General features: G+C 46.2%; 5 protein-coding genes across 19 annotated transcripts; 4 read left to right on the top strand and 1 right to left on the bottom strand.

The window, feature by feature from the left end:
* The first annotated feature begins 79,860 nt into the window (after positions 1–79,860).
* Positions 79,861–107,096, top strand: CELF1 (CUGBP Elav-like family member 1). 12 transcript variants are annotated; one of them, XM_088448647.1, is made up of 16 exons: positions 79,861–79,948; positions 83,944–84,017; positions 94,255–94,442; positions 94,696–94,778; positions 94,895–94,943; positions 95,549–95,683; positions 95,775–95,854; positions 96,030–96,191; positions 96,905–97,007; positions 97,207–97,335; positions 97,928–97,969; positions 99,059–99,169; positions 99,595–99,780; positions 100,338–100,502; positions 100,598–100,764; positions 104,457–107,096. In XM_088448647.1, exons 3-15 carry the CDS (start codon positions 94,265–94,267, stop codon positions 100,723–100,725), a joined length of 1,551 nt encoding a protein of 516 aa, XP_088304773.1. In that variant the 5' UTR covers positions 79,861–79,948; positions 83,944–84,017; positions 94,255–94,264; the 3' UTR covers positions 100,726–100,764; positions 104,457–107,096. The 12 variants fall into 12 exon arrangements, with proteins under 12 accessions (XP_088304773.1, XP_088304783.1, XP_088304777.1 ...); XM_088448657.1 differs by having other exon boundaries at positions 96,917–96,980; positions 100,359–100,502; positions 100,598–107,096; XM_088448651.1 differs by having other exon boundaries at positions 96,917–96,980; positions 100,598–107,096.
* An 8,998-nt stretch (positions 107,097–116,094) lies between these two features.
* Positions 116,095–177,195, top strand: RAPSN (receptor associated protein of the synapse). 2 transcript variants are annotated; one of them, XM_088448624.1, is made up of 8 exons: positions 116,095–116,532; positions 142,557–142,895; positions 163,714–163,872; positions 165,759–165,857; positions 166,141–166,263; positions 172,574–172,627; positions 174,599–174,798; positions 176,197–177,195. In XM_088448624.1, exons 1-8 carry the CDS (start codon positions 116,284–116,286, stop codon positions 176,267–176,269), a joined length of 1,296 nt encoding a protein of 431 aa, XP_088304750.1. In that variant the 5' UTR covers positions 116,095–116,283; the 3' UTR covers positions 176,270–177,195. The 2 variants fall into 2 exon arrangements, with proteins under 2 accessions (XP_088304750.1, XP_088304751.1); XM_088448625.1 differs by lacking the exon at positions 116,095–116,532 and adding an exon at positions 116,616–116,698.
* Positions 132,843–135,555, top strand: LOC148504675 (uncharacterized). The gene has a single exon (XM_088448623.1). The coding sequence runs from the start codon at positions 133,093–133,095 to the stop codon at positions 134,512–134,514; it is 1,422 nt and encodes a 473-aa protein (XP_088304749.1). The 5' UTR covers positions 132,843–133,092; the 3' UTR covers positions 134,515–135,555.
* Positions 177,196–178,353: 1,158 nt separating the features above from the next.
* LOC148504673 (embryonic protein UVS.2-like) lies at positions 178,354–242,342 on the bottom strand. Of its 3 annotated transcripts, none has more exons than XM_088448644.1 (13): positions 242,179–242,342; positions 236,916–236,943; positions 236,786–236,839; positions 231,183–231,323; positions 222,654–222,771; positions 209,591–209,769; positions 198,659–198,740; positions 197,021–197,148; positions 193,387–193,496; positions 191,026–191,245; positions 189,648–189,766; positions 186,927–187,134; positions 178,354–178,596 (listed from the first exon to the last, which is right to left on the bottom strand). In XM_088448644.1, exons 4-13 carry the CDS (start codon positions 231,307–231,309, stop codon positions 178,547–178,549), a joined length of 1,341 nt encoding a protein of 446 aa, XP_088304770.1. In that variant the 5' UTR covers positions 231,310–231,323; positions 236,786–236,839; positions 236,916–236,943; positions 242,179–242,342; the 3' UTR covers positions 178,354–178,546. The 3 variants fall into 3 exon arrangements, with proteins under 3 accessions (XP_088304770.1, XP_088304769.1, XP_088304768.1); XM_088448643.1 differs by having other exon boundaries at positions 242,071–242,205; XM_088448642.1 differs by lacking the exon at positions 242,179–242,342 and adding an exon at positions 237,127–237,192.
* On the top strand, positions 242,307–254,333 carry PSMC3 (proteasome 26S subunit, ATPase 3). Its single transcript, XM_088448645.1, has 12 exons — positions 242,307–242,480; positions 245,000–245,083; positions 246,554–246,679; positions 249,097–249,201; positions 250,120–250,182; positions 251,258–251,395; positions 251,493–251,636; positions 251,710–251,858; positions 252,055–252,151; positions 252,260–252,405; positions 252,896–252,977; positions 254,118–254,333. Exons 1-12 carry the CDS (start codon positions 242,454–242,456, stop codon positions 254,226–254,228), a joined length of 1,272 nt encoding a protein of 423 aa, XP_088304771.1. The 5' UTR covers positions 242,307–242,453; the 3' UTR covers positions 254,229–254,333.
* The last annotated feature ends 34,025 nt before the right edge of the window (positions 254,334–288,358 follow it).

Genomic DNA, 288,358 nt, shown 5'->3' with positions numbered 1-288,358 from the left:
TTTATTAGATTAATCGAGTACATCGACCAGCGTATGAACTGCTCGCTATTCTTGTGGTTGGTTTTTCCTACCGCAAACTTGCGAGCAGTTCTGACTATAAAATAACCCAGTGACGTAATCAGTGATGCTGCTGTATTAATTATGCACACCCATAAAACGCCCGTTTTGACCTTTAAGCACGCCTGCGTTCTGATCTCCACTCCCCGTTTTCAAGCACCTTCCCCTGTTACCACCCACATACGCCTCCTCCTGTCACTCAAAATAGCAGGCATTCGCTATTTAGCAAACAAACGATTTTCGGCCGCACTGACTGGTTTGCGCATGCGTATTACGATCCGTACGCATGCGCAGTTGTGCAAACATCGCTCGGAACGAGCGGCCGCTTACGAGCGGCTCTGAATCAGGTCCCTAGTCTTATAGCATGTATTCAATATATTATTATTATCCTTTATTAATATGGCGCCACAAGGGTTCCCCAGCGCCTTACAAAGTACATAAACAAATGAGCACACAAATAAAAACAGTTATTAACAGTACAAACAATGCAGGACAAATGGGATGTAGTTAATAGACCGGCGCACTACATGCCGCCGGTCTATATCCCGACAACTAAAGCTCAACGGGGGATTTAAGATAGGCGTAGAAATACCGACGCCTATCTTAATCCTGACGCCGGAATACAGAAGGACGCCAGACCAATTGAGATAAATCCGGCGCCTTAGCACTTAGCCGCGGGGGGGGGGGATCTAGGTTTAGGGACTCCTGGGGGGGAATAAGGATTAGGCACCCCCCCCCTCCCGAGAGTGTTAGGGTGCGGGAAGGGAGGGTTAGGTTTAGGCACCCCCGTGGGGGACTTAGTGTTAGGAACCACCCCGGGAGTCAGAGCGGGCGCTCGTTCAGAGCGTCCGGCTCTGAATCAGGCCCCCTGTTCCAAACCTCCTGGTCAGACCCGGAATTTAGGTATAAAAGCGGTATTAGGCTGCGGGGAGGGAGGGGGAGGGTTAGGATACTGACTGACAGGTCTTGGTATCCTGTCAGGATGCCGGCGTCGGGATTCTACCTGACGGCATCCCAAGCGCCGGCATCTGGTACCTTCCCGTACCAGATTCACACACATATAATCATTTTTTAAAAATTATCTTAGGATATGGTCCTTAAGAATTGAAGTTGAAGTATTTCCCTTATGGAAAGGAGCATGATGACTGGCTGGCCACTGTGCTGATAGTTAAAGGGAAAATATAGTTGCAATGTAGCAGGAATAAGAACACTCCGATTAAAATGATATCACAGCACCTCAGTCATAGTTATCTCACAATTAAGGAGATAATTGTCCATCTATGACTAGTAAAGGAGCATATATACTGTGTGTATATATATATATATATATATATATATATATATATATATACACAGTATACTCACACACAGGGTCTCTTCACATATGTGCAGTAGCAAATAATTGCTCAACTGGCAGACGTCTGCATTATGTCCGCCTCTGAAACAGACCCAGTGTGTCAGCTGATCCAATGCAAGTATGTATCTGCACGTCTGGTGACAATGGAAAATTTTAATGTTTACAGTGATATTTCATAAAATGACTAAAGGTGGGCACAAATGTAATGCGCTGCTTGTCCAGTTTAATTGATAGAGTGCAACATGTACAGATATCTTCTCTACATGCATTGGAAACAATACAAAGCAATCTAATCTGGCTCACTAAATTCCTATATTTAGTGGTTTTTGGCCTTGATCAGATGATTGTTTTGCTTTGTTTTGTTTTTATATGAAATCAGCTGATTGCTGCGGAAACCAATTACTTGTTCATCATCCCCCTAGTTACCAGACTCTGATTGTTTTCTTCAAATCAAGGCAGTATAGCTAGCATTAGCCTCTCTTTAAGGAGAGAGTTTGGAAAGTTCCTGTTAGAAGCATGTAAGAAAAGATCTGATATAGTAATAAAGCATATTTTTTGTTTGTACTGGAAGCTCCTGTTTTCTCCATGGCCTTTGGAATACTGAGCTGTATATTAGTAAAATCCCAACCTAGAATTTTGTTAATCTTCTAAACATTTTATTAAAGTTTGTTCATTCTCACAAACAAAATGACATCAGCCAGTGTTGTGGATTGCTTGGGGAAACCAAAGCTCTTTGAAGATGATTGTCTATAGTAGCCCCATTTTTGTTTTTGGTGCCTATGAATGGGAATCGGTATGAAATACCGCCGGCCGCATGACCGGCGGTTCGATTCCCGGCAGCGGCAGCCCGACAGATGAACAGATCCCGGCAGCGGCAGCCCGACAGCGCTGCAAATCCCGGTCGTCCGCAGGTAAGTAATAACTGACCTAACTTAACCCTCCTTAGGGGTGCCTAACCCTAATCCCCCCTGTAAGTGCCTAACCCCCCTTTCCCCGCTACCTAACCCTAAGTCCCGCCGGGGGTGCCTAACCCTCCCTCCCCCTAGCCTAACCCTCCCAGGGGGGTGCCTAACCCTAAGTCTCCGACGTGTGCGCTAAACCTAACCCTCACCCCCCGCGGCTGTCCGCTCGCGGCGCCCGGCATCCCTCCGATCGGGATACTGGGCTCCGGTCTCCCGGCGTCGGAAAAATTACAGGTGTCTAGATATAGACACCTGTTATTTAACCCATGCCGGGATAAAGCAGTCGGGAAGCCGGCTGTCGGGATCACGTCAGCCGGTTTCCTGATTGCATCCCTATGAATGAGATGTTCTTTTGCCCATTCCTAAAAGATGTGGTACATTTATCTAATAACTAGTGTTTTGGCTGCAACATTTATTTATTTATTTATTTATTTGATAGCAGTTATTTATATAGCGCACACATATTCCACAGCGCTTTACAGAGAGAATATATAGGGCCATGCACATCAGTCTCTGCCCCAGTGGAGCTTACAATTTATATTCTCTACCACATGTACACACATACACACTGGGAGCCAATTAACCTACCAGTATACTTTTGGAGTGTGGGAGGAAACCGGAGTACACGGAGGAAACCCACGCAAGCATAGGGAGAATGTACAAACTCCACACAGTTAGGGCTGTAGTGGGAACATTTGCATGGTCGCTAGGTGTTGTGCACTCTGGATATAGTCGACATCCCGGAGCACACAATGCCGGCGGTCAGAATTCCGGCTCCAGAATCCTGACGGCTGCGGTCCTGATGGTTTAGGGTTAGGATTAGGCAGTAGGGGAAGGGTTAGGCTAGGCTGTGGGAGGGTTAGGCTGTGGGAAGGTGACTTAGGAAAAGGGTTAAAATACTTACTTGCATGCATCAGGATTTCCACTGTCGGGGTTACGCTGCCGGGATGCTGACCGCCGGCATTATAAGCGCCGGAATCGCTTATGTATTCTGTGCATGCACGCTCTGTAGACATTCAGAGGCTGTGATCAGGCTATGGGGGGCGGGGCCTGCACTCTAGATTCTAGCTGTCATTTATCTAGCATTGTCTATAAAATGCCAGCTGGGAGCTGATTGGTTGCTATAGGCAACTTCTCTACATAATCTCCCCCAAAGGTTTGATACATCTCCCCCTTTATGTCAGTCCTAGCAGCCACTAAGACAATGACAGGCAATCTGATACACTTTGGGGATGGCCTTCCTACCTTCAAGAGGAGAGCGCATTACTATTAATGTCAGTAGTAAGTTAAATTAGTCATCTTTCTGTAATAACCAATCAGCAGGCATGTTAAACAAGTGCTACAATCTATAACAAGCAAATATAATCACAAAGCAGGAAGGAGCTGGGCGCAGCAAGTGAAGGCTTGGAGGGCTGCATACAGCCCCAGAGCCACCTGTTGCCCACCACTGCACTATGAGGCTCTGAGAGCCTCATCTCTAGTGCGTAACATTCAGCTACTTATAGATGGAATCGGTATGAAATACTAATGGCTGAATAGCCGCTGGTTCTCATACTGATGCCGGAAGCCCGACAGGAAGACAGCCCGACGGGCACGTAAGTAGCTAACCCTCCTTTAGGAGTGCCTAACCCTAACCTCCCTGGGGGGGTGCCTAACCGCCCTTCCCCAAACCCTAACCCTCCCCGGGGGGGTGCCTAACCCTAACCTCCTCCCCCGGGGGTGCCTAGCCTAACCCTCCTCGGGGGATGCCTAACCCTAAGTCCCCCCAGGGGTGCCTAAACTTAACCCTTCCCCCCCAGCGGCTACAACCTAAACTGTCCCTGGCTTACCTCGTTCGGGATGCAGGGCGTGGGGCTAAAGATAGACGTCGAGATTTTGACATCTACACTACCATTCAAAAGTTTGGGGTCACCCAGACAATTTTGTGTTTTACATGAAAACTGACTTTTATCAAATGAGTTGCAAAATGAATAGAACATATAGTCAAGACATTGGCAAGGTTAGAAATAATGATTTTTATTTTAAATAATAAATTTGTCCTTCAAACCTTGCTTTCGTCAAAGAATGCTCCTTTTGCAGAAATTACAGCATTGCAGACCTTTGGCATTCTAGCTGTTAATTTGTTGAGGTAATCTGAAGAAATTTCACCCCACACTTCCTGAAGCACCTTCCACAAGTTGGATTGGCTTGATGGGCACTTCTTGCGTACCATACGGTCAAGCTGCTCCCACAACAGCTCAATGGAGTTGAGATCTGGTGACTGCGCTGGCCACTCCATTACAGACAGAATACCAGCTGCCTGCTTCTTCCTTAAATAGTTCATGCATAATTTGGAGGTGTGCTTTGGGTCATTGTCCTGTTGGAGGAGGAAATTGGCTCCAATCAAGTGCTGTCTACAGGGTATGGCATTGCGTTGCAAAATGGAGTTATAGCCTTCCTTATTCAAAATCCCTGTAACCTTGTACAAATCTCCCACTTTACTAGCACCAAAGCAGTCCCAGACCATCACATTACCTCCACCATGCTTGACAGATGGCATCAGGCACTCTTCCAGCATCTTTTCACTTGTTCTGCGTCTCACAAATGTTCTTCTCTGTGATCCAAACACCTCAAACTTCGATTCGTCTGTCCATAACACTTTTTTCCAATCTTCCTCTATCCAATGTCTGTGTACTTTTGCCCATATTAATCTTTTCCTTTTATTGGCCAGTCTGAGATATGGCTTTTCTTTGCCACTCTGCCTAGAAGGCCAGCATCCTGGAGTCGCCTCTTCACTGTAGATGCTGACACTGGCGTTTAGCAGGTACCATTTAATGAAGCTGCCAGTTGAGGACTTGTGAGGCGTCTATTTCCCAAACTAGAGACTCTAATGTACTTGTCTTCTTGCACAATTGTGCATCGGGGTGTCCTACTTCTCTTTCTACTCTGGTTATAGCTGTTTGTGCTGTTCTCTGAAGGGAGTAGTACACACCGTTGTAGGAAATGTTCAGTTTCTTGGCAATGTCTCGCATGGAATAGCCTTCATTTCTAAGAACAAGAATAGACTGTGGAGTTTCACATGAAAGTTCTCTATTTCTGGCCATTTGGAGAGTATAATCGAACCCACAAATTTGATGCTCCAGATACTCAACTAGCTCAAAGGAAGGCCAGTTTTATAGCCTCTCTAACTAGCAAACCCGTTTTCAGCTGTGCTAACATAATTGCACAAGGGTTTTCAAGAGTTTTCTAATCCTCCATTAGTCTTCTAACGCGCTTAGCAAACACAATGTACCATTAGAACACTGGAGTGATGGTTGCTGGAAATGGGCCTCTATACACCTTTGTAGATATTCCTTTAAAAACTAGACGTTTGAAGCTAGTATAGTCATTTACAAACATATATACTGTATATATGTGTGTGTGTGTGTGCAATGTGCATGGACTGTATATAGATATGTATGTAATGTGTATGTAAGCAGCTGTGCACCCCACTTCTGTGAAGATTGATGATGGGAGTGCACTATACTCAAAACCCCGATCGTTGTCAGTGACATCGCTTCTCGGACCTACATGCAGGTCTGAATGGTGACATCATTAGCAAAGGCTATGGTGCCGAATGCAGCATGGCCCCCGCTGTCACTTCGTTGTTGCCAGCATCGGCAATTGTGTATGCATTTGCCGATTCCGGCACCCCGTCGGGTCCCATCGTTAACCAGGTCAGTACACACCAGACATCGTCTAGTGTGTACTGGCCATAAGATAGGTGGTGGGATTATCTGCTAGGGGGCACCAGTCAAAATTTTGCCTAGGGCACCAAATTGGCTAGTGTCGGCTCTGCCCTACATCACAGCTCCCCATATCCCCTCTTCACAGCGCCCCTCACTCCCCCTCATCACAGCCTCTTTCCCCCTCATCATAGCCCCTCATATACCCTCATCACAGCCCCTCTCACTCCCCCTCATCACAGCCCCTCCATCACAGCTCCTCATATCCCCTCTTCACCACCCGTCTCACTCCCCCTCATCACAGGCCTCCATCACAGCTCCTCATGTCCCCTCTTCACAGCGCCCCTCACTCATCACAGCCCCTCCATCACAGCCCCTTTGCCCCTCATCACAGCTCCTCATATCCCCTCTTCACAGCCCCTCTCACTCCCCCTCATCACAGCCCCTCCATCACAGCCCCTCTCACTCCCCCTCATCACAGCCCCTCCATCACAGCTCCTCATATCCCCTCTTCACAGCCCCTCTCACTCCTCCTCATCACAGCCCCTCCATCACAGCCCCTCTCACTCCCCCTCATCACAGCCCCTCTCACTCCCCCTCATCACAGCCCCTCCATCACAGCTCCCCATATCCCCTCTTCGCAACCCCTCCTCATAACCCCCTACTCACACTTACCTGCTGGCTCCAACAGCGGCAGCAGAGAACTGCTGGCGGGGGACAGGTCTTTCACCGACGTCAGTGGGAACCCTCCTGAGCGCTGCGGTGCTCCTGCGCAGGCAGCTGTGTCACAGTGATACAGTCTGCCCGGAGGCCACTTTGCATACAGCAGCACGGGACTCACTGGGAGTGGAGGCTGGGAGCCCTGTGATCAGACTAATTTCTTCAGGCAAAGGGGCCCGTCCACAGCCCCTTGGGTCCCGCCGAGCCCTAGGCGAGCGCCTAGGATGCTTAGCGGGAAATCCGGCCCTGACTCTGCGGACGTGCGGGACAGATGCGTCTGGTAGGAGTGTCATTGGCGTGTAGGCCAATTCTATTCTTGTTTGAGTTGTGCGAATGGAGATGGGACACCTGCTTCTGGCAGGTCTCCTGCCCCCAGCATGGGATTGGTGTAAGTGCAGATACTAATGGTGACGTCTGCGGGTATAAAATAGCAGTGAGCGGCCGGCCTTGTTCTTGATGCTGTGAGGATACTCGCAGTAGCATAATGTAGCAAATCTGGCTGCCAGTGAAACACACTCTTTGATAAAGCTTCATGCAGAAGCAAAACCAGTTAGAGATCTGATTCACAAGTGGTCATTTGCTGTTTTAAACCGGACCGGACCACTACACCCGCTGCTGGCTGTTTACTGCCTACCTCACGGCATCAGCTGGATAAGAAGAGAACCTGGCCAGGCGAGCCGCGAACTTGTGTACAGCCTGTGATAAATACCTGTGCTCAATATTCCATCCATTGCTAACCACACTGGCCTCCACTAACAACAGTGGATGGACTCTCACCACAGCTGACAGGCGTAGACTCCTGCAGGTGAGAGACGACCTATGTGGGCTGCTATAAGAGCATATTTGCTATTGAATATTAAAAAGCCTCAGCATGTTACACTTGGAGTGCTATAAAATAAATACAGGCTGCATAAAAAGGATAAGGCTATTCAGGGCCGCCATCAGGGGGGGACTGCCGGGCCTGTAGTCCCGGGTCCGGAGAGAGAGGGGGCCCGGATGTCAGCTGTGGGGACAGGGGTATATCTATGATGGGTGCACACCCTGCACCCATAAACTCTTTATACATACCCAGGGGCTCGGACTGTTTAAAGCCACACCCACGATCGCGGGTGGGCGGGGCCTAACCTACGTCTACGATGGCTCTGTTGAGTATTGTGTACTTTGCTCTGAGCTGGACTGGAGTGCTTTTCCGAGCATGCAGTCATGTGAATTGCCGGCAATCCTTTGCATCAACCAAAGGACGTTCCGCAGGGGCTGCTGGGAAACATAGGCCCTCATTCAGAGCCACTCGCTATTTGCGGTCGTTCGTTCTAAAACAAGGGGTGGCTATTCAAATGAACCGTTCGCTGTTTGCGGTCTGTTCACGCCTCTATGTCTGAACGAGCGAACAAAACTTGCGTTCGTTTTTTGGAAAGATACGCCCCCTGGCCGCTCGCATCCTACGTCATGTCCGCTATTTATTAGATTAATCGAGTACATCGACAAGGGTATGAACTGCTCGCTATTCTTGGGGTTGGTGTTTGCTACCACAATTTTGCGAGCAGTTCTGACTATAAAATAACCCAGTGACGTGGTCAATGACGCTGCTGTTTTAAATATGCACACCCATAAAACGCCCGTTTTGACCTTTAAGCACGCCTGCGTTCTGATTTCCACTCCCCATTTTCAAGCACCTTCCCCTGTTACCACCCACATACGCCTCTTTCTGTCACTCAAAATAGCAGGCATTCGCTATTTTGCGAGCACATGAATTTCGGCCGCACTGACTGGTTAGCGCATGCGTATAACGATCCGTACGCATGCGCAGTTGGGCTAACATCGCTCGGAACGAACGAGCGGCCGCTTACGAGCGGCTCTGAATCAGACCCATAGTCCCTTCTATCTCTGTGACCAGTGGTCACAAAAGTGGAAGGGACTTCATTTCCCAGCAGCCCCTGCGGAACGTCCTATGGCTGATACAAAGAATGCCAGGAGTCTGGTGTAGTTGCCATATGCATACACAGGGGCAGGTAGTCTATCTCTGCAGCAAGCTCCCATCTGGCCACCTCTCTCCCCTCTTGCAAGCAAAGAATAGGAAAGGGTTAAAGATAATGTGCTGACTACAGTAGTTCCCTAGTGAGGGCTGCTGTCTACCCCTGCTGCTAACTTCTGCTGTGTGTATGTGCCTAGCTAGACTGCACGTGTGTGCTGGAACTCCATGTGTGTGTATGTGTACTGGGACTACATGGGTGTGTGTATGCATGAGTGCTGAGACGTGTGTGTGTGTGTGTGTGTGTGTGTGTGTGTGTGTGTGTGTGTGTGTGTGTGTGTGTCGTGACAGCACTCAGTCCATAAACTGTCTCATCTAGCTGGAGCAGTCATTCCATAAATACAGCAAACACAGCATAATAGATATTGGGAAAGTTATAATTATAAAAATGTCCCATATACATGCATTTATAGAATTGTATATATTATAACACAAACTTTCTGCTGTTTGGCTTTACTATAAAGCGGAAGAGCCATCACCATTCATATCCCCTATTACCTTGATTCTTAGACTGTAGAATGGGGAGGGGGCTGATCAGTTTCTTGTACAGTAGTGTGTTGTGTTTACCTGTACATTGTACTTCTGTAAGTGCAGGCATGGGTTACCTGAGCCCCTATCTGCATGGGCTTACCTGTGCCCATTGGATGGGCATGGGCTTATTTGTGCCCCTTTTTGTACGGACATGGGCTTACCTGTGCCCCTGTCTATGCTGGCATGTGGTCACCTGCGTGTGCCCCTGTCTGCATGGGCATGTGCTTACTTGTGTGTGCCCTTGTCTGTACAGGCATGGGCGTACTTGTGCAACTATCCGTGAGCATATGGGCGTACCTATGTCCCTGTCAGTGCAGGCATGTGGTTCTTGTGTGTGCACCCGTCTGTGGCTGTTTTGTTAATCCTTTTGTATTATATTCTGGGGACATAGTGGCAGATTTAGGGTAGAGATTTCAGTAACAGAACACTGTTCCCTTCACCACCACCCTCTTCTAACCAAGCCATTCTCCACTAGCTTCTACCTTCAGCGGGAACCTCCTGTAGCATTTTCCTGGTGGGCCCTTCATGCCCCAGTCCGACACTGTACGTATCTGTCCATCGTCTCCAGTAGTGCTGCTCCGGTCCAGGGCTGCAGAGCTGGGAAAATGGTGGCGGGCATTTTCACGGTGACTCGCGCATGCTTAGTACTGCTATCCCCGGGGGAAATGGCGCGGGTGCCATTTTCCCAGAGATCTGCGCATGAGCAGTATATTATGGCACTGCTGCACCACCGCTAGTTAGAGGAGGGGGCCCACACTGAGTCTGCACACGGGCCCCTTCCTTTCTTAAAACGTCCCTGGGTGGGGATCAATCATTAATTTACTGGCAGCCAGGAAAAAGAAACAGCGCGCAGGCAGCATTCCATAAATTGCCAGCCGCAAGCCAATCACAGCTCGCGGTCCAGCAGCCAATCAGCAGCAGCCTCTTCTGATTGGCTGCAGGTCCGCGAGCTGTGATTGGCTCGCGGCCAACGCCATATTTAAAATGACGCCGGCACGTTTTCTTCTCCCTGGCTGCCGATGCAATCCACAATGCTGACATCCAGGCCCGGTTTCCTCCATGCCTGACTGGCTGCCAGTGACAGGTAAGCATTCTGACCCTTCCCTGCACCCGCTTTATAGTACAGCCAGCCTTCCCTGCGCACCCTTCCCAGTCCAGCCATCCTTGTCTGTCCTTTCCCTCCTCTACTCCAGCCAGCCTTCCCAGCTCCGTGCCTCCCCCACTAGTCCATCCATTCTTCCCAGCCCTGTGCCCTCCCTAATCCAGTCAGCCTACCCAGCCCTGTACCCCCCCTAGTCCAGCCAATCTTCCCAGCCCTGTGCCCTCCCCTAATCCAGACAGCCCTGTGCCCCCCCCCCCTAGTCCAACCAGTCTTTCCAGCCCTGTGCCCCCCTTCCACCTAGTCCAGCCAGCCTTCCCAGCTCTGTGCCCCCCATCCCGGGGAGGGGGTCCTGCCTATTTTATCAGTACCGGGCCCCATCATTTCTGATGGCAGCCCTGAGGCTATTATACAGCCTAGTATTCGCAGAAACTTGAGACATTGGGATAAATTTACTAAGACTCGAGTTTGGTCAAGATTGCAATCTCGGGTGTGTTTATGCATTTTATTTTCAACTCGCTAATTTACTAAAGACAAACTCGGGAGAGATTTCTCTATTTACACTGAAAACCTCGGGTGAGATTGCAAACACGATTAAATACACCATCGGCCAAACTCGAAAGTACTTTCACTGAAAAATATACAACTTGGGAATTTACCAAGAATTGTGAATACAATCACAGGTGTAATAGTAGCCAGTGACGGTTCTAGGGGCGGGCTAACAGGGCCGTCACCCAGAGCACCCGCCCCTAGAGGGCACCACTGAGTATCCCAGGAGAAAAAAAAATCCCATGAGATAAAAAAAAATCTGCGGGGTTTCCCCCTTCCCCTGGCTAGCCGCCACAGAGAGGCTCCATTTGCCGGGCACCTGCTGAGATTTGTTACCAGCGGAAATCCGGCTCCCTCCCTGCAGCAGCAACCGAAAGCCGGAGCTCACTCCTGAGCTCCGGCTCCCGCAGAGAGCACTATGGGAGTGACGTCATGACGTCTCTTCTATAGATCCAGGGAGCCGCGGTTGGACCGGAAGGCAGTGGACACAGGAGCGGGGCTTAAGGTAAGTATTGTGTTTGTATTTTAATTGTATTTTTTTTCCAGAAGCACCAGCATTGGGGCCAGGACTATATATGGAGCATTACTACTGGGGGGATTACTATAGGGAGCATTACTGCTGGGGGCATTACAACTGTGGGCACTACTAATGGGGCATTACTACTGGAGGCACTACTAATGGGGGCATTACTACTGGAGGCACTACTATAGGGGGCATTACTACTGGGGGCACTACTAATGGGGGCATTACAACTGTGGACACTACTATAGGGGGCATTACTACCGGGGGCATTACCAATGGGGGCATTATCACTGCGGCACTGCATGGGGGGGCACCACTACCGTGGCCATTGTGTAAGGGGCACTACTACTGTGGGCCTTGTGTATAAGGGGCACTAATTTGGGCATTGTGTAAAAGTGGCACCACTGTGTGTCATAACATGAATAAGGGACTGCTGTGTGGCACAATTTTAATTGGGGATAATGTATTATAAAGGAAATTACTGTGTGTGGCACAATGTATTATACAGGGCATTACTATGTATAGCATAATGTATTATACAGGGCATTACTGCATGTGGCGTAATGTGTTATATAGGGCAATACTGCATATGGCATAATGTGTTATACAGAGCAATACTGTGTATGGCATAATGTGTTATAAAGGGCATTACTGTATGTGGCATAATGTGTTATAAAGGGCATTACTGCGTGTGGCATAGTGTATTGTACAGGGCATTACTGCGTGTGGCATAATGTGTCATACAGGGCATTACTCTGTGTGGCATAATGTGTTATACAGGACATTACTGCATGTGGCATAATGTGTTATAAAGGGCATTACTGCATGTGGTATAATGTGTTATAAAGGCCATCACTGTGTAAGACATACTGTGTAAGGTGCATTACTACACATGGCAATTATTCACTATGTGGGGAGAGCTTGGGGGAAGCCCAGCACCTTCGTAAGTGCTGGACACGCCCCACAGTGTGATGAATTGGGGGTGTTCCGCAAGGACACACCTCCTTTCTGGAAGCGCGCACGCAGAGGAATGCCATCTAAAAAAAGTTATTTCTTTATTTGGCAGGGGGAGGGGCACAACTGGGAACTTTCGCCCTGAGCTCCACAATGTCTAGAAATGGTCCTGATTGTAGCAAACTGGGACCTAAATAGAAATTTCAAATATACCATCTCCTGAGCTGCGAGTTTGGCAGAAACATACACAGATAAGTGTAATTTGTGTATGTTTCTGCCTCTAAACACTACCTAAAGGGTTCATTTAAAAAAAAAAAAAAGGATGTTTACGTCCCCTTCTCCAAGTAGAAATCCACGGGATGCAGTTATTAGACCGCCGGTCTAAATGCCAATGGTTGAAGCCCAACATGGGACTTATATAGGTGTCAAAATACTGATGCCTATCTTAATCCCGATGCTGGGATCCTGAGAGACGCCATCCAGAACGAATAAGTCCAGGGCATCTTAGAAGTTAGTCGTGGGGTTAGGGGGGACTTAGGGTTAGGCACCCCCCCAAGGAGGGTTAGGCTGGGAAAAGGGGGGGTTAGAGTTAGGCACCACTGGGGGGAGTTTAGGGTTGGCACCCCCCGGGAGGGTTAGGGTGCGGGAAGGGGGGGTTAGGGTTAGGCACCACCCCGGGAGTTTTAGGGTTAGGCACCTCCAAGGGAGGGTTAGGGAAGAGTTGGAATATTTACCAGCCGGCATCAGGATCTACTGTCGGGCTCAATAGGCGCGATTTGAATGGGCGGCTGAATAGTCTCCGATATTTCAATCCCATTCCGAAATCCACGAATGTATCTGTGAATAAAAAATCTCACTTACATCCTTTCGCCGGTCTCCGTAGCATCCAGAGGTCTTGGCAAAATAAAACGAGACCCCGAACCAAAATGGACATTTAGCGATGCATGTGTTACCACATACTTAGCTACCCGGCTAATGACAGGGGAGCCCTTGTGGCATCTGTCATTAGTCGAAGCTGCCAGCCGATCAGCAGCCGCTGTCCAATTAGTGGCCGCTGATTGGCTGTGACCTTCATGGCTGTTGATTGTTAGCCACGATGGTCACAGCCAATCAGCGGACGCTAATTGTAATTATCATCCGGGACATGCAGGGACAGGGGCCCGTCTCTGCGATGTACCCGGAGAGTTGCCAGCCAGTGCCGGGGCTGCTGCGCATGCGCAGTGGTCTCCGCCAGCTACTTATGCACAGTGTAGCCCATAGGCTACAGGGGCTAACTCCATATGGCGTTAGCTGCGGGGGCCAATATCCGGAATGCATTGCATTCCGGATGTTGGTAAATCTGGCATCCTCGCATCCCCCATAGAAACCTATGGGGGATGCGGCTGCCAGCAGGAATGGTGGGATTGCAGCAGTCCCTCCTCCATACATCCGGGGGAAACTTAATATTTGAGGGAAACCCCCGAAACAGGTGTTTTCAGGGATTATACCTCAAATAGTCAATGATAAATGGGCCCCAAAGTATCTATGATTACCTCACTTTCCCCAGTCTTAATTGAGTTATCTATACTCCCTTCCCCTACTGCTAGTGTAGCTTTCTAGTAACAGAAATACTCTCAATATTTAGTGTCCAGCTGTCATTATAACGCTGCAAAACTACTTAACATAGACATAGACACTTCATCTTGTGGTTACACTGTCCACTGCTATCTCTTTTAGAAATAGAAAAAGGGGAAGGGCATTTTTTTAACCCGGTCAAATGATCATGCAGTTGCCAAATTAGGGTGCCATGTTGCTTTGGGGTATCAGTTGTCGCTGAAGCCCTGCATGACGGGTGAAGTACTTTAAACTTTAGAGGCCTGATACACAGTGCTTAAAGTGGTCCCCCCCCCGGTGAGCCCCTGCAGACTATAAATATATAAATTTGCGCCCTCCCTCCCTTTTTTTTCAATAAATGGACTGCGCGTGCCACACAAAAGGGGTGTGGTCACACAATAGTATCCCCCAATTCAAATGATGCCACACAGCAGCACAATCTCATTCCCATTACACCGCACATAGGGTCTCATTCAGACCCGCTCGCAAGCGCCTGAGCGAGATGTTTGGCTGTGCGCACGCGTAGCGGCCGCATTGCGCGTGCGCAAGCCCCAGAGCGAGAGAGAAATTCTCTCGCTCCGTGGCTCACTACAAAAGGGGCGGCTGTCGATGTTGATCGACAGCTCTACCCGTTTTGTAGACGTGGCGGGAGGGTGGCTTCACAAACGGAGGCGTTTCCAAGCGAACGCTTGCCGTTTGTGGGCGGCCCCACTGACATCACTGGTGATGTCAGTGGGAGAGCTTCCGGCTCTATTAGAGCCGAAAGCTCTCAGGGGTTTGCGTCAGACGAGACCCTACCACAATTGTCTCGTCGCAAGCCACGATGGTCTTGACCATCGCAATCATCATCCTGGCCGCTCGTTAAGGCTGTGGGTGGTAACCCACAGCCTAGCGAGTAGCTTGGAGGCTGGATCATTTTTTAGATGCGGCCGCCCTCATTCAGAGCGCCCTCATTTTGCGAGCGGCTCTGAATGAGGTCCATAGTGATTCACATTACACCACATAGTAGTGTCCCTTAGTGTTATGACACACAGTAATGCCGCTTTTACACAATGCCCACATTAATGCCCCATATACACAATGCCCAGAGTAGTAGAGTAGTAGTGCCCCTAATACACAATACCCACAGCAGTAGTGCCCCTTACACATAATATCCACAGCACTAGTGCTCCTTATGCAATGCCCACTGTAGTGATACCTCTTATGCAGTGCCCCCTATGCAATGCCCCTATTAGTAGTGCCTCTTATACAGAGCCCACAGTAGTGATGCCCCTTATGCAGTGCGTCCTATGAAATGCCTCCAGTAGTAATGCCCCCAATAGTAGTGCCTCCATTAGCAGTGCCCCCAGTAGTATAATGCCGCCATTAGTAGTGACCCCAGTAGTAGTGCCTCTTACAGAAAAATAAACACAAAATGCTTACCGACTGCTCCTCTGAACTATGGGAGAGATGTCAAAAATGGGAGAGACATCAAAAGTAAAATATGTGCCCCATTTAGTGTATTCATACATTAAATATGTGCTCCTTTTTATATTATTATTTGCACTTATTACCATAATATATTCTTGTCACGATCTGATGCAAGAGTTCCTCTGTGGAGGATGGTGAGCCCAGTTCGGATGGCTGGGGAAGTGACATTACTATTTCCCTTATTAAAGGTCAAACCCAGGTGTTGGCGAGACCTAGCCAGAGGCGTGGAGTCTAACTGGTTGTGGGTTTCGCCGCATCGAGTGAGCAGGTCGCGGCTCCCTGGCTAGGTACCTGGGAGAAATGAGGAAACTAAGGAATAACACTGTAATACTTGTTCACAGGAGATTAACTGAATATTTGAACACAGAAGTTGAACCGAATACTTGACCACAGGAGTTAAACTGAATACTTGAACTCAGGAGTTGAACTGAATACTGAACTCAGGAGTTGAAATGAATACTTGAGCACAGGCGTTTGATCTGAATACTTAAACACAGAAATTGAACTGAATACTTGAACACAGGAGTAGAAATTAATACTTGAACACAGGAGATGAACTAAGAAATGTAGGAGAAGTAATCACAGGAATACAGGTTGACAGTTGAATTAGTAATTAGCTTGAAGCCTGGCACATGTAACACAGCTTGGGAGCTGAGCAGCACACTAATAGAAAACACAGGAACTGTTACATGAGACACTGGAGTTCTGTGAGAAAGCAGAAGTAACACACTGTGAATTAGCATGAGAGCTAATACAAGTGACACTGGAGAGGTCAGCGTGAGGGCTGAAACAACACACTGGGGATATAACGTGGAAAACACTGGAGAGCCAAACAATCACTGGAACAACGAAGTAACAGCAGTTTCTTGTTCCTGGAGTCAGACTTAAATACCCCTGGGTAGCTGGTCAGAGGATCAGCTGACTGACCACAGGACTACCATTGGGAGAGACTAGTCAGGTGATATGGACCAACATGCTGCACCCATGCCCGACACCCTGGAAACCAGGACACATGCATTGAAGCCCTAGCAGACCCTGGGGAAAATACTCAGACACCACTCACCTCCACTCCCAGCGACTGAACACCTAAACCCAAGGACACCTGCATGGAGGTGAGTACTGGCTGATCCCAGGCCACATGCCTTTCAGGGTGGACTCTGGACACCATGAAGTGCACTGAAAAACTTCAAAAAAATTCAAAATTTGAAACACCAGAAAAACTTGAAGCAAATGATTCCAGGAAAAATTTTTGGTATGAGCAACTTGTAGATTTACCAATCCTCAGCAAGCTTCAAGAACTCGATACTTTGAGACACCAGAGGAAAAAAAAAATGTTCAGACTTGGTATGAGGAATTTGTAGATTTACCAATCTTGAGTTGATATCTAGTATGAAAGGATGTTTTTATTGTCTTGTAAAGGGAGTAAAGCGGTATACCTGAGTTTGATGTCTAAAGGTGGTGAAGGTAACTGAAGACGAACCCAAAGGAGCAACTTCCTTAATCAGAGCTGTACTGAAGGCCATCACATCCTGTATGATTGGATCCTTGGACTCAAAAAGTGGGTAAGCCCACTCCAAAGCTCTTCCTCTGATGTTCATGATGAGAAACTTGACAAGGTTGGTAGCAGTGTTACCACAAGACGGATCGGTTCTCAATAGTGTGTCATAATGCTTAAGTAATGCGTTGTATTGGGGCACTTCTCCATTGAAGACTATAGGCACCAATACGTCAGACGAGTCCTGAGTTGCAGAATTCTCTTTAGAGACAAAACCACTTAGAGATTCCTTAGAACAAAGATTGGGTGACTCAACTAAACTTGATTGAAGCTTCTCACTCAAATCAACAGAAGAACCAGAATGAGATTCAAGAGAATTGGAGTTGGTATTAGTTGAAGAACATCTAAGTGAGGCAGAATTGGGACCGGAGACATAACGAACTGTTGTAACTATAGTAGGTGAACCTTGAAGAGCATGGGTAGAACCCAGTGACAAGATAAAATTAGTATTAGACAATTTGTTGTCCACTGAGATGAAATGCTCTAAAGATCACTTCCTGTTGAACAAGGTATTTATTAATTTAAATAATCCGTCTTCATCTACAATTTTAGTCCCTAAACCTTTTGCTTTCTTTCGTTTGGACTCTCCACCATCATAGCCCATGATGAAGTAATTGATCTTATTGCTAATATTTTCAAAGACTTTGGCCCTGATTCAGAGCCGCTTGTAAGCGGCCGCTCGTTCGTTCTGACCGATGTTCGCACATCTGCGCATGCGTACGGATTTTAATACGCATGCACGAACCAGTCAGTGCGGCCGAAAATCGTTTGTTCGCTATATTGCGAATGTCTGCTATTTTGAGTGACAGAAGGAGGCGTATGTGAGTGGTAACAGGGGAAGGTGCTTGAAAACGGGGGTGTGGAATTAGATTGCAGGCGTGCTTAAAGGTCAAAACGGGCGTTTTAAGGGAGTGCATAATTAATACAGCAGCGTCATTGACCACGTCACTTGTTTTTTTTTACTCCGAACTGCTCGCAAAATAGCGCTTGAAAAAACCAGCCACAAGAATAGCGAGCAGTTCATACGCTGTTCGATGTACTCGATTAATCTAATAAATAGCGGACATGACGTATGGTGCGAGCGGCAAGGGGGCGTATTTTTCAAAATTACAACCGCAAGTTTTGCTCGCTCGTTCAGACTTAGAGGCGTGAACAGACCGCAATTAGCGAACGGTTCATTAGAATAGCCACCCCTTGTTTTAGAACGAACGACCGCTAATAGCGAGCGGCTCTGAATGAGGGCCTTTGCCTCCATAGCCTTCTATTAATGTCTTTGCTTTGTTTTTCGTTAAGGACTCTAAGACTCCAGTACACATGAATGTTAAACCTTCCAAGCATTTATCTGCACCTTGGGGAATTTGCTTATCGTTGAAAGCTTTAGCTGTTAAACTAGTTTTGTCTTTAGGAAAAAGTTCTGACGCAGAACATGAAATTCTCTTGGTCCTTAACCTAGAACCCTTTCCTTTCTGTAAAATGGATACTTCAGACGAAGTGGACATACAGACTGGAAAGGGCAAGTCACTTGAAACTTCCTTCTGGGGAGAGACGCTTGAAGACTTCTCTTGAAGAATAACACTTGGAATCCCTTCCTGGGGCATGACACTTGAAATCCCTTCCTGGGGTAAGACACTTGAAAACCCCTCCTGAGGTACCACTTCAGGCAACTCCTCTTGGGGTGAAAAGCTTCAGACCCCCTCCTGGGGTACAATACTCGAAAACTCCACCTGGGGTGTGAGACTTGAAATTCCCTTTTGGGGTATGACACTTGAAATCCCCTCCTGGGGTATGAAACTTGAATCGGAGACACCCTCTTGGGGTGTTAAGCTCGTTATGACAACCCCCTCCTGGGGCATGAAACTCGAAATGAAGGCCTCCTTCTGGGGCTTGAAACTCAAAATGAAGGCCCCCTTCTAGGGCGTGAAACTCGAAACAAAGGTCCCCTCCTGGAACATGAAACTCGAAATGAAAACCCCCTCCTGGGGTATGAGACTCAACACTGAGACCCATTCTTGGGGTGTGAAACTCAAAATGAAAACCCCCTCTTGGGGCGTGAAACTTGTAACCCCCTCTTGGGGTGAGAGACTTGAGACCCCCTCCTGGGGTGCGAGACCTGAAACCCCCTCTTGGGGTACAGGACTTGAAACCCCCTCTTTGGATGGAAGACTTGAGACCCCATCCTGGGGTAAGAAACTAGAAATCCCCTCCTGGGGTGAGAAACCTGAGACCCCCCCTGGGGTACAAAACTTGTAACCCCCTCTTGAGGTATGAAATGTGAAACGGAGTCCCCTTCCTGGGGTACGAGACTTGAAACCCCCTGCTGGTGTGAGAAACTTGAGACCCCCTCCTGGGGTACGATCCTCGAAAACCCCTCCTGGGGTATAACACCAGAAGACAACTCCTGGGGTAAGACACTTGGAAACCCCTTCTGAGGAACAACTTCAGATAACTTCTCTTGGGGTGAGAAGCATGCGACCCCCTCCTGGGGTAAGCAAGTAGAAACCCTCTCAGATGGTGAGCACACAGGAATGATTCCTGAAGTTAGATGAACGGATTTGCCCATGGAAGATGTCTGCTCAGATGTCTCCTTCAAAACCTTTAACTCAGATTATTTTCTCATGGTTAAAGAAACTGACGTCTTACAGAAACTGAGAGAAACACAATCGTTACCAGAGTTGGAACTAGAAGAAGCTTTACCCGGACTGAGACCGGAACAGCCTGGAGGAGATATACTAACTTTAGGCGGTTGGCATATTCTGCCTGACTTCCCAAGACAAGAGTGGAAGCGTCTTGTAATAGGACCCCAATAGTAAACTCTAACCTTATCCTGTGGAGACGACGTCGCCTCCTTGCCCTGAGCAGACGAAAGAGAAGCTGCAGAAGGCTGCGGGTTGGAACCGAGAGTGTTGACATAGGAAGTTTTCCAGTAATTATCCTTACTGGGTTGACGAAGAAGACAGTCCTTAATATAGTGATCACAGGAGTTGAAATGAATACTTGAACACAGGAGTTTGACATGAATACTTGAACACAAGACGTTAAATGAATACTTGAACACAGGAGTTGAGATGAATACTTGAACACAGGAGTTGAACTGAATACTTGAACACAGGAGTTGAACTGAATACTTGAACACAGGAGTTGAAATTAATACTTGAACACAGGAAGTTAAATTAATACTTGAACACAGAAGTTGAGATGAATACTTGAACACAGGAGTTGAAATGAATACTTGAACATAGGAGATGAACTAAGAGATGTAGGAGAAGTAATCACAGGAATACAGGTTGACAGCTGAATTAGTAATTAGCTTGAAGCCTGGCAAATATAACAGTCAGCTTGGGAGCTGAGCAGCACACTAATAGAAAACACAGGAACTGTTACATGAGACACCTGAGTTCTGTGAGAAGCAGAAGTAACAAACTAAGAATTGGCAGGAGAGCTAATACAAGTGACACTGGAGAGGTCAGCATGAGGGCTGAAACAACACACTGGGGATATAACGTGGAAAACACTTCAAAGCCAAACAATCACTGGAACAGCGACGTAACAGCAGTTTCCTGTTCCTGGAGTCAGACTTAAATACCCCTTGGTAGCTGGTCATTGGATCAGAGGATCAGCTGAGTGACCACAGGACTACCATTGGGAGAGACTAGTCAGGTGATATGGACCAACATGGCTACGCCCATGCCTGGCACCCCAGAAACCAGGATGCATGCACGGAAGCCCTAGCAGACCCTGGGGAGAATATTCAGTCAACCCTCACCGCCACTCCCAGCGACTGAACACCTAAGCCCAAGGACGCCAGCGCGGAGGTGAGTAGTGGCTGATCCCAGGCCGCATCCTGACAATTCTCCTCCAATACTTTCTATAGTGCAGTGCAGTGTTTACCAAACTTAGGGCCTGATACAGAGCCGGTCGCATAGCTGTGGGTGACCACCCACAGCTGTAGCGAGCGGCCATGATGATGGTCAAGACCATCGCGACCACCGGGCTTGCGACGAGACCCTTGTGGTAAGGTCTCGTTGCCGCAAGCCCAAGAGTGCTTTTGGCTCAAACAGAGCCAAAAGCACTCCCACTGACATCACTTGTGATGTCAGTGGGGCCGGCCCCAGACGGAGGGAACGCCTCCGTCTGGGCAGCCACGCCTACCAAAGGGGGCGTGCTATCACTCAACATCGACAGCACGCCCCCTTTGGTACGACACCCAGAGCGATGGTTTGCCTGTCACTATCTGGGTCTCGTGCATGCGCACGACAGAGCCGGCTTCGTCGTGCGCATGTGCACTGGGCCACCATCGACCCGCTTGCGAGCGCATAGAACTCGTGAGCAGGTCTGAATCAGGCCCTTAGTCCTCATGCCCCCTAACAGTTCAAGTTTTAAGGAAAGGTGACTTAATAGTACCTCAGTCATTTTGATTTTTCCATCTGTGCTCAAGCATGGATAGCTGTAAAACCTTGACATGTGTAGTGGATTTGAGAATTACCTTTCATCTTCTCCTCTTGACCGGATGTAATCCAAAAAATGTTCACAATAGAGACAGCTGATAGGCTGCCACTATATACAGTTGATTTGCTAGCCAAAGGTTAACACATTTGTGTAGTTAGTGTTGGGAATGTGTGTGCATCCTTGATGTTAAGCCATACTTGCCTACCCTCCCAAGAAAGTCGGGAGCATCCTGAAAATCGAGTCCCAGCCCCCCGGAAAAGTGGGGGGCTGTTCTTCCTCCTCGCTGGTGTCCACTCACCCTTATAGTGGGCGGTCCGGGGGCGCCGATGACGCGATTTGAGCTGAATAGCGTCATCATGTAGGGTAGTTGTGCAGGGTCTGGAATACTGGATAGAGCGGAGTCATTGTGTGGGTCTCCGTCCGTCCTCCACCATGTTGCTCATAGACAGTGGCAAGATGGCATCGCGCATGTGCAGATACATTACTGGCCACCTTCTTGGTTAGGGAACAAGGCTTCCCTAGAAGAGCCATTTTATATGAAACTGTGCCGTAGCGCACTCCACTACTAACAGCTCTTAGCGAGCAGCCTGCTTAGCTTCTGCTGTTTTTGTTTTATTTTAGCTTGTATTCAATTGATTTGTATTGGGAAAGATATCAGTAGGGAATTTCCAAAGTGGTGCTTTTTAAAATAGTGATTTTTTTTTTTTTTTTTACTGTTTTCCAGTGGTTTGGCCTTTAGTAAATTCTGCAGATTTCAAACCACCAGACAAAACACAAAAATAACCCAAGCAGCTTTATAAAACCACCATTTAGCAAATATTGCCCTAAGTCTGAATATGATAACTCTTTGGGGTATATTTACTAAAAGTCAGGTTTTAAAAGCCACCAATTCTCTGGATATGTTTTGTGTGTATTACTATTGCCTTTCCAGTCCAGCCCTCAGAACCGATCTTTTAGTAAATATACCCCTTTGTATCTATTAATCCATACAACTTATTTTGTAGTTATTAAGATACAAAAATACACTATATATATATATGATTTAGAGTTTGTCAGATTTTGCAGCCTGAGTGTAGGCGTATAAATTTAACTACACGACTAGGGGTATATTTACTAAAGTGCGGTTTTATAGAAGTGGAGATGCAGCCCATAGCAACCAATCAGATTCTAGCTATCATCTTCTAGAAGGTGCTAGATAAATGATAAGTAGAATATGATTGGTTGCTATGGGCAACATCTCCACTTCTAAAAAACCCCTCGTACTTTAGTAAATATACCCCTATGCTAGCTGCATCATGCATGCGCCACGGAACTGAAAGCCCAAATAAATAAATAATTATAATTGTAAAAACATATAATACAGCAAGTTCATTTTAAAAATTCTTTATTCGAAAATTCAATTTTCTCCTAAGATGGTGATGGGAAAATAAATATGGCGGCAGTGCATGCATCTCCGGTGATACCCAGCAAATGTTACTACTGGCAGGGGTTACAGTCGGTGATAGCAGTGATAAATAGGACCCTTAATTGTCATTATTTTTCATACTATATAATTGCCGGGATCGGTATGAAATATGCGTCCGGTGGTTCAAATCCCGACGCCGGAAGACTGGCAAGAGAAGATCCCGACAGGTGAGATTTTTTTATGTATTACCAACCCTATTCCTCCCCCTAACCATCCCTTAGGGGTGACTAACCCTCACTTCCACCCCAAGTGCCTAACCCTAATCCCCCTATAAGTGCATAAACCTAACCCCTCCTTCCCCGCAGTCTAAACCTCACTCTCATGGAGGGTGCCTAACCCTAACCTCCCCCGGGGGTGCCTAACCCTAACTACCCCTTGCCCTAGCCTAACCCTCCGGGGGGGGGTGCCTAACCCTAAGTTCCCTCCAGGAACCCTTAAACTAACCCTCCCCCCCACGGCTGTCTGCACCCGGCGCCCGGCTTACCTTCATTCGGTATGCCGGGCGTCAGGCTCCCGGCGTAGGGATAATGACAGGCATCGGGATTTCGACGCCTAACATTAGTCCCCAGTCGGGATTATACAGTCGGGAAGCCGGCGGTCGGCATTTCGACCGCCGGCTTTCTGACTGCTTCCCATAATTCCCTGGATACATTTGTAATGAAGCCATATTGGGTTCTTACTTTGATACATTCTTTTTCTAGGACAGGGCTCCTATGCTGGTGGATAGTTATGGCTGAAATTGCGCCGTTGATGTTGGTGCTCTGTAAATAAATGCTAGTAGTAATCACTTCCATGTGTTTTATGCATACTCACCTACTCTCCCGGGAGTCGCGGGAGGCTCCGGATTTTTCGGGTAAACCCCCAAAAGAGTAAGCAGATCTTCCATATCCCGCCCACTTCCTAGTATGGAGGGGGTGGGGCTAAATTATGCAAATCAAATCATTTAGCCCTGCCCTCTCCTTGCAGACTTGCGAATCGAGGGATTTTCCTGTAGGGCGGGGCCTAATGAAGGTTATAGTCTGGCTCCGCCTCCCCGAAGCTGAGAGCAGCTCTCCTATCCAGGCTGCTCCCGGGAAGGATTCATAAAAAGTCGGTAAGTATGGTTTTATTTATAGTGGAAAGCAGATTGGTCCTGGCAGATAATCTAATAGCAGTTCATTAGTGAGATAATACATTATTCAGCGTACTGAAGTATTTACAGTGCCCTAAATGTATTACTCTAACCCATAGGAAAACTTTCTCTTTTTTTTTTATTGTTTTTATTGAAGCACGTGCATCAGAACAAACATCACATTAGGTAAGTATAACATGTAAAAGGAATTGCAGCAATTATAATGATACAACAGTATGTCAAGTCGCTTAACGAAATTATAAACGAATGGAGACACATTGCAGGCAACATAATAGTAGTAAACACCTCTAGTATAATAAACAATAGTATTAGAGAACAATTGTTTCATAACCAACAGTTATATGACTCATGTAAAAATAAAACAAAAGAACAAAGATGTAACAAATGTTAAGACTTACGCAGATTGTGACGCAAATCTTCCAACACCTCATAATTTTCCAAACCAAAAACAAGAAGGAGACAAACAATTGCGATACTGCAGCCCACGTCCGGGATTCGAGCATTCAAAAAGTGAGCTATACACAACAAAGTTATCTCTAATGCTATTAAAATATAATAGAACGACCCTTGGTACTCTGCATTCCATAGACAACTGCCCGGAATGGAATGAAACCGGTTTCTCCTGGGTGGTGTACTGTACCGTAGGTTGCTTCCCATACCCCCGCCCCCTCCTCCTCTTTTTTTTTTTCTTTCCTCTTTGTACTTTTATTTTTCTTGTTAAAAATTAAAAACTAATAGTTGTGTATTAACAGTGATATATATGTTATATTTTGGAAATAATATTTGGTTTGTAATTATACGTACACAATATATGTTGGATAATTCTTGTGCTGTATTTTATATCAACTATTATATAAATAAAGATATAAAAAAAGATATACTCAGAACAATATAAGTATGTATCGACTGCCCGATACATATTGTGTGGTTGGGAGTCGCATTGCTGGGTACACAAATCGGCAAGTGTGTACCCAGCTGAAGACTGGCAAGGGAATGAGGTATGAAAAGAGGGAGGAGGTAAAAATATGGAGGCTGGTGTAGAGGGAGAAAAGCTAGTACAGGTTGAGTCTCCCATATCCAAAATGCTTGGGGCCAGGGGTATTTTGGATAATGGAATATTCTGTATTTTGGAATATTTGCATACCATAATTAAATATCTTGGGAATGGGACCCCAATATACACACAGAATACATTTATGTGTTATATACACCTTATACACACAGCCTGCAGGTCATTTTATACAATATTTTCAATAATTCTGTGGCTCAAGCAAAGTTTGTGTACATACATGAAATTCAATTCTGTTTCATATACACCTTATAAACACAGCCTGAAGTCATTTTATACAATATTTTTTAATAATTTGTGCCTTAGACAAAGTTTGTGTACATTGAACCATCAAAAATAAAAGGTTTCATTATCTCAGTCATGCCAAAATTATTCTGTATTTCGGAATATTCTGTATTTCGGAATATTTGGATATGAGAGACTCAACCTGTATAGGCAGATAAGGCTGTGCATACACTAATATACTTAGGTTAGAGAAGAGGGGGAATAAAGGAAGTTAGGCAGTGAGGACAAAGAGACACCCCCACAAATTGGGCTTTTTAGGATTGGTCTGGGTTTGTTTTTGGCTTGTTTTTTAACTTATAGGTTGCTTGTTTTCCATTTCAGAGTTGGCAACACTGTTCCAGGTCTAGCAGATATTGTGGATTCACTATTAGCTGGAGAGCAGCATTTATTTTCAAATCCAGTTTTTCCATCCATCTATCAATATGGGGCAGAAGAGCCTGAGACAGGGCTTCCGCCAGCTAAATCACAGTAACAGTCTGGGAGGGTGGGTGGACTGGAGTGAAAAAAGGCAGATGCAATAGGGATACAAGGAAATAAAGTTAAACAAAATAAACCGAGAGGAAGGTTAAGAGGGCACTTGGAGACGAAGACAGGGGTTCAGGAAATGCACACGAAGAGCCACTGTGTTCAAATAGTCAGCAGTCCCCGAAACAGAAAGTCCCGGATTAACAATGGGGCGGATGACGCTGCAGCTCCAAGCCTCCATTGAAAATAGGCCCATAGCAGGTGTTGACGCTGTAAACTAGAAAAAAAATCCTGCTACAGCAGCCTGCCAGTGCAGTGGCCATTTGAGGCATCTCGTCCCCCATTCGCGGGCCGCTACCCACCCCTCCTCCTCTGTCAGCCGCTCCTTATCCCCCTCTCCTGGCCACGGGCTGCTCCCTCATCTCCCCCTCTCCTGGCCACGGGCTGCTCCCTCATCTTCTCTCCCGGCCGTGGGCCGCCCCTTCACTTCCCCCTCTCCTGGCCGCGGCGTATTAAAACATAAGCTGCCACTGCCATGTAGTGATTGCACATTATGGCAGCGCAGTGGACGGCTTCTCTAGCCGTCCCTGCGCCGTAAACACATAGTGACTCCGAGACTCCCCCGCGCTCTAAAGCGGATGTTCCAACCGGACCAGCAGAGCACTGAGCAGACGTCGGTCACAGGCAGTTCCGTGAAGGTGGCCCTGCAGGTTGTTGTCTGTTCCCCCAAACTGAGGTGAGGTCTATATATATTTTTTTTTTCAACTATTTGTATGTGTGTGTATATGGTATGCAATATATATGTATAGATATATGTGTATGTATATATATATAATATAATATGCAGCTGTGACAACCTCTAAATCAGCCCCTGTGTGTGCTTTCCTCTCCTGTTTGTTGCATTACGGATATACAAATAACAAAAGGGGACTAGTATGTAAGGTTTTAGCATTGTCAGTTACATACTGCACTATTTGGCACATTGTCCTCTTTTGTTGTTTCTAGATTGTGATCCAGGATTATTGAAGATGACGGACACACTTTTTGAAGGAAGTGTGTTCACATTTGTTTTTTTATGATTTTCTACGAATGTCTTTGTTTCAGTAATTGAATTGGAGATATATTTGGGCATTTATATATATACTGTATTTAAACATTTGGGATCGAGTTCCATTGTATATTCTTTTTTTTTGTTTTATATGTGTAATAAAAATAATTAAACTACTATACTAACAATAATTTATATACATTCTAGCCAGCCCCTTAAGGAGGTCAGTGTGGCTGTTACCGTCACACGGGATGGAGGGCCCTGTGGGTGGCATCCTCACAGCCCCATAGCTCCTGTACCTGGCTAGCAGGATGCCTCGAACAGCACAGACCACACCCCCATATCAGTAGTCACACCCCCATTGCGCTAGGCACACTTCCTGCGGCAGTGCACAATAGGCCCTTCATAAATTTCAGCTCCAGGCCCATATGGACCTTAATCTGGTACTGAGAAAGTGTCTGTCACACCAGGGTTTCACGGTGTGGAGGTTTGTGGTCCTTACCGGTGAGGGCGTTGTGGCACAGTCCTTCTGGCAAGGGAGCTGGCGTGTGGAGATGGGCAGTGGGTATGCGCAGGGGTCTGCCAGCGTTGGGCCATCCTGGCAAGAGTAAGTCTAGCAGTGTTTCAGCACCACAGGTACATGGGCGTGTCCATCTTGCCTCAGGTCATGTGACATAGTGGGCTATCCTGATGCATCAGGTGATCTCTCATGCTCTGCTGCTGGGTACTTAAGGGGGTTTAGAGTTCCCTGCAGTTGCCAGTGCAACGTGTTTCAGCATCAGCTATGAGAGAGTTTTCTGCGCTCCTGAACCAGACCTTAGCTCCGGTGTTGCCTCAGCTCCTTGCCGGTCCCTGGCTCCCTGCAAACCTGCACCACTCTACCCTGCCTTGCTCCCTGCTGTGATCAAGTCCTGCTCCTTCTACCTACCCACTCCTCCCTGAACCTGAAGTTCCCAAACCTACCCATTCCTTCCTGAACCTGTAGTTCCCAATTACCTACTCCAGCCTGCACCTGAGTTTTCAGCTAAAACCCTGATCAACCATCATCGCAGCATTACCTGCTTTCCCTTTCAGCAACTATTACAGCATTTCCAGATTGCCCTGTTTAGCCATCATCTCAGCATTACCTGCTTTCCCTTTCAGCAACTATTACAGCATTTCTGGATAACCCTGTTCAGCCATCATCTCAGCATTACCTGATTTCCCTTTCAGCTATTATCACGGTGTTCCCGGATTCCCTACCCTGCTATTACCACTGACTTACTGGACTTTTCCTTCAGCTCCACAGTTACCTCAGTTAGTCAAGACTTTATTTTAGTTCTGTCACTGATCTGGACATTCATTCATTGCATCACTATTGTTCCTTCAGTCACAGATGTTAATCAGTATTATTCTTGTACATGTCTACTAGTACTTACATTAAACAACCTACTTTTCACTTCAAATTTGTTTCGGTGTCTGCTCCTGTTACCACCCCGGGTCCACAACAAACACTGGCCCTGATTCAGAGCTGGACGTTCTGACAGAGTGCTCGCTCTGAATAAGGGCCGGGCTATTTTTTTTTTAGACCGGCCTCCTGGCCGCTCGCATAGCTGTGGATGACCACCCACAGCTATAGTGAGCAGCCAGGAAGATGGTCGCAATGGTCAAGACCATCGCGACCATCGGGCTTGCGATGAGACCCTTGTGGTAGGGTCTCATTGCCGCATGCCCCAGAGAGCTTTCGGCTCTAACAGAGCCGAAAGCTCTCCCACTGACATCACTTGTGATGTCAGTGGGGCCGCCCCCAGACGGTAGGCGTTCTCATGGGAACGCCTCCGCCTGGCCAGCCACTCCCCCGGGGGGCGTGCTGTCACTCAACATCGACAGCACGCCCCCTTTGGTACGAGACCCGGAGCGACAGATTGGCCGTCGCTATCCGGGTCTCGCGCATGTGCACGACAGAGTCGGCTCTGTTGTGCGCATGCGCTCTGGGCCACCATCTACCCAGTTGCGAGAGCTCAGCGCTTGCGATGGGGTCTGAATCAGGCCCACAGATCCTAACAGTGTCTAGAGAAGAGCATACTGATGTACAGCAGTGGTACTGTAGCCTGGTGATGAGAGAGGGCTAGCAAGCAAAGTCTTCAAGATCCTGGAGCTAAAGTGTGAGGACTAGTAGGTGCAAAGCGAGAGCCACTGCACCTGAGGAGTCAGCAGTCCCTAAGACTATCCTTGGACAATCATGGTTGAGCAGTGGTAAATCCAACAAATACACTGGAGCTGGCAGGTACGTCCACAGAATTCTCTAAAGAAAAAAAGTGGATAATAGAGGGGGACAAAAGAAGGGAGGGTGATAAGATGCGGGATCTGGGTGAGACAGTGAGGGAAAGTGGCTAGAGGTTAGTCAAAGGAGAGACAAATAGGAGACACAGCCACTGGGACGAGAGGAGGTATGTTCAGCCAACAGGGACCAACACCCAGCAGGCCAGAGACACATAGGGGTATATTTACTAAGCAAGGCTAGGAGACAGAGTGAAAAGTGATAAGAAAGTGATAAGGTGCCAGCCAATCAGCTCCCACCTGCCATCTCACAGGCTGTGTTTGAAAAATGACAGTTGGGAGCTGATTGGCTGGCACCTTATCACTACCTTATCACTTTTCACTCTGTCTCCTAAAACTGCTTAGTGAATAGACTCCTCAATGAGGGCAAACACCAGGACAACCGGGAATCAAGAAGGGCAATCCCCAATGCAGGAAATGGTCTCCCAGGAGGCTCCAGCTGAGGAATCGGCAGTCATGAAGGAACTTGGCAACTCCGAAGCCGAATCAGTCCAGTCAGCAGAGCAGAGGAGTAACAAGGGAGTAACCAACTCAACAGCTGCCTGCAGCACCAGGCCAGCCAGAGCCCTGCTGGAGAGGAAGGACTTGGAGAAGATGTCAGATAACCAGCCCTGCCGACAGCAGTGGAAGCAGGAACCGCATTCGTATACCTAGATACAGATGGAGCTGGATCCGTTCCCACACCAAGGAGCCACCACCTACAGAGGAGCCAGCAGGAGGGTAGGCAGCTACGAGAGCCCTCAGTAGTGCCCGGGGGGTCACCGTGGTCTAGCAAAAGTAGTAACACAAGAAAAGCCTCCAGAGAAGCCCGACCAAGCTGATTGCTGTAGAAGTAGCAGGAATCCTGAGGTAGGTGTCACCACATAAAGGAGCTACCAGAGCAGGCAAACTCTGAGAGGGTCCTACACCTTCGCCTATGTCCACGGGTCTTGGAGACGAGCCAAGATCAAGGCACAAATATCCGTTTCTGCACGCAGGGAAGGCAAAGCTTGAGGGCCAGCCAGATTCGCGACCAAAGATGGTGGAGGGTTGACAGCTTGCCGGTTAGAATCCTGGGGTACAGCAAAGGTGCTTAGGATGACAATGTGTGTTCTGCTAGCAGGGACAATGAGTTTCAAGCTGAAGGCACACTTTTTATAAGTATTTAGGAAACCCAGGTGTCAGAGTTTCCATAAAACGCAACCACTCTAGGTGCCCTGCCCACTGGTAGTCAAGAAAACATTCTTATGAAAATAATAAGTAAAAACAGCAGTGTAAATAGGTAGTGAAAAAAAAAAACCTAAAAAATGTCATAACAAATAATGAAAACAAAAATATATCAACATAATACATTCATTGTCACAAATGTAATATGGAGAGGTACATACAATTTTTAATTTCCCATAGACAGCAAATAGGACAAAGGTTCTATAAATAAAGTCTTCCCAATTTGGAAAGTGTATACTGTACAACAGTGGTTCTCAAACTTTTTTCTATCGTGACAGCCACATACGTGACACAAAAATCGGGATTGCCTTAATCGAAGCGGATCCCTCTTTTTACTTTCTTACTAATTACTACAACTAAATAATCCCAGCACCTGTTTATTCCCCTGTTCTCTTTACATGTACCCCAACTCTATCCTCACCTACCCAGAGGACACTATCAAGCAGCTCGTTATATAGAACATCCACTCGTGTCACTGTCATCATGTAATGCAACAGTGACATTGTACACCATTGAGGCCCATTCTGTGTGACACACTTGGCATTAACTTGTAACACACTTTAAAAAAGTGCTGCTCTACACAGGGGTGAATGGGGGTTGGGGGGCAGGTACTGATTGCCCGGATCTGGGCTTGCTGGCAGGGGCCCGGGGTCCACCACTCCCCCTTTCCCCTCTGGGACCTGTCACGGGCAGCAGAGCACTGCAGTGAGTGCAAGGAGACTGCTGCTGCTGCCGCTGAGCACAGCAGCAGTCTCCTCTGCCTGCACCTGATAGGAACAGGGAGAGTGATTGCACTGATCGCACCCCCCAACCTGGATCTGTCCCTGGCTGAAGGGCACAATGGCACGGGGTTTGGAGCGTGAAGCCTCGTTTTGCAATACCGCAGATACTGATTTTTTTTTTGGGGGGGGGTAAGGAGGTGTGATCACGCCTTCTTGATTTAGTGTCATCCCCTTGCTATTACCCGGGCCCGGCTGGGCTCTCTGCAGCCCTGGCTCTACAGTGAAGGTGTGTGTTAATAATACAGATCAAATTGGGACCATATCAATAGGCCAGTGGATGGATCTACACTGATATATACTATATAGGACCACCTGCAAATTAGTAAAGTATGCTGAAGCTAGCCACGGATAGGTGAGCCACGTGCTGCAGGTACAGAAGTGCCCCATTCCCTTTTTTCTAAAATAATTGGGGCCTGCTGTACAGTTTAAAGTGTACAGTGAATCAGGCATACTTTGCTCCAAAGAGGCGTACATGGCAAAAATGCGTCTATTCACCCATACACATGTCAAACGATGACAGCTTCTGCGCTTGGTATACTACTGGTTATCACAGGGCTTGACAAATCCCAGGGGCCAGGTCGCCATGGCTACCAGATTTTGCTGCCTGGCTACCAGATTATGTAGTGAGGGAGTAAGCAGATCCTCATCAGATCCTGCGGAGATTCGTGCCTATAGTATTGCGCATTCATTTCATGCACAGGAGTGCATGTGCTGAGTGTCATCTCTGGTGACTGCTGTGCCTGTGTCCGTACTGGTCAGCGCTGGCTCCTCCTGTCCGTACCATCCTGCGCCGACTCCTCTTTTCCATCCCAGTCTGCGCAGATGACTCCTCTCCATCCTGGCCTGCTATGACCCATGCTGTCTGTCTCAGTCTACGCTGATCCTCCTGTACATCCCAGCTATCTACTGTCTCCTGTCTCTGGCTGCATAAAGCTTTCCAGCAATAGGATCTATGCGTGGCCAGGGGTTGCGGAGCAGCTTCAGAGGGATAGTGGTGTGACCACAAGGGGAGGGGGGGGGTTCTGTTGTAATTTTTGGCACCATTGTTTTATATGAATTGTGGTCCATTATTACTTGAGGGTGGAGCAGAGGAGCTGTGCAGAGCAGTGAAGGGGCCTCCATGTTACTATATCCATTCAACTGCGACCATTTTGTGGACTAGTATAGTGTGTATAACAGTTGCATAACACACAGAGCTGTGCTCCTCAATCACTCCCGTAATTTTTTTTTTTGGGGGGGGACAGTGATCTGGCTCCTACACTTTCATCCTGGCTCCTAGATTTTAGAAAAGAATGTCAAGCCCTGGGTTATCATCATTATCATCATCATCAGTGAGAACTCACACCTGGCCTAAACTAGGTGCAAAAGATTTGCCTTCAAACAAGCATATTTTGGATTACGTCTAGGTCTGTATAGCCTGATTCTGCTTGAAGACGCACACACTGAACTTTGCATACATGAGAAGGCCCCATTACAACTCAGTTCCACCACTCTGGTGTAGATGCAATACAAATGCATAGACATGTTCAGTGTGAATACATGCAAATGGGTGTATGTTCATCTCTGCACCAGCCCCTTGATGTCTGACTTTAAAACTGTGCATCAACTAACAGTTAGCAAAGTGATGTTTGTACGGGTTGGGTACCGGATGCCGGCGCTCGGCGGTCAGAATCCCGATGCTGGCATCCCGACAGGGTTTGGATACTGACACTTGTCAGACAGTATCCTAAAGCTGGCCACACACTAGACCAACTTTCATCCAACCAGCCAACTAGTTGATTGGTTGGAATGAAAATCTGGTAAGGTATGGGAGTAACTGATCAGCAATTTGCTCCTAAATGCCAGAAAACAGATGAAAATGGCCATCAGACAAGTTTGTTAAATGTTTGATCAAAACAATTTGTTCAAACAACAGTTTTTAGTCCATTTTCCGGCATTTGGGAGCAAATTGCTGATTGTCATTTGCTTTCATCCCTTACCAGATTTTCATTCCAACCAATCAACTAGTTGGCTGGTTGGATGTAAGTTGGTCTAGTGTGTGGCCAGCTTAACTCACTCCCTATTCCTAACCCCACCCTCCCAGGTACCTAAACCTAACCTCCCCCTCCACGCACACTAAGCCTATCCCTCCCCCTAGTGCCTAAGCCTCCCCAGTACTTACCATCAGGATGTTGGCGCCTGGATTTGACAGGTGTCGGGATTCCGACTCCGGCATCCTAAGCGCTGTTGAAGCTGGATAATTGGCTGAGACAAGATCAGTTTAAAATTGAAGCGTGCGCGACACCATCTTGCGAATGGCAGCTAGACTCCATTTTATAAACAAGAATCTGCAAGACGCCATTTTGCGACCAGCGTCACTTTAAGTTATAACTCACGAGCTAAGAACAGATGGCAATGTTTTTGATAATCTACCAAGGGCAACTAGAAGAACAGCCTCATGAGAAAAAGTAAATAGAATAGACAATGCACCAGAAACTGTGAGTGTTTTACATACAAATTGGGAATCCGTGTATGTAGACAAGTATAGTTGTTGAAATTGTAATATAACCCAGGCATTGATCTACACAATTGAATGTGTCTGAATCCTAAACAGGTTTTAGCCCCACACCCAGACAGAATGGCCCCAGCTTCACAGCTGGAGGTAACACATTTGCATTGCAGTCTGAAACTGTGAGTGAGGAATGATATGTGTGTGTGTGTGTATGTATGTCATATATATATATATATATATATATAAATATGTTAAGTCCATCATAGATGGAATCTCAAGCATAAACACTGCACATTACGCACAATTGAGCTGCTAACATGACGCCCAGTAGCGAATGCACAATATCCTGCATGCGAATGCTGTTTATTAGCATCATGCGATTGCATCTTTCACCATTTCACATACACACATTAATACGTACAATTGCGCTGTTAACTAATTGCATATTAGCGAATGCTTAAGATCCTGTATGAAAACGCTGGTTGTTAGCTTCATGCGCATGCATCTGCCCCAAGTTAACTAGAGTCTTTACATCACACCCCGCATACTCACACATTACATATCCACATAAAAGGTTTAATGAGCTTTAAAATATAAGATTTAAGTTGGTTCAGTTAGTTTAAATGCTGTGAAATAAAGATATTTGATAACTAAGGTTTTATACATGCTAAGAGAGCCGTGTTTGGTTTCGTACTGATGCGTACTCTTTCAACAGAATTCCGGTACTATCAGTGTGGAGATCGCATCATGCATTCTCAACTTTTGGACCGCAGAGACTACAAGCAACAAAATGTATATTTTCTGAACAACTGTTAGGATGACTGTTAGGGGGTGGGAGGGCAGAGACTCCCAGTTGTTGGAGGCTGGGTTGAGTCTATTTGAACCAGCCTATTAAACGCTCTGCAACAGATGGTTCCCCCATGGGAACTAATGGCATAAGCAAGAAACTTCTCTATTGTCCTGTCTATTCTGGGGGGTATAAACATGTGTGTTCAAACACTGGGTCTTTAGTCTTCTTGCTGAATGCTGATTGACGGAGGTTTTCTTTCTGAATGCCGGGATCTGGTCCAGAGCGCATGCGTATGTATACTGTACTTGGGGTCTGTATAATTCCTTTGCGTCTAATTGTGTATGGATCAATAGCGTGTAACTGACTGTACTTTTTACTTGAACAATACTTTGTGCTTCGGAACCACACGTTCCAAGTCTGGAGTCTTTTATTTACTGTATGACTGCGTACGAAGATTGGCGTCATCCTTAGAGGTTTATAGATAGGATTTTAGAAGGTACAGGCAGGGGTATATAGAGGTTCTGATCCAATATCGTCAGATGGGGGCTCATCGAGTGAAGTCACTTACCTACTCACACGGCACATACGGCTATCAATATCTCAGCAAAGGGTGGAGTGGCCACATACAGGGTTTTCCTGCAAATGCTTTGTGCTGAAAAATCGCTATCCGTTTTCGTGTGAGCTAAGGAAGCTGACTAGAATCCAGGGACAAGAAAGGAAAAAGTTTGTTTTCCTTTGTTGATAGAACCTAACGTTTAAAAGGGGTGCCGCAGTATTGAGTACGCAGCTGAATCACAGTTTTGCGCACAGTAAAAGATGCACTTTTGCGTACGCAGCTAAAAAGTCATTATACGGTTGTGTGGTAGTCACAATATTTTGTATGTGGCTGGTCGCACAATAGTGTATACATACTTCCGGTTGTGCTGCCATGGTGTTTAAACAAAGCCATTGAGGTTTACATTTTTCAATTGTTAGCAATATCTGGGTTAACGTTTATTTTTCTGCGCAGGAAAAAGTGTGTAACAGTGAGTATGTGTTGGACAGTTAAGGTTATCGTATGATTCTTAAGGGCTAGGTGCAAGGGTTAGCCTAGCCGCTCGGTAAGCAGCTTACCATTCAGTACACAGAGCAGGTGTATGGCTTGTTATTTTTGTTAGGGACCGGATCTCAGTGTGACTGCAGTGTTCAATAATAAGGTTGGGTTATTTGAGCATTGTAGTTGAGCCGCACTAGGTGTGATTGTGAGCTGAGAGATAATAGGTGAGCGGGGGCATCTAGAAATTCTTCCGTAGGTGAGCGGGGGCATCTAGAAATTCTTCCATAGGTGAGTGGGGGCATCTAGAAATTTCTCCCGTAGGTAAGTGAGAGTATCTAGATTGTCTTTCACCAGCTTAAATCTTTATTGAAAAGCGTAGGATTTTGTCTCAGAATGGGAGCCGCACAAACAGTAGAGATGTTAGACAATGATGTGCTGCTAATGAAAGCTCCGATTGGATCTGCCCGTCATATTATGCATACTAAGTACGGTACTTATGCAATAAGGTATTGAGATGTATGGTTTAAAATTATGATGAAGAGTGTTAGACCGTTTCCCAGAATTGGTAGTTTTGATAAGGATGTATTAGATAATGTCCGGGATCACATCAGTTTGATGCGCTCCCGAGAGAAAAAGGTCAAATATTGTGAATGTTTAAAATTGTGGCAGCATGAAGGGGATGCGTGGCTTAAAAATGTGCAAGCGAGCACATTGCCAGAAAATACATCCACGATGCTAAATTGCAATACGGGTGAGCCGCAAAATGGTGCGCACGTGCGGCACGGTAACGTTGTGGAGAGTATTGCCAGCAGTTCACGCTCACCTCCCCCACCTTATGTGGATGGAAGTGCAAGTACAGTTGCCAAAAATACCCATAAAAATGTAACAAGCAATTTGTACCCTCTCTTAAGCAACCATAAAGAAAATGTTTATGATGTGGATGATGAGCCTATTGTAATGTCTGCCATTTCCCATGCTTTGCAAATGATCGATGCTGCATCACCACAATCACGGGTGGTGCCGCCATCTCCATCGGTAACAGCAAGGGAAGTGTTAACACCCTCTGCACCCATAGAAGAAGTTGTTCAAACCATACGTAGCAGCAACAGATTAAACCCCCAGCCAGGTAACCAGGTCAAAGGTAGCAGCGCTGCCGGTCTGCATCCCATTCGGACGATAACTGTTCCAAATGCAAATGCAGACGCGAACGGTGTAGTGCCCACGAGGGAAGTAGTAATGCATTGTCCCTGGACAAGAGCAGAACTAAATTCCATCATAAATGATTTCCCCAATCCAAAAAAGGAACTAGCCAAATGTCAAAGATTTTTGAGAAAGTTGGGTAGTTCTCATAAGCCAACTAATAAAGATTGGCATGTGGTGTTAAGGGCCTGTCTGCCACGCAATACCGACGTGACAAAATTTATCACGGATTGTGTATTGGATGGCGACGTTCCCTTAACAGACCAAGTAAACCAAGGTAACATTTCCCGCATTGTAACTCAGTTGGGTATATATTTTCCAGTAGTAGTTAATTGAAACAAAATTTTCACAATCAAGCAAAAGGAGAGTTAAACTGCAGAAGACTATTGCGACCGGGCTCTGCAGGCTATCACCCAGTACACTGGGATAGAAGATATTAAAGATAGCACTCACCACAGGGGAATGATAGTCACGGTACTCATGGATGGTCTGAAAGAGAATTTAAAGACTCGGGCTCACACCTCACAGCCTGGCTGGAGGGGACTCACAATAGATAACCTCATAGATTCTGCCATAGAACATGATAAAAATATCACAAAGAAGAGAGAGACCCAGAGCGAAAAACTAGTGGCTGTCAGTATCCAAGCTCTGGAAGGAATGACAGTAACATCACAGCCAACCGACACACCTGCACCCACACACACACCTGCACCTGAACAATTACACGTCCTCACCAATCCCACACCACAGCAAACACATCCTTACCCCACATATCATACACAACCACAGGCCTCATACTACCCACAAACTTCATACCTCCCACAATACCCTTATCCTTCACATCCTTAACCATACCCACCATCTTTCCCTCTTGCTCAAATCCCACAACAATCTTTTCATCCACCCCGTTCAAAATTATGTTTTAACTGTCACCAAGTGGGACACATAAGTAAGAACTGCAAAGTGAAGAACACCACACAGGAACACGGGTTTCCCATGGGTTCATAGGCAACCCCAGTATCTTCTCCCAGGCCTTATATGACTGTTTACAATCTTTTCAATCTGCCAATGTATCAGTTCTAATGTAAAATGTGGACGATTTATTGTTGTATTTTAGGTCATGTTTAAATGATATTAAACTGTTGTGCTTTATCTCCCACTCATAGGACACAAGGTTGCTAAGGATAAACGGCAGCCATGCCAGGCTGAGGTCGACTACTCGGAATACTATCCAACCCAGTGGCCCAGGCATTATTTAGAGCAGTAGCTATTAATAACAAGATTTAATTGCAGGAACCTGTATGCAGATACTATATCCCTAGAATTATTAAAAATGATAGGGGGACTTATTTTACAGGTGACGTTTCCAAGAACAGGTGTAAGGTGATGGGTAACAACACTAAGATTATCCCAGACTGTCTTTTCCTTTATTTGCCACCCTTTGAGATACTGTTCAAACAAGCAGCCTCATGTGAAAATATGATAATGAGGTTACTATGCAGGGCCTCACGAAGATGAATGAGAATAACCGAAATTGAAAGTATTATTAACTAACATGTCTAATGCAAACTGTCATAATGTCAAACCTGGAGAATTTGTTATGATACTAAATTTTTTTAGCTCAGGTTGTTTGACTGATCAGTGGAAAGGTCCGTATCTGACGATACCACATCCTCAAAGGGTGGCCGAGGAAGGTACGTGGGTCCATCCCACTCACTATAGGGAGGTTAACCAACCAGTGGAGATACAAGGTGGAGACAAGGCCGATAACGTGGACCTATCGATTGTGAGCTTGTGCCGGAAGGATTAAAAAGGTGACGGTGAGATATCTGAGCTAAAGAAATGTGTAGATCAGTGCTTCCAGCAATGGAGTGGTCTGCTGTGGTCATCCTAGTTCTTTTTCTTTCCAGAGTTTTTGTTGTGATGATCTGTTTGGGGATACTCAGTGTCTGTGATGGAGGACCGATTGAGGAAATGGGAGCTGATGGCAGTGCTGATGGAGTGGAGTCAGGAGGAGTGCAATGCCAATCAGGGGAGTGTCTGACCAAATTTAGTATTGTAATTGTTATGTTATTTGGGAAGAATACTTCCAGAAGTTATGACCCTCACACATGTTGAAATGCTTGGCATACATAAAAACACACCATCACCATATCTTCACACGCAATATGAACACAGAGGCAAAAGAAACATGATACCTGGTGATGTGCATAAAGCCACTCAGTTAATTAGTGAGACAACTGTCTTTCAAGTTTTAGTGGCACTGGATCCCATCAGGATCGCTCGGGGAACACTAAATTTTAGATATATTCAGGAACTTGCTAAATTGATAGATAATATCACCGAGATGTACGATGACACATTCAGGTATACAGGGAGAGAATTGCAAGCGTACAAGAAAGAACTGGTGCAACACAGGCTAGTGTTGAATTATTTAACTGCTGTCACTGGAGGATATTGCGTAACGTTAGCCACCCAATTTGGAGTAAAATGTTGCACCTATGTCACCAATGATACCAGCGACCCTAAGGAGGTGATAGACCGGAGGATGGGTGAAATTCTGCAGCTAAAATGGGAGTTTTGTAAGAACCATAATGCTTCAGTGGCTGAAGTAAGGGAAAAGATAGAAGGATGGGTGTCATGGCTGAACCCAGTGAAATGGTTCTCAGGTCTAGGGGAATGGGTCCAGGAAGTGATCGCCAGCATAGGCAAATTCTTGATCCTTATACTAATTGTGATCATAGTAATTGGCATATGTGTCCGGTGTGTTCCTATTGTGTTGAAGTGTGGAAAATGTAAAAATAGAGTAAAACAAAAGAATGAAATTATGATGGTGGCCAGTATGAATACCGAGGTAAATACAGAACTGCATTACAACCCTGAGCTAGGAAATACCATCATTTAATGTATTATATTTAGCCATGCATAGAATGTATTATTGGAATGTTATTTTTAAAACACCTCAGATAATGTAAAGTCTAAATTCCCCTTCAAGACTGCTTTTATAAGACTGGTGCATCCCCACACCTTTCAAATGATCTTCCAAGATCCGCGGTGTGCGTTTAATAGTAGTTTTATGTCCCCACTCAGAGACACATTATTGATGGATTAAGAACCACCTTGTGCCATCCCATAATAACACTAAATAATATGTAAATGTAAGCCTAAATTAAATTCTAATAGCAGATTGTGATAGCATGTTGTTCACTATCAAAGGGTGGACTGTCGAAGCTGGATAATTGGCTGAGACAAGATCAGTTTAAAACTGAAGCGTGTGCGACGCCATCTTGCGAATGGCAGCTAGACTCCATTTTAGAAACAAGAATCTGCAAGACGCCATTTTGCGACCAGCGTCACTTTAAGTTACAACTCATGAGCTAAGAACAGATGGCAATGTTTTTGATAATCTACCAAGGGCAACTAGAAGAACAGCCTCATGAGAAAAAGTAAATAGAACAGACAATGCACCAGAAACTGTGAGTGTTTTACATACAAATTGGGAATCCCTGTATGTAGAAAGTATAGTTGTGGCAATTGTAATATAACCCAGGCATTGATCTACACAATTGAATGTGTCTGAATCCTAAACATGTTTTAGCCCCACACCCAGACAGAATGGCCCCAGCTTCACAGCTGGAGGTAACACATTTGCATTGCAGTCTGAAACTGTGAGTGAGGAATGATATGTGTGTGTGTATGTATGTACATGTATATATATATATAAATATGTTAAGTCCATCATAGATGGAATCTCATGCAAAAACACCGCACATTACGCACAATTGAGCTGCTAACATGACGCCAAGTAGCGAATGCACAATATCCTGTATGCGAATGCTGTTTATTAGCATCATGCGATTGCATCTTTCACCATTTCACATACACACATTAATACGCACAATTGCGCTGTTAACTAATTGCATATTAGCGAATGCTTAAGATCCTGTATGAAAACGCTGGTTGTTAGCTTCATGCGCATGCTTCTGCCCCAAGTTAACTAGAGTCTTTACATCACACCCCGCATACTCACACATTACATATCCACATAAAAGGTTTAATGAGCTTTAAAGTATAAGATTTAAGTTGGTTCAGTTAGTTTAAATGCTGTGAAATAAAGATATTTGATAACTAAGGTTTTATACATGCTAAGAGAGCCGTGTTTGGTTTCGTACTGATGCATACTCTTTCAACAGAATTCCGGTGTGGAGATCGCATCATGCATTCTCAACTTATGGACCGCAGAGACTACAAGCAACAAAATGTATATTTTTTGAACAACTGTTAGGATGACTGTTAGGGGCGGGAGGGCAGAGACCCCCAGTTGTTGGAGGTTGGGTTGAGTCTATTTGAACCAGCCTGTTAAACGCTCTGCAACAGATGGTTCCCCCATGGGAACCAATGGCATAAGCAAGAAACTTCTCTATTCTCCTGTCTATTCTGGGGGGGTATAAACATGTGTGCTCAAACACTGGGTCTTTAGTCTTCTAGCTGAATGCTGATTGACAGAGGTTTTCTTTCTGAATGCCGGGATCTGGTCCAGAGCGCATGCGTATGTATACTGTACTTGGGGTCTGTATAATTCCTTTGCATCTAATTGTGTATGGATCAATAGCGTGTAACTGACTGTACTTTTTACTTGAATAATACTTTGTGCTTCGGAACCACACGTTCCAAGTCTGGAGTCTTTTATTTACTGTATGACTGCGTACGAAGATTGGCGTCATCCTTAGAGGTTTATAGATAGGATTTTAGAAGGTACAGGCAGGGGTATATAGAGGTTCTGATCCAATATCGTCAGCGCCGACATCCCGACTGTCTGTATTTTGACCGGATCCCGATTGTACAGTCAAATGGAAACACGGTTACACAACAACGTAAAGCTTATTCATATGATTACATGTTAATGTATCCATTAGTGGGGTGATGGTTTTCCAATTATCCAAACAGCTATAAAACCGTTACAGTAATTGATGGTCAAGGACAAGTTGTTAACATGTCAATTAATGCATGAATTATGTGAGAGGTTCAGTAACAAGTTGTAGTGCTATCAAATAGTAGCTGAATGCTGAGTTATATAATTTGTGTTAGGTGTGCAATAAGTTTTAATTCTCTATGCAACTGGGACTTATCGTTTTCAAGGTGCACTCCCAGGGACATATTTATAATGGGTGCAGGGTGTGCGGTGCACACAGGCCCCTGGGTCCAGGTGGACCACACTGCACACCCTACACCCATATTTAGTTATACTTACCTTTCCGTAAACTTTGGTGTGGTATGCTGCTCTTCTCTGCTCTGCTCTTGTAGGCAAGGGGTGCAAATACATTTATACCCCTTTTACACCGGAGCTAACACCTGGGTTATTGCAGAATTAACACGGGTAGCTCTTTGGTGTAAAAGGGGAGAGGGTTGGATCGCCCGGTCGAGTGACCTGGCAATCCAACCCAGGTAACTTGCAGGGTTTAACACGGGAGTAACCTGTGAAACCCTGCAGTGTGAACGGTGCGCTCCGGGTCACGATGATCTGGAGCGCTCCACATGCCGGCCAATTGGTCCGGCTTCAGTGGCGCTTGGAGATGACGTCATCTCCAAGCGTCCACTTCAACGTCGGAAAAGCCAGGTCTATGCAGACCTGACTTCAGTGTGATCGGCGCCGACTCGGGAACATCCTGGGTCAGCGCCGGCTAAATTCCGGGTCTGAACCAGATTAGAACCCTGTTCCAACTCCGGGTCAGACCCGGAATTTAGTTGTAAAAGAGGTATTATTATGTTTTCATGCAGGGTAAATACTGGCTGCTTTTATATGTAGCCCACAACTGCTGGACAGCTTTATTTTTACACTGCAATTTACATTTCAATTGGATACACCCCTTTCAAGTGTACAGTAAATCTCTATGCACTTTTTAAATCTCCCCCACCTGCAGTGCAACATGGTTTTGTCAAGGTGTAAAGTTATTTGATATTTCTTGCTTTGCTCCAACTCACTATCAGCCCATTAACCTGAACCTGTGACCATGTTTAAACTGTGCCTGCTCTGACCTCCTGCCTGTTACCTGAACAGTCACATGCGGTCTGCCCTAACCTTCTGTTACCTGATATCTGTTAATGCTGTGAGTACTGACCTAATGCCTGTTATCTGATTGTGAACACCTGACACCAAGCATGTTTGCCTTGTCTCCAGATTCTTGCAGCATCACCTGAGCTGTCAGTCTATATGTTCTGTAATTCCTCTCCCTGTCTTCACAAACTCCCTTCATTTGCCTGCAATTTGATCCTGAGCCGTAAACTAAAACTCATAAGCCCTGGGGACAACAATACCAGCAAGCATACTAGTTGTATGTGCAAACAGGTTGCTATAGGTGCAGTGCACTTAGCTTAGTCTTTAATACAACATTTACAGTAAAGATGGCGAGGCATTACAGCCATTGAATAAATATATACAGTACTCTATAGGCCTATATCCATATACAGATCCAATTAAACACATCTAATATCCCACACACACCTCTCATACTCTGTTTAGTAAGCACAATAAGGGGGGGATTCAATTACCCACAGTAATTTATTGGATGTTGCCTTGGGGCTTTAACACCTGTGGCTATTCAATTAGTCTCCCAAATTCGCCCGATAGCTGTGCTACTGCCCGTTAACTGAATGAGTTAACAGCCATTAACACTGGTATTTAACAATAATACCTCTTTTCCACCAAAAACCCAGGTCCGACCTGGGTTTCCAGACATGGTTCCAACCCAGGTCAGACACCATTTACACAGCACCATCGATCTTGGTTATTCTCAGGTCAGCCCCGTTGACACTGAACCTGGGTCTGCCCTGCTAAACTTGGGAGGTCATAAAAAGTGGGAGGTGACTGCTCCACAACCACCAATCAGCTCATTTTAGGCATGATCCAGGTCAGATAACCCAGGTTGCGCCATTTACACTACACCATTACCCAGGTACATCTTGGGTCTGACCCTGGTAGCTACTGTACCTGGGTTGGATTGCCGGGTCACTTGACCCGGGTTATTTTTCAGGTACCCTTTTACACTGAGCTGCGACCCGGGTAGACCCAGCAAAAGCCCAGGTTTTTGCTCTGGTATAAAAGGGGTATAACATACCCCCCCAACATGACCCACTCCAGGAGGAACACAATGGACTGGACTTCCCTGGTAATTTATAATAGCTGTCACCTGTGGTGAAACACGTTTCTTATCAATTAACTAGTTCAACACAGGTGATAGCAATCATACATTACCAGGGAAGTCCAGGAACAGAGCATTGTGTCCCTCCTGGAAAGGGTCATGTTGGGAAGTATGCAATAACAGACATTTGACACACTTTAGGAACCCCAAATAGTTTGCTTTTGGCCACTAACAGACTTCTATACTGTTAATCCTATATTGGTTTGAATTTTTTTGGGGGGTACAGGCTGATTTCCCCATTTTCACCTATACTTAACACGTGTAACACCTGCAAAGATTATCACCCGAATGTTGGAAGATGATTTTTCTAATTTAATTGGGCGTTAAACAGGTGCATGCATACAGGCGGTAAGTCACATTAACGAGCGATAGGTGCATTGAGTTAGCACACGTTAACTTAACATTTTATCGCAATTAATTGAATTCTCCCCTAAAGGCACCCATATGTCAGCAATCGATTGTGGCAGTTCTGCAATTTGCAATCGATTGTGTATAAAAGTCTGCAATGTATGGGCTTCACAGATCACAGATTGCAACCAAAAAGTGATTGGAATTGTTAAATGAGATTGTCCAACATTTTGGATTTCACAGATGGATTGGGGCTGTAGAGTACTAGTGTATGGAGATGATCAGCACATTTGCAGACTGTTACTAGTAAAATGGTGGGCATTTCAAGATTGGCAGATCTGTGATCTGAGCGCTCACAACCGGGTCGATGGTGGCCCACAGCGCACGCGCACGACGGAGCCGGCTCCGTCCTGTGCATGCGCGAGACCCGGGTAGCAACGGGCAATCCATCGCTCCGGGTCTCGCACCAAAGGGGTCGATGTTGAGTGACAGCTCGCCCCCTTTGGTGGGCAGGCCAGGGGGGTTGCTGTCCAAATGAAGGTGTTCCCATGTGAACGCCTGCCGTTTGGGGGCGGCCCCACTGACATCACGAGTGATGTCAGTGGAGAGGTTCCGGCTCTGTTAGAGCCGAAATCTCTCTGGGGCTTGCGGCCACAAGGGTCTCGTCGCAAGCCCGATGGTCGCGATGGTCTTGACCATCGCGACCATCAACCTGGCCGCTCTCTATAGCTGTGGGTGGTCACCCACAGCTATGCGAACGGCCAGGAGGCCGCACAAAAAAAAAAAAAAAGCCCTGATTCAGAGCGAGCGCTCTTTCAGAGCGTCCGGCTCTGAATCAGGGCCTGTGTGTGGGTAATTAATTGGTTGCAGCTGCCAACAAAAGATAATTGTGTACTATTTTCAAAGACATATATTCAATAGATAGACTGCAGAATCTCATAAAAAAACATATGCTGTAGAAGACTCCATAAAATACACATAGAATACAATATAAATCATTTGAATTAGCTGACACATATGATGGTAACTTTGTTACTGTAAGTTAGCAGTGTTTTGCAACAAAGTTGTTACTATTATACTGCGATGACTGATCTAAATGAATAAATAAATATTATGCAGAGAAAGTGTAGTCTTCTGCAGTATATGTGTTTTTTTAATGAAATTGTGGTAATAAATATTAGATCGACTTCACATTGATTATTGTATGGGTATAAATTATAGGATTGCACAGCCTATCTTTTGAATTTACGCGTATGGCTTTATATCTGGATTAACGTTTTTTTCCCCTTATTTTCATCTACATGCTGCTGATTGCAAGTAATATTATTATTTCAGTAAAATATTATAATTATCTATTAGCCAAGGTACACAGGGCCTGATGCAGAGTATATAGTAACCCTCAAATTACTCAGAATGTCTGGTGAATAGTGTCTCTGTGATGTGAGTAATTATTTCTGTACAGGAAACAATAGTGTTTCTGTGATGTCACAATTTACTTCTGTATCGGCAGCAATAGTACCTCTGTGATGTCAGTATATACTTCTGTACAGGCAGTGCCTCTGTGATGTCAGTATATACGTCTGTACAGGCAGTGCCTCTGTGATGTCAGTATACACATCTGTACAGGCAGTGCCTCTGTGATGGCAGTATATACTTCTGTACAGGCAATGCCTCTGTGATGTCAGTATACACATCTGTACAGGCAGTGCCTCTGTGATGTCAGTATACACATCTGTACAGGCAGTGCCTCTGTGATGTCAGTATATATGTCTGTACAGGCAGTGCCTCTGTGATGTCAGTATACACATCTGTACAGGCAGTGCCTCTGTGATGTCAGTATATACGTCTGTACAGGCAGTGCCTCTGTGATGTCAGTATACACATCTGTACAGGCAGTGCCTGTGATGTCAGTATATACTTCTGTACAGGCAGTGCCTCTGTGATGTCAGTATATATGTCTGTACAGGCAGTACCTCTGTGATGTCAGTATACACATCTGTACAGGCAGTGCCTCTGTGATGTCAGTATATATGTCTGTACAGGCAGTGCCTCTGTGATGTCAGTATACACATCTGTACAGGCAGTGCCTCTGTGATGGCAGTATATACTTCTGTACAGGCAATGCCTCTGTGATATCAGTATACACATCTGTACAGGCAGTGCCTCTGTGATGTCAGTATATACTTCTGTACAGGCAGTGCCTCTGTGATGTCAGTATGTACGTCTGTACAGGCAGTGCCTCTGTGATGTCAGTATATACTTCTGTACAGACAGTGCCTCTGTGATGTCAGTATACACATCTGTACAGGCAGTGCCTCTGTGATGTCAGTATATACGTCTGTACAGGCAGTGCCTCTGTGATGTCAGTATACACTTCTGTACAGGCAGTGCCTCTGTGATGTCAGTATATACGTCTGTACAGGCAGTGCCTCTGTGATGTCAGTATATACGTCTGTACAGGCAGTGCCTCTGTGATGTCAGTATATACGTCTGTACAGGCAGTGCCTCTGTGATGTCAGTATATACGTCTGTACAGGCAGTGCCTCTGTGATGTCAGTATATACTTCTGTACAGGCAGTGCCTCTGTGATGTCAGTATATACGTCTGTACAGGCAGTGCCTCTGTGATGTCAGTATATACGTCTGTACAGGCAGTGCCTCTGTGATGTCAGTATATACGTCTGTACAGGCAGTGCCTCTGTGATGTCAGTATATACGTCTGTACAGGCAGTGCCTCTGTGATGTCAGTATATACGTCTGTACAGGCAGTGCCTCTGTGATGTCAGTATATACGTCTGTACAGGCAGTGCCTCTGTGATGTCAGTATATACGTCTGTGCAGGCAGTGCCTCTGTGATGTCAGTATATACGTCTGTGCAGGCAGTGCCTCTGTGATGTCAGTATATACGTGTGTGCAGGCAGTGCCTCTGTGATGTCAGTATATACGTCTGTGCAGGCAGTGCCTCTGTGATGTCAGTATATACTTCTGTGCAGGCAGTGCCTCTGTGATGTCAGTATATACTTCTGTACAGGCAGTGCCTCTGTGATGTCAGTATATACGTCTGTACAGGCAGTGCCTCTGTGATGTCAGTATATACTTCTGTACAGACAGTGCCTCTGTGATGTCAGTATATACTTCTGTGCAGGCAGTGCCTCTGTGATGTCAGTATATACTTCTGTACAGGCAGTGCCTCTGTGATGTCAGTATATACGTCTGTACAGGCAGTGCCTCTGTGATGTCAGTATATACGTCTGTACAGGCAGTGCCTCTGTGATGTCAGTATATACGTCTGTACAGGCAGTGCCTCTGTGATGTCAGTATATACGTCTGTGCAGGCAGTGCCTCTGTGATGTCAGTATATACGTCTGTGCAGGCAGTGCCTCTGTGATGTCAGTATATACGTGTGTGCAGGCAGTGCCTCTGTGATGTCAGTATATACGTCTGTGCAGGCAGTGCCTCTGTGATGTCAGTATATACTTCTGTGCAGGCAGTGCCTCTGTGATGTCAGTATATACTTCTGTACAGGCAGTGCCTCTGTGATGTCAGTATAAACTTCTGTACAGGCAGTGCCTCTGTGATGTCAGTATATACGTCTGTACAGGCAGTGCCTCTGTGATGTCAGTATATATACGTCTGTGCAGGCAGTGCCTCTGTGATGTCAGTATATACGTCTGTGCAGGCAGTGCCTCTGTGATGTCAGTATATACGTCTGTGCAGGCAGTGCCTCTGTGATGTCAGTATATACTTCTGTACAGGCAGTGCCTCTGTGATGTCAGTATATACTTCTGTACAGGCAGCGCCTCTGTGATGTCAGTATAAACTTCTGTACAGGCAGTGCCTCTGTGATGTCAGTATATACTTCTGTACAGGCAGTGCCTCTGTGATGTCAGTATATACTTCTGTACAGGCAGTGCCTCTGTGATGGCAGTATATACTTCTGTACAGGCAGTGCCTCTGTGATGTCAGTATGTACGTCTGTACAGGCAGTGCCTCTGTGATGTCAGTATATACGTCTGTACAGGCAGTGCCTCTGTGGGCCTGATTCAGAGCCGGATGCTATTTGCGGACGGTCATTCCAAAAAAGGTGCCGTCTATTTAAATTGAGCGCTCGCTCTTTGCGGTTTGCTGATGCCTCTATGTCTGAGCGAGCAAACGAAAAATGCGCTCGGTATTTTGTAAAGACGCCCCTTTGCCGTTCGCAACACACGTCATCTCCGGTATTTATTAGATTAATCGAAAGGTATCTGAACTGCTCGCAGTGCTTGTGGTAGGTTTTTCTTACCGCTATCACTGCGAGCAGTTCAGGCTAAAAGACAACCAAGTGATGTGGTCGATGACGCTCCTTTACTAATTATGCACTCCCATTAAACGCCCTTTTGACCATTTGGCACGCCTGCGTTCGGATCTCCACTCCCCCGTTTTCAAGCACCTTCCCATGTTACCACCCACAAACGGTACATTCTGTCAATCACATTAGCAGCCCCTCGCTGTTTTGCAAGCGCACGATTTCCAACCACAATGACTGTTTTGCGCATGTGCATTACGACCCATATGCATGCGCAGTTGTGCGAACATCGCTCAGAGCGAATGAGCGGCTGCTTATGATCGGCTCTGAATCAGGCCCTCAGCGTGCACAGTGATCGCATTGCGATTATGGACGCACAGAGAATCCCATCACAAAGTGACTGACAGGTTGTCAGTGTTTGGGGGTGGTATGGGGGAGAGGTCAGAAAAACGCAGGCGTGTCTGTCCTTTTAAACGCCGTTACATGGGCGTGCATAAATTAGCCACTGTGAGTGCAGGCGCAGCTCTGCATGTCAGGAGAGCTCCCAAGGCTGCGGCAGGTCAGACCAGACAACGGTAAGATGGCTGCCAATTTGCATCAATGTTACCGATATTTAAGCAGGTATGCGTCATCGCACGCAGGTAAGAAGGCAGCAGTGGGCCTCTCTATGCTCGGGTGATCTTTTCTAACAGCATATTTTCGCTGCTGCATATGAAATTCCAGCTGCGATCGCATTAGCGTCCATTTCTGAATCAGGCCCAGTGTCTCTGTGATGTCACTATTTACTTCTGTACAGGCAGCAATAGTATATCTGTGATGTCACTATTTACATCTGTAGAGGCAGCAACAGTTTCTTTGTGATGTCACTATTACTTCTGTACAGGAGGCAGCAACAGTGTCTCCATGATGTCAGTATTTACCTGTGTTCAGGGAGCAATAGTATCTCTATTTTTTACATGCAGCAATAGTGTGACATCACAGACACTTGCTACCTGTACAGCAATAAATAGACATCACAGACACTATTGCTGCCTTTACAGAAGTAAATAGTGACATCACAGAGACACTATTGCTGCTTCTACAGAAGTAAATAGTGACATCACAGAGACATTATTGCTGCCTTTACAGAAGTAAATAGTGACATCACAGAGGCGCTTTCTTCTTCAGGGTCCATAGGGATCCACAGGGATACCATGGGGATATTATGGTTGGCGACCAGGCACCAAACAGTTCAAGCTTCAGCTCCCAGGATGCCTCGGGTTCTCCTCCATATATACTGCACTCTTAGCCATAGGACTTCAGTTGTTTGTTTGGTGCGGCAGGATCAAGACTCACCTTTGTAACGGGACTGCTCAGGCAGTCCTAAGCTTTTATTTTTATGTTTGGGTTGGCAGTACTAAGCGTCTGAATTTATGCCTGTACTGCGACTCCATCTACCTCCTCCGGGCTGCAACACCAGTAACTGGGCAGGTGATTTCAGCGGGACGCGGCTAAACTTGCTAGCCGCAATGCTGCGGCCCGGACTGCAACCGGACACACGGAGATGTCAGGTAAGGCGATTCCTTGCTTACGGGGAATCGCGCATGGCAGTTCTTCTGGTGTCAGAGATGCACCAGAAGCCACTGCAGTCAGGGCCCGAGCTTGTCCGCATCCTCAATACACCACTGGGGCCATATCGTCTGATGCTGGGGATTGGCAGAGGTAGGCGCTCCCCTGGCAGCTCCTCCCCCGACCCTATGAAGGGTTTTGCGCGTCTGGGTTGCTCTGCCTACCCTCCACGTGTATATGCGATGCTCATGATCCACGCTCATTGCGCCCTGTAGCTGTTGGTCTCAGGAGGGTTTAGGTCAGTCTCCCTGTATACCTCTCCTGTGGTTAAGGTATATAATGCTCTATATCCTACCATTCCTTTGTGTTTGTGTATTTGATTTAGAGTTGATTGTAATTTTATTACATATGCATTGTATGTGACTGCTAGCTGCTGTATTGACACTGTCTTTTACTTCTGTCTGTCAATTATAACTATCACTGTTGTCTCTCCATCCTCTAGGGGTGGAGGTTATTCTCTGAGTAATTCACATTCATTAAGATTTTGTGAAGGCTGTCACATAACATTGCAATTATTGCCTTTTATATTGAACATGTCAAAAGATAAAGGAATACAGGAGGGGGAGCCCTCTGTGCTGGTTTCATGTAAATCATGTAGGGCTTATTTGTCCCCTCAGGACACTAAGGATGGTTTGTGTGTTGTATGTTATAAAGAGCCACCTCACCAGTCCAGTTTACCTGTCCCTGGACAAGAGCCATTTGGGTATCCTCTTTGTCCCAGGTAATGAAGCAATTTGTGGATTGTATGGCTGCTCCCACCATGCCTCCTTGGATGGGGTGTCCACAGCATGCTATGTTTGCACCTTCTATGCATCCTTCCTGGAAGGATGTTGATGGCCATTCTAGTCAGAGTATGGCACCATCTAATGTTGATAGCAGACCGGTAGTTACGAAGGCACCTAAGCGCAAGTTAGCTTTTTATCAGTCTGCTCAACATATGTATTCAGATGCATCATCAGAGGATTCAGATGATGCGCAATGTTCCTCTCCAGGGTCTAGCTCGGGGGAGGAGGATCATCCATCCACAGTGGATGTTCCTTCTTTGGTGAGGACTGTTAAATCAATTCTAGATATTCAGGATGATGAACCAGCTCATACTAAGAAGACTCCAGTGTTTAATCAACACCGAAAGGTGGTCAAAACGGAGTTTCCTGTATGATGAGGCATGGGGTAACCCTGACAAACATTTTTATTTGAATAAGAGAATAACATCGTTGTATCCTTTCCCGGCTTCTGGATGTACTAAGCGGGAGGTACCTTATACTGTGGATACTCATGTGATGCATTTAATCATAAATACTACATTGCCTATTCAGTCGGCATCTTCCCTGAAGGATTCCACGGATAAAGAGATTGAAGCATGTCTTAAAACAATCTTTTCATCATCTGGAGCTGTTACTCGTCCAGCTATGGCTGGAGCCTGGGTAGCCAAAGCTGTTGAAGAATGGGAGCATTGGAAAATTCTCTACCAAATGTTACCAGAGAACAGATGATGTATATCTCCCATATATGGGAAGCGGCTTCCTATCTGGGAGGAGCAGCTGTAGATGCTGGAATTTTAGCTTCTGAGGCATCAGCAACTTCTATAGTGGCACGCAGGGCCCTTTGGTTAAGATCCTGGAAAGCTGATACAGGCTCAAAGAAGGTGCTGGAAGTTTTACCTTTCTATGGAAAAGTACTTTTTGGAGCAGAGTTGGATAAAATAGCTACACTGGCAGCTTCAAAGTCAGAAGGTCTGCCATCTACAGCGCCTATAAAGTCTAGACAGGTTTATTTTCGGTCCTTCCGTTCTCAGGGACGAGCAAGGGAACAGTCTTCCTCTAAGACGTCTAGTTTTCGCAATAAAATCAAGGAGACAAACTAAGAGGTCTGGCCCGGCAAGACATCCAGCTTCTAAGCCGGACGACAAACCCTCTGCCTGATGGGGCAGGCCTCCTCCTTGGGAATCCCAGGGTGGGAGACTGACTTCTTCAGTTTTGCGGATTGTTAGTGTCAATCAACAACAGATGCCTGGGTCTGAGAAGTGGTCACTCAGGGGTATGCCCTCACTTTCAGGAGGCATCCTCCCCATAATTTTTTTTTTTGCACAGAACCTCCAGCAGATGCGGTAAAGTCTTTGGCCCTTTAGGAAGCCATTCACTCCCTGCTGTAGGCAGGGGTAATAGTCCCAGTTCCTATGTTGCAACAGGGAAGGGGTTATTATTCCAATCTATTTCTGGTTCAGAAACCGAATGGGGCTTATCACCCTATACTAAATATAAAAACCAGTTTATCCATGTACCCAAGTTTCGTATGGAAACTCTCCAATCAATTATTTTGTCAATGGAGCCGGACTTCCAGGATACATAACTGCATGTTCCTATTATACCGTCCCACCAGCAATTTTTTATGGTTTGCTGTCCTTCAGCAACATTACCAATTTCAGGCTCTACCCTTTGGCCTATATATGGCTCCCCGGATATTTACCAAAATAATTTCAGTCATGACAGCCTATCTCAGGCGTCAGGGAGTCAGAATACTGCCATATCGGGACAACCTTCTGATAATGGCACAGACTCCGGTTGTTTTACAAAACCATCTTCAACTGACCATGGCCTGCTTACAAAAGCACGGCTGGATCATCAATTGGAAGAAATCATCACTTTATCCAACACAGCAGATAGTACATCTGGGAGCTCTTCTGGATTCTCGGGCACACACGGTGTTTCTGCCAGAGGACAAAATTGTGGCCCTATCATTGTGAATATGCAAGCTGCTGAAGGGTATACATTTTTGCTAGCAATGCAGGTCCAGGAATCAATGGTATCCACCTTCGACATGGTGGGGTATGCTCAGTTCCATTCCAGGTCTCTGCAAAGATTGATTCTCTCCAAGAGGAATGGACAGTATCATCAAATAAAGTCCCAGAGGATCCTTCTTACTCCAGAGGTTCGTCACTCTCTCCTGTGGTGGCTGAGAAAGGATCTTCAGAACAAAGGGTGCCCAATCTGGATTCCAAATTAGGTGCTGCTCACCACAGATGCCAGTCTTCGCTGATGGGGAGCAGTGACAAGTCATCACATCTTTTTGGGAAGATGGACAAATCAGGAAAGTCATCTGCCAATAAACATTCTAGAACTGCGAACAAAGCACTTGTCATGGCACAGGACCTGCTCCAGGGCAAGCTGGTCCAGATCCAGTCTGACAACAGTGGCCTACCTCAATCATCAGGGAGGCATAAGAAGTTACGCACCATGAAAGAAGTGACGAGGGTTCTGATTTGGGCAGAACGTCATCTTCCGGCCATCTCGGCAATATTCAAACTAGGAGTACTCAATTGGGAAGCAGACTTGGGAAGTCACCAGGACATACATGTCGAAGAGTGGTCTCTCCATCCAGGTGTGTTTTAGCTCCTGGTAAACAAATGGTGTCTACCAGAGATAGATCTCATGGCATCACGTCACAAACACAAGGTGCCCAGGTACGGGTCCAGGTCCAGAGACCCATCAGCAGCCTTCATGGATGCACTGGCAGTAAGATGGGACTTCAAGCTGGTGTATCTCTTTTCTCCAATCTCCCTCCTCCCAAGAGTTCTCAGGAAATTCAAGCAGGTAGGCGGAACAGTAATACTGGTGGCTCCGGCTTGGCCCAGACTTCATTGATTCACTGACATACAGAATCTGTCAATAGACATTCCGTATCCTCTTCATCTATGGCAGGATCTGCTAACGCAGGGCCCCTGTCGGCTTTCCGGACTTACCTCGTCTGGCTTTGATGGCGTGGCTCTTGAATCTTCTATCCTAAGAGCAAAAGGTTTTCCAATTCTGTAATATAAACGATGCTTAGGGCACGGAAGCCTGCCTCTGCCCGCATCTATTACAGAGTTTGGCATTCTTCTGGTCAATGGTGTTATCACAGAAAGTATGATCCTAAGGTGTTTAGGATTTCCAGGATACTGGCTTTTCTCTGGGCAGATTTAGACCGTGGTCTCTGCCTGGCTACTTTGAGAGTGCAGGTTTCTGCAGTCTGGTTCCAGAGGAAGATTGCCTCATTACCAGATGTTAGAATTTTTTCCCAAGGAGTTTTACGAGTTCAGCCTTTTGTTCCACTGGTAGCACTGTGGGATTTGTCTTCAGTTCTTAAGGGTCTACAAGCTCCCCCATTTGAACCTCTAGACTCTGTAGATTTGAAGTGGTTGACAGCGAAGACACTTTTTCTTCTCACTATCTCTTCAGCTCAGAGTCTCTGATTTGGCAGCGCTTTCTTGTCGCTCTACATTTTTTATTTTTCACCAGGCTAAAGCTGTTCTTCGTACAAAGGAGGGTTACCTTCCTAAGGTAGAGTCCCGTTTTCATGTAAGTGAAGAAATTGTAGTTCCAGCTTTTCATGTTCCAGATCTTTCTGTGGGTGAAGCCTCCTTGGATGTAACAACAATGGTTGACCACCACTAGCGCTTCTACATTCGGCAGCACTTGACACTGAGGGATAGTCTCACAGTCTTACTCTGGGACTCCTGCAGCATGCGATCTTCTCCTCCTTTGCTGTCCAGAAAACTCTGAGGGGATCCAACTGGAGCATGCCACAGTGGCTGGTGATGACGTCACTTGCAGGCGGCTTGCTGCTCTCTTGGTTTTGCTTAGAGTTGCACACTGCTCTGTCTTCCAACGTTTCACGTCCTTCAAGACACTTTGTCAAGGATCCCAGAATAACCCACAGTTTATTGATTTTGGTGTGGGTCACGTGCACAAGTCATCTGACGTGCCAGGCACGTACTGCTCTGTTGACGTCACTGACCTGCGCAGCTGGCCGGGGGTGCAGTCCCGTGCTTGAAGACTCCATCCTCATTGTGGGTGATGTCCATATATAAGTGAAAATGGATCCAATCTTTTGAAAGATAGAAGAACAGATGTCTGTCGTTTATGGAGTGGAGAACACATCTTAGAGTTGTGGATATGTTTGGTGAACTTTCCTAACATTATTCTGGTGCATAGACACTAACTTGTTTGTGTTTATACCTCCCTGGATGTAGTTCGTGCCCTCCGTATCTATGTGGAGCTCACAAACTCTGGGCCTGATTCAGACCCGCTCGCGATCGCTCGCAAGCGGGTCGATGGTGCCCTAATGCGCATGCGCATGATGGAGGAGCTCCGTCATGCGCATGCGCGAGACCCGCATAGCGACAGCCAAGCTGTCGCTATGGGTCTCGCACCAAAGGGGGCGTGCTGTCGATGGTGAGTGACAGCATGCCCCCTTTGGTGGGCGTGCCGGGGGCGTTGCTGCCCAGACGGAGGCGTTCCCATGGGAACGCCCACCATCTGGGGCCGGCCCCACTGACATCACTAGTGATGAGTGATAGAGCCAAAAGCACTCCTGGGCTTGCGGCATTGAGACCCTACCGCCGGGTCTCGTCGCAAGCCCGATGGTCGCGAGGGTCTTGACCATCGCGACCATCTTTTTGGCCACTCACATAAGCTGTGGGTGGTCACCCACAGCTATGCGAGCGGCCAGGAGGCCGCTCCATTTTTAGGTAGGAGGGCCCCGATTCACAGCGAGCGCTCTGGTCAGAGAGTCTGGCTCTGAATCAGGCCCTCTGTTCGAAAATCAGATGCTCTTTTTGTATTATATGGTTTTCACAAACAAGGATGGCCAGCTAATAAGCTGACTCTGGTGAGATGGCTACGGATGACTCTCTCTCAGGTGTACACACAGGCTGATCTCCCTGTCCCAAGCACAGTGACAGCACATTCTACTCGGTCTGTAGGGCCATCGTGGACATTTATTCGTGGTGCCTCTGCTGAACAATTGTGCAAGGCAGCCACGTGCTCTTTTATCCACACTTTTCTTAGGTTTTATGCCTTTGATACTTTTGACTCTCAGGATGCTTTCTTTGGGCAATGAGATATCTTTTCTGCTCAGGAGCCTTCCCCGCCCTAGGGGAACTGCTTTAGGACATCCCCATGGTATCACTGTGGAACCCTATGGACCCTGAAGAAGACAATTAGAGTTATGGTAGCCTTACCTAGATAACTCCTTTTCTTCAAGGTCCATAGGGTCCACAGGGCACCCACCCTGATGCACCTGCCTGCATGGGTAATTTTTTCCTCCAATCACAGATTCTCTAATTTTGTGTAAGAATGTTTCTGTGTACGAATGCTCTTCCATCTCCTGCCTTGAGGCTTGTTAACTAAACTGCAGTCCTATAGCTAGGGGTGGGGTATATATGGAGGAGGACCCGACGCATCCTGGGAGCTGTAGCTTTAACTGTTTGGTGTCTGGTCTTCAACCATAATATCCCCATGGTATCCCTGTGGACCCTATGGACCTCGAAGAAAAGGAGTTATCTAAGTAAGTCTACCATAACTTTAATTATTGCTGCCTTTACAGAAGTAAATAGTGACATCACAGAGACACTATTGCTGCTTCTAAAGAAGTAAATAGTTACATCACAGACACTATTGCTGCCTTTACAGAAGTAAATAGTGACATCACAGAGACACTATAGCTGCCAGAATAGATGTAAATAGTCACATCAGAGACACTATTGCTGCCCATGCAGAAGTAAATATTGACATCACAGAGGTACTGTTGCTGCCTATACAGAAGTAAATACTGACATCACAGAAGCACTATTTCTCCTTGTAGAGAAGTGAAAACTGACATCACAGAGATACTGTGGGGTCAATCCAATTAGCTGCAAGACACTATTGCTGCCTATACAGAAATAAATAGTGGCAATAGTGGGCAGCCCTGCCTAGTGCCACTAAATGGAGAAACATGGGGAGGAAAGGTAACCGTTACATGAAATCTGGGAGGTTGAGTTCAACTATAAAGTCTGAAGTACAGCAATAAAATCTTAAAGTGTCCACACACATGGCAATTTTTCACCCAATTTGGCCGATTTCGACGAGATGAATCGTGTAAAAAAGCCCAAATCGTGAATTTCTACTCATGATCACGATGCGCGTCCCAGCTCGTCGTACCTCGTATCTTCTGATCTGGCGTGCTGTAGGCCAGATTTGACAATCCCGGACACGATGGGTGCCGATCGTGAGGATTTTTTACACACGATGAATCGTACAATTCATCGTACAATGCAAAATTTGACTGACAGTAGCCTGGACACGCCCCTCCGCCATCTTGTGCAGCATCGTGTATGAAAAAAAAGGAAGCACAGTCGGGAGCCTGCACACTGAAGTGTATTTTGTTGAAGTTTGGTGAGTATTTGTACTGTATAAATGCAACCACACTGCCCGCCAATGTGTGCCACCCACCTAACCACTAATTGCCCACCAATGTCATGGGGCCACCTAATAATTATTTAGAAAACACTTCAAAATTTGGCAAAAATTAATAAACAAATATATTACAAGATAAACATATACATTACAACAAGATTAACAATCATTTAAATAACATAAAATAGTTGCAAAAACATGTTTAAAAAAACACACAATACATTACATTTAAAAACACATCATTCCTTGTAAAACAGGGGACTTCAACCTTTGGTCCTCCAGCTGCTGTGGTACTACACATCCCAGCATGCCCTGCCACCGTTTGGAAATAACAGCATGCTGAAACTGTGCCAGGGCATCCTGGGATCTGTAGTTCCACAACAGCTAGAGGGCCAAAGGTTGAAGACCCATGCTGTAATAGAAAGAAAAACATTAAAATACCAAAAAATAAACACGACAGTCCTGTAAAAGAAAACACGATTACAATACCATACATTAAAAACCTGTAAAAAAGAAAATATTAAAACTTTCAAAAATGTAACCATAACAACATAAAATATAACAAAACTATGGGCCTGATTCAGACCCACTCGCAAGCGGGCGAACGTACGTTAGGCGTACGTACAAAAATATTTAAATTCAAGGGCTCGCTCGTATTTTCGAACGCATCTAAAAATCCTCCCCAAACTCAGACGACCCCTCCTCAAACTAACGAGCGTGCGAAATAGCGAGCGTACATCCCCAAAATGGCTTGAAGGGGACGCACGCACAAGTATAAACCGGAAGTGGCCTTGTCAGATGTCGATTACCTGCTCCTTTTTTCTGCCTACCTCCATCAATCGTATCATGCCAATCAATGTATCAATTAGCTTAATTGTTTTTTTTTTTCAACACAATGCAAGAAACTTTACTCTTGTCCGTGTTTGTGTTTTCCCGCAGAATACGTACGGCTTAAACATTCGCTTTTATTGCTCAATAAACATGTTACCCACAATTAAACAATTGTTCTATTGCTTTGGATCCCCGCATATTTCCCGGGGTTCATTTCTTTATTTAAATTTGCTTACGCATGTCACTGCATCAAGCCTATCATAACTCTCCAGAGATTTCTGGCCCTGTCAAACACATGACTCATACACTAACCAATAGAATTGCTCCTGTTAATTTCCCAAATACTTTAGCCAATCAGAAATTTTTTGGCCACTTTATCAAAAATGTATTTTAGGAAAAACACCATTGCCATCATGAGAGCCTCCGCATTCACCAAGCGCGAGCTGCTGGTGCTAACGGAGGTGATAGATAGGCGTATCACCAGCCAGCCTCCACCCATCAGCAACCGGCAGAAGCGTTCCGCATATGCGGAGGCACGGGCCCGCCTGCGCTCCTTCGGCTCACGCCGCAACATCGGCCAGCTGGAGCGCAGGTGGTCGGACCTGCAACGGCGAACGCCCCGCTTGCTGGCATGCTTTCGCATGCAGATTTCAGAAAGTAAGTTTTATGTATTTTGTTTTTCATGTTTGTCTTTGTGGCCCAAACTGCGTGTGCATGTTTTCATGTCTGTCCTATTTATTCATTCTCCTCATATTTGCATGGCCATGTTTTCCCTCTATTTCATAATTATTCATTCTACTCATATTTGCATGGCCATGTTTTCCCTCTATTTCATAATTATTCATTCTCCTCATATTTGCATGGCCATGTTTTCCCTCTGTTTCATAATTATTCATTCTCCTCATATTTGCATGGCCATGTTTTCCCTCTATTTCATAATTATTCATTCTCCTCATATTTGCATGGCCATGTTTTCCCTCTATTTCATAATTATTCATTCTCCTCATATTTGCATGGCCATGTTTTCCCTCTATTTCATAATTATTCATTCTACTCATATTTGCATGGCCATGTTTTCCCTCTATTTCATAATTATTCATTCTCCTCATATTTGCATGGCCATGTTTTCCCTCTATTTCATAATTATTCATTCTCCTCATATTTGCATGGCCATGTTTTCCCTCTATTTCATAATTATTCATTCTCCTCATATTTGCATGGCCATGTTTTCCCTCTATTTCATAATTATTCATTCTCCTCATATTTGCATGGCCATGTTTTCCCTCTATTTCATAATTATTCATTCTACTCATATTTGCATGGCCATGTTTTCACTCTATTTCATAATTATTCATTCTACTCATATTTGCATGTTTTTTGTTGTTGGGGGGTGATTTTAAATTGTTTTTTGGCCAGGATTTGTGCTGAAACTAACCACAATTTGTTTGACATCTTTTAGGGGGACAGCCAAGACTACGCCGTCACCGTCCGGCCAGACGGCGGTCACGCCCACTCTCCCCAACCCCCAGCCAACACTCCACCCCCAATAATTCCCCTATTCCCCACTCCTCCCCAGCCTTCCAAGACCCTCGCCCGGAAATGTCGGGCCTCCTTCCCCTCCGTCCCACTTCCCCCTCTCCTCCAACCACCCCTCTTCCAATTACCCCCTCCCCGGAGTCCGTAATAACCCCGCCCCGATCTTTGGGGAATGGAGGGTCCTCCGAGGAGGACGATGGTGGGACTTCCGGAGCTGCCGTTTTGTCAACCGGTATGTTTTTCTTTCGCCTTTTTTTAAAGCACAAACTGTTTGTATGTAATCATGTGTCGTTCCTTTATTCGGGGTTTTTGGGTCGACTTTTGTGGATTTAGCAGATTGCCTTTACCTGTTCCTGCTGATTTAAACATACACATATCACACCTGGGGGAATTTGTACATAGGCCTTGTTTTTTTTGCAGCCCCCAAATTTTTTGATTTTGGGTTTTTTTTTTTTTGGGAGTGATTTCGTTGTATTTTAAAATTCCTAATGTGGTTTCCCTATTGTTGTATTAATCCACACACTTTTCTCACCCACAGAGGAACAGAGGCGTCGTCAAGAAGTCCAAGACTGTGTGGCCCAGATGCGCCAACATATAATTGGGGTGCTCGTGGCCCTTGACCGTCTGTCTGGCATCCTTCGCCAATAGTTATTTTTTTGGTTGTTTTGTTTCCAATTAAATTGTATTTTTCAAACATACGTTCCGGCTAATTCGTTTTTTGAAACCCAAAGATTGTTTACCCTGACATAAGTAGACTGTTCCTGCAAGGATTTCCATTTTTTTAAAGTAAGATTGTGTTTTGTATTTGTATGTAAAACAGCCACATAACAGTCACAATGTCATTTCCCTTTTTGGGTGTAGTGTCAATTAGATATTTCTACATTTTACAGGTTCCTAGTTGGTGTGCAAGCTGCTTAGGCCAATCTTACAAAGCCAAATGATTGTACAGGCTTCCTTTTGGTGTGGGTTTTGAACATGAAAACAGATTTCATTTTAGCTCAACTGGCGACAGTACTGGATTACCCCTTAGTCAAATGTACCGTGTGTGAACCTGGTTACACTTGCTGGTAACGTCCAAAAAAAGGAAGAACATTTCACTCTAAAAACATTTATTCACAACATAACTGATAAATCAAAGTGGTCACTCACAAAAAAAACACACAGTGATAATCTCAAATACAACACATACCAAACAAAAACAAACCAAAAACAACAAATCAAGAACTGGTTGACGAAGGACCATGCCAACATGATTCCACAAACATGGCGTTGCGATATGGGTTCCATAATATATTCCCAAAATGTCCAGATCCAGGTTTGGTAAGGGTAGCAGGAAGTAGTGAGCGTTGGAGTGCCAAAGATTATGTGATAAAACAGAAGATGGTGAAAAAAACAACAAAAAATTAGAGGTTCGCAAACAAACCCAAACACATTAGGTATAAACACTGTTGTTTTGTAAAAACTTACCTAAAAAATCTGGCCACCACATCATCGCGTATGGCCCCCCCACATACTGACCTCCGACCAACCTCGGGGGGGCCATCCTCAGGTAAGGCATCCTCTGGCTGCATTGGGACACCACTCCTTATGGCAATGTTGTGAAATATCCCACACAGGACCACAATTTTCGACACCATATCCGGCAAATACATGAGCTCACCACCAGAGCGGTGGAGGCATCGGAATCGGCCTTTTAAAAGGCCGATACAGCGCTCCACCACTTGCCTGGTGGCTGTAAGTGCGGAATTATACGCACTTTGTGGGCCTGGTGTGGGAGCCAAATAAGGAGTGAGCAGCCAGGACATGCAAGGATATCCACTGTCTCCTGTGAAAAAGAATAGACAACATCAGGAACACTGTGTATCAAGCTTAACATTGTTAGGTACTAAAGGTCTACACTTACCCAGAAGCCACGCATCACCAGCTTGTAGGTTGTTTAATTTGTGCCATATCCCTGATTGCCGGATGACGAAGGAGTCATGTGCACTTCCAGGTAATTTAGCATTCAGGGACAGGATCTGGAGGGAGGCATCACATACCACCATTACATTCAGGGAGTGATAGTGTTTCCTGTTTCGAAATATGGCCTCCAGCCGTGCTGGAGGCTGAAGTGGTATGTGAGTACCATCCACAACCCCTATGATGTGTGGGAAGCCAGCTATTTGGTAAAAATTGGCCTTGGCTACACTAAGGGCACCCATATACAAAGGCATTTGAATGAAATGATGGAGGTGCTTGAAAAGTGCCTCCATCACTGCCCTCAGGATCCGGGAAAAGGAGGATTGGGAGATGCCCGCCACTATTCCCACCGTTGTTTGAAACGATCCTGAGGCACAGAAATGTAACACCGCCATAAATTGCGTAAGTGGTGGTATTGCTGTTGGACTGTCAATTTGCCGCTCAAGATCACTTTCTATTAATGAGAGAGTGTCTATGATGATTTTGGGAGGTAGACGGTAGCGTCTTAAAACCTCATCATCGGGCATTCCAAAAAGGGTGACACGTGTTTGAAATATCTGGGGCCTTGCATACCTACGATGCCTACGCCTGGGACGAGATTGAGGTTGGTCGGCTTCCGGGAGCATGGCCAGAACAATCCGACCCAGATCTACCTGAAATTCAAAGATTTCAATGTAAGGCTTTTGACCCACCCCAAAAGTAAATTAAAACAACTTAGCTTGATGATACCATCCATTGCTGCTTACATGCCGGGGTATTGTCATGATACGTCCAAACTGGAATTAAACACAAAAATTATTTGACACATTTCACTCTGTGCATTTTTGTTTCTAAATTTTGTGCTAGACCAAACTTAAAATATGCGAAACACACATTTGGCAAAACAGCAAAACGACATTTCACACAGTACATCAAAATGGGTTGAAATGTTTGCACAAAAAGCGAAAGGGAAACCTCAAAAAAGTTAAAATGATTATTAAGCATTTTAAAATGCGCTAATTAGTTCGCAAATACAAGTCACAAGAGTAAGTAGTAAAAATGCGCTAATTAGTTCGCAAATACAAGTCCCAAGAGTAAGTAGTAAAAATGCGCTAATTAGTTCGCAAATACAAGTTAAAAAATCGACTTACCAAGAGCAAATATATAAGAGTCCAAATCAAAAGGTCTTTTGGGTCGAAAATAATCAAAAACTAAAATAGAAGAAATTATGGATCCAAAATTTAAAAAATAGAAGAAACACAATGAAACAACAATTGATCAAAAGTTAGACTTCACAAAACTTACCAAAACAAGAAACGAGGTCCCAAAAATATAAACCAACAAAGCGAACGGAAAATCAAAACGCAAATCTAACCAACAAAAGAATCTCCAACCGCCAACTCCTTTATACGCAATCAATAAACTCCAGCCAAGATAACCTCCAACAATCCAAAAACGCCACCTCGACTAGAGACACACCAAGCCATAAATAGTGTTTCGTTTCCCGCACAAATTAAGGAGGGATCATAGGGACGCACAATCAATGATGCGGCCGCAAAATAAGGACGCATGTATAAATACGTCACGAAAACACATTAAAATTCTGGTGTATTTCTTGTTTGGACCTCAGACATGGCGACAGACCAGGGAAACAATGCCCAAGAGTCAGGCGGTAAGTCTTTCATGCATTTTGTATCAATGATTAATTTGAAACATAAGATTGGGCAAGTTGTGATTTTGTGAATTCTGAAAATTTACACAAATAGGTGAGGAGGATGACATGGAAGAGGCTGCTGGGCCCAGTATTCCGGTCAAAGCGGTCAAAAAAAAAAGGCAGCCACATTTCACAAGAAAGGAGATGGAGGTTTTGATCCAGAAGTGTGTGGACATCCTGCCACAGGCAGACAGGAATATGAGTCTAAGCCAGAAGTGGAGAATGTGGGAAGAGGTAGCCGTTGCTGTCAATAGGGTGGGTGATTATGTCCGTCTAGCCCGGGATGTCAAACGGCGGTAAGTAAACCCTTGCCCCCCCTAAAAACAAACACCATTTTAAACCAAAGGATAATGGCTTCCATTTTTTCCCACAGATGGGGCGACTTCAAATATCGCCTAAAGCAAAAACTCGCGGACAGGGCTAGGCATGCAAGGGGGACAGGTGGGGGTCCCACCCCTGTGTCATTGGAGTTGACGGATTTAGAAGAGCTGGCACAGGGGTGTGTGCAGCCTGTGGAGGTGTTTGGCGTGTCCAACATGGATACGGACATGCCAGACTTTGCGGCTCCTCATGTTGTCCCAGGTAAATCTTTTGATGTCATCAACTCTGAAATGTTATTGTGCCAATATGTAGATTCTAATGTGAGGCTTTTCTCTTTTTTCCTAACAGAGACACAGGCGGATGAGTCTGCTCCAGAGGGGAGCCTTGGCCGCCGAATTTCTGCTGGCTCGGCAGGGGAGGAACCAGTACATCCGGCTGAGGACCCTGCAGAAGCCAGTCCAGGGCAATCCCCCTCGCAGGCAGTGTCCCTCCTCACAGAACTCAATTTCAAATCGGATTTCCATACGGAGATTCTGCAGAGGATGGACGCCAGTCTGGTACGGGTGGCTGAGGCCCTGGAGCAAAATGCTGCGGCCAACGTGACCATTGGTCAGGCCCTGGCGGAAAATACCAGGGCCAACATCCGCATCGCCAATGCCCTGGAGCAGCTCGTTCGCCAGCACATGGTGGAGCCGACCTCCCTTCCTGCCGGAACATCAGGATCCTCCACCTCTGGCACAACATCAGCCAATCCTCCAAATGTGCCTAGCCCTGTGCCTAGCCCAGAGGCCACAACATCTGCCTCTGGACAGGCCAGCCCGATGACATCCCGGACCCGGTCTGGCGCCCTCCCTCCCCCATCCAAACGGGTGAAAAAACGGTGACAGCAATGGTGACTTTTCCCACAATCCTTCTGTGCTTGGCTCATATTCCTTTCTGGTCAAAACTTCCCTCTCCTTTCTTGAAATGTTTTTATTTTTTTGTTGTATGTTTATGTCAACAGTTATGTTGGGCCAATTTGTTTGATTTTGGAACATATCTTTGGCCAAAAAAGATGTCCCCAATATTTTTTTATTTTTTTTTGTTTGAGCAATAAATTGAAACAAAAAAATCTGACATTGGATTGTGAAATTATTGTACAAATGGGTTACATTTAATCCTGGACCAAAAGGCAAAAACTGGCCCCAAAAAAATAAAATAAAAAAAATAAAAAAATAAAATGGGCTCTTTAAGGAACGTTTAAAAATTCATATAACGAGGCAAATTCAAGAGGCACAAATAAAATGGTGCGAAAATTAAAACATGATGACATTATTGTTACAATAGGCCCTAACCACCAAATTGAGGGCAAAATAACCCCCCACAAATGTACGCAAATTGATTGTGTCATCCTGACATTAGCAGCTCTGAGTTCCACCTGCGTACGGTTTTGTGCTATCCCCAAAAACTGATTTCAAAACACATACCAAGCCGGTTTTCAATCCAACACATTGCTTTTCAGCCCTCCCGAGATTAATCGCAACAACATCGTGGAGTCCCGGGACGGAGGAGAAGGCCATCGCCAATGTGGTCGAGTAATCCAGGTCTGAACACATTTTACGCTCGCATCTGCTAATGTATGTACGCCCCAAAAACGCCTCGCCACGCCTACGTTTTTCCATCTCCACCCCCGTCAACACCCTAAAACGCCCTGTTCTGTCAATCACATTTGACATGTCACTTCCTGTACGCTATTTTAGGAACGAGTCAAAAAAAGCTTGCAATCTGCCGTACGCACATGCGCAGTGTTACACCGACGCATGCGCGGTTAGTCAACATCGGAACGCAACGAGCGTACTGCTGTTAACGAGCGGCTCTGAATGAGGGCCTATATCCACTAATATTTATATGTCCTTTTTTTTTCTTCTTCCTAGAAATGTCCATGGATAGTGAACGTGACTTCGTGACTGGATTCATAGAAATCCTGCAGTCTAAAGATTGTCTGTGGCGTATAAGTTCTCGCCAATACAAGAACCACAAATTGGCCGCTTTACAGGTGTTGTTACAGTATACGAAAAGGTTAATTGCTGACGCAGACCTCAAAACTGTCCGGCACAAGATTCAAAACCTCCGGACAGTGTACATTAAAGAGAAGAAGAAAGTCGATGACTTCAAAAGATCCGATGCAGGCACCGATGATGTGTATGAACCATCGCTGTGGTACTACAAACAGATGTCCTTCTTAAGCGATCAGCAGCCACAACGGCAGTCTCTGGTGTTGATGGCTGAGCGAGAGGGAGAAGAGGAGGTTGCAGAAGTGACTGGACCGTCTGCTGTAGTTTTGGTAAGTAGAGACACAGTTAATAAACCGAATCCTTATTGTTTTGTAGTTCAATCCCAAATGTCCAATATAGTCACTTAGGCCCTCATTCAGAGCCGCACGTTAACAACAGTACGCTCGTTCCGAGCGATGTTTGCACATCTGCGCATGCGTACGCTTTTTAGTACGCATGCGCGAACCAGTCAGTGCGGCCGAAAATCCTTTGTACGCTATATAGCGAGTGCCGGCTATTTTGAGTGACAGAATGAGGCGTATGTGGGTGGTAACAGGGGAAGGTGCTTGAAAATGGGGAGTGGAGATCCGAACGCAGGCGTGCTTAAAGGTCAAAACGGGCGTTTTATGGGTGTGTATATTTAAAACAGCAGCGTCATTGACCACGTCACTGGGTTATTTTATAGCCCGAACTGCACGCAAATTTGTGGTAGCAAACACCAACCACAAGAATAGCGAGCAGTTCATACGCTGGTCGATGTACTCGATTAATCTAATAAATAGCGGACATGACGTAGGATGCGTGCGGCCAGGGGGCGTTTTTAACAAATAAACGAGCGTATCTTTTGCTCGCTCGTTCAGACTTAGAGGCGTGAACAGACTGCAATGTGCGTACGGATCATTTGAATAGCCACCCCTTGTTTTTAAACGAAGGACCGCAAATAGCGTACGGCTCTGAATGAGGGCCTTAGTTCACAGACATTCTTCCTGCCACCACACCGCACCTGGTCCGTTAAGATAGGCCATGTACTCCTCCCTCACTTCTTTGGCACGTGCGGTCGATGTTGTTGTATTTGGTGGCGTAGACACAGATGTCAAATGGCCAATGTCCTCCGGAGGTCCTACATCTTCTGGTCTAGCTGGGACTGGTCCTCGTTGGGTAGATTTTCTTCGCAGAAAGTTATGCAGCACACAGCACGACATCACAACCCAGTCTATCTTCTCCACACGTAGGTTGATGGTGGTGTGTAAAATGCTGAAGCGGTTACTCAGTATTCCAAACACATTTTCTACAATGCGCCATACCAGGGATAGACGGTAGTTGTAGATCCTCTTCTCTCTGGTCAGGCCCCTGTGTGCAAATGGCTTCATCACATGTTCATGTAATGCAAAAGCCTCGTCTGCGACGAAAACTTAATTTAGGCCATGCTTTGTCTGGTTCAGTGAGGGCAAGTTAAGGGTTTTGTTGGTGAGTCTCTGGTAGAAAGCAGTCTGTTTGAGGGACCCACCATCCGAAGCACGGCCATTTTTGCCGACATCCACAAAAACAGAAATTCGTAGTTGGCATTCACCACTGCCATGAGAACAATGCTGAAGAATCCTTTGTAGTTGTAGTAATGTGATCCGGTGTTGGCAGGTGGGTTGATGCGGATGTGTTTTCCATCGATGGCTCCTCCGCAGTTAGGGAAATTCCAACGTTGTTCAAACTGTTCAGCAATGCTCTTCCACTCCTCCACAGTGCTAGGAAACTGTAAAAATAGTAAAAAAAGGGTTAAAACATGACTATAATATTTTTTTTTTTACTTGTTTCCTATATAGACTCCCACCCAAGACCCTGATTCGGCCTCCACACCGGACCTCAGGGCCTGATTCAGAGCCAAACACTCTGACCAGAGCACTCGCTCTGAATCAGTGACCACCCACAGCATATGCGAGCGGCCAAAAAGATGGTCGCGATGGTCAAGACCATCGCGACCATCGGGCTTGCGACGAGACCCTGCGGTAGGGTCTCGCTGCCGCAAGCCCAGGAGTGATTTGGCTCTATCAGAGCCAAAATCACTCCCACTGACATCATTACTGATGTCAGTGGGGCCGGCTTCAGGCGGTAGGCGTTCCCATGGGAACGCCTCCGTCTGGCAGCCACGCCCCCGGCACGCCCACCAAAGGGGACGTGCTGTCACTCACCATCGACAGCACGCCCCCTTTGGTGCGAGACCCCGAGCGACGTATTCCTCGTCGCTCGCCGGGTCTTGCGCATGCGCACGACGGAGCTCCCTCCGTCGTGCGCATGCGCATTCGCACAACATCGACCCGCTTGCGAGCGTCCTTTGCTCGCGAGCGGGTCTGAATGACCCCCTCAGTCTGCTCGGGGACAGTGATGTGGAGAATAACACCCAACTGGCCACATCCATTGCACCCGGACCCTCATCCTTTTCCCTACCACCACAAAAAAAAAACAGGGGAAAAAGGAGATTTATATTGAACGGGAGGACATATTTCTAAAGGATGCAGAACGCCTCCTTCAAAAACCTCCAGATGCTATAGACAACTTTACGGCACATGTAAACAGCAGTATGAGGAATATGGACGAGGAAACAAAGAAAAATGACCTCAGGCTAAATTATGACATATTGAGTAGGTGTATGAGCAAAAACCTGCACAACTCCACTAATATAGCTGACCCAATGCTATATTCCCCTGCCCCACACACCTATGTCAGCCCCCCCAGCCTAGTTAGAGATGACTCCCCCCAGAGCCGTAACTAGACTTTTTGGTGCCCTACGCCAGAAAGAGCATTGGCGCCCCCCTCATTTTTCAAAGGGACATAATGCACCCCAAAAAAGGGCCATGGCTTCATGGGGAAGGGTCAGGGAAGAGATAGGGGAGGCCAGGAGATGCTGGGGATGAAATAAAAGGAAGCTACAAGTGAGAATGATAACAAACAGAAATTTGATAGGCCCAAACAGCGCCCCCAGACCAGTGGTGCCCTGTGCGATGGCACCGGCCGCACTACCCTAGCTTGCTTGCGCACCCGCAGTGTGGCCGCTGCGCGTGCGCGGGGCCTCAACATCGACCCGCTTGTGAGCGCATAGGCGCTTGCGAGCGGGTCTGAATGAGACCCATAGTGTGCAAGTGTTTTTTTTGCCACAGTGGCTCTGTATTGTTCCAATGTTTTAAAAAACCTTTACTAATATGTAGTGTTGTCTACACAAGATGGCTGCTATGCAGCACAGTTTTCTGCCTTATTGGCACAGTTAAAAAGTAAAACTTAAAACAATATTTAAAAACAAATAAAAAACAATTTTTTTCTTTAAACAAGAAAAAAATGTGTGGTGTGTTTTTCTTCTTACCTTGCAATACTGGTACTGCAGCAGTTTAACGATCACTTTGCAGGTCTCCGGAATGATGACGCCCAAGGACTGAGGTGAGATGAGTGTCCCAAACTTCAGGTCTTCAAATGACCTTTCTGTAGCCAGATACCTCAGGGTAGCCACCAGTCTCTCTTCAGCAGGGATTGCTCTCCACCACCTTGTTTCCTGTCTCTGGATGTGGGGGGGGGGGGGGGGGGGTCACCAGATGCAGCAATTCCAGGGAGGTGGTGTCATCCATGCGCAGGTAGTTACGATAATCCTCCGGGTTGTTCTACTTGATCTCCATCAGCAGGGACATGTGAGAGCGGGTATCCCTTTGTAGCAGCCACTCCTTAGTCCAGCATGCTCTCGTCCTTCTTCGCTGGGCACTCTTCCTAATGTCCTGGACCCCAGCTTCGGCAACCAACACTCTATACTGATAGGGATGCATCAGTACAGAATTCAGGAAGCACACACTTGCAGGTAGAATAAACTTTGGAAAAGGCAAGCGAAATACAAAGAGCGCAGTAGCAATGTACAGGATTCGGCAGGAATACACCTAGCCTCATCTAGTAGCAGAGCAGAATGTGCACAAAGTTTAAAGGCCACCTGCTTTTTATACTCCCTAGCTAGCCCCTCCCATTGTTATGACTATTTAAATGTACCACCAATTGTCAAGAGACTTTTTTTTTTTCTTTTTAAACTCACGATTTATGTTGCCCGATCTCACGATGCGTACAATCCGATAGATTGTGAGATCGTGAAACAGAGTGGGTGAAAATGTTCCAAAATCGTGAACACGACGGCAAGCGAGCTCCCATGAGAGTTCACGGGGAAATCATACACGATATCGGATCGTAAGCACATCTCTATGTGTGTGGGAACCTTTAGGAGGAAGTCAAAAGGGGTCAATGTATCAAAAAGATGTTCCCAGGAAATCAGGTCGAATGCCTTCTATGTCGAGAAAGAAGAACTCTTGAACTAGGGTCACCCAGGGAGTACAGCCACTGCAGCGCTGAGAGAGGCTTATGAGTATTGCCACAGAATGACGTGGCCAGATAAATCCGGTTCTGTCCATATGTACAGCCATGGCCAAAAGTTGAGAATGACACAAGTATTAGTTTTCACACAGTCTGCTGCTTCAGTTTTTATGATGGCAATTTGTATATACTCCATAATGTCATGACGAGTGATCAGATGAATTGCAATTAATTGCAAAGTCCCTTTTTGCCATGACAATGAACTTTGGGCCTGATTTATAGGCGCTCGCTATTTGCGAGCACTCGCTCTGAATCAGGGTGGATTTTTATTAAAAAAAATCCACCTCCAGGCCGCTCGCATAGCTGTGGATGACCACCCACAGCTTTTGTGAGCAGCCTGGCGATGGTCGTGATTATCGCGACGAGACCCTTGTGGTAGGGTCTCGGTTCCCGCAAGCCCGAGTGAACTTCCTGCTCTAACAGAGCAGGAAGTTCACTATTGGCATCACAAATGATGTCAGTAGGGCCGCCCACAAACGGCAGGCGTTCCTTCGACAGCCGCCCCGTTTTGTAGCGAGCCCCGGAGCCAGTGAAGTTCTCACTCGCTCCGGGGCTTGCACACGTGCATTGCGACACCGCACGTGCGCACTGGCCAACCATCGACCCGCTTGCGAGCATTGGGTCTCATTCAGACCCGCTCGCGAGCGCAGGACGCTCGCAAGCAGGTCGATGGTACCCAAATGCGCATGTGCACGACGGAGGGAGCTCCGTCGTGCGCATGCGCAAGACCCGGATAGCGACAGCCAAGCTGTCGCTCCGGGTCTCGCACCAAAGGGGGCGTGCTGTCGATGGTGAGTGACAGCACGCCCCCTTTGGTGGGCGTGCCGGGGGCGTGGCTGCCAGACAGAGGCGTTCCCATGGGAACGCCTACCGTCTGGGTCCGGCCCCACTGACATCACTAATGATGTCAGTGGGAGTGATTTTGGCTCTGATAGAGCCCAAATCACTCCTGGGCTTGCGGCAGCGAGACCCTACCGCAGGGTCTCGTCGCAAGCCCGATGGTCACGATGGTCTTGACCATCGCGACCATCATCATGGACGCTCGCATAAGCTGTGGGTGGTAACCCACAGCTATGCGAGCATCCAAAAGGCCGCTCCAAATTTAAATAGGACGGCCCTGATTCAGAGCGAGTGCTCTGGTCAGAGCGTCCGGCTCTGAATCAGGGCCACTATGCGCTCGCGAGTGGTCTGAATCAGGCCCTTAATCCCAAAAACAACATTTCCACTGCAGCCCTGCCACAAAAAGGACCAGCTGACATCTTGTCAGTGATTTTCTCTTTTACACAGGTAAGAGTGTTGACGAGGACAAGGCTGGAGATCACTCTGTCATGCTGATTGAATTAGAATAACAGGCTGGAAGCTTTAAAAGGAGGGTGGAGCTTGAAATCATTGTTCTTCCTCTGTTAACCATGGTTACCTGCAAGGAAACACGTGCAGTCATCATTGCTTTGCACAAAAAAGGCTTCACAGGCAAGAAATTCAAAGAGAGAGGTTCAATAGTTGTGAAGAAGGCTTCAGGGCACCCAAGTACGTCCAGCAAGCACCAAGACCATCTCCTAAAGTTGATTCAACTGCGTGATCGTGGCACCACCAGTGCAGAGCTTGCTCAGGAAAGGCAGCAGGCAGGTGTGAGTGCATCTTCACGCACTGTGAGGCGAAGACTTTTGGAAAATGGCCTGGTGTCAAGAAGGGCAGCAAAGAAGTCACTTCTCTCCAGGAAAAACATCAGGGACAGACTGATATTCTGCAAAAGGTACAGGGATTGGACTACTGAGGACTGGGGCAGAGTTATTTTCTCTGATGAATCCACTTTCAGATTGTTTGGGGCATCTGGAAAAATGCTTGTCCAGAGAAGGAAAGGTGAGCGCTACCATCAGTCCTGTGTCATGCCAACAGTAAAGTATCCTGAGAGCGCCAACAGTAAAGTATCCTGAGAGCATTCATGTGTGGAGTTGCTTCTCTGCCAAGGAAGTGGGCTCACTAACAATTGTGCGTAAGAACACAGCCATGAATAAAGAATGGTACCAAAACATCCTCCAAGAGCAACTTCTCCCAACCATCCAAGAACAGTTTGGTGACGAACAATGCCTTTTCCAGCATGATGGAGCACCTTGCCATAAGGCAAAAGTGATAACTAAGTGGCTCGTGGAACAAAACATCGAAATTTTGGGTCCATAGCCAGGAAACTCCCCAGACCTTAATCCCATTGAGAACTTGTGGTCAATCTTCAAGAGGCGGGTGTACAAACAAAAACCCACAAATCCTAACAAACTCCAAGCATTGATTAGGCAAGAATGGGCGGCCATCAGTCAGTATGTGGCCCAGAAGTTGATTGACAACATGCCAGGGCGAATTACAGAGGTCTTGAAAAAGAAGAGTCAACACTGCAAATATTGACTCTTTGCATAAACTTAATGTAATTGTGAATAAAAGCCTTTGACATGAAATGCTTGTACTTTTACTTCAGTATACCATAGTAACATCTGACAAAAAGGTCTAAAAACACTGAAGCAGCAAACTTTTGAAAACCAATACTTGTGTCATTCTCAATACTTGTCCATAGCTGTATTATTGAAAGTAATGTTACCTTCAGGCGGGCAGCTAGAATTTTTTGTCAAGAGTTTGTAATCTTTATTGAGGAGCTCCCGGGAGTTCAAGGTTTCTTTAAGCTTTTAGTAGAATTTTAATAATAGCCGAATTAAAGTAGCTAGGAAGAAGCTTGTTTTCCATAATAAAGTAAAAAATATTGGTTAAGGTATCTTAAATCCTGACCGACAACAATTTGTAGTAGTCACTAGTAGGGCCATCTGGACCTGGGACTTTGCCAGGCTTCAAAGGTTTAATGGCTTTATGCACTTTCTCGGTAGGAGAAATCGGTGCTAAAGTGGTAGCTGAGGAAGTAGATAAATTGGGAAGGGAGATATTATTCCAGAATGAGAATTTGACAGAGGGTTCAGCAGTCTTTTTTTAAAATATATGTTCTTATAAAAGGTTTTAAAAAAAGTATGTAATATGTAAACCATTAGTCGTGATGGTGTTGTCTGTTAGGAGTAAATTATACTAAGGGGAGGAGAACCACATGAGGGAAGAGGGCCCTGCTCGTGAGAGCTTACATTCTAGAGGGGAAAGGCAAACAGACAGTGGCGACACAGATGGGATAGACAGTGAGGAAGGATCATGCAGCAGTGGGTTAGAATAAGAGCTGAAAAGCTTTGATGAAGAAGTGGGTCTTTTGGAAGACCGTTTGAAGGTTAGTAGATGGAGAGAGGGGGAGAATTCCAGTGGTAGGTAGCAGCAAGGACAAAATCACGGAAACGGGAGTGGGAGGAAGTAATCAGTCGGCAGGAGAGGTGGCATGCAGTTGTGGAGTGAAGGGGGCGGGCTGGTGTGTGAAGGGAGATGAGATCAGGTGGATTGGGTGAGGGCTTTGTGAGTGTGAGAATCTTGAATTGGATTCTGAAGGGGAGCCAGTATAGGGCTTTTAGGAGATGGGAGGCAGATGTTTATCATTTCAAAAGGAAGATGAGCCGAGAAGCAGCATTGAGGACAGATTTTAATGGAGAGAGGATGGGAGTCAGGGAGGCCAGATAGGAGGAGGTTACAGTAGTCTAATCTGGAGATGACAAGTGAGTGGATGAGGGTCTTAGTAGCATCCAGGGTGAGGAAGGGTCTGATCCTGGAAATATTTTTTAGATGGAAACAGCAGAACTGTGAAAGGTACTGAATGTGTGGTTTGAAGGAGAGGGAGAAGTCCAAGAACAGAACCTTGGGGGACACCTACCGTTAGTGGAAGTTAGGGGAGAGGAGTAATGAGAGGAGACAGAGAAGGAGTGGTCAGGGAGGTAGGAGGACAGCCAGGAGAGGGCAGTATCATGTACAACAAGGCAGTGAAGAATTTGTAGGAGGAGAGAGTGGTCCTCAGTGTCAAAAGCAGCAGAGAGGTCGAGGAGAATGAGCATGGAGCAGTGCCCCTTGGATTTGGCAGCAAGAAGGTTACTACTAACTTTCGAGAGGACAGTTTCAGTGCCGAGAACGGAAACCAGATTGAAACGGGTCAAGGAGGGAGTGAAAGGAAAGAAAGGCGGTGGTAAGAGATGGGTCGGTAGTTTCAGAGTGTTAGGATCAATGGTAGGTTTTTCAAGAATTGTGGAGACAAGGGCATGCTTGATAGCAGAAGGGACAGTGGGCCTGATTCAGAGCCGGACGCTATTTGCGCTCGCTCGTTCAGAAAAAGGGGCCGGCTATTTAAATTGAGCGCTCGCTCTTTGCGGTCTGTTGACGCCTCTATGCCTGAGCGAGCGAACGAAACATGCGCTCGCTATTTTGTAAAGACGCCCCCTGGCCGCTCGCATCATACGTCATCTCCGCTATTTATTAGATTAATCGAGTACATCGAAAGGCGTCTGAACTGCTCGCAGTGCTTGTGGTTGGATTTTCCTACCGCAATCATGCGAACAGTTCAGGCTAAGAAACAACCAAGTGACGTGGTCGATGACGCTGCTTTGTTAATTATGCACACCCTTAAAATGCCCTTTTTGACCGTTTGGCACGCCTGCGTTCGGATCTCCACTCCCCGTTTTCAAGCACCTTCCCCTGTTACCACCCACAAACGTCTATCCTGTCACTCAAATTAGCAGGCACTCGCAATTTTGCGAGCACGTTTTCCGACCGCACTGACTGGTTGGCGCATGCGCATTACGACCCATACGCATATGTGCGAACATCGCTCAGAGCGACCGAGCGGCCGCTTACGAGCGGCTCTGAATCAGGCCCTGTGCCTGATATGAGAAGGAACTCTTTTCAGGTGTGGGCCAAAATAAGAAATAATATATCTCCAAGAATCACCATCTAAGAAACCTGCCGAAATAAAAGAGGATTATCATATTCATTTATCATGTTTAGAATTTTGCCAGAAAGTTTCTACTTTGCTTCAAAACTTAAGGGACTGGGCCAAATAGGATAGGAACCTCCACTGCCTGTATGACCCTATATCTGCAGTGGTTTACAACAACATCCAAACTAGAGCATGGATGGACAGGCTGATAGATTCTGTTTCTCTAGAAAGCACCCTGGAGAAGGAATCAGAGTGCAAGATGTAAAAGTTTGACTTCGTTCCACACAAGATATGCCGATGTTTTCTGGAAGCCACCCATTTGGAGTCCTTGTGGGCACAGGAGCTGATTCAGACCCACTCGCTAGGATGTGAATGCTCTTAGCTGGCCGATAGTTGCTTTCTGCGCATGCGTATGCATTGCAATGCACGTGCTCGAAACAGTGCGAGAGATCGGGATGTGTTCGCTCGCTGCGCACAGACTGCCCAGGAGAGTGAGTGACAGGAGAAGCCATTTGTGGGTGGTGACAAGGGCTGACCAGTGGAAACGGGAGAGTGTTGGTGCGAACGCAGGCGTGCCAGAGTGTCTCGACACCGTTTCAGAGGCGTGCATAATTAAAATGCAGCATCATAGTACACGTCACTTGGTGAGATTTCACTTTGTAGTGATCATAGTGCTTGCGGCAAGGTATAGGCAACCTTAAGCGCTACGATCGCATCCGATGGTCCTCGATGTACCAATGTTTTCAAGCACTTCCAGGAGATGACGTGCGCAAGTGGGCGTCTTAAGAATGGCTGGTGTCTGCATACACTAAGTATTCGCTCGCCAAGACATAGTGGGCGTGCTAATGCCTTGCCGTGCGATCTCCTGCCTTGCTGGGCATGAGCTTGATTTGCATATGCAGGGAGCGAGCTACACAATTTAAGCATCTAAAGATAACATCTCTAGGTCTTGTGCGTGATCTATCCTGGACAGGTCCCACTCTGCAGTTTTTCAATCACAATGCCATCACATGAGTCATTGACCACCAGTATTTCAGGCAGAGTACTGCAAAAAAAAACGCATATAGCGCTAGCCCTTTAAGTGTTTCAGGAAGGCCTACACTCCAAAGATTGTTTCGTCTGGATCTATTTTCCAAGTGGTCCAGCTTATTCCAAATCTCAGTAAAATGACCAGTATCTGATTTCAATGCAGAAATCCATTGAAAAGCCTCACCGGACCTATGTTCAGCAGGGATCGGTATGCGTCCGGCAGTCCAAATCCCGACAGGTAAGTATTTTAAGTATTTACTAACCTAACCCTCCCTTAGGGGTGCCTAAACCTAACTCCCCCTTCCCCGCAGCCTAAACCTAAGTCTCCTGGGGGTGTGCCTAACCCTAACCGCCTCCCCTTACCCCAGCCTAACCCTCCCGGGGGGGTGCCTGACCCTAAGTCCCCCCTGGGAGCCCCGAACCTAACCCTCCACCCGCGAGGCTGTCCGCACCAGCCGCCCGGCTTACCTTTGATCGGTATGCCGGGCATCGGGCACCCGGTGTAGGTAAAATGACAGGCGTCGGGATTTCGACGCCTGTCATTAGACCCCTGCCGGGATTAGACAGTCTGGAAGCCGGCGGTCGCCATTTCGACCGTCGGCTTCCTGACTGCATCCTGTTCAGCATTAGAGACTCTATGGGGCTTATGTAATAGAGCTTGCGCCACTGTGGGAATACATGCAAGTGTTCCCTTATTTTTAAAGCGGCAAGCATTGTAAAGGCAAAACCAGCATGGTTTTGCCTTTGAAATGAGTGCCGCTTTAAAAATACAGGAACACTCGCATGTATTCCCGCAGTGGCACAAGCTCGCACCCTATTACATAAGCCCCTATGTGTGCTCTGCTGCACCTGACTCTTCAATTCTTTTATAGCCTGGGCAAATATGGTAGCTTGCTCCTGCAACAGCGGCCCCATGGTGTCTTTTATTGCATTTACCATGTTTGCATAAGAAATTGGAGTACTCACAGCTTACAGTCCATCCAGAGGCGGGTAGCGGAGAAGTGTCTGCATCAGCAGGAGACATAGAAACATAGAATTTGACAGCATATAAGAACCACTTGGCCCATCTAGTCTGCCCCTTTTCTTGTATCCTTTAGGCAACTTCAACCCTATTTGCTTCTTACGTCTCTCTTAAGGATATTCTTATGCCTATCCCAAGCGTATTTAAATTGTTCCACCGTATTAGCGTCAACCATCTCTGATGGGAGGCTATTCCACTTATCCACTACCCTTTCTGTGAAGTCATTTTTCCTCATATTTCCTCTGAGCCTACCTCCCTCCAGTCTCAGTGCATGTCCTCGTGTTCCTGTACATCTCTTTCTTTGAAGAATGCTTCCCTCCGGTCCCTTGTTAAAACGCCGAAGAATAGTCGCAGCTACCATGTTGGATTACGTGCAGTGTATATTGCCGTGCTGCCTTTGCTGTTTTCCTGGCATGTGCGGCACCAGGAGCTTTTCATCCACGCCCGGAGTAGTGTGTAAAGCTGGGGGGGTGTCAAGTAGTGTGGTGGCCAAGGATCAAACGTGTGTTAGGGTTTTGCTAGGATGGCAGCATATCGGTATTAGTGGCGACCAAAATATGATCGTGATCAGCAAATTGGCGTTTTTTAACATGAACAATTTAACAGATTCCCCGATGGATTGCCAATCTGCATTTCCGACCGGCGGTTCTGGTCGCATCAAGGAAACGGCAGGCAGATACATGGGGCCGTTAAGCATGGTCACTTTACACAGGGGTACCAAAGTTTTTCCCAGGTCCACTAAAGATTTTCCAATGGAGTCCAGGGAATGGAACCTGAGGCCCTGATTCAGAGCCGGACGCTCTGACAGAGCGCTCGCTCTGAATCAGGGCCGTCCTTCTTGATTTTTAGAGCGGCCTACTGGCCGCTCGTATAGCTGTGGGTGACCACCCACAGCTATAGCGAGCGGCCAGAAAGATGGCCGCGATGGTCAAGACCATCGGGCTTGCGATGAGACCCTTGTGGTAGGGTCTCGTTGCCGCAAGCCCCAGAGTGCTTTCGGCTCAAACAGAGCCGAAAGCACTCCCACTGACATCACTTGTGATGTCAGTGGGGCCGGCCCCAGATGGCAGGCGTGCCCATGGGAACGCCTCCGTTTGGACAGCCACGCCCCTGGCACTCCCACCAAAGGGGGCATGCTGTCACTCAACATCGACAGCACGCCCCCTTTGGTACGAGACCTGGAGCGCCAGTTTGCCCGTCGCTATCCGGGTCTCGCGCATGCGCACAACGGAGCCGGCTCCGTCGTGCGCATGCGTACTGGGCCAACATCGACCTGCTTGCGAGCGGGTCTGAATCAGGCCCTGAGACCACATCACACCCCAACGATTGTTAGCCAACAAAAAATCCCCAAAAAGTTAAAGTACATGGCCTTTTAAAGTACTGGCAGATCCCTGCACGTTTTAGCCCCCAGAATTGGATTAAGATGGACACTGGTATTTTCCTAGTTGGGAGCATGGCGCTGGCCCTAAGAGCCACACTATCATCATAACAATGACATGGAGAAGCAAAAGCCAGAAGCTTCACTTCATATCAGCTACCAGAAATCAGTCTGGGGGAGCAACGGGGCATTAAAATCACTGGCTGACATTATTTCAGCGCTTTTGTGGCACCTTAGATATTGGCACCCCAGGCAGCTGAGTCGCTTACGTACGGCGTTACGAACCCGTGGTTCGGCAGCCGGGGCGCACATAGTTGGTACACACTAGGGATGTGCAGGCTCGGATAGGTTCGAGAAAGTCCAGGAATGATGATGTTCGTCCATGCAAGATGACGTTTTGCCTCTTTCTGAGTTCCGTTTTTTGGGAGGGAAAAATCCGAACTCAGCGTGCAAACTCGAACCTATGCGAGCCTGCACATCCCTAGTACACACTAGACTAGACGATGCGTCCGATAGGTCGGCCCGATCCGTGGGATGGGACAACATACCGTCTAGTGCAGTGCTCAGGGAACAGGGGTAAATTATTACCAGCGGGCGCCCGACTCCTTCCCTGCAGCGCCGCATTAGCCGGAGGCCTCTTCTGAACTCCAGCTTCTGGCTCTCTCCATGCGCACTATGGGAGAGACGTTATGATGTCTCTCCCATTGTTCCGAGCAGCAGCCGGGTGGACAGGACGGCGGCGGAAGCAGGAGCATTACGGTAAGTGGATTTATTTTTACAAGCGGCACTACAGGGGCATTACTACAGGGGCACTATATGGGAGCACTACTACAGGGGCATTATATGGAGGTACTACTACAGGGGCATTTTATGGGGGCACTACTATATGATTTTCTTCCTTTCAAATCAAGGGGGTAACGTCGGCGTATCTAAATATATTTTGGGGTAAAAGGTGAAAAAGTTCCCTGACCCCTGGTCTAGTGTGTACCCGGCATTAGTTCGGCTTATGCTGGCCCTGCATGGAAGACTGTCCATGATCAGAGCAGTCTCTAGTACTGAGGAACTACAAGTCCCAGTATATAATTTTCAGAATTGTAATCCCCTCAACAGCTATGCTATCAATAATTACCGAGATATTGCATAACCATAATAGAGACTGACATATAATATACTGAACACAGCAGCTATACTACATGCACTAATATAACAGTCCCCCCTCAGTGCCAGTTATGTCTCTCTGGTTACAGACTAGCTCAGGCCCCACCAGCAGTGACTGATACACCCCCTGCCCTGGGCCCGGCCCATTATTGGTCGCCTCATACTGCCCCCCACTCCCCCCCGAGACCGCCTGGTGGATCCGCCCGGAAGTGCCGCCATTTTGGATCCTCTGCGCGCAGAGACGGCGAGAGGAGTGTGACCCGGAGACCGCGAGTGGTAAGTGGGGGAGTCACGGCCGAGTCCCCGGGTCTTTTCCAGACCCCACAGCGCAGCGAGGTCGCGCCATAAGCCCTGACACGGTGCGTTACTCTCCCCGAGGTAACGGGATCCCAGCCGGCGCCCCACCCCTCCGACACGGACAGACTACCCCCCCGGGCCCAGCCTGGCTCTACCGAGCCACGGGCACTGTGCTGCTCCCCTCCACCGCCCGGCCCTGCGGCCTAACTCCCCCCGGGACATGGCCACTCCCTGAGCCCTGGAGCTGTGTTCTCTGCCCTCCCGCGCCGCCTGGCCCAGGCCGAGCAATGGCGGCTGCGCCGCTGCTGTCCTCCCTCCCATCCCCGGGCCTTTCCCGCTATATAGCCCCCGTGCACGGTCGGGGAAACAGCCGCCACCTTGATCTTCCAGCACTGTGTATATGGAGGGAGGGGGGTGGGGGGGGGGGAATCTTCCTGAACTGTGTATATGGATGAGGAGGGATCTGCCTGCTCTGTGTATACGGATGAAGGGGGAGGGGGATCTGCCTGCTCTGTGTATACGGATGAGGGAGGATCTGCCTGCTCTGTATACGGATGAGGGGAGGATCTGTCTGCTCTGTGTATACGGATGAGGGGGGGATCTGTCTGCTCTGTGTATACGGATGAGGGGGGGGATCTGTCTGCTCTGTGTATACGGATGAGGGGGGATCTGTCTCCTCTGTGTATACGGATGAGGGGGGGGATCTGTCTCTGTGTATACGGATGAGGGGGGGGATCTGTCTCTGTGTATACGGATGAGGGGGGGGGGATCTGTCTCCTCTGTGTATACGGATGAGGGGGGGGGATCTGTCTCCTCTGTGTATACGGATGGGGGGGGATCTGTCTCCTCTGTGTGTACGGATGAGGGAGGGGGGATCTGTCTCCTCTGTGTGTACGGATGAGGGGGGGGATCTGTCTCCTCTGTATACGGATGAGGGGGGGGGGATCTGTCTCCTCTGTGTATACGGATGAGGGGGGGGGATCTGTCTCCTCTGTGTATACGGATGAGGGGGGGGATCTGTCTCTGTGTATACGGATGAGGGGGGGGGATCTGTCTCCTCTGTGTATACGGATGAGGGGGGGATCTGTCTCCTCTGTGTATACGGATGAGGGGGGGGGGATCTGTCTCCTCTGTGTATACGGATGGGGGGGGGGAATCTGTCTCCTCTGTGTATACGGATGGGGGGGGGGGATCTGTCTCCTCTGTGTATACGGATGAGGGGGGGGATCTGTCTCCTCTGTGTATACGGATGAGGGGGGGGGTCTGTCTCCTCTGTGTATACGGATGAGGGGGGGGGTCTGTCTCCTCTGTGTAAACGGATGGGGGGGGGTTTGTGTCCTCTGTGTATACGGATGAGGGGGGGGGTCTGTCTCCTCTGTGTATACGGATGAGGGGGGGGGGATCTGTCTCCTCTGTGTATACGGATGAGGGGGGGGGATCTGTCTCCTCTGTGTATACGGATGAGGGGGGGATCTGTCTCCTCTGTATACGGATGGGGGGGGGATCTGTCTCCTCTGTGTATACGGATGAGGGGGGGGGATCTGTCTCTGTGTATACGGATGAGGGGGGGGGGATCTGTCTCTGTGTATACGAATGAGGGGGGGGATCTGTCTCCTCTGTGTATACGGATGGGGGGGGATCTGTCTCCTCTGTGTATACGGATGAGGGGGGGGGATCTGTCTCCTCTGTGTATACGGATGGGGGGGGGGGATCTGTCTCCTCTGTGTATACGGATGAGGGGGGGGGATCTGTCTCCTCTGTGTATACGGATGAGGGGGGGGGATCTGTCTCCTCTGTGTATACGGATGGGGGGGGGGATCTGTCTCCTCTGTGTATACGGATGAGGGGGGGGGGATCTGTCTCCTCTGTGTATACGGATATGGGGGGGGGATCTGTCTCCTCTGTGTATACGGATGAGGGGGGGGATCTGTCTCCTCTGTGTATACGGATGAGGGGGGGGAGGGATCTGCCTGTAGTGTGTACATGTATGAGGGGGGGGAGGGATCTGCCTGTAGTGTGTACATGTATGAGGGGGGGGGGGGATCTGCCTGTAGTGTGTACATGTATGAGGGGGGGGGGATCTGCCTGTAGTGAGCACATGTATGAGGGGGGGGGCATCTGCCTGTAGTGAGCACATGTATGAGGGGGGGGGCATCTGCCTGTAGTGAGTACATGTATGAGGGGGGGGGGAGGGATCTGCCTGTAGTGAGTACATGTATGAGGGGGGGGGGAGGGATCTGCCTGTAGTGAGTACATGTATGAGGGGGGGGGAGGGATCTGCCTGTAGTGAGTACATGTATGAGGGGGGGGGGAAATCTGCCTGCTGTGTGTACATGTATGAGGGGGGGAGGGGGCATCTACCTGTAGTGTGTACATGTATGAGGGAGGGTGGGGGGAATCTGCCTGCTGTGTGTACATGTATGAGGGGGGGGGGGGAAATCTGCCTGCTGTGTGTACATGTATGAGGGGGGGGAAATCTGCCTGCTGTGTGTACATGTATGAGGGGGGCATCTGCCTGCTCTGTGTATACGGATGAGGGGGGATCTGCCTGCTCTGTGTATACAGATGAGGGGGGATCTGCTTGCTCTGTGTATACGGATGAGGGGGGGGGGATCTGTCTCCTGTGTATACGGATGAGGGGGGGGATCTGTCTCCTCTGTACATGTATGAGGGGGGGGGGATCTGCCTGTAGTGTGTACATGTATGAGGGGGGGGGGATCTGCCTGCAGTGTGTACATGTATGAGGGAAGGGGGGGGGGGGGAATCTGCCTGTGGTGTGTACATGTATATGGGGGGGGGGGGGCATCTACCTGTAGTGTGTACATGTATGAGGGAGGGGGGGGGCATTTACCTGTAGTGTGTACATGTATGAGGGGGGGCGGGAATATGCCTGCTGTGTGTACATGTATGAGGGGGGGGGGGGGGGCATCTGCCTGCTTTGTGTATACGGATGAGGGGGGATCTGCCTGCTCTGTGTATACAGATGAGGGGGGATCTGCTTGCTCTGTGTATACGGATGAGAGGGGGGGATATCTGCCTGCTCTGTGTATATGGATGAGGGGGATGTCTACCTGCTCTGTGTATATGGCTGGGGGAGGAGATCTGCCAGCTCTGTGTATATGGATGGGGTGGGGTCTGCCTGCTCTATGTATATGTTTGGGGGGGATCTACCTGCTCTGTGTATATGGGGGGGGGGGATCTGCCTGCTCTGTGCATATATATGGGGGGAGGAGATCTGCCTGCTCTATGCACATGGATTGGGGGGGGGGGGCGGGGCGGAGGGAGGGTCCTGTCTGCTCTATGGATGGGGGTGGAGATCTGCTGCCTCTGTGCATATATAAGGGGGGGGGGTGATCTGTCTACTCTATGGATGGGCGGTGGGCAAAGATCTGCTTGCTCTGTGTGTATGGATGGGGTGTCTTCCTGCTCTGGGGGGGTAGGTAGGTAATCTTCCTGCTCTGTGTATATGGATGTGGAGCTTTACAATTTATGGCAATAATAATATGAGCAGATATGCTGATTGTCCCTCAGTCCACTCCCTATTAGGGTTAGAGCTATCTGCACCCTTGTAACTGGGTTAAATGCAATTTGCTTTATAACTCCCCCCTTCTCTACCCCTACTTTACCCCTGCTCTGATCAGGGCTAGGTGAGGCATGCCTGTCTATATGGAGACTACTTCATGCTGGTGATATCATGACATGAGGAGCCCACCTACCTTTCGTACACATAGGAGACTAAACCCTTTCTGAGTCTCCTTTATGTGCTCCACTACTGTTTCAAGAGACCTTTTTATGTTTGAAGTATAATCTCCTGGGACCAGTCCTCAGGATCTCTCTGTAGCTGCCTGTGATTCCATTAGCTGTAGGCCTAGGAACACAACTGCTGAGTTTTTGAATCATTAAAATGTCCCTGTAAATGTAGATCTTTTTTTGTTCTATTGATGCAAATTGATCCCTGTTTTTGAACTTCCTAGGCACAATTTTGAATATCAGGGTCTCCAGAACTCCGGGCCACTAGCAGCCCTTTGAAAATTCAGAGAACGTTAATGTAAGTCTATTTTTTTGTTAATACCATCCATATTTATGGTGTTGCTTGTGTTTTTTCATACAGATTTTTGTTCTTGCTCTTTAAATTGTTCTTGCTCTTTAAAGTAGTTATCCATTCAAGTAAAAGCACGTCTTTCCGACTGCCATACCAATAATGTCCGACCTTTAGGAAGCCGAGAAAAAAATGAGTTTAAGCTAAGTTCTACGTATGGAAATGTTGAGCCTGATTGCACAGGTGGTGGAGTTATATAGCGAGGGGTTTTTCATTCCCAAACCTCACGTCCAAGCTGATCTGTCTCTTCTGCGCCTTGCGGTCATCTAGTGCTGAAAGCTCTCGGCCGTGTGATTTTGTTCAGATTCCCAGATAACAGGGACACCCTGAGAGAATAACCAGTGCTAAGGTGCTACATGGGAGGGGGTGGGGAAGGAGTGTTGTCAGGTAATATAGTGACTAGAATGCACAGCGGCTTACATTCCCAACCAAAGACACGTTCTGTACCAATTTAAGCACTCAATGCATTTTGTTTAACCAATGAATAATGTCATCATTTACTGATATTTTATTGCACATACTAAAAATTACAAAGTTTACTTACAGGATCACTTTTTCCTCTTGGCACTTTTTTTTTACTGAAGACAAAAATAAAATAATCTCACTCTGAGGAATTGGTAAATGTCACAACAAAGCCCTTTGCATGCCTAGAAGTTAAAGAATGTTAGGTCTGAAATTACATTAACAAGTCACTTTGCTTTAGCTATGCTACATTCACATTTGTTTAGAATGGCTTGTACAGATCATGTAAGATACCTTTTTATATGTTCCCATCATATTCCGAGCCACGTTTTGTAGTCGGAAGTAAAGCAAATGTTGCAAATTTCCACCTAAACATTAATACAGGGGTCTTCAACCTTGGCCCTCCAGCTGCTGTGGAACTACACATCCCAGCATGCACTGCCACCTTTTTGATATAACAGCATTCTAAAACTATGGCAGTGCATGCTGGGACGTGTAGTTCCACAGCAGCTGGAGGGCCAAGGTTGAAGACCCCTGCATGAATGCGATGTAAGTGTGCGAATACGATTTTTTTTTTTTTTTTTTTCCCCCACACAGAAAATGCTGTCTGCTTTACTGCAAGGCACAAATACCAGGCGACAGCTTTATTTTTACACTGCAGTTTGGAGCTGAGTTATGACCCGGCCCCGTGCAACGCTAAATATGTCTCAAGATTTTAAATTTGGTGTCGCCCCCAACCCTGCAGTGCAATCAGGTTGTTTTGCCAAGTGTCTGCTTTGACTGTTGTGGCTAAATGTCTGAAATCTCCGCACTTAGCCACAGCTCGCAGACGATTGGGCTTGGCCCATGGTTTTCTCAAGATCCCAACTTGCTCCTTGTAGTAATTTTGGGGCAATTCAATTACTAGTAATGTTCCGCAGAGCATCGGCCTTATCAGTCATTTATAGTACTGCTGATATCGCTGGTTTTCCAGTGCACCGCTATGGGATACGATATGGACCCAATGTGCCGCTGCGGAATAGCACATACCATTGAATTGAATTCCCCCTCCACCCCTATGTGTGTCCCTCAGTTTGTAAACACACTTAGCTCTGTACGTCTGTTCTAGGCTGCATCTATATTTATCCCAGTTAAGTCATTTTACCGCATGCTGCATATTCATTTAGCCAATATGTTTTAGGTGCATTTAGCCAGGGACACCACACCTATTGTATTCCTTACCCGTCATGTTTAGGCACATTTGAATCTGATATCCGAACATGCAAAGCCGCTGTGTTCTAAATTGTAATACACGTTGAAAGATTTTAATTGCTGAGATGACATCTTTACAGTGTAACTGTACAGTATATAGGCAACTGATCTATTGTAATGGTAACTTGTTGATCAGGTCCTACTAGGTAGTTATTTCACAAACATAAAGCAAAGATCTGTGTTGTACAGTTTATTTGAGTCGAGTCAGAGCACCTCATTCAGGCTTCATCTGTTCTTCTGGTCGTACATCAGGCGTCCATTGGGGCTATTCCCTGTTCTGCCGATGGCTGAGTCAGGTGATCGGCAAATGTCAACATGTTGGACAATCTCGTTTCGCTGATTCTGACCCCAAAATGACCGGAATCGGCGAGCCAGGGATTTTTAACATGGTATTTGGCTGCTGCCCCCTGAGAAATCGTTGATCATCGGAGTCCGGGGATTGGCCTGCTAGATGTATGGCTCGCATGAGGCTGTTCGAATGCCTACAGCAGCAATAATGGGGGGGTGTATCAAACTTTATAAAGTGTGGGCAAGTGGCAAAATAAGCCATGGCAACCAATTGGCTGCTATTATTTTATAGAATGTACTTGATAAATGATAGCTTGAAGCAGATTGGTTGCTGCAGGCAGCTTGTCCACTCTTTGCAAGTTTTGATACATCTCCCCCAGTGTTCCAGGAAATTTGTGTGCTTCTCTTGAGGGAGTCCGCATTTTGGAACATTTGGATATGGGAGACTCTTATGTATTTTGATTTGTGCACACAGACATTCAAAATTGTGCTTTGGTTGTCATGTGATTCAGTGATTTTATTTCTTTTTTTGCATAGGTATTGTATGTTGGTCAGACCTAAAACGCTGTCCTTTATGCGCTTAACCAACATTATATTTCACCCCTGTTCTTAGTATGCAAGATTGTAATCATAATATATAAAACTTCATGACTGGTCTTTATCTTTAGAGCAATTACATATGCCAGGCCTAGTCAGCTTGAAAAGTAAATGTAGCTTTGAATATCCAGCAGCTATGTATCACTAAGGTGCTCTGATGTCACTAGTTTCCAAACTATCGGTAGGTTGTATTCTATTGAATATTGCTTCACCCACAAATTGGCTACGTCCAGGGACGGACTGGGGCTGTATATCAGCCCTGGCTGTCCACCCTGCACTTCCGTGTAGAGGGGGGTGTGGTAAATGCAAGGGGACGTGCCGCGGGTCACGGGGGCTGGCCTCACGGCCCGCCCCTGTCTCTTTTCGGCCCAGCACAGCCGCCGCCGGCCCAGATAAGCCTCCACCCCTTCCGGCTCCGTGAAATCTTAATGATTTCGGAGCCATTTCGGTGGAGGGCGGGGGTCTTTTCCTTCACCCCTCCTCGAGCCGGTCATTAGGCCATCGGCCCTTCTGGTATATGCCAGAAGTGCCCGATGGCCAGTCCGGCCCTGGCTAAATCTACTGTGTAAGTTTGAAGACATTGCTAAAAATTTTCGCTGAAGACCGTTTTGTTTGTTTTTGAAACTAGCTGCGGTACCCGTTTACATTTTTACATAGTGGAATAAGGCAATTGATTTGTTACCTTAGATAATTTTGTGATTTATGACATATTCTAAAACTGAACACACTGCATTACTTGCTTCTCTGTAGAAATGACAAGCCAACATTTGCTATACCACACTCTTTGGTCATGTGCTGGTTGTTTAGAAGTTCAAACGCCAATGACACTACATGCGAAACGCGTTTGCAATGCATCGGTTAACCAGCATTTTTACTTGTGTGGGAGGGTCCTGGATGGTCACACTATTGAATCCAATGTGATTGGCCTCAGCTAAATGCATTAAATGGCACAAGAAGCATTTGGAAAATACAATGCACATGCAAAAAGTAAAACGCGAGTGGTATATTGAAACAGAAAACAGTTTGTTCCATTGTCGGATATCTTTACATGTGTTGCACCTGCGTTAAAAATGGAATTTAATGTCACTGGGTAAGAGGCTTCGCATTCCTGTACTCAACAAATGCATCAGTGCTGGTGACTAGTTGTATGTAGCTTTTCCTGTTGTTTATGTGCACACAGACCTGTTTTTACCATGAAAAACACATGTTGAAATGATTTTTTGTTTTGTATCTGTTTATTATGTTTTGTTTAGTATGCACCTGGATTGCTTTTTGACCATTACGTTTTTATTTTATTTTTTTAAAGTCTCTCTCTCCTCTCCCTCTCTCCCCTTAGAGAATGCAGCTAACTGCCTAGGCACATTATTTATTCAGTTATAAACACTTATTTCTGGCATAATATTTATCTTTGTAACATTATACAGAAAGAGTCTTTACCTTTGTCATTAAGGGGGACTCTTTATGACACATCTACTGGCTGCTGTGTAACCCACAGCCCCCAATCGGACATTTGCTTTCATTTAGTAAGCTGCCCGTGGAAAATATCAGTCAGGCCTAAACTACGGGAGTGATTACAAAATGAAATCTCATGAGTGAACACATGGGGAAACATGCTATACTGTTCTTGAATAATCATAGACTGAGATTAATCTCTCGGAAATCTCGTTTTCTGGCCCTAAATTGCCTAAAAAGTCAGCCGGAATAAGCAGGTGAAAGCAAGAGAAATTAAGCAGGTATTTAATCATTTCCCAGGTTACTTGGGCTGGCTATATGAGCATTGTGAGTTCTCCATCTCCATGATTTAATGGAGTTAAAACAATCCTTCATACCTGGGGTCTATATTCAGTTCAACTGGGCAGTGTGATTTGGCTATGCCCTGCGGTGTAGCGTCAACTCTAGGCATAGTGGCAAAAATAGACTGAAAGCTCTGGTTGGCATGGAAACGCTGGTTGAATATTTCTCTTTAGAGTTCACACTGAGTTTTTTTTTTTTTTTTTTCAAATTTTTGTGTGAGGCCATGTAGCTCCCCAGACGCCCCCAGCCCCACCACCTTATAAGCACATGGACAATCGCATACCTGGACTCGTTCAACTAGTGCAATGCCAAGCATTGGTACTGAACTGTTGGGTGGTACCCGGATGGTGTGGGGGTGTGTTTTTTATTATTTTATTTTTTTGTTGATGTAAAGCCGGGTACACATCAGGCGATTATATTGGACGATATATCATTCAGACACGGATTGGAGCACTATATTGTCAAAATCGCAGTGTGTACCCTCAGTATGCTGCACGTCAGATGGGCTGAAGACAGCATGCAGTTGAATGCGGGATGCAAGGGTGTATTGTTTGGTCGTACACCGGATTGTGCAGTGTGTACGGCCGCCTAATATATATTCCCCCCCCCCCCCCCCCGTCAGGCCTCAGGACGTTATTCTGATGTGTAGACGGCCTAACATACCTTTGTGTAAAACGTACAGCTCTGTAAGTAAGTCTAAAACTTGCTTCAGCAAAGCATTTCCTATTCTCTTAAATACAGAAAGATAATATATCTATAATATAATACTGATGGCTATTGGTCTAGGAAAGTGTTTCCCAAACCCGGTACGTATGGCCCTCTCACAGTCCGGTTACTAAGGACATCCCTGCATGAGCACAGGTGGATTAATTAGTACCTCAGACAGTATAATTGACACACCTGTGTTGAAGCAGGGATAGCCCTAATGTTTGGAGTGTGAATAAGTCATGAGGACTGGGCCGGGAAACTCTGGTCTAGAACAAGTGTAGCGGAGCTGGGGAGCAGCGACGCTTACACCATCCACGCTGCCCCCTTCCAGATTCCACCAGCACACAGTGTTATCCACTTTGGGGAAAACATCTAGCAAACTGGCGAATGACTGGTCTGTAATACTAAATAATTGTGCAATCCTCCAAGCTTTCAAAACCATACATGTAGTCCTTTCCCTTTAAGGCAGGGATGGGGAACCTCATGCCTGGGGGCCATATAAGACCCCCGGAATCATTTGTTTTGGCCCTCGGAGCTTTTCCCTGCTAGCCTCATCTGGATAGCAGGGTGCCTATAATGTCACCCTGCAGCCCGAATCTATGCAGCAGCGCCACCTGGAGCGTCCTTAGGAAGCTTCAGACGGTCTCACCGCTTTACAGCTCCCCGGAGCATCCTCGGGATGCTCCAAGCATTGCCGTATTCACTGGTGATTGTGGCCCCGTCCCCGTATGACATCACACAGAGGAGATGTGGCCTGCACCATGCCCGCAAATAACGTTATATGTGTCAAAATGGCCCTCGGCAGAAAAAAGGTTCCCCATCCCTGATTTATGTTAGGTGTCATGGCAAGTTTTGCCTTCTGTTTAAGCATTCTGATAGATGTCAGCAATAAATTGTTACACTCCCCCATTTACCTTATCCAGCCCTGTATTATACCTTTGTTCCATACTCTCGGTCTGCAGATTGTATGCTCTGTTCGGTAGTAAGCTGTGAGGATTATAGAAGACATACATTTAGGTGTGCAGATGTACATAGAAGGCAGAGCCACGTTAAAGCTTAGGAAAATTGACTCTCGTCTCTGTGTTATTTGGCAGCTGCTGGCACATTAACCGGTGTAATTTGTTTATCTATTTTCTAATATCACATGCGGATGTTGCTGACGTTCTAATGATTTGTGTGGTGGCAGCGTGCCGAACGCTGCCTTTTGCCTCCAGGACATGACAGTCGCCCAGAGAGTCTGATGCAACTGCTTATTTCCAATGTAACAGCGATCATTAGAAATAGATCTGTGGAAACACAGCTTTCCAGGCAGTGAAATTTAACACCCAGCCACAGTCACTAGCGGCTTCCTCATCACCTACTATGGAGTGGTGCATTATCCAAGTACTGTGCTTGTGTGCATGAAAGCAGAGCTGGATTGTACTAAGCGTACCTTTAGGGCTACTTCAGTAGATCTTGAGGTCAATGGGGGGAGGGAATTCAAATTGTTTTTTTGGGAGTCTATCAGAGCAATTAAATTGTTTGTCCGATAGACCTACCCCGCCACCCCCCCCCCCCCCCCCCCCCCATTAACCGTGACAGACACATTTATTTTCTTGCAGCCTCCTGAGGTGCAAAAAAAAATGTGCAGAAAGACCGTAGTTTGGGCGCCTAAACCAGGAGCTTAGTTGGGTTTAACTGCTTTGCGCGGCTAAATCCAGTGCTTCTGGGCGCGTTACACATTAATGGGCATCTATCGGAGAAACAGTTGAATTGCTGGATTGACACCCATTAGTTAAAATGCCCAGCGCTAACAATTGAATTAACCCCCAAAGGGTAAATTCAAGCCTTGAGTTCTTTAAGCTGCATAATTCCTTAGGGAAATATTTTCCAGTATGGCACCTTATACTGCTCAGAACCCAGGGGAGACTTTTTTTTTTTTTTTTTCTCCTGGCTTCCTCCATTTCAATGGCAGTCCCAATCAAAAGCTGCTAATACAGCCCTGCCGTTATGTAAGCTGAGGAAGGGAAGGGTAACCTGTGTGCTTTATGTATATTGTGGAGGGGAGGGGTAACCTGTCCTGTGTGTATGGTGGAGGGGAGGGATAACCTGCCTGCTCTGTGTATATATGTAGGAAGGGAGGGGTAACCTGCCTGCTCTGTGTGTGTATGGTGGAGGGGAGGGGTAACCTGCCTACTCTGTGTGTATATGGTGGAGGGGAGGGGTAACCTGCCTGCTCTGTGTGTATATGGTTGAGGGGAGGGGTAACCTGCCTTCTCTGTGTGTATATGGTGGAGGGGAGGGGTAACCTGCCTGCTCTGTGTGTATATGGTGGAGGGGAGGGGTAACCTGCCTGCTCTGTGTGTATATGGTGGAGGGGAGGGGTAACCTGTCTGCTCTGTGTGTGTGTATATGGTGGAGGGGAGGGGTAACCTGCCTGCTCTGTGTGTGTATATAGAGGAGGGAAGGAGGAACCTACCTGCTCTGTGTGTGTATATAGAGGAGGGAAGGAGGAACCTACCTGCTCTGTGTGTGTATATAGAGGAGGGAAGGAGGAGCCTGCCTGCTCTGTGTGTGTATATGGTGGATGGGAGGGGTAACCTGCCTGCTCTGTGTGTGTATATGGTGGATGGGAGGGGTAACCTGCCTGCTCTGTGTGTGTATATGGTGGAGGGGAGGGGTAACCTGCCTGCTCTGTGTGTGTATATGGTGGAGGGGAGGGGTAACCTGCCTGCTCTGTGTGTGTATATGGTGGAGGGGAGGGGTAACCTGCCTGCTCTGTGTGTGTATATGGTGGAGGGGAGGGGTAACCTGCCTGCTCTGTGTGTGTATATGGTGGAGGGGAGGAGGAGCCTGCCTGCTCTGTGTGTGTATATAGAGGAGGGAAGGAGGAGCCTGCCTTCTGTGTGTGTGTATATAGAGGAGGGAAGGAGGAGCCTGTCTGCTCTGTGTGTATATAGAGGAGGGAAGGAGGAGCCTGTCTGCTCTGTGTGTATATAGAGGAGGGAAGGAGGAGCCTGTCTGCTCTGTGTGTATATAGAGGAGGGAAGGAGGAGCCTACCTGCTCTGTGTGTATATAGAGGAGGGAAGGAGGAGCCTACCTGCTCTGTGTGTATATAGAGGAGGGAAGGAGGAGCCTACCTGCTGTGTGTTTATAGAGGAGGAAAGGAGGAGCCTACCTGCTCTGTGTGTGTATATAGAGGAGGGAAGGAGGAGCCTGCCTGTTCTGTGTGTATATAGAGGAGGGAAGGAGGAGCCTGCCTGCTCTGTGTGTGTATATAGAGGGGGGGAAGGGGGAACCTGCCTGCTCTGTGTATATAGAGGGGGGGGAAGGGGGAACCTGCCTGCTCTGTGTGTGTGTATATAGAGGGGGGGAAGGGGGAACCTGCCTGCTCTGTGTGTGTATATAGAGGGGGGGAAGGGGGAACCTGTCTGCTCTGTGTGTGTATATAGAGGGGGGGAAGGGGGAACCTGCTGGTAAACACAAGGCGGGATATACGGGTAGGAATATCCTCTTTTTTTTTTTTCTTGTTCCCCATAAAGGTGTAAGCAAGGTTTTCCTACTGTAATCACCAAAACGAACGCTTGAGCACATTGCATGAGGTGTTGATAGAGCTTCACAGCTAATTGAATCTGGCCCTTAGTAGCCATTTTCTCCTGTCTCCCATGGGGAAGCCCTTGACCACCGATAAGTGAACTTCTACAAAGCCGTCCTGATCTAAATACTTGGCTGCAGCATGTTTGCTAATGCAGACTTCAGGATTTTAAAAGCGGTCACTACTACTCCTTTATAATTGATAAACCCATTAGACAAGGAAGCCATTTGTGTGCATCTGCCCAAACCTTTTCTAGCTGTATTTTATGGGCATTAGTTGTGTTTTTTTTTTTTTTTCACTACATATAAAGGCTTTGCCCCATAATGAATATCTATCTTTGGCACCGTACAGCTACATATTGCTTGTTCCCTAATCCAGTCCTCCAATCTGTGCAAATAGCACTCTTATACCACATTGCCTTAAATCTGGTCACTTCTCCTCTGCGAGACCCAGAGACGCACAAGACAGCGGTGCTCATTTCAGGATATCCTGAAATCCTGCATTGTTGTGGGGTATTCTAGACCGGGTACAACAGGGTAGTAGGGGCTGGGGACACATCTTGTTATGTAGTTGGGTGACCGTCCCAACACCCAGGCTGTATGAAGTGGGTGTTTTATTTCATTCCGCTCTGTCACTCGCCCCTATCTGTATTGATCTGACATGCTGTTTATCTGATGCTGCACTCAGTAAATGCTTCGCCAGGGAAAAACACACAAAACAAGCTGGCGCATCAGCACTTTTATTGTGCCCTGAGCTGAGCCTCCCGTCACATGGTAACATCCCCTTTCAAACTGAACATAAACTTTTATTGCCTTCCCAGTCCATTCTGTCTGTCTGTCTTGTCCAATGCTGGGGGGTCATTGAGGACTCCGCTTGTCGTATCTCCCTCATAGTGTTTGTCCTCCGGGACGTGGAGCTATGTTTCTCCGTTCTCGCTCTTCGTAGTGTCTTAATTTGTTCTCCGAGCTTGTCTGGGCGGAGCTGAGCTCTGTCTGCTTGTGTTTATTCCAGGGGGGCTAAGTAGACAGACCATGGCTTCATTTAAACTTGATTTCCTGCCTGAGATGATGGTGGATCATTGCTCTCTGAATTCCAGTCCTGTGTAAGTGCTTTCGAGCCCGCTCAGTTTTTGTGGCTTTTCGTGGAATCTGCTCTTTGTCACTGATTTTAATGGGATTTCACCTTGAAGCGGCTAAAACCCGGCCTCGCCTGTCTCTAGGGGTCATAGGTATGAGTGCTTGGGGTGCCCTGGTTAAAAGCGTAATTTGACAATGAGGCAGCCATATTTTTTTTTGGTGGGGGTGCTGATGTTTCCATTACTGTGTGCGCTCTCTATTCATGTTGTACATAACACCGGATTAACTCCTGATGTGGAGCTTTTGTTAACTCTCAGTGTACTGTTCACTTGTGAACCGCTTTTAATCTTGTCCTCCTGCAGTTTGTATACTGTCTGTGTTCTCTCATTGAAGACACTGCTTATCAGTTTTATTTTTGTATTTTTTTTATTGTAGATCAAAGAAGATGAACGGCACCATGGATCACCCAGACCATCCGGATCCAGACTCTATCAAGATGTTTGTGGGACAGGTTCCTCGCAGCTGGTCAGAAAAAGAGTTGAGGGAACTGTTTGAACAGTACGGTGCAGTCTACGAAATTAATGTCCTGCGAGACAGGAGCCAAACTCCTCCACAGAGTAAAGGTGAAACCTCCCTCTGCAACGCTTGCTTCCATTAGTTACTGAAGGCACCTTATGTGAAATGCCTCCACATAGGTAGATGCCCACTATAGATCCAAATCTGGCAGTAGTCTCCCTTAAGTTTGCTCAGAAGTCGTTGAACCAGTTTGTTTAGGTTAGACGTGACTTGGTGTGGGGAAACCCTATATTTAAGATTTATGGCAAACATCTGTCCTTTGTGGTTTTGACTTGTTTTATTTCCCCCATACCCTTGAAGGTTGCTGTTTTATTACTTTCTACACACGTAAAGCTGCATTAGAAGCACAGAATGCTTTGCATAACATGAAGCTTCTTCCTGGAGTAAGTATAAAAATTCAGTGTATAAGCTTGTGTGAATTTGTGCTTTACACACTCTGCTTTATGAGATGACTACGGCAGCTTCTCACTGGCCTGCTTTTCCTTGTTTCTGTCTCCAGATGCACCATCCCATACAAATGAAGCCAGCTGACAGTGAGAAAAATAATGGTAGGTCACACAGTTCCAAGAGCTTCTCCAGGGTTTTCCGCCAGGTGTGACTGAGCTCTTCACACTTTGAGGCTGGCCAAGGTGTCATCCACAGTTTGCTCACTGCTCTTCCTTCCTGTGAGCGCAACCTGTGCACTTAGTGTCAGCTCATTACTCATGGTGTGTCGCAGTTGTCCTATGTGCTACCTTGTCACTTAGTGAAACCATTAGAGTTGAAATGCTAGTTCTGTCTGTACTGAAGCATTAAGGACTTATTTTCCTCTACATGCAGCCTTTTTGATTTCATAAAAGCAAAAATATATATATATATATTTTTAAATATTTGGTTTAATTCACTACCCATATATTTTGTTTTCCTGTCCCCTTTTATAAGATCCTATCCGGTGTCATGAGGGATCTGTGTATAGTTATAGCATTGCCTTGTGTTCAGTTTCCTAGTCCTGTGCAAAGTTAATTGAGTTCTAATGGTACCCTACCCCCATAGCAGCTGGCCCATCCAGATCACAGGCTCCCTTCATAACACCTTTATTGACAAACCTAAATATTAAAGTACTTGTTCTTTCTCCCTCTTTGGACACCTTCTCATTCTGCACTTTGCCATATAGCTGTTGAAGATAGAAAGTTGTTCATTGGGATGGTATCCAAGAAGTGCAATGAAAACGACATCCGGGTCATGTTCTCTCAGTTTGGTCAGATAGAAGAATGCAGGATCCTGCGGGGACCTGACGGGCTGAGCAGAGGTGAGCTTGATCATAGACCGGAAGCGCTTGTACCTCCTGTAATGTATGGAATGGCTGCTTAAGAACCTGTGGCATCTTCTGTTCTTTGCAGGTTGTGCATTTATCACATTTACAAGCAGGTCTATGGCACAGACGGCAATTAAAGCCATGCACCAAGCACAAACCATGGAGGTGAGTCCTGCGCAACTGCTCAAATGAATTATTAGAACCTTGGGAGTGTTTAGGGCTCTTTGGCACGAGTAAGCCCAAATGACTGAATACATACTGTTCTGTGTTCTTGTACAAACGAGCATTGTTTATTTAAGTACATGGTTGCCGAGCTCTTACTGTGATGTTTGGTTTGCAGGGCTGTTCCTCTCCGATCGTTGTCAAGTTTGCAGACACCCAGAAGGACAAAGAACAGAAGCGAATGGCACAGCAACTCCAGCAACAAATGCAGCAGATTAACGCAGCCTCTGTGTGGGGGAACCTGGCAGGACTGAACAGTCTGGCACCACAATATTTAGCAGTAAGTGTAGCTGCGTTTTTGTTCTGCTCCTCTCTGCGGGTTTCCAGAGAGAAGGTCCTGTTCTTTCTGCAAATGGGTCCTGCACAGGCTCCTCGGGTTCCACCCCATCTAGATTTGGAGACTTCTCGGATAGGCGGCATGTAAAAATGTCTCTTAATCCTAATCATTGAATCAATTAAAGCATTTTTATCTAGGTTTGCTGAAAGTACACTGCAGATACGATGTTCCTATATCTCTATGTACAGCACCAGAGGCCTGGTAGCCAGAGAAGCCTAGATATGCAAATCTGTGGCTATTTAAATGGAGCCAGCTGCCTCCTAGATTTGATTGGCTTCTGAGTTCCACTACGTGTCTCCTCTATTCCCATTATATGATTGGAGGAGGCCTCTTAAGATCTCATTAATTGTCTCATACCATTTCTACATGCCCGGCTGACGTGCAGGAGCCCACGAATATTTTTGGCATTGTGGTGTTGCCTAACCCTGTTTTTGCAGTGAAAAGAATAAGTATCCTTTAGGACATAATAAATATATATATATATAATTTTTTTTTTCTTTGTGGTGGTTTCTGTTCTAATTCACCCAGTCCCTTCCCACTCACTTTTCTTCCGTCCTTGTACACCCTGTGGATATCTGTGGTGTGTTACGTTTTCACCCCAGACCGGAACAAGCCCCTCACTCTGCCTTCTCGTTTTGTTTTGGTGTAATGTCTAGCTTTATTTGCAGCTCCTCCAGCAGACAGCCTCCTCCGGCAACCTCAACTCCCTAAGTGGCCTCCACCCCATGGGAGGTGAGTACTCCACGGGGAGAACAACAGGTGTGTGCTTTTTATTTTTTATTACATTCTCTATCTTTTTATTTTTTAGTGTAGATGTAAAGGATTTCACCTCATTACCAGTTACAATCAACATGTGCCCTCTCCTGTTTCTTAAAAAAAATAAAATAAAATAGAAAAATTGATCCTAGCGTATTGGCTGATGCACGTGGCGTTCTCATGCCTGTGTTGCGTGTTACAGGACTCAGTGCCATGCAGATACAGAACTTGGCAGCTTTAGCAGCAGCTGCCAGCGTTTCACAGAATCCATCAAGTGCAGGCTCGGCACTCACTTCTTCCAGCAGTCCCCTCAGCATCCTGACCAGTTCTGGTGAGCTGCACATGTTTTCTGCGAACTGTCTGTGTCCACTGCAGGACATGTCTCCTGAAGTTTCTTATTTCAGGGGCAGGTACCGTTTCAGTCCAAGATAAAAGTCTAGAGTCCACATTCTGGCCTCGGGCGACTGAACTTGTTAAACTTGGGAGCATTCAGTATTATAGTAAAGAGAAATTATACCCATCGTGTAATAATAATGGTGTTTTTTTTTTTTTTTAATAGGTCTTTTTTTTTTAATTTTATTTTTTTCTCAAATTCAACAGCCATATTCACAAGTTCAGAGAAACGTATTGTTCAACTGCTATTGCACGATTAAGTAGATGTATTCTAGCAATTTCTGATTTTGTCCAGTAGGGGTCACTGTTCCATAGGATTCTATGGATAGTGAATGACTGTGGCATGCCTTTACTAAGCATGAGCCATTGGGACAATGTAACTTTTATGCATCAGAATATAGCTGTTTAGTAAGAAGATCTGCATTTTATTTATTAAGAATACTATGTAATGGGGGTATATATTGATTTATCTGTTTTAAGCTAATCAAAGCAAAATTAATGATTAATGAAGTCATTTTTCTCTATTGCAGGCCCATATGGAATGCATACACAGAAAAATGAAGACCTGTTTTGTTAGTATTCCTTTACAGTACCTGTTATACAATGAGATTGTAGCTTGTATCTTCCATCTGTTTTATTGAACCTCAACATGAGGCCTGCAGCCATGCAATATGATGCCTCCTATATGCATTTTGTAGTATTAATAACAATTCATAGCAAAAAACTTAATTTTGGGTATAATTTGCTTGGTACTTGTGTACTTTACGGGCTCATTGCAGAGAGAACCCAAGTGTCCTACACTCAATTATTATTATCAATCATGGTAATGTCTAAATCCCCTTCATGGAGAGGACCCTGATGTCACCAGCGTCATTCCCAACCATCCAAGTAGCCACTCTATACTTTAATTTATATTTTATGACACACATACGGTGCTATTGGTGCCCCTCCCCGTAAGCTTGCAGTCCATGTGAATGGGGGGGCCATTGAAGCATGTAGGAGAGCTCCAATGTAACCAGGGTCTCTTAAGGGGAACACGACTGACTTCAGAATTGCTCCATTGTATGCTAAGGAGTTCTCTACTAATATTTAATCTTCAGAAGTTCCCTTAAATGGTGGACTATGGAAAAGGTCCCTTGATTTTATTATCCTTTCCTCATATCTGGATTCTTATAGAAAGTCATACGAATAATTATAGACTGTAAAGATGCCCATACACTGTACAGGTTTTTTTTTTTTGCACGATGTGTACGATATCGATAGTAACGATCAATCGTGCACATCGTGTGTTTATGTACGTTTACGATGACAATGCGCGTCCCCGCCGCCGTCGAGCTGGATCATAGATCTTCACTGCAAAACCGTAAGATTGCGATCTATCATGTACAGTGTGATACATATGGCGATCGTATGATCGTACACCATTATGACCACATCGTATGTAGAATTTCAAGGGCAATCGTACAATAACACATCTTGACAACAGAAAATCGCACCGTGTATGGCCGGCTTAAGTTGGTAATCAGTGTTTGTTTAGAAAATTGATGCACTAAAATAGATTAATAATCTTCGCCTTGTTTTGCATGGAAGAAATAGTACTTATGTGTAGTGCTTGATTGTTACTTATGTTCTCCCCCCTTCCCTTTCATTTCCTGTCTCAGGTTCATCCCCAAGTTCAAATAACAGCTCATCCCTCAACCCCATGGCGTCTCTTGGAGCTCTGCAGACTCTGGCTGGTGCTACTGCTGGACTCAATGTTGGCTCTTTAGCAGGTGACGTAAAGCCTTCTGCATCTTTGAGTTTAAATAGTAACCTACACTGTAACAGTGTTCCTGCTAGACCGGGAGTGAGGCGGTGCGGTCAGGGACTCTGCATGTGTCGAAAAAGGGGTGGGGCTGACCGGGGAGGGGCCGTCGCACTTGAGGGAGTGCCAGCACTTACAGAGGTGCTGGGCTTTCCCCTTACTGTGATTAGATGCGCACCCGGCGGCGTTCGGTAACCAAACTTTTCTCACCTGTGGGACACAGAGGCTCGCATGTGGGAAAGGCATACAGCGCAGGTTGCTTTTGCGTGGTGCTGCCATAAAGGCAGGGTGCATTTTGCCACTTTAAAACCCGGGGCGTGGCGCATTTTATATATAATTTACCTTCTTTATTATTTGCAGTGCTCTCATTTAATGCATTTCTATCCCTATTAGGTATGGCTGCTTTAAATGGTGGTCTGGGCGGCAGCGGTCTCTCCAATGGCACTGGCAGCACAATGGAAGCCTTGAGTCAAGCTTACTCTGGCATCCAGCAATATGCGGCAGCTGCTCTGCCCTCACTCTACAACCAGAGTCTCTTATCACAGCAGGGCCTGGGTGCTGCCGGAAGTCAGAAGGAAGGTAGGCATGAGCACGGGGATGCGGGCTGCTTGGGGTTTCCTTTTACGTAACAGTACTTTTATTTCCTGTGGAATAAATTTGCTCCTTTTTAACATTTGCAATGGGTATTTCTATAGGCATGTGGCAAACTGGTAATCCAGCATAATTGCCAGGACATGAATCTATTGGTTTGTACGTGACTATCCCAGCCATACCAACCCTATTTAGACAAGTTGATAAACTCTAGAAATAGGTGCTGGGCTTCTATAGCTTTTGTGCATTTGCTTAAAAGGTAGGAAACCTAGGTATGAACTGGGTACAATTCCCTCATTACAAATCCAGGACATGAAATTTGCAGCAGTCAACTGGGCAGGTCACCCTCCTACATTGCATGGCATGGGCTATTGCACATGTCTCATTAAATACTACCCTGTGTTTTTTTTTTTTTTTTTCAACAACCCTGTAAGCTTGACACCCACTCTTGTAGTCCCCTTTAGATTGTTTTGGTAGGAGGGGTGGATGGGAAGTTTGTTTTGATTTATTTTTGATTTATGTTGTTGCTGTTTCATGTCTAACAGATGGGTCTCTGTATCTCTTAGGCCCAGAGGGAGCAAACCTCTTTATATACCACTTGCCCCAGGAGTTCGGTGACCAAGACATCCTGCAAATGTTCATGCCGTTTGGAAATGTCGTGTCCGCCAAAGTTTTCATTGATAAACAAACCAACCTCAGCAAATGTTTTGGTAAGTGTTTTGCAGAAAGCGATGTATGTGTGACCGGTTTACTCTGTTCTGTCTGTCATTTTCTCGCCTCTAACTGTTTTGCGTGTGTCGGGCAGGTTTCGTGAGCTATGACAATTCAGTTTCCGCTCAGGCTGCCATCCAGTCCATGAACGGCTTTCAGATCGGAATGAAACGTCTGAAAGTTCAGCTTAAACGCTCGAAGAACGACAGCAAACCATACTGAACTGTACTGCCCTGGGAAGTGAGCAAGAAGGATGTTCTGGTAAGTGTGGGATGGAGAGGCCAAAACCAGGATGTGTGGCTGGAGGAGCGCACTTAGTAGGAACACACAGACTATGCTGTCTCTCAGCAGCCCCGAAGCGTCTTCATGTCCTAAAAGCCAGAAGCCTCTTTCCCTCCTAAAGACTCTGGGTACAACTTTTGTTGTGAATTTTTTTTTTTGCTTCATATGGAAGAACGGCTTGTACTACTTGTTCCAAGTGTTTTTATTTTGGAGTTTAGGTGCCATATCAGTGATTTTTATTATAATTATTATTTGGACTTTGCTGTGTTTTGTATAAATGTGTGACCAGTTCCCAATGCCAGAACCGTTGGAAAGGGAGAGGACGAGCGGCTGTTTTTTTTAAAACAGAACTGCCTTAGAAAACAAAATTTGTCTGCTCGCTGCTCCACTTGCCATTACCCTGCAATTAGACTACCTGTGATCACTGACCCTCTGGCCTATAGCTGCAGAGGGTGATACACTTTAAAATATTTTCCACCTTATTTAGCGGTACATAATATATATAGTTGGGATGGCCTGTTTTTGGTGTGTAGACATTGCGTTGCTGCGGTCACCAACTTTCACCATTGTTACGGCTGCTCTTCCTATGCAGGCTCAAAAACATCGTAACTCGGTTTGTAAAGCACAATTGGGGCAAACGGATCAGCCAATGGGGCCCACATATGCTATTTTGTGGGCCAAACCACACTATTGACTATAAAATGGGGACATCACTGATCCTTGTGATTTAGCAGCGGCACGTTGTCCCCGCCCACAAAATGGCCAGCGCCATGCGCAGGTAACGGATCTACTTTAGAACCCAACACATGAAATGCACTCGCTGCTGATTTGCATAGTGTAAAATCCATACATTAGCTTATTATTTCACGCGTTCCCTGTCATAAATGTGTGATGCAGCAAGCCAAAACACAATGCAATATCTTAAACTTTTTAAAACTTACTTAAAAATAAAAGCAAAAAACAAAAAAAAAAGCAGCTGGCCTTTTTCCACCAGGCTAAACATGTTTACAAAGTCCCATTACCTTCGCCCCTACATGGCAAGCGGGCACAGAGTCGGAACAGTATAAAAGGACCGAGTCTCTCAAACATTGACGGACTGGCGCCCGGTGTTGTGTAGTATAATAGACAAGTATTTCATGTGCCTGTGTGTGTATGTACTCCCGTGCATGCCTACATACATGTATCGTGACATACATGCTGAAGAAGATCTGCTAAAACTTGAATAATGTATACTCAGAGAAACGTGTGTTTTCAAAGTTTTGATTTGGTATAATGTGAAACGTATTGCGGCTTCCAGGCTCCTGATAGAATCTTTTCTACAAGTGTATAAAAAAACAAAACAAAAAAATCAAACGGAAAAAGACAATTGAAGGAAGAAAAAGCCTGTGAGAATGTCATTTCTATTTTTATAAAGGTTTTATACAGCTCGGATGAGTGAGCAATATTTATTGCCTAAATTATTTCACTGGGAAGAGATTTTGTAGAATTCGGAAGATGATTTTATTTTGTGTGTTTGTACAGATTACTCTGCATCGTGTTTGTTTAAAGCTTTTGCGATGTGTGCGGAGGGACATTAATCGTGCCCGACGGAGGAGGCCGTCTGAGTTAGAAATGTGAAATGCGTCTCTTCCTGATTTGTCAGTATTTAAACCCTCCATAGCCCAAGCAACTTTTCTGTTTGTCAACTCTTGATTTTCCAGTCTCCTACCTGCTTAACAGTGTTTTTGAAGACCAGTAAGTGTAGAAAACTTCAATTTAGTGACAAACATATGGTTTTATCCTATGTTTTTTCCTAAATGTTCTGTCACTTATTACCTTATGATCCTCTAATTTGTTAGTTGGCGTTCCCAATCCTTATGCCCACCCCTCTCCCGCCATAACTAGCTTGGTTAAAGTAATTTGAAGAGATGGAATATGCTGTATTTGGTAGGGAGGGGGGAGGTCCAGACTACCAGCAGTGTTTTAAGAGGTGAAGCATTTGTCATGACCTGGCGTGTAGTCTCCCCCTTTACTTTAATGTGTCATTGGGGGAGCCATCTGGGGCTTGTGGAGAGTGCATATTTTTTTGTTAGGTGCACTTTTCAGTCACTGAACCATTCAGTTCCACTAATACAAACAAGCAATTTGTGCGTTCAGTTACGTCAAGACCAAAATGATTTCTCTGCGCAAATTCCATTTCAGTTACTTACAAACATTAACCACAGTGCCAAGCTTCTGATTGATATTGATCATAGGAGGAAGCGACCAGCTGTATAAGGGCTTGTGGACACTCTTGTCACCTGTGAGACAATGAGGGACGTTTTGTAAAGCAGATAATGGTGTCTGTAAAAGTTCGGGAAGAATTTTTGTTTCATAGACTATACTACATATTTATAGTAGCGTTAATTTTTTATTTTTTTTCTCCCCCGCCATGTAATGCTTGTTTCCCTGTTTACTTAGTGAAGTCAAAAGTGGACGCCGAATGCCTTTTTATGTTTCCTTAAAAGCCTGACATTTGACATTGTGTAGTTTTTACTATGCGTGCGTAATATTTATTGAGGTGTATAGCAAAATGTGCTTTGTTTTCTTTTATAAATGTCCTCAATGTTGCGAAATAGGCAACAAAACATTTTTAGTTGCGTCCAGCAAGTATCTCCCCATCTTGAGCTATGCTCCATTTATCTGCCATTGGCTAAACAAGAATGTAGCTCAGACAGTTTTTGTTTTAAAGGACCATTGATCCCTGTGGCTACAAAGTCCCGTTCACATGACGGCTTGGGCAACGTTAGACAAATGCTTGATGGCGCATATGTGGGGGAAATCCTGCAAGCTACAGTTATGCACCTCTGGTATTAATGACGACTTTTATAGTGAACAGATTAATTTGTTAAAGGCCACATAGATCGTGCAGGTAGAGGCTGGGAGGACATGCTGGAATCTGTAGTTAATAGGCCGCAATTTGCTTGGTCTTATGTATGTGCCCAAAGCCTGTCATGCAGCAGGAGATGGAAGAACAGAGTGGACACATGGGCTACTTTTAAAAAAAAATTTTTTTTTTTTTAATAATACATATCCATTAAATGTTGCCAAAAATGGAGTAAATACACTTCAGATATAATGAAAGCTATGGGATTCTCACTGGACTTCTGAACAGTGGCTCTATCAAGGCCTCTTAACAATGCGTGTTGGTAAAAGGGGGCAGTAGTCCTAATATGGGTACTGCTTGTTTTACCATTCATCCTAATTAGGCTCAACAGCAATGATGCAAACTCAGAGCATTCAGACGTCTGTGCTCCACAACGTGACCACAAAAGTCCAGAGTTTACATGGAGCGGTTGGGTTCTGTTGGTTTTCACACTGCCGCTCTTTTTTTTCCCATTGTGTCCATGTGGGGTGCTGGGCTGACTCCTCCTTTTTGCATGGTGATTCTAGTCTCTAATTTATGTCTGTCGGGTGTGTTGTCCCTCCCAGACCCTCACAGTTACGTGTACATGCGTGTGACATTATGTTGTGTCCCTTCTAGACACTGAGGACCTTTTATAAGACCGTACTGTGGTCCTCGGTGTCTCTGCATGTCCTTACTGAGCTAGGCCCCTGTGTCTAGCTGTGTCTTTCTCTCTGTAATTTGATGTATTGCGTTGTGTAACTCAGTGCTTCTCCCTGTTTTTCTCTGGTTTGTTTTTGTTTTCTAGATCCCTTCCTGCCATTTGTCCATCATTGTGCCTCTAAAGCATGTCGGTGTGGCGTTCAAGTACATCGTCCAAAATCCTTGTTTCTTCAGCTTCTTTGATGCTTGAACTCTCACCTCTGAACTTGTGTTGACTTTTTTTTTTTTTTTTTTAATGCTAATGTGTATTTTTTTATCATGTTGTGTTTGTTTTGTTTTTTTTTCTTTTTCTCTGTATGTTTCTTGCGTGTTGCCAAATTGGCTTTGCTACAAAGACTGCGAAGAGGGACACAATATTTAAATCTCGCATTTGATTATTATTATTATTAAAAAAAAAAAATTATATAAATCTATTTTTCTAGAAATTCATAAAGTAACCACTTAATTTTGGGATGATACTTTGTACCTAATCTTTTGAGCAGGCCTAGCTGGCACACTTTGTTTAATATTTGTCTTTTTCGTGTTTCTACCAACCAAATTCAATCTGTATCTTCTGTCTACTTGAGTTAGCTGGGGGCGGGGGGGATTGGGCTTGGGGGCTGTATTTTGGTGTTATGTTTTTTTTTTTTTTTTTTTTTTTTAACTCCACGTCATTGAAATCTAAAATGTGTCACATTTTGCTGTCTACAAATTGAAATGGCTTTCTGTGTTTTTGAATTTTTTTTTAATTTTTTTTTTAGTATGTAGTGTTGTAACTCTTCATATTCTGTAGTACTGTTTGTGCCCCCATCCCCAAACTCCCCAGACGTGTGTTTAACTTGACTGATCTGTCATACTTTATTTTGGGTGCTGTGTCTATTCTAAAAATGAAGCCATCTCTACAGCAAAATGTGACCGGTTTTGTTTTCTCATTAAACTGTGCCAAAAAAAAAAAAGAGAAATAATTCTGCCTTGTTTTCTACATGTCATTTCATTGCTGCTCAGAGTATAGAACACCCCTCCAGGGGTGGGGACACTGAGCTCATTTATTGTTTTGTTTTAGAGGTTAAAAGTGCAAAGCAGGGGTGTAAAACATCATCTTTTTAAAAAAGTGTATTTTGTTGTGTCCTTTTTAATTTTTCTTGTTTGAATAGATGTGCAGTACAAGGTATCTCTGCTGTGTGCTCAGACTGTGCTGCGTGTTCTTGCCCCAAACTGACAGGGTGATTGCACTGCATAATGACGGGTGACCTGGCCCGTAGAGGTCAGTTGCTGACTGAGCCCATTTCTTGTTGATTGCCTCTTGCGCAGGCGGTTGTTCTAATAATCGCTGTGACCATTCAATAGTAGATTCTCTGATTCGTAGCATACAAGAAGGGTAACAGAAATTGGGCAATTTTTTTTTTTTTTAAATGCAACTCTCACATGATTAGTACTGCAAGAATCTGGCTTTTTAACGCACACTAGTAGCTAAAACTGTTCGCTGCCACTGTGTGTACCCACCAAATGGTATCCAGTTACAGGCTGAGCCAGCTGTTATATCGTTTCCGCCTTGAAGTGTTCTGGGAATGATAGCCTTTAAAGCTTTCCCAAGTCACCCGGAGCAGTTCATTTGTAAAATCACCTCCATTGTGCTCCCTCTTGTGGTGCCTTTGTCCACAGGGTATCACCCAAGCTCCAAAGAGCGTGCCCTACAGTTGCGCCATTAAGCTCTTCTCTTTTTTTTTTTGTAATTTGGAGGCAGGAATCGTCTAGGACAGTCTTGGCACACAGCTCCATGCAGGGCTGACCAGTGTATAAGCCTGCACAGAAGGGAGCGACTCCTTCTCTTCCTCACAACCTATGTCTCGATTGAGAAGCTCTTAATACAAAAACCGAGAGAGCATCCTCTCCGGATCAAACAAAATGCCAAAACGGCTTTCTTCTGACTACTTTTTAAACAACGAAGAGGAAAAAAAAAAAAATTCTGTGGTGATTTTATGCATTGCCATAATGTTACCTCTGCCTTCCTAATATCTGCCTGCTTTTTGTGAATAATTCTATATAAAGTTTAAAAAAGAAAAAAAAGAAGAAAAAAAATCTTTTGGAGACAAACCTGTGGGCTTTTATATTGGTACAAACTGATTGTAGTTAACACTAGGATTTTGTACAGTTTTTTGCCTTTTTCTACTAGAAAACAATGTAAAGTGATTTATTTCACAATGTGAAGTCAAGAAAAAAAAAAAAAAAAAGAAAAGTTGCCACTATTTGACCAAGTTGTCCTTCTGTGCTGCCGTGAACAGGACTCATGAAATCTTCACTTTCCCTTCCTCACAGATGCTTTTCTTAATTGTCTTGAATTTGTTTTAATTTTTTTTTTCTTGATTTGCAAAGCAAAATTTAGTTTTTCTGTTTTTTGTGTTTTTTTTCTGTGTGAAATTGTGTTGTAAAATGTAGAAAATATGAATTTTCTTTAATGGTTTAAGAGGAAAAAAAATAATAAAAAAATATAAGGTAACCACTACTGCGTAGCTGATCGCTGAGTTTGTGGATTAAAGAGAAATCTGTCTAAGATTGAAGCCAGTGTGTCTGTTAAATTGATTAACCCTTTGTAACCTTTTCTTTCTTACCTCCCACCATGGGTATTTACCAATGTTTTAAATGTGCACACACATATACACACACACACAGTTCTGACTAGAAGTCGTTTTGTAAACAAAGTGTGGTACCTTTCTTTCTTTGTTTGCTATTAAATTGTTTGAGAAGACCTAGTGTGGTCTGTTTTTTTTTCCCCAAAAGTAAGAATTAAATCTCAGGCTACTAACAGATAAATCAATTGACCTGTGAGGAACATTTGGGTCAATTTAGTTACCAGCAAATTCCAGGTGACTGAACCAAAAATTCACCTCCCCCCCCCCCCCCCCCCACATTTTTTTTATTGTAAAATAAAAAAATGTGTAGTAACCATTAAAATGCTAAGGGTTAGGGTAATTTGGTTACAAATGACTAGCACAATACAGCATTATCTAAGTGTTTATCTTATTCTGGCTTTTTCAGTCTCAAATGTAACATTTTCATCCTAGCTTTGCATCTCATAGACCAGGGATATTTAACCTGCAGCCGAACTGCATGCTCTGCCACAGTTTTGGAATGCCCTAATCTCAGAACTGTGGCAGGGCATGCTGGGATGTGTAGTTCCACAGCAGCTGGAGGACTGTATGTTTACTACCTTGACTTTAGCCAAAAAAAATTTTTTTCATGTTGCTAACCAGAGATTTTTTTAGGCCTAAAATAGGTAAAAGCTTGGGAACAAAATATTTTTTTCAAAGTCTAATTAAAAAAATTAAAAATAAATTGACACATCTCAGTCATCTGCTTTTTTTTTTAAATTACTGGCATTTAATATGTACGTCCCGCAGCAAGACTGAAGCCCGAGAGAGTGGTACCCTGAAAAAGTCGCCATTTCACATTTATTTTCTTCTGGTTGAGCCCTCCACTTTCTTAGCCTTTAAAAAGTGAGATCAGGTAATTACATTTTGTTCCAAAAACCCTTCCAATCCTGAGATGTTTGCATTTGTGTAAATGCATGAAAATCTCTGTCTGTCATGATTTAGAGTTGGCTGCCATTTCTAAAATGAAGGGAGTAAAAGAAAAATATTTATGGGTTAGAACTATTTCCATATAGGAGTGATAACAGACAAAAAATAATATAATTTATTTTAAATAGTCAAAGCAACCTGTATTGGACCACTTCATCAGGATTTACCCTTTTCATTATATGTACACAACACCAAGAAAGGAAAGAGAGATAAGAGTACCCTGAGAAGTTTGTTTTAATTAGGTAGATATAGTTAGCTATATCAAACCTTTTAAAGAGGGCAAGTGATGAAGTTGCCCATAACAACCAATCACATTATAGCTATCGTTTTATAGAATGTACTAGGTAAATGATACTTGTTGCTATGAGCAACTTATCTTTAAAAGATTTGAAAGAGGACCTGAGTGTAGGTATGGTGTTTATAAAGTGCCTGCAATATTAAGGACCTATATTCTTGCTTCTAAGACAGCATCTCACCTGTTTCACAAAGTGGGAGACCTATGTTGCTATGGGCAACTTCTCTACTCTTTTTAAAAGATTTAATACATCTCCACAATCACCTAAGTACTTAAAAACAAGCGTGTTGCTAGTTGAGATAAGCGCCTCGGATTTATCTTAATCTTCCTGCCAAGTGGTTTTAGCTTAATCTTCCCGCCAAGTTCTGATCTCGGAACGAGGCAAAACGTCACAGTTGTCCATGAAAGATGAAATTCTTCCTGAGATCCATACTTGGCGGGAAGATCTGAACCAAAACCAAACCGCTCATCTCTAGTTGGCTGTTTCGGTGGATGGAATAATCATTGTAAGTACATACCAAAGGTTCTGCTTTACGCCATGAAGTAAAACCAGGCTGGTCATTCAATACCACATAAAAATATATATATTCACCTGCTAAAAAAAAACAATATACTGTAATGTTCAGCCGTGACCAAAAGTTTTGAGAATGACACAAGTATTGGTTTTCACAAAGTTTGCTGTTTCTGTATTTTTAGACCTTTGTCAGATGTTACTATGCTATATTGAAGTAAAATTACAAGCATTTCATAAGTGTCAAAGGCTTTTATTGACAATTACATTAAGTTTATGCAAAGAGTCAATATTTGCAGTGTTGACCCTTCTTTTCAAGACCTCTGCAATTCGCCCTGGCATGCTGTCAATTTCTGGGCCACATACTGACTGATGGCCGCCCATTCTTGTCTAATCAATGCTTGGAGTTTGTCAGAATTTGTGGGTTTTTGTTTGTCCAGCTGCCTCTTGAGGATTGACCACAAGTTCTCAATGGGATTAAGATCTGGGGAGTTTCCTGGCCATGAACCCAAAATTATGTTTTGTTGCCCGAGCCACTTAGTAATCGCTTTTGCCTTATGGCAAGGTGCTCCATCATGCTGGAAAAAGAATTGTTCGTCACCAAACTGTTCTAGGTTGGTTGGGAGAAGTTGCTCTTGGAGGATGTTTTGGTACCAGTCTTTATTCATGGCTGTGTTCTTCAAAATTGTGAGTGATTTCACTCCCTTGGCGCTGAGAAACAACCCCACAACAGGTCTCAGGATGCTTTACTGTTGGTATGACACAGGACTGATGGTAGCGCTCACCTTTCCTTCTCCAGGCAAGCGTTTTTCCAGCTGCCCCAAACAATCTGATAGGGGAATCATCAGAGAAAACAACTTTACCCCAGTCGTCAGCAGTCCAATCCCTGTACCTTTTGCAGAATATCAATCTGTCCCTGATGTTTTTCCTGGAGAGAAGTGAATTCTTTGCTGCCCTTCTTGACACCAGGCCATCCTCTAAAAGTCTTCGCCTCACTGTGCGTGAAGATGCACTCATACCTGCCTACTGCCATTCCTGAGAAAGCACTGCACTGGTGGTGCCCTGATCCTGCAGCTGAATCAACTTTAGGAGACTGTCTTGGCACTTGCTGGATGTTCTAGAGTGCTCTGAAGCCTTCTTCATAGCCATTGAACCTCTCTCCTTGAAGTTCTTGATGATCTGATAAATGGTTGATTAAGGTGTAATCTTACTAGCAGCAGTATCCTTGCCTGTGAAGACCTTTTGTGCAAAGCAATGATGACTGCGCGTATTTCCTTACAGGTAACCAAGGTTAACAGGAAGAACAATGATTTCAAGCTCCACCCTCCTTTGAAAGCTTCCATTCTGTTCTAACTCAGCATGACAGAGTGATCACCAGCCTTGTCCTAGTCAATACTCACCTGTGTTAACGAGAGAATCACTGACTAGATGTCAGCTGGTCCTTTTGTGGCAGGGCTGAAATGCAGTGGAAATGTTTTGGGGATTAAGATCATTGTCATGATAAAGAGGGACTTTGCAATTCATCTGATCACTCTTCATGACATTCTGGAGTATATTCAAATTGCCATCATAAAAACTGAAGCAGCAGACTTTGTGAAAACCAATACTTGTCATTCTCAAAACTTTTGGCCATGGCTGTATAATCTACATGGTTTACAAATTCAGTATTGCAGTCCCATCCTGCAGTTCTGCTAATTGGGCATGAAAAACGATATAGGCGGATGAACCTTGAACCACCTGTAGCAGTTGTTTATCTAAATAATAGTGAATATATGCAGAGTTATTAGTAGCAGCCACTCCGTGTTGAAAATATGGTAGTTAAGCCACTTAACGGTTAAGGCAGAGGTTCCCAAATACGTTCCTCAAGACTGCCAAACAGTTCAGGTGTTAGAGACATCCATGGTTGAACACAGGTGGTTACATCAAATTGAGCTACTAATGTTGCGGAGCCTTGAGGACTGCATTTGGGAACTTCTGGGTTAAGGAATTGTAAGAAAAAACAAATGAGGAACTTTGGTAATTAGGGGGCTTGAATGTCCTACATAAAGTACTTGGACATCCTGGGAAATGAAAAGGAAACCAGCCTACAGCGATTCTCCAATGTGAGCTTTGGCTGCCGCGTAACATTGGGCCTTCCAAAGTGCGCGATGTTTAGGTTAACCATTGGTTTCGCATGACTTGTAAATCAGATGTAAGTGTACAAACCGGTAATTGAAAAGAGCGTTTAATAAAAATCCATTTAATGTGACTTTCTTATGGCGATGTCTGCTCTAGAGCTGCATCCATATTAATGTTTGTGGTGCTTTCTCCTCCATCCACTAGGGGACACTGGAGGTTTCATGACCGTGTGCTAAGTGGGAGCTGGCACTTTAAAATTTAGAAGTGTGACTAGCTCATCCCCCTCTATACCCCCCTACAAACCCAGAGTTAAATTGTGCCCGAGGGAGCTGGTCATATTTCCAGACTTCTCTTTAGGGCATATTAAAGTTTTATAGAAAGAAGAACAGTGCATGAGGAGATGACAGGGACCGGCTTCCCCTGCCTGTCTGCACCGTTGGAGCTGCCAGGGAGCCCCGATCGCAACTGCTTGCAGTTCGCGCATGGGTCTCCGGCTATAGAGACCACTGTCTCTGGGGATTGTATCGCATGCCTCTGCGCGCATCGCGGTCCCCTGCTAGCCTGACCCGCACTGGCAGTTTGTAAGTATGCTCCTGGCTCCCTGATTAGCAGGGTGATCATAATTTCCAACAGCGGTCTGTAGATGGCAGCAGAGCACCGATGTTTTAAAGGTGCCATAGCGGGGGGCGGAGCTTATCACTGGAGACTGCACCTTCCAGCTGCCCCAGCGCTTCAGAGAGGCCTGCTACGGAAATCCCTCTATCACTACTGCTGCTGCTGCTAGCTACGCTGAGATAGCCTAACCTGACTCTAAACTGCTAGGAGCGCTATTAGAGCAGGGGTGGTTCTCCTTATCTGCCCTTCTCTCCTACCTCTCTACATATCTCAGTCTCTTCTCTTTAACACTGTCCACTAAGCTATTGTGGTGTTTGTGTACCATGGCTGGAATGGGCTCTAAGGCTTCTCAGAAGTAATTTTCTTGCACAACATGTGCAGAAAAGTTTACACAAGGGCAGTCATCTAACTCTCGGTTGTGTGACAATTGTGATCCAGAGCAACAAGCCCAAGAATCGCAACGGATGCTAGAACCGCCATCTTGGGCGGCACTATTTACATCTGTTATGTCACATCTGTCTACCTAGCTGGAGCCTTCTCGTAAGGATAGAGAGGCTTCCAGGTTGTCTTCTCTAGAGGAACTGGCATGGGCAAGGTCCTTAGCTTCAATGGAGGGGATCACAAAAGCCCTGGCACCGTCCTGTGCCATGTCCGTCTCACCTAGGTCTCTAAGAAGAAACTGTTACCCTCCAGTCGGAGGAGGAGGATATGCCTTCTCTAGAAGAGGGCGAATATATTCAGTATTTGGCTAGCACATCACCTGTTGCGGAATTGAACCACCAAGAGTCCAGTCGGACAAAAATGGGGTGGACATAAACCCAACAGGCGGCAATGAAGGAAGTAAGCCGTATCCTGCTCTGGGCAGAAAAGTACACGGTGGCGATATCGGCAATTTTCATTCCAGGAGTAAACAATTGGGAGGTAATCCCTACTATGCTCCGAGCCCGGAAAGAGGTTACTTCAAAACACTACCACCGCATTTGGTAGGCTTATGTGACATGGTGTGAATGGCGGGGGTCGCCTCCTACAAATTTCAAAATAGCCAGACTCCTGCTTTTCCTACAGGTGGGTTTCTCAGCCGGACTACGTATGGGTTCCCTAAATGTTCAGGTTTCAGCACTCTCCATCTTCTTCCAGAAGAAACTGGCTTTACTTCCGGATGTTCAGATTTTTCTGCAGAGGGTTATCTGTTTACAACCACCCTTGGTACCTCCTATGGCCCCATGGGAACTAGATCTAGTCCTTTCTTTCTTACAGTCTTCTCTGTTTGAACCATTAGAGACTGTGGCGTTTTAAGTACCGCTCATGGAAGCTGGTACTTCTCGCTGTAGCCTCAGTCAGAGTTTGTCGGAACTTGGGGCTTTAACCTGTCGTCCTCTATACTTGGTCATTCATGCGGATAGGGCGGTACTTTGTACGAGGATGAAATTCCTTCCCAAAGTGGTTTCTGCATTCCACATAAACCAACCTATTGTGGTGCTGGTTCTTCCACAGGATTCACCAACCTCAAGATGCTTGGACGTCGTTAGAGCTCTCCGGATCTACGTGGATAGGACTGCAGCTCTACCGAAAACAGACTCTCTTTTTGTCTTGTATGATGCTACTTGTCCTGGTTGGCCAGCTTCCAAATAGACGCTTGCACGATGGATCCGTCTGACCATCAGCCAGGCCTATGTAGCCTCCTCCAAGGACCTTCCATTTTCCATTACAGCACATTCCACTCGCTCAGTGCGTTCCCCTGTGGGCGGCTGCTCATGGGGTTTCCATGGAGTTTCTTTGCCGGGCAGCCACTTGGTCTGGCTGGCATGCCTTTGTCCGGTTTTACAGATTTTACACCTTTGCGGCCTCTGCGGTGCAGTTTGACCGTGTTGTTTTGCAGGGTTCTTAGCGCTCTCCCGTCCGTGATGGGAGCTCTGGGACGTCCCTATTGTCATGAAGCCTCCAGTGTCCCCTAGTGGATGAAGGAGAAAACAGGATTTTGGTACTTACTGATAAATCCCTTCCTCCGATTCCATAGGGGACACTGGACGCCCACCCTTTGCTGTTTTCTTCCTGCCATGGTTATTGTCATTATATGTTATGGCTGTTTTTGGTGTTTTCTTTGTTTTGCTGTCTTTCTCAGACTTGTTACACGTTCCATGTTGTGTGTTGTTATGTGTACTAGTTTCACCTCCTCCTCTTCCGTTTGTTTTTTCCAGCTCTCCTCGTGCACAGTTTACTAAGACTTGGGCTGTAGGGGGGTTTAGAGGGGGAGGAGCTAGTCACACTTCTAAATTTTAAAGTGCAAGCTCCCTCTTAGCACACTGTTTTTTTTCCTTTTCACTTTCTTGGGATGCATGTTGAGGAAATTCTGGGGTTTCAAGCTTCATCTTTCACTTGCAGTGCAAACAAAAAGAATGGCACTACTAACAGCAGGATTGCCTTATACATGATCTTCTATGTATTATACTGTATATCAATTATATATATATATATATATATATATTTTTTATTTTTTTTTATCAGATGTCCTGCCTGATTGACTCGTAAACACCCAGCCCAAACACCTGGACCTAGAAACATAAAAAGGAGGGAGAATATTCCTTCCATGATGTAGGTGCCCACTAAGAAGGGATTTTTTGAAATTTTTCTCCTAAGGGGGTGAAAAAGGGCTAAAATATTTCCTGCCCCTGTGCAATGTCCTAGCTGTCTCATCGTGCCTGCGGCAGAGTTCATTTTCAAACACCAACTGTAACTCTTAAGGTGCGTACACACTGGACGATTAGGAAAGACAGTACGATTACGACATCGTAATCGAACAGTCGTTCCTGATCCCCTGTAGTGCCTACACTGAACGATCAGTCGTTCAGTGCAGGCACACTTCATTCCTAAACATGGCCAATCTGTCGTTACCGGCAGATTGGCCTGCATGTTCAGGCGATGACAATGTCGGAAACTACCAGTGGGAGCGCGCATCGCTGATCGTTTTCGACAGCAGTGAGAGGGGAATGTGTTACTACAGTAATACAGAGGCGAGCGGAAAATGTGTTACAACAGCAGTGAGGGGAATGTGTTACTACAGAGGTGAGAGTGTATAATGTGTTACTACAGTACTGCAGTGGTGAGAGGATAATGTGTTAGTACGGAGGTGCGGGAGGGTAATGCCGTACTATAGGAGTGATGCATTACTGTTGAGGTGAAGGATTAAGGTGTTACTGGAGTGGTGAGATGGAAATAGAAACAGTAAAAATCTAAGGTCTACCTGGGTGAAATCGGGTACATGAGCTAGTCATATACAAGATTGCACCTCTGCAGCTGTAAAGAGGTGATTGCTATTACCATACATTCCCAACTTTTAATGATATGGATGTTAGAAGTGACCAAGGAGTTTTGTGACCACCTAAAATCATGAGGTTGTAAGCCAAGGACTGTTATACAGGTCACAGAATTCTGAGGCGCTATCTCAAATTTGTAGACTAGTACAGACGCTTTTGCAAATGTAGCACTGAAGTGCCTCTGTAACAGTAGGGTGTAGGCACTTCATTGGCAGTACCATCGTTAGTTTCCCCTCACCTCCCAAAGAGGTGCACAATAAAACTAACAATGTTTGCGGACGTTTTATTGTGAAGGTGCTTTGCACTGAATTGGGTTCCCCCCCTTCAACTGCAAAGCAGTCTGCAGTAAAGAGACATCTAGGGTCATATTACATTAAGCCTGAGGTCCTGTAGGAACCTTGGATGATGAGACTCTGGGATACTGCTGGTAAGAAATGCAGGTTATTTTTTTGTAAGCAAGGTTTTACATTAATACCTGGATGAGAACGAGGACCCAGTTGATGGTCACTGCTAATCAAATCTGCCACCTAGTGTTCCCATGATGCACTTCGGCTGATTTTATTTTTTAGGCTGCCTTGTTTGTATATTATGACGTTAGTGGAAGGTCTCCAGTTAGGCGGGGCTAGGGATGTTGCTGTGACTTGGGTTTTTGACTGTGGTATGACACCCATCCACATAAACTATGTGTTTTTAATGCTCTGCAATTAGACCTTTGTAATAAAAAATAAAAAAAATAGAATAGACAATTATTTGAGGTACAGTTAGTAAGTGAAAAATTGTTAGGTATAAATGCCCCCATCTGGGTAATGGCGTGCCGCACTTCACGCATAATGGAAACCTATTTTACAGTAGTGTAAGGGCAGCGTTTACTCCAACCGATTGTCCCCACAGTAGCCTGGATGCAGAAAAATGTAGCAGGCTGTTATGAAGGACGGTTAATAGGCTGGGAAGAGGGGGCTGTCATCTTAGCCCGTGGAATTCTTGCTTGCTCTCCAGTTGATCATTTGTCTGTCTTGGGGATATTTTTATGCAGCTTCTCTCCCCGGGAGGGGTAGTCTGAGGCATGGTGTACTCCTGGTGGGATACAAGGCCTTTTTAAATTTGGATCTTACTGCATGTTTCTGTTAATGGGTAGAGGGGTGGGCTTTTGGTGCTTTCTCCCTCGCTGACCTTGAGTCACTAGCACTGGCATTCCTTTGAAGAGACGAGTCTGAGATTGGCAGGCACAGCTGTGCCCAGCCGTTGGGGGCTGGGGCCAAATCTGTCTGCCTCTCGCAACCAAAGGCGTGTGTGTACTCCCTTCCAAGCTGGGGTACCTGTGTGTCTTATCACAGTTCTCGTGCTTGTTGAGTTGCACGTCAGAACTACAAGTTCCCCTCTGGAATTTTTTTTTTTTTATATCTTCTGGGTGTTTTCTACACTTGCTCCAGTAGCTGCAATTCCATGGACACTATGGGCATCCGCTGCCTGTAATCTAAGCCTCGTTCTGTCATCTGGGTTTTATGTTGCAGACTAGCGACTGTCATACACCGGATTTTATGAACCTTGTGGGTGAGGAAATGGGTCAGGACCAAACCAAACAGCAGATCCAAAAAGGACTTCAGCTCTATCAGTCTAACCAGACAGAGAAAGCTTTACAGGTCTGGACTAAAGTGTTGGACAAGACCACTGATGCTGCTGGCAAATTCCGGGTCCTCGGCTGCCTGATAACGGCCCATTCTGAGATGGGAAGGTATAAGGACATGTTAAAGGTAACTACACACTGACTGGTCTGTTCATTAGAAACCGTATATGTACTGATTGTAAGGGAGGCCCAGACAAATACAGGACTGGATCTATACACATAGCTGAAGGCACGTTGGTTGGTTTCTATAAGATGACTAGTGCATGACGGGCTTCCACCATTTGCAACTGCAGGTAAATATCACCTTGGTGCACTTTGTACTGTAGGTTATGACAGAGACACTTTAAATTCTAAGTTAAAAACGAATAGATTAGTGCATAGACAATTTGGAAACACAGGTTCTTATTAGCTCAATTATGAATAGAAACGTCCCTGAAAACAAGTCATGTAGAATACTTTGGTTCAACGTAAGTGGCCTTTAAACTGCAACATTCTAATAACATCCAAGGCTTGTGCCTCCTTTGCTATCGTTGCTTGCCCTCACTTCCTGTACGTGCTGAACAACCTGCTTTTTTAGAGTGGGGGGTGCAACTAAGACATCAGCTCTGCTATGCAATGTGCATTTCTGTTATGCAAGGAAGCTCTTAAAGGGCTACAGTCATCGAATTTGTATAATAAATTTGAATTTCTGATCAGATATGAGCTACAGTATTTTATATGGATAACGTCGCAGAAAAGCCTCTTTCCTATTTTATTTTTGGACTTGCAGCTGTTTCTTTTTTTCACTTGTTGCTTTTCACTGGGGTGTGAATAATATATAGCAGAGGTTCCCAAACTCAATCCTCAAGGCACACTAAAGGTGCATACACACGTAAAGATTTTCTGTCCAACCATCCAACTAGGTGATTGGTTGGAATGAAAATCTGGTAAGGTATGAAAGCAAATGACAATCAGCAATTTGCTCCCAAATGCCGGAAAATGGACAAAAACTGTTGTTTTGAACAAATTGTTTAGATCAAACATTTAACAAACTTGTCTGACGACCATTTTCATCTGTTTTCTGGCATTTAGGAGCAAATTGCTGATCATCAGTTACTCCCATACGTTACCAGATTTTCATTCCAACCAATCAACTAGTTGGATGGTTGGACAGAGAGTCTTTACGTGTGTACCCAGCCTAACAGTCAAGGATTTATGGATATTCATGGATGAGCACAGATGGTTAGATCAAAAGACTGAGGTACTAACTAATACCCCTTTTCCACCTAAATTCCGGGTCTGACCCAGAGTTGGAACAAAGTTCCTATCCGGATCAGACCCGGAATTTTGCCGGCGCCGACTCGGGATATTCCCGAGTCAGCGCCGCTCACACCGCAGTTGGGTCTGCATAGACCCGGCTTTTCCGGAGTGAAAGTGGACGCTTGGAGATGACGTCATCTCCAAGCGCCAATGAAGCCGGACCAGTCGGCCGGCTAGCAGCGCACTCCAGGTCATCGTGACCCGGAGTGCGCTGTTCTCACAGCAGGGTTTCACGGGCTACGCCCGTGTTAAACCCTGCTGGTTACCTGGGTTAGATTGCCGGGTCACTCGACCCGGCGATCCAACTCTCTCCCCTTTTACACCAGGGAGCTGCCCGGGTTAACCCTTCAAAAACCCGGGTTTTAGCTCCGGTGTAAAAGGGGTATTAGTCACCTTTGCCCAGGCATGGTTATCTTTAAAACCTGGACCATTAAGGTGCCTTGAGGACTGTGTTTGGAAACATCTATAGCAGTGGTTCTCAAACTCGGTCCTCGGGACACCACACAGGTCACGTTTTCCAGGTCACCCAGCAGCTGCACAGGTGTAGTCATTACTCACTGACACATTTTACTGACAGAAGTGGAGCTAATTATTTCACTCCTGATTCTGTGAGGAGACCTGGAAAACATTCACTGTTTGGAGTCCTGAGGACCGAGTTTGAGAACCTCTGCTCTATAGTGTGCAGTATAACTAATTAATTTGCAGGACCTTATGAAATAGACACGGTTGCGATTCTGGCAAGTTAGCCACCTGGTTAATCCACCTGGTTTTGCATTTTAAATTGTCGCATATAAAAATATGGACTAACTCACCTGTATCGCGCTGGTGCCTGTATCTCACAAGCTATTACATAAGCCCCATAGGTTTCTCTATAGCCCGGGTACACCAGCATCGGCCATACACCTATAGATTGTAAGTTTGCGAGCAAGACCCTCTTACCTCTTTGTCTGTTTTTTGCATTTCTATTATAAAGCGCAATGCAAGATGCTGGCACTATATAAAGAAATGTTTATAAACATACATGGGCCGGAAGGATCAACGTCGATTGGGGCCAGGGCCGGCTCTAGGGGTGTTCGACCTGAGCGGTCGAACAGGGGTGCCACCCATAGAAGGCTCACCCTTCCCCAGCATCCCAATTTCAGCCGGGACCCCTGGAGCCTGAATGGATGCTACGCGCATGCGCGCGGCATCCATTCAGTGCCGTGGGAGGGCTGGGGGAAGCCTGACATTATTTGGAGGTGTGCCATGCGGGCACGTCCCTCAGATAACGTCACATAAAGAGGTGTGGCCTGATAATTAGGTCAAATCCCCAATTTCGGGGGCGCGATGAGCGCAGAGCACTCGGCCGGCACAGGGCGTTATTAGCCCTGGAGCCAGCCCTGATTGGGGCCGCATATAGGTCCGGTCTGTCATGGCGTCACTATGTCCTATTATCTTCATTGGGAGATTATTGCGCACAAGGGCCCTGATTCAGAGCCATTCGCAAGCGGCCCGATGTTTATACACTGCGCGTGAGCTGCGTGCGCTAGCCCCGCCGAGTGACTGAATTTCAGTCGCTACATTTCTCGCAACAAGACGGGGCGGCTGTCGATGGTGAGTGACAGCTCGCCCCATTTTGTGGGCGGGCAAGGGGGTGGCTGGACAAACGCAGGCGTTCCCTTAGGAACGCCTGGCATTTGTAGGGAGGTCTTACTGACATCACTAATGATGTCAGTAGTGGACTTCCTGCTCTATTAGAGCAGGGAGTCCACTCGGCCTTGTGGCAGCCTAGACCCTACCGTAGGGTCTCGTCGCAAGGTCGATGGTCGCGATTATCGTGATGGTCTCCTGGCCACTCGCACAAGCTGTGGGTGGTCTCCCACAGCTTTGCGAGCAACCGGAGTAAAAATAATGCCCACAATCCCAGCGAGCGGGCAGCGGCAGCGAGCGCCTCTCAATCAGGGACAAGGGCTGATGGCGGTCATCCTCTGACTACATTTATCAGCATGTCTGATATTGATTGATTGGATTATTATCTGATACTGTGGTGGGCTGTGATTGCAGCAGCAGCTTGTGTAACCAGCGGCTTGAGAGCACAAAGTAGAAGCTAGCATAGGGCACAGTAGGACCTGGGTGCACAGTGATTTCAAATCTATAAAGTAGAAAAATGTCAGTTTAAATATTTTGTTGTTTTAAGTCCATAACAATGCTATATATCATAAACACCATAGAAATACGATTGTGCCTCTTTAAAAGAAACCTTATCTGGCTGTCTTTTTGCTGTAGTATGAATACCCGACGTCCGGTGTAATACTGTCCATGATTGGTTCATAATGGTCGGGCGTTGTCAATACTGCTGCAAATATATAACCTGCATCATGTAACTTTACCATATCTCTTAGCTGCTATAATTGGACTGTTCTATGCTCAGAACACAAATGCAGCCAAAATGACACTGGCTACCAGGCTAAATGTATTTATGTTTACCAGGATAAGCTACATTTGAGGAGCGGTAGAAAAGGCAGAGGCAGAACCTCTGTATGTACTGCGGATCTCCTCTACATGCTACAAAATGTTCTCACATGTCCCTCAGACCTTCTACATGCCAGAAAATGTTCTCACTTGCCCTCAGACCTACATGCCATTAAAAGGTCTTACATGTCCCTCAGACCTTCTACATGCTACAGAATGTTCTCACATGTCCATCAAACCTTCTAAATGCCACGAAAAGTTCTCACTTGTCCCTCAGACCTTCTGCATGCTACAGAATGTTCTCACATGTCCCTCAAACCTTCTACATGCCACAAAAAGTTCTCTTATGTCCCTCAGACCTTCTGCATGCTACAGAATGTTCTCACATGTCCCTCAGACCTTCTACATGCCATACAATGTTCTCCCTTGCCCCTCAGACCTTCTACATGCCACAAAATGCTCTAACATGCCCCTCAAACTTTCTACATGCCACAAAATGTCCACGCATGCCCCTTAGACCTTCTACATGACACATAATGTTCTCACATTTTCCTGAACCTTCTACTTGCCATAAAATGTTCTTACGTGCCTCTCCGACCTTCTTCATGCCATAATATGTTCTCATATGCCCCTCAGACCTTCATATGGCTAGAACATGCCCCACATGCTACTAAATTCTCCCACTTGGCAAAAAAGGTCCTCAAATCTCCAACTTGCTAAAATATTCTACCCCTAACACTAAAATGCTCCACATGTCTGCAGATATCAAATGTACTCCAAAAAGTCCCACATGCCCCCTCTCAATGGGAGTAACAGTGGTTACTCACTGATAACCTGTAATTATTAGTCATTAACTGAAAAAATGTTTTATTTATTTTATAGTATATTAATGTAACCCTGCCAACCCAGGCAGGGCATGCCCGGAAGAGCACTCTGTACAGAGCTATGGCATGCTAATCAGAATAATAATGGAATGTGGTGTGTTCCAATCCTTCAACTGCGTTTATCAAATTTCTCTGTGAAAATGCAGTAAAAAATGGGGTTATCACCTCTTGATACATGTACCCCTGAGATTTTATGTACAGTCCAATAAAAAATCTTCACAAGTTATTCTGCCTAGAGATAAAAATATCTCCATACATTTTTATTTAAATTGTTTACGGCGCATTACACATGCCATGCGGGAATTTTATGAAAACCAAAGGAAAGAAAGATTTATTCCTATTGTATTCTCAAAAATGAAAGAAAACTCGTTTGTTGCTACAGGCCCCACACATAATACCTGTTAACATAAATGGCCCTTAGCATCTAATGTGTCATCACTGAATTTCAGACGTGAAAAGATAAGAGCAATCTTCAAGGCAGCTACTGAATACTCAGTTTCATGTGTTATGAACTCATTGTACGCATGAGACACTGTCTGTGGCATCATCAAACTGCCTTTGGGCATAAACTGTACAGCACCTGACTGCCTCTGAATTATAACACGGTCCACAGGACAGCCCCAACAACAGCTGGGCTCAAATACCTGGAAGTAGGAGAAGGAGAAGGAGGGACTCATGTTCACATACAAAATATTCTTGAGGAAATAATTTGATAAAGGAACGGTAACCTCATTTTGTCTTTGCATCATTTTGCACAGAGCAGTGAACGGGCATAGCACCTGATTCAGATTTGGGAATAGAGGCCCTGATTCAGAGCCGGTCGCTCTGACAGACCGCTCGCTCTGAATCAGGGCCGGTCTTTTTTTTTTTTTTTAGAACGGCCTCCTGGCCGCTCGAATAGCTGTGGGTGACCACCCACAGCTATAGCGAGCGGCCATGATGATGGTCGCGATGGTCAAGACCATCGCGACCATCGGGCTTGCGACGAGACCCTTGTGGTAGGGTCTCGTTGCCGCAAGCCCCAGAGAGATTTCGGCTCTAACAGCCGGAATCTCTCCACTGACATCACTTGTGATGTCAGTGGGGCCGGCCCCAAATGGTAGGCGTTCTCATGGGAACGCCTCCGTTTGGGCAGCCACCCCCGGCCTGCCCACCAAAGGGGGCGTGCTGTCACTCAACATCGACATCACGCCCCCTTTGGTGCGAGACCTGGGGCGACGGATTGCCCGTCGCTATCCGGGTCTCGCACATGCACGCGATGGAGCCGGCTCCCTCGTGCGCATGCGCTCTGGGCAACCATCGATCCGGTCGCGAGCGCTCAGCATTCGCGACCGGGTCTGAATCAGGCCCAGAGCTTGATAGAGCAAGTGACCGTGTACCAGGACAAACCATGTTGCAATGCAAGGAGTGTAAATACATACATTTTTTATTGCATGTGGGATAAATACTGGCTGCTTTTGCATGTAGCCTACAAATGCTGGACAGCTTTATTTTTACACTGCAATTTACATTTCAGTTTGGACACACCCCTCCCAAATCTAAAGCTGGGTACACACTGGAGCAATATTTGCCCAATATGTCATTTCTGGCTGAATCGGAACGACATATCGGCCGGATCGTCCAGTGTGTATGGTCAGTCTGCGTGCTCCTGCGGTCGATGCCGACATCTTCGGGTCAGTCATGCTGCATGGCTGTCCAGACGATATCGCATGCAGCGCCATGCAAGGTAATGAAGGACGGAACGACAGATCGGCCCATCCTTCATTACCTCGTTCTGATGTGTACCGCGAATACGATGTTTGTATCATACTTGCCAACTTTTAAAGTCTTCTCCCCGGGAGTCGGCGAATCGAGATTGTCCAACACGTTGGATTTTGACGATCACCCGACTCAGGCATCGGCAGAAAGGGGAATTGCCCCGATAGATGCCTGATGTATGGCCAGCATTAGTCACCACATTTAAGAGACCCCCACATTACATTAATAGCACATACAACAATACATTAATATCCCCAGTAACACCACAATACATTAAAACTCATCCCATTGATTTAAAATAGGTTCTGTATTGAATTAATATTCTTCACATTACATTACTAGCAACAAGAGCCCCTCAAAATTACATCAATGGTCCACAGTAGTTAACATTAATTCCCCATGCCCACATTACATTAATAGCCACTATATGATTGCTGTGAGTATTAGACTCCTCTGGCAGGACTCTGAAAGGGTTGGGTATGAAATCCCAGCTGTCGGGATGGTCAGAGTACCGACAGCGTCATCCCGACACCCATAATAAGTAACAGTAAGTATTTTTCTGACTCCTACCCTAACCTCCCCCCACAGTGCCTGCACTGGTTCCACTATGACTGGAGGTGGCTTCCCATTGGAAGCGCCACCTGCCAGTCACACACAGGACAGGCAGCCCCAGGGGGAGGTGTCTCCTCCCCCTGGGACTGCCAGTCCGGGCTGCGATTAGCAGAGAGCAGCTTCCAGTGGAAACCGCTGCTCTGCCTTTCGGGCTGCCTACACGGCTCCTCTGGACTGCAGTGAATGCAGCCCCCAGAAACCCGTGTCATGCGCCGGTCACTGTGCCTGCCAGATCTATTGTGCAGGCGCCGAGACCCGAATGGCCACAGCCAGACCAACAGCAAAGGCAGCCCTCCTCAGGTAAGAGGGCAGGAGCCGCTGCTGGTTATAAAACGAAAAATATTTGTTCAAAAATAAAAAGTAAACAAAACAAGAAACAAGTGTAGCAGGATGCCACAGACAGTCAGTGCGATATTCTGCGAGTCTGACTGCCTATTGCATCCTGCATGACATCCAGCACAAATTCTGCCCCTGCACTGGTGACTAAACCTATCGCTAACCTGAGCTGCATGGTGCATGGCGCACAGTACAATGGGGTCTGTGTACTAAGCCTTGAAGAGAGATAAAGTGCCAACCAATCAGCTCCTAACTGTCACTTTACAGGCTGTGTTTCAAAAATGACAGTTAGGAGCTGATTAGTTGGTACTTTCTCTCTCCATTCTCCAAGGCTGAGTGAATAGAGCCCAATGTGCGCTTCACAGGTAGTCAAGATTCTATGATTGTAGCAGTTGGCTCTGCCCGTAGTCAACAGCCTCTATCTGTGTGGAGTTTGTAAGATCTCCCCGTGCTTGTGTGAACTTCTTCACGCAGTCCAAAGACATAATGGTAGGTCAATTGGCATCTGATGATATTAAGCAAAGAGTGTTTATATGTGTGGTGGGTGGGGGGGAAATATACTGTAGATTGTAAACCTAACCTGGGCAGGAAAATATAAAGCGCTGTGTAATGTTGGCGCTATGTAAATAACTGTTAAATAAATTATATAGATCTGCTCATGTATTTACTAGAAAAACTCATTTGTGGGTGCTTTTCAAATCGTCACATACTGCCAGCAGTTTTCATCCTTAAACCTAGGATTTGCTGTATCCTGCAATTTGGAGTGTGAAAATGCAACGTACTAGCAATGCATAGTGATTTCATAGCCCCCTGCATCGCATCTGGGTTACATCATACTGACTGCCTAGTAAAAATGTATGTACAAGCAGCGGGTGGGGGGCTGTGCGGCCTCCAAATGATTGGGCCACCGCACCCACCTGGTCCAAGTAGCACTAGACCCCTCTTTGAACTCCTGGCCGGTGGGGACAAGGGTAAAAATGTTAGAATATAGTGACAGTTCTTGTGGCACTATAAGTGTCAGCATGCAATAGGACACCACTACATACTTAAATGTGTAGTAGTACAAGAATAGCCACTGCAAACGTTGGCCCCTTTAGGAGGGAAAATATTAGGGTGCCCCCTTGCTGTATTGTAAATACATTTGTTCCCCTTTTTAATAAAAGTCAATAATTGTGCCCCTTTAGATTTTACAATGTATAATGATGTTGCCCCCGTTATTAGTTATAATATTATTTTGCCCATAATCTTTTCCATAATACAATGGGCACACTAACTACTTACCTGGAATATTCTACTAGTCTTGTCCCAACGCAGTTAAAAAACAAAATCAAATGTGTATCATATAGCTCAGAGCTGTTGTACCTTCCCGCGACTCACCACAGCTTGCTGACTGTAGTGTACTTGTCAGTGACTCCTTGTCTGTTGTTTTATTGTAATGTTTGTATTTATGCTTTGTACCGTCACTGTTGTGCATTATGGGAGGCAATTATTAGACCAGCGGACTGAATGTGGCCGTTCTAAATACCGAAGCCTAAAGCCTGACACGGGACTTAAGCTAGGCGTCGAAATACTGACGCCTATCTTAAACCCGACGCTGGAAGACGGACACCAAACCGATCAAGGTAAATCGGGCGCATCTTAACTGTTAGCCACGGGGAGGGAGGGTTAGATTTAGGAACCCCTGGGGGGATTTAGGGTTAGGCACCCCCAGTGCAGGTTTAGGCTAGGGGAAGGGGAGGTTAGGGTTAGGCGCCACTGGGGGGGAGGTTAGGGTTAGGCACCCCCACATCCCTGGTAGGGTTAGGTTTAGGGTGCGGGAAGGGGGGGTTAGGATTAGGCACCCCCAGGGGGACTTAGGGTTAGGCACCACCCCGGGAGTTTTAAGGTTAGGCACCACCAAGGGAGGGTTAGGGAGGGGGAGATGGGAGGATTAGAATACTTACCTCCTGTCGGGCTTGTGCAGTCGGGAATTAAACAGCCGCTGGTATTTCAATCTCAATCTAGTTGTCATTAGAAGTGGTTATCACAACCGTCCAGGGCAGAGGTTCCCAAACGCGGTCCTCAAGGCTCCCCAACAGGTCAGGATTTAGAGATATCCATGGTTGAGCACAGGTGACTTAAAGCTCTATTTACTACAATCCACATATTGAATGCAGTTGTAGTGTGACATTACCGACTGAATTCACATTGCGAATTCAGGCAATATTAAAGGGATTTACTAAAAATCCCTTGCAGGGACAGAGCTTGCGATAAAGCTCTGTCCCTGCGAATCCCCTCCGCACACAAAAAATACAATAAATGTGCCAAATGGCCGCCACTAAGCCCCGCCCCTCTGTTAATTACATTTACCTCCTGTGATCGGGACTCCGGTGATGTCCTCCGTGACTCCAGTCAGCTGATCTCCCATCCTGCACTGACCGGGTCCCAGTGCAGGATGGGAGATCAGCTGACCAGGGGGAGGACATCACCGGAGTCCCGATCACCGGTCCCTGTACTCAGGTAAGTTCATTTTTTTTTACTATTTTTTTTAAGCAGTGTATCAGCGTGTGGTCTGTTTAGACCACACAGCTGATCACTGGGGCTGGCTCCGGGCTCTGCCTGTTAGAGTGGAGCAGGAGTCCGGTAAGCGGGGGAGACCCTGGATAATGCCACCTCCAGGTGGCGTTATTATCACAGGACTTTCCCTGGTTTTTTTTCACAATTTATTTTAGTAACTTTGGCCAGATCACATTTCCCATTACAATTATGGGAAATGCGATCTGATTACTAAAAATGTGATAATTAGGGCTTGGAGTAAAATTTTACGAATTCTTCTCCAACTGCCCTTTAGTAACTTTAGGTGATACTAAAATAATGTGAAAAGGTCGTGAAAACACCCTTTTTCACTTTATTTTAGTAAAAATAATGTTAATAAATAGAGCCCTTAATAAGTACCTCAGTCAATTTGCTTTAACCACCTGTGCTCAACCATGGATATCTCTAAAACCTGAACTGTTGGGGAGCTTTGAGGACCGCGTTTGGGAACCTCTGGTCTAGGGGGACATCCTGATCATGAATGTGGAGAAAATATTTGAGGGCCATGGTGGGTCAAAACTGCATTTCCAGGGTCATGTAACCAGTCTACTAAAAACCGCAATTGAGTGGCATGATAATATTTTAGAATATTAGTAAAAAGATTTCCCCCTCATTGGACTGGGGGGCTCTGCCACCTAGCCAGATGAAGAGACGAGCTGCACATTTATAGCCTTAATATCTTTCAGGGTTAGGAGGAGTGGAAAGTATTGTAGCATGTAAAGATGACGAGGGAACATCATCAGTTTAATGAGGGCCGCCCTGCCAAGGTACGATATTGTTAAATGTTTCCAAACCCAGAGTTCAATTGTGATATCCTAAATCATTTGAGTTACATTCATATCATATAAAAGCAAATGATTTTTTTGGTAGTGAAATCCCGAGGTAGTCTAAGGGGCATATTCAATTGCCGGCGAAAAGTCCCGGACTTTTCGCCTAGTGCACTTTTCCTCCTACATCGCTAGTTTTGGGTCCGGAAAAGTATCGCACTTCGCGGCCGCTTTTCTCCCTATTCAATTCCAAGGGATGCGAAAAAGGGACCCGGCGAAACTCAAACAGGTGAAAAGTGTTGTCAGTTTTAGGGAAATCAGCCTGACATCCCCCAAAAGATGCACTGACATGGGGGATCAGAATGGATACCCCGAATAGCCCTGCTGATGGTGTTTGGGGTACTTAAATGGTCTCAATAGGTGTTAATTAGCGTATTTGCATGAGAGGTGAAGAATAGCATTTAGCAAAAAAATGTCTGCAAAATAAGTAATCCCAGCAAATTTGGGGTACCCGAAAATGGGGAGTAGCATATTTAAAAGTTGCTAAAGTGAAGTTTAAAAATCATGGTAAAACCACCTGCCGCAAACACCTGCAAAGTAAAAAACACCTGGGGCATACTTGGGGACCCCCCTGGAGTCTATTTCAAAGTTTTTATTTTTGGCCCTCAACTTTGCACTTTTTCACCCCAAAACGAAAATGTACTTTTTTGGGGTGTTCTAAAATATTTTTGTACTTTTTTTTACGCAGTTTTCCTTTGGGGGACTATCCTGACACAGTACTTTGCCGCAACTTTGCACCCCAAATCTGCACTTTTTTCTGCCTCCATTCAGAGACTAATATTTTTCGCCTATCTGAATGCATTGACTTTCGGCTTACGCGAAAAGTCATTGAAATTGAATTGGGCGGAAAGTATTCAACTGGTGAAATGACCTCATCGCCGAAAACTTTTCGCCGATCACGGCTTTTCAACGGCAAATGAATACGGCCATAAGTGTGAGGATCTCCAAGAAGTGGTAGGGGTAGAGGAATTCAAAAACATTGCCGTGGACTTTTCTGTGTCTCCACAATTCTTAATAAACCCTCCGTTGCCCATCCTCTCTTATTAATTACCACCCCATCTCTCTTCTCTTTTTGTCCCCTAAGCTCCTTCAGCAAGTTGTTTAAAATCACCTTCCTCTCCACCTATTTCTCCTAGATCCTCTCCAGTCCAAAGTTACCGATGACTTCTTCATAGCCAAATCCAACGGTCATTTCTTTATTATTGTCATCCTCAACCTCAGTGCCTCATCTGACCCCAACATCCAAATTCTCCACTACATTGGCCTCCATGATACAGCCACATCTCAACTGGCATTGTATTACACCCACTCTGCTCTGCCAATGACCACCAGCCTGATCACCTCCTCCCACTCACAGCTTAGGAATTTCTTCTGTGTTGCCCAAAGTATCTGGAATGCCATGCCTCGCCCAGTCAGACTTGCCTTCAACCTTTAAAAGTGCCCTTAAGACTAATTTCATTCTCCAGCTTTACTAGTAATAATTATGTATATATAATTATCAAGCTTTCGGATGCTTATCAGAGCGGAAGATGTTTAAAAGCTGTAATGGAGGGGGGGGCGGTGGGATATTTGACTACACAGAGCAGACTTCCTGCTAGTTATGTATTGCCAGACATTTTAAGATCCAGCTGTTCCGCCTGATTGTAATCACTGTCTCATCCCCTATCATCTTTTAAGTACCGTTAACTCCTCTGAAAGCTGCCAAGCATGGGGATCATTAATTCTCGGGTAGAATGAATGCTCAATTTACGCAAAGAAAATAGCTGACACATATTTAAAAACACCAAAAAGATGTGTTTCATTTTTGATCCATCATGGGTTTTAATAAAGCCTAATCTGTTCCCCATAAATCAGTTGATAACAAACAATTTAGGACTTGTTATAAAAATGGATATAGTTTTTATTCTATATAGTTTTTATCTTTTTATTAGAAAAGCAGTTTATTATACACTGCTGCAAAGGCAACAAATTACTGACAATACATTACAATTTGATATTGAGGTGGTTATTTTAATACTGGTGTCAAAGTGACGTTGTTCCATACAGTTCTATAAAGGAAAGTGGGAGGTACATTTTTATAGCTTTTTATAACTCGGAGATTGACGCCCATCCCTGGAGCTAGGTACACACTTTAAGATTATGGGGCCTATTCATCATTATAGGAAAAATTACCTGCAATATTTTTTTTTGTACTTGCAGCAAGTTCAGTGCAAATATCGGAGGCATTCACCATGCCCCCTTTACTAAATTATCACTTCCGAAAAAGCTGCTATTTCTGTGAAGACCGATTTTCGGCAGTGTGAGATACTTCTCCTGCAGTGACATGCGGTGAGGTTAATGGCTGGGGAGGCACACATAGAGATGGGTCTGTGCTGGAAGCCTGTCTCATCCCCTATTCACTGTAACTCCCCCCTCACTACACTAAGCTTCAGTGACCATTGATTCTCCTACCTGCATCACTGTCTTTTCTTGCTGCTGCTGAGTGAGCTCCAATCTCTAAACACTGCAGTGCACTTCCTGGTCACATGACACATCCAAGGTGTCTATCAGTGCTCAAGGCACGGCCTCCATACTCAGAGGCATGTGTCTATTAGCACTCTTTTTGTGCAGTTTACTGCCTGAGGTGTGGCCCCGCCCACTGCTCTGCAAGCAGTGTCTGACTATACAGAAGCGAGTCTGAACCTTTGCTGCCTCATCTCTCATCTCCCTGCAGTCCCAGGGAGCTCCACAAAGCTGGTGAGTATTAACTTATAAACATCTTTGTTTATTGTAATAATTTTTATATCAAATCTCAGGAGTATGATGGGGGAGGCTCCGCCTCCTTTGCCTACCCTGACTGTACATCCCTGTTACGCTGCCCGCTCACCAGCATCAGTGGCGGGCTGGGCCGGGGGCAGGGTGCCATGTGCACCCCGGGCCGCAGCGTCATGCGGGCCGCGAGCCGCGGGCAGTCTGTGTCACTGTGACACAGACTGCACCGCGTGTGTAGCGCTGACCGGACGGAGTTCGGTCAGCGCTACACAAGTGACAAACACACAGCCGTTGGCTCCGGCAGCTGTGTGTTTGTCTTGATCAGCAGCCAATGAGAGTCTGTCAGACTCTCATTAGCTGCTGCTGCGCCCACTGCAGGAGCCGCTCCATCTTCCGGCTCCCGCAGTGGGCAATGGGAGAGGCTTCATAACGTCATATGACGTCTCTCCCATAATGCAGAGCGGCCCGGCCCGGGAGGACAGACGGAGGAGCGGATGGCGGTGGCGGGAGCGGGGATTCAGGTAAGTGTTTTTTTTTTATTTGTTTTTTATATTACGTGTGTCTACTGGTCCGGGGCTGGGGTCTGGCACTACTGGGGGCACTACAAAGGGGGGGACTACTACTACTGGGGGGACTACAAGGGGGGTGGGGGACTACTACTACTGGGGGCACTACAAGGGGGGGACTACTACTACTGGGGCACTACAAGGGGGGGACTACTACTACTGGGGGCACTACAAGGGGGAGGGGACTACTACTACTGGGGGCACTACAAGGGGACTACTACTACTACTGGGGGCACTACAAGGGGGTGGACTACTACTACTGGAGGCACTACAAGGGGGGACTACTACTACTGGGGGCACTACAAGGGGGGGACTACTACTACTGGGGGCACTACAAAGGGGGGACTACTACTACTGGGGTCACTACAAGGGGGGACTACTACTGGGGGCACTACAAGGGGGGGACTACTACTACTGGGGGCACTACAAAGGGGATGGACTACTACTACTGGGGGCACTACAAAGGGGGGGACTACTACTACTGGGGTCACTACAAGGGGGGACTACTACTGGGGGCATTACAAGGGGGGGACTACTACTACTGGGGGCGCTACAAGGGAGGGACTACTACTACTGGGGGCACTACAAGGGGGGCTACTACTACTGGGGGCACTACAAGGGGGTACTACTACTACTACTGGGGGCACTACAAGGGGGGGACTACTACTAGGGGCACTACAAGGGGAGGGGACTACTTCTAGGGGCACTGCATAGGGGGGAGGGGACTACCACTGGGGGCACTGCATCGAGGGACCACTACTGGGGGCTCTATATAAAGGACAATACTGGGGGTACTGCATAGGGGGGAGACTACAACTGGGGCCACTATTTAAGGGGCATTGCATAAGGGTTACCACTATTGGGGGCACTGCATGGGGGGTGGACTGCTACTGGGGGCACTATATAGGGGGGCACTATATAAGGGGCTTACTACTGGGGGCACTGCACAGGGGGACCACTACTGGGGGCACTATATAAGGGGCTTACTACTGGGGGCACAAGGGGCACTGCGTAAGGGGATCACTTCTGGGGGCACTACTGGAGGCCTGAATAAGGGTGTTCTCTCCTGTGGCACACGGGGGCACTGCATATGGGCACTACGACAGGGGGCTGCCCCTAATCTTTATTTTTACCTTACATTAATCCCATATGGACCCGCCTCCTCCCTGGAACACTTGAGGTGGGGGGGCGCCGTAGCACGCACATTCTTCGGGCACCCTGGCTACATGCTACTCCTCTGCCAGGGCCGCCTGCATGCATTTGCCCTCCAGGCTAAAAGTTGCCAGCCAGCCCCTGACCAGCATTGTGCTGCCAGCCTCATCTATATTGACAGCCGCGATCTATTCCCGTCTGCAGGGGAAATTCTCCCTGATACCGATTCTCCCCCGGCTCCAGGTGACTCTGATCACCCAGGCAGGGCTGACTTAACAGCATTGTAGGCCCTGGGCAAATCAATGTAATGGGGCTCCTACCCACCCATTTCATGGGAGTAAAAATGTAAACTGTCAACAAAATGAAATCTTCAGTTTAAACATAAAAAACATGATATATAAGGTCCCTCTTCTCTTCTCCAGCTTGCAGTGACTTCCTGCCCTGCCCTGCACCTGTGATTAAAATATAGGGGTCCCCTGAGAGAGGGGGGACATCACCCCTGTGCCCCACTGCCCCCTTAATGCGGCTCTGTGGCTGCAGGCTGGGAGGCAGGTAGAGAATGCTGCCTGGCCGCTCTGATTCTATGTAATTCACAATCAAAGCAGCCGGGGAGCATCTTTCTTTGCCTGCCTCTCAGCTGGCTGCCCTGTGGACGGAACGAGTGGCGCACACTCCTTGTAAATGCCCAGCCCGCCCTGCTTGAAGGCCCCTAGAATCATAAGGCCCTGGGCAGCTGCCCAGTGTGCCCATACGTTAAGATGGCCTTGCACCCCGGCAGCGTCTCTGCTTACAGTGCTGCTATATGGGGCCATGTGTCACTCCCCAATGTCCCCTCTCCTCGCATCCTCTGCCAGGTGTCCGCTCCCTCCCTTCATCCTCAGAGGGGCAGCCGCTGGGAAATCAAAGTCGCCATGTCCTGATAATCGATAGTCTGATATATATCGATGTCCAATATTCTAAAACTCAATGTTATGTGCTTAAAAATAAACAAAAAAGTTGAGTTTTAAATAGATGTTTGGGGGGGAGGGGGGAGTGGGGACGGCTGTTCTATACTTTGCCAGGGGTGCTGGGACGCCTAGCTACGCCCAGTCACAGTCAAGCAGACTACTACAGCACCAGCCTCTCTGTCCCCACCTCCAGCACTGCATGTCTGCATCCTGTTGTGTTTACAGCACAACAGGATACAGCGTTCACCTTGTCAGCAGGAGCCCATGCAGCTATCCAGTTGCTGAGCAATGCAGAGCAGAGTGGGCACAATGCAGCCTGGCATCTGAGGCTGTGCTGGGTTTATAGCATTGGGGAAGGCAGCGTCTGGAGCTTGGGCTGCTGCACAGCAGTGAGCTGAATATTAACCCACTACTGACTCGGCCTCTCCCACACACTGCAACCCGCCCTTTACATTCAGCAATCAACGTGAGGAACTCTCTGTGAAGATATTTTCTTCGTCACATCATCTATCGGTAGTACAGTGACAGGCATGGCACAGAGCATTCCAAGTTTTGACTTAGGTTGCCTTGCGGATTTTATTTGTGGGGGACCAAGCAGCTACAAGAAAGTTGTGAGATCGTCCCCTCCAGGAGATGTCTGGAGTCGGGGTTTAGTAGCTGTAGAGATATCATTAGCACTGCATGAAGAGAACATGATTAGGAACAAGGATGTGATTACAGCCATTGCCTGCCTGAGCCTGGTCGCTCCCATTCTCCCTATTAAGGAGGAAGACGTCTTCACGCCCGTGCAACTGAAGGCCCTAGCAATGTCTTTGGTCCACGAACCTGTTGACCCAATGATTCTGACCAACTCATGCACCATTAATGCACAGTCATTGCTGTTTGGAGAGGACCTGCTTAAAGAGTTCCCTCCGTCGGAGAAAGGAAAGTACACCTTCTCGGACATCAGATGGGCTACTTGGCTGAGTGATATCGAGAACCACAAATGCTTTTCGGGAGCAAACAAGCCTGGGCCAGCTCCGGCACTCGAGGGAGGCAGTTTATTCCAGGAGCCCAAAGCAGGGGAAGTTCATCCCTGGATGTTTGGGGGTTTATTGACAGTTAACATCACTGATTGGAGTCCTGTCGCCAAAATTGAGAAGAGCGAAGTGCCTACCGGACTTCTGGAGCTTCTGGCCCGCATTGTCCTGATGCAAAAGCCCGGAGAAAAGATGCGAGCTCGCATCATGGAGATGTTTGCATTGGCTGTCACTGTCCTCACGAATGGCGGAGAGATCACCAATGCTCAGCTAGCAAGGGTCAACCACCAGTTTCGACGACGGTTAAGGGTTGAGGGACTTGAGATTTCGCAAAAAGCGGTCAGTCATGGGTTCCAGCTTTTGCTGCGTTTCTGGGACAGGACTGTGGAATTCACCCATGATGACTTTGCCACTTTATTTGCCGCGTTAGACGCAGAAGGAAGGTCTCTATCTGTGAGTCTGGACTTCATGTTGGACCGAACGCCATGGAAAATGCTGACCGGCATTGTGGCACTATGTGAGAGTATGCACACTTACCCAGATTTCCCATGGGAACACCTCATCATGGCCATACCTCATGAGCTCCCCATTGTCCTAGAGTTTGCAAGGAGTATCGCTGGACAAAACGGGAAGTACGTCGGCTGGACATTTCTTTTAAGGACCCAGGATCAGGGGACTCGCATTAACTCCAGGTTCCCGAACCTTTTTTATGCTGGGCTGCAACTGAAATTGCACGTGGGTAGAGTCAGTCATCTGACCCACTACAAAATACCAGACAATATGATGATTTCAAATAGATTTATTATTGATGAGTGGGTCAGAACATATACTACAAAGTGCCATCCTATCTATAAACATCCTGACACCAGGAGCAAGGAGGTAGAGGAAATCATATCCTTCCAAATTTCTTGTGACTCTTCTATAGAGCTGTAAGATAAGTGGCCTATTAATTAAACAACTTTTGCTGTCAATCCTCCAACAAATGGACATTTTTGGAGACTTGACACCTCATTTAAGCTTCTACGCAATTTATTATATGGGGTACCGCTGCAGTTACCAAAGGTATTCCCCAACTTATTTTTTCAGAGATGGCACCTTGTAGCTAATGCCATTTCTGCATGATTATTGGGGGGGGATGTTTAATAAATCGGTTTCTAAGAAAATGTGATAACTCGTGGAGGATGGCATGTAATACCACTGTGTAATAGATATCCCTATTAGTATAACACTAAGATCAATGAACCTAAAAGAATTTAGGTTTGATCAGTACATAATCACTTCATAATGTAAATGTATTTACTAATCATAATATACTTTTACTACTTCGGAGACATGATTTTACAGTTGTCAGAAGTTCTATCTTTTTTTTATGAATATCAGTTAATCATATACCATGTATAGGACTTAGGGGCGTATTCATCATCACTTGTCTGTTATCAGGCCATTCATCACGAGGATAAAGCAGGAGATATCACCGATATCTCCTACTTACCTTCCTTTTACGGAATGGCCCGCTGTCCCCATACACTAGTATCACAGATATCTCCTGCTTACCTTCCTCTGGCAGAATGGCCCGCTGTCCCCATACACTAGTATCACAGATATCTCCTGCTTACCTTCCTTTTACGGAATGGCCCGCTGTCCCCATACACTAGCATCACCGATATCTCCTGCTTACCTTCCTTTTACGGAATGGCCTGCTGTCCCCATACACTAGCATCACCGATATCTCCTGCTTACCTTCCTTTTACGGAATGGCCCGCTATCCCCATACACTAGTATCACAGATATCTCCTGCTTACCTTCCTCTGGCAGAATGGCCTGCTGTCCCCATACACTAGTATCACAGATATCTCCTGCTTACCTTCCTCTTGCGGAATGGCCCGCTGTCCCCATACACTAGTATCACAGATATCTCCTGCTTACCTTCCTCTGGCGAAATGGCCCGCTGTCCCCATACACTAGTATCACAGATATCTCCTGCTTACCTTCCTCTGGCGGAATGGCCCGCTGTCCCCATACACTAGTATCACAGATATCTCCTGCTTACCTTCCTCTGGCAGAATGGCCCACTGTCCCCATACACTAGTATCACAGATATCTCCTGCTTACCTTCCTCTGGCGGAATGGCCCGCTGTCCCCATACACTAGTATCACAGATATCTCCTGCTTACCTTCCTCTGGCAGAATGGCCTGCTGTCCCCATACACTAGTATCACAGATATCTCCTGCTTACCTTCCTCTGGCAGAATGGCCCGCTGTCCCCATAAACTAGTATCACAGTATCAATCGCCTGCTAAAATCGTGTGGTGGATGCCCCCCTTTACCTATCCTGCGTTGCGATCCGGTATCCATGGCTCCAGCGATGCAGTCTTCTCCTGCAGTCCTCTGCATTCAGTAAGGCTCTCCCCTTCTGAGAATACGCAGGTTTTTCGCACTTGGGTGCTGCATCGGCCATGGGTGTGGGGCTGTGCGAGGGGGAGCAGGGGACAGCGGGCAGTCAGGAGGAGGCGACCTGGCATATGCCGGGTCTCCTACCTATTTAGGCGGTGGGTACTGTGGGAGGGGGCACTGGGGCAGTGGGCAGACAGGAGGAGGTGACCGACATTTGCATATGCCAGGTCACATTACTAAAATATAGCGGAGGGTCGCGGCGGGGACTGATTTGGCAGCAGGCAGGCAGAATTCAGAGGAGGAGACCAAGCATATGCCCTGGGCTCCTCTCTGAGGCGTATCTATAATGGGTGCAGGGTGTGCAGGGAACACGGGCCCCTGGGTCCAGGGGTGGCCCCGCACCGCACACCCTGTACCCATAATAATACTTACCTCTCCGGAGTCTCACGTCGGCGCGGGCATCCGGCGCAGTGAAATGACTGGAAAATGGCCGTGGCGGCCATTTTACCGTCATTTGCGCATGCGCAGAACAGGGAAAATGGCCGCCGCAACCATTTTCCCGGTTACCTGTGCATACACTATAGACTCTAGGCACACTCTAGTGCCCAGAGTCTATAACTCCGGCACTGGCCGCGCACAGCTCAGTACGCTGCCGGCCGATGGGAGGAGAGGAGGGGGCCCATGTCGGAGACTGCACACGGGCCCCCTACTCTCTAGAAACGCCCCTGGCTCCTCTGATTGGCTGCTGTCTGTGAAAGGGGAGGAGAGACCTGGGAGAAGGATTGGAGACAGCTGTCTTCACTGCTCTTCCCCTAACAAGCGTCCATTCGCCATCCTGAGATAGCGAATGGATTATGCGAAGTGAAATGGAAACCAGAGCTGTCCGTGCTTCTATGGATTGTGCTCACCATACAATAGTATGATGGTGCGATTCATCCACGGAGCAGGGGTGTGGGTAATGAGCTTCTCCATGGCAACCTTGCTCTATGAATAGATCCTGGTATCTCTCTCCATTTTATCTCTCTCCAAGGTTTGATACACATCCTCCATATACAGAAGACATATACAGATAACACATCTATGATGGAGAACTGACAGCCATTTCACACCATCTTTATATATGTATCATTGAGATAATAGAGACATCACAATTATTTAGGTATTGATACCATTATTTAAACCGTGTTTTTTTTTATCTTTAATAAAAAAATAAAACATGTTACACCTGCACTTTTCTTTCATTCAGTATACACTTTTATAATTACAATATATCGCTGCAACTATTAAAATATTTAATGTATGGATGAAAACTTACAGTACATACAATTTGATTCTATACCTAATAAAGTTATTCATTTTAATTGAACCGTGCCTACAATTTGTAATATTGTTTTTCTCGATTTCTGGGTTTTATATGTACAGTTTATTCCGGCTTAAGCTGGGTACACACTGACAGATACATTGGCCGATCAATTGATCGGCGAAATGTATTTGCTGCCCGTCGGCCAGTGTGTACCTGCAATATGTCGGTGAACGTCGGCGTTCACCGACCTATCGCATTGGCTGTGCTGCACAGCCGATGGACAGATATGTCTGCAGAACGCCCGTACACACACAGCGACAGCCGCGAGGAGGGGGGCGGGAAACACCCCCGACCTGCCCACCGGCCACCGGGACCCGAGGACACAAGCAGATGATGGCCGTTCTGTGTATATGAACGACCATCATCTGCAGATATATCTGTCAGGTGTGTACCCACCTTTACACCATTCCTGATATACTTGTGTGATATGTAACTAGAGGAGAATAGCTTAATCTACTATATCATTTGAGATTGGTACACAGATTTATCCAGAATTGGGTTTCCTAGACCTGTATTGCAGCAGACATTTTAGCATACTTGCCTACACTCTTGGGGGTAAAGCTACTAAAGTGAGAGTGTTTTTAGAAGTGGAGATGTTGCCCATAGCAACCAATCAGATCTAGGTATTATCTTCTAGAAGATGCTAGTTAAGTGTTAAGTAGAATCTAATTGGTTGCTATGGGCAACATCTCCACTTCTAAAAACTCTCACTTTAGTAAATTTACCCCTTGGAGTGCCCAGGAGACTCCCAAATGTTGCATTGCTTCCCTGGACACCTGGTAGAGCAGGCCAGCCTCCCTGATTCCCTGATCGCTCCCACTTCCCCGGGGGAATCAGGCATTCCGTGGACTTGATGACGTGATACGCAGTGATTTATGTCATCGTGGCCCCGCCTCTACCATTTGATAGCAGGGTTTGGGAGAGCGATGACTCCATTTATTGCACCATGGCCCCTGCACACGGGCGTATCTATAATGGGTGCAGGGTGTGCGGGGAACCTGGGTCCAGTGGGGCCCCACACCGCACACCCTGCACCCATAATATTACTTACCTCTCCGGAGTCCCACGTCGGCGCAGGGGTCCGGCGCTGTAAAACAACTGGAAAATGACCGTGATGGCCATTTTCCCATCGTTTGTGCATGCGCAGTACAGGGAAAATGGCTGCCGCGGCCATTTTCCTGGTGACCTGTGCATACATTATATACTCTGGGCACACTCTAGTGCCCAGAGTCTATAACTCCGGCGCTGGCCGCTCACAGCTCAGTGCACTGCCGGGCGGAGAGGAGGGGGCCCGTGTGAAAGCCCCTGTGTCTGCAACTTTGAACCTGGACTTTCCCTCCGAGAGAGGAGATGGATGGAAAAAGCCGGGTATGGATATATTTCTCGGTGCGGTATATCCTTTCTTGTATGTATTAAGTGAGACCCCCCCCCCATTCTCAGAAGCTTGTCTGACTACTGACTGAAGGTGCCAAAACTATGACAAATATAAGGCTCTCTTAACTCCACATTTTCTTCAATGTCGGTACATTGTATAATGAATACATTTTCCCACAATAGTAGAAAGTTTTTAAAACATCTACTGTAAAAAAAAAAAAGCAGAAAAACCCAGTGTGGTCACCGTCAAATCCTCTCATATTGGGTCTGTCTCGCGTACAGGGCTGCCATCAGTGAATTATGCCCCCGATAAGGCAGGTCCAGTCAATGTACCCCCTGTGCCTCCCCTTAAACTTACATCTGTTCCAACTGTACCTTCCCTGATGGTGGCGCTAACATATACAACCCCCTACACAACGTAACAGAATATCAGTCAGTAGATATATCTGTTAGGCGTGTACCCAGTTTTACTCTAACCGTAACCTCAACCTTAAAAATGTTGAAAAAAAACCCTCCCATAACTTTTGGCATGTCGACCATTTGAACCTGTTGACCTTTTAATCATGTCGACCTTTTGCACTGGCGACCTTTTACATGTCAACCTATTGCATATCAACCATTTGGTGTTGACCTAGTCATTGTTGACCTTTTTACTATTGATCTGTCATCCGAATACCCCCCTAACAGTGCTGTTCCCTAACTGGGCACCCTGGCCGCTGCAGACGGTATGGGAAGGGGCGTGGCCACACGTGTTTCCTAGACTATGGAGCTCATTCAGACCTGATCGCAAGTTGCGGCCGCTCTTTGGCAAAAAGGGGCTGGATATTTAAATGATGTGCTCGCACTGCGTTGCGTAAGGACGCCCTCTATGTTTTAGCGAGCTACAGCAAAGTGCGCTCGCAAGTGTATAAAGACGCCCCTTTGACACTCGCAACACACGTCATCATAGGATTAATCGGGACCATCGAGAGCCATTGGACCTGCTTGCAGCTCTTGAGGTTGCCTTAACCCACTGCAAGCACAGTGATCAGTGTGGGGTGAAATACATGCAGGTGACGTGTACAATGACGCTACTTTGCTAATTATGCACGCCCTTTAAACGGCGTTTTGTCGGCCTGACACGTCTGCGTCCGCAACAACACTCCCCCATTTACAAGCACCTTCCCCAGTTACCACCCACAAACGGCACTGGCTTACGAGTAACCAAAAACCTATCCCAAAGACTGGCTTTCGCACGCGCACTGCGAATTATACGCATGCGCAGTCGGACGAAAATCAATCAGAGCGAGCGAGCACAACTTAGCCACCGGGTCTGAATCAGGTCCTATAGCTGCTAAGGGGCTGCACCACTTAAAAGATGGGACTCAAATGTGAGTGTCCCTGAGTTTATGGATGCCGGGTTGGGGGGAGATCTTGGACTCCATGAATTCTCGGTGATCACACGGATCACCTGGCAAAATCTTCTATGGGGGCACATAAATTAAAAGAGGGTGCAAGTATTTTTCTATGTTGTATGGTGGAAGAAAATTGGAAATAGAGAGGAACTTAAAGTCCCCCCTGCCGCGCCATTACCTTCCCCCATTACACCTGTTTTTATTTCTTTTCACAAAATACTTTCTACATCTTCTCCCCGGCTGCCGGCATTTTCCTGCTGGTCATCAGCACCTGAGGGGATGGTAAATGACAGCCTGGCATGACAATGGGACAGAGGGCCTGATTCATGAGATTGGCCGATGGTGCGTACTACACATGCACTGCAGTGCGCGTGCATGGGTCAGCATTGCGATCATGTATGCAGATACAAAGCCAACGCAGAGTGAGTGACAGGATGTCAGTGTTTGGGGGTGGTGACGGGCAGTGGTCGGAGAATCGCCAGCGTGCCTGTCTGTTTGAACGCCGTTTACTGGGCGTGCATAAATTAACCACTGCGACAGCATACGCAGCTTCAGTACTGCATGTGACGAGACAAGTTAGACCTGCTGTAATTCTGCGTGAAGGGCTGATGTTACTCGATGTTACCGATGTACACGCAGGACTGCGAGGTCTTACGGATGAGCGAAAGCGGTAGTGGGCGTCTCTATGCCGGGTGAGAAGTTGCAGACATTAGCATATATTTTCGCTGCAGAACCGTGCGTGTAATCACAGCGATCCGTAGTGAATAAGGCCCGGAGTTGGGGAGGTTACGGGCAGGGAGTTGCGGCTCTAGTTTTGCAGATGCGATTGACTGAGTAGATCACAGAAATTAGACAAATACAAAAAAAAAATGCAAATTGTGATTAAGTGTAAAGGTGCCCATACACGGTGCGATAAAGCAGCCGATCCGACGGATTGGTACGACATCGCTGTGTATGGGCATGACATCAGACATGGCACGCTCCCGTGGGGTGGTACATCGCACCCCCTGATCTTACTGCAGGTTAATTTGATCTGGGGATGCGATGTACGATCACATGCATCACTATGTGGGTGGGGGAGGGGGGTGCCAGCATATCGGGCGGTCGGCCACCCGATTGCACCGTGTGTGGGGACCTCCCGATATGTCGGCTGTCGGATCCCCCATATCATCGCAATGTGCATATCGCACCGTGTATGGGAGGCTTTAGACTGACACTGATTAAGGGGCCTGATTCAGCACGGATCACAAATTGAGATCGCAGCTGCTTAATCGCACGCCAATGCTGCTGCAAATATATGCTAATGTCTGCCACCGCTCAGCCAGCATAGAGACGCCCACTACACCTTGCTCACAGTCCTGCGTATACATCGGTAACATCGAAGCACATCGTCCCATCACAATTACAGCAGCTCTGACCTGTCTCAGAAATTCCAAGTCTCATCGCACGCAGTGAGTACACAAGCTGCGAATGCCGTCGCAGTGGCTAATTTAAGCATGCCCATGCAATGGCGTTCCAACGGACTGGCACGCCTGCATTTCTCCGACCGCTCTCCCGTCACCACCCCAAATGCTCATGACCTGTCACACACTCTGCGATGGATCCCTGTGTGCGTGCGTGATCGCAGTGCGATCGCGGCGGACGGGCAATGCGCAGTAGGCAACCATCGGCCGATCTGTGTACACGGTGGCAATTGCGATCCGTGCTGAATCAGGCCCAAGGTCCAGTGTTACTGTGTGTTGTGGTACCTAAGGCAACAAAGGGAAAACCATACCTGAAAATGAATTGGGACACTGGTTGCTGCCTGGCCGTACACACAGTATGGAACACTATAACCTGGACTATTGTACAGACCGATATATACCTCTAGTTCCTGGATTCCCAACTGCAATCCTCTAGTACCACGCACAGGTCATGGTTCATTATTTCTTTATTAATGCACAGGTTGAGTTCATCTATTTTTGTTAGGTCAGTCATTAGCCCACCTAGAATTCCTGGAAGCATGGCCTGTTGGTGATACTTGGATAATTGGAGTTGCCATAGTATAATGCAGTGGTTGCCATAGTTTTTGGAATCACGGCACCCCAGTGTATCAGCATTGTTTTCACAGCACCCATAAGGCGAATGTTTGTTAATGACAAATTAAGAAAAAAATCTAGTGAAGTAGTAAAGTGAAATAAATTGTGCTGACCTGTCATACTTAGGGTCAGTTATGTGGTGGTGGACAGATTTGCGCTTCTATTTGTCCACATATTTACATTACATTGACCATAAATAATTTGATTTGGTGCTGGACCACCAACCTGAGGCACCCCTTGCAAGTGTCCCAAGGCACCCCAGGGTGCCGCGGTGCACAGTTTGGGAACCACTGGTATAATGTGACCTTACCCACACAAGTAGTCCTGTATATGAATGCACATACAGTGCAGTACATAAATCTGTCATTTTAGTTTGCAGTGATCCAGATTGACACAGCCCGAGAGCTGGAGGACCCGGACTACCTGACGGAGAGCTACCTCAACCTCGCCCGCAGCAACGAGAAACTGTGTGAGTTTCAGAAGACCATCTCGTACTGCAAGACTTGCCTGAACATGCAGGGAACATCTGTCAGTCTGCAGCTGAACGGGCAGGTGTCCCTAAGCCTGGGGAATGCCTATCTCGGCCTTAGCGTGTATCAGAAGGCCCTGGAATGCTTTGAGAAGGCTCTAAGATACGCTCATAACAATGATGACAAGATGCTGGAGTGTAGGGTCTGCTGCAGCCTCGGGGGTCTCTACACACAGCTCAAGGTTAGCCAGCTTATATATAAAGTTTGGTTTATTCATTGCATGCCTATATATAATGTGTGTGTGCTGCTGTACAGATAGAAAACAATTGATTTTTAAGATAACCAGCACCTGTCAGCTTCTTGTTGTGAAATGCTTAAGCCGTACTTGCCTAGTCTCCCAGAACGGCCGGGAGGCTCCCGAAAATCAGATGGTGCTCCCAGTGTCCCGCAGGAGAGGGCAAGTATCTCAGATTGGCTGCCATCTGCTTGAGTCCCTACACACGCCCCCGTACTCGCACCCACTTATGGAGTGAAAGTGGGCTGTCCAGTGGGGGTGGGGGGGGGGTTGGCGTTGACACAACGTTGTGCAGAACTGCGTCATTGTAGTCCCGTCCCCTGCTTTATAATGGCGGTAATCTAGGCAATGTATAACGGGGGTGGAGCCGCAGTGACGCGATCATGCCAAACGCCCCCGCACCGCCCACTTATGCCACCACGCCCCCTGCTGCACCGACCTGGCTACTTCCTACTGGAGGGGGCAGCCAGAAAGTCGCTAAGTATGGCTTAAGTCAAGCATACATTATGCAATTATTGGCCCAATACGCATATTATCGGCTGATATTTACCGATAATTGCATTCAGTGTGGCTGCGACCGATCAGCAATGATCAGACGGTCGGACATGAGAAATTTTGCCGTATCCTCCCGATATTTCCTCTGTTCCTTCACATGGGGAGGAACGCAGATACCGTGGCTATACAGTGTGCAATATCTCACAGTGGGGGGTATTCATGAAAGCTTGGAGAGAGATAAAGTACCAACCAATCAGCTCCTAACTACCGAAAAAAAAAAATTAGTTCTGATAGTGAAGTGGCGCTAGTTTCAAGAAGAAAAAATTAATGATTAAAAATTTAACGGGAAAATACTTAAATTTTCAATGTTGTCCAGATCAGGTCGTTACACGTTTACTCCCATGTAGACAAGTGATAAATAGGGGGGGGGGGGGAATAAACAAACAAAAAAAATATATAAAAAACATAAATCACAGTAGATGATTAATGAAACTACATCTTATGGAGCATACACACAGTCAGATTTGTCAGATCTGTCAGATGAACGATTGAACGATTTGAACGATTTTACCAAAGATTTGAACGATTGAACGATTTTTGACTGCATTAAAATGAATGGAATCGTCCAAGTCTGACTGCAAACACATCAGATGTCAGATATCGTTATCTGACCATCGGGAACGCGCATCGTTCATCGTCCATCGTTCAGGCATGTCAGATATGTCACATTTTCCTTCAGATATGAACGATTTTTAAATCGGTATCGTTCAGATCTGAAGAAAAATCTGACTGTGCGTATGTACCATAACATTCAAAAGCACTTAAAGAGAGAAACTTCCACTCACAATGAAGGAGGGTACAGCCAAAAGTATCCATCGTGTTGTATTTAAAATTTAATGACATCCACACATAAAGACGCTTGATAATATAGCAAAAACAGCGATCCCTACTCACAATGTAAGGGACAAAATTAAGCACATTAAGGTGTCTTTGACAATATTTTGCGGTTCTTATACAAAAGACATAAGTGTGGGTGTACCCTACTCACTATTGTCGAAAAACAGGTCACTCCAAACAAAGGTATCTTCAGGGAGGGAGATTAGGTTGAAAACTTACTCCCTCCTTCTCCTCTTATTCAGATGTAGATTAATCCAATGAAAAGTTTGATGTCAAAACAATATTTTATTACTCTCCACTTTGTCCCGTGGATCAGAATATTCTGATTTGCCTCCTAACTGTCATGTTTCAAACACAGAACCTGATTCAGACCCGCTCGCTAAGAAGCGTTCGCTCAATAGCTGGCGATGGTTCGCAATGTGTGCATGCGTGAACTAGTCCTAGCGATCGGGAAGTGTTCGCTCGCCGAGCATGGACAGCCCAGCTGAATGAGTGACAGGAGAAGCCGTTTGTGGGTGGTAACAGGGGCAGGCCACTAAAAACGGGGGAGTGGAGGTGCGAACGCAGGCGTGCCTAAGTGTCTTAACGCCGTTTCAGAGGCGTGCATAATTAACAGGCAGCATCATAGTACACGTCACCTGGTTGAATTTTTCACTGAAGTGCTCGCAGTGCTTGCGGTAGGGTAAAGTCAACCACAAGTGCTGCGTATATGCATCCGATGGTACCGATGGTTGCATACACTTCCTGGAGATGACGTGCGCAAGTGGGCGTCTTAAGACAGGCTGGTGGGCGTCTACATACACAAAGCGATCGCACACCAAGACATAGTGGGCGTGCTTGTGCTTTGCCGTGCGGTCGCCTGCCTTGCTGGGTGTGTGCCGGATTTCCATACTCTGCGTGCGAACGTACGCATATAGCGAGAGGGTTTGAATCGAGCCCACAGCCTGTAAAGTGACAGTTAGGAGCTGATTGGTTGTTTATCTCTCTCCAAGCTTTCATGAATCCCCCCCAGTGTATGGCCACGATATCTGCAGGGTGTCAGGCTGCCAGATAAAATGTCTGACTGTCGGTCTGACAAACATTTTATCTGACAGTGTATGTCCAGCATTAGAGAGATCACTACCTAGAATGAATTAATTTGCAATAACTATTGTTCCACCTATATTTGTGTATTACCTGCACAATTACAGGTGAAAACTATCCCTTTTGTCATAAAATGTGACTTTTCTCTATAGCCACAATGTAACTAGTGCCTTCTTATTAAGTAACCTCTCCAGAGCCAATGTTTGGTCTGTAAGGGGGTGATTCAATTCAGCACAATGGTAAATAGCCCAGGGAAGGAAGTCCCGAAGATATTCAATTGACCGCACTGTTAAGCCCGACTAAAGGATTTCTTCTCGCTCCCTCCTGAGGTGCGAACAGAAATCCGACTAAAGTGACTATTTTCTGGCTTAGCGCAGCATTAACAGCCTCGAGGACAGTATTTTAGGGGTCTATTTACTAAGCAGTGTTAGGAGACAGAGTGAAAAGTGATAAGAAAGTGATAAAGTGCCAGCCAATCAGCTTCCAACTGTTATCTCACATGCTGTGTTTGAAAAATGAGAGTTGGGAGCTGATTGGCTGGCACCTTATCACTTTCTTATCACTTTTCACTCTGTCTCCTAACACTGCTTAGTAAATAGACCCCCTTAGTCGGAGAATGCCGGTTAGCGTGACTAAACACCCGGCTTAAGGCACGCTAAACTGCATTCTCCAACTAAGTGGATCTAGTCGGACTAAACAGAGCTGTGAATTGAATTGCGCCGATAATAACAGCGTGCTGAATCGCCCCGTGTTTAAAAGTGTCTGTCAGAATGTTACAGTAAAATTGGAGACAGGAAGTGAAAAAGTCCAGGTAGGGGGGAGAATGAGACAGAGGGCCTGATTCAGAGCCGCTCGTAAGCGGCCGCTCGTTCGCTCCGAGCGATGTTCGCACATCTGCGCATGCGTATGGGTTGTAATGCGCATGCGCCAACCAGTCAGTGCGGTTGGAAATCGTGTGCTCGCAAAATAGCGAATGTCTGCTAATTTGAGTGACAGGATGAGGCGTTTGTGGGTGGTAACAGGGGAAGGTGCTTGAAAACGGGGAGTGGAGATCCCAACGCAGGCGTGCCAAACGGTCAAAACGGGCGTTTTAAGGGTGTGCGTAATTAACAAAGCAGCGTCATCCACCACGTCACTTGGTTGTCTTTTAGCCTGAACTGCTTGCATGATTGCGGTAGGAAAATGCTACCACAAGAATAGCGAGCAGTTCATACGCCTTTCGATGTACTCGATTAATCTAATAAATAGCGGAGATTACGTATGATGCGAATGGCCAATGGGCGTCTTTATAAAATAGCGAGCGCATGTTTCGGACGCTCGTTCAGACATAGAGGCGTCAACAGACCGCAAAGAGCGAGCGCTCAATTTAAATAGCCAGCCCCTTTTTCTGAACGAACGAGCGCAAATAGCGTCCGGCTCTGAATCAGGCCCAGAGGCCACAATTAAAGCAGACGGCGAAATAGTGTATACACATATTTATATTACACAGGTAGGCGGTGCCGCGGTGAGAGTGGATATAATATTACAGACAGCAGTGCGGAGATAAATGAAGTTACAGAAAATAGCCAAGGGGAAGACTTAATAGAACTATGAATCACTGCTCCCCACACAATGCTGATTGTCATAGGCGTGACTAGGAATTCTGCGCCATCGGCATGGAGTTGTAATTATGTAAGACTGAAATCTACGCCCACTGTCATCTTATCACACATCCTTGTTACCGTGCTATGTCAAAACGGAAGAGACATATGATATACTTTGTAAGAAAGCCTCAATATGGACCGATATAATTAATAACATTTATTTTACATGAATTATATAACAAAACCACATCATAGAAAATAAAAAATTATTCACATATACAACACATTAAAAAGGCAATATCCAATTGTCAGTATATGAGCTTTGGGAGTATTATCAGCATATAAAAATTCTAAACTTGATATTATACACTATGATTCTATTATAAAGTGTACCATAGTCACTCTGCATGCATGTAAGAAGGATAAGAGTCAATGCATCAGCCTCCAGAAGGAAGCAAGAAGGCATTGCAATCACCCTGCTCAAGTTACTGTATATTTGGAAGAACCATTTTGAGTCCACGGTTCTATAATTGCTACATTCTTGTGTGGTAAATCTTTACACAGATGCCGCCAGACCGGCGAAGCCGCAGTTGTAAGGTCCGTGTGTGAAGAAATCATTGGTTTGTATCTGTGTAAGCAGGGTGCTGGGGTGCACTGTGAAGCTGAATAACTGGTAGAGATCTTGTGTATCTACCCAATGACTTAGAATAAAAGCTGTCAATCAATTTGCAGAGCCATGGAGCTGCGGCAGCGCAGTTGTAGCACAATATTGCGCCTCAATCGCAGCTGCTACTAAGTTGCAGAAATACAATGGTAACATCAGCATCTTAGTACATAGACCTGCTTATAGACAAGCAAAGTGTAGCAGTGAGGGGATCCAGAGCCTGATTCAGACTCGCTCGCAAGCGCTATGCGCTTGCAAGCGGGTCGATGGTGGGGCATTGCGCACTCGCGGAATGCGCGTGCGCAAGTCCCGGAGCGAGAGAGAAATTCTCTCACTCCAGGGCTCGCTACAAACGGGGCGGCTGTCGATGTTGATCAACAGCTCGCCCCGTTTTATAGGCGGGGTGGAGGGGTGGTTGGACAAACGGAGGCGTTCCTTCCTGAAGGAATGCCTGCTGTTTGTGGGCGGCCCTACTGACATCACGAGTTATGTCAGTAGTGAGTTTCCGGCTCTATTAGAGCTGGAAGCTCACCGGGGCTTGCGGCAGACGAGACCCTACCACAAGGATCTCGTCGCAAGCCCGATGGTTGCGACCATCGCGGCCATCACCTGGCCGCTCGCTAAAGCTGTGGGTGGTCACACACAGCTTAGTGAGCGGCCAGGAGGCCGGGTTTTTTAAAACAAATCGGCCGCCCTGATTCAGAGCGAGCGGCTCTGAATCAGGCCCCCTGTTCGAAAGACACCTGAGCTGATACAGCATCTTGTATACAGTTGTGTCTGGAATCACGGTGCACTGAATAACGGGTCAGCAACGCGTTTTATCCACCACCATCTTGTGTAACACAAAGTTCTGACCACTATGATATAACATAACATTTCCATAAATATTGGGGCAGAGATGCTAAGAATTATACGTTAATGTAGAATTACATTGTCAGTCACATTACACAGATCCCATTCTAATTTTTCTATTTTCTCTCTTTTCTTTATGTTAATTTTGCCTCTTGCCTTAACGCGTCCTATTTGTTTCTTTGTGCCCTCTTTCCAACTTGCCTGGTTTGGGCTTTGGGCTGGGGCCCCTACTGCCCTCCCTTAATTATCCATCCCCTGAGAGCAGTGGTAGAACTTGCCAATGGTGGGCCCAGGTGCAAAAATAAGCTTTGGACCTTCTCCCTTCTAGGCCCCATGCTGAGTCCATAATATGTCACACAGTAGTGTGCCAGTACCCACCAAACTTTACAGACAGCATCCCAGTGTCCAGTAATAATCTGTGCCCCTTTTAATCAAATAATATATGCACCCTTTAATCAATAGTAATAATCTGTACTCCCCTTTAATAACATAATAATATGTGCCCCCTTTTAAACTCACCATTGTCTGATGTCAGCAGCGCTGTTTGGCGTCTCTCCGCAGACGGGTCTGCTGGCAGAGGAAGATGGAGAGCAGAGAGAAACAGGCAGAGGGTGACGGGCAGAGACAGTGGGTGATGTACTGGCCACCCGATATGTCGTCCCGTCGTCCGTGCGGTTGTCTGTCGCATCGCTGGGTACACACATCTTTTAGTGTGTACCCAGCTTTATCACAGCCAGTCAGGGCCCCTTCTGTGCATGTGCGACCTGGCATTGATTGGCCCCACATTTGCAATGCACTCGGGTGCCCGTCTCCAGCTTCCAGTGCAGACTCAAATTAAAAAAATTAAAATTTGAAAAAAAAAAGTATTTATTTTAAATCTTTCTGCCACTGTCCTTGGTACATACTGTAGTAAGCAATTGCAGAAACTTGCTGACTATCTTAATGACTCAATGGCATGATATAGATGATTAGAAACCATAGAGTGCCACCCAGTTGCAGTATAGTTAACAGCTCAGCTGTATGGGAGGTTATGGGTTATAGTGTTCATTCTAGCACCCTGCACCTGTCACAACCCGTGCAGTTCCTCTTTCCTGCCTGGGATGTCGCTCTCTGCTCTGGTGCTTCTAGCACACTCAGCAGATGCAACACACTGCTGAGCTACAGACAAGAGTGTGCTAGAAGCACCGGAGCAGAGAACGACACTCCAGGCAGGAAAGAGGAGCTGCAGGGGTTGTGACAGGTGCAGGGTGCTAGAATAAACACTAGGTCATATGTTTGGGATTTGCTTGACTGTCAAAGGGCCTCTACCTATACAATACTGCCTCTCACAGTTGGCTATTGGAGGTTAAGATCAGGATTTTGGGCCTGATTCAGAGCCGCTCGTAAGCGGCCGCTCGTTCGCTCCGAGCGATGTTTGCCCAACTGCGCATGCATACGGACCGTTATACGCAAGCGCGAACCAGTCAGTGCGGTCGAAATTCATGTGCTTGCAAAATAGCGAATGCCTGATAATTTGAGTGACAGAAAGAGGCGTATGTTGGTGGTAACAGGGGAAGGTGCTTGAAAACGGGGAGTGGAGATCAGAACGCAGGCGTGCTTAAAGGTCAAAACGGGCGTTTTATGGGTGTGCATAATGAAAACAGCAGCGTCATTGACCACGTCACTGGGTTATTTTATAGCCAGAACTGCTCGCAAGATTGTGGTAGCAAAAACCAACCACAAGAATAGCAAGCAGTTCATACGCTGGTCGATGTACTCGATTAATCTAATAAATAGCGGACATGACGTAGGATGCGAGCGGCCAGGGGGCGTATTTTTCCAAAAAACGACCGCAAGTTTTGTTCGCTCGTTCAGACATAGAGGCGTGAACAGACTGCAAAGAGCGAACGGTTCATTTGAATAGCCACCCCTATTTTCTGGATGAGCGAGCGCTAATTGCGTCCGGCTCTGAATCAGGCCCTTTGTTCCTTTAGGTTTCCCTTCCCACCTCCTCCAATATCAGTTTATGCATTCTAATTTTATATCTTACTGAACCTTTAAACTCTCGAACAATTAAAGCCCTTTATACTGTATTCATAAGATGTCTGTGCAATTCATTTGTCTAAAAATAAAAATTGTCCTGCCAAAAATAATAATCATGAGTGAATACCCCGCTAAACATAAAACACCACTGTAGTTGCGCCAGAGTTTATTTAATTAACAGCGGCTAGATGTTAAAAAGGCAATGCTTAATAGGGCAATGTTTTACTATTAAAAGCATAATATTTAAAAATTTCATGCTGAAACGCATCGGGGGGGCGCATCACACACCCTGCACCCATAATATACTTACCTCTCTGGAGTCCCACGTCAGCGCCGGTATCTGTGCTGTAAAAAAACGGCTGGAAAATGGTCGCGGTACAGGGGAAATAGCCGCCACGGCAATTTTCCCAGTGACCTGTGCATGCGCTATAAACTCTGGGCACACTCAAGTGCCCAGAGTCTGTAAGTGTGGCACTGGCCACTCATCGCTCAGTGCGCTGCCGGGCGGAGAGAAGGGGGACCATGACGGAGACTGCACACGGGTCCCCTCCTCTCTAGAAACACCAATGTCTACAGTCTAACGGATATATTTTTGACACAAAGAAAAAATGTAATATTTCATATAGACGTCTAACTAATCGGCTTCATGAGTCCAGCCAACACTCTGCAAAGGTCGCGATAATGATCCAAGGCAGTGTCTACGGACACTGCACTGGGATCGCAGACGGAGCAAGGAGTGTCTATTTCCAACAGACCCTTCCTGCTGAATTTGGATTTAGTTGGATGGTATTGCACAGCTGTTTCCTTGGGGCTGTGCGATATCGTCCATCACTGAATTAGGCCCTGTGTTAGTTGGCATAGTGTATCTTGCATGACATCGCTGTGTAAGTGCTCAGAGAGGTGGGCACACACATATGTGCTCATGTACAGCAGGGGCATGTGTGCACCAATTGCGAACACATGCAGACCGGGACAAAGGCGTCTCTGCACCAGAGAAAGCTGTGTTATTTGTAGGTGGTCAGGTATAGGTGGTGCTAATATGCTGATTGGGACACCAGTGCTGGTGAACCGCTTGTGATTGGCTAATTGTAAAGGCTCAGATGATGTTGAGGTCTTACGTCTTCATTGCTCAGACATACGTTATGCTTTAACCAGATATGTATGCTGCTGTTTACGATTGGTACAAATCTTAAAATAGTGCCACCTTGAATATGGTTGCAATTGCGACTTTATTATTGAATGCACATTGTCATACTCCTGAGAATACAAAGTAAATATTTATCATTTAAAAACCACTTCTTTGTTTATTGTAATCATTTTTATAGTTAACACTCACCAGCTTTGTGGAGCACCCGGGGACTGCAGGGAGACGAGAGATGAGGCAGTAACAACTCAGCATCCTTTCTGTATAGTCAGACACTACTTGCAGAGCTGGGAGCGGGGCCACACCATGGGCAGTAAGCTGCACAGAAAGAGACCTAATAGAGGCATGTCTCGGAGTGTGGGGGGGCGTGTCTTGAGCACTGATGGACACTTTGAATGTGTCATGTAACCAGGAAGTGTACTGCAGTGTTTAGAGATCGGAGCTCAGTCAGCAGCAGCTAGAGAAGACACAGTGATCCAGGTAAGAGAATCAATGGTCACTGACGCTTAGTGTAGTGAGGGGAGAGTTACAGTGAGTAGGGGCTAAGACAGGCTCCCAGCACTCAGACCTCACCACATATCAACGCAATTGTGGCCAACTCCGTTTCAGCCCCTGTGTGTGCAAACCAAATGCTTGGAATAAGTCCACTCCATAGAGTATGGAACTGTGTGGGGCTCAGGGCAGCCATCAAGGGGGTACAGTGTGTATGATGCCAGGGCTAGCCATCCTCCTGTGATCCAGGGCCCAGACCTCAAGGGAGATCGCAGCTACACCCGTAATAAGCAGTCGCTAAGCATGTAAAGAGAGTCGGGGTATTTCCAAAGGGCTAGGTCGCGCCCCCCCCCCCCCCAGTACCAGGCCCCCTCACATCTCCCAGCGGCTCTTGTGAAACCTTCCTACCAGAAGAAAGCCCACCACCACTGACCCTGCCCAGATGCACACTGTCCTGTGTACTCATTCAGGGGTTTTCAGTGACTTTTTTTAAAATATTATATTTTACATAAAATCGTATAATTAAAGGACCAGACCTATTCATTACATAGGTAATGCAGCAAATATCACTGACATCTCCTGCTTACCCAACAACCCCATACAACAGGAAGGGGACTACATTCCTCAAACTCTGAAAATTAAAAGTGTTTTGAGTTTGATGGCGGGAACTGACACCATCTTCGGATGGAGCTAATCGCCCTGCTCCTTCCAACGTGGAGGAGTTGGGGTGGTGAAGAGGGTTCCGTTTGGATCCCCCTTCCCCCAACTCTGCACCTCCTCACGTATGAGTACTAACCTTGCCGGGCCAATCCCAGCAGACAGCAGTGTAAACTTTCATCGCTACAAATTAGCGGCAAAAGTGTCAGTGTTAGGGATCGTCAAGACAGCAGCTTTCCAGAATAGCTGTCCCAGCACCAGAGAAATAATAAATTACTCTGGTAGAATTGTATCTGATGCCACAACGTGCAATGAGACGATTAACAGACAATCACAAAGGAATAATGAACAGACCCCTTAATCCTTGATGCCAGTCTGGATTCTGAGATAAATCTGAATATCATGTGAAAGGAACCTGGTCATTGGGAATAATATTTATGGTATCCTACAGATGTTATCAAAATGGGCAAAAGGCACAGTAGCCAAATGTCCAATTCTGTGACATACATATGAAGTCGCCTATAGGTACAATCTTAGGATTGGTTCCCATATCATTATAATTAAAAGCCACTCAAACTTTTTGAAGTGAACCATGTTCAACTTCTTACCTGGACAATGTGATTGCCACGTTAACAAGTTTAGAGTACCCTTATCCATCACAGCCCCCTTCCAACAGTATGAAGGCATTTTTGGTGCTATTACTGATCCAAAAGTAGCCAGACATTGTGGGGCTGATTCTCAGTCAGACTGATGTCTGTACACGGACGCAATCGGAAAGTTTTTGTATAACGTGCATGGGCAGATACAATTTTTGCATATCTCCATCCTGTTATATGGAACGTGGCTGGATCTGTCTTTTCGTGTTATTGGGTATTTTTGGGGGGCAATAATGCGAGCGCATTACTGCTCTGACTTTGTGGGAGTGCCACTGGAGTGTTACGGGAGGGTCATGGGCGTGTATGAAAAGCTCCGTGCTATTCTGAGTCCTGTGCTTGTGCCTGGCCGATCTCTGGCACTTAGCATGGGGCTGGCACATGTGCCGATGCTAATGATGACGTTTGCGGCGGCTAGAGTAAAATCAGTGGGCGGCACTGGTTTTTGATTGCAGACACATTCATGCATTAGCATAAGGTGGTAAATCATGGTACCGCGGCTGCCCGCAGATACAGGTATCATACAGCCACTGTGCCTGCCACCCAGAATCAACCCCTTCAAGCATAAAATGACAATACTGCTCCTGTCCATTTGTTTGGATCCATCTACATCTATCTACAAGAGTGAAAACGAATTCCTGGGATGTAAGAAGCATTGCCCTACAGGACACTGCCCGTTCCCCTCCCTACTCTCCATTCCAGAGAGAGGACACCTCTAAGATTGGAGCTTTCAGCAAGGCAGACCTATTTCCAACAGTGCCATGTGTGATTAGCTCAGTTGTAAAGGAGCTCATGCTATTTCAGTACATCATACTAATTACCTAGTGTGCCACGCTAATAAGGGGGCTTGGAGCAGCGCAAAAAAAAGAAAATACTACGCAAAACAGATGCAAATGCTTAACATTACATACAGGCCAGTGTCCCGCACACACAGGACCTGGGGCCTGGTACAGAGTTATACGCTATGTCGATGTTTCCGCAAATGGAGAGGTTTTTTTTAGGGATGTGCGCCGGACCATTTTTGCCGGATTTGGATTTGGTTCTAATTCGTCGTCCGGCTTTGGATTTGGATTTGGATTTGCCAAACTGCGGTGACTGGCTTTGGATTTGGATTTGGATTTGGATTTTTTTACAAAAATTGACAAAAAAAGCTAAAATCACATAAATTGGTCTTTTTTTTCTTCCTAGAGTATTATTAACCTCAATAACATTAATTTCCAGTCAATTTAGACCATATCACAGCTTATAATATTGTTTTCAACATTATTGGCCAAAGGTTGCAGTGAGCTGACTGGTTACTAAGCGACAAAGCAGCGGCACAACGACACAGACACCACAGTATAAAGCACATCTATGACACATTGCCACACAGCAGTGGCAGAAATGAAAAGTAGGGCACCCACCCAGTGGGGTACGGCCAGCAGAGTCATAGTACTTGTTTACAAAGTGGGCTACGGCCCTAGGAGTCACAGTGCACAATCTTATTAGCATTACACCGCACATAGGGCCTGATTCACATTACACCATAAAGTAGTGTCTCTTATTTATGTTACGACACACAGTAGTGCCCCTTTTACACAATGCCCACAGTAGTGACCCTTTTACACAATGCCCACAGTAGCGGTGTCCCTTACACAATGTCCCCCAGCAGTGGTGCCCCCTATGCAGTCCCCTTAGTAGTAGGGTCCACTATGCAGTGCCCCCAGTAGAATGCCCCCCAGTAGTATGCCCCCCATTAGCAGGCCCCCCCAGTAGTATGCCCCCCATTAGCAGGCCCCCCCAGTAGTATGCCCCCCATTAGCATGCCACCCAGTAGTATGCCCCCCCAGTAGTATGGCTCCCCCAGTAGTAGGCTGCCCCAGTAGCAGGCCCCCCCAGTAGTAGGCTGCCCCAGTAGTAGCCCCCCCTGTAGTATGGGCCCCCCCTGTAGTATGGCCCCCCCTGTAGTAGGCTGCCCCAGTAGCAGCCCCCCCCCAGTAGTAGTATGGCCCCCCCAGTAGTATGGCCCCCCCCAGTAGCAGGCCCCTCAGTAGTATGGCCCCCCCAGTAGCAGACCCCCACCAGTAGTATAGCCCCCCCCAGTAGCAGGCCCCTCTGTAGTATGGCCCCCCCAGTAGTATAGCCCCGCCCAGTAGCAGACCCCCCCCAGTAGTGCAGACCCCCCCAGTAGTATAGCCCCCCCCAGTAGCAGGCCCCTCTGTAGTATGGCCCCCCAATAGTGCAGATCCCCCCCAGTAGTATGGCCCCCCCAGTAGCAGACCCCCCCCAGTAGTATAGCCCCCCCCAGTAGCAGGCCCCTCTGTAGTATGGCCCCCCCAGTAGTATTGCCCCCCCCAGTAGCAGACCCCCCCCCCAGTAGTGCAGACCCCCCCCCAGTAGTATAGCCCCCCCCAGTAGCAGGCCCCTCTGTAGTATGGCCCCCCAAGTAGTATAGCCCCCCCCAGTAGCAGACCCCCCCCCAGTAGCGCCCCCGGACCTTTGACAAGTAAAAAAATAAAAAAAATAAAACTTACCTGTATCCCCGCTCCCGCGCCGTCCGCTCTGTCACACGCTGAGGAGGGAGTGAGAATCCGACATCAGGCGGCCGCCGTTCGGCCCCGAACGGGGATCCGAGTCAGGCGGTGAACACCCGAACAGGGTTCGGGTGGACTCGGATCCCCAATGTTCGGAGCGGTTCGGATTCCACAGAATCCGAACCGCTCATCTCTAGTTTTTTTGCCACTGCGCAGGCGTCTGGGTCGAACTATGCATCCATCAAGGTACATTACCGTAGCTGCGCGCTACCAGTACTTATTCACAGTGTGAGTGACAGGTGGGAAGCATTTGGGGGAGACAATGGAGAGTGCCGACTAAAAACGCAGGCGTGTCTTGACCATTTCAGGGGCATATCACATCCTACGCCTGCGATCCAGTACACAGGAACATGGCTCCGGTTTCTCAGTTACCGCGGCCATTCTGAGTGACCATATATGTACTTCCTCGAGAAGTCGATGTTTGTATGATCTGCGTGCAATGCTGCCTTTGTGTATGCGGTGGCAAGGGTGTAGCATGTAGCCATGGCGCCCGGAGCATGTGTGTGCTACCGTGCCCCTTCTTAAGTGTGCCAGGTAGGGCAAGTTAAAGAGAAATAAAAATAAACATTAGGGGCAGTATCAAACTGAGGCATGGAGGGCTAGATATATTCCAACCCACTAAAGTAATTCCACCAATAAAATATAAGCCACACAGTAGTGAACACAATTTACGTTATGCCACAGTTTTGGCTATTTTCTCACATTACGCTACACAAAAGTCCCCACTATTCATATTATGCCACAGTAATGCACATAGTTCTCATGATGCCACAGTAGTGCCCCTTATTCACCTTATGTCTAACAATAGTGCCCCTTATTCATGTTATGCCACAGTAGTGGCCCTTATACACATTATGCCACTGTAGTGCCCCTTATACACCTTGTGCCACAGTAGTGCCCCTTATTCACCTTATGTCTAACAATAGTGCCCCTTATTCATGTTATGCCACAGTAGTGGCCCTTATACACATTATGCCACTGTAGTGCCCCTTATACACCTTGTGCCACAGTAGTGCCCCTTATACACGTCTTAGTAGTGCCCCTTATTGGCATGTGGCATCGGAGCAGTCAGGCATGACCTCACCAGACTCACTGCTCAGGCTCCTCCCAGTCATAGGTGCCGTGACCCAGGCTCTCAGCAGCAGCACCTGGCTCAGGCCTTCCCTCAGCGGCAGGGACACAGCCACCATCATTTCCTCCATGCTAACAGGGCCAGGGTGGTAGGTGGGACCCATCTCAGGTGGAAAAGAGGAGAAGCCGGGTGTGATAATGGGAGGGGACCGCCTCCTCCCTCTTTGTTATTGCCCATGGCTAAAACCCCTCCTCCCTTCTGCTCAGTCCCAGAGCTGGATTAAAACCCCACAGGGCCCTATGCAAAATACAGCCTTGGGGCTCCATATTAATGTATATATATAAATACATACAGTGTATACATTTCTCACACAGCTCTCCCTCCTCACTCAGATCTCCCCTCTTCACACATATCCCACCCCCACACACACACATATATCCCAACTTTTGAAGAGAGGGATGCGGGACCCTTCGTGCGCCAAAGGCGCGTGCGCCTGACAAGGGGGTGAGGCTTCCAAAAGGGGGCAGAGCTTTCCTAAAAGGGGCGGAGCCTCGTGACAACCCCCCGTTTTCGTCACTATAGGGGGCATGCCCAGCACTCTCCGAGATGCTGGGCAGCCCCCCAGGCTCTCCCTGCGCTAGTGAACAGATGCCGTGCGGTGCGCACGGCATCTGTTCACCTTCTGCACACCTGCGGCTCTGCTATGCAGAGCCGCGGGTGTGCTCTCCCCAACTTCCCCCCCACCGTGGGACACTGTGTCCCACGGGTGTGACAGCAGTACAGTCCCAGAAAAACGGGACTGTCCCACTGAATGCGGGACAGTTGGGTAGTATGTACACACAGGTCTTCCCCCTCACTCAGCTCTCCTCCCCTCAAGCACACACAATGCTCCCCACTCAAATATCCCCCTCACTCAGACCCCCCAGCTCTCCCCCTCACACACACAGCGCTCCCCTCACTTGGAACCCCCACCGCTCTCCCCCTCTCTCAGATCCCCTCCCACCGCTCGCCCCCTCTCTCAGCTCCCCTCCCAAAGCTCTCCCCCCTTACTCAGCCTCCTCTCACACAGTTTTACCCACTCACTCAGATCCCCCTGTACACACACACACACACACACACACACACACACACACACACACACACACACACACACACACACACACACACACACACACACACACACACACACACACACACACACACACACACACAGATCTCCCCCTCACAAAGATTTCTCCCCCTCACACAGATCAACCCCCACACACACTCATACACACACAGCTCTTCCCCTTAACATAGCTCCCTTCCCTTCACACACATAGACAACCCACCTTACTCAGATCTCCCCCACCTCTCAATGATGCAGGGTGCCGGAAATCAACCATCCAAAGGGAGGAAGGGGGGCGTGGTTCACTTGCTGCTGATCTGAGCCTGAGGCAGATAAAGAGATCAGTGCCTCCATACTAAGGACGTGGTGTGGGTGGAGCCACAAGAGCCGCTCCGCCCATACCTTCAGGATCAGATCAGAAGGTGCTCTGCCCTTCACCGGATGGCTGATCTAAGGCGCCCTGGACGGAGCAGGCGCCTGGAGGAGGAGATCCACAGGAACCATCCTCGCTATGCCCCTGTGTACTTGCGAACATCTGCGATGACGCCAGTGGGCGTCTCAGTGCAAGTCCCAGCCGCTGTTGCATTAGCATATTTTCAAACAACCACAGCTGCGAAAATCGCAGTTGCAGCAGAAATATCGCACAACTCTGACTCAGGCGCCAGATTCAGAGATGGACGCTAATGTATCTGCGATCGCAGCTGCGCTCTCAATAGTGGTTGCGGGAGTATGCATATGCTGATCTCAGCCTTCCTTTTGTGCACCACTGTGTGATGGCGAGTACAAGCGGTATGACGCCCACTTTAAGACTGTGTGGTCTGTGCAATTGTGATGGAGATTGTAAACACACCAACATCAACATTTGCAGTAGCCTAGGGTTTATTCTATCCACTTTACATGGTCTCTGAAGCTGTGGATTTGCGATTGGGAACTCAGCAGTGCTCCCAGACATTTGTGATCACTTTAGGTCACCTCCCAGTCTCTGCCCTGAAACGTGCAAACCCCTTCATAAGTGTTAGCGATCCCGTATGCAGTTTCAAAGGACATTGGACACTTGGGTATGTGCGTGCAATGTAAGGGTATCCGGGACTTTTGTGCAGAAGCAAATAATCGCTCAAATGCATACAACATTGAAATTGCGTCCATCTCTGAAAAAGGCCCACAGTCCCCATTCTGCCGCTATGGGCTAGTATTGCTGGTTAATATTAGTATTTTTTTTTTCTGCTAACTGCTGGTAATAAGCCATTGTTTGCAGCAATAACAAATCATATTTTTTGGTCTGACCGGGAACAGATGAATTTGTCCCACAATCTCAGGGCCTGATTCAGCAAGGATCGCTGATGCGATTACGGCAGCAAGCGTGTACGGCAGTTCTGCGATCGCAATGCCATCGCAGCACAACATAAAGATGCCCACTTCCCTTTTCTCACATCCGTAATACCAAGCAAGTCTGCAAAAACATTGGGACCATCGGAGCCAAACGCACAATTAAGGCAGGTCAGACCTCACTCACAAACTGCTAAACTTCCTGTCGGTATCTAGAGATCAGGCTGCGTATGTCGTCGCAGGGGCTTAATTATGCACGCTCCTGCAACGCAGTGTGCTGGGCTGCTTTTGAGGGAGGGAGAAGGGAGGGGGGTGGCGCCAGACCCGGGCCCCTCAGGAAGCCCGGGTAAATAGTACCCGCCCCCCCCCCACTCTCGGCGCCCCTGGCCACGTCATGACTCGTGGCACTCCCAGTTGCCATGCCCCATGACCAAGGCCGGCTCCAGCATGAGCTGTGCCCTGTGCAGCGCGGGAAAGGGTGTGTGGTCTAACTACCTTATGCCACCCCCCTAAATGACGCTATTTGGGGGCATGTCCGTATGCCACACCTCCCATTTAATGTCAGGCTGGGGGCGAGCCCAGCACTACGTCAGTAGCTGAGCTGCCCCCATCTCTCTCCCTGCACTGAATGGATGCCGCACACATGCACGCAGCATCCATTCTTCTTCTCCGGTGCTGGCACCGCCGCACAGCTCCGCCGGTGGAGGTGCCCGACCTCCCTCAGGACACTTAGTCCTGCGGGTGGAACAGCGGGGCACTGCCCGAAAAACGGGACTGTCCCGCTGAAATTGGGAATGGCTGGGACGGGTGCGCCCTCCATGGGGTGGCGCCCCTGTTCGACCGCACTTTTCGAACATGCCTCGAGCCGACACTGCCAATGACACGTAACCACATCCATATTTCCAGTGCGCATTACAAATGACGTGGCCGAATCTTGTCCCCAGTCGGTCCCTGTCATAAATTAATATCAAATGCATGAAAAAAAAAGAATCATCACAGACTAATATCATCAGCTGCAAAACAAATCTGTAGAGATATCAAATGGGACCTTGAGGCTTTATGTGATTTGCATGGGGCAATATATTGTATGATGTGCCATTCCAGGCACCCTGATAGCCAGACACAGATATAGGGAACGTGAGCTCTCTGTGCAGTGGCACCAGTTGCCCATAGCTAGGTACGGCCTTGGCTGCACCCACATCTAAATCAGGCATTATATGACTGTGGCATGTATGGGGTAGACAGCAGCTTCTATCATACTTGCCTACTTTTGAAAAAGCATTTCAGGGAGATTAGGAAAATAACACCTATGAGCACGGCAGTAAAGTGGGCGTGTCCTGCTACATCTGAGGGGCGTGTCATAAAATGAACTAACATTCAAATGTAAACGAGCCCCAAAGCGGTCAGTAAGATCTACGTGTTGATGAAAACACTCTGATACTTTTCAGGGCTTGCTCATGTATTGTGTTTTACAAGGGGTTCCATATACCGTAAGCGGCCAAGAGAAACCTTATGTGAAAATGCATGGAGCCATAGGGATCTTTAGGGGAGATGTGTTATAGTGGCACGGATCGCTCCGCTTTAACTCTTCCTGCTTCGCCTCTGTGCCAAGGTGAAGCAGGAAGCGGTACCAGTGAGATGTTAGAGCATCTCGTATGGCGGAGTGAAAACTCCCTTTGGCGATCCTTGCCAGGGCCCACCGTGCATCCGTCTAGTGCTGATGCGCTGTGTTTCACCTCCCTGCCGGCTCCCTGGGCATGCGTGAGACCTCGCAAGCATCGCAAGATTTCACGTGCAGCCTGCAGCCCGGCAGCCACAGCAGCCAGGGACAGTGCAGTCCTTGCTGTGGTGATAGGGGAACAACGGCTGCAGCTTTTGAAATCGATAGCTGCAGCTGTCGGAACGGTCAGGCGAACTGACCGTTCATACATTGGGTGGCACATCGGCACGCAAACTTGTAGATGGCAGCGCCGACAATGACAGGGGAGCATAACGTATCGCCCTCATTTACCACCCAACCCCACATTAATACATTGGGGAGAAGCTATATCACCCCACATAACGTACGCTGATACCACTAAACCCCCATATCACCGGATAACACATCTCCCCCCATTGTGCCTTATAACCATTGCATGGAAATTGCACTGATCATACAATTTGAATGTATATCGTTTTTCTATCAGCTACATAATGGGGGTAAGGTGCAATAAGGGAGATTGCTGGACTCTTCAGGGAGTCAGGGAGATTGCTACTATTTCAGGGAGTCTCCCTGACAATTGGGGATGGTTGACAAGTCTTCTTATATAGGTTTAGTGAAGCTTTGATACCATTATGTACATGTATTTAAATTTTAAAGGTGGGGTTTGCATTACCTGCACCTGGCATTTTCTGTTGGCATTCAGGGTCTCCGCGGACCAGTGGCGGGCTGCCCCGGGAGTCAGGGTGCCATGTGCCCCACGGGCCGCAGCGCCATGCGGGCCGTGGGCAGTCTGTGTCTCTGTGACACAGGCTGCACCGCGTGTATAGCGCTGACCGGACGGAGTTCGGCCAGCGCTACACTGACTAATACACAGCCGCCGGCGCCGGCAGCTGTGTGTTTGTTTTAATTAGCAGCCAATGAGAGTCTGACAGACTCTCATTAGCTGCTGCTGCGCCCACTGCCGGAGCCGCTCCATCTTCTGGCTCCCGCAGTGGGTAATGGGAGAGGCATCATGACGTCATATGAAGTCTCTCCCATAATGCAAAGCGGCCCGGGAGGACGGACGGAGGAGCGGATGGCGGCGGCGGGACCAGGAGCGGGGTTTCAGGTCAGTGTTTTTTTGGGGTTTTTTTATTACGTGTCTCTCTACTGGGGGGGGTCTACTACTGGGGGCATTACAAGGGGAATTACTACGGGGGGCACTACAAGGGGGAGGACTACTACTGGGGGCACATCTAGGGGGGGACTACTACTGGGGTCATTACAAGGGGGAGGACTACTACTGGGGGCACATCAAGGGGGGGACTACTACTGGGGGCACTACAACGGGGGGCTATTACTGGGGGCACTTCAAGGGGGGGATTACTACTGGGGGCATTACAAGGCGGAGGACTACTACTGGGGGCACATCAAGGGGGGGTCTACTACTGGGGGCACTACAAGGGGGAGGACTACTACTGGGGGCACTACAAGGGGGATTACTACTGTGGACATTACAAGGGGGAGGACTACTACTGGGGGCATTACAAGGGGGGATTACTGCTGGGGGCATTACAAGGGGGGGACTACTACTGGGGGCACAACAAGGGGGGGATTGCTACTGGGGACATTACAAGGTGGGGACTACTACTGGGAGCATTACAAGGGAGGGACTACAACTGGGATCACTACAAGGGGGAGAGCACTACTGGGGGCACTGCAAGGGGGAACTACTACTGGGAGCACAACAAGGGGGGATTACTACTGGGGGCACTACAAGGGGGGGACTACTACTGGGGGCACTACAAGCTACAAGGGGGGGGCTACTACTGGGGGCACTGCATAGGGGGTACCACTACTGGGGGCACTATATAAGGGGCTTACTGCTGGGGGCACAAGGGGCACTGCACAGGGGGGACCACTACTGGGGGCACTGTATAAGGGGCACTGCATAGGAGGATCACTACTAGGGGCACTACTGGTGGCCTGCATAAGGGGGTCCTCTCCTGGGGCACAGGGGGCACTGCATATGGGCACCACTAAAGGGGTCTGCCCCATATCTTTATTTTTACTTTACATTAATTCCATATGGAGCCGCCTCCTCCCTGGAACACTTGGAGGCGGCACCTAAGCACACACGTGCTCCGGGCACCCTGGCTACACGCTACTCCTCTGCCATGCATTTGCCCCCAAGGCTAAAAGTTGCCAGCCAGCCCCTGCCGCGGACTCAAACAGCTTATGTAGTTGGGCGTGTGGGTCCATATACCAGTTTCCCTGCAGTTCAAATGATTTAAAAATGAAAGTAATTATTATAAATCAAATCACTCAGAATACGTTTTTTATTGTCTTGTTTTGCTGCAACCAATCACTTCTAGAATTAAACTATAACCATTGAATGATATAGGTGACCTAATGTAGTGGCACTATGGTCTCCCATTCAATCACTGGTGTCTTTCCTGCAGGATTTGGAAAAGGCTTTATTTTTCCCATGTAAAGCCGCCGAGCTCGTCAACGATTATGGGAAGGGCTGGAGCCTCAAATACAGAGCGATGAGCCAGTACCACATGGCAGTGGCGTACCGCAAGCTGGCCCGATTAACGGATGCGATGGAGTGTTGTGAGGTATGAGACACAAGAATAAATGCACTACACTATTATCACCACCTTCCAGTTAGTAGGTGTCCAGTAATCATGATTAAAATGCTGCAGCTCAAACTCTGGAAGTGGTTTCCTTTTCTCCAGGCATAGGAGCCAGGAGAAGTTGAAAAGCACATAGGCTAAACTGTGCAGCTGGTTAACAAACGTTCAATGTAGCTGGTATATTTTCACTCTTATCCAGGCTCTTATGCCTCGAGAAGCAAGAGTTACTGGTGCAGGCAATATTCTTCATAAACTAGATAAGTCTCAGTGTTTACATGGTAAATTATAACTGTGTTATTACTGTTATCATGTCTAGCTAGTAAAACAGGTCGGTTGCAGTGAGCCTGCTCCCAATGTGCAATCACGCTGTGTCCTCCTCTAAGAACTTATGTACAATATATTTCAGACTATGTCCCGTATTCAATTTGAGGCGAAAAGTCCATACTTTTCGCCTGCCAGGCTATTTGCCTGTTTTCCAATCGGAAAAGTACCGTGCGCATGCCCGCTTATCCCCGTATTCAATTTCTTAGGACACGAAAACGGGACCCGGCGAAACTGGAACAAGCGAAGAGTCCTGTCAATTTTCGGGAAATCATCTTTGAACCCCCCTAAAGATGTCCTGACATGGGGGATAACTATGGGTACCCCAGTTTTTGCCTGCTGAAGGGAAGTCAGGTGCATAAATGCGGCTTGAAGAAGGTGTTGAAGAATAGCATTTAGCAATTTATGGGGGAAAATTAACTATGGCCATCACATTTGGGATACATGAAAATGGGTGCAAGCATATTTTTAAGTCCCTAAAATGACTTTTAAAAATTCTTCATAATGAAGAATACACCTGCCGTATACTTGGGAACCCCTCTGGAATCTATTTCGCTACTTTAGGATTTCGTCCCCCATATTTTTTTTTTAACCATAAAATTCAAGTGAATTTTTTTGGGTGTCCCTATTTTTTTTTTGACACATATTAATTTTAGGGGACATTCCCAGGGGTGCACGCTATTATTTTAAAGCCTGCACCCCTAAATCTCAATTCTGCACTTTTTTTCACCACCTATTGTGTGGAGAATAGTTATCCCCGTTTTTTTTACAAAGGCTTTTCGCACCGGTGAAAAGTCTTTGAAATTGAATACGGGGATAATTAAAACAGGCGATAACAGGTTTTCGCCTCAAAGTGAATACGGGTCTATATGTTTATATAGTCTGAAATATATTCTTCTTATATGTTCTGGCTGCATTGTCATTTTGTTGGTGTTTGCTTTGCTTTGAAACAGATAAGTGATATGAAAATGGCATATATAATAAAAACATATATTTACAAAAAATTGAGGATAGTGTTCTTTTCATTTCAAAATACGAAACGAAGGGCTTGATTGGGTAGCGGACGCAATGCTTAAGTTTACACTGTTGGAGCGTTCTTTTGCCATCACGCTCACGCGCAGCGATCGCAATGTGATGCACAGAGGAATACATCGTAAAGTGAGTGACGGGTTGTCAGCGTTTGGGGGTGGTAACGGGAAGGGGGGTGGTCAGAAAAACACAGGCGTGTCTGACCATTTGAACGCCGTTTCATGGGCGTGCATAAAGTAGCCATTGCGATTGCATTCGCAGCATAAGAGCTCTCTGCGGTGATTGCCGCCGGTCAGACTTGTTGTAAATGCCGCATGACCGGCCAATGTGCCAATGTGCATTGATGGTACTGAGAGTGACATTGGAGAAGGCGATGGAGTAGGGATCTGTATGCCGGCTGTGCTTTTAGCATATTTTACCAACTGCGATCCGTAAGAGATTCCAGTTGCGATCGCATTTACGTCCGCAGCTGAATCAAAGATAAAAGGACTCTCGTTATGTGTTCTTCTGGTTTCTAGGAATCGATGAAGATCGCTCTTCAGCACGGAGACCGTCCTCTGCAAGCTCTCTGTCTTCTGTGCTTCGCTGATATCCACAGGAGTCATGGAGACATTGAGGTTAGTATTCTGGTAACTAGTGGATCTATTACATGTGCACCCTTCTGGTTTAACATGGAGTTTAGCGTGTACCAGTCACCTACACCATTTGTACGATTAACCAATACTCACATCACTGAGGCATAATAGTACCTCATGCCTCACTGATGTCTCTAGGCCCTGTTAAATTGATAGGCTTTATTCCTGTAAATATTGGTTCATGCCACAAAATGTCTGTCTCTACTGTGCTTGTGGTCCAGGCCTTTCCAAGGGACTTATTGCAGATTCTGTTTCTTGTTCCCAGAAAGCTATTCCTCGATACGATTCCTCTATGAGCATCATGACAGAAATCGGTAACCGGCTGGGCCAAACGCAAGTGCTGCTGGGAGTTGCTAAATGTTGGCTGCACCAAAAGGAAATGGACAAGGTATTGTGAGTGTTCCAATAGGAATGTAGATTAGAAGACTGAAGAAGAGGAGGTTTTGGTACAGAGTTTTAGAGATGTACCAAAACATGGGATGTATGCAAGGGACATAGTTATGATGCAAGACAAGGGACGTAGTTATGATGCAAGACAAGGGACGTAGTTATGATGCAAGACTTCTATGTGTAAGATTCTTTAGGACAGTTTTAGTATATGCAACTTAAATATGTGAGAATACTAAAAGAACTGCACCTAAACCTAACATCAATTATTGGGTGGAATTTATTATTTTTTACATTAAACCCTATTTCCTACTTATGTGATGCACATTACACCTAATCCAAAGACCCCATTGCAGTGTAGAATATCCAGTAGATGGAATGACCACTCTGGTAGCTGCCTTCCACACTGTAGAGCAAGGGTCTTCAACCTTGGCCCTCCAGCTGCTGTAGAACTACACATCCCAGCATGCACTGCCATAGTTTTAGCATGCTGTTATATCAAAAAAGGTGGCAGTGCATGCTGGAATGTGTAGTTCAACAGCAGCTGGAGGGCCAAGGTTGAAGACCCCAGCTGTAGAGCATCCTCTCCTCTTTCAAACCCTCCACTCCTTCGGAGTCAGTCTTACTGCAATCTAATTGCCATCATCCTACCTTTCTAACGGCGCCTTCTCTGTCCCTACCTCCAACTCTACCTCCCCCTCTCTTCATCTTCTGTCCTCGGTCACAGTCTTCTCTCCCTCTACATCATCTCCTTCGGTCTTCAATACCACCTTTATGCTGATGATACACAAATCTATTTCTCCACCTCTGACCTCTCCCTCTCCTCCCTCATTTCCATGTCAAGCTGCCACTCTCTCAACTCTTTATGGAAGTCCAAGTGCTTTCTTAAGTTCAATATGTCTAAAGATGGTACACACTAGACGATATGTCGTCTGATCTGGTGGATCAAACGAAAAATCGCCCACAACGGCCAGTGTGTACCCGCTATGTCACTGACGATGCGCATCTCCTGCGCATTGCCCTGTATGTAGCAGTGGCAAACGCAGGATTTCCAAAGGGGGGTTTCCAAATGCTTAATTTTAGAGCGAGTGTGGCCTGTCAATGAAGAGGGCAGAATTAGTACTTAACCAGCTTTAATAAGCGTCATACAAAGTGTATTTTGTGTATTAATTCCAGCATATTCAGGACCAGTGATCACAGTAAGCCATTAGATGCGCCAGTAGGCCATCTTGCCTGAGCTGAACGTATTTATTTTAGATGTAGGCACCATTCCAGACTATTGGAGCAAGTCCTGGAGCCTGGAGGAGCAGCAGAAGAACCTAGCACTGCCCCGGACATACTGTATATGTACATATTGGGCTCTATAGCAGTGCATCTTGAACAGTGCATGTTTTCCAGATCTTCTAGTTGGTGCACAGGTTATTTATTACTGGTTGATACATGTTAAAAGATCCACAGGTGGTGCTAATTATTTCATTTGTGATACTGAGAAGAACATGCAGCACAAGTAACAATTATATAATTATTTCTATTGTGGTCATGGTGTGGGCTGGGGAGAGGGGTTTCCAGGCAGACGGAAACCCCCCCTGCGTTTGCCTATGTGTAGGTCCGACGGGTGATATCGCCAGCTGGGGGGCAAGTGTGTATGTACTTACCGATGTTGACACCCCCGCCGGGTCTGTCATCCTTGACTATGCCCTCTCCCCTAATTCCCCCACACACACACATTTATGCTATCTCTAAATCCTTCCGCTTTCACCTTCACAATATCTCCAGGGTCAGACGCTGCCTGACCCTGGAGCCTACTAAATATCTTATTCATGCCCTTTTTATCTCCCAACTGGACTACTGCAACCTCCTACTCTCTGTCCTTCCTCTCTATCTTCAAAGCTGCTCCTTACCTCGTCTTACTATCTCGTTATTCTGACATAACCTCTCTTCTCCTTCAACTCATTCACTGGATAACCTTCCCCTACAGTCCACTATAAGTTGCTCACCCTCACATTCAAAGCACTGGATCACTCCTCCCCCTCTACACTGATCATCTCCTCCCACTCCTGCCTCACTTCTCCTGTGTTGCACCTCTGCTCTGGAACTTTATCCTGCCCTGTCTAGTGTGTACCGACCTCGTTAACGACGAGACCTGGCGGGGTGCACAATTGCCGATGCCGGGAGCGATGGAGCGACAGTGGGAGCCATGCTGAATTTGCCAGCATGGCCCCCGCTGACAATATCACCCGTCGGATGGACGATGCCGCTTACTACGCGGGAGCACACATCGTCAGCGACATAGCCGGTGTGGACCAAACATATCGTCTAGTGTGTACCCGGTTTAAGCTGTCACTGACAGGAACCTCTTGATTCTTACTCTGTACTATCCTTGTCTCCAGTGCTCTCTCACAATCAGTGATGCTGATTTCAAGCACTAGATCACATAGTGCTACACTGCTATTAACTATCTATTTTGTTGCACAATTATTTTTTGTTGCCAAATTCAGCATGCACAATTATTTCACTGTTTGATATTTTCTCCTGTACTGTTGTTATACTGTACTCCTGGCCTAGATAGATAGATAGATAGATAGATAGATAGATAGATAGATAGATAGATAGATTTCTGCACCCATTAAATCCCCACTTTAATTCCATTTAATATTAAACTTTTCTTGTTATGCATACACATTTACCAACACTGTTCTTTCACTTGCATTTCTGCAAATCTCTTGCACATTCTCTCACATTCATATTTCATTTATACTTCAAGTTTTCTTCCCTCTAGTTACCTTATCCACACCATGACAATGTTTTCTACAACTCGCTCCTTCACTCAGTCTCTACCTAATCCTCTGTTCTGCCCCCTGCTGCTTCCACCTTTATCATTTCCCCCTTGTCTCCTCCACCTCCTTCTCCCCTCTCCTCTGTCTGCCTACTTTCCCCTCCTCTCCCATTACTCCGCTTTCATCCTGTTCTACACAACCTTGGTTCTACTTCCCCACCACTAATCCCTTCTCCTACACTCCTATCCCTGTCACTTCACCCCACTGCCATCCTCATCTCATTAAACTCCCTCCCTGCCCACCTCCTACAGGTTCCCTCTGTAGCTCGGGTGCCCGCACCATCGCTGCACTCTATTCATATTGGTTCCCAAATTAATCTCACCTCCAGGCTACAGTAACCCTGATAATCTCATTCACATCTCCCCCACAAACGCTGTCCCTCTATCTTGTGCCCTTTGGAATGTCAGATTGGTCTGTAATAAAATTATCTCCACCCATGACCTTTTCATCTCCAACTCCCTACATCTCCTAGCCATTATTGAAACCTGGATTTCACCCTCTGACACCACTTCTCCTGCTGCTCACTCCTCTGGGTGCCTCACCTTCTCCCACACCCCTCGTTACTCCTACCAGCTAATACTCTCAGAACCATCCCTTACATTCTCCACATTTGAGGTTCATGCTATACGCCTCTTCCAACCAATACACCTTTTGAGTAGCTGTCATTTACCATCCCCCTGGCTTTCCCTCCAAATTCCTTGACAACTTCTCTTCCTGGCTCCCTCACTTTCTCTCCTGAGATCTTCCCTCCATTATGTTAGGTGACTTTAATATTCCAATAAATAATCCCCACAGAATCATCTGCCTGTAAACTCCTTACTCTCACATCTACCCTCCCATATGAGTGGGCACTCACTTGATCTGGTCTTCACTCACCATTGTTCCAGTGATCACTACCTACCCTCGCAGATCCACACCACAACCCTGGCATTCCAAATGCACCAGATAGCTGTAAAAGTGTTCACGAATCGATGAGTGTCAGTGGAGGAAATCACGCTCTAAGGCAGACTTTCTCCATTTCAAATGTATGCTCTCATTATACAGTGCTACCCTGTCCCTCTCCAAACAATCATATTTCAAGAACCTCATCTCCTCCCAGTCCTCAAACCCCCGGCGTCTCTTTACAACTTTCAACTCCCTCCTCTGTAGTCCCCTCATTGCTCTCTGCCCTTTGTCACCTACTTTATATCTAAAATTGACTCCATACATCAGGACATCATATCCAACCAGACCCTCAGCACTCCACCGCCTCCTTTCCCAGACCACCCTTCCCCATTCATCTTACCAATTCAGACATTTCTCCACCTCCCCCCTTGACCCTATCCCTTCCCGCCTTGTCCGCTACCTCTCTCCTTCTGCCTGTTCCCATTTTGCCCACCTCCTCAATCTCTCCCTAGCACCTGGCACTGTCCCTTCTGCATTCAAACATGCCCTTGTCTCCCCCATTCCTAAAAAAAATCTACCCTTGATCCTAACATACTCTCCAACTACCGACACATCTCTCTCCTCCCTTTTGCTTCCAAAATCCCTGAGCATATTGTTTGCAATGCCTTACCACCTTTCTTTCATCCACTCCCTCCTTGACTCATTTCAATCTGGCTTCCGTTCTCTCCACTCCACTGAAACTGCCCTCACGAAAGTCAGCAATGTCCTCCTTGCTTTCAAATCCAAGAGCCACTACTCTCTGCTCATTCTCCTTGATCCCTCATTTGCATTTGACACTGTGGACCACCCTCTCCACCTGCAAATCCTTCACTCCCTTGGTCTACATGGCACTGCCTGCTCCTGGCTGTCCTTGTACCTATCTGATCTATTCTTCTCTATCTCCTCTCATGATTCCTCTTCCCACCCACTTCCACTAACAGTAGGCAAGGTTGTGTTCTTGGACCTCTCCTACTCTCCTTTTATACATCCTCTTTAAGTGAACTCATCAACTCTTTTGACCTCCAATATCATCTCTATACTGATGATTCTCAGATCTACCTTTCCTCCCCTGACCTCTCACCCTCTCTCCTCACCCATATCTCCAACTGTCTCTCTGCTGTCCCAGCACGTTCTTAAACTTAACATGTCCAAGACTGAGCTGATCATCTTCCCACCCTCTCGCATAACCTCACTTCCCACAATTTCAATAGCAATTGATGGCACAACTATCTCCTCTAGCCCCAAAGTGCGCTGTCTTGGAGTTATCCTAGACTCCTCCCTCTCCTACAAACCACACATTCAGCACCTCTCGCAGTCCTGCCATTTCCATCTCAAAAATATTTCCAGGATTAGACCCTTTCTCACCCTGGATGCTACTAAAACCCTCATCCACTAACTGGTCATCTCCAGATTGGACTACTGTAACCTCCTCCTATCTGGCCTCCCAGACTCCCACCTCTCTCCACTCCAATGTGTCCTCAATGCTGCTTCTCGACTCATCATCCTCTCTACATCTGCCTCCCCTCGCCTCGCCCCTGGCTCCCCTTCCCCTTCAGATGCCAATTCAAGGTTCTTACACTCACCTACAAAACCCTCACCCAATCCTCTCCAATTTACATCTCTGACCTCATCTCCCTTCACACTCCCGTCTATCCACTTTATTCAACAAATGCATGCCACCTCTCCTGCCAACTGATTACTTCCTCCCACTCTTGCTTTCAAGATTTTGCCTGCGCTGCTCCCTACATCTGGAAATCTCTCCCTCTCCCTATCAGACTCTCCATCTCTCTACAAATCTTCAAATTGGGCTCTCAAGACCCACTACTTCATCAAGGTCTTCCAGCTGTCATCCTAACCCACTACATGCTTTTTCCTCCCTGTCACCCCTGTCTGTCTGCCCCATCCCCTTTAGAATGTAAGCTCACACGAGCAAGGCCCTCTTCCCTCATGTGCCTCTCCTTATACTTTCTTCTACTCCTTTCTCCCCACAAGGGCACCTAACACTTGACTGCTGACTCCCTGCTGCTTATTTTGAATGTTTTAATTGCTAATGCAGCAATGTGTATAAACCAAGTCTTTGTCCTGTATTGTATTGTACTGTAAGTCACTGGTATTTTGTTCTCTTATATGTTTATGTACTGTATAAGGCACTGCGGAACACTTGTGGCGCCATATAAATAAGGATAATAATAATAGGCAGACAGACAGTTAATGAGTCGGTTTAATTGACTCACTTGGGTAGGGCCTATATGGCATTGTCATTATACCAATGATACTATTACACAGTGGATGTGAGTGTACAGTATGCTTTGTATGCAGGTAGAAGTGGCACATATCAGTTTACAGATGGGTAGCAGAAATCCTGCTCGTGCTGTTTGTGCTTCCATCATCTAGAGTATGTGCTATGCACTGGGGAGGGTGGGAGTAGTATGCCACACCATGTGCTGCATCTGTTCTGTCTATAATCAGGTCAGCTCTGGGTACAGCAGTTACACAATAACAAGCGTTTGCTCCTGGTTCTCTGCCTGACACGTGTGTTTTAATCTGCAGGCTCTGGATGGGCTCCAGAAAGCTCAGGAGTTGGCAGAAGAAATAGGCAATAAGGTGAGTGAGGCAACAAGGATTAATGGAGGTTTTATCAAGCCTACTTCCAAAACCCATTAAACATTATTATCTGGTTCTCGTACTATATATCCAAATCATACCAAGTCTTTTTCTTATAAGCTTCTGGACTACAACAGTGGAAAAGAAAAAATATACTGGAAGTGTTTTTTTTATATAATTCACTTATTTTCTATACTGTCCTGTCTACCCATTGTCTAATATATGTTTCCCTGATACACTGTCTGTTCTCCTATCATTCTGCCATGTTCAGTATCTTTCCTATACACTGTCCTGTTCTCCACTACAGTATCTGTCCTTACAGTCGTCCAGCTCTTATCTCTCCCCCATGCTCTGCATCTTTCATTCACACTGTCCGGTACTTCTGTTTATCCCTTGTTCTTTTTCCTCACACTGTCCTGTCTAGCATTTGTATTCTGTTTCTTCCTCTACTTATCCCTGTGTTGTGTATCGTCTCCTGCATATCTTTGGTGTCCATGTCTTCTGCTGCTTATCCCTCGTGTTCTGTCTCTTCTCTTGCTTAACCCTTGTGTTCTGCTCCTGCTTATCTCTAGTGTTCTGTATCTTCTCCTGCTTATCCCCGATGTTCTTTATCTTCTACTGCTTATCCCTGATGTTCTATATCTTTTCCTGTTTATCCCTGATGTTCTTTATCTTCTCCTGCTGATTGCTGGTGTTCTGTATCTTCTTCTGTTTGTCCCTGGTGTTTGGTATCTTCTCTTGCTTATCTCTCATGTTCTGTGTATTCTTCTGCTTAGCCCTCATGTTCTGTGCTTCTCCTGCTTATCCCTCATGTTCTGTATTTTCTCCTGCTTATCCCTCATGTTCTGTAACTTATTCTGCTTATCCCTGATGTATATACTGTATATTCTCCTGCGTATCCCTAGTGTTCTGTATCTTCTCCTGCTTATCCACATGTTCTGTAACTTCTCCTAATCATCCCTGATGTCTATATCTTCTCCTACGTATTCCTCACGTTCTGTAACTTCTCCTGCTTATCCTATGTGTTCTTTATCTTCTATGCTGCTTATACCTTGTGTTCTGTACCTTCTCCTGCTAATCACTGATGTTCTTTATCTTCTCCTTCATATCGCTGGTGTTCTGCATCTTCTTCTATTTGTCCCTGGTGTTCTGTTTCTTCTCCTGCTTATCCTTCATGTTGAGTATCTTCTCTTGCTTATTTCTGGTGTCCAGGATCTTCTCCTGCTTATCTCTCATGTTCTGTATTTTCTCCTGCTTATCCATTATGTTCTGTATCTTCTCCTACTTATCCCTTATGTTCTGTATTTTCTCCTGCCTATCATATGTGTTCTGTATCTTCTCTGCTGCTTATCCCTGGTGTTCCGTACCTTCTCCTGCTTATCCCTGGTGTTCTGTACCTTCTCCTGCTTATCCCTGGTATTATGTATCTTCTCCTGCTTATCCCTGGTGTTCTGTATATTCTTCTGCTTATCCCTGTTGTTATGTTCTCCTGCTTATCCCTGGTGTTCTGTATCTTCTCCTGTTTATCCCTGGTGTTCTGTATCTTCTGCTTATTCCTGGTGTTCTGTATCTTCTCCTGCTTATCCCTGGTGTTCTGTATCTTCTCCTGTTTATCCCTGGGGTTCTGTATCTCCTTCACATTAAATTTTTCTCCTATCTGTATCTTTCCTTATTACTGTCCTGTCCCTTGTGTCCCTTTTCCTCACACCACCCTTCCTATTCTTTCTGTATCTTCTCCTTTCCTCCTATTTATCCCTTGTATTCTGTGTCTTCTCCTCACTTTTCCCAGTCACTTAATCCCTCTTTAGCAGTATGTCTTATTTTGTTGGATAGGCAGAATTATCTGATTCAAATTGATCAGAATTCTTTCAGGCATGTGTTATGTGACTGCTCTCTACATCTGGGCGGTTACAGTGTGGGCCAAGAGACAAGATTGTTGGTTAACTTATATTCTTTCCTATCTTTCCATAGCTCTGCCTGTTAAAGGTCCACTGCCTGTGTGAAATTGTCTATCGGACAAAGCAGCAACAACGCGAACTCCGAGCACATGTTGTCCGATTCCACGAGTGTGTGGAGGAGATGGAGCTGTATTGTGGAATGTGTGGAGAGTCCATTGGAGAAAAAAACAGCCAGCTTCAGGCATTGCCCTGCTCCCACGTCTTCCACCTCCGGTAAGGGAGAAAGTACCAATGTTAATCAACTGCCTAAGATTTAAAAATAGGAAGTTTTCACAACCTTTGTTTCAATAATTTCATAAGCCGTTCCCGATTTATAGGGCTCATTATTATCTGAGTCAGTGAAAGTACATTATATATGCATTCCATGGCCTATAGTAGAAGGATATGAAAAAGTTTGGTCCGTACTGTGCACAAAACTAGACTTTTCTGAAAATATGTTATGGACCTACAGTATACACCCCAGATCTACTCCAGTAAATTAAATGCACAGAGATTAAAATAAGAATCAGAAGCCATCCATGTGTAGCAGAGCTTTATCTCCCATCAGTTCTGCTGTTATACCATTAGGCTTATCCCACTTCTGATACCAGAAAGATTTATAACAAATGAAATAAATAAAAGGGGCATTATTTCAACTAAAATAGACCACAACCTTAGTTATATGAGTGGTAACATATAAATGTATGTATCAACCTGTATTATTAAGTAACAGATGGCTTTAATGTCGGGTACACACTTGAGCGACCGGCAATCGTGCTGATGTCCACAGACATCCTTTAAATCGCATGTTTGCTGGTACACACTACAGCAATTTAATAACTCGTTCCATCCTTCATTAATATGCACTGTGCCGCATGCCATATCGTCCGGTTGGCCATTCAGAACGTCCGACCAAACAATGTCGCATGCGACCACGGGAGTGAGCAAATCGGGCATACACACTGAGCAATATTCCAGATTTGTCTTTTCGATTTGGCCAAATTGAAACGACATCGCTCCAGTGTGTACCTAGCTTAAGTCACAGCTCCATTAGTTTGCAAATCTAAAGACCCTTAATATTGCCCGGTAAATACATTTTCCAGTTATAAGTAAGGGGGAGTTTCATGCTTGAGGGTAGAGTACAGCAATTTCCACATAAAACAATAAATCTTTTATTCACAGTGTCTACTTTTAGAACCTTGGTATCAGGCTCGCTGTAGGGTAACTTATGTTTTATACGTGCCCTCCTGCAACTTTTAATAAGCACATTGCTTATTCTCTTTGGCTGCCTTCTGTGCTTTTCTGCATTATCTTCACATCATCAGGCAGTGTTGCTGATTTTCCTGGACTCTGAGTAATGTACGAGTATTCAGGCAGAGAGCACGCTGTGTTTTGTTCACTGTCAACCCCTATAGATAACTGCGGTAATGATATAAAGACATGGACAGCATGCAAGGAAGCCAGGAAGGAGAAGCTGCAAGATGGCATGGGATAACAAATGAAGTAAACTGAGGGTTGAAATTCCTTCGATATTTTAGAATAACACTAATGGTAAAAAATGCACATGAGCTGGATTAGGTATTGTGCTTGTCCAGTAAACCACTGGTTCTTCCTATCTCTGTTCTATTTTAGGTGCCTCCAAACCAACGGGTCTCGTGGTTGTCCTAATTGCAGACGCTCCTCCGTGAAACCCGGTTTTGTGTGAGTGACAGGTGCACTGGGTGGAAGCTATAGAATATTGACCTGTATTCCAGGACCAGTTGGGAAAGGAGCAGCTGGACAAATGTTCCCAAGAACAGCCTTGGTCTCCCGGCGTGTGTGGTCTACAGACGAAGAAACTAGGTGCTCACTGCAGCCGACAAGCCTCTGTCATACGTGACATGTACGTGCCATGGAGAGTGGTCAGATCCATGTATGAGCAGGGCTAGTTTTTATGTCATTTTTTTTTAAGTCTATTTTATACTTCAAGGCAGCCTAATAACTGTAATTTCTGTACAGAGAAAGCTCTTGATTAGATTTTTATAAACCCTGCTTTCCAAATGCAAAAAATGTGTTATATATTTGTGGCTTAGCTAGCCTATGGTTTCCCTACTGCTGTTGAGCTACAAGTCCCAGCATCAGGTGGATGGAAGACCAGCCTGGTTTATTTGGTATGACTGGTGTAATATGTTCTCTATTTAACCTCCATCATTTGTTAGTGTTCTCTTCCAGAGACAAGACAATCCGCTGCGCTCTAATGTGTGGCCGCTGTAGTAAACTGCCCCCATGGATGACATTTTTATGGAAGTTCTCCTATATACATAAGGGGTCAATGTGGACTTTGCATACACTCATAACATACTGCCTTTTGCCAGTCCTGGAAAGGGAAGGGATTATCGTCTGTTCAACCAAATGGCCACATTTATATGGAACCTGACATGGACAGAACCAATTGGCTCACCTCTGTTTTATTCCATGCCTCCACGGGGTTTGTGGACATTATAACTGTTTTTTGTTGCCCTCGCAGGCGTTACTGTGAGGCTGTTCCGTGTATCCAGTTCTCTTTCAGTGAGACCTTATCTTCCATGAACCTACCTCCCTCTGTACATACAGTACGACTAGTTTTGTTTTGGTGTTTCTGTATAAAAGCAGCACTCCACGTCTGCATGTTCAAATCATTATTCTCTTGCTTTATTTTCATGTATCTCCTTAAAAAGTCAAACAACATAATTCAGTCTCCCCATTGTAGACCATCACATGTCAATAGCCACCGGGGAAAAGCACTCGGTGTTGTATTACCCAATGCCAAGGATGGCCATTGGTCAGTTAACCATTGATAGACATCCCTGCTTGTGTTTAAAACAGGTGGCGGGCGGGTATGGGAGTGGGGCTAAGTGTCATGTCAGTGGGGTGGGGCCATACTACATTCGCCCTACGTTGGCTAAAATAAAGATATTGCTGAGTCCCTGCCATAAACGAGGGGACACCTTTGGTTCTCCATTGATGGCAAAACCATCGACGGCAAACCATCAATGGTTGTTATCCATCAATGGTTGATGGCAATCCCAACCCAGTGCCAAGTTGTGGCACAAGAGGAAAGTCATGTATCTATCACACACCACCACTCATCACATGAGCTTCTGATCTTCTCTTATATAAGGAATAATAGAGTAGGTAAAGAAAAGCACGGTTTGTCATCATTAGTAAGATAAACCTCCACCACCACCACAGCTTCACCGGATATGGTAGCTGAAGCCGAACATTTATAGGGGTCAATTCAGTTAGGGGTGAATTGTGTGGCTGGCGATGCCCACAATGTGCCGTTCTGATATATTGGAACACTCACAATAGCACTTTACATTGGCTCAATTTTGTCACTGAGTTGTGCTACTGTAATTGTGACTGACGGGCGCACTGCAATACCGCCATCGCTCCTCATTGAGTCGCCCCACAGTCTCTGTGACATCACCCATTAGGAAAGCTCAGCCCCAATTGTCATTGGTGACTCTCCTCACAGTGCAGTGATCTGTTACAGTTACTCAGTGCTGCCAGTTCTAGTTCTTTTGACACCATACTCACAGCTTATATCTTGGCTTTGAATAGAATACAATAGTAGATATGGCTTGAAGCACAAACGTCCTACGATAGATAGATAGATAGATAGATAGATAGATAGATAGATAGATAGATAGATAGATAGATAGATAGATAGATAGATAGATAGATAGATAGACATGAGACCTAGATTTTAAATTCAATTTTATTTTGAACTGATAAATGTTACTGTTTACATGTGATCACTTCCTACAAGTGTGTTTTCACAGTTAAGGGATAGATTTAATATAACACTTAATGGCTGTTCAGATCAGACAAGATAATATCTATAACATCTGTTTTTGCTCACTGCTTACTGAGCCCAATGTATATATTTATGCTGTGTAAGAGTCCATGGTGCCATCTGCTGACCATCGAGAAGACTGCACGTGTTCTGTTCCTGGCATACTCAGCTTGGAATGATGGCTTTTTTCATCAAGGCTCTTTCTGATATGGGAGCTGTAAGGGACAAATACAACATTTTACATTAGCACTGCCCTTACTGATACAACATAGACCTGGGGGGCTTCTTTACTAAAGTGAGAGTTTTTAGAAATTGAGATGTTGCCCATAGCAACCAATCAGATTCTACTTAACATTTAACTAGCACTTTCTAGAAGATAATAGCGAAAATCCGATTGGTTGCTATGGGCAACATCTCCACTTCTAAAAACTCTCACTTTAGTAAATATACCCGACTGGTAAAAGGGTGTTTCAATTTCTAAGGATAATTACTATATGACTTGCATGGAGAACACTTTTAAACCAAATATTGCATTCTGTATTAGAGGCCTGTAAAGTTTGTACACGTTACCAGACGGTGACATCATTTTACATATGCCATGTAGCTAAGTTTTATTATTCTCGGTTACTAGAACGTTTTCTTTTCAGGCGTTTTAATTACATATATCCTACATTCTAATTAGGGGCTTCTTAAAGAGAGTAGGGGACCCATGAGCAGTCGTGTCCAGGACCCCACCTTTCACCCCGCAGCACACTGAGCGCAGTAGACTCTAGCGCTGGGCCAGATAGCCGCCGCGCCCTTCTCCCGCTGATTGTGCAGCGCTGCTGCCGCCGACGCGGGACTCCAGAGAGGTAAGTATTGAAGAAATGGGTACATGGTGTGCGGTGTGGGCCTCCTTGGACCCCGGGGCCCCTGTGCACCGCACACACCCTGCAACACATTATAAATAAGACACTAATTCTAATAAGATATTTAAACATTTAAATGTATATTTGTTGATACTAGTCTATTATATAACCATACTCACCTACTTTTTCAAACTTCGCTCCGGAAAGGTAAAAGGAGCTCGTGTAGGTGGCGTGACGACACGACTTGTGTGATCATGACCGCACCCCCTGCTACGTCATGTTGTAGCCTGGGGAGGGACTTAAAAAAACACAATCTGCAGCAAATTGCATCATGAGGGCCCTTCCCACTTACTAAGGAACTGGGCTAGATCTGGGAGGGGGAGCCAAAGCTCCCATGAGTGTGGAAGGAAACCCTGAAGTACACGGTGAGAGTAGGCAAATATGAAAGAAAATTTAAAATATTGCGACCATCTCGATTTGTGTGTGTATGTGAAAGAGGGGATGGGAGGCACTCCCCAGCCCAGAGCCGCAAAGAAGGGTGTGTGAGTGGTGCGCAAGGCCGTGGGGGCATCACCGTTGCTGCCCCATGACACCTGTATTTGGCTTGCATGATGCTCAGAACAGCCGCCTAGGAAGCTCTGGGCGCTCTTCTTCTTTCTGGTTCCAATGATTCCATCCAGATATGGATTAAAGGGTGGGGGAGGGGGGCACAGAGGACAAGTAACCCCAGGCCCCCTTGCTCAGGGGGCCCCCGGTCGAAGCTGCTCCACCCTAGCTCTGACCAGACCTAGCGACAGGGGACACATGTATCGAGCCCCAAGCTTCCAAGGTTCCCCCAGCCCCGTCTGCAAAAAAAAACTGCCAGCCAGACTCCCGTGCCTGCACCGCAAACACTTCACTTCACGGTGACGGTTGGGTCTAAAATTACTTGGGCTACAGGACCTGACGTCACAACCACGTGACCGGTGACAAAAGGGGGAAGAGCAGGATTCACAACAAGGAGCCAAAAGTGTACCCTTGTGGGATCACTTATATTCCCCCTCTATGTCCACGTGGATACTAAAAGTGGCAGCTGACCGGCCCTGCCGTAGCGGTCACATGGTTGTGAAGTCCGAGGTCTTTCTGCCAACTTGGATCTAGCATCAACCATAGATATACAATAGTACTATACTTCCTGGTGACTGACCCTGTCCCCTTTCCCCGGTGTCAGCCACCTTACAGCATGTTCTGCTCGAACGTGGCACCGGATCAGTCAATGGCTGATCCGTTGCTCTTCCTCCTCCTGCCGAAATATCTGACGCGGCCCGGCTCCTTGGACTCCTCCTCGACAGGTGACGCCACTGATAGTGATGGGGAAAAGAGTGTCATCATGCCACTGATAAGCAGCTACACAACCAACTTTGCAGGTCTCCGAGTCCGCAGAGTTGGCCAGACACAAGCCACTGACAGAGCACTGCTCAGATATTGAAACAGAGGTGAGCAAGCTGGACATCAGTAGTATCCAAAGATCGCCTAAAAGACAGACTTAACATCTACTGTATATATCTGTAGATCACAGGTCAAACCAACTATAAAATTATATGTAGATCCTAATGGGTTTTTAAAAAAAAATTAATATGTGTTATTTATGTTATAAGATTTTGATATTGTAGTTCAATAAAAAAATTTTTTTATCATATACCAGCTATCTGGATCACATTGTACTTATATATATATATATATATATATATATATATACACACACACACACAGACAGCTAGAGCTGCTCCTTATAAACTTTATACATTGATTTCTTTCAGAATCGACTAGAAATTTTGCAGCTGCAAGTTGTCCCATATTATAAATTTTAAATAGAACTACAGGTGGAGTCTCCCAAATCCAAAATGCTGGGGACCAGAAGTATTTTGGTTATCGGATTTCTCTGTATTTTGGAATATTTGGATACCATAAGGAGATATCTTGGGAATGGGACCCAAATCTAAACACATAATTCATTTCTATTACATATACACCTTATACACACAGCCTGTAGGTGATTTTATACAATATTTGTAATAATTTTGTGCACCAAATAAAGTTTTTGTACATGCACAAAATTTATGTTTCATATATACCTTATACACACAGCCTAAAGATGATGTCCGCTCGCAAGTGGGTCCCCCCGGGGGACTTAGGTTTAGGCAGTGGGGAAGGGGGGGTTAGGGTTAGGCACTTAGAGGGGGGAGGTTAGGGTTAGGCACTTAGAGGGGGGAGGTTAGGGTTAGGCACCCCTAAGGAGGGTTAGGGTTAGGGGGGTTGGTTAGGTTATATACTTACCTTAGGGACGATCGGGATTTCCAGCGCTGTCGGGCTTCCGCTGCCGGCCTCTGCTCTTTTGTCGGGCTGCCGCAGCCGGGAATTGAACTGCCGGTCATGCGGCAGCCGGGCTCCCATACCGTATGCCTAGGCAGCTGTGATATGTCTGAGTATCGTAAGAGCATTCTCTGTACTGGCTTAATGATGGCTGCCGTACTCCTGGGAAACCTAAAACCTACAGTGGTGGCCACCTGTAGGGAGTCTGCTAGCATCTAAAATCTGATTGGCTCTTAATGGTCACATGAGACTAGTGTGAGAGGAATATAATCCGGCACTAGCTGCAGATTTCCGCCTGTGCTAAGAGTAGGACGTACCTATGTGTCTGTATATCCCCTATACATCCGCTGTGAGAGCAGTGGTCACAACTCTTAGGGCCCAATCGCAGCTGCGTATTCCTACTCAATGTAGCGCCCCCTGCTGCTTTCTCACATCTGTAACACCTCGCAGTCCTATGTACACTTCGGTACCATCAAAGCAAATCGGCCGTCATGCAGAGTTACAGCAGGTTTGACATGTAGCAGATTTTACAAGTCTCGTAGCACGCAGCGAGTACTCAAACTGCGAAAGCAATCGCAGTGGCTAATTTATGCACGCCCATGCAACGGCGTTCCAACAGACAGGCACGCCTGCGTTTCTTCGACCACCCTCAAACGCTCACAGCCTGCCACTCACTCTACGATGGATTCCTATCTGCGTGCGTGATCGCAGAGCGGTCGCCGCGAACGCGCAGTGCGACTCATACACATGTGCCATGACTAACAATCGCTCGATCTGCGTACGCAGTTGCAATCCTTGCTGAATCAGGCCCTTAGAGCGCATTTGCACCAGCCCTATTCTTGGTGTAAGAGATCAATCTGAAATCGCCTGACCTTTGTGTACGTTCACCTCTGAACAGGCCGCAATTCCGTCTAAGGCCCGTATTCAATTTGTGGCGAAAAGCCGGAATCGGCGAAAAAGTTTCGCTGATGACATCATTTTCGCCAGCCGGAAAAGTATCACCGTATTCAATTTGAAAGACTTTCCTCCTAGGCGGAAAGATAATGCAATGTAATAGGCGGATGAATAGCAGGCGGAAAAGAATGCAGAATTGGGGTTTTGGGGTGCAACGTTGCGGGAACCCCCATGCAGCCTTCAGACAGTCCCCCAAAGGTAAACTGCGTCAAAATAAAAAAAAAAAACACTTAAGAACACCCAAAAAAATCACTATCATTTTGGGGACGAAAAAAAAAATGTTGGGGGACAACGATAAAAACTAGCGAACTTGACTCTGGGGGGGTCCCCAAGTATGCCCCAGGTGTTTTTTTCATTGCAGGTGCTTGCGGCAGGTGGATTTTTCACAATTTTTTCAACTTAACTTTATCAACTTTAAAATATGCTGACCCCCATTTTCAAGTACCCCAAATTTGCTGGGATAAGTTATTTTCTGCAAAAAAATACTCCTGAATACTATTCTGCATCACTTATACAAAAACGCTATTTAGCAGCTACTGAGCCCGTTTAAAAACACCAAATACCTTCAGCAAGTCAAATCAGGGGGTACCATAGGGAACCCCCATGTCAGAGCATATTTTGGGGGGTGTCAGGCTGATTTCCCCATATCTGACAGTACTTTCCGCTTGTTTAAGTTTCGCCGGGTCCCGTTTTTGTGTACTTTCAAATTGAATACGGGGATACGCGAGCACGCACGCGATACTTTTCCGCCTGCAAAACACGCGATGTAGGTGAAAAGTCCGGGAGGCGGAAAAGTATCGCGGGTCTGCTCAAATTGAATACGGCTCCATATGTCCACGGCAAACTTATGCTAAGTGCGAACAACCCTCTGCCACCCAGTTACGCACATTTAGCCATATGTAGAGATCTTACTGATTACCATGCTAGGCTGAATAGTCAGCAGATTCGCCGAGATGCACGTTTGCCTCAGACGCATACACAGTATAAACTATCGCAGATGCAGCCGCTTGTGAGTGACCGTGAATCAGCCTTATAGCGCAAAGCAGAAGACAAAAGGAGAGACAGCATTATAGCTGGATGATGGTATGTGCGATAATAACTGTGCAATTGGCTTCTACACAAACTGTATTATTAATGTTAGATTTTCCAGAACTGCATGACACATCCACTTTAAGCTTAGAGTACTCGGATTGGCAATATTCCACAATGCAATTATCTATCATTACAGATTATTTAACTGCTGGTGATTAATGTTCTTTTGTGATCAAAGGAGGAAATTAGATATCGTGTACAGCACTCAATGTGCTCGTATCCACAGAGCTAACCCCCCCAAAAAATGGCTTTGCACAAAATAAATGTTAATATAAAAAGGGCAGAAAAACTATCTGCAGAAAAACTGTATGCTTCATCAATGTTATAAAGCAGAGCAGCGAGCATCAAGCCTGTCCTTAGCACTCACCAGCAGGGCATGTTTCATGGATTTCCTCATATTTGCACTGGTAAAATAATGAAAGGAGGTTATTAGGGAAGTAAACCCATGTCCACCTAACTAACAGAACTGTGGGTGTCTTATGCACGGATGCAGGGGTGAAGCTAGGCTTTCTGTCACCGCCTTGTAGATACTGGTCACCCTTGGCTAGCCTGGATACAGCTGTCAACATCATAAAGAATGAGTTGTATGTAGCGTGGGGGGAAAAAAACAATTTTTTTTAGTACAGACAGTTACAAGTTGGTTCTGGGGTATCTACATTTTTGTAACGGAGCATGCAGGTTCAACTGACTCAAAACTTAATGGCTAAGTGTTGCTGCCTGTACTACACTACCTCACTCACTACTGTGACCGCCGTACCATACAGACAGCATCGCAGTGACTGAATTATAATGCAGAGAACATTACGGTGACTGCCATATAATGCAGAAAATATCACAGTGACTGCTATATCATATGGAGAACATCAGGGTGACCACCATATAATCATGAGAACATTGCAGTGACCGCCATATAATGCAGAGAACATTGCAGTGACAGCCATATAATGCTGAGAACATTGCAGTGACCGCCATATAATGCAGAGAACATTGCAGTGACAGCCATATAATGCTGAGAACATTGCAGTGACCGCCATATAATGCAGAGAGCATCACAGTGACTGCAATATAATTCAGAGAACATTGCAGTGACCGCCATATACTGCAGAGAGCATCACAGTGACGGCAATATAATTCAGAGAACATCGCAGTGACAGCCATATAATGCAGAGAACATTGCAGTGACCGCCATATAATGCAGAGAACACTGCAGTGACTGCAATATAATGTATAGAACATTGCAGTAACCACCATATAATGCAGAGAGCATTGCAGTGACTGCAATATAATTCAGAGAACATCGCAATGTACGCCTTATAATGCAAAGAGCATCACAGTGACTGCAATATAATACAGAGAACATCACAGTGTACCCCATATAATGCAGAGAGCATCACAGTGACTGCATTATAATTCAGAGAACATCACAGTGACAGCCATATAATGCAGAGAACATTACAGTGACCACCATATAATACCGAGAACATTACAGTGACTACCATATAATGCAGAGAACATCATAGTGTCTGCAATATAATACAGTAAACATCTCAGTGACCGCCTTATAATGCAGAGAGCATGGCAGTGACCGCCTTATAATGCAGAGAGCATGGCAGTGACTGCCAGATAATGCAGAGAGCATGACAGTGACAACCATATAATACAGAGAACATTATGGTGACCACCATATAATGCAGAGAACATTGCAGTGATTGAAATATAATACAGAGAACATCGCAGTGTACACCATATAATGCAAAGAACATCACAATGACTGCCAGATAATGCTGAGAACATGGCAGTGACTGCCATATAATGCAGAGAATATTACAGTGACCTCTATAAAATGAAGAGAGCATCACAGTGACTGCAATGTAATACAGAGAACATTGCAGAGTCACCATATAATGCAAAGAGCATCACAGTGACCGCTAGCTAATGCAGAGAATATTGCAGTGACCGCCATATAATGTATAGAACATTGTAGTAACCACCATATAATGCAAAGAGCATCACAGTGACCACCAGATAATGCAGGGAGCATGGCAGTGACAGCCATATAATGCAGAGAAATTGCAGTGATCGCCATATAATACAGAGAAGATCAGTGACCCGCCATAGAGAGACCATCATGACCTAAATATATTAATACACCCTCCTACACACACACATACACACAACATTAACACACTACCCCGACCACAGACAGTATTCAAACACACAACACCACCATACCCAGAAAAAAGCAAATACATCCCTACCCATTGCATAAATATACCACCCCCCTAGATAACATTAAAACATTCTCAGACCTCCACTGACACTTACCTGAGAATGTCCAGAAGAAGGATCTTTCTGCTCCCTGTGGAGCTCCATAGTACAGGAAAAAATACAGTGACAGTCTAGACACGGAGCAGAAGGAGTGGGGTCTCTGGGTGAGGGGGCAGGGTCATGGGCAGGGAAATTAGGGAGAAAGAGAATAGAGTCTAGACAGGTAGGGAGGGGAGGGAGTACTTGGGCATCCACAGCGCAGGTATTGGCAGCTGGTTCAGACAGAGTAGGAAGGAACCGGCTACTACTAATTAATCAGTTCACTAGCGGGACCGGCTCCCACGGCTGGCATCACCCACCCTCCAGCAGCCGGGCCACTTGCCCTGCCTGAAACAACCTTCCCCCCCCCCAGCTGCGCTCCTGGTGCACCAATTAACCCTTTGAATGGATAGTCTACTCTGGCAAATGTGAAAGACATTGATATCATAACAGTGGATCATTTGTTTATTAATTTCCAAAGATCTGGGTTACAGAAGTGATTTTTAAGTGCTGGGAAGAGCGTTGATTTTCTTCACTCACTCAGAGAGTTTAATGGGATAAGTGATTAATTGCTGTTGCCAAAGCTCTCAGCTAATCCTGGGAAGGAAATTCTAATTTGAAATTCTGGATAAAGTTAGTGGTTTTGGCAACTAATCTCCTAACATTTATGAAAACAACTGCAAAATCTCCTGTGTAGTTCTAGTCTTAATCCTATGTGAGTTTCAACCCTACCATACTGGTACCCAGGCTCCCACACTCCTCTGTGGCTCACAGTCTGGTGTCTGAATGTACACTGCTGCAGATGGGGGTTGTCCAATCAGCTGCAATGACATCCTCCATCTGCAGTAGAGCCTGAGTGATGTCATTGGTTCTTCGCAAATTGATAGGTCAGACTCCACTCTATAAATGGCTGCTTCCACTATGTGGAGACACACTTGTCCTCATACATGTGTCACATCAAATATGTTCCTGCCGGTGACTGAGAGACTTACCGAAAGAGTAAGTGGCAAAGAATCCCCTTTCTTGCACCGAGGAGTCACTGTGAAAATATACCATTAGGGAACGGGTAGTCGCTGTGTAATCCAGCATGGGAAGGAGACCACATTTCTTCTTCTGTCTCTGACCATCACGAAGTAGGAAATAATCATAGGAGCAGTTTGGTGAGGACTCCAAGCTAAACGGGGCAACGTGGAGTCTAATCTGGAACAACAAAACACATTAACTTACAGACAGATGTTATAACCTACTACAGGACACCAGTGCCGACTTACGGTCCCCTGTGCCCTGAGCAAGATACCAGTTTGGGGGTCACCCACCCATCCTTACCACAACTTACTTACCCTATACATATAACCAAGATTATTACTCCCTTTTCCTTCTCATATTCAATATTATGGCACACATGTAATTTTATTTCAGCACTGATATCACACACCTGATACACACTGATCACACTGATCATTATACACAGGTCACACTGATCACTATACACAGGTCACACTATCACACACCTGATACACACTGATCATTATACACAGGTCACACTGATCACTATACACAGGTCACACTATCACACACCTGATACACACTGATCACTATACACAGGTCACAGTGATATCACACACCTGATACACACTGATCATTATACACAGGTCACACTGATCACTATACACAGGTCACACTATCACACACCTGATACACACTGATCACTATACACAGGACACACTGATATCACACACCTGATACACACTGATCACTATATACAGGTCACACCGATATCACACACCTGATACACACTGATCACTATACATAGGTCACACTGATATCACACACGGGGGTCCGCGATCGCGGGGCCGGGGCTCAGCGCCGGGGGGCGGGGCTTAGCGTCGGTGGGGGGGTAGTAGCGGTGGTCGGTCGGCGCATGCGCGGGCTCTTAGTCGCGGTATTTTTTCCGAAAATACCGCGACTAGAGTGCGGATGGGATCCGCAGGGACAGAGCTTTATCGCAAGCTCTGTCCCTGCAAGGGATTTATAGTAAATCCCTGTGATATTGCCTGAATTCGCAATGCGAATTCACTCGGTAATATCACACTACAATCCGCATTCAATATGCGGATTGTAGTAAATAGAGCCCTATGTGATTTAGGCTGAATTATTTCCATTCTCTCAGGGATATATTTACTAAAGTGAGAGTTTTTAGAAGTGGAGATGTTACCCATAGCAACCAATCAGATTCTGCTTAACATTTATCTAGCACCTTCTAGAAGATAACAGCTAGAATCTGATTGGTTACTATGGGCAACATCTCCACTTCTAAAAACTCTCACTTTAGTAAATATACCCTATTCGTTTTTATGGACCGCACAGAGGAGCTCATTCAGACCCGCTCTCAAGATGCGATCGCTCGCTGGCAAAAAGGGCCGGATATTTATATAAAGCGCTCGCACTGCGTCGCGTAAGGATGCCCGCTATGTGTTAGCGAGCTACGGCAAAGTGTGCTCGCAAGTGTCTGAAGACGCCCTCTTGCCACTCGCAACTCACGTCATCTCCGGGAAATATATGATTAATCGGGACCATTGTGAGCCATCGGAGTTGCTCGCAGCCCTTGGGGTTGCCTTTCCCCACTGCAATCAGTACGGGCTGAAATACATGCAGGTGACGTGTACAATGACACTACTTTGCTAATTATGCACGCCCTTAACACAGCGTTTTGGCGGCCTGACACGCCTGCGTTCACAAACCACTCCCCCGTTCACAAGCACCTTCCCCTGTTACCACCCACAAACGGCACTATCTGTCACTCAACTAGCGACCTGATAGTGACTTACTAGCAACCAAAATCAGATCGCAACGAATGGCTTGCACACGGACACTGCGAATTATATGCATGCGCAGATGGGTGAAAATCGTTCACAGCGAGCGAGCGCAACATAGCATGCGAGTCTGAATCAGGTCCAGAGTGTGCAATGGAGAGCTACAACGACCCAAGGGGTTGGTGTATGGGGTGGTATAGAAAAATGGGCAGATAATATATACAGGTAGAGCAGCCGACTCCCATATCCAAATATTCCGAAATACGGAATATTCCAAAATACGGAATAATTTTGGCATGACTGAGATAATTAAACCTTTGATTTTTTTTATGGTTCAATGTACAAAAACTTATTATTAAAAATATTGTATAAAATTACCTTCAGGCTGTGTGTATAAGGTGTATATGAAACATAAATTAATTTCATTTCTGTACACAAACTTTGCTTGAGCCACAAAATTATTGAATATATTGTATAAAAATACCTGCAGGCTGTGTGTATAGGGTGTATATAACACATAAATGTATTCTGTGTGTATATTGGGGTCCCATTCCCAAGTTATTTCATTATGATATGCAAATATTTCAAAATACGGAATATTCCGTTATCCAAAATACCCCTGGTCCCAAGCATTTTGGATATGGGAGACTCAACCTGTAGTAAATCCAGGGCTGGTCAGCTGCCATACTACTTACTCAATTAAAGTGAATTAAATATCATTCATAGATACTAAACAACTGCTGTCATCTATGGCCAAATTAGAGAAAATAAAACACTGCAAGCTATAAAGTGATAACGTAAAAGGAGAGTATCTCTCAGCACAATGACTCATTTATTTATTTGTGTTCTCTACTGAGAACCATGTGCGATTCCCAGAATGTGCCAGTCCATGGTACTTACCTTATTCCCGGCAGGTGCTGATAGGACCCAGACACAGTTAACAGAATTGGGGTATTTAGCAGGAAATCCGGGAGATGAAAAGTTCCCAGTTCTGTTGGTTAAACTTCTCCCGCAATTTACTGGAATATAGGAAAGACATATAAATAATTAGCACTGAGGACAGATTGGAGTTTAAAGATGTGGGAGACAGGGAGGCCAGATAAGAGGAGGTCACAGTAGTCCGGTCTGGAGATGACCAGTGAGTGTATGAGGGTTTTAGTTGCCTCCAGAGAGAGAAAGGCTCTGATCCTGGAGATATTTATGAGATGGACCTGACATTTAAGTGATGGTCAGCTGACCTGAGTAACTACATAAGTCTCAATGACAACCTCACTCAAAATGATAGTAAAACACATGGCGACTCTGGATTCATATCTAGATTTCGATGACAAATCTAGATAGGGCTGTAACTAGGGGTGTGCAAGAAGTTCCCATGCACAGAGTGCAGGGCTCTGCACTAGCGCACACAGGGGGGGGGGTTCTGAATACCCTGAAACCCCCCTGACAGATTGGAGAGCAGGCACCATCTTCTTAAGCAAAATGCCGCGGGGAGGAGGCGGAGCCAATATGACGTGATTCCATTAGAATCGCATCATTTGGCTCTGCCCCCTCCTGATTGAACCACGAATCGCGCCCTATTGACATGGTGCCAGCCTGCCAGGTCCCATCATCAGCGGGTCTACAACCCACAGTTGCTGCAAGGTAAGTGTGCGTGGAATGTATGTGTGACAATAGGTGTGTGTGTATATGTATTATTTATATATATATATATATATGGTATATATATGGTATATATGTGGTACCGTCGCTCCCCCATGGTCCCTGCATCTGGCTAGCAGGGTACATGACACGGCACCCTGCAACCAGAATCGCTGCTGAAGTGCTTTGGACGCTCCAGGCATGCACCCTGCAGCCTGTATAGCCCCCTGGAGCATGCATCGGGCAGTGCAGTTCTACCCAGCGGCTGGCATAACGTCATGTGCTCTGGGAGCGTGGCCGGCACAGGGAGCCGTAAGCCCTATGGTGGTGCTAGATCTAGATTTACATAATCTAATCATGCAACAGGTAGAAACCCTAGATAGAGGTCTGTTGTATTACTAGACTAACATAATTTTTTTCCCAAAGTCATCCAAAACCATGTTAGATTCAGTTCCAAAATAATGCTAGATTATTTAAATTCAGTCTTGATACAGGTGGGTTTTGTTTCATGTGAAAGGATAACATTTAAAAAGCCTCATTTACTAACATGAACATGAAAGGTTCTCAAAATCAGTCTATGTATATAATACCGAATTATGCCCTGTAATGTGAGGCCAACTCGAGTAGAGCTTGTACTCACTGGAATTGTATATCGCCTTAAAGTTGATTCCAATCCCTCTGCTGGCTAATTCTATTCTCACCACGTTACCGGAGGCCACCTGCCCATGTGGACGCCCATTCCCGCAGGTCTTCTGGAGGAGAGTGGGAGACTTTGTGTGCATTCCGTCATACACAGTAACAGCACCCTCAGCACAGGCTGGAGAAGACTGAACATTGAATGATTCAAACTGCAGGAAAACCTGGAGAAGAGGAGAGGGGTCTATGGGAGGAAGTCTATGCAGTCATTGTGCATTTCTCAGCACTACAAGGATGTTATTGTTTTGCCAATGACTGTAATGAAACATATCTGCATGTTTGTTTTCATAGATGATCATTTGCCAAGTACACCTGATACGCACAGCAAAAAACCCTGCTGTATTACACCAGCATGGCTGGATGACCCACCCAGCGCACCACAAGGGGCACACAGGTATAAATGTGGCAGCATCTGGCGATCTTTCATATACTGCGCAGGCGTCGTGGGCTGCCACCTTACCAGTGACTCAGAATCAGATAAATGCACTTCTGGGTGGCGACTATGCGCACGCATGAAAAGAGCCATTATGAGGCATGTAGACAGAGGGCCTGATTCATAGCCGCTCGTAAGCGGCCGCTCGTTCGCACTGAGCAATGTTCGCACAACTGCGCATGCGTACGGATTGTAATACGCATGCGCGAACCAGTCAGTGCGGACGAAACTTGTTTGTTCGCAAAATTGCGAATGTCTGCTATTTTGAGTGACAGGAGGAGGCGTATGTGGGTGGTAACAGGGGAAGGTGCTTGAAAACGGGGAGTGGAGATCCGAACGCAGGCGTGCTTAAAGGTCAAAACGGGCGTTTTATGGTTGTGCATAATTAATACAGCAGCGTCAGCGACCACGTCACTTGGTTGTTTTATAGTCAGAACTGCTCGCAAAATAGCGGTTGAAAAAACCAACCACAAGAATAGCGAGCAGTTCATACGCTGTTCGATGTACTCGATTAATCTAATAAATAGCGGACATGACGTGGGATGCGAGCGGCCAGGGGGCGTATTTTTCAAAATTTCGACCGCAAGTTTTGCTCGCTCGTTCAGACTTAGAGGCGTGTACAGACCGCAAAGTGCGAACGGTTCATTTGAATAGCCACCCCTTTTTTTTAAACGAACGACCGCAAATAGCGAGCGGCTCTGAATCAGGCCCAGAGTCACTACTTATTCTGACTCATGGTAGTCAAAATGGATGCCAAATTGAGATGGATCACCTGCACCAAGCAGAGGTGGGGGGAGGGGGTGCCGATAATTATTTAACAGTTATTTATATATCGCACACATATTCCTCAGCGATTTTTACGTAATATTTGGCCTCACATCAGTCCCCGCCCCAATGGAGCATACAATTTCTAGGCCTGATTCAGAGATGTACGCAATGGCGAAATTTACCGAGTTGAGCGATTATCTGTAAACTGTGCGTGCATCTAATCCGCACCAGACGCTCGTCAAGATACATTACCGATGTTGCTCACAGTGAGAATTTATTCGCAAAGTGATTGACTGCGTTTGTGGGAGGTAACGGGGAGCGGTGACAAAGAACGCAGACGTGTCACATCCTGCGGCTGCTATTCGGCACTCAAGAAATGTCGCCGGGCCTCTTAGTCCCCGCGGCTATTCTGCGCGACCATAGGGTAACCCAGAAGACCAATAATGAAAGGATCCACGACCGGTGCTGCGTCTTTGTGTGAGGGTCGTGTTTCAGGATCCAAAAAAGGGGAAACCATGTCCCTTCAGTCCTCCATCTGTTTAAAGAATTTACCCAGAGATACTGTACAAAAAAGTCTGGACTGTTAAGGTTCATATGATCATGGTGCATATGAGAAATTGACATTGAACTATACTTGAACTCATTTCAATAGTTACCTAATTTGGTGCCCCTTTGGAATAAGTGTATATGTTGTTTATCTGGATCCTGAGCTGACAAAGGATCATCCAAGTTTTTATAAATTGTCAAAATGTTATTACATTAGCGCTGGAGAAAGGTTTGGGGCGGCACTCTGTAGTAAGGATCACACAGGTAGCAGGATCAATGCTCAACGTTTCGGTATTTATTCCATTGTCTTCAGGATCATTTTTTTTAGTATCCTGAAGACGATGGAATAAACATCGAAACGTTGAGCATTGATCCTGCTACCTGTGTGATCCTTACTACAGAGTGCCGCCCAACTGTGTTGTATGTTAAAGCCTCCGCCGTGGCGCTTCTACGTAGGGCACCTGGATTATATGCTTATGTGTATGGGAGTGCCACCTGAATTACTTATCTAAAACATGATTTCATTGGCCCAGCGTCCCCACACGTTTATCTCTGTACCTTGCCCTCCGGGACACGAATCAGCCACACACAGGTGGAAATGTTTGGATGCTGTTTGGATTCCCACGACAATGTGCCCTGTGCATCAGGTAACAGGTAACTGCAGACATCTAGAAGGAAAACACTTTCTCTTAGACCACTCATTTCCCAGTAATCCCTTATCATCAGCAGCCACAGAATAACCCACTGTAACTTCCATATCATTTAGTATGTCTGGCAGAAGTTTGATGTTACTAAAGCATCTTATCTTACCCACAATTATATGCAGTAGGTTTAAGTATTTAATGCCGGGTGAACATATAGGGGTTGAACGCACATGTGTTCTTTCTTTGTGTGAAATGGGCATTTACGTACTATGCATGCAGGGGTGCTGTGGGGCATTCACTAAGTACCCACACTTGGCGGGGGGCGAACTAGTCACGGAGGCAGGGCAACACCCCCCTCGGCGGTTGTTGCCTCTACGTGGCTGCACGCGCACCGATCACAGTGAACTTTGTCCTGAGCTGGCGTGGCCACACCCGGCGTTCGGCCACGTCCCTCTCTTTCGCCAGGGTAGGCAAAATGTCTTAGTGGCCCTGTCTGCATGCACACCAAACATAGGCACGCATATGTCTATATGTAGTTTTAGGTGCATCTAAAGACCTGCACCCACTGGACGATGTGTGTAAAGAGCGACATAGGCAGCAGCAGGCCCGGCGGGGGTGCCGTCATCTGTAAGTGCATCCACACATGCCGATGCCGCAACACCGAACGTCGGCGGGAGCGGGGCCATGTTGCATTTGGCAGCATGGCATTGTTAACGATATCCTCAGATAGGACTGCATGTACAGACTACTGGGGATATCGTTAACGACCCACGGGAGTGCGCAATGTTCGTCGTTAAGTTCATACACACTGGACGATTCGAACGATATATTGACTTGGATGTGGGAACTTACACACCTGTCAGAATGTGTATCTAGGCAACTAGATGCAATGATGACAATGACCAGCAGCAGCAGAACTGGTTAGCTGTTCTTGATTGGCTGAATGCCGAATGCTCACTCCCACTGACTGTACTCAACTCATAGGTGTAACGGTTACATTACATAAGGTTATGGCCATTTATTCACATGACTTACTTGATATAACAAAGAAGATTCTCATTTCATTTATAAAAATGGTAAACAGCAGATACAGATTTTGGGACTCACATCTATTCTTTAGGTACCATCTAATCCTCTCTGCTAAGCTATTCTCATGTCCAGTGGTCCCTACTCTCACAAGGATCATGCACAATTTAAAAATGTAGGCTCAAAGTGGACTCTCAGTTATGACATGGAATATTTTTGAAAATGCCCAATGTGCAGCCAAGGAACGTTGCTTGCTATGCAGAGGGGCCCATGGCCATATGCACTCTGCTATAGGACTTGATCTTTGCACCATTTCTCTCTGGCAGAGATCAGGTCTCTGCCTGCCATTTGCATTTCAGCAGGGTAAGTATATCGGGTTGGGTACGGGATCCCAGCGGTCAGAATATAGTCAGCGGCATCCCGACAATCAGAATCCTGACACCTTGAGGTAAGTATGCTAACCCTAACCTTCCCCTCCCCTCCAGCAGCCTAACCCTAATTAACCAATCCCCTATAAAGCATATATATATATGCAAAACAGCCCAGCCAATAATTATAGGTAGGCTATTATAGGTAGGGTCCAGTCCAGTGTTCACAATTAAATAACATCTAATACACCCCCCAAAAAAAACTTAGCAACATCTTCTCAGTCAACCCAGCAAATAACATATATGCTTAGGGATGAATTCATACAAGGTGAAATTCATTTGGAAGTTATTGCATAGGCATCACATTTCTCAAGTATATTGTGCTGAGTAAGAAGAAAAGAAATATCACATCGAATATTGCAAACAAGAAACTGAGGATTGCAGGCAGCAGTGTTAGTATCAATACTTGCAAAATTTCCCAAAATATATTGTTACTAATGCTTTATAGAAATATCTTCCAACATGCATTAACGCATAGTTACGCCCATGGATGGAGCTAGACAAGCCCCCTAGATGGAGCATAACACGCCCCCCTTAACAGCAAGTTACGCTTCCCGCGGCACATTCTCAACTATAATCTCCCTGAAACTTCCTTTCAAATGTAGGTAAATATGACCCAAACTGAGCAGAGAATAGGACTTGCCGATTTTCAGTAAACATTATAAGGGTTAACGTGCAGCATAACGTAACCATTGAAATATAAAGTATGAAAATGGCAGATTAAAACTTTTTAAAAGTAAGGACTACGAGAGCTCAAAAGCTTAGAACCACTCGTTAATCATGACAATATATTGTCATACACAGTGTTTAAAGTGGTCCAAGAGAGGAGGTGGGACTCAACTCCCCCCCCCCTCCCTCGGCGTTTTGTACAATAAGGGAAAGTGCGCGTCGAAAAAGGGGCATGGCCTTAAAAAGGGGCGTGGACACAATACTATTCACAGTTCAAATTATGCCACACAGTATCACAAACTTGATTCACCCTTGATTCACATTACACCACATAATAGTGTCCCTCATTCATGTATGACACACAGCAGTGCCCCTTATACACAATGCCCGCATTTGTCCCCCTTATACACAATGCCCACAGTGGTAGTGCCCCTAAGACACATAATTACCACAGTAGCAGTGCCCATTATACAATGCCCACAGCAGTAGTGCCCCTTACACATAATGCCCACAGCAGTAGTGCCCCTTATGCAATGCCCATTGTAGTGGTGCCCCTTATGCAGTGCCCACAGTAGTGGTAGTGCCCCTTATTCAGTGCCCACAGTAGTGGTAGTGCCCCTTATGCAGTGCCCCCAGTAGTGGTAGTGCCCCTTATTCAGTGCCCCCAGTAGTGGTAGTGCCCCTTATTCAGTGCCCACAGTAGTGGTAGTGCCCCTTATGCAGTGCCCCCAGTAGTGGTAGTGCCCCTTATGCAGTGCCCCCAGTAGTGGTGCCTATTATGCAGTTCCCCCAGTAGTGGTAGTGCTCCTTATGCAGTGCCCACAGTGGTAGTGTCCCTTATTAAGTGACCCCAGTAGTGGTGCCCCTTATTCAGTGCCCGCAGTAGTGGTGCCCCTTATGCAGTGCCCCCAGGAGTGGTGCCCCCTGTAGAATGCCCCAGTAATAGTGCCCCCTGTAGTTGTGCCCCTGAGTAAATGCCCCCAGTAGTTGTGCCCCCAGAGGTTATGCCCCCAATATGAAGCTGGTTACACACAAAAAAAACCCAATACTTACCTTAAGCCCCGCTCATACGTCCGCTGCCTCCGGTCTGCCTGGCTGCTCCGCTGAACTATGGGAGAGAAGTCATAGTGCCCGTGGGGGGAGCCGGAAGCCAGAGCTCAAGAGTGAGCTCCAGCCTCCGCTGGCGCTGCGGGGAGTGAGCCGGGCACCTGGCAAATAAAGCCTCCCTGCGACACCTGAGTTAGGTGGGTCGGAGGAGATGGAACCGGTTCCGTCTCCAAACGGAAGTTACAAGGAAGCATCAGTCCCACCCGGGGCACCTGGCCTCCTTTGTACATAACATTGTGCGATTTAGGTTGTCTGATTTAGCAGGATCTAGTTGCGGTATTACACGTCACGATCATAGCCGTCTTCCAACAACTTAACTGCAATCGAAGAGTTTGTTTATCTTCACTACATCCATAGAGCTTAACCCAACCCGCTGACCAATCATAGCGTGCGGGTCACCAGTAGGCTCAAGGGTCGGCTTCCCAGCATCACTTGCGAAGGCGAATCTGCAGCAAACACAACATAAAAGAAAGAGATGAAGAGGGACTGTATATTGCAGAGATGAGATTCGTGTCCAGATTTATTTCACTACTATGAGACCTGAGACAACGGCACATAGATACAATAGATCAGCTTGTGCTATTACCCAAGAAACATTGCTGTAGTGTTTATTCTAGCACCTTGCACCTGTCAGAACCCGTGCAGCTCCTCTTTCCTGCTTGGGGGTGTCACTCTCTGCTCTGGTGCTTCTAGCACACTCTGTACTGTATCTCAGCAAATTGTTACATCAGCTGAGTGTGCTAGAAGCATCAGAGCAGAGAGCGACACCCCTGGCAGAAAAGAGGAACTGCACTGGTTGTGACAGGTGCAGGGTGCTAGAATGAAGACTATTGCTGTGGCAGATACGTGACCCAGAGGCATACACAATGTCAAATTAGCTATATAGTAATACCATCCCTGGGCCTGATTCAGTAAGCCAGCATAGAGATGCCCACTGCTGCTTTCTCATACCCGTACTGCCTCGCACCCCTGTGTACACATCGGTACCATCGTCGGACATCGGCCCGTCATGTACAATTTACACCAGGTCTGACCAGCCGTAGAAACCACAAGTGTTGTCACTCGCAGTGCGTACTCAAGCTGTGTATGCAATCGCAGTGGCTAATTTATGCACACCATACCACGGCGTTCCAACGGACAGACACTCCTGCGTTTCTCCGAACACTCCCCCGTCACCACCCCCAAACACTGACGGCCTGTCACTCACTCTGCGATGGATTCCTCTGTGCGTGAGAAATCTCAGTGTGATCGCAGCGCACGGTGCATTGCGGGTTATACGCATGCGCAGTTGTGAACAATCGACCGATGTGCGTACGCAATTGAGTACACTGCTGAATCAGGCCTCTGACCGCAATCTTTGTCTGTGTCTCAATAATTATTTTTCATACTCAAAATTCAGGGTCGGACTGGCCCACAGGGGTACAGGGGAAACCCCCGGTGAGCCCCACTGGCTGAGGGCCCACCCCCTTCTCTGGGGATCAGATTCCAGACTGTGCACTTGAATTATACAGCAAAGGACTATTATGTATTTTCAATGCACTACTGTTATTAATCTGGTACATTATCATACATTCACTAGCTGTATTTACTATCTATCTATCTATATATATATATATATATATATATATATTTAAAGGGGCCTAGACCCATTCTGGAGGCTGGCCACACCCATAAGTATGGGCCTCTATCACTGCATTCCCCCGGTGGGCCCTTCATGCCCCTGTCCAACACTGCTCGTATTTAGAACAGGGCCAGCACAACGTCCTAGGAAAAGTCACATTATTTTTTTTAAGGGAGTTAATTATTCGGGCAGGTATTTCATCAATTTGTGGGGAAACACGTTTATCAGTTATTGCATTATTTTGGTATAGCTCACTTTAATAAATATGGTTTCCGATTTTTTTTTTTCTGCAGTTACGTGTCCATCAGTAGCCCCACAGGAGTTCAGTAACTTACTTGCCATAGTGCAAAACAGACAGGTAATCATAGGGCACTCCTAGGTTTTGGGTGCTCATTTTGTAGAAATTACGTTCCTTGTCTATGAGGAAAGATCACACGTTAGAGAATGACAGAGAAGTGTTTTATTATACATATGAGACAAGCCATACCAGGAACAATAACTTACTGGATAATGCTGACATCAATAACTTACTAACGAAATAGTTGTAAATAATGATATCTGAAATTGGTCCGAAATCGGGGCATGTTAGGCCCCAAAAGTAATGAAGGATTTCTGATGAAAGTTCGGATCGTTCCTGGGTGTAATAATCTGCTCAACAGGTGTCAATGTGATCCAGCAACTCAATGCGAGACTGAAGGAGTCTTATTTGCCTGGTGAAAGTATAATAACAATGGCTGCGTTCAATTGGTCACAAACGGTGAAAACACGCCCATTTATGCAAAACCCCTAAAACTGATGCAGAGGTGGTATATATAAATGTGATTCTACAATGCAGTATACACTCGCTTTACACGGGACGCAGGGCCGGTGGTTCAAATCCTGACAGCGGCAGCCCGGCAAGGGTGAAAATCCCGATCGTCCCTAAGGTAAGTATCGTTAACCTGATTCTACCCCCTAACCCTAACCTCCCCCCAACCCCAAGTGCCTAACCCTAACCCCCCAAGTACCTAACCCTAACCCCCCCTTCCCCGCTGCCTAAACCTAAGTCCCCTGGGGGGGTGCCTAACCCTAGCCTCCCCCCTGGGGTGCCTAACCCTAACCCCCCTTTACCCTAGCCTAAACCTAACCCTCCCCCCCCCCGGATGCCCGCACCCGGCTCACCTTCGTTCGGTACGCCGGGCGTCGGTCTTCCGGCGTCTGGTTAATAACAGGCGTCGAGTTTTCGGCGTCTGTCATTAGTACCACGTCGGGATTAGAAAGCCTGGAAACCGGCGGTCGGCATTTAGGCCGTCGGCTTCCAAACTACATCCCGTTTTACACAATTAAAGAATGGTCCATGCTCAGTGATGGGAGAGGAAGCTTGCATATATATATTCTAAAGTTTTTTCATTAAAATAATAAACATGTTTCCTCTGTCTCACCCAGTAATAGCTCACTCACTGACAGTCTGAGACAACGCTAACCGGAAATTTTAGTTTGCTCTCCACCCTTCCCCAATTATTCAGATTCTTCCAAACCCTGACTTTTCTACGGGCACTTCCACAAACGAATATCCCTTTGGAGGACGACCGGTATTAGATACTTAAATGACCGTCTTCAGGATAATGATTTTCCCTCGTTTTCAGATATCCAATCCAAGCTCACCATACCCTCTAGAAAGATTTACCAATTGGAAGCAGACATATTGGAGAAGGAGGACTGGTCAGAGATTTGGGAGAACGCCGCCTCCAGTTCAATCCGTGTCAAAATAAAGGAGAATACCTATAAATTACTGTACAGATGGTACTATGGGCCTGATTCAGACCCGTTCGCTAGCAAGCGATCGCTCGGAGCGAGCAATGTTTTTCAATGTGCGCATGTGTAAGCCTCGTATTGCGCGTGGCCGAACTGGTACGAGCGATGGGGAAACTCTCGCTCGCCAAGCATAGACAGCCCAGCTGAGTGAGTGACAGGTCAAGCCGTTTGTGGGTGGTAACAGGGGCAGGCCACTGGAAACGGGGGAGTGGAGGTGCGAACGCAGGTGTGCCTGAGAAATTCAACGCCGTTTCAGAGGCGTGCATAATTAACAGGCAGCATCATAGGACGCGTCACTTGCTTGAAATATACACTGAAGTGATTGCAGTGCTTGCGGCAGAGTATAGTCAACCTCAAGCGCTGTGATCGCATCCGATGGTGCTCGATGTACCAATGGTTTCTTGCACTTCCTGGAGATGACGTACGCAAGTGGGCATCTTAAGACAGGTTGGTGGGCGTCTACAAACACAAAGTGATCACTTGCCAAGACATAGTGGGCGTGCTTATGACTTGCCCTGCGAGCGGCTGACTTGACGTCACTTAGCCGAATTTCCATACGCTGGGAGCGAGCCATCACATCTAGCGAACGGGTCTGAATCAGGCCCTATGCGCCATCCGTCTATGCAAAATGTTTCCCGACACTTCGAATAGGTGCTGGACAGGTCGTGCTTCTGAAGGCACTTTCCTCCACATTTGGTGGATGTGTCCTAACATCTCTGGCAGGAAGTCATCAATTTCATTTCTCATGCCCTTCAACTCCTCATACCATGTGAACCGAAATACTTTCTTCTTCCACTAAGTTTCCCAGCTGCAACCCGGCACCAAAATAAGTTGGTACATCACATAGCTTTTGCCACTACGGGGTAAATTTACTAAAGTGAGAGTTTGTAGAAGTGGAGTTGTTGCCCATAGCAACCAATCAGATTCTAGCTATTATTTTCTAGAAGGTGCTAGTTAAATGTTAAGTAGAATCTGACTCCATTTCTAAAAACTCTCACTTTAGTAAATTGACCCCTACTTGTTAGATTTGAGCTAGCTGGAAAAAAACTGCTTTTCCATCCCTACATTCCATGATTTCCTGAAGTTAGTGTATCCACCGAATGGAATTCATGAACAGTATAATTAATAATTCCTCTAAATCTTTTGATAAGGTTTGGAGCCCCTGGCTGGCATCACAAGATTCTCCTTCCCCATCTGAGCTAGGTTGAGTCATCCTGTCAGCCTTATACTTCTATCTTCTTTGATTGGATCTTCTTCCCTTTACTTCTTCTCCCGGTGGTCCACGCCGGTTTCCCTCCCTCCCTTTTATCCCCTCTCTCCCACCCCCTTTTATTTTTTTATAAAATAAGTTGAATTATTGGACCTGATTTACTACCGATTGCAATAGCGATTATGCACGCAGTCTCACTGCGATAGTATGCTAATCCATTGCGATCGCTATGCCGTCGCAGCACAACATAAGGACGCCCACTTTACCTTACACACACCCGTAATCCTTAGCAAGACTGCGAAACCATCGGTACAATCGAGTACCATCGCAGCCTCACGAGTCACGCACACTTACACAAGCTCTGACTTTACCCAGGAATTGCTAACTTCATCGCACGCTATGAGTCCAGTGGATAATTTATGCACGCCATGCAACGACGTTCAAACGCACTGGCACGCCTGTTTCCCCCGACCCCCCACCCCTTTACCACCCCCAGATGGTGCTTCCTGTTAATCATTCTGCAATGGGTCTGCGTAGTCACTGCGATCGCAGTCCCGATCGCAGTGACCGGTTCGCACACGCACACTGCGATGCATACGCAGAATGAAACAATCGGCTGATTGCGTGCGTAATCGCAGTTGCGATCGGTAGTGAAATTTCAGTAATTTGTATTGCTTTATCCACTTATTGTGACCTCTCAATAAATGTTTTTGAGAAAAAAAAAAATGTATATATATATATATATATATATATATATATACACATATATACAGATATACAGTCAGGTCCATAAATATTGGGACATTGACAGAATTTTCAGATTTTGGCCTCTATTCACCATCACAATGGTTTTGAAATGAAACAAACAAGATGTGCTTTAACTGCAGACTTTAATTTGAGGGTAATTACATCTAAATCGGGTGAACGGTGTAGGAATTACAACAGTTTCAATATGTGCCTCCCACTTTTTAAGGGGCCAAAAGTAATGGGACTATCAACTGAAAAGCTATTTCATGGACAGGTGTGGGCTATTCCCTCGTTATTTCATTATCAATTAAGCAGGTAAAAGGTCTGGAGTTGATTCTAGGTGTGACATTTGCATTTGGAATCAGTTGCTGTCAACTCTCAATATGAGATCCAAAGAGCTGTCACTATCAGTGAAGCAAGCCATCATTAGGCTGAAAACATTAGGTGTGGCCACATCAACTGTTTGGAACATTCTTAAAAAGAAAGAACGCACCGGAGAGCTCAGCAACACCAAAAGACCCGGAAGACCACGGAAAACAACTGTGGTGGATGACAAAAGAATTATTTCCCTGGTGAAGAAAAACCCCTTCACAACAGTTGGCCAAATCAAGAACACTCTCCAGGAGGTAGATGTATATGTGTCAAAGTCAACAATCAAGAGAAGACTTCACAAGAGTGAATATAGAGGGTTCACCACAAGATGCAAACCATTGGTGAGCCACAAAAACAGGAAGACCAGATTAAAGTTTGCCAAACAACATCTAAAAAAGCCATTACAGTTCTGGAACAACATCCTATTGACAGATGAGACAAAGATCAACTTGTACCAGAGTGATGGGAAGAGAAGAGAAGGAAAGGAACTGCTCATGATCCAAAACATACCACCTCATCAGTGAAGCATGGTGGTGGTAGTGTCATGGCGTGGGCATGTATGGCTGCCAATGGAACTGGTTCCCTTGTATTTATTGATGATGTGACTGCTGACAAAAGCAGCAGAATGAATTCTGAAGTGTTTCGGGCAATATTATATGCTCATATTCAGTCAAATGCTTCAGAACTCATTGGACAGCCCTTCACAGTGCAGATGGACAATGACCCGAAGCATACTGCAAAAGCAACCAAAGAGTTTTTTAAGGCTAAAAAGTGGAATGTTATGCAATGGCCAAGTCAATCCCCTGACCTGAATCCGATTGAGCATGCATTTCACTTGATGAAGACAAAACTGAAGGGAAAATGCCCCAAGAACAAGCAGGAACTTAAGACATTTGCAGTAGAGGCCTGGCAGAGCATCACCAGGGATGAAACCCAGCGTCTGGTGATGTCTATGCGTTCCAGACTTCAGGCTGTAATTGCCTGCAAAGGATTTGTAACAATGTATTAAAAAGTGAAAGTTAGATTTAGGATTGTTTAGTTTGTCCCATTACTTTTGGCCCCTTAAAAAGTGGGAGGCACATATAGAAACCGTTGTAATTCCTACACCGTTCACCTGATTTGGATGCAATTACCCTCAAATTAAATCTGAAAGTCTGCAGGTAAAGCACATCTTGTTTGTTTCATTTCGAAACCATTGTGATGGTGAATAGAGGCCAAAATTTTAAAATTCTGTCAATGTCCCAATATTTATGGACCTGACTGTATGTGCCTGCTTTTACTGCTAACAGAGGGAGACATACACTTCATTGGACTGAATAGAGTTACATTTATTGGTTGAGAAACATCCATCTAATCGTTCCAGTAAAATCTTTATAAGAGCTACTTGGCTTTTAAAAGCCTTTCTAGGAATTTCTCCCTATCAAGGGACAGAAAATAAGCTTATACCACTGAGTGTTCTAACCAGTTCCATATCATCAAGTGTTTGTTCAGACCAGTTCCATTTTTGTGTTTACCCCTGATGAAGACCCGTAGGTGGACGAAACGTGTAGGATCATCGCTTTGAAAAACCTGCACCTACCACATAAGAAGTCCACCTAAGAGCTCACACCTGTAAAGGTGTAGGTGGCAGATAACATCTATCCTTTTGTAGTGGGGCAGGTTTACTAAAAGTTGTTTTATGCTATTTATGTATTGATTTGTATTGTAAATTGTTTATATTTTTACCTCTGTTGATATACCAAGAATAACATATTCAGGTATAAGAATTATGGGCTACCATAGGGCTTTTATTTTACGAACAATATCCAAAACATAAACTTATGGTGATTTGAAGACTAACTAGAAGGTTGTGTTTGACCAACAGCTAATATTGCAATAAATCCCCCTAAGTGGTGGAAATTTCTTCTATTCAATTAATACTCAAAGTTGTAGCGCACCAAAGGTACCCCTTCTCTTCCATTTCTATTTTTAGGTCCTCTACTAGCAGAGGTCCACCTAATTGGTGCAGCTGAACCAGTGTACGCGCGATATAAGGGTTAATTTTGTATGTATATATATGTGCCTGCTCTACAAATGCAACAATTCACTTAGGTTCTAATTATAATATGCTCTATCCAGCCATTAGCTGTAATGCATTTCCATTGTGTACTGTTATTTTTCAAATTTTTCGAATGTACGCTGAGGCCACGCTTCCAGTCGCCTCCAGTCTCATCTAACCTAGGTACGACAAGGGCAGGGTCACAATTTGAGACTTACATATGCAACTGACTGTGAATATAAAATGTGAATGGATTTCGGATCGTATTGTGATTTCAGGTGCGTCTGGCTCTTAATAAGGCTTAATAATACTGTCCAATGTGGTTGTGAGGATACGGGGTTCACTCAATCACCCAGACACCGAGCAGATGAAACCAACGTGATGGTTTATTTTTCCACAGCACACAGAAATAGACAATATGTCAGGACAAGCAGTAAATCCAGTGAACGGGCAATAAACAGGTAGCAGTCCAGACAGAGGCAGTCCCAGTAGAGTATAATGTCCCAGAACAATTCCACGAAATAGCTAGAGACCCTCAGTCCCCACAGTAGAAACTATCACTGATCACGCAGCAGTGCATAGCGTATGTCCACTCAATCACTTCCAGGACCCCACACGTAGAAACTATCAGAGATCACACAGCAGTGATAGTCCCTGGGTACAATCAAGCATTTCCAGGACCCCATGCAGTAGAAGCTAATCACAGAACACACAGCAATGAATAGCGTATAGGTCCTTGCAGAATTTCCAAGTATAAATCCACAGAACTGGTGATGCGTTCCACTAGCACCTTGGCAGAGCGAGGCCTCTTAGCCAAAGTCAGCGACTAACATGTGGAGTTACCTTCAGTGACCTGTTTTAAAATATTCCAATTTCCCACGATATTGTGACCTCCCAGGGGGGGTTGCACCGTTTCCTGATTGGTGCGAGTCCCTTATGCTGTCACTTTCTCCTACCTCCTCTGGGTATTACTTCCCTGACGAACACCTGCTGGGATGGTTCCGTTCAGTCTACCAGGTTCACGTGATGCACAAAACAGGCAAATGGAAGGAGGAGTAAATCCTGAGCGTCCCCTGGGGAGGTGGGAATTAACTTAGAGGGTCTTTTGTTTTGGGAGGTGTCACCTTGCTCTAACACAGACATATGGACCAGGCTAACATCAAGGCTTATCCAGTATTAAACATTTCAATAACTTACATTATTACAGTACATAATAGACATGCTAATGAAAATGTGTGTCCTGAGAATGATCACACATACACTAGGAGACGGATGGGGGACACAAAAGGACTAAAAAGTAAATTGATCTCTGCAAGGACTGAGATGCTGCCAGTACATTTGTAACACACATCCCATGTCCTCACATTCCTCTCCCACTTTTTAGGCCTTGTTCCCCCGGGGGGGATCCAGAACCACTACTGACTGGGCGAGGTGGAGTGCAGGGTAAAGCATCTTGTGGGTGAGTGTGCCACCAGTGTCCCACAGAGTAATGTAACATAAGACCCAGGATGTAAGAAGCAGCCTAGTTAGACAATCCGCAAATACAAAATGACAATATAACATGTCCCCTTTTACCACCAGAGGATTTAGCAATTCCCCAAAGTCAGACGTTTGGTGTTCCCCCTTCACATTATCACACCCCTTTCCCCAAATCATACTAATCGGGCATCCTAACACCCTCACTTCTGGAACACAGGGGCAGTGGGTACCTTCCCCCTCACCACCTTGTACAAGTAACGGTTGCCCAGGGGCAGGCAAATATTGGGTCTCTTTACATGGCACTTCTGTGGCAGTGTCCATTCCTTCCTCCCCCAAACACCAACTGGGGGGCTGATAACTTTCAGTGCAACATGTGGGCTCCTCACGGCTCGGGCCCCAGGATGAACCTTGTATATGGAACAATGCAGTTAGTGGCTGCAGGGGAGCCACCAGGACAGGCTGGTCCTGTCCCAGCCCTCCCCCCTCAAAAGCCAGAGTCTCACCTGGAACTTCTTCTGGACTGTCCTCCTCCTTGGTAAATTCCTCTACTAGCCCGGTCGGCTGGATAACGGGTTGGGTACCACACCAGGTTTTAACCGCTGAACACTCCAAAATTATCTCCACAAATGCCTCGTGTTCTGTGAGATGCAGGGGGCCGGGTTGTGCAGTGCCTTCTCCCTGGGGCGGTAGAAGGGGTTGCAAGCGCTGTCTCCTGACATCCACTTGGTCTGTATTTGCTGGAATCTTACTAAGGGTAGGCAAATCCCCTGGCACATAGTTACAGTCCACACCACTGTCCGAGTTATTACAGGGTGATAAATCCTCTTCTGATTTATGATCTGATGTTAGGTTAACAGTCTTTGCTACCCATGTTCCATTTAAATCACAGGGTACGTACCAACATTTTGCCTGCAATTCCTCAGTTTCCAAATAGGGGATCGGGTACAATCCTTCATATCCTTCAGGGGGAGTTAGGATAGCAGGACATACACAGGGCATTTTCTCCTCAGCCTCCCCCGATGAAATAAAAGAGTCTGCCATTGCCAGTTCATCATGATGGGCCTCTCCCAGCTGAGTATGCTGAACCGCCTGGACCACAATGCCATCTGCGACTGGTATACTTGTGGTTGGGAAGTGAGACGATACTCCCCCAACCTTGGTGATCTCCTCTCGGACACTGTCCTCATAGATCCCCTGGCAGCTGGTTAATAGGTCTCCATCTTCCACCTCAGCAAAAGGGAAGGTGTAGTGCGACTCCTCCTGGGGTGCCTGTATTATGGGCACTGCTTCCTTCACTTGGGCACTAGCCTCTCCCAGTATAGTACACTGGGCAGCTGTGTCCTTTGGGAGTGGGAGAAGCTGTTGCAGGCGGTGCCTCTCTGCGTCCACCCTGCAACACTGGTCCCGCCAGCCTGGGGTATCCAGGAGACCACGATCTGAGGCCTCTTCCTCTGCCACAACAAAGCACGACTCCAGACACTCCAGCTGTTCCCCCACACTCATCGGTGGGCTGTGATCGAGTATAAATGTCCGATAATCAGTGAACGCTTTGGTGGGGTCCCCCTCGTCCTGGAGTATACACTGAAGGATTTCCCTGCGCGTGCCGAATTGGCCAGGGATGCCCCGCAGCTGGCATTCTGCTACCAACTCCTCCATGCTCATTTCGTCCATAGGGCTTAGGGGCCCCCCTGACAATGACCCCGCTCCACTGGTAACAGTTAATTTTGGGGCAACCCCCTCGGTTGTCTGGCCGGGTTGCAGTAGTTCTATTTCGGATCTTTCCTCTGGGTCTGTCCAGGAGGACCACTTATCCTGGACCTGCCCTTCTGTCTTTGTACAGTGGCTTCCTTGTATCATTTGGGCCATTGTAGCCTTCACTTCCTCCGTGAATTCTTCAAACTCTGGTTCATACAGCATCTTCCATGTGACTGCTTCACTTCTGCAGTGCAGGAAAGCATCTCCCAGATAACACAATTTGTCTGTTAAGCTGGATACTCTCCACCCGCTAATCATCCTCCGAGCATCATTCCAGTATGCCCATATGTACTGCATCCTTATAATAAATAAAATATCCGGCTTCCTAGCCTGCCGACATACCGACGTACCTCCATCCACGAGCTTCACTGCCCTGGGAGACTTGAGGCACTGACTTTCTTTCCTTAGCACCATTTTACCTTTTACAGGACTGACGACCACTCAGTTGGCCTGATCCTCTCTTCTCTATTGTGAGTGACTTCACGCTTTCACTGCTCCTTGATTGATGTCTGAATGATCCCACTGTCGCTGCCGCCAAATGTGAGGATACAGGGTTCACTCAATCACCCAGACACCGAGCAGATGAAACCAACGTGATGGTTTATTTTTTCACAGCACACAGAAATAGACAATATGTCAGGACAAGCAGTAAATCCAGTGAACGGGCAATAAACAGGTAGCAGTCCAGACAGAGGCAGTCCCAGTAGAGTATAATGTCCCAGAACAATTCCACGAAATAGCTAGAGACCCTCAGTCCCCACAGTAGAAACTATCACTGATCACGCAGCAGTGCATAGCGTATGTCCACTCAATCACTTCCAGGACCCCACACGTAGAAACTATCAGAGATCACACAGCAGTGATAGTCCCTGGGTACAATCAAGCATTTCCAGGACCCCATGCAGTAGAAGCTAATCACAGAACACACAGCAATGAATAGCGTATAGGTCCTTGCAGAATTTCCAAGTATAAATCCACAGAACTGGTGATGCGTTCCACTAGCACCTTGGCAGAGCGAGGCCTCTTAGCCAAAGTCAGCGACTAACATGTGGAGTTACCTTCAGTGACCTGTTTTAAAATATTCCAATTTACCACGATATTGTGACCTCCCAGGGGGGGTTGCACCGTTTCCTGATTGGTGCGAGTCCCTTATGCTGTCACTTTCTCCTACCTCCTCTGGGTATTACTTCCCTGACGAACACCTGCTGGGATGGTTCCGTTCAGTCTACCAGGTTCACGTGATGCACAAAACAGGCAAATGGAAGGAGGAGTAAATCCTGAGCGTCCCCTGGGGAGGTGGGAATTAACTTAGAGGGTCTTTTGTTTTGGGAGGTGTCACCTTGCTCTAACACAGACATATGGACCAGGCTAACATCAAGGCTTATCCAGTATTAAACATTTCAATAACTTACATTATTACAGTACATAATAGACATGCTAATGAAAATGTGTGTCCTGAGAATGATCACACATACACTAGGAGACGGATGGGGGACACAAAAGGACTAAAAAGTAAATTGATCTCTGCAAGGACTGAGATGCTGCCAGTACATTTGTAACACACATCCCATGTCCTCACAGTGGTTATCACTCAAATGGATTCATGGTCCGTTTTGATTAACAGCTGATCGATCCAGATAAGATGATGGTTGGGATCTATGGTCATATTTACGTATATGCTGCAATTGGCAGAAAATGTTATGTTAAACGGCGTAATTAGCCATAAGAATTGTAACCTGTATATGCAACATAAGTGGCCTCACTAGCTTGCAATCTGTTTTAGAAGCATTATGGATCTGTGTGTGTGCAAAAAGCAGGAATAACTGGCCAAGAACATACAAGTTGATAGGAATCAAACATGTCTGTTTGCACCTTGGTTGATGTTTCCCCAATTAATGCGAATGTACTTGTCCCGGTCGCTGCGGCACTGCTCGTGTTGGAATCCCAGGGCATGAAGCAGCTCATGTTGGATTATACCCCAATGCAGGCACCCTGTTTTCATGAGGGATAGGTCCTGTGCACCCCCCACACGTCCAACGTACGACCAGCACCTTAAGGAAATCAAATGAATATGAGAGAGACATGTTATTCCTTCATCAAGTGTACCTATTACTAATCTGATTCTATATATCTCTACCGGACAGCCTTATTTAACATAAGGACTAAAGCAGTGTGAATTGTAATAGGAGCTACACGAGTTCCAGTTACAGATGTGTCCTGCGGTCACACCCGTGACTTCCTAGGATTGCATGGTGCTACCGCAGTGTGCGCCATAGCGTACTGTAGCATACGCTGCTGCGAGTAATCTAATTCCGCAATGCGTGCGCTCATTTGTAGCGTGATCGGCAAGGATGTAAGAGGACACATCTGTACTATATATAACGGTGTTGTGATGGGGAGTAGTCATTAATGTCTATGAAATTGATATGGAGGGTACATACGGTCAGATTTTCTGGAAGATATGAACGATAACGATTGTAAAAATCGTTACATCGTTCATATTGTTGACATGCATCGACGAACGATGCGCGTGCCTGCATGTCAGATAACGATATCTGAAATCGACTGTGTTTGCAGTCAGATTTGGACAATTTCATTCATTTAAATACTCTCAGAAATCGTTCATGAAATTGTTAATATCGTTCATCATTATCGATGATCTAGCAAATCTGATCGTCTGTATACACCATCGTCTGTATACACCATTCATTTAAATACTCTCAGAAATCGTTCATGAAATTGTTAATATCGTTCATCATTATCGATGATCTAGCAAATCTGATCGTCTGTATACACCAGGGGGCTCCGTCATGCGCATGCGTGAGACCCGAATAGCGACGGCCAAGCCGTTGCTATGGGTCTCGTACCAAAGGGGGCATGCTGTCGAAGGTGAGTGACAGCACGCCCCCTTTGGTAGGCGTGCCGGGGGCGTGGCTGGCCAGACGGAGGCGTTCCCATGGGAATGCCTACCATCTGGGGCCGGCCCCACTGACATCACTAGTGATGTCAGTGGGAGTGATTTTGGCTCTGATAGAGCCAAAAGCACTCCAGGGCTTGCAGCAGACGAGACCCTACCACAAGGGTCTCGTCGCAAGCCCGATGGTCGCGATGGTCTTGACCATCACAACCATAATTTTGGCTGCTCGCATAAGCTGTGGGTGGTCACCCACAGCTATGCGAGTGGCCAGGAGGCCGTTCAAAAAAGAAAACAGCCCGGCCCTGATTCAGAGCGAGCGCTCTGTCAAAGCGTCCGGCTCTGAATCAGACCCACTGTGTTATATCTTACACTCACTATTAAACACTCAGATCTGCCACCAACAGAGGTGTAGAATGGAGCCATGGTGCCCAGAGCATGCCTATGCTACGGCGACCCCCCCTTCCCTTACTGAATTTTGTTAAAGCCGGCTCTGGAAACTGACTGTGCACATGTGCAGTGTTAGATTCCCCAGAGGAGTTTTTCACAAATGTCTCCCCCAAGATGCTGTAGATGTAACTCGCAGGCACAAAGTTAGCGCTACTGATGTCCCGCGAGTTCACCTTACTACATAGCGGGGATATTTTCATTCAAAATTAAAAATGTCAGTCGCAATACTGACTGTTAATAATTGCGACAGTGCGTCTGGACCCTGGAGCCAGCACCCGGCAATCTGTCGTTGATTAGACCTGGGGTGGGGAACCTTTTTTCTGCTGAGGGCCATTTTGATATATATATAACATTATTTGTGGGCCCGGTGATGTCACACGGGGGCGGGGCCACAATTGCCGGTGATTACAGCAATGCCTGGAGCATCCTGAGGATGCTACGGGGGGAGCTGTAAGGGCAGCAGTGTGACCATCTGAAGCATCCTAAAGAAACTCCAGGTGGCACTGTTGCATAGATTCTGGCTGCTGGGTGCCATTATAGGCACAATGCTAGCCAGATGAGGCTAGCAGAAAAAAGCTCCAAGGGCCAGACCAAATGATTCCACGGGCCTTATACGGCCCCCGGAGCCTGAGGTTCCCCGTCTCTGGATTAGACAGATGCCAGTGTCAGACTTCAGACGCAGCCAGCGCCCTCTAACCTGTTCAGCACCCAGAGTTCACAGCAGAAACTGCCTTCCCTACGCCCCTGGCCACCATTGAGATGTAAGTCCAGAGCTGACACTCTGAGCAAGTCTTCAGTTACTCCCTGACTTATCCCAAAACAAAAGCCAAATGTAATAAGAGCTACTGTTTACAAAACATCGGTTTTAAATATATCATTAAAGAAAACAAGCCTATCTAGTGCATGCATTTGTTAAGAACACAAAGACCAAACGTTATAAAATATTTATTACGACAAAAAGAGTCACAGGGGCTGGTGTAGACTTGCAAACAAGTCAGGCGCAGCTATACTTGCACTGTGTGCATGGAACAAAATGCAGATAGGCGCCCATATGCCGAGTTGCTCGCATCAATGCAAATGCACCGTCCAGGGCCATAGGATTTCAGGTATTACGTGCCCCCTCTGGCACTTCAATCTTTCACCCCACTACAGCTGACAGCCTGACCCTGGAATAGTAGGCACTAGACCACAATACATAGCGCTATATCCATTTTCAGGTTGTATAATTTTATTGCGTGAGTAGAAATTTTCAGGAAAGCAAATTTTTGGGGTATAATTGCTTCAATACTGTAATATTTCGAAGTTAATACAATTTTTAATATTTCTTAAAAAATATATAATTTATGGATAATTGTTTACTATAAGAGATAATTTGTTTCACTACAATAAGAAAACAGTTCATTATCTTATTAATAGAGGTTTTATAAGAGAATCCATTCATTGTCATTTATGAAGGGTATTAATACGAAAAAAAGAAAAGAAAAGCAAATAGGCATTTAAGGTAATAATGGAAAGACTTCATTCTGTAGAGCGTGAGCTTCTGTTTATTAGTTTGCTACAAACGGAGACACGATGCTCCAGACAATCCCAGTAAAATGTACATTATATTATCAATAACTAGCTGAAGTACCCGACATTGCCCTGGTTTAAATTTTCAAGTTATTAAGTTGTGATATAGTCCAAATCCATCCAATGGAAGGCCCAGAACAGGCTCCCTTGGTCAAAGTTCTGTCTGGTGCACTCCGCCTTAAGGTCTGTCCAGGACCCCAACTACTCCATTAGACATCCCAGACCAATTGCCACCCTTCTGTGAAGTTTTCATCCAAATCCATCCAGTGGAATGCCCAGAACAGGCTCCCGGGTCAAAGTTCTGTCCAGCATACACCAACGGTAGATCCGACAGGGACCTCAACACCTTAGTATGTTTTCTGGGATCCAATGTTACCACTCTGTGAAGTTTTTGTCCAAATCCATCCAGTGGAAGGCTCAGCACAGGCTCCCCGTGTCAAAGTTCTGGCTGGAGCACTCCGCCGTGAGGTCCGACCAGGACCCCAACCACTCCATTAGGAATCCCAGACCAATTGCCACCCCTCTGTGAAGTTTTCATCCAAATCCATCCAGTGGAAGGCCCGGAACAGGCTCCCTGGGTCAAAGTTCCTACCCGGTGCACTCCGCTGTATGATCCGATCAGGGCCCCAACCACTTCATTAGGCATCCCAGACCAATTGCCACCTCTCTGTGAAGTTTTCATCCAAATCCATCCAGTGGAAGGCCCAGAACAGGCTCCCTGGGTCAAAGTTCCTACCCGGTGCACTCCGCTGTATGATCCGACCGGGGCCCCAACCACTTCATTAGGCATCCCAGACCAATTGCCACCTCTCTGTGAAGTTTTCATCCAAATCCATCCAGTGGAAGGCCCAGAACAGACTCCCTGGGTCAAAGTTCTTCCCAGGCTCCCTGGGTCAAAGTTCTGACCAGCGTACACCAACGGGAGGTCCAACCGGGACCCTAACCACCACAAAACCTGTCCAGGATCCAACTGGATTACCTCGCGTTGGTTTCATCTCAATCGGTGCAGGGGTGTCCGAATGCATAACCAGACAGACCAACAAACAGATCAATAAATTTTATATATAAAATGTCCAATGCAGGAAGACTGTTGTCAGGGAGGTTGTTGGTGGTATAAGGTGGTTCCACTGTCCGTATCCAAATAGCAGTTATATCTCCCTGTGGCATGTCTGCAGTGTAGCGTCTACTGTGTAGTGTGGCGTCACACACTGGGAATGGGATGTGTAAGGGCCTCTTCCTGTGTGGTGTGCAGACCATAAGTCTCCCTCACCCTGAAGGTGGTCATCAGGTTTTGGCTATCCCTGTGTGTTTGTCATGGCGACGTCCTGCACTATGCACTTACCAGTAGCCTGCAGCATCTGTCCTGGTGTGTGCACTCTGAATCTTAAATCCAGTTGGCTCCACCTCTATGCTGGGGTATCCTTGCTCTGCATTCGGTGGTCATTCTCTAGTGGGCAGCCGAGAATCCACCGAAAGTCCAGCGTAAACTCCTGTCCCTGTGTGTGCTGTGGTCTGGAGGAGAGAGAACTTCCTCCAGGTAGCAGTGGTGGCAGTAGCTGTGATGACGGTGGTCACGTGTCCTCTCATGGAGGTGTAACAAGCTTGATGCTAGTGCGCTATTGGTTCACTGTTTCTTCCCCCTCATTGTCTCAAAACAAACCTCAGCTGACTACGAGTGAGCCTTGCAACTTCTCGCTAGGCCTGAGGGACCTCTAGGTCTCAGCCTAGCCAGACTTGTGACGGCCGGACGGCCCTGGCGCCGTCCGGATCCATAAGTTTCTGGAAAAAATAATAGTAATATTAGAAGTGAGCACTTGCATCTGGTGCAAGAGATCCATCTGGAATCGCAACTCACATTGCACAACTCAGCATAGCCCTCAATTCCAACTACACATTGCCCCGTTGCCAGTCTGTTACAGATGCGACTGAATTACATACGACACTGAAAAACCTGTAGTTGCTAATAGTTACATACACTCAGCTATGGATTGTATGTAAAAAAATTGCAAAAAATCCATCCGAAAAACGGATTTGCTTATATAAACATCAGCCCCACCGGTGCCAGTGCCACGGCGGCTAAATCTGCAGCTGCTGGCCACTGCACGCCCATCTGACTAGCCGCCATCCTCTCAAGAACGCCCATGGAAATTGTCTCTCTTTGCATCCAAATTTGTTCTGTGGCCCCAGGCAGTAATCATCAGGACACATGAGCGGTGCGAATCGAATGCATGCACAGTCATTGGACGTTTGTGTGCGTCATCAACACTGCGGCCACCTCTGAATCAGCCTCTTAGTCACATTTATCTGGACTCCAACCTAACCACAATCTCTCTGGAACTTTTTTTCTTGTCCTTCTATATGTTAGGCTCAGTTTCCCGGGGTGAATTTATTTAACCAATCCTTATGTAAGGTCTGGATGGTTCTTCTATGATGTGTTTTGAGATATTTAAAGGTCAATAATGTTTACTAACACGGTTTAATACATTTGTTTGCTTCCGCACCCCTGATTATTGTAATTTTAGTATTTTGTTTTAACAATTTATATTGATTAATACATTCAATTTATTAATCTATGGAGCTCATTCAGAGCCGCTCGCGTGCGCACAGCGCTCGCAAGTGGGCCGATGTTTGCACACTGCGCTTGTGCCGTGTCCGGCGTGCACATGCGCGAGCCCCACTGAACGACTGAAGGTCAGTCGCTACGGGGCTCGCAACAAGACGGGGCGGCTGTCGAATGTTGATTGACAGCTCGCCCCGTTTTGTGGGCGTGTAGCGGGGGTGGCCGGACAAGCGCCTGGCGTTTGTAGGAGGGGTTACTGACATCACTACTGATGTCAGTAGTGGACTTCCTGCTCTATTAGAGCAGGAAGTCCACTCGGGCTTGCGGAAGCTAGACCCTACCCCAGGGTCTCGTCACAAGCCCAATGGTCGCTATAATCGTGACTGTCTCCAGCCCGCTCGCACAAGCTGTGGGTGGTCACCCACAGCTTTGCGAGCGGCCGGAGACCAAAAAAAAAAAAAACACAGCCACAAGCCCTGAGAGCGGCCGCCAGCAGCGACCGGCTCTGAATCAGGGCCTATGTCAGTTCCATGGCATAGATCAATAAAATTCTGCACACAAATAATTATTGCACATATGTCTTTAAGACTACATTCAATTTTTAGTGCTGTTTTTCCCTTTAAATTAATTGAATTGATAAGCTGCAGCCTCTGTGATGTCTCCTACTGAATTGATAAGCTGCACGCTCTGGGATGTCTCCTACTGAATGGGTAGGCTGCATCCTCTGTGATGTCTCCTACTGAATTGATAAGATGCATCCTCTGTGATGTCTCCTACTGAATTGATAAGATGCATCCTGTGGGATGTCTCCTACTGAATTGATAAGCTGCATCCTCTGTGATGTCTCCTACTGAATTGATAAGCTGCATCCTCTGTGATGTGTCCTACTGAATTGATAAGCTGCATCCTCTGGGATGTCTCCTACTGAATTGATAAGCTGCATCCTCTGGGATGTCTCCTACTGAATTGATAAGCTGCATCCTCTGGGATGTCTCCTACTGAATTGATGAGCTGCATCCTCTGTGATGTCTCCTACTGAATTGATAAGATTCATCCTCTGGGATGTCTCCTACTGAATTGATAAGCTGCATCCTCTGTGATGTGTCCTACTGAATTGATAAGCTGCATCCTCTGTGATGTCTCCTACTGAATTGATAAGATGCATCCTCTGTGATGTCTCCTACTGAATTGATAAGCTGCATCCTCTGTGCTGTCTCCTACTGAATTGATAAGCTGCATCCTCTGGGATGTCTCCTACTGAATTGATAAGCTGCATCCTCTGGGATGTTTCCTACTGAATTGATAAGCTGCATCCTCTGGGATGTATCCTACTGAATTGATAAGCTGCATCCTCTGGGATGTCTCCTACTGAATTGATAAGCTGCATCCTCTGTGATGTGTCCTACTGAATTGATAAGCTGCATCCTCTGGGATGTCTCCTACTGAATTGATAAGCTGCATCCTCTGTGATGTCTCCTACTGAATTGATAAGCTGCATCCTCTGGGATGTCTCCTACTGAATTGATAAGCTGCATCCTCTGTGATGTCTCCTACTGAATTGATAAGCTGCATCCTCTGAGATGTCTCCTACTGAATTGATAAGCTGCATCGTCTGGGATGTCTCTTACTGACTGGGTAGGCTGCATTCATCCTCTGGGATGTAACTGGTTCCTCGTCAAATGACGAGCTGCTTTTTCGGTGATGTCACTGGTTCCTTCCAGGATGTAGTCAGCATCCCGGCGTGTGGGATGCCGACGGCCGAAATACCGGTACCGAAATCCCGACAGCGTCGGGATCTCGGCACCAGAATCTCGACCGCCGGCATCCTGAAGTTAAGTAGTGGGCGTTAGGGGGAGGGTTTTGGTGTGGGGCTAGGGTTAGCCATTAGGGGGAGGGTTAGGCACTAGGGGGAGTGCTAGGGTGCGGGGAGGGGGAGATTAGGTTTGGGCACTAGGGGGGAGTTAAGAATTAGGCACCGAGGAGGGAGTGGTAGGGGTAAGGGTAAGACTTACCTGTTTTTCCCTATGGGTGTCAGGATTCTGACCAGCGCCATCCCGACCGCCGGGATCTCATACCCAACCCGTTCCTTCCTAGTAACTAAGTTGCATTCTCTATGACATCTCTGTTTCCTAGTGGATGTATAGGCTGTATTTCTCAGTAATGTCACAGGTTTCTAGTACACTGATAGGCTGCATTCTCAGTGATGTCATAGGTTCCTAGTACACTGATAGGCTGCATTCTCAGTAATGTCACAGGTTCCTAGTACACTGATAGGCTGCATTTCAGTGGTGTCACTCGATTCTAGTCAATTGATAGGCTGCATTTCACTTATGTCATTGGATCCTAGTGATTTGAGAGGCTGCATTCTCAATAATGTCACAGGTTCCTGGCAAATTGAATGCTACACCTCAGTGATGTCACTGAATTGTAAAAAATTGATAGGCTGCACTTCAGTGATTTTACCTTGATGCTGAAGGGTTCCAGCCACTTGGTAAAAATTACCTCCCCTAGGGCTCTATTTATTAACATTATTTTGACTAAAGTAAAGTGAAAAAGGGTGTATTCACAAAATTTTAACATTATTTTAGTATCACCTATAGTTATTACAGGGCAATTGGAGTAGAATTCATAGAATTCTACTCCAACCCCTAAGTATCACTTATTTTTAGTAATCAGATCGCATTTCCCATAATTGTAATGGGAAATGTGATCCGACCAGAGTTACCAAAAATAAAATTAGAAAAAATATTGGGGAAAGCCCTGTGGTAATAACGTTACCTGGAGGTGGCATTATCCAGGGTCTCCCCCAGTTACCGGACTCCTGCCCTGCTCTAATGGGGAGAGCAGAGCCGGGAGTCGGTCCCAGTAATCAGCTGTGTGGTCTAAATAGACCGCAAGCTGATTACTGTTTCAAAAAAAAAAAGTAAAAAAAAAAAATTGACCTACCTGACTCCAGGGACCGGTGATCGGGCCTCCGGTGATGACTCCCCTCCGGTCAGCTGGTCTCCCATAGTGCACTGCTGCCGGTCATCAGGTGATTGGGTCCCAGTGCAGTATGGGAGATCACCTGACCGGAGGCATGGAGAACATCACCGGAGGCCTGGATCATGCAGGTAAGTGTAATTAAGGGAGGGGGGGTCGCGGGGAGTCCGCGATCGCGGGGGGCGGGGCTTAGTGCCGGGGCGGGGCTTAGCGCCGGGGGTTAGCAGCGGCGACCGGTCGGCGCATGCGCAGGCACTTAATCACGGTATTTTTTGCGAAAATACCGTGATAAGGCTCCGAAGGGGATTCGCAGGGACAGAGCTTCATCGCAAGCTCTGTCCCTGCAAGGGATTTGTATTAAATCCCTGTGATATTGCCTGAATTCAGTCATTAATATCACACTACAATCTGCATTACAAATGCGGATTGTAGTAAATAGAGCCCCTAGTGAGCCCCAAGCTGCTAATGACATGCCAGAATGGCTGTCCCAAGTGGTGGTCTTTTCTACCCCTGGAACTGCCAGTCTGGACCGCGATTAGCAGAAAGAAATATGAAGCCACACCCCTTCTTTTCTGCCAGCATTACCTTACCTCTAGGGGCTGCAATCGATGCAATCCCTAGAAGCCGCACTGGTGCGTACGTGTGAGTTCTAGGTCTTCAGCCAATGCAGTCTCTAGAAGCCCATGTGTGAGTTTAAAACCAGGACTGTAATTGCGGAGTTTGGGAACCTCTGCATTAAATATACCTGATAAAACTCAGAACATGAACTGGCTAGCCTAAGTTGCAGACGTATTCTGCTAATAACAAGTGAAAACATTTCAAACGACATCTTACATAAAACCTGGGCTTGTTCCTGGACATTCAGTACAGTTGGTAATTGAGTAAGAACAAACTGGAGTGTTCCATTGAGCCTTCATCATGATGAGCCATATTGTCTCTTGTCAGTGTGATAAAGCAGAAACACAGGGATATATTATCTGAACTACAGAGAGACACGACCATCAAATATCCATCTCTTTGATACAAAGATTAAAATAATCTACCCGCCATTGACTACCACCAATTTACTGTTATGAAAGTAGAATAGTGTTTAATGAAGCGAGCGGAATGAAAGGGCTGAATACTGAACCCAATTAGAGAGAAGGAGTCTTTGTCGTCGTTGGGCAGTGACCGGCTCATCAGTCTCACTGCCCACACCGGGAAAACGCAGTCCACAGTCTTATTTTTAAGCTGTTAACTCTGAAAATGATCATTAATTCTCTGTCCCTTTTAGTATTATGAGCCTGATTCATTACGGATTGCTATTGCGATTGCGGCTGTGATTACGCAAGCGGATCCGCTGTGAAAATATGCTAATGAATGCAATCGCAATGCTAGCATACAGACGCTCACAGCCGCTATCTCACATCCTTAATACCATGCAGTCCTGCGTATACATCGGGAATATCCAGTAACATCGGCCCTCACGCACAATTACAGCAGGTCTGACCTTACTCATAAATTGCTGACCCCGTCGCACGCAGTGAGTACTCAAGCTGCGTACGCCGTCGCAGTGGCTAATTTATGCACGCCGTTCAAATGGACAGACACGCCTGCGTTTCTCCAACCACCCCCACGTCACCACCCCCAAACGCTCACAGCCTGTCACTCACTCCAGCGATGGATTCCTATCTGCGTAGGTGATCGCGGTGCGATCGCAATGCTAACTAACGCACGTGCGCTGTGGTGCATGCTCAGTGTGCACCATCGGCCGATCTGCGTAGGCTGTTGCCGTTGTGATCCGTAATGAATCAGGCCCTATGAACAGTTAAATAATGAAAGACATGAACTGGAAACTTCCACTTCTTCATGCATCAACAAATATCCTGTATAACATTAAGGGCTTGTACACATGGAGGCTTTCAGACTAAAATGAGTGGAAGCCTTGCCGTTGCCGCTATCATGAAGGGGATCAAGATACCGGCGTCAGCCACCCGACCGCCGGAATCCCGAATGAAGGATCTGGGGTAAGTATGCGCGGTAGCCCAGGTAAAGGGGGGTTAGGTTTAGAGACCCCCGGGGGGAAATTAGGGCTAGGCACCTCCCTGGGGAGGGTTAGGCACTCCCTTGGGGAGGGTTAGGGTTAAGTTGCGGGGAGGGGGGTTAGGGTTAGGCACCACTGGGGGGAGGTTAGGGTTAGACACCACTAAGGGAGGGTTAGGGGGGGGGAGAGAGGGTTAGGTTACTTACTGCCGATGTTGGGATTCTGCACCTTCGGGTTACCAGCATTGGGATTTGAAGTCAGCCGCCGGTATTTCATACCCAACCCCAGGGCGACATGCTCCCTGTTTCCAGGAGCGGTGACCATACCTGCCCCCAAAATGCCCCAGCATGTCAATCATGCTGCGGCTTGGGAGGGTCCTGTGGGCGAGATCGCAGGGCTCGTTCTGTATATGCGCAGACCGCTCACCGTCGGAGATGTACGCTAACCACTGGGCATTGGGTTGCAGATGATGTAGATGATGGCATCGCAGATGCAGCAAGGAGGTGTCTGTTCCCTACATCAAATCACGTGATGTAATGGCTACTAGCCATCGCATTGAGGGCCTGATTCAGAGATGTATGGTAACCCAAAGGTTAGTGTACATCTCTGAATCAGGCCCTCAATGTGATGGGTAGTAGCCATTACATCAAGAGATTTGATGTCGGAAGCCTGGCAACCATTCAATGCCAGGCTTCTAATGTACATCCCTACGTTGTTGTACCAGTGAAAGTGTTAGAGATCGTTAAATCCTTTGATGAATGCACCATCAATATGCCGTCTCCTAGGGAACCCGGATCCGTAACATTTGGTGCATTTTCCTAAGCTAGAGATGGGCACCATGCCTCTCTCCGCGCCATCATCTGCAACCCCGATCTGATCTCCTTCAGGCACTATTGTCAGATTTGTCTGTAATAGGTGGAGACACTTGTATAAAATGCCTGCTGATATGTTATTACAGATTGTCGTCTTTTTCTGTGATAAAGGGTATTGTTTTAACTTATTGCTGAGACAACTATTATAAAGAATATACAGTAGCTCGCTGGAGCGGAACCTGATGCGTAACAGGTAACCCATTGGAATTCTACCTGGAGAAGGGGACCGAACATCTGGCAGCAGGTAAGTATGTGTGAGTGTGGTAGGTAAGTAATAAAATTTAACTTACTACGGTGTGTGTATCATGTGGTTTTTTTAACTATTTATTTTACAGTGGGGGTACGGGTGCCGGCAGGCACGCTGGCACCTGTAGTTCCAGTAAAAAACCTGTAGTAAAAAACAATAGTTTCATTCTATTTTCCACACTATTACCCCTGCTCCCAACGGCCAGGTGTGCGGAGAAGAGCCCCTGGCTTCAGCTTAAGCCTGGGGTGCTTGGGAGAGGGGTCCCCACCTCCCCTGAGATCCCCGGCTTGTGCTGACCGGCTTGGGGTGATAATGCTTTGGCTGGGGTGACCCTTTGATAAGGTCCCCTGGCTGTGGCATTATACCCCGGCCGGATTTGAGCCCAGTGCTGGTTTGAAAATAGGGGGAGCCCCTATTTTTAAAACCAAGTCTGGCTCAGCAGCTTAGTGTGCTGGTTCCTAAAATACGGAGGAACCCTACACGTTCTTTCCTGGCATTTCAGGAACAAAGGGGGGAATTCAATTCAACGCGATGTTGAATAGCCATGGGAGGGAGCTCCCGCAGCTATTCAATTCACCGCACTGTTTGGGCGCGTTAAGGATTTCTTCTCGCACCCCCCTGGGGATGCGAGGAGAAATCCGACCAAAGTGCAAGACACGTAGCTGTTTTTCTGTTTAGCACGGTGCTAGAGCCCCGCGCCCGGCACTATGGTCAGAGAATGCCGGTTAATGCGCCTTAACACCCTTGTTAAAGCGTGATAGGCGCGATAACCGGCATTCTCCGACCACACAGTGCACTGAATTGAATAGCTCCAGGAGCTCGCTCCCGGCGCTATTCAATTCGCGTTGAATTGAATCACCCCCAAAGACTGGCTGAGGCTTCAGGGGCTGGTTATGCTTTTTGGAGGGGACCCTACGTAATTTTTTTTTCACATTTGACCCTTTTTTTACATTAAAAAGACACAAACAGCCTTCACATATCTCACTGATATGTGCCGGCTTCTTGTTCGGGAGTGTTTGGCTGCGTTCGGACACTTGCAACTCAGGTGAGTAATCGCGATCTGATACACGATGTCAGCTAAACACGACGGTAAATTTTTGTGTTTCAGAAGCCTAAAATCACTCGAGTTTCAGCGATGCAAATCAAGTTCCTATTCGGCAAAACATTGTTCAGACACAATTCTTAGTAAATTTACCCCTTACTATGGTCATTGTTAGGGTTGGACGACCTTGTTAGCCATTATTTTCTTTCTATAGCGACAAGTTCCCATAACCTGATACGTGTACGTCACTGGAATCCTAATGATCCACCTACTCACCCAGCAAAGGGCTGGATCCTCAAGTAATCGGGTTCCGCGTGACGTGGAATGAATCGTATGCACGTCAGGACGGTCACCTCCTCCATGGCAGCTCGGATGACCTCCTTTTCCTCCGTCGCTGTAACACAAAATAAGGAATGACCTACTTGGAGCAACCACCGTAATTCCAATACAAAATCCCATTGCACATACCCATCTACTTCATAGCACATAAGTACTAGAGGTGGATGCAGTGTTGGTGTTTGCGCAGTTGAGCGATTTATTTGCTACTGCGCATGCGCAAAAAGTCAGAGAAACAGCTATGGCGCATGCGTACCCCTGAGTGTAGGCAGAGGGCGCTGTTGTGAATGGAGTCGCTTGTCATAGAGCTGGTGGCGGGCAGCAATGGGCGTGCGTGGGAGGTGGCCTGAAGTGAACGCAAATAAAAGGCTGTATCATGGGCCTAGAATAGTGTAACATCATATGTAACACACACAGGGGCCTATTCATCATAAGATAAATGGCCTGGTAACCATGCGGAAATGCTAGTGTTCGCATATTTAGGTTACCGGGCTATTCATCATCAGCGATCCCAAATGGACCCCCTGATATTCAGCAAACTCCGAAAACTGAAAGTTTTTTGAGTTTGCTTCTGAGAACAAGCGGCATCTTCAGACGGCACTTGCTCACGGATCCCTGCTCCTTCTTATGGGAAGGAGTTACGGGGATGCGAAGAGGGATCCGAGCGGATCCCTCCACACCACCGCACTACCTCCCCGACGGCTGTGTGCATGCGTGACCTCGGGTCATGCATGTGTAGCCGGGACGACGGGGAGGAGGTAAGTAACGCAGTTACTTCTGTAGCTGTGACACTAACAGAGGGGACAGCTGCTTTTCGGAGCAGCTGTCCCCGCACCGGAGCAATGATGAATTGCTCCGGTGTCAAGGTTCCCCACGCTGCGAGTTGGATACTTAAGTATCTCTGGCAGCGAGTTCAATACTTAATCATCGAGAGGGCCATACGGCCTCCGATGATGAATAGGCCCCACAGTCCAAAAAAGAACCAATAATGTACATCTATAAATATATGTTACTTCCAATACTTAATGGTACAGAGTTATATTCTCCATTTTCTGCAGATATTCCCAAACTTCAGAGTGTATGCTGACAATACGTCTTTCCTGTTTGAAAATGTGTTTGAAAATGCAGAACATTACAAATGTGTAAACTAAACATTTGTTTTTCTTTTGTATTTTGTTAATATAGGATATAAATAAGGATCCCTTGAACTTTGGAATATACAATATGTGTCTTGCTTAATGTTTGGAATGTTAGCGTGCTACTGAACATGATATAATTAGAGACATTACCAGAAGAATGCAGGACTGCAGGACAATTAGGTTGACTCACAGACCACCACGGAGAGAAGGAGAAGATGTACGTGCAGCTGTTCCTCAAGGTTATTCAACCCTATTTATTAAAATTTTTTTTTCAGGACTTTCCATAGTGAACATCGGGCCTGATACAGAGATGGTTGGTAATGCAGCTGCTCTCGCAGTCGTCCTCGCAATAGCGTCTGCGGGAATATGCAAATGCTGATCTCAGCTTTCCTTTTGTGCTCCACGGTGCGATGGAGCGTACGAGCAGTGAGACGCCCACTTTCAGCCTGTGTGGTCTGTGCAATTGGAGATTGCAAACATCAATCAGCATTTGTGGTAGCTAAGTCCGTAATTAGGTGTGTGCGACCGGTGCTTCCGCACAGAGCACAGGGCTTTGTGGGCGGCACCGTCACTGTACCCACGGTCCCTGTTTCTGGCTAGCAGGGTGGACATGGATTGGCACCCTGCAGTTAGTATCGCTGCTGTAGGCACCCTGCCGTGTGTACGCTCCTCAGCACTGCTGCACATTCGGGTGCTGGCGGCCCCGCCCCCTATGTGTGATGTCATGATGTCATGCGCAAAGAGGGACGGGAGAGGCACAGGGTGCTGCTACTGTCCTGGCAGTTGTAAATGTTAAGTACAAGGGCATCTCTATAGAGGAGGGGGCCCGCGTGCGTCTCCGCCCGGCAGCGCACTGAACTGTGCGCAGCCAGCGCCAGAGTTATAGACTCTGGGCACTAGAGTGTGCCCAGAGTCTATAGTGTATGCACAGGTCATCTGGAAAATGGCTGCGGCGGCCATTTTCCCTGTACTGCGCATACGACGGGAAAATGGCCGCCGCGGCCATTTTCCAGACGTTTTACAGTGCCGGATGCCCGCGCCGACGTGGGACTCTGGAGAGGTAAGTATTATTATGGGTGCCGGGTGTGCGGTGCGGGCCCCCCCCTGGGGCCCGTGTTCCTCGCACACCCTGCACCCATTATAGATACGCCCCAGGGTAAGTATTTTATTTATTTATAAGTTGCGGAGTTATTATGGAGTCAGAGTGCTCCTTGTCTGCTAAACACTTATGATGCAGGGTGGAAGGTGTAGGGAAAGGGGATAGTGATGGTTGCAGGATTGTTTCCAGAGGTGTCTAGTGCCAAAATGGTTGGGACCAGTAATTGTTGTTAGAGGGGGTTGTGTGCATATAGCACAATGGATATGATCATTAAGGGTGGGTAATTGTCACATGGAGCATCCAATAGATAGTGGAAAATTTTAAAAAAAATTAGGATAAAAGATAGATAAAAAATGGTAGAAAAAAAAAATCTAGGTAATGGCGCTCTGGAGGGGCGGCGTCCCGTGCCCTCCGGTCCCTCAGCTTACCCTATGTCCTGTGAAACACCACGATCCTCCACTGTCATTGATGGTAATTGTCAGCAATCTCTCGATCTCATCATCGAGTGAGAATCGTAAGAGTAATATTACTTCAGTATACCATAGTAACATCTGACAAAAAGTTCTAAAAACACTGAAGCAGCAAACTTTGTGAAAACCAATACTTGTGTCAAAACTTTTGGCCATGGCTGTATATATCCAGACACCTGAGTCATATCACTGGCATTCCTGGGTTTGGATCTTGGACACAGTAGTAGTCTGGTATTGAGCTCTTTGCTAACTACATGCCCTAGTTTTGTCGTTCATCTTCTGCCTAGAAATACAGACAAGGGCACCGGGAGTGGTTGTAAGGGAGGAAAGGGCACTAAGTACCTGGGCCCAGGCTTGCCTTGGGGACAGTGCTGTGGCAGATTGTAATAACACCCAGCCTGGGGAGGTCCAAGAACCTGTTGCACCAGGGCCTGAGTTTCTTCCCATTGACCTGAGCTCATGTAAGCATTAGGTAGCAATCTCTCCATTTTCAGCTCGCACACCTGGAATACCTGAGTATACTCTGTCTAACACGATCACACTCCACACTGCTAATAGGTACAATGGGCCTGATTCAGAGTTGGGAATAGAGAGAGAGATAGCACTTAACTGTGTACCTGGGCAAACCATGTTGCAATGCAAGGGGTGTAAATACATAATTTTTTTTTGCATGTAGGGTAAATACTGGCTGCTTTTACATGTAGCCCACAAATACTGCACAGCTTTATTATTACTCTACAATTTAGATGTCAGTTAGGACACCTCCCTCCTAAATCTCTCTGCACATTTTAAATGTGCCCCACCTGCAGTGCAGCATGGTTTCACCAAGATGATCAGTTGAGAGAGATATCTCTCTCTATTCCCAACTCTGAATCAGGCCCAATGCCCACAATCCTGCCCTAAATAATCCATTTACATGGAAATAGCTATTCTACATCCGGTTGGATGAGGAGCACTCTCAATCCTCAGTGCAGACAGGTGAGCCAAGTAGGCAGTCTTTAGGACCTGCTGGTGCACAGTGAGAGATCTGACCTCTGACATGCAACCCTAGTATCAGGCTTGCCGATAATCTGACTGCCTCTTCCGGGAGGAGGCAGCCAGCTCGGCACAGCAAGGGGGGCGTGGTACGGTTTTGTGGGCGGTACTGCACTATCGCGTCATCGTGGCCCCACCCCCGTTACGCATTGCCGTCATTGCAGGCACTGTGTAGCTGGGGGCGGGGTCTGATTACACGATTCAGCGCGGATCGCGTCATCAGTTCCCTCTGGACCGGCCACCTATGCAAGGTGGCAGCGGACGCCGGTGGGGGGTGCGGGCGGGTGGCGCCGGCTGGGAGACTTGCCCACTCTTCTGGAGGACCAGAAGCGACACCTAATTTTCAGGGAGGCTCCCGACTATTTCGGGAGAGTAGGCAGGTATGCCCAGTATTCATGCAGACTAGGGGCCGGATTAAATTAGATGCGAAAAGCCGTAATCGCTGAAAAAGTTTTGCCTATTGACGCTTTTCGCCTGTTCGGAACTTATCTCCAAATTCAATTCCAGGCAGAATTCGCCTAAGCGGAAACTCAATGCAATGTAATAGGCAATAAAGTTTCTCCAATGAATAGCAGGTGAAAAGAAGTGCGACAACTATATTTTGGGGTCCAAACTTGGGGAAACGACCCAGAACCCTTTGGACAGTCCCCCAAAGGATAAATATGGCAAAAAAAAAAAAAAACTAAGAATACCCCAAAAAGGTACTTTCATTTTTGGGGTGAAAAAGTAAATAGTGGGGGAGAAGCATAAAAACTAGCAAAATAGACTTCTTGGGGGTCTGCAAGGCTGGGTCAGATGTTTTTAGGATTGCAGGTGCATGCCGCAGGTGCGTTTTTTAAAATTTGTTAAAAGTTCACTTTAGAGACATAAAAATATGCTAGCACCCATTTTCAAGTACCCCAAATTTAACTGGAGTACTGGTTTTCACCAAAAAATACTGCTTTATGCCATTGTTCACCACTTATGCAAAGACGCTAATAATAAGCAATTTAAACAACTTAAGTACTCTAAACACTTTTATTAGGGCTATTAGTACACATGTACATTGATTCCCTATGTTAGTGCATCTTTTTTGGGGATACAGACTGATTTCCCCAATTCTGACAGTACTTTCCGCATGTTCCGCATTCGCCCGCTTTCCGTTTTCGCCTGTTTAGGTATTGAATAGGACGAAAAGCGGGGACACGCGTGTAAAGTTTTCGCTTCTGAAACAGGCGAAGGAGGCGGAAAGTCAGACAGGCGAAACTTTTCTGACTTTTCGCCTCTAATTGAATACGGGCCTAGATATTACTCTCCAACATACTAACTGTGCATATAACCACCGCTATAGTGTGTGGTCATATTGCTAACATCCACCGATGTATTTACCACTCAGATACTGTTACACAGTTCTGCTAATGGGTTATGGGCCCAGCAATGTGCTCTGGATCCCCATACACCTACCGATACTCTGCTAGTAAATCCAGCCTTGATGAAAGAAGAACTGGAATCTAGTTGTAACTCTCAGCCTCAGGGGTACTGCTATCTAGACAAGACCACCGAGTCTTAGCCCAGTGGGTGGCTTCGCCACTTGCCTGGTGTGGTTGCATCGTTTGTGACCAAGCCAGGCTGTGCTTTCCTTGATAGTTCGCATTGATTGCGACCACATCAAATACGCCCACTGATAAGCTGCCGGAAGATAATTTTCCATCAGCCGCCAATCAAAGGAGGACTTCCCGGGCCCCTCTGCACACCTGCACCCTCCTCCAGTGTCTGCCATGCAGCCGATCACAGAAGTACCTCCCGGGCCCCTCTCCACACCTGCACCCTCCTCCACTATCTGTCGTGCAGCCGATCACAGGAGGACTTCCCGGGCCCCTCTGCACACCTGCACCCTCCTCCAGTGTCTGCCCTGCAGCCGATCACAGAAGTACCTCCCGGGCCCCTCTGCACACCTGCACCCTCCTCCAGTGTCTGCCGTGCAGCCGATCACAGAAGTACCTCCCGGGCCCCTCTGCACACCTGCACCCTCCTCCACTGTCTGACGTGCAGCCGATCACAGAAGTACCTCCCGGGCCTCTCTGCACACCTGCACCCTCCTCCACTGTCTGACGTGCAGCCGATCACAGAAGTACCTCCCGGGCCTCTCTGCACACCTGCACCCTCCTCCACTGTCTGTCGTGCAGCCGATCACAGAAGTACCTCCCGGGCCCCTCTCCACACCTGCACCCTCCTCCAGTGTCTGCCCTGCAGCCGATCACAGGAGGACCTCCCGGGCCCCTCTCCACACCTGCACCCTCCTCCACTGTCTGCCGTGTAGCCGATCACAGAAGTACCTCCCGGGCCCCTCTGCACCCTCCTCCACTGTCTGCCCTGCAGCCAATCACAGAAGGACATCCCGGGCCCCTCTGCACACCTGCACCCTCCTCCACTGTCTGCCATACAGCCGATCACAGAAGTACCTCCCGGGCCCCTCTGCACCGTCCTCCACTGTCTGCCCTGCAGCCGATCACAGGAGGACTTCCCGGGCCCCTCTGCACACCTGCACCCTCCTCCACTGTCTGCCATGCAGCCGATCACAGAAGTACCTCCCGGGCCCCTCTGCACCCTCCTCCACTGTCTGCCCTGCAGCCAATCACAGAAGGACCTCCCGGGCCCCTCTGCACACCTGCACCCTCCTCCACTGTCTGCCCTGCAGCCGATCACAGGAGGACCTCCCGGGCCCCTCTCCACACCTGCACCCTCCTCCACTGTCTGCCGTGCAGCCGATCACAGAAGTACTTCCCGGGCCCCTCTGCACACTCCTCCACTGTCTGCCGTGCAGCCGATCACAGAAGTACTTCCCGGGCCCCTCTGCACCCTCCTCCACTGTCTGCCCTGCAGCCAATCACAGAAGGACCTCCCGGGCCCCTCTGCACACCTGCACCCTCCTCCACTGTCTGCCGTGCAGCCGATCACAGAAGTACCTCCCAGGCCCCTCTGCACACCTGCACCCTCCTCCACTGTCTGCCCTGCAGCCAATCACAGAAGGACCTACCGGGCCCCTCTGCACACCTGCACCCTCCTCCACTGTCTGCCCTGCAGCAAATCACAGAAGGACCTACCGGGCCCCTCTGCACACCTGCACCCTCCTCCACTGTCTGCCATACAGCCGATCACAGGAGGACTTCCCAGGCCCCTCTGCACACCTGCACCCTCCTCCACTGTCTGACGTGCAGCCGATCACAGAAGTACCTCCCGGGCCCCTCTGCACACCTGCATCCTCCTCCACTGTCTGCCATACAGCCGATCACAGGAGGACTTCCCGGGCCCCTCTGCACACCTGCACCCTCCTCCACTGTCTGACGTGCAGCCGATCACAGGAGGACTTCCCGGGCCCCTCTGCACACCTGCACCCTCCTCCACTGTCTGCCCTGCAGCCAATCACAGAAGTACCTCCCGGGCCTCTCTGCACACCTGCACCCTCCTCCACTGTCTGCCCAGCAGCCGATCACAGAAGTACCTCCCGGGCCCCTCTGCACACCTGCACCCTCCTCCACTGTCTGCCATACAGCCGATCACAGGAGGACTTCCCGGGCCCCTCTGCACACCTGCACCCTCCTCCACTGTCTGCCATACAGCCGATCACAGGAGGACTTCCCGGGCCCCTCTGCACACCTGCACCCTCCTCCAGTGTCTGCCATACAGCCGATCACTGCTGAAATGTAAATGAAGCAGCTCTCAGGCTCCCAGTGTATACCCAGCAGCTAGTCAGGGGAGCAGCCACTGGGGAAATGCAAAGTCACAGTGTTGCAATGTTCTAATCATCGTTGGTTTGATATTTTGTTTCTATATAAAATCATGTTGGATATGTTATAAATAGATGATTTTGGCCTAATACAATCATGAAAAAAACAGACAATTTCTGAGAGGTTTTTGGCGGAAAAAATAATAATAGCAACTTAAGGGGTTAAGATCGTGGCCCTGTGTGTGTAATAACAACGATATATGACTGTAAAGCTAAATTCCACTGTACAAGTTACATGCTTGGTTCTGACGCTTTATACATGTGGTACTGCACAATAACTAACATGCTGGGTGTGGTGTTTTTTGTTGACAGTATGACTGTCGACAGCATAGTGTCGCCATGTTCTGATTGTCACCATGCCAACATTCACACTGACAACACTGACATGATATCAATATTGCCAGAACGTCGATATTGTGAATAGTGACAGTCGACATATCGACAATAGGATCTCCGCTTCACTTTAACTCTGAGCCTAACCCTAACCACAGACTAACCCTAATCTAAGCCTAACCCTAATTTAACCCTAACCACAAAATCGGTTGTCAACATGCACAATGTCAGCATTCTGACAATGTCGACATAATGTTTGTGTCAACAATGTGAATGTCGACATCCTGTACATGTTGATATTCTCTGTGTTGACATACTGACTACATACCCCATGTATGCACTCAGTTAAGTGACATGTGTGTGGGTGGCCTCAATGTCCATAGAAGACTAGTTCATGGTGATGATTTGGAGTGGAGAACCTGCCTGGTTCATATAATATATATATATAAGTGGAAACTGCTACACAGGAATCTCTCATGTTAGAATGAAAAGTAAAAGTTGCATCATAATCAGAAACTGGATAATATTTACATTAACCGCAATCGTGTTAGATCGGCACAATCTGAGCAATGGATTCGCAGGGAGATTGTCATCCCTAGCTATTGGGAGAGATTTAGAAGGACTCACTGTAGTTGTTGGACAGGGTATAAGGCACACGGACCAGACCGTCTCCTGATTTTGGCCAGAGACAAGATTTCCCTCTACAGACCAGAGCGTTCCTGTTCCTTCTGACAGCAATGTCTCCTTGTAACATAAAACGGGAGCTGCCTGGTTGGAAAGAAAGAACACAATAATTGTTCTTCATACATTATAAGCTCCATGCTGAAGGCACCTCAATGTGAGCCGTCTGTAGGCAATCTTAGGCTCTGGTTGCTATGGGTTACAGCAAGTTTTCCTGGGATCAGTATATGCAACAACCTGCAAGTTGCGCAATGTTGGCGGTTTAGCTGCTAGATTTAGGGCCTGATTCAGAGATGGACGCTAATGCCGCAAATTTGTACGCAGCGTCTGTGCAAATATAAAATGCGAATGTCACTGTCAACCGGGATTTGTATTGAGGCACCCACCGGCGGCTTCGCAAATCCAAGCGGCTGCGTACAAAGCCGCAGATCAATCGATAATTGTCCTTCTGACTAACCCTATGGTCGCGCAGAATGGGTGCAGAAACTGAGATGTCGGAGCCATTTTTACTGCGCACGGGATCGCAGTCGAAAAACGGTTGCGTCACGTCTGCATTTTCGTCCCCATCACCTCCCAGTTGCCACCTACACACGAGCCCTGCCTGTCAATCACTTTGTGAATAAATCCTCAATGCGGGCGACATCGGCAATTGAACTTGATGCTTGCGTAATGCAACTCACATGCATGCACAGACCGATAATCGCTGAACTGTGTAAACATTGGAATTGTGTCCATCACTGAATCAGGCCATTTACAGCGGCTGTCCTTTGAAAGGCAAAACTTGTTTTTGCTTCTTAAAAGATTGCTGCTTTAAATCTAGCACCTACAGATACCGTCAGCTTCCCTCACACACTGAATGACACTGGCAGCACCCCTCACACACTGACAGACACCGGAAGCACCCCTCACACACTGACGGACACCATAAGCACCCCTCACACACTGACAGACACTGGCAGCACCCCTCACACTGGCAGACACTGGCAGCACCCCTCATACTGGCAGCACCCCTCACACTAACTGACACCGGAAGCACCCCTCACACACTGACAGATACCATAAGCACCCCTCACACACTGACAGACACCAGAAACACCCCTCACACAGACAGACATCGGAAGCCAGGGGCGCCAAGAGGGGGGGGAGCAGGTATAGATTACCCGGGCCCGGGATTCCTGAGGGGCCCGGTGGTGGCCCGGGTCCGACGCCACCCCCCCCCTCCCTAACAGCAGCCCAACACACAGCGTGCGCTGAGCTGCAGTGGGAGACTGCTCGTGGCTACTGACGCCTGTCATTTAACCCTCGCCGGGATAAAACAGTCAGGATTACGTCCGCCGGCTTCCCGACTGCATACCCCGGCAGCACCCCTCACACAGACAGACACCGGAAGCACCCCTCACACAGACAGACACCGGAAGCACCGCTCACACCAGGGGCATTTCTAGAGAGGAGGGGGCCCGTGTGCAGTCCCCGCACGGGCCACCTCCTCTCTATCCAGCGGCTGGCAGTGCACTGAGCTGTGCGCGGCCAGCGCTGGAGGTATAGACTCTGGGCACTAGAGTGAGCCCAGAGTCTATAGAGTATGCACAGGTCACCGGGAAAATGGCTGCGGTGGCCATTTTCCCTGTACTGCGCATACGCAAACGACGGGAAAATGGCCGCGGCGGACATTTTCTAGTTGTTTTTACAGCACCGGACCCCCGCGTTTGACGTGGGACTCCAGTGAGGTAAGTAATACTATGGGTGCAGGGTGTGCGGTGAATCCATTATAGATACGGCCCTGCCGCACACACTGACAGACACCGGAAGCACCGCTCACACACTGACAGACACTGACAGCACCCCTCACAATGACAGACACCGGCAGCACCCCCCACACACTGACAGACACTGGCAGCACCCCCCACACACTGACAGACACCGGCAGCACCCCTCACACACTGACAGACACTGGCAGCACCCCTCACACACTGACAGACACTGGCAGCACCCTTCACACTGACAGACACCGGAAGCACCATTCACACACTGACAGACGCCATAAGCACCCCTCACCCACTGACAGACACTGGCAGCACCCCTCACACACTGACAGACAGTGGCAGCATCCCTCACACACTGACAGACACTGGAAGCACCCCTCACACACTGACAGACACTGGCAGCACCCCTCACACACTGACAGATACTAGCAGCACCCCTCACACACTGACAGATACTGGCAGCACCCCTCACACACTGACAGACACCGGAAGCACCCCTCACACACTGACAGACACTGGCAGCACCCTCACACACTGACAGACACCGGAAGCACCTGTTACACACTGACAGACACTGGCAGCACCCCTCACACACTGGCAGCACCCCTCACACACTGACAGACACTGGCAGCACCCCTCACACTGACCGTCACCGGAAGCACCCTCACACTGACAGACACCGGCAGCACCTGTCACACAGACAGACAACGGAAGCACCCCTCACACAGACAGACCCCGGATGCACCCCTCACACCAGGGGCATTTCTAGAGAGGAGGGGGCCCGTATGCAGTCTCTGATACAGGCCCTCTCATCTCTGCCCGGTGGCCAGCAACACACTAAGCTGTGCGCGGCCAGTGCCAGAGTTATAGACTCCAGGCACTAGAGTGAGCCCAGAGTCTATAGAGTATGCGCATTTCACTGGGAAAATGGCCGCGGCGGGCATTTTCCTTGTACTGCGCATGCGCAAATGACGGGAAAATGGCCACGGCGGCCATTTTCCAGTCGTTTTTACAGCGCCGGACTCCTGCGCCGACATGGGACTCCGGAGATGTAAGTAATACTATGGGTGCAGGGTGTGCGGTACGGGACCCCCCTGGACCCAGGGGCCCGTGTGCCCCGCACACCCTGCATCCATTATAGATACGCCCCTGACGATCACACTGACAGACACCGGAAACACCGCTCACACACTGACAGACACCAGCAGCATCCCTCACACACTGACAGACACCAGCAGCACCCCTCACACACTGACAGACACCAGCAGCACCCCTCACACACTGACAGACACCAGCAGCACCCCTCACACACTGACAGACACCAGCAGCACCCTTCACACACTGACAGACACCGGCAGCACCCCTCACACACTGACAGACACCAGCAGCACCCCTCACACACTGACAGACACCAGCAGCACCCTTCACACACTGACAGACACCAGCAGCACCCCTCACACACTGACAGACACCGGCAGTACCCCTCACACACTGACAGACACCAGCAGCACCCCTCACACAGACAGACACCGGCAGCACCCCTCACACACTGACAGACACCAGCAGCACCCCTCACACAGACAGACACTGGCAGCACCCCTCACACACTGACAGACACCAGCAGCACCCCTCACCCACTGACAGACATCGGCAGCACCCCTCACACAGATAGACTCTGGCAGCACCCCTCACACACTGACAGACACCAGCAGCACCCCTCACACACTGACAGACACCGGCAGCACCCTTCACACACTGACAGACACCAGCAGCACCCCTCACACACTGACAGACACCGGCAGTACCCCTCACACACTGACAGACACCAGCAGCACCCCTCACACAGACAGACACCGGCAGCACCCCTCACACACTGACAGACACCAGCAGCACCCCTCACACAGACAGACACTGGCAGCACCCCTCACACACTGACAGACACCAGCAGCACCCCTCACCCACTGACAGACACCGGCAGCACCCCTCACACAGATAGACTCCGGCAGCACCCCTCACACACTGACAGACACTAGCAGCACCCCTCACACACTGACAGACACTAGCAGCACCCCTCACACACTGACAGACACCAGCAGCACCCCTCACACACTGACAGACACCAGCAGCACCCTTCACACATACAGGAGAAACACACACTGGCAGGGGGTCAGACACACACTGCCAGGGGTCACACTCATGCTGCTGGTAGACTGGATGGAGACAGAAGACTTTAGTTGGGGAAGTGAAGGAAGAAGACAGCGCTACAGAAGTTGAGTAATTTTGGACTAATTAAGCTAACTGGAAACTTCCAATTGCTTAATTAGCCATTAGAGGGGTGTCCAAAGAGTTCCAGAGCAAGTGCCGATAATGTTTCCTTTAAAATATGTTTTTTAGGAAACACTAGACAAGCTCTGGAGGCGCTGAAAAAAAAAATTGAGCGTTAAAAAAAAAAAATCAAAATACAGCACCCAATTAAATATCAAATTTCTTGCACCTGCAGGAAAAACCCTGCAGATGCAAGATTTTTGGTGAAGTCACATGTGGATATGCCCCTCAACGTATAGGATAATACGTAAGACTTTATTGGATAACTTAAAAAAAAAAACATCACAGGAGCCAATCATGTATGAGAAATAGTGACCAGAATGATTTACAGATACCTATGGCCTCAACATATGAGATGATATTCTCATCTTGTGCTGAATAACCAAAATACTACTTTTTCGAGACCCTTACAGTGCTTCTATCACATACACATAATTACAAAGGTTTAATTGTATATTAAAGGGGCAATAATAATACATTGTAAATTGGTGTTTACAAATGTTTTATTGACTGGGGAATCATTAAATGGTGCGACCCATCGACGTAACAATGCAATGTAATGATATATTATCACCATACACACTTCACCATTCACCGTACAACGATGCAATATATTGTTACATGCTTCATGCCACAGCAGCAGCACGCTGTCCGTGGCATCGTCCCATCGGATGTGCAGCACATCCGATGGGACGATGCAACCACCCAATTCATCAAACGAAGAACTGGGTGGATTTGCCCGTACACACATAAAGTGGGCACACACCATACGATATATCGGCCGATCATGTGATCCATAACAGAACGCAACGATCATTGTACAGTGTGTGCCCACCTTAAGTGTTATTTAACACTTTTTTTTATTTATGGAATTACACAGTTACCATAACAACCATAACTTAACATAGCAGTTATAGAAATATATGGGGAAGATATAACAAATCCTGGAGAGAGAGATAAACCGGAGAAGTTGCTCAGAGCTACCAATCAGCTTCTGTCATTTTTCTAGCACAGTCTTGATAATGACAGTTAGAAGCTGATTGGCTGCAGCTTCTCCATTCTATCTCTCTCCAAGATTTGATAAATCTCCCCCCAATTTTTTCCCTTTATTAACAGATATCTTTTATAGACAAACATGTCAGCCTACTTCATAATGATTAATGAGGACCACACATATGGCCCCGATTCCCCGTACTGCAGATCCGCAATTTAATCTGTGGGTCAGCGGCCATCGATGATCGGCAATCTGATGGCAGATTGGAGACATGCAACATGTTAAAGATCCCCAACTCGCTGTTTCCAACCATTATCCGGTTGGGACCAAGGAATCGAGATTGTGCAACATGTTCAACTTCCCCGATTACCCGACTACGACGTTGGCAGAACGGGCCACATGCACATTTTGCCAATTTTCTCTCCAATAACAGTGAATCTAATAGACCTGTATCCTGTGTAGCATACCTTGATTTGAAGATAAAATGTCAGTGAAAATATCATTTTTGGTATCTGCTGGACCTGTCATAGAGAAAACATTGCTGAAATTGCATCAATGTGATGGTAACAACCCAGAAACCACAGGAAAATCACTCACCTGACCCATTGATTCTCTCCTGATGGTCCTGAAATATAAAGTGAGTTGAGAAGTCTGTTACCTGTACACAGCAAGTATCACACTGATGATTCCTGGCTGGAAACCTGCTCTCTGACACACAACAAATGTATGTCTTCCCCGATCATAGACTGCACACACCAGTCTGACCCAGGTAATAGTCTCTGTCCTTGGAATGCAGATGAAACCATACCTGGTGAGGGTTGGCTGCGCACATGCCTGCGAAGCTGACGGTGACCAGCAGGAGGGGCAGTGCCATTGTGGTGGATAATGATCTGATCTCTCTTTACCTGTCATTATATAGTGGGAGTAGGGGGTGAAAGTGTAGGATGAGCTGTAATAGGTGAGCAGTGAAATGGAAAGTGAAGCTGGGGTATAATAATAGGAGGTGGGACCCAGAGCCAAGAAACATAATCTGTCTTTATTCTCGTTATGTGGACAGTTTATTTCATGAATAATAACAGCACCACCTATCTTATAAGTTCTGCTAGTCAGAATAGGATCACTGCAGCAGCAATGGTTACTTTCTGGACAGGGCTGAGGGCCTGATTCACTACCGATCGCAACTGCGAATACAATAGCGATTGCGCACGCAGTTCCACTGCAAAAGTATGCTAATCCATTGTGATCGCTATGCCGACGCAGCACAACAAAAGGGACACCCACTTTACCTTATACCATACTTGCCTACCCTCCTGATTTGGTCGGGAGCCTCCCGAAAATTGGGTGCCGCTCTCGATCTAACGGGAAGACAGGCAGTCCTCCTGGTTGCCGCCCATCCCTCCTATCCCCCCCGCAATTACCCTTGAAAACCCTGCAGTGGAAGGGGCCGGTGACGCGATTCACGCTGAATCGCGTCATTTTGGCCCTGCCCCCCGCTTCGCAAAGCCTGTAATAGCGGCATTGTGTAGAGGGGGCGGGGACAAAATGTCACGATCACGTGGCCCCACTCCCCACCCACAAATATTAGTAGTCTGTCCGGGCCCCACCTCCTTGTGCTGGCCACGCCCCTCTGTCATGACGATTTTGCTGCTCCCTCCCGGAGGGGCAGCCAGAAAGTCGGCAAGCCTGCCTTACACACCTCCGTAATGTTTAGCAAGACTGCAAAACCATCGGCACAATAGAGTACCATCGCAGCCTCATGCACACGTGCACAAGCTCTGACTTCATTGCACGCTATCAGGCCTCAGGCTGCGTATGGCATCGCAGTGGCTAATTTATGCACGCCCATTCAACGGCGTTAAAACGCACTGGCACGCCTGCTTTTTTTCGCTGACCACCCACAAACGGTATTTCCTGTCGATCACTCTGCGATGGGTCTGGGTGGTCACTGCAATCGCAGACCCGATCGCAGTGGCCGATTCGCGCACTGCGATGCATACGCAGTACGCAACAAACGACCGATTGCGTGCATAACCACAGTTGCGATCAGTAGTGAATCAGACCCTGAGTGTAGACATGCCACATCTACACTCCCTACAGTGCGCTTTTTAAAAATAAATGAGATTATATATAAGATTATAAGAACGTTGCGTCTGTCCGTTTTTACCAAGTTGGCGCAAAAAACGACTTAACCGATTTTCAGAAACACTGCATCATTTTGTAGTGGAAACTCCAAGAGATAACCGGCATTGCCAGCCACCGGCGCAAACAATTGAATCACCCCCAGTTTATTCTGCAGGTTGATTTTGGGGTGAGGCCTTCTCAAAAATTGTATGGGCAGAGGGCCTGATTCAGACCCACTCGCAAGCGCTATGCGCTCGCAAGCGGGTCGGTTTGGCCACTGCTTTGGCCACTGCGCATGCGGGTCGATGTTTGGCCACTGCGCATTCACACGCCGGAGCCGGCTCCGACGTGCGCATGCGTGAGACCTGGCTAGCGACGGGCGCTCTATCGCTACAGGTCTCGCACCAAAGCGGGGCAGCTGTCCATTTTGATTGACAGCTTGACCCATATTGGCGGCGGGCAGGGGAGGTGGCTGGCCAAACGGAGGCGTTCCCAAAAGAACGTCTGCCATTTGGGGGCGGCCCCACTGACATCACGAGTGATGTCAGTAGGTGAGCTTCCGGCTCTAATAGAGCCGAAAGCTCACTGGGGCTTGCGGGAACGACAAGGGTCTCGTCGCAAGCCCCGATGGTCGCGACCGGCTCTGAATCAGGCCCAGAGTGTTAATGCTGCATGCTGTTGCTCTAGTTTCATAATGTAATCTACTGCTTCTCTGTAAAAGTAATATGCTGCCCCCTTGTGGTTATCCAAAAAAAAAAGTGCCATTTTGCCTATCACGGAGACCATAAAAGCAGATTTGGAGCAATAAGGTAACGCACTTCTGCGCCTACTGCATATTGCTAGCTACATAGCTCCCACATTGTGTTAAAATGTCCTTAAGATTGCATATATATATATATATATATATATATGTATCAGTTAGGGACTGTCAAGCAACAATTGCTGTTATAAAAAAAAGAACAATTGCAATACACAGTCAGGTGTGCCGAGAGGGGGGGTGAAGGGAGACAATGGATACAGATTACCCAGATCGCTGAGGTGCCCAAGAGTCCAGGGGAGGAGTAACTACACCCTCTGCTATGCCATGATCAGTCCCCAGAGCAGAGTACTGGTGACACGGAATGTGCTAGTCATACCTCCCAAATGTCCTGATTTTGGCGAGACAGTCGCTCTTTTCCGGTACTGTCCAGCTGTCCCAGTCGTGGGCTGCCATGTCCTGTGGGGAGAAGTCACGATCTCACCTGCTCCTCTGCATAGCAGAGTAGTGGTGAATAGATGCCGCACGGTGAAATGGATTAGGGAAGGCCGTCCATGGATTTCCATCGATGATCACTATTGATGGTGACATCGGTGATAACCATCGAAAGTTTTCACAACTCGATGGCCACCGCTGCAATGGGGGTCGAGGCTTAGTGGGCAGCCAGGGGGCAGGGCTATGCTCCATGTCGGGAGAAACCCCATTGGGTACCGTTTTGCCATTGATGGTGGAGAACCATTGGCTCTCTGCCATCGATAGCAAAACCATCGTCAGTAAACCATCGATATGGGTTAACTATCGGTCGATGGCCATCCCTAGAATGGATGCTACAGGGGCGTGATGTGTGGCCACACCCAGATTCTTCCTATCCAAATGTTGGGATGTATGTGCTAGGGAAGAACAAAAATAAGGAAGGCCCTGCTCGTAAGAGCCTACTTACTAGGGCAGGGATGGGGAACCTCAGGCTCAGGGGCTGTACGCACACGCAGAGAGCTCCCATACTGCGAAAGCAATCGCAGCGGATAATTTATGCACGCCCACGTAACAGCGTTTATACGGTCAGGCACGTCTGTGTTTACCTAACCAGCCCCATGTTATCTCCCCCAAACGCTAAACACATGACACTCACTTTGCGAATCGTGACTTACACGCATGCACAATGGCAAATAATCGCTCAATTGGGTAAATACCGGCATTGCATACGCTGCTGAATCAAACCCTAAGGTAACACTTGGAACGTGAACTGGGAAAGATACATGGTGGAGCGTTGGAAAAGAAAGTACCAGATTATGAGGAGGGCTGGTACGCTTTAATAAACAGGTATGTTTTAAGGGGCATTAAAAGCTGGAGAGACTGGTAGAGAGTCTTATTAGTCAGGGGAGTAAGTTATAGAGTATGGGGCCACTATCGATAACAAGCTGTTTAGTTCCAGTTTGCCATGCCACCCAACACAATACCGAACTAATACACAAAACATAGTACAGACTCAATGAATGGCGAGTTCCCGTTTGAACTCTATGGGGTAAGAGAAAAAATAAGCAATGTGTTACTACTCTAAGATCCTGCAGAGTGCCATCATATAAGCTACCCTATGACTGAAAGCTTGTGAGCAAGGCCCTCTTACCTCTCTGTCTGTTAACACCCAGACCTATTATATTACTGTGTCCACAATTTTAAAGCGCAATATGCAAATGTAAATAAATGTTATTAAATAAATATCAAGAATGCAAATATAGCCTGTGAATAGCAGCAATGCGTCTGATTCAGGCCCTGCTCAGCCTTCCGACGTGTCCTCAAAACTCATCTCTTCACTCAAGCCTATCACTGTCCTACTAACTTTCCAGCCTCTGCAAAACCAACTCTATGAGTCCTCACAAAGCCCCTCTAGAATATAAGCTCTTACGAGCAGGGCCCTCTCTTCTTCTGTAAAATCTATGCAAGCCATATTTGCCTACTCTCCTGCAATGACCAGGAGGCTCCTGAAAATCGAGTGGGGCTCCCAGCCACCCGGAAAAGTGGTACCTCTCCCGGAGCCGGCCGCCACGCGCTCCTAGCCGTCTACTTACCAGGTGAAGTGCGTGTTCCCGGGAGACAGATGATTTGATTTGCACTGAATCAAGTCAACATAGCCATGCCCCCTCTGTACAATGTCAGTAATCTCTGCATGATATAGTGGGCAGCATGGCCATGATGGCGTGCCACACCCCCCACTCTGCCTCCTATGCCGTACCACTCAACCGTACCACCCCCTAAGTCACACCATGCCCACGTACCACCCCTTGCTGTGCCAACCTTGCTGCCTCCTCCCGGAGGGGGCAGTGAGAAAGGTGGCAATTATGATGCAATTAATGATCTATAGTTATGTATACTTGTAAAGTTGGTAACTTGACTGTAACTGCTCTGGCTGATCACCCATGCTCTATGGGTTGAACTTATTTCCCCTCCATCCTATGGACCTGGAAGCGACGTGCAGTGAGGGCGGAAATTTGGTTCCATGCCGATAAAGGCCACAAAGAGAAGAAATTTGTCTGCTCGCCACGCTTCGGTCACAGTGGCTCGCTTCGCTCGCCACGGATTTAATTCCTCCCCCCCACCCTATGTCCACACGATCGCTGTGGAAATTCTCCCCATTTCACTAGGAAGTGGGCAGGAATGCAGGAGAAATGCCTACTCTACTGGGGTTGCGGGGGGTTACCCGAAAAATCGGGAGTAGGCATGTATGCTCAGGTCCGCTCAGTGAAGGGCATCTAGACACTACCATGCACCATGTGCTCTTGCTATACTACGTACGGTGCTACAGAACCCTTGTGGCACCTTATAAATAAAAGAATATTCTACAATGATACAACAAAATATGTATAAGCAAATGATTACCTAATAATGATTCCACTTTACACATAATATTGTTGTCTTAAAACGTCTGACAATAACCCTCTCTGTCAGCAACTCTCTTCAGACTATTTATTAATATACTATTACTACCTAGAATGCACAACCATGACGTCCTGCCCTGACTAAAAATGGCCGCCATGCCAACAACAGTCATCAGCATGGTCTGTCCCCGGGTCACGTGGGAAGATCAGCTTCCTGCCCCTCCGGTTTCACAGAGTCACACTCGTACACACTAACAGCCGTGAGGCGGAAGATTTTGCAGGTGACGCCGGAAGCCGGGTGCGCGCTGACTGGTCCCAGTCCCCTCAGCTTCCGGCGGTGGAAGTGCGAACTCACCCCCGGCCTGTGTGTGAGAGGGAATAAACATGGCGTCCGTGTGGGATGAGACCGAGGTGAGAAACAATAACCGGGGAGATAAGGGGCAGAGACATGTGCATGTCACCGGCCGTACAGCGCTGCCAATGTGCATGTCACCGGCCGTACAGGGTGCATTATGTTACTACCACAGGCCTCTTCCTATCTTAGAAGATTTGCAGAACATATACCTGTCTCTAACAGGTGACTGTGGGGTCTCTTTACTAAGCCTTGGAGTGGGTGTAGATAAAGTACCAACAAACCAGCTCCTAACTGGCAGTTTTCAAACACAGCCTGTGACATGGCAGTTAGGAGCTGGTACTTTATCTCCATCCAAGGCTTAGTAAATAGACCCCTGTATCTCTTCTTGGTTACACACCTATATAGAGTAATAGTCATTAAGGGAGTCGCAAAACATCCCATAGTCAGAACCTTAGTGGCCAGTTTAGTTAGCAGCCGTGACCCGGTATGCAGTCGGGAAGCCGGCGGACTTAATCCCGACAGCCGGCTTCCCGACTGCTTAATCCCGGCGAGGGTTAAATGACGGCGTCTAAATCCCGATCGAAGGGATGCCGAGCTTTTAGGTTTAGGGCTCTTGGGGGGGACTTAGGGTTAGGCACCCCCCCTGGGAGGTTAGGCTAGGTGGAGGGAGGGTTAGGCACCCCCCGGGGGAACTTAGGGTTAGGCACCCCCCCTGGGAGGTTAGGCTAGGTGGAGGGAGGGTTAGGCACCCCCCGGGGGAACTTAGAGTTAGGCACCCCCCTGGGAGGTTAGGCTAGGTGGAGGGAGGGTTAGGCACCCCCCCTGGGACGTTAGGGTTAGACTAGGCGGAGGGAGGGTAAGGCATCCCCCGGGGGGACTTGGGGTTAGGCACCCCCCTGGGGGACTTAGGTTTAAGTGGTGGGGATTAGGGTTAGGCACTGGGGGGGAAGGTTAGGGTTAGGCACCCCTAAGGGAGGGTTAGGGGGTAGAATTAGGTTAGTGAATACTTACCTGGGGATGATCGGGATTTTCATCCTTGTCGGGCTGCCGCTGTCAGGATTTGAACCGCCGGCCAGGGGTCCGGCGGTAAATCATACCGATTCCCGTGCCCCCACACTGCAGGATTTTAGGGTGGTAGTATTGTCTATCAGTTATAGCTGTTGGTGAGCAAAGAGCAAGGTGTTTTACGAAGTGTAATGCTCAGACGCTCCAATGGGAGATTGTGGCTAACTGTATCAGCCCCTTTAATGTGGATGACTTGTCTATGCTCCCTGATAAGGAAGAGGATAGAGTTGTTGTATCACATGAAGAACACACAGGGCTAGGGCTGCTGGAGGGTAAATGCTGAGACCAGGATGCAGGAGGGCGTAGAGAAGCGCAGCTGAATCTGGAAGCACTGCAGGGCTTGTATATGTGATGCCTGGATGAATACCTATGGACCACCACAAATGTCCTGTCGTGTGACACATACCTGTCCCATAGGGTGTATAGAAATGTTCTACGTCAGCCTAACCTCAGTGCTGCTGCAGTGTTGAATTTCCTCTCCCATCGCTGTCTTGTTCTGTTCGTTGTGTGTGATTCCAGTTTTGTGTGGTTTGTTACATAATGGCCGGAGCCTTGAAGTTTTGTAGCACCTAACACATAAGTAGTGATTACTGTGTTTCCTGGATATGCTGGGTTCATTATTTTTGTTTAGTATTTTTGACGCCTGTTTATCTTTATTTTTTATTTATATTGCGTACAGAGCATGTACAGATGAGAATTGACGCATCTTTGTGTATGTCCGCCCAACTCTGAGTCAAACAGGACTTGACGGATCTGTCTTTCTGTGAAATTGGGCGTTTTTTTCTGCGGGAATTGGGTGGCGATAATGCAATTGCACCTAACCGCCCTGACTTGTGGGCCTGCGTCTAAATCTTTGTGCGTATGAGGGGGGGGGGGGGGAGCCTGTGTCTGACTGATCTCTCTCACTCCCGGTATGGGACTGGTGTGATGGCGGTTGATGGAACATCATTGGCTTGCGTGGCTTTCTGCTGGCAGCCGCACAGACCCCCCCTCATTAGCCTTGCAGAATCTCGCATTAGCAGAGGTAGAAAATCAAGCTTCCATGGCCACCCACAGCTACAGCCACCTTGCTTTGGACTCACCTATACACAAGTATCCTTAAAACCTGGACTTTTAAAATGCCTTGAGGTTAGAGTTTGGACTCATATGGCTTAAATCCAACTGTACAGCACAGATACATTTTGTGGTGCTCTATAACTATACATCATCCATACTGAACCCTCTCTGTCTGTGTCTCTCTCTGTCTGTCTGTCTCTCATATTTAGCTTGGTCTTATGAAGGAAAACTGAAAACTATTCATATATAATCTTCAATTTTAATTTTGTGCATATAAAACTAAAAAAAAAATCAAAGCTAGGTAAATATCCCTAAATCACTTTGTACTTAATTACGATCTTAACCTTCTAGTTGTTCTTGAGTGAATTACGTTACTCTGTTCCTGTATGTAACTTGTTATAGTAACTTTTGCAATAGTATACTTGGTGTTTACCCTTGGGCTATCATTTACCAGCAGGATGGGGTCGGACAAGAAGTCCTGAAGATGTCCACAGAAGAGATCATCCAAAGGACCCGACTCTTGGACAGTGAAATAAAGGTGAGAGCTATGCAAGGTTTATGCTAATAATGTAATTAATACAGATGCAAATCCTGCCTTCCCATTGTGCTTCCTATCACGGACACGTTTTTGTGCAGTTGTGTGTAATGTTGTAACCCAGGACTACTCTGCAGAGAAGAGAAATACATGTGTGTACGTTTTAGGTCTTTACTATTGTGACTATTGTCTTGGAAAAATAAATTGTAATGTACTCTACAGCAAGTTTCTTTATACATAGTGTTCCCTCTAGGTCCGGCGCCGGACCTAGAGAGACGGTACACCTGCGTGTCCGCGTCCGAAAAGGGGGTGTGTCTTTAAGACACGCCCCCTTTTAGTCACACTTGGGGGCGTGCCCGGAGCTTACGGACATGCCGGGCTGCCCCCCAAGCGCTGCTATCAGTGTGAATGGATGCTGGGCGAATGCGCCCGGCATCCATTCACCGGTGGTGACTGCTACACCGCAGTTTTCCCCACCCGTGGGACACTGTGAGCCGCAGGTGGGGATGGCACCCGCAGGCTGTTTCAGAGGGGCGCCACCCGGAGGGTAGGGTGCTTTTTGCCCTTTAGAAATAGGGCAAGGTGCGGCACCCTACTAAAACAGCCTAGCGGGAACGCTATATACAGTTTCTGAATTTAATTTAGGTGAAATTGAAGTACAATGTGAAATTCCATGCAGCTGTTATTTTTAATGATTGTTTCCCTTGTTGCTTGAGCATAAAAGACTGTTAAACCTATTATGTATATGCTAGTATTTATGTATCCATACACTGGTTACCTGTCATGTTGTTACTATATCTAACTTGTTGGCATCATCCTGCAGACCTATGTGGTGCCCTATAAATAAATGCTAACAATTATAATAAAACAAAATACAAGTTTTAACATATAGAACATCTAACAACATATCAAAATCTCTCCACCATCTACATAGATCAGCACAATATAGTTGTTATGGTGGAGGGAGATATTTTCCTGCACACATCCTACTTCCTGTCCAGTAATCCCATAGGAGGACAACAATAACCTGCTCTTGGATGTAGAGGAAATGTTAATGTAGTGTTCAATCTAGTACCCTGCACCTGTCACAACCCCTGCAGTTCCTCTTCCCTGCCTGGAGTGTCGCTCTCTGCTATGGAGCTTCTAGCACACTCTAGTTTGTATCTCAGCAGGTTGTTGCAACAGCTGAGTGTGCTAGAAGCACCAGAGCAGAGAGCGACACCCAAGGCAGGGAAGAGGAACTGCACAGGGTTGTGACCGATGCAGGGTGCTAGAATGAACACTATTAATGCAATGTGGAATAGCCCAAGTTCTGTCCGGGTATGGAATCTGTTTTAGGTATGGTGGCCAATATAATTGTAGTATTTGTGTGACGTTCACTTGTTTAGGCCCTATGAATATATCTTCCCCCCCCCCCAATGCAGACACAATTGTATAACTATAAAGGTTCTGTATGTATGCGTTTTGCTTCAGATCATGAAGAGTGAGGTTCTACGGGTGACACATGAGCTACAGGCAATGAAAGATAAAATCAAGGAAAACAGTGAGAAAATCAAAGTGAATAAAACACTCCCCTACCTGGTTTCCAATGTCATTGAGGTAAGATGAGCTGAAGGAGATGTAATTCAAATGTTGACATTGAACATGTTGGCGTGTGCAGAATGTTGATATTCTGCATTGCCCTGCTGCTGGTGGGGAGGTTGGGGTTAGGCTGCGGGTGGGAGGTTGGGCTGCGGGTAGGGAGGTTGGGGTTGGGCTACGGGTGGGGAGGTTGGGGCTAGGCTGCGGGTGGGGATGTTTGGGTTAGGCTGCGGGTGGGGATGTTTGGGTTAGGCTGCGGGTGGGGATGTTTGGGTTAGGCTGCGGGTGGGGATGTTTGGGTTAGGCTGCGGGTGGGGATGTTTGGGTTAGGCTGCGGGTGGGGATGTTTGGGTTAGGCTGCGGGTGGGGATGTTTGGGTTAGGCTGCGGGTGGGGATGTTTGGGTTGGGCTGCGGGTGGGGATGTTTGGGTTGGGCTGCGGGTGGGGATGTTTGGGTTGGGCTGCGGGTGGGGATGTTTGGGTTGGGCTGCGGGTGGGGATGTTTGGGTTGGGCTGCGGGTGGGGATGTTTGGGTTGGGCTGCGGGTGGGGATGTTTGGGTTGGGCTGCGGGTGGGGATGTTTGGGTTGGGCTGCGGGTGGGGATGTTTGGGTTGGGCTGCGGGTGGGGATGTTTGGGTTGGGCTGCGGGTGGGGATGTTTGGGTTGGGCTGCGGGTGGGGATGTTTGGGTTGGGCTGCGGGTGGGGATGTTTGGGTTGGGCTGCGGGTGGGGATGTTTGGGTTGGGCTGCGGGTGGGGATGTTTGGGTTGGGCTGCGGGTGGGGATGTTTGGGTTGGGCTGCGGGTGGGGAGGCTTGGGGTTGGGCTGCGGGTGGGGAGGCTTGGGCTGCGGGTGGGGACGTTGGGGTTAGGCACTAGGGGGATGGTTAGGGGTTAGGCATACTCACCGCTGGATCCGCCGGAAGTCTTTATCAGCTGGCTACCGGACCAACCTTACCAGGTAAGTCAACACTAAGTCATGAGCTTGTCGACATTATGACCTGGTAGACATTCTCATGTCACATGATGAATGTAAACAAAATACACACAGCCTGCTGAGGAGTATAATTTATTTTATTTTATTTTTTTTAAGGATCAATTTTGACTTAAATTAGTTGGTGCCATGCTAAAAATTAAACTGCTCGGTTGTGTGTTTATACCTTAAAATAATGTGTATTTATAAAGCATGAAGGTTCTAAGTTTGCTATTCTAGTTATGCTGAATGATGGCGAGTCTTTAAGGAGCCAATAGGGGAATCTCTTTGGACTTTTAAGAATACGAAGTTTATTCAGTTTCACTGTAGAATAAATCAAGATACGTTGCACACCGTGTAGGAGACGGCAACAGAGATTTTGACATTAATTAGAATGTGTGAGTTATTTCTCTTCAATTCTGCCCTGAGTTCTTGTGACCTCAGAGCCGAATCAGAAACCACAGGCCCAAAAAAAGAGGTAAGTAGGGCTGGAAGTATTAATCACATATATGACATAACCAACTCCTCAACTGAGACATTTGAAGTTGTACTATCTCGGAGCAGTGATGTTACTATCGTAGCTGTAGAGTCCAGTGTTGTCTCGCCCACATCTACAATGATAGTTGCTGCTCATTGCCCTGCACACAGATAGTCAGTCACTGCTTTAAAGTACCGGGTTTAAAACAAGAAATATGCCGTTTGGCAACTAGCCAGTGCATGTAACATCCATACTGAGCGTTGATCTGCCTAGTGCCAGTATTACCAGGAAAATACTTTAAAATAGGAAATCACAAATGGAAGCAAGGTTTCACGACTGGCATCTTGTCTTCTAAGGGCGGCATTACTATTAGATCCATGAAAGTTTTAGTTTAACAGAAGCTGTATTATTGCACTGTAAATTACACTGTATTAGTGCTAGACTTAAGAGAGATCTACTGGAGTCTCCTGTAGGATTACTCAAATATCCTTTGGTTAAAATGAGACTAACGAAATAGCTGGTGACATAGTGGGAAGTGGGTGTAGGTGCCTGGTTGGTGGCCTACAATTTGCATCGTGTTAAAGTGCATACACCCTAGATGATATGCCCCCTGAGCGATATCGTCTATTGTTTCCCTGGCAGGGTGTGCTCAATGTCGTTCATGACATTGAGCACACCCCCTGAACGATATCATTAACGATATCGTTCAGCGACGGGCTCTCTCCCCCATCCCCCAACATGCAGCAACCTGACAATATCGTCAGGTTGGCCTGCATGTTTGCCAGATGAACGATAAAGACGAACGACCTCCGGGAACGCGCATCGTTGGTCGTTCATCGTTATCGTTCATTAATCGCCCAGTGTGAACGCACCTTTAGGGCCTCTAGTTCCACTGCTCAGTATAAGCCATATGACAGGCTAGTGCAATTTTTCTCTCTAATCTAAGATAAATGGATTATGGACTCATTTTACATTCTTTTCCAGCTGCTAGACGTTGATCCCAATGACCAGGAGGAAGACGGCGCCAACATTGACCTAGACTCTCAGAGGAAGGGAAAATGTGCAGTTATAAAAACATCCACCCGACAGGTAATAACATGCAATCCGACATACTCCTATACGTGTGTTTGTACTATAAGATAGATAGAAGACTAGTTCTATAAATAAAAAAATATAATCCTGGCTTTTATTTAGTTGTATTAAATAAGCACTACAAACAGAAATCTTATTCTGTAACCTTCTGCTGCGTTTCACATGCAAAGCTCTTTTTTTGTTTGTGCGTTCACATTTTTCTCTGTACTCCTTTCAAAAATGTTATTGGTTCCTCTAACCGATGTTCAAACACTGCTAGTTGGTAAGTTTTTGTGATGTTTCCCTATTTAATATGGATTACGTAGCACTAGACATTGCTCAGATAGATGAGAATAGGCTGGGTGTTTGAAGGACTCTGCCACAGGGATACATCATTTGGATTAGGGATGTGCAGGCTCGGATAGGTTCGAGTTTGCACGTGGAGTTCGGATTTTTCCCTCCAAAAAAACGGAACTCAGAAAGAGGCAAAACGTCATCTTACATGGACGAACATCAAGTCCAGGAATGATGATGTTCGTCCATGTAAGATGACGTTTTGCCTCTTTCTGAGTTCTGTTTTTTTGGAGGGAAAAATCCGAACTCCACGTGCAAACTCGAACTTATCCGAGCCTGCACATCCCTAATTTGGATTAGTGTAAAACAAAACCTGTATTCCTCAAAGTTGGAAGGCTCCAAGGCAGTACATTATATGAGCGAGATCTCACCAGTCTACATGTATGGGCGATTTCCTATATTGTGATTTATGCCATTGTTACTGGTGGCTGCATTTCTCAGCCCCAGCATGGTGGTATTATTGATAATATGTATTGATACAAGTATTGCCACTCAGTACTATAACAGTGATTATATACATGTTGCCTAGCTATATACCAGGGTCTTCCAGTAGCACTCTGGTAATGTCTCTCTATTCTCCAGACGTACTTTCTGCCAGTGATTGGTTTGGTCGATGCTGAAAAGCTGAAGCCTGGAGATCTTGTGGTGAGTATTGGTCGTGTATATTCAAATGAGAAAGTGCAACTAAGGGGCATATTCAATTAGCGGCGAAAAGTTGTAATCTGCGAAAAAGTATCGCGGATGGCGTCATTTCGCCAGGCGGAAACTTTTCGTCATATTCAATTGCCAAGACTTTTCGCGTACGTGGAAAGTCAATGCAATGTAACAGACAAAAAAGTTTTGCCTATGAATAGGCGGAAAAAATGCAGAATTGCAGTTTTGGGGTGCAACGGTGCGGAAACCACTCGGCACCCTTGGAACAGCCCCCCAAAGGATAACTGCGTCTAAAAAAAACCCTAAAAAAAATAAGAGGAACACCCTAAAAAATGACTTTTAAAATGGGGGGGCGAAAAAAGTACAAAGTGAGGGTACACACACAAAAAGTAGCGAAATAGACTTTTTGGGGGGTCTGCAAGTATGGGGTAGGTGTGTTTTTGATTGCAGGTGCTTGCTGAAGGTGCGTTTTTGACGTCACTTAAAACTTCACTTTAGCGAAACCATATGTTTGCACCCATTTTCATGTACCCCAAATTTGACAGGACTACTTAATTTTCTCAAAAAAAATTGCTTAATGCTATTCTTCACCACTTGTGCAAAGACGCTATATAGAGGCAATTGAAAGCACTTAAGTACCCCAAATAGCTCCAGGCGGGCTAATCGGGGACATCTATACTGATCCCCAATGTTAGTGCATCTTTTGGGGGATGTTAGGCTGATTTCCCCATCTCTGACAGCACTTTTCGCCTGTTTGAGTTTCACCGGGATGTCGCCTGTTTGAGTTTCACCGGGATGCGTTTTCGCGTCCTTTGGAATTGAATACGGTGAATAGCGGGGGCGCGCACGAAAACTTTTTGCGTCCAAAACATGCGATGTAGGCGAAAAGTCAGCGGGTGCGAAACTAATTGAATACGGGCCTAAACCCCAAAACATTGGAATGTCTGCTTTGAAAATGTCAAGTTTGAGGCATGTATTTAGTAGTAGTAAATGGGCTACAGACTGGCTTACATCCGTATTGTTGACTCTGAAAATCATGTTAAATTGTGATCTTTGTTCCTGCCAGGGTGTGAACAAGGACTCCTACCTCATTTTGGAGACCCTCCCCACAGAATATGATTCCCGCGTTAAGGCTATGGAGGTGGATGAAAGGCCGACCGAGCAGTACAGCGATATTGGAGGTCTAGATAAACAGATCCAGGAGGTGGGGATTAGAACATTTGTATTGTATTGGAGTGAGGGGTTTTTGTTGTTTTTTATGTATCATTTCAACATGTTTGAACACTTTTTATTTAATTTAGCTGGTAGAAGCCATTGTTCTACCCATGAACCACAAGGAGAAATTTGAGAATTTGGGAATTCAACCCCCAAAAGGCGTGCTCATGTATGGGCCTCCTGGCACTGGAAAGACACTCTTAGCCAGGGCATGTGCTGCACAGACTAAGGTAGGTCATGGCGGTGGGGAGCACGGGCCATGGGAATGAAGGAAGAGTTGAAGATTAACACCTCCTCTTTCAGGCCACTTTCTTGAAGCTCGCTGGTCCTCAGTTAGTTCAGATGTTTATCGGAGACGGAGCCAAGCTTGTTCGAGACGCTTTTGCACTGGCCAAGGAGAAGGCTCCATCCATCATTTTTATTGATGAACTGGACGCCATTGGAACCAAAAGGTTAGTTTTGACCCTGAACATTGAGTAGAAGGGGGAGACTTGAGTGAAATTCACTTGTAACAACAGTCTGGCATGATTTTGTTGATATCCGACTGTAATATCCCATGGTATTAGACCAAAACCTGTTGCCTAAGCTGCATATACTTTTCGCTAATGGAATTGGTTTCCTTCACGTTTGGGCCACTTTGTCTTTCAGATTTGACAGTGAGAAGGCAGGAGACAGAGAGGTACAGAGGACTATGCTGGAGCTTCTAAACCAGCTGGATGGTTTCCAGCCCAACACCCAAGTCAAGGTACAGACTTGTTTCTTTTTACCTTCGTCCATTATGTACCGGTTTGTATTAGTTATCTGTAAGCGACAGGTCTTTTATGGGCACAATAATTACCGTATTGCTGTGTAGGTAATTGCTGCTACAAACCGTGTGGACATTCTGGATCCCGCACTGCTTCGTTCAGGACGTTTGGACCGGAAGATTGAATTCCCTATGCCCAACGAAGAGGCCCGAGCCCGAATCATGCAGATCCACTCCCGCAAGATGAATGTCAGGTATGCTGGCACTTGTATTTCACATGAGTTCACATGTTGGACAGATAGGTAAAACATTACATTCCATTTTCGCACCTCTAACTTCTTGGGCCAGCTGGTGGCGCTGTTGTTGATGTTGCCTTTTGACTGTTTTGATATTTTAGTCTCTCCCTGATATTTCAGCATTGTAGAGTGAATGTTCTTTCTGTAACCTATTTTGGATGTTTAGAAAATATTTTTTATCATATATTTACCTTGTTTCAATTTTGGTGCACCATAAGGCCTTTCTAATCTCCAAGAGATCCCCTGCCAATTGTATTGAGAGATGTTCATCACATATCAATAAAATATCTCAGGGACATGGCCTGTTGGCAAAGTATGGGTGTGATGCCATTTGGCTTTCATTTTAAAGGGCGCAGTCTCTTCCTTTAACAGAATAATTTGCCTGCCAGTCAGGTAAAGTGTTAATTCAAAAAGCAGCGATGTACTCAGCCTTTTCTTTCCCGTACAGCCCTGACGTCAACTATGAGGAGCTTGCGCGCTGTACCGATGACTTCAATGGGGCGCAGTGTAAGGCAGTATGTGTGGAGGCGGTGAGTATTATGTGGAATGGTGGATTAAGTTTTAATTTAACATCCCTATCATCAAAAACCTGTCTAATCTATGTCTAAAATGGCTTTATAGAAGGTTCTTATGTATTCCGTATGTATACAATAATGCAGAAAGGATCCTTTTTATTCATGTTAGCATCTCTTGGAAAACACTTAGGTCCATTGGGTATTGCAGTGCATGTCTGTGTGGTCTTTTCTAAGCAAGTCCATGGCGGTCTGCGTACATTTTAAATGTTCAACATTTTGAAGACACAATGGCACCATTTATATGTAACTATTTGAGACTGCCGTTCCCAGTGTATGCCATCCTTTTTACGGGGTACCCTCATCTTTCCCTAATCTTGGTTTTAGGGTCCCAATGTTAATGGCACTACATAGACCACTTGTTTTATAGCGTGTCCGGGCTGGTATTTCCATTTTATGTGAATGTGGCCCTGGTTCATAGATGTACGCAAAAGCCACCGCAGCGGCTGTGCGAAAATATGCAAATATCGCTGGCGCCAGGATTTTTATTGTGACACCCACCGCCAGATGTACAAATCCGAACACCTGCGTACAAAGACTCAGCATCAGTCTCAGATCAACCGATTATCGGACTTCTGAGTAACCCTATAGTCGAGCAGAATTGGTTGCATCTAGCCCGCGTTTGAGACGCCCCCTCCTCCCCATTGCCAGCCACAGACTGCCTGTCAGTCACTTTGCAAATAAATCCTCACTTCCGGCGACATCGGTAATGAAACTTGGCGCATGCCCAGTGCGAATCAGATGCAGACCATGATAATCGCTCAACTGCGTAACATCGGCTTTGTGTCCATCTCTACGTTGAAGATGTTCACATACAGATGAGCCCCTCTTCTATATAGTCTATACCCTCTTGTAACTGTTACTGTATGCATTGCACTAGGGGGATGCACAAGCCAATAAATTAGTGGTCTGATGGAGGGTACACCCATTTAAGTAGCATTTTCTTTACATTCAGACCAGTGCAGTAATTGAGTCTGCTTAGATCTTGATTGGTGACCATTGTAACACAGGACCAGAGGAGTGTTTAGGATCACACGACTTTATTGGTCTGTCACTCAGAATGGTTACTGAGCTTTGTCCCTCTCTGATTCACTGCAGGGAATGATCGCTCTGCGCAGGGGGGCCACCGAACTGACGCACGAGGACTACATGGAGGGGATATTGGAAGTCCAGGCTAAGAAAAAGGCCAATTTGCAGTACTATGCGTAGACCCCACAATGGGGCCGATCAGTGGGAAGTGCCACTGTTTCTTGTGTACGGACCGTTCACTTTATGTTACAGGAAGAAATAAACCAGACCTCTCTAACTGTACAACCAGCGCTCACTTTGAAGTCTTTGCTTATAAAGGAAGCGTACACTCATTTATTGATTCCTTCCATGGCCGATACCAGAAACCCTGTATGTCTGTCATTTTATATGGTGAGTTTACTGTCCCTGCGTCCATGATTATTTTACTACGGAATGTGAGTTTGTCCCTGCAAGACTCTTCTCATGGAGTATTTTACTGGGATTCTGCCTACGGAAATGTACCTGTGACCTTAACATTCTCCTTCTGTTGGCATTAAAGTAGATATCTATGAAAACCTATTTTTATTGTTAATGATCCCTCCTCACCACCCAATTAACAGAAGTGTGGGGGTTTCCCATGTGCAGGACACTGTGGCTCAAGTAATGTTCGTAGCCGCTGCGGCCTGTAATTGCTGCTTTCCAATCACTACAGCCTGGGGAGATCTGAACGTAAATGTAGAAGGTTGTCAATGCAGCTGATTGGCTGGCTGCCTTGTCTTGTCCTATCAGCTGCTTTGATTAGCACCTGTGCAGCATTCACTTCCAAAATTGCTAGCAGCAGCCGAGGGTTAAGGCCCCCCCATACATCAGAGATTGATTGCAGCAATCGTGCAATTTGCAATCGATTGTGTATGAAAATCTTTCCCTTTTTCAATCTATTGTGGCAATTCTGCAATCAATTAAAAATCTTTCCCTTTTGCAATCGATTGCGTATGAAAAAGGGAAAGCTTTTTATACACAATCGATTGCAAATTACAATCTCTAGTGTTCACTCAAGCTCCAGCGGCAGACGGGGCGCCGGAGCTAGAGAGGGCAACTTTGTGCGCGCACGTCCGGGAAAAGGGGCGTGGCCATGAAAAGGGGCGTCTATAAGACGAGTCCCCTTTTCGTCATACTTGGGGGCGTGCCCGGCACTTATGGACACGCCAGGCAGCCCCCAAGCCTGCAGACAGTGAGAATAGATGGCGGGCGCATGCGCCCGGCGTCTATTCTCCGGCGGTGACCGGGTCACCGCACATTTCTCCACTCGCGGGACACTGCGTCCCGCGGGTGAAGACTGCACCCGCAGGCTGTGAGGGCAGGGCGTTTTTTGCCCTAAAACAGCCTAGCGGGAACGCTAAATCTCTGATGTATGTGGGCCTTTACATAACAGGGGAAGGCTCTCCCAATGCATGGTTTCTTGTTTTATACTAGTTTAGGGGTAAGGTGCCAATGGTTCTGAAAATTTGAAGTGGAACTAAACACGCACAAAAAAAATAAAATAAAACTATTTAAACTTCATGTAAGGGACCTATATTTTGAATGTGACTCATTAGTTTTATAACTGATGTTGTTAAGTATATATTAATGCAATCTTAGCTGATCGGGCTGCCACTATGATGCTGTTTGTACTAAAAGAAAAGTAATTCTCTTGAAAACAGATGTGCTTTTATAGTCTACGCCAGGGATAAGCAACCTTGTGACACACTAGCTGCTGTGGAACTACACATCCCAGCATGCCTTGCTACAGGTTATGCATGTCCTAACTGCAAAACACTGGCAGGGCATGCTAGCATGTGTAGTTGCACAGCAGCTGGAGTGCCACAGATTTGCCTACCACAAGCAGAGGTAGGCAGCTTGTGGAACTAATGCCGGTCATACACCTGCACGATTTCGGGCCGATTGCCCGATTTTCGATGAGTCATAAGATGGATCTTGTGAAAATCGTGTTTTTTTTTTTTTCGTAAGATAAGATCCGATGCGCTCTCCCGCAGCTCCTATAATCGGATCTTCTGATCAGATGTGCAGCCCATATGTTCCATCGTATCGTGTGCAGATCCTGCCGTTTATTCGTTCATGCGATCCATCGTGCAGCATTTCAAGTCATTTCAATGACTGTTTCCCTAATAAGCACGTGAGGCACAGGATCGATCATACGACAGGAAAACAACAAACATGCTGCCGAGACTGCCAGAGAGCTTCGGGGAGTCGGTTGCTGGTCATGCAGGTGTATGGCCAGCTTACAAGCGTTCATTGCCAGCCGCTGCCTGGGGGAGCATGTCGGTACTAGTAGCTCCAAAGCCTATTCTAGTGGGGGAGGGGGAAAGCAGCTTCTATCATGGCCGTTAGGTTACATATACAAGTCATTGACTTTGCATGTGAGCTTCAGTAGTTTATGTAATGATTACAGAGCCGGCAGGATGTTGTTGAGTTTGCAGCTAAATTTAAAGCGGCAATCCGTTATAAGACAAAACCAGGCATATAACTGATCGTCGCTTTAAACTGCGTTGCAAACTCGCCGGAATCCTGACTATTCTGTAATATCAGATCCTATTTTAGAATCCTCTAAAACACTTAGAAAGGTCATCATTCATTCTTAGTAAATACAGTTGCATAGACTTATCACAACATATTGAAATAGATTTGTTGTAGGTTTAATGTAACAACTGCATTATTAATCTTGCAACTTTGTAAAGGAGGTTAAAATTTTCTTACTAAAACACTGGACACGCTTGTGGTGGTATTTTTGTGGAAGACGTGACTGTCCATATCTATTAGTATATGTTGCTCTTCCTGAGTTTGTATATGATGAACCCTTCTCCACCCAGCAGACCCAGATATCTTATTATTTTCTACCTGGGTGTAATTCCAGTTCTAATGTTCTCGGATTTTGAAAGGATTACAAGACCTCTATTATACGGTTTGGTGCTCAGACTGGTAATCTCTTGCACTCGCTCTCCTGATTGTGCAGTACAGGCTTATCTGCCATCAATTTCTATTTTATTATTACCCCAGACACATTTGGTTTTGCTGTGTTTTTTTTTTTGGTGTTTTTTTTTTTTAAAACTTGACCTTATCAAAACCAATAGATGGTGTCCTACAAATTGGCCAGTGATCAAGAACAGATAAGTGGCAGGATATACAAAATGCAAGTTGCCCAAGCAATCTATTATATTATCACGGTTGCGTGTAAAGGAGGGGATAACCTATACAATATTATTTAGCGCTAAGGCCACCTTAGCGGATGCACAATGACGTGGCGGGTGGCTTACCATATATTTGCAATGAGTGTGACTGAGTCTTCTGCATGTTATTGTTACGTGGAGTGCAGGCCTTTTTGCTGGCTTACTGCAGTGTGCTGGGGGAACTTTTGTGTTATTCTTCTGGAGTGGGATGCTTTGTAATTGCTTTATAAGCAGAACACATTACATTAAGAGTCGGCTTCATACCTTTATACAATGGATTTATTCCTTGAATAAGGATGTATAAGATACTATTATAATCATACAGTCAACCTGTTACCTTGGATAAACTTCTAGACGGTGACGTGAGACTGCATGTTGTAGAGATGGAAGGTAATGAAAAGTGGGGAAGATAGCTAAATGGGGATGGCAGGCAGGGCCGGCAACAGAAATCTAGGGGCCCGGTACACTGATGTCTCTGGGGGCCCCATCTTCTCACCAACACCCTTAATCCTGCACATCCCTCCCCTGCATGTGTGATGTGTGAAGCATGATAATGTTGATAGAGATGCCAGCCTTTAAATAAAGTAAAAATACACTATGACTTACCACACTGTCTCTGTCACTGATGATGCAGGCTGTAGTTCTTCCCTGACGTCTCTTGCAAGGTCTTCTTGATGACAGTGTTGTGTATGCCTCAGGGTTAGGAGGGATGGTATCTGCAGCCAGACATCCTCAGTCCTCAGCCCCACATCACCTTCCTCAAATTCAGCCTCCCATCACCATCCTCATCCCAGAAGACCCCCCCATCTCCTTCCTCCGTCTCCAGAACCCATACTCAGTCCCCAGGCACCATCACCTTCCTCTGTTTCCAACCCCTGTCACCTACTGCCCCCAGCATCTTCCTCTGCCTCCTTCACCTTCCTCTGCATCCAGCCCATCACCTTGTGCCCCAGCCCCCATCACCATCCTCTGCCCCCAGCCTCCTTCACCTTCCTCCATCACCAGGCACCATCACCTTCCTCTGTTTCCAACCCCTGTCGCCTTCTGCCCCCAACACCTTCCTCTGCCCCCAGCCTCCTTCATATTCCTCTGCCACTTTCACCTTCCTCCGTCCAAAGGGACCATCACCTTCGTCTGCCCCCAGTGTGTCACCTTCTGCCCCCAGCCCGCATCACCTTCCTCTGCCCCCAGCCCGCATCACCTTCCTCTGCCCCAGCCTCCTTCATCTTCATCTGCCCCCTTCACCTTCCTCTTCTTCCAGCCCCCATCACCTTCCTCTGCCCCCAGCCCCCATCACCTTCCTCTGCCCCCTTGCACCATCTTCCGTCCCCAGCCCTAACAGCAGCCTCAACTACTTACCAACTGATGGCCGGCCTGGGATCCATCCACTTCCAGCCGGGCAGGGAAGACATGCGGCGACGTGACTAATGACGTCACGCTGCCGCATTGCAAATGTAATCGTCATGCCTGGCCCTGGCCGCAGCTGAGCCACCTGGAAGAACCCAGCCCTGCCCGGGCCAGGCTACAAGGGAACTGGGGCTGGGTAGCGGTGGCTATGGTTCCCGTCATGACCTCTGGGCCCGTTACGGGTGTTTCCTTAGTCCCCCCCTCCCATTGCCAGGCAATGGCCTAGTTCGGTAGCCAGATGCAGTTACTTGATCCATTCCATTTCAACCCCTCCCCGCCAATATTCCTTCCTGCACATCTCACTTGTGCAAACTGGTATAGGTACTTAGTGTTCATTCTAGCACCCTGCACCTGTCACAACCCATGCAGTTCCCCTTTCCAGCCTGGGGTGTCGCTCTCTGCTCTTGTGCTTCTAGCACACCAAGCTGATGTAACAAACTGCTGAGATACAGACCAGAGTATGCTAGAAGCCCCAGAGCAGAGAGCGACACCCCAGGCTGGAAAGGGTAACTGCACGGGTTGTGACAGGTGCAGGGTGCTAGAATGAACAATAGGTACTGCTTCAATTATGTCTCCTTTTTAAAGTGTGCCTTTTACTTGCATAAAGTGAAGGTCGGTCGTTTTGGGGGCTGCAGACATATTCAGAACCATGCAGCCTGTCCGTTCACTAGGACACAGTGGCTCCTAAATGTTAATCCCTCATGCCTATTGATTGGCTATGCTGTACTGACTATTGGTCACCACAGCGCGCTGATTGGCTATGCTGTACTGACTGTTGGTCACCACAGCGCACTGATTGGCTATGCTGTACTGACTATTGGCTCAGTGCACAGCATGGGGCGGGGTCACCATAGCGCGCGAATAACTGACGCTCCTTAAAGCAGACTCATCACTTTAGCTTTATGACCTTGCGCACAGAAATGTGATCACAGATATAGACTTTAGGTGCCGATACATGGTGCGATATAGCGGGCAATCCGACGGATTAGTATGATATCGCTGCTATGTTGTACCGTGTATGGGCATGATAACGGACAGAGAGCGCTCCCGTGGGGTCGTACATCGCACCCCCACATCTTACTGCAGGTTCATTTGATCTGGGGATGCAATGTACGATCCCATGTAGCGCGGTGGGGGAGGGGGGCACTGGCATGTCGGTCGGCCACCCGATCGCACAGTGTGTAGGGACCGCCCGATATGTCAGCCGTCGGATCCCCCGTCACGTTGCAAGGTGCATATCGCACCGTGTATGGGCGGCTTTTGTATTCAGAGTGATCTCCAACACACTGTACTGGGCTTCCCACTATGTTGCCATGTCCATGTTTTCCGGGGGCGCACAGAATAAACCATGCGCCTAAACCAGCACACCTGACAATCTCTGTATGCTTAAGAAAGGTAACACGGGATACCAACAGGCGCTAATGATTAAACAAAATACTTACATATGCATGATGAACTGGAACAATCCTTATATTGCTTGAAGTTCTTTGCATACAATTCTTCCTAAAGGATCACCACCATAAGTTATTTCCAGTGTATATGCAAGGAGAAATAAATCAGAGGTCATTGAGGGGTGCTTTCAAAAATACAAACATGGATTTATTCTTTATAGAAAAGCCATTCGTGTGTGCTTCAAATAGTGCGTACCCAACTCACATAGGATATACATGAGTATCTCCCAAAAAGGCATCTTTAAATGTTCACAACCATAATATGTGTAGTGAAAAGGAAAGTGCCGCGTACCATTCACTCACATCAAGAGAGTTGGGAGAAATCACATAAGGGTTTCTTTTATAATAACTCGGTGCGTACCGAAATCACAATTCTCATGGAGATTTTACTGCGCATCAAGGTATCTTTCTTTTTCCCTTTTGTTCTCAAAACATCATCCAAATCAAATAGTGCTTTCAAAAATATCAAGTTCCGGTGAAAAAATTTACATAAAAAACATAAAATGACAAAGATACAAAAAGATAATGAAAAAAATAAATAAATATGGACCTGACCAGAGGTAGTCTAAATAGCTGAATGGAATGGATGGTAAATCCCAGCAGACAAAGGGTGGAAAAATTACATACCTCTGGATTCCAAAAAAACCATACACCTTCTCAATCTGTAAACGCGTTTCAGCTCTCCTTGGGAGCCTTTGTCAAGACATAAGGAAAGGTGCATGATTCTAACATATTTATACAGATGGTCACCAATCAGTTTTCATGAGGGGAGGAGTTCCCGCCCAATATCGGGCAGTTGATAGGGCTAGGGAAACTTCAATCACCTCCGGTGGAATGGATAACTAAAAAGCCGATCCGGAGATTATCTCCACATCCGGCTCTATATCAACAAACGGGAATTACATACCCACATCCGTCACCAGACGCGGGTATAGTATCCCCTATTGGCATAACTTACACATCGAGCTTACTTCTGATAACGTGATATGGTGGAACGCAATGACGTCATCATCATGCGCATCCACCACACCAGCGTCTTACATCTATCAACATGACTCGCACATCGAGCCTACTTCCGGTCGCGTAATGTGGTGGAACGCAATGACATCATCGTCATGCGCATCCACCACACCGCTTGTTGGATCAAATTCACCGCCGGAAATGACATATATATGTCATCCGTCGGTGATCGATGCGGTAACCATAGTAACCTATGTAAACATTGGCCATACTAAAGCAATACAATAAAACAAACATATAAACCATCAGTTATACGGTAACCTCAACCATATTAAAATCTATACATAACCATCAATTATACACATTTAAAAAAGAAAAAAAAATTGTTAGTAATGATTAATAATGATAATCTTCAACACTTGATTCTTCCTTGCATAATCTAGGAAAAGGTATTGAAGTCTCCTTCCATTTTCTTTAGGTCTATAAATGAATTGTCCATTCCTTAAGGTAAATTCCTCTTTGCAGACAGTTCGTATATTACATATAACAAGATGTCCATAATCCAATGGTCATAGGACATCTAGGGCTAAAAATACAAGTATTAAGGACCAGCTCAAATCAAAGGAACCATTTTAACTCAAAGTCCTTATTAAGCCCCCTTGGAGTTAGAGTCTTGTATGTATATATAAAATTCATTTCTGTTCTAGCTAACAAAGAAGTAATATCAGTACATCTCCTATTAGGCTTGATGATTTTAAGCCCATAGAAGCCCACTATTTCAGTATCTGAACAATTGTGCATTTCCTTAAAATGTGATGCCAAAGAATGGGTATCAAGACCTTTTTTGATGTTTCGGAGGTGTTCCCCAATGCGTACTTTTAAAGTCTTGTTGTTCGTCCTATATAGACCTTATTGCAAGCACATTTCACAGCATAAATAACATTATTACTGTTACAGGTGATGAAATCTTTAATTGGGACATTCACTCCATTTATTTCTATATTTTCAATTTTACTTTTCCCTTCACTTTTAATTAGTTTACACGCTTGGCAGCCTCCACATCTAAAAAAACCTTTTGATACAACAGTGGAAAGATTTTTATTCTTGCCAACCAACATGCTGCTAACTAATTTAGATTTTAAACTGGGTGCCTTCCTGTAAATTTAAAGTGGTTTTTCTGGTACCAATGATCCTATTACCGGATCTCTTTTTAAAAGGCCCCAATGCTTCTTTAAAATTGTCTCAACATCTCTATGTTGACTAGTATATTGTGTGACAAAAGCCCACTGATACTTTTCATTAGACTTGGAGCTATTGTGTGTTACATCAAACAGATCTTTACGTTCCAGTTCTTTTATTGCTTCCACAGTTCCATTCACTTTATCCCTATCATATCCACAAGCTACAAACCTCTCCTCCATTTTTTTTGCTTGATCAATAAAAACTTCTTGTTCTGTACAATTTCTTTTGAGTCTTTTTAGTTGGCCTACAGGAATGGAATTGAGCCAGTTATCATGATGACAACTTTTGGCCCCTATATAGGAACCGGAGTCGGTCGGCTTAGTATAGGTCTTAGTATGTATAATACCATCTTTTATATAAACTGTTATGTCTAAAAAAATTGATGGTAGAATCACTTATATCGAATGATAGAACTATATTTTTTTTCATTATCATTCAAAATATTACAGAAGGCGTCTAAACTTGTTCTTCCACCTCTCCAAACAAAAAAAAGTCATCAATATACCTATGATAGGACACCAGGTTCGCTCCGAGACGCCCACAACTCCACACAACCTCCTCCTCCCATTGACCCATGAAGAGGTTGGCATAACTTGGAGCTAACCTAGTGCCCATCGCGGTACCTATCTTTTGTAAGAAAAAATCATATTTAAAAAGAAAAAAATTGTTGGAGAGGATAATACCTTGTAGATCTTTTACTAAACTGGATTTATCCAATGTAATTTTGATGGCTTCCAGGCCTATAGAGTGATCGATGATCGTATACAATGAATTAACATCGCATGTGACCAGCAGGTCACCCTCTTCCCAAGAGATAGTTTCTAATGTAAGAAGAAAATCACGAGTGTCTTTTAAATGTGATTTATTGAGCAAAACCAATGGTTGCAAGTAAAAGTCAATAAATTCTGAAAGTCTTGATGTCATTGAATCTACCCCAGAGATAATTGGTCTTCCGGGGGGATTCGTAAGGCTTTTGTGCACCTTAGGCAAAACGTATAGCACTGGGGTCACTGGCTGTTCAATCATCAAAAACTGCGATTCTTTTAAAGTAATAGATAAATATATATAAAAAAAGAGAACTATTAAATTTATTTAGTGTAATTTTGGTTGGATCCCCTCTTAGTTTTTTATACGTCTTTGTGTCTTTCAATTGACGATAAACTTCGTTTTCATAATTTTCAATGTCCATAAGGACAATGCCCCCCCCTTTATCCGTGGGCTTAATTATCAATTCTTTATTTTCTTTTAAACCTTTGAGTGCACTTCTCTCTTTATACGTCAAATTCAAACTTCTTTTCTTATTTTTGTTAGAAGTTAGATTTTCTACATCTTCCAAGACCAAAGAACTAAAAGTGTCCAAAAAGGACCCTTTTAAATGTTGAGGAAAGAAAACTGATTTTGGACGAAAAGGGGTGACCGACATCTCCTCCTCTCGATCCAGAACCTGCTTCTCCTTATTTAGAAAAAACTTTTTGATAGTTAATTTTCTAATAAATTTTTGTACATCTCCGTATGCTTGTATGATGAAAAACCATTGTCATTTGTTACAGTTTCAGCACAGAAAGTATTACGTTTATTTTGAGATTTGATTTTTTTATTTTTTAATCTGTGTTCCATCAATTTTAGAAAGGGCCTCATGTAGCTTCCTTTTATGAAGATGCAATAAATGTCTGGTAAAGTCGCTGGGCCGGTTATGAGACCGTAGACACACACTATTTGGATTAGGCGCTTGCCAAATTTTGTTTTAACTTTACACTTTCAAGTCGCCCTAATTTACTTGTTAACACACACCCTGTAAATTAGACTAAGGGCCACATTTAACAACTAATCTTATTACCAGCGGCATATTTTATTTAGTATTGCAGTGATGCAAATTAATACGCCACTGGTTTTCAACATTACTTACCCCCTTCCCCACGGCGAAGTCCTGGGACGTCCCCCCTCCTCGGCGACATCTTCTACGCTGCTGCTGTGTCATGCGCATGTGTGGCGGCCAGTCTGCGCTTACGCGTTACACTTTCATCCGGTGGGGACCTGGCAGTGCCCTGGAAAGCTTTCCTGAAGGCCAGAATGGCTGTTGCTGGCTCCCCACTGCCGGCAATAGGGACCATATCGCTCTCTGCATCTATAAGATTGTGTAAGCGATACAATGGTTAACAGCGGTAATCTTCCTTTACCGCTGATTGTTAAATATTGATAATAGGATATAGCCCCTTTAGCAAGTGCTAAAAGGGTTTTGTCTAGATCAGTGGTTCTCAAACTCGGTCCTCAGGACCCCACACAGGTGACGTTTTCCAGGTCACCCAGCAGGTGCACAGGTGTATTCATTATTCACTGACACATTTTAAAAGATCCACAGGTGGAGCTAATTATCTCACTTGTGATTCTGTGAGGAGACCTGGAAAACATGCACTGTTTGGGGTCCTGAGGACCGAGTTTGAGAACCTATGGTCTAGTTATTAAACGGGGCACTTTAATACATTTTTCTTTCTTCTGTCGTCCTGTGCTTTCCAGCCATGCGCTCACACCTTCATTTATTTTTATTTGTTACAAAGATGTTCACTGTATACAATTTGAATCCAGTGTGGAGGACAAAGCTGTGCGGTGTCCCGGGACAATGGGGGGGAGGGGATCAAGTTCTGCATGATGATATACTCACATGGCTGAAAGGCATGAGCTAGAAAAACTCTAGTATCTACTGTCCCTTGAAGAGGATTGGCAATATGACTACAAAAGGCGTCAACGTGCATCTCTCCAGCTGCTATGGAACTATACATCCCAGGATGCCCTGCCACAGTTTTGCTATTGGGGCATGCCAAAACTGTGGCAGGGCATGCTGGGATAAGTAGTTCAGCAGCAGCCGGAGGGCCGCATGTGGAATACCACAGCCTTACGCCATCTCACTGCTGGTTACACATGCAGTTCTTCCATGCCTCTATACTTGTCTTGTAGTGATGAGATTTTGCTGTCATATCGGGAAAAACGAAATGTGCAATAATTTAAAATGTTTACTTTTCCCATTGCTGGAAGCAGAACTATAAATGAACCGATCTGCTCCATTCACTCCAATGGGCTCCCTCACTCTTGGAGAGATGCCTGAAGCTGCTGCAAGAATTCCCATAGGCTGTATTAAAACATCCATGTATAATAAGAACCCTGCAGACACTGGCTGTCATTACAGTAAATGAGTGCGTCCTACTCTGCATTTATATTTATAACGCTGCTTTTCCCAGAAATACAAGTAGTTATTTTTTTCTCACAGCAGCCTGGCAACCACAGTACACACCCACATGCCTACTGTCTGGGTGTTCATGGATCCTGTGTCTCCTGAGACACATAGTTGATGTTCTATGCTAGGTATACCTGCGCTGTACACATTGGGGAACGTTTATGAGAGTTAGTGCATTGGAGAGAGATGGTGGAGAGCACTGCAGCCAGCCGCTGTCATTTTACAAGCTCAGGTTTTAAAATGAAAGCAAACCCCCTAATTGGACACAACCTGTGTGTGTCAATATTGGGATCTGGCTTGTTTTTGTGGCCATAGTGATACTGACCACGTTTTAAAGACGCAAAGCAAATTTGTGGCTACATTGGACAGCTCCTGCTAATTGGTGCTCTGATCTTATGGTGACATCTCTTGGGGCACGAGAAGTGCGGTTGGATAATGACCGCAGATGCTGTATGAGTGCATTATCCTCCTGTCTGTTAGATCGATAGCCCTTTGATGTGTGGATAATTAGGTCTAAGATGGCCTATTTGCTTGTCAGGAGCAGAAGTTTGAATGACCATCGAGCAGCTAGCAGGACAGTGCGCCTGGCTTCATTGCTCTTCCTAGGGATAGGTTGATCCTGCTTATTAGAATCCCTGGTATGTCATGCCTCAGACCTAGGACAGGATAACTGGGGTTCTGATGCAATGGGATGGAGGTGAGAGTGGATCTTACACCTATTTCCCTCATTGCTCCCACTTACACACCTCTCTCCTTTGGCAGCAGAATCCCCATTATCCTGCTGTAGTTTGTATGAACAGTTTAACATTTTCAGCATTGTAAGGAAATAATATATGGGTTCTCTTTGCTTTGTTTTGTCTAGTTACCATTTAATTAAATTCTCAACTCCAGTCCTCAAGTACCCCCAACAGGTCATGTTTTGTGGATGTCTTTAATAGAGCGCAGGTCAGATTATGTATTTTGCCTGGTCGGTAATTATCCCACCTGTTTCCACAAACGGAAATCCTCAAAACCTCACCTGTAGGGAAAACTGAGAGTGGATTTGGAAAACCACGGGTCTAATCAATAATTAACTTCCTTATGTTACATCTCTATTGACCGGTCTTATTAATGAGTAAGGAGAGTGGTAATGTGCTACAGATTTATATATATATATATATATATATATATATATATGTGTGTGTGTATATATATATATATATATATATATATATATATATATACACATTTCTTTGTGTAATTTAAAAAAAATATATATTTACTTTATTGAAGCATCAAAAGAATACAATATATGGTATGCAGTCACCATATCGACTTTCTGAAGGTCGACACCAAATGTAGCTCCAATTGGGCGCCAGTGCCACGGGCACCTAGATTTCTGCTCGCACCGAACTGAAACAGCGAGCAGAAATCCTCAGTCGGACATTTGGGCGCGCTACACCGTACTTTAGACAGGTTTAGCCGCTTTACGCAACCCGGTGCAGTTGGCCAAGATGACCCCGGTACCTGTGCCTGATCAGAGTACCAATTGAATAACTCAGTTGGGCGCCCATGACTAACAATTGAATCTCTTTCTGAAATGTGGATTGTTGTGCTATAGACATGGTTAAAATGTCGACATCGACATCTGCAAAATGACGACAATAGACATGTTGGCGTCATGGGTGAAATTGTCTGTTGACATTTAGTCAGTGTCGACATGTTGAATTAATATTCCAATCCTGTAATATACAGCATGCAGGGTTCTTTTAATATGTGGAAATGAAAGTTAACCTTTGACTGCAAACCAATTCCTCAGACCTGTGGTGTGTGGGACGAGAGCTCCTGCCTAACTCTGCCCCTTCAGCATCACTAAATAATTCTTTGGATTTTGGTGTATGCAGTTTTTTTTGGGTCGCAATGCCGGCGCCTGGATTCTGACTGGTGTCGCGGGATTCCAGGGATTCTAAGCGCCGGCATTTCCCTACTACACATGCATGCAAGATTATCTTGTGTCATTATGCAAGTGTGGTCACACCTTACACTAACAACTCGTATGCTTAGGAAGTTGGTTGGAAATGAGCATGCAAGTGTAGTCTTAAGGTTCTGTTATCATACATCCGACTAGCAGACCGGGCACAGCATCTACACCTGTACACAGATGTGTTCAATGCAGGTACTTTCCTCCCTGGTGCAAAATACACACTGATATGGATCAGCAGCATCGGAATGGGTAAGAAATACCGCTGGCCGCATGGCCGGCGGTTCGATTCCCGTCAGCGGCAGCCCGACATCAGCAGAGTTCCGAGCAGCGGAAGGCCGACAGCGCTGGAAATCCCGATCGTGGATAGGCGAGTATCTACTAACCTAACCCTCCTTAGGGGTGCCTAACCCTAACTTCCCCCCCAAGTGCATAACCCTATCCACCCCCTTCCCCACTGCCTAAACCTAAGTCCCCCGGGGGGTTGCCTAACCCTAAGTCCCCCCCGGGGGTGCCTAACCCTCCCTCGCCTTGACTAACCCTCCCGGGGGGGTGCCTAACCCTAAGTCCCCCCCGGGAGCCCTAAACCTAAAACCCCCCGCGGCTGTCCGCTCGCGGCGCCCGGCATCACTACGATCGGGATGCCGGTCTCCCGGCGTCGGGGAAATGCGGGCGTCTACATCTAGACGCCCAGCATTTCACCCTTGCCGGGATATGACAGTCGGGAAGCCGGCTGCCGGTATTTAGACAATCGGCTTCCCGATTGCTTCCCGCAGCATCAGCTAAGTGCTTGTCATTGGCTAGGAGTGGCTGATTGTGGATTACCTTCTTCAGATGATTGTGCTTGATTCATTTACATTGTAGCTGTATACTGTATGTGCCTGCACTTCTTAAGCTGCATACACACACAACGATGTTGGTAACCAAAGATTTTAGTGAACGGTTTTCGTCCAGATTTTCCCTTGAAAAAGTGAATGAAAATCGTTCACTAAAAATCGCTGGTTACTAAAATGACCGATTTTCAAAAACGATGAACAATGAACGATTTTATAATCATGCATATAGTGAATGGAAATCGTTCATCGTTTATCGTTCATTCTGCACAGCATGAACGATTATCTGAAGGAAAATCGTTTGTTGGACAGTCAGAATGGACGATAAACTACAAACGTGAACGCGCATAAACGATTATTGTTCAGCTTAAAAAGTTATAGTTAAATCGTTCAAAAAACCGTTGTGTGTACGCACCTTTACTGTTGAGCCTTAGGTTCATTGTACCAAAGAAGAACATTTAAATTGTAGTGCACAGAAGTAAGATGTATGTGGACTCATCTGTAAAGCTGCATACACACACAACGATTTTGTTACCAACGATTTTATGAACGATTATTAGATTACGATTTTTTTGAACTACAAACGATTTTTGCATATTAACTTAATGAAAATCGTTGAGTTGACAAGTCTGACTGAACTACAAACATGAACGCGCATGAATGATAATCATTCATCGTTTGACTCAGAAAGTGAACGATTTTTTCAAACGATTATCATTAAACGATATTGTTTAACGATAATCGTTCAAAAAAATTGTGTGCATGCAGCTTAATACTTTAATCTGCTGATACATGCAGTAATACCCACCTTCATATTTTGCCTTACATGTATAAGTATTTATGTTTTACGTTAGGTGTTTTAAACCCCCCCCCCCCCCTGACCAGCACCGTATTCATGGTATTGCTGCATAATTTTGTCTGAGAATTGCATTGTTATTTTCCATGCTACTAAAACAATGCTGGCTTTTTGTTCTATAGACAAATAAGGATTTATTTTGTTAATATATTCAAATAGATTTTATAGAACATCAATTACCATACAAAAAAAAAAAAAAAGTTTCCATTTTCTGCACCAGACAACAATCCTTCAGGCTGTAGAAAACTGTTCACTGCAGCAAACATACCTTTACCCCTAAAGGTAGATAATATCATTTATATTGCATGACACGGACTATATATATCTCTGCCTCATACTCGAGAGCACCAGTTACATAATGTACCATGTCCTTCATTATTGTAATAGCTGACAATACAGGATAATTAATCCTCTGCTACTGTAACTCACACATTTGTATAATAAGATTTACAGTATTCCCTGTCCTTGGCAGACATCGACAAATACATTTCATGGTCATGTCCTGGGATTGCTCAGATTGTTGAATTAAGCTTTGGAGAGTGATAAAGTGAAGTGATGGAAAGTACCAACCGACCAGCACCTAACTGTCAGTTTACAGGATGTGTTTGCAAAAATGACAGGAGCTGATTGGTTGGTACTTTATCAGTCTCCAAGGCTTAGTACATAGAGCCCAGTGTATGGGGAAAAAGTTAGACAGCCACAAAGGTTGTCATCCATAGCTAAAAGGCCATACGCAAGAATCAATAATACGTTTAGCAGATTTGCTAAAAAAAAACAATTGCTGGGTATAATGGAGCAGAAATACTGGTCTATGGAAGCTTGTTCCGATCTGGCAAAATGTGCTCATGGTCTTCTAAAGGGCTGATGTACAAGCCTAATGCGTTTCCAAGTCATGACGAACAGCTGGTCTTTGAGAGATTTATTGATCCAAAGCTTCTGAGACTCCCAGCTAGACCAGAGGTTCCCAAACTCTGCCATTACAGTCCAGGTTTTAAGGCTATCCATGCTTGAGCCCAGATGGTTCAATCAAATTGACCGAGGTACTAATTAAGTCACTTTGTGCTAATGCATGGATATTCTTAAAAACTGGACTTGTAATGGTGGAGTTTGAGAACCTCTGAGCTAGACTATACCCTTTCATTTAATCAGATATTGGAGCTGGCTCTGGACTTTACAGGAATCTGAGACATCTTCCACAATGTACTTGAGATGTTCTCTGAAATGGGTAGTGGATCCTTTGGAGGACTTTGTGCTGAAGATGCTGGTTGGAATAATGACACATGAAAAGCTATATGGATCTGCCGTGAGGGCAGTAGTTGGAGATTTTGGAATGATTAGGAAATGAAGCATATAGAGCTTTGCAAGTTTCTGAGGAGGCCATCCTAGGGTACAGGTTTCTGTTGGACAGCCACTTGCTGATGTAGACATGGAGCATATTAAACATTATTCACTGGAGTTTTGCAATAATGTTAGGACTTTTGTAGTCCTACGAGAAAGGATTCATGAGTTTTATGAAAGATCTGATGAGTTCCCTAAATTGCCGGTAAAGGACATGCACAGTAAGTGGGGTAAGCCCATTGGTGTAAACCATAATTGGCAAAGCAAGGTATTTGGACCAATTCAAAGTATTGTTATCAGTAAATAAAGTCATTGTGCCAGATGCTGTCTTGAATATTAGCGTAGAAAGGAAAGTGAGAGTGGGCGCTTCGACCCCCAAAAAATGGATCTAAAGCTGCTCACCAGACGGGTGGCTGCCCCCTAAAAGTTTAGCAGAAAAAAACTGGGAGCGCTATAAATCACATTAGGGTGTTTTAATAATAAATAATAGAATCATGAATATTGGTAACCAATAATAAAAACTGTACTGTGGCCACAGAACCTAAATGCATAAATACACAATCAGAAACAGGAAAAAATAAGCAATACGAATAAAAATACTGTTAAAGCTGAGTCCAAAACTAGATGTAACCTCTAAATTGTTCAGTCTGTGGACAGAATTGATACAAGTGACAAGATCCGCAGGGAGATAATAGCAACTTAGTAACGGAGATGTAATTAAGGCAACGTGCCCGTCGCTGTATGCCCAAGGCCACAGTCCGCATTAAAGCACAAGCGTCATGTTGAGGGAAGCATAAATACCATATAGCTGGTATGTCGGCATGGATCCTCAGGAGAGGCCTCTCCTATGTCCAGCGGCAGAGAGATCCTGCCTGTCTGCCAAACACCCTTTCACTTGGAACAGAAGCTCGTGGTGTGACGTGGAATGTCCGTCAGCACGATCCACCTTTAGGTGGAATATAATGTAATCCCATCGTGCAGTGTTGTCACAGCCAATTCATAGAATCAAAGGGTTAGGTCAACGGGGAGTTGCCGTACAAGTCCTAACGCGTTTCTCAGCCAAACAACATCGGCTGTTTCCTCAGTGGTATACCCCCTATTTCTCAACCAGGACTTAAATAGGGGATATTAATCAGATAATACCAAACAATTGTAACCCGCTTGGTGCACATATTGGACTCAGCTGATGAACACTTAGAAGAAATTGTATATGTTCTTGTAATCATAATCTGGACATAACTCAGCTAAAAATATCAAATACTAATAGATTAAAAAACACATTTGTAAATATAAAATGACTAACGGCACAGATTATAAATAATTAAAAAATGTCATTAAAAAAGCTTAATATATTAAGTCTACATTAAAAATTCAATTTGTAAATAAATCGACTGGGATAAGAACAGAAAACAGCATCCATAAAGAGATTATATACATCAACATAAAAGAATATATGAATGTGTGTGTGTGTGTATATATAAAATATGGAAATAGGGTATGGAAAGAACATGCGCCTGATAGTGTAGTATTTGAAAATAATTTTTAGCACATGCTCGAATATAAATGTGCATACCAGAAAATAAATCTTTAAAGCTTATCTGTAGGTCTTTTACTGGGACCTCGTATGGTGGGATGTTTTCACAGCTTCGGGGTGACCCGGAACCTTAAATAAGATTGTCTCGTATCGAGCCAAAACAAGCACATATAGTGTAGTAATTTTATGTCCAAAAAGAATGGTGTGGTAAAGCAGTTAAAAATGCGTACCAGAAAGTTACTTGAATCTCTGCATAAAGTACTAAGTCGCCTCTTCAAACTCACATGGTGGCCCCAGCATTAGCATGTGCAGGTGGAGTAGGTCAACTTAAAGCAAGCAGAAAGTGACCCTTACTCAAAGGAGCTTCATCAACAAGTGGTTTAATAATACTTAGTATATGGGGAATACAAGGTACACAAGGGGTTAAAAAACAGATATAAGATAAAGGGATGCTTATCTGAACAATCAGTAGTGTGGAGAGGAGCTGGAACAGGGGCCCAACGTGTTTCGTCCAAAAAGACTTCCTCAGGGGTATGGGTGAACTGTTTGGGGTGCCCTATTTATAACATAAATGATAAGGTGCTGATTTACGCCAAAAATGGCGTCTAGCACCATTCTGCGCATGCGCGGCTACCCGCGGCCATCTTGTATGGGAAACTACAAGTCCCAAGATGCCGCGCGGCCAAGCTCGCGCATGCGCAGATCGCGGCAGCTGATGGGAAATGTCTGCCGCGATCGTGCTCACCAGTGGAGTGATACAGGGATCCGGCATTAGCGGGGCCTTTTATTGGGTGAACTGTTTGGGGTGCTCTATTTATAACATAAATGATAAGGTGCTGATTTGCGCCAAAAACAGCGCCGTTCTGCGCATGCGCGGCTACCTGCGGCCATCTTGTATGGGAAACTACAATTCCCAAGATGCCGCGCGGCTGACCTCGCGCATGCGCAGATCGCGGCAGCTAATGAGGGATGTCTGCCGCGATCATGCTCCCAGATATATTGATGTAGAGGTCCAACATTAGCGGGACTTCATATTAGATGTGACCACCGCTGTAAAAGTATACACACGCGGCGGCAACCATTTTGTAGGATCCAATAAATGCAATAAATGATAGGCGGCCATTTTGTTGGTGGAAAATGGCCCTATCATAAGACATAAAGTGGCCATTTTGTTAATTTCTCATTGTATATGAGAATCACCAAGCAGCAGCAATACCAAACAAATATTGTTATAAAGTACAATAATAATATAAATAGTAACATAAACTTCATGAGGTTAATAGAATAAAGACAAAAACAAGGACTAAATATTAAAAAAGAAAAATGGAACTAAAATACGCATCACTTAAAAGAAGATAAATAAGAGTATGGGGTTGAACGATGTTTTAAAATCATAAAGCTATAAAATCCACAGTATGAATATTAAAACCATAAAATGCAACAACACCATAAAAAAATCACAGACTGATCAATAATCATAAAAAATCATAAAAAAGGTGCAATTTCATAGCTGAGAAAAAATCTCAATCATAGTTACTCCAATTAAACATAACAAAAAAATATAGTGTAATAATATCTAGAAAGTATAAATATAATAAATGAATAATCAATAATTATTTTTTGTTCACATTATATTTGGTACATGGGTGCTTATTGGTTCATTTGTCTGCCGGTTTTCTAGCACATTTTTCATTGTCTATTTCAATAGACATCTCTTTACTGATTCATGGTTAAAGAGATGTGACACTTCAGATGTCTCTTTCAATTAGAGACTCTGAATAACATTATAGCTGCTCGGTCTCTTATTTCATGACCATTATTGTGACTGATTATTCATTTATTATATTTACACTTTCTAGATGTTATTATTACACTAGTTTTTTTTGTTATGTTTAATTGGAGTAGACTATGAGATTTTTCTCAGGTATATATATATATATATATATATATATATATATATATATATGGGATAAGAACAGAAAACAGCATCCATAAAGAGATTATATACATCAACATAAAAGAATATATGAATGTGTGTGTGTATATATATATATATATATATTCATATATATATATATATATATATATATTCATATATATATATATATATATATATATATATTCATATATATATATATTCATATATATATATATATATTCATATATATATATATATATATATATATATATTCATATATATATATACACATTCATATATTCTTTTATGTTGATGTATATAATCTCTTTATGGATGCTGTTTTCTGTTCTTATCCCTGTCGATTTATTTATTTACAAATTGAATTTTTAATGTAGACTTAATATATTAAGCTTTTTTAATGACATTTTTTAATTATTATAATCTGTGCCGTTAGTCATTTTATATTTACAAATGTGTTTTTTAATCTATTAGTATTTGATATTTTTAGCTGAGATGTCCAGATTATGATTACAAGAACATATACAATTTCTTCTAAGTGTTCATCAGCTGAGTCCAATATGTGCACCAAGCGGGTTACAATTGTTTGGTATTATCTAATTAACATCCCCTATTTAAGTCCTGGTTGAGAAATAGGGGGTATACCTCTGAGGAAACAGCCGATGTTGTTTGGCTGAGAAACGCGTTAGGTTCTATTACCCCCGCACATCGGTGCACTCAGGACTTGTACGGCAACTCCCCGTTGACCTAACCCTTTGATTCTTTGAATTGGCTGTGACAACACTGCACGATGGGATTACATTATATTCCACCTAAAGGTGGATCGTGCTGACGGACGTTCCACGTCACACCACGAGCTTCTGTTCCAAGTGAAAGGGTGTTTGGCAGACAGGCAGGATCTCTCTGCCGCTGGACATAGGAGAGGCCTCTCCTGAGGATCCATGCCGACATACCAGCTATATGGTATTTATGCTTCCCTCAACATGACGCTTGTGCTTTAATGCGGACTGTGGCCTTGGGCATACAGCGACGGGCACGTTGCCTTAATTACATCTCCGTTACTAAGTTGCTATTATCTCCCTGCGGATCTTGTCACTTGTATCAATTCTGTCCACAGACTGAACAATTTAGAGGTTACATCTAGTTTTGGACTCAGCTTTAACAGTATTTTTATTCGTATTGCTTATTTTTTCCTGTTTCTGATTGTGTATTTATGCATTTAGGTTCTGTGGCCACAGTACAGTTTTTATTATTGGTTACCAATATTCATGATTCTATTATTTATTATTAAAACACCCTAATGTGATTTATAGCGCTCCCAGTTTTTTTTCTCTGTTTTTTTCTCTGTCTTGAATATTAGCCTATCTTGCTCCAAGGATCAGTTCAGTTGTTCGGTGCGCCCATTTCACGGAGAGTGGCAGGCTGTGTATAGGTGACTAGTTAACCTGGATCATATAACAAAAGGTTTTCCAGAATTGTGCCATGGCCTCGGCTCTCCCTTTTTGAGATGATCTCCTCTGGTCACCCATGGAACAGATGAATCCCTGTGATGATGCTCGAAGATCAAAGCTGTATTAGGTAGAAAATGACTGTGGTGCACACAAGAGGCAGTTCTTATATGAAATCTATGGAAATGGAGCACCGTGGCCCTGTTGGAAGAGTTCATGACAGAAGAAACCCTGCTGGGCGAATATGAGGGACATTTAGTTCTGGCACAAGTGGAACAGGCTGCAACATGCAACATTCAAACTGTTTATTGTATCGCTGTCTACCAATAGTGTTATTCTTGTTTATACAGCGCCACCAATGTATGCAGTCCCTGCCTCATTAAAGCGTACAGTCTACATTTCCTAACATTACAAGCACACACATACTGTACAAACTAGGGTTCATTTTGTCAGAATCTAGTTAACTTCTCATTATATGTTGAGAGCACCTTGGGGAAATGCAGGAATACACAGGGCAAGCATACATACTCTACTCATGGCCCATGACTGGGAATTGAACCCATGATCTCATTGAGTAATGTTAACCTTTCAGCCACCAAGCCGCATATCGTATTGGCATAATAGTGTTAGTGTTTTACAGACCCACCTGTAAGGTAGATGCCAAACTATTGTTTTTGGTGGGAATGAACAGTCTCTTTGTAGACCATAGGTATTTATTTTGAATTCCATGGAACAAAATGTTGTTTTCTGTTGGCTGCTGTGACACTTACACAGAAAGGGGCAAACCCTACAGCGGCATGATAACTTTTTTTTTTCTGTGAATAGATTTTGGAGAAAGGTAACGTTTATAAGGTCTGAAATTGTTGAAATAAGGCATCAGCCTTGTGTTAAGAGTACCAGGTCAATAGGTTACTTGAACTGAAACTGGGCAAGGAGTAAAACCAACTGAGATTCCAGAGAGTGCGGTCTTTTGCTTGTGCTGAGGTACTCCCAAGTTTTTGTGATCCATGAAAAACTTGAATTTGACCTAAAGACTCCTCTAATAAATACTGCCATTCTCGGAAAGGTGGCCTTCATTGCCAACAGTTGTTTATCCCAATACCATAATTTGTTCATCAGGCAATAATTTCTAAGACAAAGAAGCCCAAAGTTGGAGCAACAATTAATCCCTGTCTTTGTTACATGATAGCTCCAAGGACCTTGTACGAAGCATCAATTTCTATATTGTTTAGTAGTGCCGAGTTGAGTGAGCAGCCATGACAACTTGGGTAACTACCTAGTGTGCTAAGAGACGAAAAAAAAAATAAACCTCTCCATAAGGTATAAAGTGTGACACTTTTTCTGTCTCTCAGCTAAGTAAGGCAGTTGTGTGTAGTGTCATTGTAAGTATTTTATTTCATATCCGATTGGCTAACCTGTTCCTGGCAAGTCCTTCTGGTCCCTGTGAGACGCACCTACAGAAAAACATGAGTAGGTTTGGACACTCACCGCTCACTGGGTTTGCAACGTCATCAACAAAGGGTGCAAAATTGAGTTCCATTCGGTACTTCGTTTACATATCCTTGTGAAATCCCTATAACAAGAGGGCCATTCAGCCTGTTTACTCATGTTGAGGACTACATTATCTAAAGAAAATTCCCCCTTTGAGATATACAGACATGGACAAATTTGTTGGTACTCTTACAGCTCATTGAGACAATGCTTCATTCCTCCTGAAAATGAAGACATTTTCTCATGTATACATGCATGCCTCTGTTATGTGATATAAATGCAATAAAGCAAATAAACTGAAAATAGATAAAATATAGCTTCATTCTAAAATGGCCTGGGCAGATTTGTTGGAACTCCTTAGTAAAGCCAAGAATGGATGACAACCGTACATTGGTCTATTCTTAAGATGTTCTATGAGCCCTGCTCTGAATCCTATCAAACATTATAGAAAGAGCTGAAACATGCAGTCTGGAAAAGGCACCCATCAAACCTGAGACAGCTGGAGAAATTTGCTCAGGAACTACTTGTTGACCGGTGCAAAATTATCATTGGGGGCAATTCAATTGAATGCAATGTGAATTGTCCCAGGAAGGGGTTCCCGGAGCTATTCAATTGACCGCACTGTTAAGTCATATTAAAGGATTTCTGCTCGCACTCCTTAGAGTACGAGCAGAAATACGCGATGCTGTTTTTCAGCTTAGTGCTGCGCTAACAGTATCGCAGCCGGCACTTGAGTAAATAAAAATGCCGGAGAGCGCGCCTAAACACCTGGCTTAAGGCATCTCCCGGCTAAGTGCCTGGCGCGTGGGAGACAATTGAATAGATCTGGAAACTCCTTCCTGGTGCTCTTCACATAGTGTTCAATCGAATTGCCCCCAATGATAGCTACAAAAATCACTTGATTGCAGTGATTGCCTCTAAAGGTTGTGCAACAAAATAAGTTAAGGGTTGTTTTATTAGTATCTATATAATAAGTGAGAAATTGTCTGTTTTTCCTTTGTACACGGCCAGAGTTTTGAACCTAGCTCCACCAAATTTGGCACGGTAGTGTAGTATGACCAGGATTAGGTTTTTGCCTAGGTTTGAACATCGTCAGGGCCACACACTGTCACACAATCCCTAAAAATCGGGACACTTAAATTACACAGATCCCAGGGCTGGCTCAAGAGCAAATTGTCAGTCTACCAAAAACCTGTGTGAAAGCTACAAATGTATCCTTTCAACCTTATAGTGAGCAAGTGTCAATCTTTGACTTATACAAGTTCATATTAAATCCAGAGTTAGTACATTTTAAAGTGACCATATATATTATAGCCCTTTCACATCGCAGTCCCGGGTCGCACCTAAGATTTTGTGAGACCCCTTTCAGACAGGCGGCCTGACCCGGCTTATTGCCGGGTCGATTACGTCACCGCCATCACGTGCCGAGCCGGCGCTTGAAGATGAGGTGCCCCTTATACATTATGCCACACAGTAATGCCCTTTACAGATTATGCCACATACTAGTAGTAGTGCCCCATATAAAACATTATTGAACTCAATAGTAGTGCCCCTAGCACATTATGTTACCCCAGCAACTCACCTTCTCTTTCCCTTCAGCAGCCATCAACAGCCAACAGCTGTGGATTTGGGTCCGGGCTGCCAGCTAATTACAGCTGGCGCATCGGCAGGCAGTGGCAGACAGCGCTGGTGCAATTTGAATCTGGCACCAGAAGCAAGCCAATCAGCTGCCACTGCTGATTGGCTGCCGGTCCATGAGTTCTGATTGCCTCGTGACTGGTGGCGCTGTCTCTCCATGTCAGCCTGCCGATTACAGAAGGATGGCCGGGCCCCTCTTCGCGGCCCTGACTGGACCCGGCCCACCTTGTGTGCGTGACTGGGAGCAGGGGGAGCACTATAGCCGCACGGCTTGCACCAACGGTAGTTACTCCACTGTTTGCATACATATTAGCAAACAGTGGGGTCCTTTTCAGGAGCAATGTATTGGGGTTTTATAAGTGAGGACAATGTAAAAAAATAAAGGCTGCAAGTGTACTTCGGGTTCCAGTCTTCATCCCGGGCAACGCTGGGTGTCCCTGCTAGTTTAATATAGTCTTTTGAATCAAATGCAAAGTCTGATTTATAATAAATATGGAATAAACAATGATGGATGCCAGTTACTTTTGTCAGTTTCAAGTAATTTCAGAGAAAAATTGGGGGTTTTTTTGTTTTTTTTTTGTGAAAGGGTACCACAAAATCTGTCCATGTCCAGTGACCGATCTAGAAAAATGTGTTTGGGGGAACCACAATCGGGACGGAGTGTATGAGAGGATGTGGACAGCACCCACTGTGATTATAGGCTCTGCTGTGCTGCCACAAGACATTATAAATATTGTCACTAATGCTGGGCATACACTATACAATTATCTGTCAGATATCTGTCCAATCTTTCTGGTTGGAATGAAAACCTGGTAATGTTTGGGTGCAAATGACAGTCGATCATAAGGTTTTAAACACTGGAAAACGGACAAAAAACAATTGTTCAAATTCGTTAAATTCGTGTGTTTTAACCAATTTGTCTGAACGTCCATTTTTGTCTGTTTTCCAGTGTTTGTGAGCAAATGGTCGACTGTCATTTGCTCCCATACATTACCAGATTTTCATTTCAACCAGCCAGAATGGACAGATATCTGACAGATAATTGTATAGTGTATGCCCAGCGTAACTAATGGTTGCAATATGGTGTAATATGAACTCTGGCAGTAGGCTTAATTTTTTGCAGCTTCTGTACCCGCTAAAGGGGCCTATCCATTAGCAGATGTATTTCTGAGCGATGAAAGACAAAAGATATCCCTTGAAAATGCCGGTGGCTGTGCTGAACGATATCTGTCATGTACATGACAGATTTTGGCGAACGATATCGCATGACATCATTCAGGGAGTGGATTTTTTTTCTCTGTAGCTGCTAATATCTTTCGTCGTTCATCATTTACCGCATATAAGCTGTACGATATTGCTAATATCGTACAGCTATATGCGATAATTGACCTACATGTTGGAGAGATGATAGATGCGATTTATCGGCCGCGGGAGTGCGCATCGTTCAGGGCCTATCCATTAGCAGATATAATGAACGATAAATCGTTCATTTTATCTGCTAATGGATAGGCCCCTTAAGGGTAGTTTGCTGCTCCCTTAGAGCACAGGTTCTCAAACTGTGTCCTCAGGACCCCAAACAGTGCATGTTTTCCAGGCCTCTCCCAAAGAATCGCAAGTGAAATAATTAGCTCCACCTGTGGATCTTTTAAAATGTGTCAGTGAGTAATTAATACACCTGTGCACCTGCTGGGTGACCTGGAAAACGTGACCTATGTGGGGTCCTGAGGACCGAGTTTGTGAACCACTGCCTTAGAGGTTCACAACAGAAACAAATGAACAAATTTAGGATAACAGATTGGTATCTCAAAGGCTCATCATTATTTGTTAGAAATATTGACATTTCAATGTGATATGACCATCATTGATACACCCAATATTAAAACAGTAGCTCAGAGGTTCAAGGAACCCACAGGATGGGTATTTAGTGAGTCCCAAAACCACGGATCTCCAATTACCCATCAATGAATGGGATATAATGAGCAGAGTGGTCCGCGCTCCAGGTTCTAGTAGGTGAGTTTGATGGATGTGTGTGTGTGGGGGGGGGTTTAGGGTGGGCTGGGGCAAAGAATGGGGTATGATGGTGCTGCACGTGGAACAGGTGTACCTGATCCTGTCGGATTGAGGCGGTACACGTGCGTTCCTATGTGTGTATGTGTGTGGGGAGGGGAATGAGTGGGTGGGGGGAGGTTTAGGGGGAAGAACGGGGGGGAGGAAAAAGGGGGGACTGGGGAGAGCGGAATACGGGGGGGTATGCTGTAGTAGGGGATGGCGTGTGTCGGTGTGTGCCTGCAGTGTAGGTGGTATATGGCGTGCAATGAAGAGCCAGACACTGGAAATTGATCCAACCTGTTTATTGGTGAGACACAATGCTCCCCAGGTGGTTCCGTGAGTGGGATTGGGGATGGGTAGCGGGTTCCGTCGTTTCCTGGTCAGGGAGTTGGTGGGCCCTTTTAGGGGACCCCTAAAAGGGCCCACCAACTCCCTGACCAGGAAACAACGGAACCCGCTACCCATCCCCAATCCCACTCACCAATAAACAGTTTGGATCAATTTCCAGTGTCTGGCTCTTCATTGCACGCCATATACCACCTACACTGCAGGCACACACCGACACACGCCATCCCCTGCTACAGCATACCCCCCCTTATTCCGCTCTCCCCAGTCCCCCCTTTTTCCTCCCCCCCCCCTGTTCTTTCCCCTAAACCCCCCCCCACACACATAGGAGCGCACAATGAATGGGATATGTTGAAAAATATGGGGATCACTGAGATGTTTGTACCATGAATGTGTCTTAATTACCCGTGATATGCCGGAGAATGTAGACAGTTGGGAAATTATTTAAAGGTGATATCTTCTTACTTGTACAGTAAACAAATAATATTCATATCCCGCCTACACAAGTCTGGATTACAAGTAAAATAGAATAAATATCGAGATCACACAGGAATTGTTTGTACAAGTCTCATTCGGTGATTTAATACCGGATCATTCTGTATATTGAATTAGAAATATACAGTGAAAATAATTACTCTTTGTGCTTTAACGATCTTCCAATTGCTTAGCTGCTGCTGCTATTTATCATGCGTTACATTTGGATTGGGATTATAGTGTGTGTTTGGGTGTTAGATTCAGATGTAAAGGAAACCAGTAACAGTGTATCAATACGGGATGCCGTCACTATGCCAGCTGTCAGGATGCCAGTGCTCAGAATACCGGTGCCGGAATCCCGACAGCAGTAGAAAACCCGGCGCCAGTATCCTGACCGCCGGCAACCGGAAGGTAAGTATTGGGTTTAGGGGGTGGGTTAGGTTTAGGGGTTAGTGTTAGTATACTTACCTAGTTGGGTTGGGATTCCAACTATCAGGATGCCGCTGTTGGTATTGTGACTGCTGGCATCCCGACCGCCAGGGGACCCCGTACCCAACCCATCAAAACATGTCCTTCACTTTACTACAATAACTAGCAATTACAGACTCCTGCCTCAAAATACTTTGGGCTAAATGTAATAGGGTCTGAGTTTGTAGTGCGGAACATACTCGTACCTTCTCGCATCATTTTGAAGTGTGAGTTTGTCCCTAAACTCAAAAATGTAATAGGGTGCGAGTTTAAGGGTCCCAGTTTGACTCACCTGCGAGTGTATGCGAGTTGAACTGCGAGTAAACTCGCCCCTTGTAATGCAACTTGCATTACAAGGTGCAAGTTACACAGTGTGATCTGTGAAGGCTTCTGTGCGAAAATAAGATATAAAAGTGTTAAAAATAAAATTATGTGGGGTCCTCTCCTAAAAGCACAACCAGCACCAGGCTTTTCTGAGTCCCCCCTGGTTGTGAAAATATGGGGGGAAAAAAGACGTAGGGGTCCTCCATATTTTCAGCAACCAGAACCAGGCTCAGTGAGCTAGTCCTGGTTGTGGAAATCCGGGGGACAAAATGAGTAGGGATCCCCCGTGTTATCCACAACGAGTCTCAGACTCTCTCTAGTGAGGGTGTAATGCCACAGCGCTGGAAGCCGTTTCCGAACCCCCGTTAAAGGGGGTTCCTAGCCCTGGATTGTGGGTGCCGAGTTGATTGTGTGAAAAATAAAGTCCATTGTAGACCCTCAAAGTGCCTCATGCCTTTGTGATGACAATTGCCCTAGTGAATCATATAGGCTGCATTCTCATGAATAGAGCCTACAATTTGTGTAGGCCACTGTATCTGGCTAGCAGGATGCCTGAATGTCCTTTGGACCTCCTTTGTTGTATAAACTAGACCTGTATACAGTATATAGCAGACACTCAGCAAGTAATGGGTGTTTGTATTTCTTCTACTTCTCGCATTGTAATGGTCTAGAATTTTAATTTAATTTTTGAGTTCATTAATAGCCGTTCATCAACAGAAATGTAAAATTGGAACAAGCACCCACGGAGATGGCATTTAACCCACTGTACAGCATACGGCTGTTTGCTGTGAAGTGATGCGGCATATGTAATGAGTGGCACACCTGTGAATTACCATTCTGCATAAGCCTGTGCTGTAATTTCACAATTCTGTCTCTGTAACTCATCCTCCTGGGAACTCACCAGCTGGGAGAACAGACAGGCCTCAGAAAACTTTTCAAGTAATAAAATATATTTAGGGCTTTGAAAGAAACTAAGCTGGTAAATATGTTATATTTAATTACTTTTAAAAAAAGGAAGATTCACTTATTTATTTTTCTAAAGTAAGTAAAGGAAAAGAAGCACAAATTATTTTTATTTGGTATGTGACATAGTCACTCTCATTGTAGGAAATAGGTCAATTAATAATAATTGAGGTAAATATGGGATAAAACAGGATAGTTCAATTTTAGTGTAGTAACTTTTTTTATACTATAGGTGGCGCTAATCCACATCAGGCAAATCTGTACCCTATTTCCATAGGCCGTGGTGCTGGTAGGTATGAATTATTATTTGTGCCAGAGTTAGACGACAAGTGTTGTGGAACTATAAATCCCAGAATGCTCTGCCACACTGAGCCTTGCATCTGCCACAATACCTAGGGATCCATGTAATTCAGTGGTCAGGGAACAGGGGTAAATTACCCCACATGGGGTAAAAATTAAATTCCTGGGGGTAATGGACGGACAGCCGAGTATGCATATGAATCATTCTATAATAGAATGATTCATATGCATGCCCGGCTGTGCTGCAGGGAGGTTCTAAGCCGGACGCCCGCTGAGATGTTATTACCAGCGGGCGCCTGGCTCCTTCCCTGCAGCGCCGCGTTAGCCAGAGGCTGGAGTTCTCTTCTGAACTCCAGCTTCCACCTCTCTCCATGCGCACTATGGGAGAGACGTCATGACGTCTCTCCCATTGTTCAGAGGAGCAGCCGGGCTGACAGGATGGCGGCGGATGCAGGAGCGGGGATTAAGGTGTTTTTTTGTTTTTTGTACAAGCAGCACTACAGGTGCATTTTATGGGGGCACTATTACAGGGGCATTATATGGGGGCACTACTATACGATTTCCTTCCTTTCAAATCAAGGGGGTAACGTCGGCGTATCTAAATATATTTTGGGGTAAAAGGTAAAAAAGTTCCCTGACCCCTGATGTAATTTCACCTATACTCATACTTGCCAACTCTACCTCATTGTCAGGGCAACTCCCTGATATACAGTACAGTAGTAGCAATCTCCCTGACTCCCTGAAGTCTAGCAATCTCCCTGATTGCACCTTACACCCATTATGTAGCTGTTATATACTTGGGGAAAAAAAAGTATAGCAGAGATATAGACATTCAAATTGTATAATCAGTGTAGGGATGGCCATTGGAAGCCCGGCATCGTATGGTTGCCAGGCTTCCGACATCAAATCCAGCGATGCGATGGCAATTAGCCATCGCATCGCAACCATTAAATATTATAATCATCGAGATGGTTATACTCACGGGGCAAAGAGTGGACAGGGCCTATGTGGAAGGGGCAGCTCTTGCAGTCCATGTCATTGAGGGGGCGTGCCCAGGAATATCAGAGATGCTGGGCTGCCCCCTACACAGAGAATAGATGATGTGCACAGCTTCTATTCTCCTGCTGTTCCCCCCCCTCACAGACAGTCATCGGATAGGCATCAGAACGCTGCATCCGATGGCTAGCAACCATCAAATTCCCAGTATTCAATGGAAAAAGTACTTTCATCCAGTCTGAAACATTGATGATTGCTAACCATCGGTTTCCGATGTCCATCCCTAAATCAGTCTCATTTCCCCCTGCTTTGGCTATAAGGCACAATTATCCCTATGACTGCATGCATTTTCATAGGTGGTTTCCTGTGGCCACTTACAGTATATGGAACCCCTTGTAAAACACAATACATGAGCAAGTCCTGAAAAGTATCAGTGTGTTTTCATCAACACATAGATGTTACCAACTGCTTTGGGGCTTTTTTACATTTGGATGTACAGTAAGTCAGGTTTATGACATGCCCCTCAGATGTAGCAGTACAGTCCACTTTACCGCCGCGCTCATAGGTGCAGATTTTCACATTCTGCCTGAAATGCTTTTCAAAAGCAGGCAAGTATGCTAACATCCCTGCATGACCAGCCAGTTTTGCTGTTAGGGCATGCTGGGCTGTGTAGTTCCACAGCAACTGAAGTGTCATACATTGATAAGTGGTAGTCGAGAGCAAGGGTAGGCAAACAGTGTGTTGCACGTTCCCTTGTGTCACGCACAATGTCAGTGGGGTAACAAAAAAAAAAAAGGCTGTGTACCGCAAAACGTGCGCCCGTCTATCAGCAGAGGAAGTTCCCCATGCTTCCGGAAGTGATCTGACCAATAAGCAGAGCAAGGGGAGAGGACTGTGCTTTCCCTCTCTCCCACCTGCTCCAGGACGCTCTCTGACCAATAAACAGAGCAAGGGGAGGAGACTGAGCTTTCCCTCTCTCCCACCTGCTCCAGGACACTCACTGGCCCATTAGCAGAGCAAGGGGAGGAGACTGAGCTTTCCCCCTCTCTCACCCGCTCCAGGACACTCTCTGGCCAATAAACAGAGCAAGGGGAGGAGACTGTGCTTTCCCTCTCTCCCACCTGCTCCAGGACACTCACTGGCCCATTAGCAGAGCAAGGGGAGGAGACTGTGCTTTCCCTCTCTCCCACCTGCTCCAGGACACTGACTGGCCCATTAGCAGAGCGAGGGGAGCAGACTGTGCTTTCCCTCTCTCCCACCTGTTACACTGGACACTTGTCAAAACAAAGCTCCATATACACTTTCCAGCCACTTACTCTAACTATGACTTGTATTTATATACTCTAACGATGGGGGGAATTCAATCTAACGCCATGTTGAATAGCCGCAGGAGGGAGCTCCCGAAGCTATTCAATACACCACGCTGTTTGGGAGCGCCAAGAAAACATCAGATTTACTATATAAAAAGAATATATTCAATATTTGTAATACAAGTTTTTGTGCCTTTATTTAAAAAAAAAAAATTATCTCCTCACCAACCTAGAAAATTCATAGATTTCAGCATTACTACTGAAAACAATTACAACTTTAAAGATCTTTAAAATAAATAACATCCTTGTCACACACATGTAGGCAGCCATTTTGTGGACTGAACCAATCATCTTGAGAATGCAGCCAATCATTTAACCCAGAATCAGAGACTGATTAATACTTTTCAAAAAATACTTCAGTTATATTACCAATTCCTAGTGCATGTACACACCTATCTACATTCGCCACAATGGAAGATTTTCCTGGAAAAGGTAATATTTCATGCCTCACATCATGCAGGCCCCTGAGCAACACTCCTAACTCCTCCCTCCCCCGAGAACCAAAAGTCCTGATAGAGACAATCCTCCAAAATCAGGAATGAATCGGGACGGTTGGGCGGTATATAGTTGCAAGAAAGAGACTGCATTGTAAGGACGATAAGTTTAGTTCACAAAATGGCAGCATCTTCTTTGTGCAGGCATCAGATTAAAGTAGATAATTTAGGGACATATGTATCAAGCTGATTTTTCCATTAAACTATGCATAAACCATACATGCCTACCCTCCCGGTTTTCGCGGGAGGCTCCCGATTGTTCGGGTAACCCCCCGCACCCCTGGAAGGGTAGGCATTTATCCCGCATTCTACCCACTTCCTAGTGAAGTGGGCAGAATGAGGAGAATAACCGTGGCGATCGCGGGTCTCCGTGTAGGAGGCGGGGCTTAAAACTTGATTCTACATGGATCACGTCATTTGGCCCCGCCCCCTACGCAAATTCTAGCCAATCGCGGCAATTTCCCGTGAGGGGGCGGGGCTTAATGCCCCTCCTGCTTCTCTTACCCGGGCTTCTCCCGGGAAGAGATTTACAAAGGTAGGCAACTCTGGCATAAACTGCAGTTTCTGCATAATTTTATGCATCGTTGCTAAGTACTAATAGCACAATGCAGGAGATTTCACAGAAATCTCCGGCAAAGTGCTAATTAGCACTTCAAATCACAGTCCCCATTATTTACAATGGGGACTAAGATCTGACCCCTATGTACTAAACTCCAAAAAGCTAAGCTTTTTGGAGTTTAGCCCCGGTAGTTTACACCATCTTCAGATGGTGTAATCTACTGTAAGCCTATGTGGGCTCCAGGGGCAGGAGAGAGATATTTCGATCTCTCCCCCGCAGCCCCCAGGCCGGCTCCGGGAGCTGATGCTGTGCGCATGGGCAGTGTCAGCCTCTCCCGGAGAAGTCTTTCACTTCTGTGGAAGATTTCTACAATTTGCTGGGACTATAACCTCTGTCCCTGCGAGTTCCCCATGGTACACAGTGGGGATATTTTCAGCAAAAATGTAAATATTCTCGGCGAGATGGATACATAAAATCATGACAATACTGCGATAATTAGTACATAGACCCTTTAGGCTTACACATAATGTAACTATTTTCTATTATAATACACAAAGCAATAATAAAGGTGATGCCCAATATCATATACAACTAAGACTTTCATTAACAGTAGAACATAATTTTGTGGCTACAAAATTGTGTTTCTACCTGTGTAGTTTGTCATTTTTGTGTCGCTTATATCTCAAGCTGTGTGCAGCTCAATATACAGTGTATAAATGCGGCCTCATCAAAATAGGATTCGAGCTGAAGACTGGGATAAAGGGGTCTAGTTACTAAGCAGTGCTAGGAGACAGAGTGAAAAGTGATAAGAAAGTGATAAGGTGCCAGCCAATCAGCTCCCCACTGTCATCTTGTGTTTGAAAAATGACAGTTGGGAGCTGATTGGCTGGCACCTTATCACTTTCTTATCACTTTTCGCTCTGTCTCCTAACACTGCTTAGTAAATAGACCCCTTAAAGTGTTAAAAAAAAAAATACTACAATAAATAAAAGTATCTTTCTGCCAAAACTGAAGCGAGCACTGATAACTAGTACCCCACACACTGAGAACGCCAGCTCTGTTCTGAGTAGCGTTGGGGCTCATCTAACCTCTCTAACTAGTGGTAGTTGTGGTAATAAATTAAATTATGAAAGGCACTGGTTTTATGAATGGAACTACAGGTAACAGCAAGCCCATGGCTGTCAGAGCATTCCAGTGCTTGTATATACTACTAGCATATTCTGGCAGCCACAGCCACCTGTAATTCGGTACAGAAAACCGACAGCAAAAGACACGAACACCATTGCAGAGAAAAATATATATTTTAAGCTACAGGAACAGTCCCTAATTCCTGCTTTACCATCTTTATTACTCTCTTTATTCCTCAGGGATCTTTTTTTCTTTCTTGACGTAATGCAAGGATTAAATAATAATAAATTATAGAGACTCGGGTCCTGATTCAG

Source organism: Taudactylus pleione, unplaced genomic scaffold, assembly GCF_031769625.1.
Source record: "Taudactylus pleione unplaced genomic scaffold, aTauple2 ptg000462l, whole genome shotgun sequence".
In the NCBI taxonomy this organism is placed as follows: Eukaryota; Metazoa; Chordata; class Amphibia; order Anura; family Myobatrachidae; genus Taudactylus; species Taudactylus pleione.
This window is presented reverse-complemented; position numbering and strand designations above follow the sequence as displayed.

Excerpts from the sequence above, each read along its gene's own strand:
- CELF1 (XM_088448647.1), top strand. The coding sequence starts at position 94,265 with ATGAACGGCACCATGGATCACCCAGACCATCCGGATCCAGACTCTATC. Across the intron at positions 95,855-96,029 it reads ACCAAGCACAAACCATGGAG|GGCTGTTCCTCTCCGATCGT; the intron begins GTGAGTCCTGCG and ends TTTGGTTTGCAG. Across the intron at positions 97,970-99,058 it reads GAAAAATGAAGACCTGTTTT|GTTCATCCCCAAGTTCAAAT; the intron begins GTTAGTATTCCT and ends TTCCTGTCTCAG.
- RAPSN (XM_088448624.1), top strand. The coding sequence starts at position 116,284 with ATGTTGCAGACTAGCGACTGTCATACACCGGATTTTATGAACCTTGTG. Across the intron at positions 142,896-163,713 it reads GTCTCTACACACAGCTCAAG|GATTTGGAAAAGGCTTTATT; the intron begins GTTAGCCAGCTT and ends TCTTTCCTGCAG. Across the intron at positions 174,799-176,196 it reads TCCCACGTCTTCCACCTCCG|GTGCCTCCAAACCAACGGGT; the intron begins GTAAGGGAGAAA and ends GTTCTATTTTAG.
- LOC148504675 (XM_088448623.1), top strand. The coding sequence starts at position 133,093 with ATGGCACAGAGCATTCCAAGTTTTGACTTAGGTTGCCTTGCGGATTTT.
- LOC148504673 (XM_088448642.1), bottom strand. The coding sequence starts at position 237,192 with ATGGCACTGCCCCTCCTGCTGGTCACCGTCAGCTTCGCAGGCATGTGC. Across the intron at positions 222,772-231,182 it reads TACCCTGTCCAACAACTACA|CGACGGAGGAAAAGGAGGTC; the intron begins GTGAGTCCTTCT and ends TTTGTGTTACAG. Across the intron at positions 209,770-222,653 it reads AGGATCCAGCCCTTTGCTGG|GTGCTGGTCGTACGTTGGAC; the intron begins GTGAGTAGGTGG and ends GATTTCCTTAAG.
- PSMC3 (XM_088448645.1), top strand. The coding sequence starts at position 242,454 with ATGGCGTCCGTGTGGGATGAGACCGAG. Across the intron at positions 246,680-249,096 it reads TGGTTTCCAATGTCATTGAG|CTGCTAGACGTTGATCCCAA; the intron begins GTAAGATGAGCT and ends ATTCTTTTCCAG. Across the intron at positions 252,406-252,895 it reads TCCCGCAAGATGAATGTCAG|CCCTGACGTCAACTATGAGG; the intron begins GTATGCTGGCAC and ends TTTCCCGTACAG.